The sequence below is a fragment of the Dama dama genome, chromosome 4 (assembly GCF_033118175.1).
Source record: "Dama dama isolate Ldn47 chromosome 4, ASM3311817v1, whole genome shotgun sequence".
In the NCBI taxonomy this organism is placed as follows: domain Eukaryota; kingdom Metazoa; phylum Chordata; class Mammalia; order Artiodactyla; family Cervidae; genus Dama; species Dama dama.
This window is the reverse complement of record NC_083684.1, coordinates 16634954-16916179: the sequence shown is the minus strand read 5'-3', so window position 1 is coordinate 16916179 and position 281226 is coordinate 16634954. Positions and strand designations below refer to the sequence as shown.

Sequence of the window (281226 nt, the reverse complement as noted above, 5' to 3'; positions counted from 1 at the left end):
GCTCGCGGCCCCGGCGGGGCACTCAAGAGTCAAGCATCGCGACCTGCCTCCTGGGTGTCGACCGTCGTCACAGGCGCAGGGACAAGGCGTGGACCGGACAGGCGAGGTCCCGGGCCTGGGGTACCTGAGTGCTGGGCGGGGACATCGCGGGGGCACCTTCGCACCTTCCCCCTCTTCCAGCCTTAGTTCGGCCGGCCTCTTTGCGTTCACCTACATCGAGGTCTTGGCTGGCCCCTGTGTTAAAGTCACCATTCCCCTCTTTCTAATCTTCTCAATCATTCTCTGTTCATTTGACTTACTCTTCTCTCTCCCCCGGGCTTCCCTTGTGGCTCAGCTGGTAAAGAATCCGCCTGCAATGTGGGAGACCTGGGTTCAGTCCCTGGGTTGGGAAGCTCCCCTGGAGAAGGGAAAAGCTACCCACTCCAGTATTCTGCCCTGGGGAATTCCATGGTAGTCTATGGGGTCACAAAGAGTCGGACACGACTAAGTGACTTTCACTTTCACTTTCTCTCTCCCCGACTGGAAACCCGCTGGGGCAGGGTTTGCTGCCAGCTCCAACGCTGGCACGTAGGTAGCCTGTTAGTTAAGTATTTGAGGAATAAATGAGCTTTAACCACCACGTATCTATCATTGTCAAACTTATACTATAGCCTGAATGAACCTTGGAAACATTCTAAGTGAAAGACACGGAAGACCGGGTATTGTATCAGTCCATTTATATGAAGTGTCCAGAACAGGCAAATCCATACAGACAGAAAGGAAATTAGTGGTTACTCAGGGCTGGAATGTTGAGGGAAATAGTGTGGCTGTTAAGGGATGTTTTGGGGCGGGAGTGTGATAAAAATGTTCTGAAATTTGGTCGTATTGATGATTGCACAACTCTGAATAGATGAAAAACCACTGAATTGTACACTTAAAAAGGGTAGATTTGGGATTTCCTCAGCGGTCCAGTGGTTAGGACATGGCACTTTCATTGTCATGGAGCAGGTTCGATTCTTGGTTGGGGAGCTAAGATCCCACAAGCCTTGGAGCACAGACAAAAAACAAAAACAAAACAAAACTAAGGAAGTACTTCAGTATCAAAAGGGACAAGCACAAAAGGGAAAACATTACCCACCTGAGGAGAACAGCTGTCAGTACTTAAGTGTAGATCAGCCTTGTGTTTTTTGCATGCCTGTGTTCTTCACGGATGCATGCACGTGATTCTGAGTGGTGCAGGCCCTTTGGAGAGGTGTCAGTGAACTGCCAGCCATGTCCCCAGAACAGCTGGGCCTGGGATGGGGGGCGGGTGGGAGGGATAGGGAGGGAGGTGTTGGGGATGGGGTGAGGCCTAGGAGAACTGCTCCATGCAGCTGCAGCCTTAGCTCCCCAGGGAGCCTCCAGGTCCCTGAGTCTCTTGGAGGAGGAGGGAAGGAGGAGGAGGCAGGCAGCTCTCTAAACACTCTGTTCTCACCAGAGGTTTGTCCTTGGCCCAGCTTTCCTCCCAAAGGCTGAGTAATCTAGAAAAATTGCAGCCCAGCATAAGTGAGCTGGCCTGGGGGCCACCCTGGATCACGTCTGCAAGTGGAATTCTTGGCTCCATCCCTCCAGTAAATTTCTAACTGTTTAGATTGGAGGGTAAGAAGCAACAGACCAATAAATGGGTGAAGCCACAGAGGTTTCCTGGCCTAGGCCTTGGTCGTCCCTAATCTCAGATTAAAAGAAAGACTTTCTTCCCCTCAGTTGGCATTTCTGCTTCCTGCTTCCTTCTCCTCAGGACTTGCCTCCCCAGCTGTGCCTGGATTTGGGCCCTGGCTTGGTGCCAACTGGACCAGCTGCAACGTTTCCCATCTCCAAATGGGGTAACCTTTGTTCCTTTTGTGGTGATGACAAATTAATACATGATGAATGAATGATATAATGAATGAATGAATCATAAATGAATTAATACATGCTGATCACTTCCATCAGGAGAAGGCAATGGCACCCCACTCCAGTACTCTTGCCTGGAAAATCCCATGGATGGAGGAGCCTGGTGGGCTGCTGTCTATGGGGTCGCAGAGGGTTGGACACGACTGAAGCGACTTAGCAGCAGCAGCAGACCACTCCCACCAGTGCCCCGTGCGTGTTAGTTGCTCAGTTGTGTCTGACTCTTTGAGACCCATGGACTGTAACCGGTCAGGCTCATCTGTCCACAGGATTTTCCAGGCAAGAATACTGGAATGGGTTGCCATTTCCTTCTCCAGGGGGTTTTCCCAACCCAGGGATCAAAGCCAGATCTTCTGCATTGCAGGCAGATTCTTTACCATCTGAGCCACCAGTGAAGCATAAAGCCCCGTGCACAAAGCTCCTAAATTTGAACTTTTGTTGATGATGCCTGTCTACCAGTTAGAAAACTTCCTTAGCTGAAGACTTTGTTTCCTGTTAAAATAGAAATCATTTGAAAATGGACTCTATGAGTCATTGACAACTTAGCATTCATTCATCAGCTTCAGGCGCTTTCTTAAGATCTTGTTGTTTCCTGACCAGAGGGAAAGGAAGCCGCCAGCCCCTAAGAGGGGTAGAGAGAAGGGGGCAGGGCAGGCAGATATGAAGTACATGAAGCTTCCTGCGTGTCACGGCTTCTCCTGGAGCTAATGCTGTCTTGGGACCTGTCAGGTCAGAACTGCTGGTCACTTACTGCTGAGGTTTCTAACGAAGCTGGCCTTGCCCACAGCCTGACTCTGTTTGCCATGGTTCCCGGTTTGCCAGCTGTGAAAATGAAATGCTTGGCATTTCAGGGTTTCACAGCTGGCTGTGGTCCAAGGTCAGCAGGTAACCCTGACTAGCCACGTCTCCTATGGAATCTTCAAGCCTCTTGTGTGAAACCCGGCGCGTGGATAAAAGCCTTCGCAGAACTGTGTGGCCAAGAGAGCCACGCAAGTAATACAATTACTTGTAGATTCATTCACTGCCACAACCCCCTGCCCTTCCCAGTGGAATTATAACTGAAAAGAAATCTGAGTGTTTTCATTTGACTTGGAAAACCTGGACCGGGTGTTTGGTATCAGTCTAGGGTGGTTGAGCTCTCAAGCTCTAGAGCTGTGCTGGGCCATTTCTATTTCAATTAGTTAGAATTACATGAAATTTAAAATTCACTTTCTCAGTTGCCTTACCTCCATGTCGTGTCCTGACTAGTCACCTGTAGCTAGTGCATAGCACAGATTAAAGAACAATGCCGTTCGTGCCCACCCAGGGACGCCAAAAAAAAAAAAAAAAGAACAATGCCACTTCTCAGAACATTCCAGAGATGCTGCCCTAGAGGAGCTCTTATTAACTGCATGACTTTGAGTAAGTTACTTGTCTCTCTGGGCCTCAGTTTCCTCATCTGCAAAATGGGAGTTCATCTACTCAATAGCAAATACTTATTGAGAGCCAGCCATATGCCAGGTACTCTTTTAGGTGCTGCGGATATAGTGCTAAACACAGATAAATAAAATTGTGGGACTTCCCTGGTGGTCCAGTGACCAAGACTCCACGCTCCCAATGCAGGAGGCCTGGGTTCGATCCCTAGTCAGGAAACTAGATCCTACATGCCACAACTAAGTGTTTGTATGCCCCAACTAAAGATCCCATGTGCCACAGCTAAGACCTAGCGAGGCCAAATAAATAAATAAATATGAAAAAATATATAAGTAGGTAAAATTGTGACTCTTTTAGAGCTGCCATAGGGGAGGGACCAGAGTCCCTTATCTCTGAGCGTTATCTTGAGAATTAAATAAAATAGAACAGGCAAAGCATTTAACAGGGCACATTCCAAGTTCTTGAGAAATGTTCATTCTGTTATGACTACTAATCTGCCCAGCCCCTTCCCCCACAGCCCTGCCGTCTGATGGTAAACAGATAGCATGCATACCTCTACATCTGGTAGAGTACGCAAGGCAGATATTGCTAGTTGATCACAGCACTTTCCCACTGAGCCCAGAGGTACTGATGGGATTCTAGGAACAGCACGGAGCAGCACTCTCAGACACATCCTTTTCAATATCTCTTCCAAGCTCCCCCATGAGCTGCAGGTCCCATTAGTTCCTGTCTATAGAGTTCAAGCTCAGACTTCAGGCCCAAGCTTGACCCTTCTTAGGGAAAAGAGTAAGTGCCTGGTTGATACCTCGTCAGCCAAGCAGCTGGTCCTGCTTTGACCTCCTGCCAGAAACTGACTTCTTGCTCTACTGCTTCTTGGAGTGGGGTCTGGCTGTGTTCTCACCAGGGCTCCCAAAGTCTTGAATATTGTTTGTCTCCTTTATTCAAGAAAAGTGGATTGTCCCTAGGTGGACAAACAGTTCTGGCCAGAAAAGTTTGAGTGAAACTGGGCCCAGCATCCGAAGTGGGAGAGAGATACATGAACTTGCAGTTGTAATATAGTGAGATAAGGGGAGGGTGGAGGCTGGCCCCCAGCCATCGGGACCCAGGGGAGGAGGAACACTAGGTCCCCAGGGAAGGGTCTGCTCCATGGGAGGGGGTGTCCTCCTTCTCCATCTTTGAACTGCCTGTCCCTGCTCTTGTTCTCCCCCGCTGCAGGGACTGACCTGGACAGCCCATACTGACTCAGCAAGGCTGTCCTCTCTCTGGATCGACCATCATTTTGGTTCTGGTGGTTGTATTCATTCAATCATTCATTCAGTATGCCACGTGGTTACAACACGTGGTGTGAAGATCCCAGAGTTCAGCCCTTCCTTCTACCACTTGCCAGCTATGTGACCTTGGGCAAATTACTCAGCCTCTCTCTACCTGCTTTCCTCCTCTGAGAAATGAGGTTTACAGTAGAGTCTACCTGCCTCCCCTTCCATGGAGAGGGCTTAGCATGATGACCTGTGTGTGATAATGGCTCATTGTTATTTTCATTCACACATACATCTCCAGATCCCCAGAGATTTTTTTTTTTTTTTTTTTTTACTCTTTTTTTGCTCTGTTGGCATGGTTAATTCCAGGAATGAACATTTTTTTTTTTTTTTTCCAAATGCTAAACTTCCCTGGCACCCCTGAGATAAAGCTTTTCTGTGCATGACTTAAAACTGTGGGGCAGTGACACCTGAGCTGTGTTTGAAAGGTTAAGTGGGAGATTCTAGGCAGATGAGAGTGGTGAAGGGGGTCCCAGGCAGAGGAAACAGCATGTGCAAAGACCCGGAGGAGTGAAGCAGCAGACAGTTGAGGAGGAACTCTGGTTGGCTGGACATGGGGTGCTTGCAGGGGTCCATGGAGGGGAAGCTGGACTCTATGAGAAGAGAAACCCTTTGGCAGTGAGCTGGGTGCCTGGTTAGGGTGGTTGAAGTAGCTTTACTTGTGTATATATGTACGTATTATTTTATTGAAGTATAATTGACTTACAATGTTGTGTTAACTTCTGCTGTACAGTAGTTCAGTTATATGTGTATATACATTCTTTTCCATTATGGTTTATCACAGAATATTGAATACAGTTTTCTGTGTCTACTGTAGGCCCTACCCTCTCCCTCTGACCCCCTTGGTGGACTGGCATGTCCTCCCCCTGCCCCTTCCTTCTGAATCAGTCTCAGAGAATTCTTAACACCATAAAGGAAAAAAGAATTATATCAGTGATGCCAATTGGCAAGCGGGGTGGGCTCTGGTTGTTACCCATCTGCTTGTGCTCAGATTCATTCTTCACTTTCTCTGTGTCCTAGAAGTCTGACCTTGATGGAAGGCATCACCCGGGCTCGCTCCCCTGTGATTTCCTATTGGGTCCAACCAGTGGGAGGCACCAGATGGAGACTGGAGGGCAGGAGGAGAGAAGTGGGGAACTCCCTATAGTCCCTAATTTAGATTCTCTTCAGGGACTTCCCTGCTGGTACAGTGGCTAGCACTCTGCACTCCCAATGCAGGTGGCCCGGATTAGATCCCTGGTTAGGGAACTAGATCCCACATGTGGCAACTAACAGATCCTACACACAGTATGAAGCCACAACTCCTGAGCCCCTATGCTTAAACCATTGAAGCCCGTGTACCCTAGAGTCTGTGCTCCGGAAGAAGAGAAGCCCATGCACTGCAACTAGAGAGTAGCCCCCGCTCACCGCAACTAAAGCCCACGTGCAGCAATGAAGACCTTGTGCAACCAAAAATAAAACTAATTAATAAAAAAAAGGGGGACCCTGCATGCTGCAATGAAGACTGAAGATCCTAAGTGTCCCTACTAATAGCCAGTGCAGCCAAATAAATAACTGTATTCTCATGCTCAGTAGTGTCCGACTCTTTGCAACTGCGTGGACTGTAGCCCGCCAGGCTACTCTGCCCATGGGATTTTTTAGGCAAGAATACTGGAGTGGGTTGCCATTTCCTCCTCCAGGGGATGTTCCCCACCCAGGGACTGAACCTGCAACTCCTGTGTCTCCTGCATCACAGGCAGATTCTTTACAGCTGAGCCACCTGGGAAGCCCTAATAAATAAATAAATACATATATAGATATATACATACACACTTATTTCAAAAAAATAAATTCTCTTCAGAATCCATCTAATGTGCCTTCTGTTTGCTGTCAGCACTCTGACTCCAAACACTGGGAAAATTTGCCTTTCAATCTATTTATCTGTCAGTTTTCCAAAATAGCTTATAGAATAGTCTGCTTTCTCCCTCATACTGTCAACATGGAGAACCTGAAGTTCTGGTTTAAGGGGAAGAGAAATCTGAACCCTCTGCCTTACATGGTAAGGAAGTACATGAGGATGTACAACCAAAAGACCTGGCACTTGTACTTAAATGTGTGTGGCAATGACAGCTGGCGGAGCCTCAGTCTCCCTACCAATAAAATGGGCATAATAGAGTGACCCTGCCAATCAGCCTGTAGCCAGCAACGTGTCTAGTATTGTGAGTTCACAGAAGGAATATTTATTGACTGAAAGAGCACATGATGGATGACCAAGTAATATGAGCTAAGACGCACACAGAAAAGGCACCTCGAGTTTCAAAGCAAGTTTTAATTTTTATAGTTATTTTTTTTAAGACACTCTCTTAACCAGTTTTCATTTAACTGACTCACTAGGTTAATGAACTTGTCCCATTTCTTCTGTGAAACACACGTGCATACCGAACTCTCCGCCTACATACTTCTTCCTCATCTTTGTCCTCTACCCTTAGGCAGAGTCAGTGTGTTTGCTCCCAAGCTTGTGTATGGCAGTTGTGTTTATTATTGTCAATAATTGATTCCACTGAGTGTTACAGAAATCATGGAAACATGAAGGTAAAAAGAAAGAATATTGTCTCTATGAAAGCTGAGATGAAACTTGGGAAAACCTGAAGCCACCGACTAAGGATATTGACATCAAATGAACTGTACAACCAGGGAAGAGAAGGTGGAAGGGATTGTGAACTCCAGGTGAAGGGCTTCATTCTGCACACTAATGGTGTTGAAAGATTCTCTAGGTTCTCTAACCACCATAAAGAAAGGGAAATGGGAAATTGTAGTAGAAGGTCCATGCAAGAAGAAAGATACAGGGCTATAAAAAAGAATGAAATAATGCCATTTGCAACAACATGGATGGACCTAGAGATTATCGTACTAAGTAAGTCAGAGAAAGACAAATACCATATAATACCACTTATCTGCAATCTAAAAAATAATACAAGTGAACTTATTTACAAAACATAAACTCAGGCATAGCAAATTTGTAATTACCAAAGGGGGAAGAGGGAGGAGGGATAAATTAGGGATTTAGGATTAACAGATATGCACTACTATATAAAACAGGTAAACAACAAGGACCTACTATCTGGTACAAGGAACTGTATTCAACATCTTATAATAATCTACAACGGAAAAGAATCTGCAAAAGAGTAGATATAAATATAACTGAAGCACTTTGCTATACATCTGAAACTAACACACATTGTAAATAAACTATACTTCAACTAAAAAAAAAATACACTAGTGTATTTCAGCCAGCCTGTGCTCAAAGAACATATACATATACTTGTTCAGTTCAGCTCAGCCGCTCAGTCGTGTCCAACTCTTTGTGACCCCATGAATCGCAGCACACCAGGCCTCCCTGTCCATCACCAACTCCCGGAGTCTACCCAAACCCATGCCCATCGAGTCGGTAATGCCATCCAGCCATCTCATCCTCTGTCGTCCCCTTCTCCTCCTGCCCCCAATCCCTCCCAGCATCAGGGTCTTTTCCAATGAGTCAACTCTTTGCATGAGGTGGCCAAAGTACTGGAGTTTCAGCTTCAGCATCAATCCTTCCAATGAACACCCAGGACTGATCTCCTTCAGGATGGACTGGTTGGATCTCCCTGCAGTCCAAGGGACTCTCAAGAGTCTTCTCCAACACCACAGTTCAAAAGCATCAATTCTTCTGTGCTCAGCTTTCTTCATAGCCCAACTCTCACATCCATACATGACCACTGGGAAAACCATAGCCCTGACTAGATGGACCTTTGTTGGAAAAGTAATGTCTCTGCTTTTTAATATGCTGTCTAGGTTGGTCATAACTTTCCTTCCAAGGAGTAATACTTGTTAGGTCCTTTCAAATACACCTAGTATGGATGATTTTAAGTTCTCCCTGGGACAACTGACTTCTCAGACGCACTATTAACTGATTGACCAAAATCCTGATTTTATAGGATAAGAAAGCTTCCTTGTCTTTCTAAAGTTCTCTACCTTCTCTCCCTTTTCTTTTCTCTTTTTCTCTACTATTGTTCCTTCCTTTTTCTCTACTAAGTGTCCAAGTATGAAACTGGTCTTTAAATGTATTAAACTTTAATATTAAGTTTAAAATTTATTTTTAATTTATTATATTTATTGACTTTGGTGGGGTATTTGCTGTTAATTAACTTAAACAATATTTCTTTACCTACTGCAGGCTGCTGTTATGGGCTGCTAAAAGCTAAAAATGCTTATTTTAACAAATACTGAAGAAAATTGTGACTTTTTATTTGCATATTGTTCACATTAATTTATTCCTCTCTATAGACCTCCTCTGGATAATAGTTTCCCTTAGCCAGCGTAAAATAAACACTTCAGGAAAAATTTTATTTGACCCTGAAAGTATATTTTAAATGTCCTAGCAGCAATTCTTGTTTAAAGGAATTCATTGATAGTTTTTTGTTTGTTTGTTTGTTTTAGTGGAACCAAGAACCAAAATTTTCACATATTATGTTTGCTTAAAGTCAGACAGATCTATACACATGTTCCTGTCTGTGAGGAACTTACAGCCTGTGAACGACTGAACACACCACACCAAAGGGAAATGAAACAGAAGGTTTTTTACAAAGCAAGTTTAAAAGTTTAACTGATCATACCAGATCCCCTGGGTTACTGAAACTTCTTTGTCATGTCAAAAGTAGAAGCTAGTTCAAAATAGCAATGGTCACTAGACCAAGAATTAACTCTCACAAATCCTTTGCTGTGACGGGGAGCTCACTACCTCCCAGGAAAGCCAAATTCAGTTCCATCAGAAAAGAGTTTTCTTCTTCTCCTTTTTTTTTTTTCCATCAATATATTTTGAAAATTGAAGTGTAGTTGATTTTACAATGTTGTGTTAATTTCTACGAAAGAGAAAGAGCTTCTTTATATTGGCTCCAACTCTGTCTTCCTGTAACTGGGTTAGATCTGCTTCCAGGACGGTCGTATGAGACTAGCTTCAGGACTTCCCTGGTGGTTCAGCGGTCAAGAATCTGCTTGCCAATGCAAGGAATGTGGGTTTGATCCCTGATCAGGGAAGATCCCACATGCCACAGAGCAATTAAGTCCATGTGCCACAATTACTGAGCCTGACCTCTGGAGCCTGCGAACCACAACAAGAGAAGTCACCACAGTGAGAAGCCCATGCACCGCAAGTAGACAGAGTAACCCCACTCGCCGCAACTAGACAAAGCCTGCGCAGCAACAGAGACCCAATGCAGCCGTCTTTCTTTTCTTTTTAAAGAAGACTATTATCTGCTGTAAGAGGGACTTCCTCCCGAGTGAAGGGGCAGGTCCCCTGTCCTCCACAAAACCGCCCTGCAGGATAAACCACGTCTGTGGCTTCTCATCCCTCCCAGTGTCCGCTGCGGTCCTCCTTTAAGCACAATCCCCACATCAGAACACAGTTCTCAAGGCGTGGTCTGACCAGCTCAACTGCATCTTCTTCCCTGGTTTTGGACGTTAGAACGCCTCCTCCTAACTACCCTCCTTGACCCTGAAGGGCTAGGGGGATGGTGGTAGAGTGGGAGAAGGGGGTCCCCCTTGCAGGTTGCTGGGTCTGATAGTGGGAGACTGGTGAGAGAGCGGAGGGCAGGAGGGAAGAAACAGCAGGGGCACTTCTACCCCTCTCTGGAGCAAATCTCCAGTAGCCGTACCTTCTCTGAGCTGCAGCATCCCTTGGGTGATCTCAGCTCTACTCCAGTGTCCCCCCACCTCGTCTCTTTGACCCAGGGCTGGTCACCCATCTCTGGGCTGTGGCTGATATCTGGGGGTGCTTCACCAACCTGCTGGACTTCTCTGCTCTCCCATCCCTGCTGTAGTCAATATCCTGCATTCAATTCTTCCTGCTTATATACTTCTCCACTTGCTGAATGATCTCTATATACACCGTTTCTATTTCCCAGTGGAGTTTTGTGTGCTACTTCTAGTAAGGCAATTTAAAGTTTCATACTGATTGGAGGGGGGGTGACTGGTACTTGAAATACCAGCTGCTTTTTGGGACTTGCCTGGTGGTCCATTGGTTTAGACTCTATGCTCCGGATGTAGGGGGCGTGGGTTTGATACCTGGTCAGGAAACTAAGATTCTCATGCTGCACAGGTGTGACCAAAAAAATATTTTTTAAAAGTAGTTGCTTTTATTGCCTTTGATATGATTTTCCACATGTGGTCCTCACTTCATGGAAGAGGAGACTGAGGCTCAGGAAGGGAATGGCAGAGCCAGCGTTTGGGAGAGAAGTTTTCTGAACCTGCAGCCATTAGACCACACTGCCCCACTCAGAGGCTTGGACCCACCCTGCCCTTACTCACAATCCCAGGTCACGTTGCCCTTCTAGTGTCTTCTTGCTGGATTTCTGGAGTCCAAGCGGAGTTCTCTCCGAGTGACTCACATTTCCTGAGAAAGACCATTTGGGAGGAGGTAGGTATTACGTTCCCTCTGTCAATAGTTCAGCACCTTCACTTCCCAAAAGCTCCAGGGACCCTCTTTTCAGAGATCTGACAATGAGTGAGCTCAGCACGGATTCCATAAATACCATTTTCTATAAATATCCATTCCATGTAAGGCAACTGCTTCAGAATGACAACCACCTTGCTGAGAACAGCATATCTCGGGGTTATGTTTTATTTCCACCTCTAATTACAGCTGAGATGGGATTTCTTCCTTCCTTTCCTTCTTTTAATATAGAGCCCCGAGGAAAATGTGGGAACCAGGACACTGACCTTCAAAATTCTGTAGGTTATTATTATTATTTGCAATGACAGAAACAAAGCTCATGCAAAAATGATGGTCTTAAAAAGTCAGCACAATGTTCCTAGTATGGAGCACACATAGCTGAGCTACTCTGGGTCAGTTTCACTGTGTCCAAGCTCTGCTTCTTTCCCGGGAGGCTCAGACCCGGGAGGTCACACCGCCTGGGTTCTAACTGTCTCTGCAAGATTCTCGCTGTGTGACCTTGGGGAGATGGCGCAGCTCTCCCTGCTTCAGGTCCCTCCTCTATGTTGAGGTGGTTAGTGACACTGTCTTCTTCGGCGTGAGAATTACTTGAGAAGATAGTTGTATAGCACTTAGTGCAGAGAACACATAGGAAGCTATTACTCACCCCGAGTGAGTGCTGAGTCTCTTCAGTCGTGTCTGACTCTTTGCAACCCCATGGATGGTAGCCCACCTGGCTCTTCTGTCCGTGGGATTCTCCAGGCAAGAATGCTGGAGTGGGTTGCTATGCCCTCCTCCAGGGGATCTTCCTGACCCAAGGATCGAACCCTTGTCTCTCATGTCTCCTGCGCTGGCAGGCAGTTTCTTTGCCACTGAGCCACCTGGGAAGCCCCCCAATTACTATCCCTAACACAGCATAATATAGTTACTATATCATGAATAGGATATATAGGGGCTGTATTAATAATATATCAATATGGATTATATAAGTTGCCCATCTGGCTTAACGGTGGGGCTCAAAAGAGGCAGTACCAGTGAATTGCTGGGGAATCCACTTGCACTGGTCTCTGTCCATTGTCCATTTTCTGGGTCATTAACAGACTTAAAAATTTACTTGTCTACTGTCTCATTGCCCCTCACCACTTGCTATCCCCTTTTTCTCCCCTGCCTAATATCACAGGGATGGGTCCTAGCTTGTCCCATAAAAAATATATATATTTTTATTTATTTACTTGGCTGCTTTGGGTCTTAGTTGACACATGTGGGATCTTTAGCTGTGGCATGTAGGATCTAACTCCCCAACCAGGGATCAAATCCAGACCCCTTGCTTTTGGAGTGCAGAGTGTTAGCCACTGGATCACCAGGGAGGTCCCCATCTTTTGTGTATTTTTATTATTTAAAAATTTTAAAAATTAATTTTATTTGTTTATTTTTGGTTGTGCTGGGTCTTTGTTGCCATGTGAGTTTTTCTCTAGTTGTGGTGGGCGGGCTTCTCACTGCGGTGGCTTCTCTTGTTGCGGAGCACAGGCTCTGGGGCATAAGGGCTCAGTAGCCATGGCTCCTGGATTCCAGAGCACAGGCTCAACAGCTGTGGCCCACAGGCTCAGTTTCTCTGTGTCACGTGGGAATCTTCTGGGATCAGGGATTGAACCTGTGCCTCCTATACTGGCAGGCGGATTCTCTACCACTGGGCCACCAGGGAAGTCCCCTTTCAATATTTTAAAATTTGGTTACCTGTCTTTTATTTTTTATTAAAACATGCCTGAATTCTACTAACTCTGGGCTTTCCCATCACGGAGTCATTGCTTTCTCTCCACTGTCCAGGCCTATTTGAACTAAGTTTTCATTTGGGCTTCCCTGGTGGCTCAGATGGTAAAGAATCCCTCTGTAATGCAGAAAACGCATACAGGAGACCTGGGTCCCATACCTGGGTCGGGAAGATCCCCCGGAAAAGGGAATGGCTACCCACTCCAGTATTCCTGCCTGGAGAATCCCATGGACAGAGGAACCTGGTGGGTTAGAGTCTGTGGGGTCACAAAGAATCAGACATGACTGAGTGACTGACACTCCAGTGTTAACAAGCAAAAAAACTACCCATACCAAAGTGGCTTGTCTCCCTCCAAGACGTAATTCCCATGAGGGCATGGAGCACCTTTGTCTAGTTCAAATATGCATGCAGGCAGCTCTTACATGTAACATTGTTACTGCCCAAGTTTAAGAAATAGAGATGAGATTTCACAAAAAGATTCAGATTTTTACTGGAAGCCTTGGCCTCATCATGCTAAGATTCCTGCACAGCAACTGGGACAGATCTGAGATCCCCTTTAAAGGGCAGTTCTGAAGATGAAACTGACACCCAGAGGAGAATGACCTTCAGGAAAAAATGTTCTTAGACTGTGTACTTGGCTCATTCACATTACGTGCCTGCCCCCTACAGGCAAGTGTGTTTGTCATCCCTTTAGACACACAATGGGCCCAGTGCCAGGAATGAATGAATGAATGGATGGATAGTTAAATGAATGAATAAATGAATGAATGTATACCTGCTCTCAATTTTTTTTTTTTTTTTGGTCCCACCATGTGGCAAATGGGATTTTATTTCCCTGACCAGGGATCAAATCCAAGACCCCTGCATTGGAAGTGCAGATCCACTGGATCACCAGGGAAGTCCCTCCCCCAACCCCTGACATAGTAGCCAGCACATTGTTGCTGTTCAGTGGGTAAGTCGTGTCCAGTTCTTTGTGACCCCATTGACTGGACTGCTAAGCTTTCCTGTCCTTCACTATCTCCCAGAGCTTGCTCAGACGCATGTCCATTAAATCAGTGATGTCATCCAACCATCTCATCTTCTGTCACCCTCTTCTCTGGCTGCCCTCTATCTTTCCCAGCATCTGAGTCTTTTCCAATGAGTTGGCTTTCTTCGAATCAACTGACCAAGTATTGGAGCTTCAGCTTCAGCATCAGCCCTTCCAATGAATATTCAAGGTTGATTTCCTTTAGGACTGACTGGTTTGATCTCCTTGCTGTCCAAGGGACTCTCAAGACTCTTCTCCAGCACCAGAGTTCGAAAGCATCAATTCTTCGGCACTCAGCCTTCATTATGGTCCAACTCTCACATTTTTACATGACTACTGGAAATACCATAGCTTTGACTATATGGACCTTTGTGATGGTTTGGCAAAATGATGTCTCTGCTTTTTATTACACTGTCTAGGTTTGTCATAGCACATAATATATGTCAAATATTTTTATTTGATTTTTTCCTAAAGAAACTTGAGTTTGATTAGATTGATTTTTATATTGTGTGGATCTCAGATTTAAACAAATATTCACACATTCATTACTCGTGTGCAGTTTATTGTTCTGCCTTATCTGGGCATGTTGACTTCAGAATGCTCAAAATCAGGTTTTGTTTCAAAACCCACCATACACTTTCAGTCCAGTAGAGGGCGGCAGCAACTACGAATAGGAGAAACACAATTAAAGGTGGAATAATATAGTCAAGGCACCCAGGCAGGGTCCCTGAACTCTGGAATCAAATTCAGGCTAGAAACCACTTTGTTGTTGTTGTTTAACATTCTTAATAGATAGTGCATTCACATGTTCAAAAACTGAACAGAATAGATAAAATGGTATATGGTAAAATCTCTCTCCTTCTCCTCTTCCCTATGTACCTGGCTTCCTTCCTCATCTCCATCTCAGGAACAACTCTTTATTTTTCTCTTGTGTGCCCTTCCACAGGTGTTTATGCACATATGAATGAACACAAATATCTCTGTACACCCTCCCCCAACTTTACCCAAAAGGTATACAAACTTTACCCAAAAGGCACAAGAAGGTGTTTTGAGCACACTGTTCTGTATTTTGCTTTGTTCCATCATGATGTAGACTGTAGATCTATCATTAATGAAGACTGTAGATCTATCAGTAACAGTGCATAGAGAGAAGCCCCCTACTCTCTTTGTTTTTCCAGCTTCAGATTTCTCTATGGTACACCTGTATCATTATCTCTTCATCCAGCCCACCATCAATGGGGGGGCTTCTGCTACTAGCAATAAAGCTCAATGATTCAGTTCAGTTCAGTCTCTCAGTCGTGTCTGACCCCATGGACTGCAGCACTCCAGGCTTCCTTGTCCATCACCGACTCCCTGGAGCTTGCTCAAACTTGTCCATCGAGTCAGTGATTACTTGAATGATGATTACTCAATGGTTACTTGAACGTGTCTATAGCAGCGGCCGTCAGCCCCAGTTGCACATGAAAATGATGAGAGGGGATGTAAAAAATCCCACCCCTTAAGTCACACCTCAGATCAACTACATCAGAATCTCTGAGTGTGGGACCAAGGCTCACAGGGCGCCCTATGTCCTGTTGACATTTCTAGGGGAAACTGTCCAAGAGCACATAGATTTGCAACTTTGCTAGATATTGACAAGTGGCTTCCATGCTTGGTTGTGCCAACTTGCACTCCCACCAGCTTGTATGAGATGGCCTGGGTCTTCATGGCTTCACCAACAAAGCATGCTTGTCAAATTTTGCTTTTTGCTAAACTGTTAGTTTTTTGTTTTTCTTTAAAGTTATCTCAGTTTTGCTTCAATTTGCATTTCTCTTATTAGGGCTTGAGATTGAGCATCTTCTCGTTGTCTAAGAGCCTTCTGATCTGTCTGGTCATATCTTGTGCTCACTTTTATTTTCTCTCCCTTCTTTCTGGCTGTTCCACAGGGCTTGCAAGATCTTAGTTCCCCAAACCCAACCCTCCTCACCTCTCCAGGACTGGAAGCATGGAGTCCTAACCACTGGACTGCCAGGGAATTCCCTCTTTTCTCTTTTCTAAGTTGGTTTCTCTATATGTCAGCGAGATAAATTCTTCCTGATTTGAGTTGCAAATACTTTCTACTGCCTTGTTTTCTTTTCTTTTTTTTTCCCCCTCGAGGAAGACTTTTTACATATCTGAATGTATCTATCTTTTGTTATGGCTTTTGGATTTTGAGTCATGGTTAGTTTGGTTTCCCTTTCCAGTCTTATAAAGGAAGTTTCCCATGTGTTCTTCTGGCACTCTTGTGGTTTCCTTTATTTACAGGCAAATCTTCCATCCTTTTGGAATTTACCTTGATCTGTGGTGTAAGGTATGGATCCATCTTTGGTTCGCTTTCTAATGGCTAATTATCCCATTACCTTCATCAGGGAGTAAGATAGGAGCTGCTTTGAGCTGTATCCAATTTGAATTTCTTTGTTTTTGCCTTTTAATTTATAGCAGTACCAGCTCCTACTTTTCCCATTCACCCTCCCCCATTTGCCTGTTCAATGCTTGATTGATTTTTATTTGTTTACCATTGAGAATTTTATTACTAATTGAACATTGTCCCTGACCTTTGGGGTTTCTTTTTACGATTTATTTTAGTTGATAACCAACAGCTATGACCTTTTGTTGAATGTCTAACATATTTGTTTACAAGTTTCATTAAATCATAAAGCAAACCTTTGATGTCAGTTGTAGTTTAGTCACTATGTTCGACTCTTACGTTGTCGGTACTATTGTTATTCCATTGGAGGAAAGTAATCGGAGAGTTTTTGAGGCTTGTCCAAAAGCCCACAGTTAAAAAGAGGCAACGTTGGATGCAATTCAAGAGCCAAGTCTTGAGGGTCCAGCCTTTTTACTTGCCTCTACCCTATAACTGGTCTTTGTGGAATGACTGCAGGAGGGAATGAATGAGTGAGTCAGTGAGGGAAGTAAGAAGACAGAATGAGTCATCTCCTGCCCTTAGTGGAACCCAAACAGGGAGATAAGATGTGAATGGAAATAACCAGAGCGCAAAGTAAACAGTGATCCCACCGGTGGAAGCAGTCTATCCCCTCCTACTTAACAATCTTACTTCTTTCCAATTTCTCCCTACCTAGAAACCACGGAGCCCAACACTGGGGCAGGGCAGTTTGATGCAGTAAGTCACCCATGTGGAGGTTCCCTGTGGAGCTCTGCAGCCCAGGAGCCCTGGTGGGGAGGAGGGAGGTAGAGGAAGGGGTAGGGAGGAGGGGGGATGCAAAGTGAGAGAGAGGAGAGAGGAGGAGAGCTTGAAGACAAGGAATAGGGAGGAGGTAAACGGAGTTGTTGTTTGGGGGGGATAAGGAGGACTAGGGGAGGCTGGGGTAGGAGGTGGGGGAAGGGAGGGGAGGTGGGAATAGGGAGACAGGAGGAAGAAGGGGTTAGGGAAGTGGGAAGGGCAAGGGGAGGAGGTGAGGCGAGGAGCGGGTAGTGAATGAGGAGGGAGACTCAAGGAGGGAGGAGGGAGAGGGAGTAGAGAGAGGGAAAGGAGAAAAAGGGCTTGGGGAGGAGGAAGTGGGGGAGGAGTTAGAGGAGTGGGAGAACAACAAAAGGGTTGGGGGATGGAGAAGAGAAGAGGAGGGGGGAGGAGAAGAGGGGGAGGGAGAGGAAGAGGTGAGAGGGGGGAGGAGGAGGGGAGGAGGGAGAAAAGGCCCCCCCTCCCCAGCCCCCTTCGCAGGGTTGCGCAACCCACTCGGGCTGGGATTGGCCGCTGGCGAGTAAAGACGCCACGCCCCTGACACGCGCTACGACCAATAGCGATAGGGGGCGGGGCTTAATGCGTCCTGGAAGGCCAATGGGTGGGGGGGGGGCGGGACTGCGTGGCCGGGGTCTAGCTCGCGCTCCTCGCGCACTCGGAGCCACCGCCGCTCTCAGAGCTCCGAGCTCTCCTTCTCTCGCTGCTGTAGCCGCAGCCGCCCGCCCGCCCGCTTGCCAGCCCGCCTTCCACGCGTCCCCGCCCCGCTCCGCTCCGATTCCTGCACCCGGCCCCAAGCGCGCTCATCTATCGCTGCGAGCACTGTATTCCCACTGAGGCCCCGGGGCGATGGCCACCAAGATCGACAAAGAGGCTTGCCGGACGGCGTACAACCTGGTGCGCGACGACAGCTCGGCCGTCATCTGGTGAGGAACTTTCCATTGCTCTCCGAGCCCCGCTGCCCGAGCTCGCAAGGGGCCTGGTGCGCTGAGCCGTCTTCCAGACGGGACGGATTAAGGGTCATCCCCGTGCGGTCTCCCCGCAGCCTTAACCCGGGACAGCGTGGAAAGCCAGAGCTGGCTTTTCGCTAGCCAGAGCATCTTTTAGATTGTTCTGTGGAAGCTCGGCACCGTTCAGCCACTAACGCTGATGTGTATGTGTGTTTTTCTCTTCTCCCAATCCAAAGGGTGACTTTTAAATATGACGGCTCCACCATCGTCCCCGGCGAGCAGGGAGCAGAATATCAGGACTTCATCCAACAGTGCACAGGTAGGGAGACACGCCTTCTGGGGGGACTCCCGGTCTTTTGGAACATGGTCAATGCTAGGGAGGAGCCTGAGGCCACCCTGGGCACCCCCAGCGCTGGAGGAACCAGATTGGAGCGTTCTAAAGCCTCCACAAGCCTTCTCTCCTCTGGGCATCCAGAACGACCAGAGGTGACCGCCAGCCTCCTCCCTCTCACAGTAACCTTTTCAGGCGGGACAGCTCCTTTGCCCCCATGGTCTCTAGCTTTCCACCGTTAACTCAGGGGGTTCCAAACTCCAGGGTCCAGCCCTCCGGGTTTCCCCTTTCATCGGTCAGAGCCAAAATAAAAACAATCCTGGTGCTTATTGAAGGAGAAAGAAATGGTTAGCGGCAGCCCCCTCCTTTCTCCTGCAATCATTGTCCATGTGCTGGTGATATGTTTTTGTTTGTAGAATATAGAGCAGGACATGAAAGCATACATACCATATGATCCCATTTATGTGAAATTTTACAAAAGGCAAAGCTAATCTGTAGTGTGAAAAGTCAGAAGAGTGGTCCCACTTGTGGGTGGCTAGCCCCTGACTGGGGGAGGCACACGGAAGGTGGGGTGGGGTCTCAAGGAGTTGGGAATATTCTGTATTTTGATTTGGGAGGCAGTTACACAGGTGTGTACATATAAGAAATCTTTCAAGCAAAATCTTTAGGATCTGTAAACTTTGTGCCTTTCCCTGGGTTGTCTTAAACCATTAAGTGGAAAAAACACATGCATGTACAACCACAACCTCCAATCCCTGTCCCCCCACCCCCATCCCCCACACCACTGAAGCAAAAGGCCCAGCATTACTGGTAATAGGACCCTTTAAAGCTAAGATTGGAGGATGGGTTCTTTTTCTTGGCTCTGGTCTCTAGCTTGGAAATAGATACTTTCAGACAAAGGCAATGCGGCCTGAAAGTTAGGGTGGGGACCTAGAGTCAGCAAGGTGGGTTTGAATCCCCTTGTGGCCACTTTCTAGTCGTGTGGTTTGGGGCAAGTTACTTAACCTCTCGGGGCCTCGGTTTCCTCGCCTGTAATCTTAGAGGGCTGTCAAGAGGATGGGTGAGTCAGTGCTTGTACAGATGACACGGCCATTTGTGAAACAAATAAGAAATACACCACTGTGCTAAAGATCACGCAACGGCCCCTTTCCTTTATTCAAATGATTATTTTGAATTTATTCTAATTCAAAGAATATCTATAAAGTGTCTGCTGTGGGCTGGGTGGCACTGAGATTTACCACCCAAAAAAAAAAAAAAGTCTCCCAACTAAAACATCTCCCAGAGCTACCTCTAGACCTTCATTCACTGCTTTTGGACAGGATTGTTTAAAATGTTGTTGTTGAGTTCAGTCGTGTCCAACTCTTTTGTGACCCCATGGACTGTAGCCTGCCAGGCTCCTCTGTGCAACTTCCCAGGCAAGAATACTGGAGTGGGTTGCCATTTCCTTCTCTAGGGGATCTTCCCGACCCAGGGATGGAACCCAAGTCTCCTGCATTGGCAGGCAGATTCTGTACCACTGAGCCATCTGAGGAACCCTTTGTTTAAAAGCAGATGTGTAAAGTACTATCACAACTCACATCTGTTGAGGTGAACGGGGCCAGGATTGAAAGCCAGGCCCCTGACTCAGGAACCCTGTCTCTCAGCTACCTCTGTCCTTTCACCACTGTGATGCCTGCTTTCACTGGTCGGGTAAGTGCAGACTCCTGGGGTTTGGTGTATAACTAGGAGGTTCAGCAGTATTTTTTGCCTTGCCGGCTCTGAGATTTTCTCTCAAGCCAGCTTCCTTCCTCTCTGGACAGTAAAGTAGCAGTTTCCTCCTGCTAGCCATCCGTCATCCCCACCCCCTGCCATCAGACTGGGGTCTTCTCCCACCCACCCCCCAGCTTCTGAAGCTATACTTCTGTCTATTGAGTAGAAAGTGACCCCAGGAATAAAGAGCATCCTGTGAGTGGATTCTGAATTGGGGAGGCTGTGGTCAGAGAACACTTCCTCCCTCCCTGGGGCTTTGTGGTTTGCTAGTCCAGCCCTTCCCCCAATGATAGGGATGGCAGTGGGGAGGGCCTGGTGGGAGAACTAAAAATGCTTTCCCTGCTGCTTGTTGAGCTTATGAATGGGCGGTGGGATCTGAAGGCTCCGTCTGCTCTGGCTGGAAGTCCGCCTTCCTTCCCCAGCCATCTGTTGGACAAATGTATAGGCGAGCTATGGTTGCCGTGTCTGCTCCTGTTTGTCTTAGAAAAGCCTGTTCCATCCAGCCACCGTGTCCTCCTAACCCAGTGACCAAGGATTCGGAACGCTGACTAGTAACTTTCTACATGCAAGTCACTGCACTGGGCACACCTTGTCTCCGTTTCTGAGCTTGCTTCCCTTCCGTCGGTGGGGAAACGGAGACCCAGAGAGGTTAAGTGATTTGCCTGCAAGTCACGGCAAGGTCGTGGCAGGCCCGGGCCTTGAACCCGGGCAGGGTGGCTTTGAGGCCTGTGCTCTTGGCCTCTTCTCACTAAGGAAGTAGTTTAGAGGCTCATTTCTGAGTCGTGGAGCATCTTCACTGTACAGCATGTTCTGGTCGGGGCTGGTGGGATTGTTGGCCGTTACGGAAGGCACGTTGGCCTACTCCTGTGACGCGGGGAGGCCTCTCCATGGCCCTCATCTCTGGCCAGGTGTTCTGACAAGCCGGAGGGTTAGTGCTCCTGGTCTGGCATAGCCTTCCTATTTCCAAACCTCTCACAAGGTCACAGGGGACCTGGGAGCCTAAAACCAGTACCTGGTCGCTCCTCCGTCTGCCCTGGGGGAACGAGGTGGGTGGAAGCCCCCCGCCCCCACTGTGGGCTTTCTCTCCTTGACATCCTCACCCTGCCCCCCCATCCTTGCTCTGAAATACTCTCTTTCACCCCTCCTCTGCCCTCTGGCTACTGTCTTCCTTCTGTCCTTCCCCGGGGTTCTTAGGAATGGAATCTGCCCAGTAAGCCTCTCCCTGTCAGCCCTCCTCCGCCCCCCCAGGCTGGCCTGTCCTTGTCCCCAGGCCCTGGTTCCTGAAGGTCATGGACTGGAAAGTCGCTGGGCCGCCCTTGTCCTCTGTTTCTTGCTGCCAGGATCTGGAGCCCTCTGGGCCCCCGCACTGGCTCTTCTGGCACTGGCCTCACCTGGCCCCTTCCTTCTGTACTGACCGCTCCATCACTGCCTCTGCTCTGGCTTCTTACCCCAAACTTCAGTCCATGTGGGATGGTTGCAGATCTGTCTGTGCAGTGAGAGGAGCCCAGTGCAGGTAACTTACCCACTCTCCCATCCCCGAAGAAAAGAAATCAGTCTTAGCTTCTGTGGTTGGAAAGTCCAGGTAAAGTACTAGCTGCAGATAAGGCTGTCGGAACTCACGCCCCTCCCCCAGCCCCGTTTTCCTCCTTGATCACTTGCCTTGGGAGCAGGAGGGCAGGTTCTCCCTGAGTGGTGAGGTGATAACCTCTAACCACCCGGCTTCCAGGCTTTGGGGAGGAGGGAGAGACTGACTGCCACTGATTTCAGCAGAAGTCTCCAGACTGACATACTGTCTTTGGTCTGACTGGGTTCATGTGGGCATGTGAACTAATCCCTGTGATTCTGGCTGACTATACCTGGATCAGTGCCCATGCCTGGACTGGGGGAGGGGCAGCCCCACCAAACCAGGAGACAGTGGGGGAGGGGCAGCCCCACCAAACCAGCAGGTAGAGTTGGGGAGGGTGGGTTCCTAAGGGAAGAGTGAAGGCGAGGGCATGCTGCTTCCAGAAGAGGGGCAGACCCAAAAGAGGTCCATGGCCACCCTTTATTGCAGCAGTCTCTCAGCCCACGGTCTTTCTTGTCTTAAATTCATTCTATCCCCCTCAACTCCCCCAAATGGGAGTGAAAGTGAAGTTGCTCAGTCATGTCTGACTCTTTGCAACCCCATGGACGAGCCTACCAGGCTCCTCTGTCCATGGGACTTTCCAGGCAAGGGTACTGGAGTGGGTTGCCTTTTCCTTCTCCAGGGGATCTTCCCAACCCAGGGATTGAACCTGTGTCTTTTGAATGGGCAGGTAGACTCTTTTACCACTGAGCCACCAGGGAAGCCTGCAGTCTCCTCAAGTTCCTTCTCTGCTCATTAACCACCTATAGCTCCCATCTGCCTACTAAGTACAGGCTATCTCCTTGGCCTTCCAGTCTGTTTGTCCCCACCCACATCTCCTGTGCAATAGCTCCCACACCCTCCTTTGTGCACCTGCAGCCTGACCCTGTGTAACTCTCTCAGCCTGCAGGCCAGCGATTCTCTCTAGGTGGAATTCCTCTCCCCTGTATCTGTCCATCTGAGACTGAGCCAGCAAACCAGCCTAGTGCAATCCCTTCTGCATTTCAACAGCCAGGACCTTTGGAATCAGAGAAATTATAAATTTGCATCCCAACTCTGCCCCCTGCCATGTGACCTCAGGCATTTCTTTACCTGTACCACAGTTTTCTGGTGGTTCTGATGGCGCCCGCCTCTCATGCTGACTGAGAAGGTTCGCTGAAGTTGTATGTCTAAATGGAGAGTCCAGACATGGTGATGCCGTTGGCTGTTGTCACTGTTACTTTTTTTTTAAAACTCTCCTAGCGTCACATTGGTTGTTGTTACTATTACTTTTTATATCATTATTTCTATTCTCCTAGCGTTTAGGCTGACAGTGTGCTTGCTGCTCTGAAGTTTCTTGTGCGTGCCCTAGCTCAGCACACAGTAAGCACTCAACTCTGAGTTCACTTAGTAGAGGTGCTCAACCCCAGACTGGCACGCAGTAGGCGCCATGTGGGCATGCTTGAGACCTTTGGCCCACGTCTGCATGCAGTAGGTGGTCAGTACAGGGTAAGAGGTGGTTAGCACAGTGGTTAAAGGTCTAGGCTGCTTTGGATGGTCTGGGTTCAAATGCTTGCCAATCATGTGACCTGAATTATTCACCTGCTCATCCTTTTGCTATAATGTGATTATTAGGAGGATTAAGGAAGCAAGTTCATGGTGCCAAGGATGCAGTCCGTTCTCCATAAATGGTAGTCACTGTGATTGTCATCTCATTGGTGGAATTTAATTGATATGGAAGTAAAGTATGTGATCAGAGAGATGGGGGAGGGAAGAGATGATGGGGAATGGGTACTGAGCTGTCTGGAGGGTCTCTGGTTGCCCTGACAGAGCCATGGGGAGTGGGGAGGAGCCAGGGCTAAGCTGGCAAAGGAGAAAGGAGTCATTTGACAGACTGACTGGTGGTGTGATCTCTCTGATCTCTGTAGGAAGGGCTTACAGATCATGAGTATGTGTTGGGTCAATGGTTCAGGGTGTCTGTGAAATGTTTTTTTTCTTCACCTTACAAGTAATACAGGTCCGTTGCAGAATATTCAGAAAGCAAGATTAAGCAAAAGGAAGAGAATAAAAACCAGATATAATTTAAATATAGTTTAACACTCAGAAATTTGTTCATTCATTCATTTCCTCCTTCCTTCCTTCAATCAACTCCTCTGTAGGTTACTGTTCTAGGCACTGCGGGTAAATCTAAAAGCAGAGAAAGCCCCTGTTCTCATGGCACTGATGTTTTATTGTCATCATCCAGCCCTTAAAGTGGCTCCTAATCTATCTGTTGTATAAATGTAACATTGTTTAACAGATCTTTTATTGATAAACTGACCCCAAAATACTCTGTTGCAAGCATTTTTATTTTAGAAAGAATCTAGGCATCTGGGAATGAATCCAGTTTTCTGTTGGTACAGATTTTAGAGCCAATCAGTTACGAGCATCGATGGTAGAGCCAGGGTGTCTTGCTTTGACTTGGAGCCTTGCTGCACTGTGTGACCTTGAGCAAGTCTCCCAGATTCTCTGTTTCTTCATCTGTAAGATTCTGTTACTGATTGCACACAGGGAACAGGGTTGCTAAAATTGAGGATAAATTGACATGATACACGTAAAGCTTATAGGCAGTGCCTGCTATACAGTGGGTGCTCAATTAATGTGGTATCAGTAACATAGCACCTTGCAACTGCTTCTCAGGGACTGAGTTTGGCAGCGGGATGGTTAAGGAAAACGGGGGTGTCTTTACTGTTAAAGGCAACAACATTCATTCTAACACTTGTCAAAGAACAGTAAGGCAGGGACTTCCCTGATGGTCCAGTGGTTAAGACTCCCACCTTCCAATCCAGAAGGCATGGGTTAGATCCCTTGTTGGGGAATTAAGATCCCACATGGCGCATAGTGCAGCCAAAAAAAAAAAAAGAACAGTAAGGCAACTTTATTCAGAGGAAGGGTCTGGGGTGAAGGGAGAAGCTGGTTAAACTGACTTAACAGGATTCTTGCTGAAGGCATGCCAGGGATCAGACATCACCGGGAAAGGGTGAGGACAAGGAGCCTGATTAGATATCGAGGGGTGATCAGATATGGCGGACGGGGAATTCTGGCTCAGTTGACTTGGCGGGATCCTTGCTAAAATCAGCGAAGGCTGAGACAAACACAGAAGTCGAGAAGTTGAGACCCAGATGAGAAAGAGCTTGGAAGAGCGTGGTTAGAGTTTGGTCAAAGAGAGACTCTTTACTATTACTGCAAGTGGGACAGGTTGGGACAGAGACAAATTCGCTCACTGTCCACAGCCTCTGCGTGTGCAACGGTGCAGCACACATATGTATGGCGGTCTCTCTATTTTGCTCTTCTGCACACTGGCATTTTTTCCCCCAAGCTACACATATGCATTTTCCCCACCTCTAGCTTTACTCAAATTTAGAAATTTGAGTGAGAAAGGAAGGAGAGAAATTATCTAGTGACTCAAAGGGACTCAAAGGTCAGAAGGAAGCTGTAGATCTGTGACAGGGCTTTGGACCTTGTAAAGTGCTAAACAGTCTGTCTGTCATACAATCAACAAACGGGGATTGATTGATGCATCATTTCTGTTGCTCCAGAAACAATGCTAGGTGGTGATTCTTCAGTGGTACCTGAAGTGCTCTGGAAACATTATCTTCACAGTTTTCTGCAAAATTCAGTCTCCTACTGCCTTCTTGGCTCATGCATGTGTTGTTGGGGGATCCTGAGCCGCGTTTTGTGGCTTCTTTGTGTCATAAGATGCGTGGGCTTTGTAACAGCTCTTCTGGGTGATATTTCCACTTGTGTGGAGTTTGTGGCCACACCTCCATGGAGAAGGGTGCTGGATGTCCCTTTTCCTGCTAAGTAGGGTGTCTCTGCTTCAGCAAAAGTATACAGTTAGTTGAAATGAATTGAGTTTCCCTCTTTGAAAGTCTTTAGACGTTAATGCAAGCTTTTGGAAATTATTGCTGATGAATCATGTAGATGTTACATCCATGTCGTCATCTCCCACCGTTTTTTCATCTTGTTATATCCTGGCATCCCACCGCCCCACATCTGGAGCCTGGCACCCCGTGCCCAGGTCTTTGGTCACCTCCTGGTGGCCAAATGGAGTGGATGTTTCTTTGTACTTGTTTCACTTTCCCTCCTTCTAGCCTTCGGCAGCGACCGCCAGTTACTAAAAACATGGTTTTTCCCTTCCGTCTGCTTTTGCACTGCAAAGCTCACTTACTTCTCCTTTCCTGTTTCTCATCTCCTGCTCTCACTTCTGTCTGCTGGTTCTGCTTCCCTTTCGTGCCCCAGAAGTGTGGGTGTTTCCCGGGCTCCACCCTTGACCCTGTCTTTTCCTTCTCCGGAGCATTTCTTGAGTGCCAGCCCTTTGCCCAGGATTGAGTTGACCCCTTCTGAACTTGGTGAGCTTGCAGTCCAGGTAGTGGTGGGGAGGTGGGGAGAGCTTTTCTCTCCCCTTAACTTTTTGTTGCTTTTGCCCACAAGGTCAAAATGCTTAGAAATGGCCCGGAATGCCCGTTAGGATGGGATGCTCAGCAGCTCGCCCCTCTCATGCACATCCCAATGCATGATTCTGACCCCATGGATGCCAACTGCCCTGCACTAGGTAGGCACTTGGCCTGTATTAGCTCATCTAATTTTTCTTACCCGTGAGGAGTGTGTATGTAATAAGAACAATGACACCAGAGTAGGGGTCATCTCCATTTTACTGATAAGGAATCTGATTGTTTTCTCAGAGTCCAAAGTCTCTTGTTTGGTAGACTCACAGATGACAGAGAACGAACTAGTGGTCACCAGTGGGAAGAGGGGACGGAGGGAGGAGCGGCCAGTGAGGGGTTTGTCCTAAGTCGCTCCAGTCTTGTCCGACTCTTTGCAGCCCCATGACTGTAGCCCGCCAGGCTCCTCTGTCCATGGCATTCTCCAAGCAAGAATACTGGAATGGGTTGCTATTTCCTCCTCCAGGGAATCTTCCCAACCCAGGGGTCGAACCCAGGTCTCCTGCATTGCAGGCAGATTCTTTACCACTGAGCCACTGGGGAAGATAGGGGTAATGGGAGAAAAAGGATTATTATGGGATTTTATGATATCATGTGGGAAACTTTTGAAGATTGTAAAGCACTACAGAACTTAAATAATCTTTCATTCAATAATAAAATAATAAAAAATCACTTGCTTGAGATAGTGCAGTAGGTAGAGAAATTGGACTTTGAATCCAGATCTGTGTCCGAGGCTCCCAGCCTTCCCCCATGCTGCACTGCCCTGCCCTCCCCCTTCCTTGGAACTTGTGCACAGTTTTCCTTCTTTTGGCCAGTCCTCATTGGTCTTGCTTTGCTGGAGGACTTCTATACATCTTTCAAGGCCCAGTGTAAATATCCCCTCCACCCAGATGGCCTCCTTGCCTTTGTGATGTTCATCCCATTCTGTGGTGATTATGTGTGCATCTGTTTCTTCAATTCCACGGTGAGATCCTGGAAAGAAGGACTTTTGTCTCTCTGGTGGTGGTAACCTCAGTGGAGCATCCTCACCCCTCACGGTTACCTGGTCCTAATCTCTTTTTCCCCAGTGGTTATGTCACTCTCTTATGTGGACCCAAGTCATGGGTAGCAAGCCCTTAGCAACTCCGCAAACTATATCTAAAATAGGAGCGTTTCGGTATCTGGTGTTTGACTCTCCTGCTGGATAGAATCTGAGCTCCTCGGGGCAGAAGCCTGGTTGGCCTGGTTCTCTGCTGTGTCATCAGCACCTGGAACAATACCTGATCTCCCCAAGTGTGTGTTGAATAGATGAATGAACACGGTCCCCTGAGATGTTTGAGAGCTGAGCTCACCCCTGGACAGCCCACCGTGCCCTCTGCCAACATAACAGCCCAGTGGCTTGTATGGAGAGTCTTTAGGTGCTGAGGCTCTGAAACCCTTGTCCCCCTCTGGCCTCTGGCCCACATTCCTGCCCTGGAGCCCCTAGGTGTCTTCCTCTCCAGCTGAGTTTGATGCCTTGGCTTTTGGGATTCTGCTCAGTGGCCTCAGCAGGGCCAAGTCCCCAGAGGCTTGTGTGTAAGGCAGGGCTGTTAACCTCAGCATTTTGTGTTTTGTTTCATCAGTTTCATTTGAAATTAACTTGCCTGACATCCTGTTTTAGTTCTGGACTTAATTTCTGGTCATCTGTCTCATTTTTCCTCATGCACTTATTCTTTTTTTTAATCATCTGTGCATTTCTATAACTGTCCTTGCCAATCATAAGTTATCATAATCCTTAAAAATAATGATGAACACTGGGCTTTTATTGTGCCAGGAATTGTGCTGAGGTCATTGTATCAGTTTCCTGTGTCTGCTGTAACCAATGACCACAGGCTCAGTGGTTTAAAACAACATAATTTCTCATCTTAGAGTCTGGAGGGCAGAAGTCCAAAATCAACCTCACTGAACTAGCATAAAGGTGTGGGCAGGACTGTATTCCTTCCAGAGGCTTGAAAGGAGAATCTGTTTCTTTGCCTTTTTCTGCTTCTACAGGTTCTGCATCCCTTGGCTTGTGGCCCCTTCCTCCATCTTCAAGGCCAGCAGTATCTGGATGAGTCCTTCTTATGAAGCCATCTCTTTGATTCTTCTCCCTTCCTCACTTCGATATTGAGTGGGCCCACTTTAGTCATCCAGGACAATCTCCCCATGCTGAGACCCTCAATTTATTTTATTTTTTTTAATTTATTTATTTTTTGAGACCCTCAATTTAATCACACCTGTAAAGTCCCCTTTGCCGTGTCCAGTCACAGAGTCACAGGTTCTGGGAATTAGTGTATGGACATCTTTGGGGGCCACTGTCTTGCCAGCCAGAGTCATTTAATCCCCACTTTATTTCATGACACCATGGCCCCATGTGGTACCAAGGTCCTATTGTCATTCCCATTTCACAGACAGGAAAATTGAGGCTCAGAGCCGAGAAAGCACCGACCCCGGGTTGCGTGGAGGTGGAACCGTGTTCCTTACCCAGTGTCTGCCCTTCTGGCCACCACTCCTGACACCCTGCTGCTTCTCAACATGTGCAGCTGAAATTCTTTTGAAACAAGGAGGGAAGACCACGGGCGAGCTCTTTTCTTTTTTTCCCTGCTCCTTCCTCCCCCAGTTTTGTTGAGAAATAATTGGCATGCACCACTGTATGAGCTTAAAGGGTACAGCATGATGGTTTGGTTTCCATGTATCATGAAATGATGACTTTAATAGGCTTAGTTAACATTCATCCTCTGGTATAGATACAATAAAAAGAACAGAAAAAATATTTTTTTTCTCCTTGTAATAAGAACTCTTAGAAGCTATTCTCTGAACAGTTTTCCACAAGCTCTTTTTCTGAAAGCCAAGGGGCAGACCGGAGGCCTGTGCCTCTGGCTGGAGGCACATTTCTAAGAATACATAGCTCAGAGGTAATTTTTCTGCCTTTGTTCAAGTGGAAAACCTGTGATGGTCTCTGGGGAGCAACACTCCTTAATTCAAACGCCTCCATTTTTCCTAGGAAAGATTTCTGACTCTGCTGCTTTTGACTGAAAGGATGGCCCTTGGAGGTCATCTGATCTGACCCGGAAGTAGTTTTTTTCCCTTTCTTGGGCTATAATTCTACCCTGACTCTAAAATGGAGTGTATTGTTCAGAATTTGAAAATCAAGGAAGCTGCTAGCCAGGGGCTGGCCAGGGGCCCCTCTGGGTCACATGCTGGGGCTTCTGGGGAGGAGGAAAAAGAGTCAGACTTTGTGCAGCCGCTATGAGGCCCCTGCCTGATCAAAGAGGACCTGTGTTCACTCTGGTGAGCTCCTGTAGCCTTGAACTGGAATGCCACTTGCACTGGTTTTTAAACTTTATTTATTTTTGGCTGCGCTGGGTCTTGGTTGCTGCAGCTGCGCACAGGCTTTCTCTAGTTGCGGCGAGGAGGGGCTACTCTCTAGCTGCGGTGCGAGGGCTTCTCATTGTGATGGCTTCTCTTGTTGTGAAGCATGGGCTCTAGGTGCGTGGGCTCAGTAGTTACAGCACGTGGGCTCAGTCGTTGTGGCACATGGGCTTAACTGCTCTGTGGTATGTGGGATCTTCCCGAGCCAGAGATTGAACCCATGCCCACTACATTGGCAGGTGAATTCTTATCCATTCTTATGTGTCTTATCAGGACAACCAGGGAAGCCCATTTTTTAATATATATATATATATATATTGAAATATAGTTGATTTACATCACTTGCTCTGGTCTTGATTTGGCAAAATCTAACTGCCATGTGTTTGATTTGGGGAAAGTAACTTTTCTTCTTTGGCACTTTGTTACACTCATTATCCAACAAATGTACTTTGAGGGCCTACTATATGCCAGGGACTCTGGACACTAGGGAAGTTGAACGATCCAGATCACAGAGCTTACATTCACAGAAAATGCAGGGGCAGCTAATAGACAAGCTAGCAAATGTGATCTTTTCAGAATGAGATGAGTGTTAAGAAAATGAAATGAAGCAGTGGGCCACAGACACATTGTGGGGAGGCCGCTGTTAGCCAGGGGGGTCAGGGGAGGCCTAAAGGGGAGGGGACATGAAGGCAAGACCTGAATGAAAAGGAACCAGGCATGTGGATACCTGGGTGAGGAATGACTCCAGCAAAAGGGGAGGGCCTCAGACCATGCATCCTGTAATGGTCCAGCTTCCAGAGTCTGTAAAGAACTCATACAACTCAACAAGATGGGTAACCCAAGTGGAAAATGGGCAAGAGATTTGAATGGACATTTCTCCAAAGGAGACATACACATGGCCAGTAAACACATGCAAAGATGCTCAGCATTAGTAGTCATTTGGGAAGTGGAAATCAAACCACAATGAGATGTGACTTCACACACACTAGGGGGCTGTGATAACAGGTGTTGTAAGGTGTCGCGAGTCAGAACCTTCGTGCAATGCTGGGGGGAAAGAGAGCTGGTGCAGGCACCGTGGGAAACAGTTTGGCAGGTCCTGAAAGGCTAAGCCTAGCTGTTTCACGCCTTAGTGTCTACCTGAGAGAGATGAAAACACACAAAAACTTGTGCATGAATGTTCACAGCAGCATGATCCACAGTTGCCCCAAAGTGGAAACCACCCAATGTTCATCAGCTGATGAAGGGATACACAAAATGTGGTCCATCCATGAATGGAATATTAATCACCCATATAAAGGAATGGAGTACTGATTCATGAGACAACCTGGGTGAACCTTGAAAACATGTTGCTGAGTGAAACATTATGCTGAAAAGTCAGACGTGAAAGGTCACATGTCGTGTGATTCCATTTATTTCAAGTTTCCAGAACAAGCAAATCCATGGAGATATAAAGCAGATTTAGTGGTTGCCAGTAGTGAGGATGAGGGACAAAGTGTGACTATTCATGGGCACCAGGTCTCCTTATGGGGAGATAAAAATGTTCTAAGGTAGACAATGGTGATGGTTGCACAACCTCGTGGATATACTAAAAACCAGTGAGCTTTACACTTAAAAGGGGTGAATTTTATGGTATGTAAACCTCTCAGTTTTTAAAACGTAAAGAAGAAAAGGGGTAGGAGGAGTGCAGAAATCCAGCAGGGTGATGGCCTCGCGGTGTGCAGGGAATGGGGTCAGGGGTGGGGCTCAGGGCCATGGCCATGACTCTGATTTTGCCTGAACAGCCTGCATTTTATCCCCATGACTTTTGTCCACGACCTTGTGGAATTTAGCCCTTGGCCTTCCTGTGGTTCATTCCCAGGTCCTCTGGTTGTGCCATTTTCCCCTTCATGTCAGACTTGCCTTTCGCCAGGGCGGCTGTGCAGGTCCACGTGCCCCAGATGCGCTCAGCCCCGCCACATGCGCCTGCGTGAACTTGATCTCGCGGTCTCGCGCGCGAACTTGATCTCGTGCGCTCTCGTTTCCCGCCTCCTGCGCTCCGCCATTGTCGTCCACATCCTTGTCGTCACCCTGTGCCATTTTTAGTGCCTCTGGCTCTGTGCCAGGTTCAGTTCTGCGCTTTCCTTTCCACGAGTCTGATGAGGATTGATAAGGAGCCCCAGCACCAGTCCCCATGGGTGGGTTTTCATCTTCCAGCCCAGCGCCTGGCACTGAGCTATTACGTTGCCTGCGACCTTTCCTCAGAAGTGGGTCCTTAAAGCAGGAAAGTCTGTCTTGGATATTCATGTGGGTTAGTAGCTATGTGAATCAATAAAAGAGTGGGATGAGTCAGCTGTAAATGTGTGGGCGAACTCGAGGGCTGCAAGTGTCAACAGCCACAGCGGGGTGAAACCTACTTGTGTGTTTGTCCCCACCACGCAGGGGGCTCTGAGACAGGGACCGAGAAGCTACCCCTCCCACCCCCAGCTTAGAACATTGAGGATCAGAGAGGGGATGCCATGGGTCCCTGGTCACACAGCAGAAAGAGGCAGAGCCAGGGCTTGAAGCTGTGCCTCCTGGCTCTCTGAGCTGCTGAGGGCTGATGTCTGCTTTGCTTTTCTGGGGCCCCGTGCTTGGTGATGTGAGCAGGGAAGGGAGAGAAGAAGGCCCAGTGATGCAGGCATTGCTGATCCTAGCAACACCGTGGTGTTGGGCTGCCCTTCCCCTGCGCTTTTATTTACAGGGCACCTTTGTCCAGATCAATCAATTGCTACCTGTCTGTTCACATCTGATTATTTCTGCCGGTCTCTTCGTTAGAAGGCACACCTTTAAATCTGGGGAGGGGATTGGTTTTATTCTTATAAGACAGAATCTCCCATTGAAGTGACCCAGCTGAGGACTGGGGACCAAAATGGTTCTAAGCTGCTAAGATAGATGGGCAGAGGCTCCTCATTTACTCAAGAAATGTTTATTGAGTGTGGGTCGTGTGTCAGGCACCATCCTGGGTACTGGAGATGTCCTCCTAGGGGACAAAATGCCTGTCCTCCTGGTGTAGGGGTGAGCAGACTGCAGGAGCCCCAAGTGATGTCATTCTGAGACGTTCAACTCTTGTTTTACGCACAGTAATAATAAGCTAATTATATGCCGGTCTAGCCTGTGGCCAGTCAGAAACAGCGGCTGGTAGAGGAAGGTGTTTTGAACTTGCCCACTGAAGCTGGTGCTCTTGTCTTTGGAGTTCTGTTATAATTTAGCCCTTAAGTTGTTAACATAGCCCCCTTCTTCCTCTTTATCCTGTTAGCTAGATGAATTCTAGGTCATCCTTCAAGACCCAGATCAAACATCGCCGCTTCTGTGAAGCCTGCCCTGATCACTGTCCCCCAGGCAGAGTTAATTTCTTTATTTCTTTGATGTTCCCGTCTGCCCTGTGATGCCTGTGGTCATGGTGCTAACTTCACTGTGTTCACATGCTTAGTTTTTCCTTTTTTTTTTTTTTGCCCTGCTAGATTGTATATTATTGAAGGGTTCGGATTGTATCTTCTTCAGCAGTCTTTGAACCACAAATTGTCAACAAGTGTTTGTCAAATGACTAACAGCAATGGAAGAAACAGCAAAATTATGTGAGAATGCAGAACGTGTACCCCAGGGCCTTTAGTGCTCAGACAATCAGACGCTGAATCCTTCAGTGTCTCCAGAGAGTCTCCTTGTCAACGAGGCCATCGCGTACTCATAGCCTCCAGGAACTGGTTGCAACCACTGGTTCTCTAAGTCAGGAGATGCAGTTGGGTGTAGCACACCAACTTCCATTTAAGGAAGTAAAAGTAATCATTTTAAAAAAAACTTCTGGTGCTTTGTCACTGGGGGAAAACCTGTAGCTGTCCTGATCGTTTCAGTCTCCAGATTGGGTCCTTTGCTGCGGGTTCTACTGAAGTAATCATCTTTCTTTTCCTCTGGCTGTCCTGTACTCCATTTTCTCGTGTTCTGTGTCAGACTAGGAAAGTGGGGTCATTCATTTCACAAAAATTCAGTGGGAAAGGAATCATTTGAGAAGTCTCCTGCTTTGAGGAAGGGTGGGACAAAGAATCAATGTGCATAGGCTGTGAGAGCTCATATGCCAGGACTGTGTACACATCCATGGAGCCGTTGTCCTCTGTGTCAGAGAGAGAGGGACCGTTTTCCCCGCTTCCAGGTCCTCGTCTGTGGCCGCCTGGGCTCCCCTGTCAGCAGCCCGCTGGAAATGATGCAGCTGTGGCTTCTGTCCAGCTGTCCCTCTGCCCCAGGCGGCAGGATGTTTGAATTCTTTCCTGTTTCCTTTCATGCCCACTCTGGGGAGCTTGCTCGGTGGAAGCTGACAGCTCAGCTTTTTTGGTGTGTGGGTTGTTTTCTTCCTTACTGAACCTTGTTTTCATAACTTCTTAGGGAGTCTATATAAGGTAAGGGCAGCTTCAGCCTGACTCTGGGGCAATTTCCTGCTGTCTCCTTCCCCCTTTCTTTTGTCTTGCTCTGAACTTCAGTGTTGGGCGGAAATTATGAAATGGTTACTTCTCTCTCTCTTTTTTCTTTCTGTTGACCGGTAGATGTTTTGTTGGGTGCCTGCTATGTGCTTGGCACTGGAGATATGACATGAATTGGACAGGTATGGAAGCAGCTAAAAAGATCAAAGGACGTGCCCCTAAAGATTTGCTTAGGTTCCATAGGGAGTTTACTAGGCTATTTTGGTGGTGAGGCCTTTTTTTTTTTTTTTTTTGGCTTGTTTGTATTTCTAGTTATTCTACACCTCATATGTGTTTTGTGTGTAATGAAAAAAATTGTTCAAAGTATTTGCAAAAGTGTGAGTCACAATGCCTGGCTCATGGCAGTCTCAGTCTCCTTTGGGTTTTGTCCTCTGGCCAGTGCCAGCTGTGGGAAAAGGCAAAGCGGAAGACGGGTCTTTCTGGGGGGAAGATGAGGGCCCTGGATCAATGTGAATCCTGTGTCAGGGTCGCCATGGTGAGAATACTAAGTATGACGGGTCAGACTCTGCCTCTCAGTGATTCCGAACCTCAGGAGATATCCCGTGTGGCTGGGAGGTGTGGAGGAGGGCAGGGAGTCCTCGAGAGCTTGGTGGGGATTATGTGCCACTCAGTTTTTGGGAAGATTTTTAGAGCAGCTCATCCCTGAGGCCTTGATGATTCCAGAGAAATCTGACCCCCCTTTTTTCTTCACTCCCCTTCCCATGCCCTCTGTGGTCATGTCTCTCTTTTTGTGTCATTCTTTGTCCTTCGTATCCCCTTGCAGGATTGAGGAGGGGAATAGAGGAGGGCAGGGGGAGGAAGGGGCTGCAGAGGAGAGACTGCCTAGTGACCACTGCCGGTGTTGCTGAGCACAGTTCTGCCAGGCAGCGTCCCAAGAACTTTATATGTGGTGACTTCATGCTGCATATTAACGCACTTAATATGTGACAGCGAGGACCCTTGAAAAGAACAGGACTTTGAACCAAGTGGGCCCTGTCTGGGGTCTCTAGGTCCTGGGGATCCTTAGGGCTGTGGGATTGGCTGGTGCAGGAGATGTTTCACACTGATAATCCATCCTTGACCTGTGATGAGGCTACATAGACCAATGAAAGGATTGGGTTCTTTTGAGAGGGGACTTTTGTTAACACCCTATAAGGACCATCTCTTCATGAACAAGACTCTCCCTGGGCGGGAAGGGGAGGGTGTTCACAGCCCTGAACTGAGGCCGCCACAGTGAGGGCCCAAAGGCAGTGTGTGGGTGGCACTGACAGTCCTCCGGGACAGTGCTCCCGACCTTGTTTTGTCATTGTTGATGGCTCCCCTGAGATGGGGCTCTGTGTGGTTTTGTGATGCATTTGGGAATCCTTGTTAGTGACGGCTTATGTCAGTAGACATGCAGAGGTCACAGAAAAACTCTTACTAGTGCCATGATTCAGCATCCCTTTTTCTAGAGACCACTCTTCTTTGTCTTGGGATGTGGCATTCGGGGGGAGGGAGAATCTCTGGGGGACAGTCCCGGTGGTCTTTGAAGGTGATATGCTCAAGGAACCATGCCTCGAATTCTATAAGTTACAACATCCAGAAGACAGACAATACAGGAAGCTCCTTTATACGATCACTTCCTTAAAATGAAAGGGTGCGGGTGAGGAGGATGGGGGTGGGGCTGAACTCTGGGCACTTCAGCTTTTCTGCCCGCAAGACCCTTGTCTCACCCTCTTTCCCAGCCAGGGGAGAACAGGTCCTCCAATTTGAAAACCCCATCTTCTCCTCTCCTCACCTCTTCCTCTAGCTCAGTGGTTCTCAGGCTATGGAGGCATAAGAATCCCCACCAGGGTCTCTTTTAAAAAAACTCACTTCTGTTTAAAAGTGGCCCTGTTCCTAGAGTTTCTGAATTCACGATCTAATGAGTTCCTGGGAAATGACGTTGCTGCTGGTCCGAGGAACACACTTTGAGAGCTGCTGCTCTAGATGGAACCAGGGAAAAGAGATGTCTGGTTTCTTGTCACTTTACCTCTCTGAGCCTCAGTTTCTCTATCTGTGAAATGGGATTGTGGGCAGTGCTGAGCAGATGGAGAGGCTGGGATGAGAAAATGTGCAGTCACACATAAGTGCTTAGGATGGCGCCTCCCACATAGCAAGTGTGCAGTGAACAGCTTCTGTTATCTTCAGGACCCTTGTTGGTCTTATCTGTGCCCTCTAATGCTTGGCACTATGTTTGGCACACAGTAGGTCCTCAAGAAATCTTCATGAGACGAGTGGTTCCATGATCATGTGCATAGGAGGGCCCCTACTTTGATACCCAGCAGAGTGACCGTTAAGTTGGTGGATGCAGAAAGCCAGCCAAGAGGCTGGAAAGCAAGGAGGCTATCCCCTAGAGTTTGGCAGTGGAGGCCACTGTGGACCTCATTTCACCAGACAGGTGGGGAGAGAAATTTAGTCACCAGCCCCATCAGCCAAGCCTTTCACGGCTCTTTCTTTTTCATTTAATCCTCACTATACCTGATGAAATATATGTGACCCATTTTGCAGATGAGGAAACAGGCTCAGAGGCATTCAGGAATCTGGTCTCATTATAGAGCTGGGACAGAGTGGGGATGAGTTTCCAGTGGATTCCAAAACTTGGACTCAACCCGGATGCTGTAGACCAGAATGTTGAGACTGAATGGTTCAGGGGGCAAGCAGTATAGACAGCTGTTCTGGGGCCTCTCTCAGAGGGGGCTCAAGGTGTGTCCCCTGGTGTGAATTCGGGGCCCGGGTCCCCCCATTGGGGTTATCCAGAGCTGCACCTCGACTGCTCTACCCCCTCAACCCCAGACTGGGAAGATGGGCCACTGAGTCCCGAGTGCCACCCCAGGGGTGGCAGTAACCTCGGTACCAATCTTCCAGCCAAGTTTGCTATCCTAGTGTGTAGGTGCTCGCACATACATTCACACTCATGCATGAGCATGCACACACACACAGACGGGCGCACACAGACACGCTTCACATACACGTGTGTGATGAGGTCAAGCTCTCCCTTCCAGGTGATACACCCGTGTGCACATCCGTGTTTGATCTGCCTGGTTTGTTCAGAGGAGGGAAGTTAGTGGCTAAATGAGAACTTCCTCCTTCGTTGACTAGTTGGAGGCCAGACAGGCTTAGAACCTCCTTCAAGAGGTGTGGGGGCTGGAGGTCTGTGTGGGCAGCTGTGCGAAGGTCTCCCCGACCAACAGGTTTTTCACGTTGGACTTTCCGCTGACTTTTCAGTGTCATATCACGTCCCGCGCAGTGGACATTTGTAAGCAAAATGTGACCCATGGATTTTCAAAGACATCAGCAATCTTCTCAGCCAGACCATTGTCAGATAAGCGCCAAACAGCCACCGGGGAAAGTGGTCTCTCCTGCTGTGACAATTTAAATGACATTGGCCTGCATTTCTGAAAGTTCTTATGGCCAGCCGTGTCCATGGGGGTGGGGGTGAGGCTGACTTATGGGGCATCTGTCCTGTGACAGGTCCTAGGCGGGTACTTGGGACACACAGTTTGTAACTTTCTCAGTGGCTTTGGCCAGTGACAGAGCAGTTGGGATCCAAGTGTGGTCACGGGATCCCAAACATCCAGACTGACCAATGAGGTAAAGAGAAATAGAGTGGTTGCTGTGGAAACAGGCTGCGAGTTCTTTGCTGGTGTTGTCTTGGCATTAGCAAGTCAGGAGGCATCAGATGTGTGGTCCGCCTACCCCTCAAGTCAACGCTGCAATTTAATTAAACACTTTGGAACTGCTTCTCCTGTTCCTCCAGTAACACTACTCAGAAGAGTGTGCTGGCTTCCCAAACTCAGCCTCCAGTGCCGGGAAATACTGGGGAACGAAAGGGCTCCTGTACCAGCCATGCGTGGCTGTGTGAGTTTCAGTTCCTCAGCCCCACCAGCCTCATTTCCTGTGCTTGCACCTCACCCGCAGCTCCACTCCAGGGAGAAGGTTCTACCAGGTCAGGCCAGACAGCTTTCACAGCATCCCATTTTATCCTTGCGGCTGATATAGAAGAAAGGTATAAAATTACCTGATTTGGAAATATCCCAAAAGTCCATCAGTGGGTGCATGGATGAATAGAACAGAATGTGGTCCATCCATACAATGGAGTATTATTCAGCCATGAAAGGAATGAAGTACCAGAATTCCCTGGTGGTGCAGTGGATAGGAATCTGCCTGCCAATGCAGGGGCCATGAGTTCAATCCCTGGTCTAGGAAGATCCCACATGCTGCGGACTGACATGCCATTGTGCCACAAATACTGAGCCGGAGCTCTAGAACCTGTGAGCTGCAACTACTGAAGCCTGCGAGCCCGAGAATCAGCACACCGCAACTGCTGAATTCCGTGCACCTAGACTCTGCTCCACAACAGGCGAACCCACCGTGATGAGAAACCTGCACACCACAACAAAGAGCAGCCCCTGCTTGCCATAACTGGAGAAAGCCCTTGCAAAGCAATGAAGACCCAGTGGAGCCAATAAATAAATAAAAGCTTCAAGCTATTAATAAAAAAAAAAAAAGAATGAAGTGCCGATCATGCTACCACGTGGATGAACTTTGCCAACATGCTGAGCTGAAAGAAGGCAGACACAAAAGACCGCATAGTGTAGGATCCCTTCCATCTGTAAAATGTCCAGAAAAGGCAAATCCAGGGACAGAAACTAGCTGAGTGGTTGCTTAGGACTGGGGGGATGGGGGAAGGGTGAGGAGTGATGGCTGGTGGGTAGGGGTCTAGGGGAATAGGGGTGGGTGAGGAGTGACAACTGGTGAGTAGGGTTTTTTTTTTGTTTTTTTTTTAGTAGTGGGTTATTTTGGGGGATGATGCAGATGTTCTGTAGACTGTGGTGATGATGGCACCATATTGTGGATGTCCTAAGTGCCACTGACTTGTATGCTTTAAAACAGTTAAAATGGTGGATTTTTTATGGTGTGATGTTTACCTCCTTAAAAAAAATGAGGAGGACCATAAAATCACCCCATTTTTCAGATGAGGCCAACTGAGGCTCAGGTGTTTGGGGGTTAAGTCAGGTTCCTCAAGGAGTTAGAGATGGCACTCATGTGGTCTCCTGTTCCCAGACTTCTCCTTCCTCATTTCCCATAGCCAGTTGGTCACTTGTTCGGTTGCTAAGTCATATCTGACTCTTTGAGACCCCATGGACTGCAGTACGCCAGGCTTCCCTGTCTTTCACCATCTCCCTGAGTTTGCTCAAACTCATGTCCATTGAGTCAGTGATGCCATCCAACCATCTCATCCTCTGTCCCCCCCTTCTCCTCTTGCCCTCAGTTTTTCCCAGCATCAGGGTCTTTTCCAGTGAGTCAGCTCTTCGCATCGGGTGGCAAAGATTGGAGCTTCAGCTTCAGCATCTGTCCTTCTAGTGCATATTCAGAGTTGATTTCCGTTAGGATTGACGGGTTTGATCACCTTGCTGTCCAAGGGACTCTCAAGAGTCTTCTCCAGCACTACAGTTTGAAAGTGTCAATTCTACAGCACTCAGGCTTCTTTACGGTTCAGCTCTCACATCCATACATGTGAGATGTATGTCGGTCACTAAGCCATGTTAATTTGGCCCATGAAGTGACCCTGAGACCCGTCTTTCTTCTCTGTCTTCACCACTTTGTCCCCCACTGACCCCTGTGATCAGGCTCCTGTGGCCGGGTGGGGGCGGTTCCCTCAAGGAGGAGGGCTGGGCAGACACACCCGAGACATACCTTGGCTCCAGGCTGGCTTGTCCTTGGTGCGCTACCTTGGGCACGTCACACGACCTCCTGGCTTCATCTCCCAAATGGTGGTTTGGATGTAGATGATGGTGACCATGATGCATCCCATGGCCCACCTCCCCACATCCTTATGAAGACCCGATGAATACTAACCCATAAACTGAAGAGTGCTGTGTCAGTGTGAATGGTGATTGTGATCTGTTTCCTTTAAGAAATTCCTGGATGTAGAGTTTGAATCTGGAGTCCATGCCCTGTCCAGGGCTGTGTCTTAGCTCCCCCAGGGCAGATGGTTCCCTGGTAGACTGGCTGGCTTGTTGTCTAGGGTGAACTTGGGCTTTCAGGTACTAACCAGCCCGTGTGGATTGTCTCCATCACACTCAGAGGGCTGGTGGTCTTGGGTCTTTGTGTGGGATGCCACATGGAGGCACCTGGAATGATTTTAGGATCAAGACACCTTGGTTTTTGTTTGTTTATTTATTTATTTATTGGCTGCGCTGGGTCTTTTTTGCTGCTTGAGGGCTTTCTCTAGTTTCAGAGAGCGGGGGCTACTCTCTAGTTGCAGTGCTCAGGCTTCTCATTGCGGTGGCTTCTCTTGTTGTAGAGCAGGCTCTAGGCCGTGAGGGCTTCAGTAATTGTGGCACATGGGCTCAGTAGTTGCAGCTCATGGGCTCCAGAGTGCAAGCTCAGTAGTTGTGCTGAAGAGGCTTAGTTGCATCTTGGCATGTGGAATCTTCCCAGAGCAGGATCAAACCTGTGTCCCCTGCATTGACAGGTGGATTCTTAACCACTGGACTACCAGGGAAGCCCAAGATGCCTGGTTTTAAAGTAAAGTCATGAAACCTCAAAGTGTGATCCTTTGACTAACAGCATCAGTATCACCTCAGAACTAGTTAGGAATGCAGACCCTAGGGTCCCATCCTAGACCTGCCGAATTGGAATCTGCATTTAAGTGAGATGTCAGGTGATTCAGATACACACAGTGCTTGGGAAACACAGCTCCATGAGTCATTAGGTCCCTGAGAAATCCTAGAGCCAGCAAGAAAAAGCTGTTTGAGAGCATGAGCTGAGTCAAGGGGCAGGTACAGGATGAATAACCCCAAACCAGCAGCACCGATTCGATGGACTTGAGTTTGAGCAAGCTTCAGGAGTTAGTGATGGACAGGGAAGCCTGGCGTGCAGCAGTCCATGGGTTGCAAAGAGTTTCAGACACAAGTGAGCGACTGAACAGAGTAAGCAGCTACCCGCGTCCCGGCCATCACCAGGGAGGGGCTGAATCAAGACTTCACTGATAACTGCAGTTGACATGTGAACTGTTTAGGGATTAATCTGAGTAAGGATATGTGATGCCCTCAGCAAAAAGTGCTGGATTTTGGTGCAGAACTCAAAGGGGTCCTGATTAAATGGGGACATAAAGTATGTCTAGAAATTTGTGCTCCTCTGGCAGTGGCTGGGGGTGGTTCCGTTCCCCAGGGGACATTGGGTAGTGGCTGGAGACATTGTTGGTTGTCATCCTGGGGTGAGGGGTGTGATACTGGCATGGAGTAGGCGGAGGCCAGGGTTTCGGTTCAGTGTCCTCCAATGCACGAGACGACCCCACCAGGAAGAACCACCCAGCCTCAAATGACTGGAGTGCCGAAGTGGACACAAACATGTGCACATGCACACGCGCGCACACACACACACACACACACACACACACCATATAACAAGCATAACACACCTAGTGGAAAAATGCTCAGAATTCTTTATTGGCCTAATTGGCCACAATCTAAGAATGCCCAGGGGGCCCCAAGCTGAATCCCAGGCCAGAAGGAGGGCCACTGTCTTTGTTCCCTGCCCCCTGACCCCAGCTCAGTTCCTATCTCTCTACTGTGTGTCTTTCCTGTTCCAAATAGGGCCTCAAAGATTTGGGATAAAAACAGTTGACAACCTTTTGCTCCCTAAATCAGATTCAGAATTTGAGATGTGACTGTTTGAGGGGAGGGCAGGGTGGCAGGCGTGGCAGTCAGAGAGGCCTGGGCTCCCGCTGCCTGTGCAGAGCATCCCGGGGCCCTTGTGCGCCTCCGCCTCCCGTCTGTGAAGTGGGCATCTCCACCTGCAGCACTGTTGTTGGGACCAAAGGAGGGAATGGTGGCTCCTTCTGTGTCACTCTGGGCACCCTTGAGGTTCACAGCCCCACCTGGGGGTGTGGATCTGGGTGTTCTAACTGAGCACCTTGCCCTCCTTTTGCTGTTGGTGCAGATGACGTCCGACTGTTTGCTTTTGTGCGCTTCACCACTGGGGATGCGATGAGCAAGAGGTCCAAGTTCGCCCTCATCACATGGATCGGCGAGAATGTCAGCGGGCTGCAGCGCGCTAAGACCGGCACCGACAAGACCCTGGTGAAGGAGGTGGTGCAGGTAACTGTCTTTGTGTTCTCTTAGGGTCTGGGGGGTGGGGGTCACATTCCGCAAAGGGCCACCATCCGGTAGGGACACAAGGGGCTGGCTTGGCTCCTTGGTCCGTGACTTTGAACGTGTCATGCTAAGTCCCTGGACCACTAACGAGGCTGGTGAGAGATACCCTGAATTGCTTTTTGAGCATGGTAGCTGCATTTGTGATCCTGACTAGAAACGTGGTGGCTGGTATCTACCTTTCTGGGTGGGGCAGGCAGCTCATGGAGAAGGGGGCTAGAGGAATGACCAAAATGGCGCCACTTCCTGTGGGTGATGGAGGGCTTCCAGCCATGACCATGAAAAAGTGGTAATGGGAAAGTTCACGAGTGCCCACTGAATGGTGTCTAGCACACAGTAGGAGCGCAGTGACACTTGATGAATGAATAAATGTCAATCACATGGGCACCAGCAGGAGTTTAAAGATGACTTTGAAAAAAAAAAAAAAAAGATGACTTTGATGACCCTAGAATGACAAAGGCTGCATCAGCAATGGCACAGATCCTTAGACTGGGTAGCTGGTGATGGCTGATTTACTCCTGTGTCCCTATTAGACTGAGAGGAAGAGGGGAAAATGGTGTACCCTTGGTTTTGTCCCTGGACTTCTTCTAAACAGCTCTACTTGTAGAGCTTCCCATTTTGAAGTTTTTTTTTTTTTTGCATTTTGAACATAACAAAAATTGACACTATTGGAAACTTCCAAAGCAGTTCATCTGAAGCTAGGGCATGGGGTCATGCTGAGGAAAAAAAAAAAAAATTCTAGGGCTTCCTTGGTGGTTCAGTGGTAAAGAATCTGCCTGCCAGTATAGGAGATATGAATTCGATCCCTGGTCCGGGAAGATCTCACATGTTGTGGAACAACTAAGCCTGTGCACCAAAACTATTGACCCTGGACTCTAGAGCTGGGGAGCCGCAACCACTGAAGCCCGTGCGTGCTGGAGCCCACGCTCCTCAACAAGAGAAGCCACCACAATGAGAAGCCCTCGCACCACAACTAGAGAGTAGCCCCGGCTCCCCACAACTAGAGAAAAGCCCATGCAGCGGTGAAGACCCAGCATTGTCTTCAAAAGCAAATCAGTAAAATTATAAAAAAAAAAAATCCAAATTCCAGAACGATAAACTGGGGAAAGGAGGTGGAGGGGAGAGGGTTTCTACTACCAAAGGGATCTCCATGTTGCAGAAGGATTTCCCAAAACCCATGATAGGGAGTGGATGGCTAACTGGTACAGGGCTTCCTTGCTGCTGCTAAGTCGCTTCAGTCGTGTCCAACTCTGTGCAACCCCCTAGATGGCAGCCCACCAGGCTCCCCCGTCCCTGGGATTCTCCAGGAAAGAACACTGGGGTGGGTTGCCATTTCCTTCTCCAATGCATGAAAGTGAGAAGTGAAAGTGAAGTCGCTCAGTTGTGTCCGCCCCTTAGCAACCCCATGGACTGGAGCCCACCAGGCTCCTCTGTCCATGGGATTTTCCAGGCAAGAATACTAGAGTGGGGTGCCATTGCCTTCTCCAACAGGGCTTCCTTAGAGGTGATGAAAATATTCTAAACTGTTCTAAAATCTGTGGTGTTGGTTGCTCATCTCTGAGAATATACAAAAAGCCATTGCATCCTAAAAAACAAGAAACGCACACGCACACAAATCTGGTGAGTGCAGAGTGGTGTCCTGGATTGGATCCTCGGATAGAGAAACTGGTGAAATTGGAATGAAGTCTGGGGTTTAGTTAGTAGTCCTGTTCCAGTGTTGGCTTCCTGGCTATGACAAACATACCATGGTAACTGAAGATGTTCATAGTTGTCAAAATGGCCGTGGGGTACGTGGGAACTCTTGGTGCTGTCTCTTGCAACTTTCCTCTAAATCCAAAACTATCCCCCAATAAAACTTCTATTAAAAAATAATAACAGGAGAGAACTCCTATCATTCCATTATTACGGCTGATTTTTCCATCTCTCCTACCAGTCCTGTGGGTGAGCTCACTCCCCTCTGCATTGCTACAGTCACAGCCTATGAATCACACCTAATCAGCTTCTTTTTTCCGAACGTAACGTAATTACATAAATTATGTGTCTGCAGAGTCTTTGTGATGAACATTTTTCTGGCTGCTGACCGTCCCGTTTCACAAGTGTACTGTGATGGAATGAAAATCCCCCTGGTGTTGGCCTCTTGAGTTGCTTCCCATTTTTATTGTTATAAATTAATATGTTCTAACCAACATTTTAATACGTGCAGCTCCTTCCCATCCTACACTGAATTGTTTCTTTAGAGAGCCTTTTCAGGAGGGGGAGCATTCCGGAGTTAACAGGGGTGAGAATCGCTTTAAAAAGAAATAGGCTAGGACTTCCCTGGTGGCCCAGTGGTTAAGACTCTTCACTTCCAATGCAGGGGGGCGCAGGTTCAATTCCTGGCCAGAGAAGTAAGTTCCCACATGTGCTGGTGTGGCCAAAAATAAATAAAATGAAATTTTAAAATATTTGAGCCCAAAATTAAAATATATATACATATTTATCTTGCATCTTAAAAAAAAAGGTATAGGCTGTCAAATTACCTCCTAAAGGGCTAGCACTATGCCTGGGATGTGGTAAATGTTCCATAAACGTCACTCACTTCCTAGCCTAATCAGCATTACCAGCGAATACTGCGGCTGGAGCCCTCTCCAGCAGTGGCACCCTTTCTTTGGGCAGCCGCCTACTCAACCCCTCGGGCTGTTTTTCTCCCGGACAATTGGAAGCTTTAATGGTTAACCAGCCTTCAAGGGTCTCCATTGTGGCAATAGAATGGAAAATGCAGAAGAATGCATGTCCATGACCAGAGGTCTCCTGCTGGACTCCACCATCCACACTTAGTCCTCTCAGCCAGCCCGGCGTGGCCGTAAGAAGAGCACACACTGGGAGAGGGTGTTTGCTGGGGCATGTCCAGTGGGGGCGGTCTTTTGAATCTTGGAGAGCCCCTGTTTTTCCATTTTTAAGACTGTGGTAAAATGGAATAACATAAAATGTTAGCCCTTTTAGTGTGCGGTTCAGTGGTGTGACGTACCTTTAGTGTTGGGCGGTCACCGCCATTGTCCAAAAATTCCAGAGCTTTTAAAATCACCCCCGAAGGCAACTCTGTCCCTGGTAGCAGTCTGCAAAGTTCCTGTTACATCTAAAACTCTTCTCAGTTTGGTGAAGTGGGTAGAGGGTGGTTTGGGGAAATGATTCTTTGGTGGAAAGACTTCAGTTGGGCGTGTTGGTTATAATTCATTTGTTTGTAAACTCTAACATATTGCAGCAAAAGGGGAATTGCTTGGCTCTCTGAACTAGGAAGTGCAGGGGTTGCCAGCTTCAGGTGTGGCTGGATCCAGAGTTGAAGCCATAGCTTCTTTTCTTTTCTCTTTTCTCTTTCCTCTGTGTTTGGCCCCAAGTGGCCCCTGTGCAGCAGGAGAAATGGTCCAGGCCTGGTGGCTGTTCTGGGTCTTGATCCCAAGGGAAGAGAGAGTCCTCCTCCCTTAATGTCAATCATTCCCTTAAAATGATCCAATTGGCCCAGCTTAGGTCACATGCACGGGGCCGGGAGGTGTGGGGCCTCATGAGGGGCAGCTCCAAACTGATTCCAGTTGTTAAAAGAAAAGGATGCTGGTATATGAAGAGCATAGCGGATGCTTGCTTGATCTTGAACTGCAGGTGCAATGTGATATTTTGACCATTACCTTTTGCATTTCCCTCCTCTGCATTTAAGAAGGGTTATTACCTGAAGCTGTTACAAGACTTCACATTTATACTACAGTTGTAAATACAGCCATTTATGTTACAAAGGGTTGATTTTACTGGTGTAATGTTATCTTCCAACAGTCATTAAAATCATGCTGATGCTGGCAGGTCAGTTTCCCCCTCTGCTTAGCGGGGACTCGGAGCAGATGTTCTTTAAGGGGTCTCCAGATGGTCATTCTGGATTCCTTGTCTTGGGGACAGGATCACATCCCCAGCTGCCTTTTACCACCATTTTCATGTGAAGAATAAATGGATTGAGTTTTAATTTCAGATTATTCCTAACCTGTTTTTTTGTAATAATAAAAATACCCACATCCTTATGCTTTGTATGAAACATTCAGTTCAGTTCAATTCGGTCGCTCAGTCATGTCCGACTCTTTGAGACCTTTTGAGACTGCAGCATGCCAGGCTTCCCTGTCTGTAGAGAATGTAAATGAATGTTGTTGTTCAGTTGATAAGTCGGGTCCGACTCTTTGCAACCCCGTGAACATAGCCCACCTGGCTCCTCTGTCCATGGAATTCTCCAGGCAAGAATACTGGAGTGGATTGCCATTTCCTTCTCCAGAGAACCTTCCCGACACAGGGATTGAACCTGTATCTCGTGCATTGGCAGATGAATTCTTTACCACTGCACCACCAGGGAAGGCCATCAATGAATGTAGAGCCACTGAAATCAAGAAGCGTGGATCTTTATGCCACCTCCCTGCCCGTGGGCAAGTCTCTCTCCTTTCCTGGGCCTCAATTTCCTCATTTAAAAATAAGTTGGAGTGGGACTTCCCTGGCGGTTGACCTTGCCTTCCAGTGCAGAAGGTATGAGTTCAGTCCTGGGTTGAGGAGCTAAGATCCCATGTGCCTCCTGGCCAAAACACCGAAACAGAAAGCAGAAACAATCTTGTAACAAATTCAATAAAGACTTTAAAAATGGTCCACAGCAAAAAAAATTTTTTCTTAAAAAAAAAAATGAATTGGATGAGTTGAACTGCTGTCATACTCTGTTTGTATATATTCTGAAACGGTTTCATTTGTTTGGGGGGCACTTTGTTTATCACAGCGTATTACTTTTAAAGGAACCTTTTACTTTGTCAGTAGAAGAGACAGCGTGCAGGGCCGCGGTCTGGGGCTGTAGCCTTTGGAGCCAGATGGAGTGAGCTCAGGTTTCAGTCCTGCCAGTCAGCGTGCAGCCCCAGGCAAGTTCCTCTCCTCTGGGCCTCTTGTCTGAAGCAGGGCTGGTATAGCATCTGCCTCCTGGGGTTGTTGTGGGGATTGAATGAGTGACTATCAAGAAACTTAGAACAGTATCTGGTAGCATCCTGGGAGTGTAGTTGAGAATACTCCCAGCTTTCCTGGTTCGACACCACTGTGATACACAGCTTTCTAGTTTCCCTGGGGACTGACAGGTCCACATGCTGAGTCCCTGACCTGGGGCATGAATCTTGTTTTTGAACCATCCTGCCTAACTGTCTTACATACGGCTTGGATCACAGTCACATCCATCAGCAACACAGAAAGGTTCCAGCCTCACTCACCCTTGCTGGTGCTGACCTCAAAACAATCCGAACCTCACCTGGGGCCTGTGCCTAGGTGCATCAGCTGGGAGAGTAACCCTAAGCTTAGCCCTGAGCAATGATAAGACTTGCCTCAAGCCATGGCTAGCAAGCAGCCGGCCGGGGCTGGCTGAGGAGTCAAAAGTCAGGAGGTTTGATGGCGGGTCTCTAGTGTGTGTTCAGAGCCAGGCTGAGATGCTGAGCTGCCTCTGAGGCTGGTGGAGAACAGGACGAGGCCAGCAAGGCTGGGGGCAGCAGCTGGCTGCCAGGCTGGGTGATGATGGCACCCAGACTTGGGCCCGGAATGCGCTGAGTGGACAGGGTGCGTGGCTGCCTCGTCACAGCCGTCGTCTGCTGCACAGAAACGCCTGGCTGGTGCCGGCGACACAACACCCAGCCCATTGTCCTGGCGCCGCTGTGGGGTGAGAGGGACAATGCAGTGGCCCCCGTCAGAGACCAGCCCGCGCCGGGCCAGGCTGTCTCGATTTAGAAACAGACTCGGTCGATGGAGCATTGTGCTGGCCTTGCAGAAGCTCTGTATTCACGTGGTCCTTTTATCTCTTTTTTTATTTTTGAATATCATATGAATGCTCACTGAACCAATTACCCGGAGGTACATCTCGGCTTTCAGCTCTGGGAAGAGAACAGCAGGGAGTGTTTCCTCTACGGGGAAGCGGAGGTGGGAAGGACGGGCCTGTCAGTGACTGCATGGAGCCATCAGTGTAATGTGTATCCTGAAGGCTTCTGAACCCCAGGAGCAGGGGCAGTTTATGTGCTGGACCCGTCCACCCACAGGGCCAGGGCCAGGACCAGATGTCCTAACTCTCTTCCAGGGGGGTCCTGTTTATGTACAAGTGCAGTAGTTATAACAAGAGTTTTACTGTGTCCTTGCCTTATGCCTGGCACTTTGAAGGACTTTCCACATACTGAAATTATTTCTTCTTCACAAGGCCAATTCTGCCATCATCTGCATTTTATAGATGAGGAATCTGGGGACCAGGGGAAGTTGGGGAAGTTGCTCAAGGTCCCCTGTGCTTGCAGACTGGCCAGGGACCCTGACTCTGTCACTTCAGCCCACTACACGTTTCCCAAAGTCCTCTAGCACCAAGAATGTTCTGAGGCCAACATACCTTTTGGAAACTCTACTTTTATAGACTCGCATGACACATTAAAGGCTCTGAGAAGATCTGCAGGAAACAGATGTCTTACATTTATTTTTAAATTTACTGACCTGGTTCTCAATCTTCCTTGATGTTAGAACTTTTTTTTTTTGAAACTGGAAACTGAACATCATTGCCCAGTGTTTCTTTCTTTTTTAAATACTACTGTGTCAAATGGAAGAGATCACGGGCCTAAGGGGGAGTGAGATCCAAGTTGACATTCCAGCTTTATTCACCTTTTGCCCTAGGATCTCAGGCAAGTAACTTTATCTCTAGAAGCTGTTCTCACTTAAAGAGAATGTAGATTCTCACAGAGCTGTTGGAAGGATGAAAGAAAAACAAAGGAAGTGAAAAGGTTTCTCCTTTTAGTGACTGATGAACTCCTATTCATCCTTCACAACCCTGATTTTTTATCCCATTCTCCTAACAGCCTCAATCAGAATTAATTGCTCCTGTGTTTGGACTGTAGCCCAAATTCCTTGAATTATAATTAAGTGGCCCTAGAAAGTAATCTCGAGGGCAGGGACCATGGCTGCTTTATTTGTATTTCTCGTACCTAGAAAAGTACTAAAACATGCTAAAATGTAAAGAAATAGATCTGTTCACGTAGGCTCTGCTGCTGCTAAGTCGCTTCAGTCGTGGCCGACTCTGTGTGACCCCATAGACGGCAGCCCACCAGGCTCTGCCGTCCCTGGGATTCTCCAGGCAAGAACACTGGAGTGGGTTGCCATTTCCTTCTCCAATGCATGAAAGTGAAAAGTGAAAGTGAAGTCGCTCAGTCGTGTCTGACTCTTCGCGACCCCATGGACTGCAGCCTACCAGGCTTCTCCGTCCATGAGATTTTCCAGGCAAGAGTACTGGAGTGGGTTGCCATTGCCTTCTCCTCATGTAGGCTCTAGTCTATGCCTTATTCTAGGACAAAAGCTAGTAAATGTTCAACAATGCTGTTCGGGCTGAACTAAGTTGTGGAAGCTATTTACACTCAGGGAGGGGCTTGTGGGTGGATTGGAATTTCCACAGGCTCCTCTTATGTTTCAGTGGAAAGCAGAGGTGGAGCGGGGAGAACCTGTGTACCTTGGTGTCGGAAGATTTACGGGGCTGCTGCTCCTGCTTGTAGAGCATCAGTGCTGCCCGCCACTCGGTGGACCAGCTTAGATGCCTCATCCCTCTTTAAAAGGGCTGTTTTTATGGGGAGTTTTATGCTTCTTCAAGCCTGTGGCTTGGCCCTTTATTCTTCTTAGAACCAGAAAGGGCTTTTTGTGCTATGTTTCACCTGGGCCTGGACTCATGCAAGGGGGCTTTCCAGTGATTGAATCCTATACTGAAAACACAGGGACTTGCCTGGTGGTTCAGTGGCTAAGACTCCATGTTCCCAATGCAAGGGGCGTGGGTTTGATCTTTGGTTGGGAAACTAGATCCTATATGCCACAACCAAGATCTGGCACAACCAGATAAATAAATAAATAAATAAATGTATCTATCTATCTATATATATAGATATATAAACACACAGACAGACACACACACACTAAGGTCCCAAGCTGCCTATGAATGGTGGTGCCAGGATCCTGTGTGGAGGGGCAAGTGCCATTATGCATCCAATGTACAGATGAGGAAACTGAGGCTTGGAGGGGTGCCGCCTCAAGCCAAGGGTTAGTGTCAAGACAGAAGCCAGATGATGGGGCTCAGAGACCATTTTAGTCGTGGGGAGGGCAGTGGGGAACGTGGTTCTATGCTCCTGCTACCAAGAGGTTAAAAGCTCGTGGGAGAAAGAGGAGGATACCCACACCCTGAGCCCGGCATGTAAATGCAAGTCGCTTTCACAGGCTGAGAGCTCTGCCAGCAGGTTGTGGCTGGGTGCCCGTCACTAAAACCCCAGGTGGGTCCCAGCTCTGGGCCAGCCGGCCTTGGCATGGTGCCTGCCTGTCCCCACCCCCCAGCCCTGCAATGGTCGGCCTCCTGATGTCTACACAGTGATTCCTGACACTCACAGCAGACAGTTTCCACGGACTGGGGATGTCAGATTAGAGCTGTGCAGGTCTTTACTGAGGGAGCCCAAGCACTGAGTCCAGACAGGTCTCCAGGTGTGACCCACACACCCAATGGTGCTTGTTGAGAAGGCTGCCTGTGCCCTCTACCTCTGAATCTTTCAGATCTTCCCTCCCTCAGTCTCCTGCCTTGCAGGGACCATCCCCCACCTCTGTCCTTCTCTTGTCATAGTTTATCCCCGACACCCTGCCTTTTGAGAGTCCCTCCTAGAACAAGCTCCAGGCTCTCTGTTCTTTGCCCTATGGTGGTTTATCCCACCTAATGGAATTAAGGACTTCCCTGGTGGCTCAGACGGTAAAGCGTCTGTCTACAATGTGGGAGACCCGGCTTCGATCCCTGGGTCAGGAAGATCCCCTGGAGAAGGAAATGGCAACCCACTCCAGGTATCTTGCCTGGAAAATCACATGGACAGAGGAATGTGGTAGGCTACAGTCCATGGGGTTGCAAAGAGTCAGACATGACTGAGCGACTTCAGTTTACTTCACAAGTGATGGTCTGTCACACAGCTAAGTCTGCTAATTCCTCTGGAGCCCTGGGTGCATAATATGTGTTATTACAAAACATTGCAGAGGTGCTGGGTATGTCCTTTTATGTAATTTTTCATAGATGTTTTCAGTTTTCGTAATTTTAGTGGCTGAATCCTATTCTGTTCAGTGGATGTGGGATTATGTGTGTGTGTGAGCATGGTTTTCATTCTCCTGATGAAGACCTTGGTGTGGAGTTAAACATGGGTTTGGGTCTCAGCCCCACCCTATGATGTGTGTGACCTTGTGCCAGCTGTTTCACTTCCCTGAGCTTCAGCCTCCTCTGAAAATTGGGGATGATAATATCTAACTCATAGAATTGTAAAAATTAAATAAAATACTGTGTATCCTAAGTGCCTGCCATGTAGGACTTGTTCAATGTAGGTGCTATTTACTTATTTACTCAACTTTTGTTGAAAAGTGGAAGCAGTCTGGTATTTACTGACAGTGAACATCTGTGAGTATACATGTTGTAATTTTTTAAAAATTCCGTTGAACTTTTCCTTTGGGAAAAATTCCCAAAAGTGAGTATTGCTGAGGAGCAAGAAATACTAACCACTTTTTATGGCTAAGCAATATTCCATTGCATATATGTACCACATCTTCTTTATGCATGCATCTGTTAATGGACATTTAGATTGTTCCCATGTCCTGGCTATTGTGTAAATAGTGCTGCAATGAACATTGGGGTACATTTGTCGTTTTGAACTATGGTTTTCTCAAGCAGTTATATTCCAAGTTGAAAAAAGAAAGAAATGCTAGCCACAGCTTCAACCAGGCAGAAATTGAAGTCCTAAACTGGATTAATATCTCTTGTCAGTTGATTGAGAGCAGGGGCTATTTGGAGGTCTGGATTAAGAAGGATTCTGAGGTTAAGTCTGGACTCAGTGGGGAAAGTGCCATGACTGATTTGTGATGTCTGCCCTGGGTACCGGAGGAGAGAGTGGAGTTTGTTCCTGCCTTCTTTTTTTATATATATTTATTTATCTGGCTGTGTCGGCTCTTACTTGCGGCACTTGGGTTCTTGTTGTGTCATGCAGGATCTTTCATTGTAGTGCTTGGGTTTAGTTGCCCCGTGGCCCGTGGGATTTTAGTTCCCCAGCCAGGGATTGAACTCGTGTCCCCTGAACTACAGAGCAGATTCTTAACCACTGGACCACCAGGGAAGTCCCCAGTTCCCACATTCTTACCATCCTTGATCTAGACAGAGCCTTGTCAGAAACCAGGCAAAGTGGAGTCGGGGCTCTTATAAATATCCATGGTCCAGGGAGGCAGGGGTCAGAATCCAGGCAGTTACTCAAATGCTAAAGGGGTGGATGGCCCTGCAGGGTTAGGATTCAAGGCACAGAGACAGCTGCCCATAGCTGGTTTGAACTGAGAGCGAGCCCAGCATGCTGGAGGACATCATGCCTTTCCACCACCCGTCCACATTGGGCAGTTACCTTGAGTCCGCTCGGAATGCCACCACCTGCTCCGCTCTCGTCCTCTGTCCTCTCCTTAGTGAAATAGGCTCGTGCCATTTCTGACCTGTGACAATGATGCAGGTGCCTACATTCCCAAATTCTGTCAATCATTGGACCAAACCATTTCGACCTACTTGTTTTTCCCTTGTCTATGACAACTCATGCCAGTTACAGGAACCTGTTCTTTTTCTAGTAAATATACCCCACTGGAAGGACTTTTAAAACCTTGGTCTCTGAGACTGTAGAATAGTTGTAGGAGGGAAGGTGTAGGGGGCCCAGGAGGGGTTGGCAGGTTTGCTGTGCATTTTCATCTGGCCCATGTTCCTTGGAGGGTGCCTTTTCTCTTAGCAAGATACGGGCTGCTGGGGACCAATTGCTTTTCTTCAGCATGCCAAGGCCTTTGGTTTATAATTAATCTTCACCCACTTGGGGAAAAGATACATTATTGTGGCCAGCATGTGTCCCATCCACCCACTGCTCCATCTCACTGCCCACACACTGCCCCACCTCACACAGGTGGGAGGGGAGGCTCCATCCCCACCATTTTTGCAAGAGTTTGGGATGGGCCTGAAGCCAGCACGCAGCCTTCTTTTCGAAAGTCTTTTGAGTAGGAAAGCCTTCCTACTCAAATCCCAAAGTTGACACTTATGTGCTGGTTTCTCTCACTGCTCCTTGGACTCTGGTGTCCAAGGTAGAGCTTTGTCCCATGGTCTCTGGAGGCTCAGGTGCAAATCCAAGGATGGCTGGTGGGGAAGCCGGCAGACCCACCATCCATACCGCTTCTTTCATGGAGATGAAGACCAGGGCCTGGAGCCATTGACTGCTTCCTGCAGGGCCTTTTAGAACCCTCTTGGTTCTTCTTCTCTGCTCTGAGACTGTCAGAGGGACCTGACAGATTTTGACTTCCCAGGGCCTCAGATAGTGTCTGGCATATAATAGATGTTCGGTAGGCAGGTGTTAATTGGAAGAGTGATTTGCATTAGCTCTCGTTACCTTAGGGTACGATGAAGGTCACCTCTCCTCCCTGGCACCACCTTGTAGCAATGGGCATTGCTGGCATCACAGACTTAACTCACTTTTTCTCCCCAGACCTTCCCAGCACTTGTGTTCTCTATGTAGGGTAGTAACTCATTGTGGTCCTTATGTTCTGGGTAGAAGACCAGACACACTTCTGCCCCCACAGGCCTCCTCTCTGTCTTCCCATGGCTAATTCTGTCCCCAGCTTTTGAGTGAGCAGCTGGATTTGCTGTCTTCTTTCTGCAAGGGCAAGGAGAGCCTGTGTCACTGTCTCGCTTATTCTGAGAAATTCCCCAGACTTTCCTTCATTAAAAAGTAACCAGTGAGGATGGAGAAGTCAGTGTGGGTGAGGGAAAGGGAACTTAGCCACACCCTATACATTTGCTCTGAGCATTTCAGAAAACTTCTTTAGAGCTCACAGTCTTCCCTAACAATCTTGAGAATGAAGAAAATCCATGACTTTGTGAAATATTACCTTATCATTCTTGAGCATGTGCTCTGCACTAGGCGCACTCATCAGATCCTTACAGGATGTAGGTCCTCTAACTGTCCCCTCTTGAGCGAGAAACCTGAGGATCAGGCGGGTAAGTTTCCGGGGAGGGTCAGGCTGCTGGAAATGCACATGGGCGGCCGTCTCAGTGTGTGGCCCAGGCCACTCCCAGTACATTTTAGGACCGAAACCTGGGCTTAAACCCAGGAAGTTGGGGGCCATATAAAACCGAGATGATTTGGGGACTTCTCTGGCAGTCCGGTGGCTAAGATTCCACTCTCCCGATGCAGGGGGGCTGGATTCAATCCCTGGTTGGGGAACTAGATCCCACATACAACTAAGAGCTCGCATGCTGCAGCTAAAAAATCTGCATGCTACCACGAAGGTAAAGATCCCGACTGCTGCAAGTAAGACCCAGCACAGTCAAATAAATAGTATTTTAAAAGTAATAAAAGTGAGATGATTTGAAACCAAGGATGGGGAAATACAATACTCATGCACTTTTTAGACCAGTCTTGCAAGTAGATTCTTGACGGTGTATAGAGCACCACTTGCTAATCCTTGTCCTTCTCTGGAGTTGCCCTCCTTGGAAGCAGACCGATGTTCATCTTCTGTATTTGAAACATGAGCTTAAATGATCCAGAGAAATGTCCTGGGGACAGAATGTGTCCTGAATTTGATCAGTGTGTCTCCAAGTCATCTAGGAGTCCTGGTTAGCTGGATGAGGCGTCTTCCTTTGAGAAGTCCTGCCCTGACAGAAAAGGGAGAGACCCTGTCTGCCGGCCGTCAGCCAGGGACACCGAGTTCCCAGACATGACGAAGATCTTTCTAGAACTCTAGGTGACAGGGCCCCCAGACCAGCACATTTTGCTTTGAAGTCCTTGGCATGTGCCCCTGGCAGCCTGAAGGGTGTGATGGCTGCCGGCGTGGGAGGGGCACGCAGCCCACCAGGTGGCATGTCGGGGTGAGAGGGCCTGTCCCTGGGGCCCCAGTGTGATGCTGCTGTGTTCCCCAGGATGAATCGATCCCCCTCTCTGGGTCTTCCTTATTCTCTATCAAATGAGGGGGTGACTGTCAGGGTCTCAGAGGCTCTTTCAGATCAATACCCCCTCACCCTGACTTTCTTTTGTTAACCAAGGTACACATAGAGGAAAACACATATATCTTAGGTGTACAGCTTGATACATTTATGAATTCTAACATTTGGAAATTTTGTACACACCCGTGAAACCACTGCCCAGATCAAGACATGGATCCAGCACCCACCCACTCCTGCCCCAGAAGGCTCTCCTCCCCTGACCGAGATCAGCTCTAATCTTTTATGATTAATGTGTCTGCTTGACCGAGCACATTATTCTTTTTTGTTTTTATTTTTTTTAACTTTTTATTTGATATTGAAGGATAGCCGATTAACAATGTTGTGATAGTTTCAGGTGCACGGCAAAGGGACTCAGCCGTACACATTTTATTATTTACTCATTCGGCTGCCCTGGGTCTTAGTTGCAGCTCTCAAGATGTTAAGTCACAACATTCGAACGCTTAGCCGTGGCATGTGGGATCTAGTTTCCTGACCAGGGAACGAACCCAGGTCCCCTGACTTGGGAGCGTGTAGTCTTAGCCACTGGACCACCAGGGAAGTCCCTGAGTACGTTGTTCTTTCAGGCTCTTTCCTGTTCTCTCTGGACCTGGACTGCCACTGGCCATGTGTGGCCGCAGAGCATGTAAAGTCTGGCTTGTCACGCTGCTGTGTACTGAGTGCACCGGCTTTCTGAGATTCAGTATGGAAAACAAAATTACTTGTTTCAGTGCGGCTTCTAGCAAATTTACGATTCCCTATGTGTTAGGGTTGCTCTGGGCTGTGCTGGGGGTCTTCTTTCCGGCAAGGACTTGCGCCCTGCAGCTTGCAGCCTCTGTGTGGCCTGCCTCTTCTCCAGGAGGTGTTGCTGGTACCTGGAGGGTGCCAGGGACTGTGGTTGAGAGCCCAGGGTGTGCGCATGGCAAGGAGGTGGCCCTGCTTTCTGTAGATGTATTCTTTGTGGTTTTCAGCATAGGCGAGTCCTTGCAGGACCCTCAGGTTGTGGGCTTTGCTCCTACATTGAGGTCTGGCTGTCCACAGAATTATTTTTGCTCTTTCTGCCTGTTTTTGAAAACTCACATTTAAGCCCACTTCCCAGAGGTGGTGGCACCTCCCTTGCCACCTTGAATGCCCGTTCTGTGAGGACCCTAGAAGGAACAGAGGTGGAGAATTGTACAGTCATTTTGGGTTGGGTTTAGGTTGACTCAGACCTTTGGGGGACTTTTTGCAGAGTTCACACCCTGAGGGGATCTCACCGTTTTGAAGCCTCCGCCCTCCCACAAACTTCACCCCAACATCCTGTGGTGGGGGAGCCCCCCCAGGCCCACCAGGCCCACCTCTATGTGACCGGCCACTTCCTGTCTGCCCTCTGGAGGGAGGGGGCTGATTCCAATAGTAGGGATGGATGAGGCTGCTTGTCTCCATACTTTTGTTTGAAAGAATCAGTTTTGGCAAATGTGTCAAAAAATTTTGGTTTTAAGCATGTCTCAAATTCTCAAATGTATAGGGTTTGAGTTTTATTTTTGCAGTTTGAGACATAGCAGTTTTTTTTAATGTAATTTTTGAGACATAGCTGTTTTTTTTTTTTAATGTAATTTTGTTCATTTACATTTATTGTTATGCTGTGTTTCACTGGGTTCTGCTACCCTGGTTTGCTTCTTTAGCTTTGATTCGATTTCCCATATACTTGTGGTTTTAAGGGGGACTGTGCTCTGTCTGCACTTTCACTGTGGATTTCTTAGACCTTGTCAAACCTCTTCTTGATCTACATTGTCTAATGGCTAACAGACACAAGCGCAAGTGTTCTTGTTTCTCTAGATAGCCATATATAGCTATGACGGGGCAGAGGAACTTTGGACTTCCTTCTATAGGCATCTTGAGCTGTGGGGCTTCCTCCTCCTGCTTTGCTCTTCACCCCGCCCCCTGCCGCTGGGGCTCAGGTTGAGAAACACGTTATTTCTGGGTTCCCCTTTCTGGCTCTGCCGTTCTGCTGTGTCCGCTCCATGCTGATGACTTACACAGGCCCTTAGCAGCACAGTATGTCGGACTGGGAGCAGAAAAGGATGTTTAGTCATCTGGGCTGATTGCACAATCTCTCCAAGCCCAGCCCATGGAACTTATCTTTAAAAAAAAAAAAAAGCTAATATACTGAAGGAGGATAAGTGAGGAAAATGTGTGAGGCTGCACCTGGCACGTATTAGTTGCTTGATAAATATTAACCTCCCCTTTCCTCCTTCCTGTTAGTATTCTTGGTGGCTTGGCATGTTTTGTCTTAATATTGTGAAACTTGACCTTGAGATTGCTTCTGGCTTAGTCATTCTTTTTTGTTTCTTTCTCCCTCTTCTTAAAATTGAGGTGAAATTCAATAACATAAAATTAGCCACCATTAAAAAATATACAATTCAGTGGCATTTAGTACCTTCACGGTGTTGCAGAGACACTGCTGCTGCTGCTAAGTTGCTTCAGTTGTGTCCAACTCTCTGTGACCCCATAGACGGCAGCCACCAGGCTCCCCCGTCCCTGGGATTCTCCAGGCAAGAACACTGGAGTGGGTTGCCATTTCCTTCTCCAATGCATGAAAGTGAAAAGTGAAAGTGAAGTCACTCAGTCGTGTCCGACTCTTAGTGACCCCGTGGACTGCAGCCTCCCAGGCTCCTCTGTCCATGGGATTTTCCAGGCAAGAGTACTGGAATGGGGTGCCATTGCCTTCTGTACAGACACTACCTCTATCCAATTCCAAAATATTTTCATCACTCCTAAAGGAGATGATGATACTTTTAAGAAGGCCAGCTTTAGGACTTCCATCATGGTGCAGGGGATAGGAATCCGTCTGCCAGTGCGGGGAACATGGGTTTGGTCCCTGGTTCAGGAAGATTCTACATGCTGTGAAACAACTCAGTCCATGTGCCCCAACTCCTGAGCCTGTGCTTTGCAACAAGAGAAGCCACCGCAATGAGAAGCCCGTGCACAGCAACAAGGACCCAGTGCAACCAAAAATAAAAATAATTTAAAAATATATAAAATTTAAAAAAAGTAAAAAGAAGAAGGCCAGCTTTAGAGTCAGCTGTGCCTGCTAGCCGTATGACTTTGGGCAGCTCTCATTATCTCTAGCCTTTTGTTTTGTCATCTTCACAATGGAAATAATATTGATTATTAATATATTACAGGATTTTTAAAAAGCAGCTTTATTATGGTATAATTTACACACCACAAAATTAACTCATCTTAAGTCACCCTAAGTTCAATTGTTTTTAGTAAATTTACAGAGTTGTGCAACTATTATTGCAATTCAACTTTAGAGCATTTCCATCATTTTCTCTTCCAATCTCTAGCTCCTAGAAACCAGGAATCTCCTTTTTGTCTCTCTGGATTTGCCTTTTCTGGACCTTTCACATAAATGGAATCATACAACATGTGGTCTTTCATGGCTGGCTTCTCACTGAGCATAATTTTTTTTTTTTTTTTTTGAGCATAATGGTTTTAAGGTTCACCCCTGTTGTAGCCTGAATCAGTACCTCACTCCTTTTTATGACTGAGTAATATTCCATTATACGGATAGACCCTGTTTTGTTTACCCTTTCATGTGTTGGGCATTTGAGTTGTTTCCACTTTTGGGCTGTTATGAATAATGTTGCCATGAATGTTTGTGATTACCAGTCTTTGTGTGGACATATGCTTTCATTTCTGTTGGGTAGCTATCTGGGAGTAGAGTTGCTGAGTCATGCTAAAAGGTTTTAAGAATTAAGTTTGTTAATGTGTGGCACTGCCTGGTCACTTAGGCCCTTTGTATACAGTGGTCATTGTTTACATTATTTCCTCGTGGACTCTTTTTTTTAAAGTGGATGATGTTCTGACCTTCAGACTTGTTATTCACGTTTTGGTAACTTCTCCATATTCTTACCTGTCACCATCCTAACATTTTCCTTATGGCGGTTTTATGATGCATGTATTCAAATACCTGTTGACTCTTCACGGCTTAGATCACCTGCTTCACTCATTCAGGCCACACACATTTAAGAGAGCCTCGTGTGTGCTAGGTCTGTGGGGTTTTATGATGGACACATGTGTACCACAGCAACTACAACCATTTGGCTCATCACTACAGCCCCATCTCATGACACCGTGTTTGTTGAATGAATGCAAACAGTTCCCTTGCCTTCAAGTAACTGAGTGTGGCTGGCGAGCCCTGTACAACCTTCACTGCATCCAGTGTCTGGGCTGAGTGATCTCAGACCTGGGACCAGAGGCCCCACTTCATAGGAGTGTCTGAAGCTACCTTGTACTAGCTGATGACAGCCAGTCATGCATCTCTTCCCAGCTCCACTTACAAGCCCCTGTTGATAGTTTGTAATCAGCCAACGTGGGGAGATTTATGCCAGCCATGGAAATGGGTAGAAGGCTACCATCCACCCCTAACCCCTTTTGTGAGAGAGCCTGGTTTAAACATTGACCAGCAGACCAGCCTGCCTTTCCAACCTCCTCTTCTCTTATTCTCCTAACAAGATGGGTTTTCATATGAGGAAATAGAGGCACGGAGCATTGAAGGAACTTGCTCAAGGCCGCACAGTTGGAAAATGACAGAGTCAGAATCTGAACCCAGACCTGACCCTGGCCTTTCTGCGTACTCTCGGGATCTCTGGCCATGTTTTTTGTTCCCCCTGCAGAACCGTTCTGCCCCCAGATTTTCGTTTTGATCATTTCTTAGTATTTTAGTTGCCAAGACTTCCTGGTGTGTTGCCTGAGCAACACTCACATCCCGTCCCCTCTCTTTTAACGGGAACTCTGTGTTTTATTTTGTTCCTGCAGAATTTCGCCAAAGAGTTTGTGATCAGTGATCGGAAGGAGCTGGAGGAAGATTTCATCAAGAATGAGCTCAAGAAGGCGGGCGGAGCCAATTACGACGCCCAGACGGAGTAACCCCCCGCGCACCCTGCCCCTTGCCAAAGTCATCTGCCTGCTCCCCAGGGGAGGGGACCGCGGCCTCAGCTACCAGCCCACCAGCCCACCAGGGAGAGGAAACGCGATGAGAGGCGACGCCCACCACCCCGTCCAAAATCCAGCTCCCCTCCCCACTTCCCTTGTGCACCTGCCGTGTCCTAGCCCTCAAAGCTCATTGAACATCTTTTTTTTCTCTTTTATTCTTTCTCCCTGCCCTTCTTTCTTATTCTAAAGAAAAATCATTTTGATGCCAAGGTCACGCACATCATCAGATCAGAGGCGCCTCCTATGGTGACCCTTTCCTGATATTTCTCTGACGCACAAGCAGCCTGCCCAGCTTCACCCACCAACCTCGTGTCACTTCTGGCACCTGGGTCATGCTGCTATCTTGGTTTTCCTTGGCGCCTGCCTGCTTCCGCTGAGGCGACGGCTGTGCCGGGAGCTGTGCCCTCAACAGCGGCCTTCACAAGCACACACACATCCCGCTGGCCAGACTCACACCCCTGAGAGTCGCTCCAGAGCTCCCTCCACCCCCCCCATTCCAAGTTGCCTAAGCTCCATGCCCACCCTAGACGGTGCTTGGTGGAGAGAACCCCTCAGGCCTGACTCAGACCAGAAGAGAAGAGAGAAAATTTGCCTTAAAAGTTGCCTGGCTTTGCCGTCGGTCTGAAGTGGCCCATTCCCACCCTCTTGATCGAAATCTCATGATGGCGTGGAGTGGGGGCAAAGGTCTAGGTCCAGATTCAATAGGAGGAGTCTTTCAGGGGTCACGTCCCGGGCTCCCCAAGTGATGAGGACGTTAGGGAGAGAGGCCCGGGGTGCGGGATGGGAACTGAGGTCCAGCCAGTCAGCAAGGACAGCAGGGGACAGAGCGTGTGCAGCGGGAGCCCCGCCCTCGCGGGACCAGAGAGTCTGTGGGTTTAATCCTTGGTGGCACAACAGCGGCCAAAGGATTTCCTTTTTTTCAAAGAAAGATGTGATTGGCTTGGTTGTTCATGAGCATGTTTGGTAGCGTTCTTTTTCTCTTTTCCTTGCTCATTTCGTTGGGGGAAGTCTGTGCTGCGTTGGGGTCGTTAAGAGCATCCGCACTCAAAATGGTTTACAGAAATAAACAGTTTTTTTGTTTTTCAAAAAACAAGTCTGTCTGATTGGTCTTATAAAGCTTCTCTCTTTCCTGGAAAAACGAAGGTGGTTGTCGTATCAGATTTTAATTGGCATTTGGGGCTGGTTGTTTTTCATATTCCATAGCTTGTTTAATTTTAGCAATAACCGTAAGAAATTTGTGCTGTTTGGGACTTCCGTGGCAGTCCACCGGTTAGGACTCTTGAGTTCCCAGTGCAGGGGGCATGGGTTTGAGTTCCGGTTGGGGAACTAAGACTCCACATGCCACACGTGGTGTGACCAAAAAAAAAGAAAGGTGCTGTTTGCATCCCCATTTTATGGAAACCGAGGCTCAGAGAGACTCAGCGGTTCACCCGTGGCTTCCCAGCTGGCAGGTGGGAGAGCTGGGAGCTGAACCTGAGTCTCCGGGTGGCCCTGGTTCAGTGGCTCAGGAACAGCGGGGGAGGCCCAGGATCGGAGAGTGATGAGGCCGCGGGACTGTTGACACGTCTCGTGTGGCCAGACCCCTCCACTCTGCATTCAGGAAAAACCGCGAGAAGGCGCCCCCTCAGCTGGGCTATGACATGCTTTCTGAGGCTGAGCTTCAGAACGAGATTTCCAGCACGCCAGCCCTGCTGGGAGTGCAGAATCAGGCCAGAGGAGTTTCAGATGCACAGTTGGCTTTGGAGGAGCTGTGAGTGGGGCGGGGAGGGTGCGGGGAGACCAGGAAGGAATCCTGCAAGATGTGGGCAAGGCCCGAGGTGGCCCGGGGCCTGTCCTCAGCCAGGCTCCTCTGCTCGTGGCTGGGCAGGTTAGTTAACTTCTCTGAGCCTCAGCTTCCTCATCCGTGAAATCCTTAAGGAGCGCTGAGATTATGAGGATATCTGGCAGGGCTCGGTTGTCATCCCATCGGGCCTGCCACTAGGTCTTGACAGCTCTGGGTGCCCCAGTTTTTCCTAAACCTAGAACAGAGGGAGCCAAAGTAGGTCTCTGGCTTCCTTGCTTTTAGCGCTGGTTGGAGAGCTTGGATAATTACATATGCAGATAAGCCCCCTCAGGAAGAAAATTACAAAGGCACTGGGGCTGGTTAGGGGCATCAAGGAGGGCTTCTCTGAGGAGGGAACACCTGAGACGTGAAGGGGAGGAGGGAAGCCGGCTAAGGGGTGTGGGAAAAGGGGACCAGGGACAAAGGCTCTGGGGGGATGTGTGCCCAGAAGAAGGGCAGAGAGGGTGGAGCTGAGTTTATGTGTCAAGGAGCTGGGGTTTTAGTCGACAGCTGCAGTTCAGGCCTTTGCTGGGATTTCAGAACTTGGCTGATGGGATCTTGATGTCCTCAAGGGCAGAGAGACCTTGCCTTTATGTTTTTGAGAGTGAAAGTGTTGGTCACTCAGGCGTGTCTGACTCTTTGCGACCTCATGGAGTGTAGCCACCAGGCTCCTGTGTCCTTGGGATTCTCCAGATAAGAATGCTGGAGTGGGTTGCCATTCCCTTCTCCAGGGGATCTTCCCAATCCAGGGATCGAAACTGGGTTTCCTGCAGCCCAGGCAGAGTCTTTGCCGTCTGAGCCACCAGAGAAGCCCCCGCCCCGCCGCCCTGCCCCCTATAACCGGCATCCAGCAGGTGTCTGGTAGTGCTGCCTGGAGCTAATTCCATCCAGCTGCTCCCCACGCTGCCCAGGGCGTGGGCGCCCCAGTCTGGCCTCCCTCAGGGTCTGGGGTGAAGCTCTGGGTCCTCGCGCCTCCTTGCTTACAGACTCTTAATTACTTGACACGCTGGACATTCAGCAGCTGTTCCGGGTTACCCCAAACTGAATGGTGGAAACCAACCGCTGTGTTGTTTGGCCCTTGAATTTGTAGAACTGGAATTTAGGAGGGGTTCAGCAGGGCGATTTTCACTAGCAGGGTCTCTCCTTTGGTTGTGGTCGGATCAACTGGCCTGGATGCTCAAGCCGACTGTCTCACACGGCCACTGGCCGGCAGCCAAGGCTGGCCTGTGGCTTAGTGCACCCAGCACGTCCTCCTGCCATAATGTATCAGGCTGTGACCTTTTAAAAAAATGTTTTAAATGTATTTTATTGAAGTATAGTAGATTTACAATGTTGTGGTAATTTCTACTGTAGAGCAAAATGATTGTCACACATATACTTACCTTCTTTTTCATATTCTTTCCCATTATGGTTTAACATAAGACATTGCATTTAGTTCCCTGTGCTATAAGCAGGACCTCATTTTTAATCCATTCTATACGTAATAGTTTGCCTCTGCTCACCCCAGACTCCCGCTCCATCCCTCCCTCCCCTGCCCTTGGCAACCACAAGTCTGTTCTCTGTGTCTGTGAGTCTGTTTCTGTTTGATAGATAAGTTCTTTGGTGTCAGAATCTAGATTCCACGTAATGATATTTGTCTTTCTCCGTCTGGCTCCCTTCACTTAGTACGATAACCTCTAGGCCCATCCGTGTTGCTGCAGATGGCATTATTTCATTCCTTGGTATGGCTGCGTAGCGTTTCATTGTGCATGTGGACCTTAACTTCACTAAGGGCTGTGGGCTTGCATGGCAGCCAGTACTCCGCAGAGCGAGCATCCCAGGGGACCCGGGTGAGGCTGTGTGTCCTTTTCTGACCAAGTCTCCAGCGTTACATGGCAGCATTTCCACTGACCCACCACCCCTCACATTCAAGAGAAGGGGACTTGACCGCACCTCTCAGTTAGAGGAGTGCCAAGACCCGTGCCCCCTTTTCTGAAAAAAACACCTCGTCTGCTGTGACCAGGCACTGTGCTAGGCCCATGCCTCGTGCCCTGGGGACTCGCACGGGGCTGGTGGAGGGCAGAGGAGGTCTATGTGGAAGCCAGCCGATAGCTGCTGTGCCCTCCGGGGTCAGGGGGGTTGGGGGGAGGGAGGTGGTGAGGTGGTGGGAGGTGGGGGTGTTATTGCTCTTTGCTGACTGATCCCTGGGGGGAGGCTTCTGCTTCTCAACTTTGCCAGCCTCCCCAAGGACCTTTCCTCTCCAGGGGGCTATCTGAGGCTGGCAAGGGGGTTGCCCGGCCCCGAGTGCCGCCCCCACCCCCAGGATGGGCTGTCCCTGCTCTCATCCCCCTGCTGCTTCCTGTTCCCCATGTATCAGTGAGTCACAGAAGAGAGGTGCCCACAGAGCCAAAAGAGGTCGGCTGCCAGGACGTGACACACGAGAGACCGGGATGGGAGGGGGCTCTGCCCTCAGGCTGAGTGGGGTCGGAGGTGGCCCGCCAGGCGGGCTGCACCTCAGCTTCCTTCTCATGGCTCGTCTAGCCCATCGGAAAAGTCCACCCTAAACTTAGAAGGGAATTTCACTCACCAGTTACAGCTATACCCTAGTCCTTTGCCAATCCCCGCCCCTCAGCGCCTCACTGCTCTGGGATCCAGAGGAAATTTCCCAGTGGTCGGGGTGGGGGGGGGCGGTGACCAGGAGTCCTGCTTGTCCCTCCACTCAGGACTCTGTCCACTTCCTCCTCAGACCCCCGATCCCTATCCGGCATCCTTCCTCCTTTCTGTCTGAACGCGCCCCCCGCCCGCCCCCCCCCCCCCCACCAGAGAGACTGGCTCCTGCTCTTACCTGCTTCTTCAAGAAGGTCCCCCATATCCTGTGGGGTTGGTTGAGTGGTTGTCCACTGAAGATATTAATACATCTGTGCCCAGAACCTGTGCATGCGTGTGAAGTCGCTCAGTCGTGTCTGACTCTTTGTAACCCCATAGACTGTAGCCCTCCAGGCTCCTCTGTCCCTGGGATTCTCCAGGCAAGAATACTGGAATGGGTTGTCATGCCCTCCTCCAGGGGTATCTTCCCAACCCAGGGATTGAACCCGTGTCTCTTACATCTCTTACAGTGGCAGGCAGGTTCTTTACCACTCGAGTCACCTGGGAAGCCCCCAGAACCTGTATGCAGGACCTTATTTGGAAATAGGCTCATTGAAGGTGTAGCTATGACCAACCTAGACAGCATATTAAAAAGCAGAGACATTACTTTGCCAACAAAGGTCCATCTAGTCAAAGCTATGGTTTTTCCAGTAGTCATGTATGGATGTGAATGTTGGACTCTAAAGAAAGCTGAGCACTGAAGAATTGATGCTTTTGAGCTATGGTGTTGGAGAATACCCTTGAGAGTCTCTTGGACTGCAAGGAGATTAAACCAGTCAATCCTAAAGGAAATCAGTCCTGAATATTTATTGGAAAGACTGATGTTGAAGCTGAAACCTCAATACTTTGGCCACCTGATGTGAAGAAATGGACTCATTTGAAAAGACCCTGATGCTGGGAAAGATTGAAGACAGGAGGAGAAGGGGACGACAGAGGATGAGATTGTTGGATGGCATCACCGACGCAATGGACATGAGTTCGAGTAGGCTCTGGGAGTTGGTGATGGACAGGAAAGCCTGAGCGTGCTGCAGTCCATGGGGTCACAAAGAGTCGGACATGACTGAGCGACTGAACTGAGCTGTAATTAGTTAAGGATCTCCAGGTGAACCATCCTGGATTTAGGGTGGGCCTTGAAGCCAAGGCCAGGTGTCCCTTAGGAGAGAAAGCAGAGGGAGGCTGTGAGAAGATGGAGGCAGAGACTGGAGGGAGACAGTCACAGGCCGAGGATGCCTGGAGCCGCAGGAGCTGAAAGGGGCAGGAAGGACTCCCCCAGAGCTGCTAACATCTGGAGAGAGCCTGGTCCTGCTGACACCTCCATTTCAGACTTCCGGCCTCCAGACGGCGAGAGCCTGGATTTCTGTTGTTTGAAGCCCCAGTCGTGATCGTTTGTTCCAGGAGGCTCCGGAAGCTCTGCTCTCATTTACTCCTCCCCTCCCCCACTCACTGCGACGCTCTCAAGGGCAGGGAGCTGTCCCCGGGGCCGCACACATAGGGGGTGCTCAGTAAATAGTCCGTGAGCGGGGCTCGCCTGGGGCGGGTGCGCCTCTGCCTGCTCTCCGAGCCCCACACAGAACCCGAGCCCGCTCAGAGTAGGGTCAGACTTGGCTCACGCCCAACCAGGCAAAGGGCCCCAAGGCCTTCCTCCCCTCCTCCAGCTCCTACCTCCGGCTCTGCCGAAGGGCAGGTATGTACCTCATCTTCCTGTCTACCGGTCCCTCCCACCTGTCCAGCTTCTCCACCTCTGGGGGCTCAAGCCCTTATCCTGATTGCTTCTCCCTTATCATTGCCTCTGGAAGATTTTAAAGATATCTCTGGGAGGCTGCTGCAGAGGCTGGAGTATGCCCCCAGGCTGGGCCGGCCCGGGGACTCCATGGCTCCCTTGGGATGGGGCAGGAGCGGGCAGGTTGGCCCCAAGGCTGAGAGCTGCAGCAGAGAGTCAGAGCTCTGGTGAGGACTCGGCCTTCCGAGAATTGCAGGTCCCTCAAAATCCACGCTGCGAGCCCAGGGAGGGGGCGGCTCTGCTTGTGTGTGCCCGGGATCTGGAAGGGGAGCCCAGCGTCAGCCAACTCTGGTTTGGGGGAGCTGCCTGGCAGCGGGGGGATGAGGGGGGAACCGAGGGCTAACAGCCTGCTGTGGGTTATGTCTGGTAAAGCCAAGAGAAGTAGCACAGACGTTAATACGCCCTGGGCTCACCCCCGCAGGTCTGTGTCTGACGTCACCGCTGAGGACACGCAGAGCCGTGGACAGCATGCACAGGCAAGACAGACTGGTCCTTCCGATAAGTCTCCAAACATAAAGGTGGGTGCGAAAGGCAACATGCAAAGCAATGAGGGTACAGAGTGCTAACATCAGAGCTAAATTTTCAGGCTAAATAACACAATCTGTTGGTTGTGCATACATACCCATAAGCAAAAACACATCAAATGCCTTGAGAATGAGGGGTAAGCCGGAGGTGGGGTGGGGGTGGGGGCTCAGGGAAAAGAGGGGTCAGAGCGAGGCTCCGGCTGTGTCTGTTTGGTGAGCTGAAGAAAATTACGAAATGGGAGCACCTGTGTCATGGGCAGGTGGGGATTCATCAGGTGGATTTCTCTGACCTCCTGTCTGTTTGGAGTACAGAAGTTTCAAAACATTTTATTTATTTATTTTTTTTTCAAAACATTTTAAAAACAAAGACACAAAAGAATTCATGAAGCAGGGGCAGGGAGGAGGGGCAGAGGGCTCACCTGGACAGGTGGGCTTTGAAGTATGATGAAGGGACAGGACCGTGGAAGCTGAGGGGAGAGCCGTGAGCAGATTCTCAGAGGCCCTGCCCAGAACGGACAGCCAGGCTGCTGCCTAACAGCATCTGTTGGTTCTTTTTTTAATTGAAATATAGTTGATTTACAATGTTGTAAATTTACAATGTAATTTACATGTACAATGTAAATCATTTACAACGATTTACAGTTTACAATGAAATATAGTTGATTTGCAAAGAATTTACAATTCTTTTCTTCTGTACAGCAGAGCGACTTAGTTATACACATACATACATTCTTTTTTGTATTCTTTTCCATTACGGTTTACACAGGTGTTAAATATAGTGCCCTGTGCTCAAACAGAAGGACTTTGCTTATCCGCTCTGTATGTAGTAGTCTACATCTGCTAACCCCAAACTCCCACTCCTTCCGTCCCCCACTCCCCCTCGGCAACCGACTGCTCTCTATGTCTGTGAGTCTGTTTCTGCTTTGTAGATAAGTTCATTTGTGTCATATTTTAGATTCCATGTGAAAGCGATATCATAGGGTGTTCGTCTTCCTTCTTCTGAGGTACTTCACTTAGCCTGATTGTCTCTGGTTGTACCCGTGGTGCTGCAAACGGCATTATTTTGTTCTTTTTTATGGCTGAGTAATATTCCATTGCATACATGTACCACATCTTCTGTATCTCTTTATCTGTTGATGGACACTTAGGTTGCTTCCTTGTCTTGGCTATTGCGAATGGTGCTGCTATGAACATAGGGGTGCGTGTGTCTTTTCAAATGATGGTTTTCTCCAGATGTATGCTCAGGAATGGGATTGCTGGATCATATGATAGTTATTTTTAGTTTTTTGAGGAACGTCTGTACTGTTCTCCACAGTGGCTGGATTAGTTTACATTCCTGCCAACAGTGTGGGAGGGTTCCCTTTTCTCCACACCCTCTCCAGCATTGGTTATTTGTAGGCTATTTGATGATGGCCAGTCTGACTGGTATGAGGGTATATCTTGTAGTTTTTATTTGTGTTTCTCTAATATTAATAATTAGCAATGCTGAGCACCTTTTCATGTGCTCCAACGGCACATATTTTGAGTTTGACAATCAAACACTAACTGAAGCTGGCTGCTGTCGAGAACAAATTGTTGGTTTGAAAGATCATGAGAAAGAATGTCCCCACATGCTCCCAGTGCCCTCCTCCAGGCTGCCTCCCTCTAGACCCAGGACACCCCTGCCCAGGGCCCTGCCTCCTGTCTCCCCACACCCCAGCTCCTAGAAGCCTTCCACTGGGTGCTTGTTCCTTCTGCCCCCAGGGCCGCCCCTGGAGGGAGGGCTGTGGCATATGGGTCTGTCCAGTCCAGTTCCTGCCACAGTGCTGGGCACACAGCAGGAATCCACTGAACGCCAGTAAATGGGTGTCACCCAAATGAGCTGGCAATGCAAAGAGGTGCAGTGCTTCTCAAAGGTGTCCCCAGGCACCCACAGCAAAACCATCTAGCATATTTGCTAGAATGCAGATTCCCAGGCCCCAACACAGTCCCCCCAGGAGTCACTGTCTTTGAGGATCATCCCAGAATGTGCATTTTTAGCAGGTTGACGGAGGGATTCTTAGATCCCCTGATAAGAAGGTCTTTTCAGAAAAGCCTGGTCTTGCTCTTTCCCACTGGTTTTTGGTGGGTGTGGTCCAGGCCCTGTGTGAGTTTGTGAACTTGAGCGTCACCTGGGAGTTGGTGAAGGGCGGACTCCACAGCCCAGTCGTTGGCCTACTGAGTCCTAGTACCCCCAGGGTGGGCTCTGTATTTAAACACGCCATTAGGTCAATGCCGGTACATGTTTGAGTGTGGGAACCCCTGTTTTTGACCACAACCCCACTGTCCACCCTTTTGCTAGGAAAAAAGCTTTGATTCCATTTAAAAACAAATTTTGAAATGAACTTAAATTTTTTCACTGTGTAAGTGTTACTCGCCGTCTTGTCTATGTGTCTGTGTGTGCTCAGTCGCTCAGTCGTGTCCGACTCTTTGCAGCCCCGTGGACTGCAGCCTGCCAGGCTTCTCTGTCCATTAGGATTCTCCAGGCAGGAATACTGGAAGGGGTTGCCATTTCCTCCTTCAGGGGATCATCCTGACCCAGGGATCGAACCTGCGTCTCCTGCATTGGCAGATGAATTCTTTACCACTGAGCCACCTGGAAAGCTCCTGAATACTACTATCATCATCATTTTTTTGTGGCTTATATTGGATAGTTGGACGATCATTAACTTAGCCAAACCCCTAAGGCTGGGTTAGAGAGTTGGAGTTGGCAAGCTGTGACCCACAAGCTAGATTTGGCTCCTTGATGTGATGGGATTACACATATATAGCTGCACAGTTTGCCCTGAATTTACATAAGACTAGTGAGCCCAGAGTTGTGCAGTGTAGGACCTGCACAACAATACTCAGAAGCCCAACTCCAAATCTTGAATTGGTTGCCAATGTTTCAAAATGGAAGGATTTCACATAAAAATCCAACTCTCAACTTTCAACAAATCTGAAGATCCAATAACACTGGGATTACATTCCAGCAGAGAGATGAGGGGCTGGACTGAAATGGCTGCTCTTACAGATGGGGATGTGTGCATGCTCTCCAGGGCTTTACTGCCCCTTACTCTCTGATTAAACCCCTGGCCAGCCTTTTAAACAAATTCCTTTATGTTATCGGTCTGATCTATAAGCATTTGAATTTGCCACCCCTGGATGACACTTTTAAATACTTGTTGAATGAACGAATCACTTTTTAAAGCCACAATAGCCTAGAGATGGAAGATGCTTCTTCTGTTTCATTGAAATAACACAGATGGGGAGTTGCTATAGCAACACTGGGACTGTACTGTAGATTGCTTCAGGGATGATCACAGAGCATCTTCAAGAAGCAGTATCCCTCCTTCCCCCAGACCCCGACCTGGTGGGAGCCACTTCCAGCAAAGCTGTAGTTTCAGTGGCTTTTTAATGGGGGGGAAATAGGTGTGCTTGCAGAATGGAATGTTAGCTCTGAAAGGAGCACAGGTACCATTTAGTCCTGTAGATTCCAGCTCCTCCCCCACGAAGGATTCCTTTTATTATTTACAACCCCATGCATTTCCATATTTGGGAACAGTTGTCTTCCAAACAAACAGCACTTAGGACATATAGATTTGTTTTCCTATTTAAAAAGAAAATCAAAGATGAATCATGGTAGCTGATGTAATATCATGGTTAAATATATGGGTTCTCATCCTGGCTCTGTCATTCACTTGCTGTGTGACCTTGGCCAAATTACAAAACCCCTCTGAATCTCAGTTTCATTACCTTTTAAATAATATCAATAGGGGCTTCCCTGGTGGCTCAGTGATAAAGATCTGCCTGTCAATGCAGAAGACATGGGTTCAATCCCTGAACTGGGATGATCCTGCAGGCTCCAGAGCAACTTAGCCTGTGTGCCACAACTATGAAGCCTGGGCTTGAGAGCACTTGAACCGCAACACGTGAGCCTGTGTACCTCAACTACTGAAGCCCGTGTGCCTAGAGCCTGTGCTCTGCAACAAGAGAAGCCACCGCAGTGAGAAGCCTGTGCACTGCAAGGGGAGAGGAGCCCCCATGCAGCAGTGAAGATTCAGGTCTCCTGCATTGTAGGCAGATTCTTTACCATCTGAGCCACCAGGGAAGCCCGATGAAGACTCAGCATAGCCAAAAAAAAAAAAAAAGATAAAAAACAAAATCTTCACTAACAATAAAAACAGCAGTAACAGTCTCCATCTTACAAGGTTGCTGCAAAATATCTGATACAGGACAATGCATGAAGCATTCTGCACTGTACATAGCTAATAATGGCAGCCACTTGATACAGAATAGCCATTAAGTTTTTTTTTCTCTTTTCTTCTTGCTTCCTTTTTTTTTTTTAATTGGAGGATGATTGCTTTACAATCTTATATTGGTTTCTGCCATACATCAACATGAATCAGCCACAGGTATACATACATCCCCTCCCTCCTGAATCCCCCTCCCACCTCCCACCCCATCCCACCCCTCTAGGTTGTCACAGAGCCCCAGTCTGAGTTCCGTGAGTCATATAGCAAATCCGCACTGGCTATCTACTTTACATGTGGTAATGTATATGTTTCCATACTATTGTCTCAATTCATCCCACCCTCTCCTTCCCCCACTGTGTCCTCAGGTCTGTTCTCCATGTCTGTGTTTCCATAGCTGCCCTGCAAATTGGCTCATCAACACCATCTTTCTAGATTCCATACATATGCATTAATATACAATATTTGCCTTTTTCTTTCCGACTTACTTCACTCTGTATAATAGGTTCTAGGTTCATCTACCTCATTAGGACTGACTCGAATGCATTCTTTTTCATAGCTGAGTAATATTCCGTTGTATATGTGTACCACAATTTCTGTATCCATTCATCTGTCAATGGGCATGTAGGTTACTTCCAAGTTGATCTGTGCAGCCACACTGAGGTTAGAACAGAGAGACCTGATCCTTATTTCTTCGTTTAAGGACCACAGGGGTCATCCAGGCAATGGCTAGAGGCCGTGTCAGGGCTCTCCTCGCTGCCTTGCTGGTGTGGTACTCTGCCCTGTCTCCCAGGCACTCATCAGGATCCTTGCCTTTCTGTGCTGTAGTCTCCCTCTTGGGTAATGACCCTGGGTACTTGGTGTTCATTCTAACTCTTTTTGAAAAGTTAAAAATGAATTTCCCAAACTCTCTAGGAGCTCGGGTTCTGGGTGTGAGTTTCATCCTGCCAGTTCGATGCATTCTCGTGAGATTTGGAAGATGGGAAGATGAGAGCTGTCTCTCTGTGGCCTGTTTTCCCTTGACCAGCAAGGTCGTGGGGATGCTGGCGTCCAGTCTCCAGTTCTGGGGGTGTCTAGCCGCAGGTGCAGGGCAGCAGTGGGGGCTCTCACTCCTGGACTACGGCGCTAAAGGTGTGCTTCTGACTCAACAGTGCCCTCGCAGCTTTGTGTTCCTCAGCCCTCCTGAGTGTGGCAGCTCCTGTTCTGCCGTGTTGAGGGGTCACGGCCGCAGCGGAGCCTGGGGCTGCTCCTCCAGCCCGCCATCGGCTTTGCAAGCACCCAGTGCGTTGTGTCAGAGAAGGCAATGGCACCCCACTCCAGAACTCTTGCCTGGAAAATCCCATGGATGGAGAAGCCTGGTAGGCTGCAGTCCATGGGGTCGCTAAGAGTCGGACACGACTGAGCGGCTTCACTTTCACTTTTCACTTTCCTGCATTGGAGAAGGAAATGGCAACCCACTCCAGTGTTCTTGCCTGGAGAATCCCAGGGATGGGGGAGCCTGGTGGGCTGCTGTCTACGGGGTCGCACAGAGTCGGACATGACTGAAGCGACTTAGCAGCAGCGCGTCGTATGAAACTGTTCTCTGCCAGAAAGGCTTCAAATTGTTTCTACTTTCTGCATGGAGCCTGACTCATGGCACCCCTCTTCCCAGTACTCCAATCCTGCTGACTGCCTGGCCTGTGTGGCCGCCCCCGCCCTTCCATCAGCAGCCTCTAAGCCTGACTCAGAGCTCATGGGCTGCTGCTTACCTCCAGTGTAGACAACCCACTTCAAACTCCGACCTGCCTGCCCTGAGATGTTTGCTCCCGTCCCCCAGCGTTGTACAGGGGTGTGGTTCTGAATTCTCACTACTCTGATTGCTGGGAGCGCTCCTTTAGCAATGAGTAACTTCAAGAGTCACTAAGAAATATTTCAAAACAAGAAATAATGAGAAAATGAGTCTGGCTTGAAAATTACTCCCAACATGGTCATATCATAAAAGCCTGGGGGGCATGGGGAGGCATGGGCCAGTTTTCCTTTCTGTGCCTTAAAATGTAGTGATTCAACTAGTGACTAAATTATGAGCTTTTTCTTATTAATGTGTTAATCTTTCTAAGCTACAAAAATAATAGATACTCACTGCAACTAATTCTAAATAATATACACTGTATGAAATAAAGTTTAGAGACCAAACTATGAATGGTGAGCCCCTCAACCATCTGTATTCTTCTAGAATTCTCTTTGTACATGTACAAACACACACACATGTACAGGTGTACATAGTTGTTTTTGATCAAATGAAATTGTAGTGTAAAATTGCACATCTAAAAGAAATTTTGTATATACACACAGACAGAAAAAAATATATATATATAGTTTTGCCATGTGCTGTTTTCACTTAACAGGGCATCAAGGAAGGTGTTCCCCATGAGTGCATATAAATAGTTCTCATTTTGTTTAAATTCTTTCCCGTTTTTGAGATCCTGAAGCCACAGTGGTTTACTGACATGGTGTCCTACTGATGGACACTGTGACAGGCAGAATTCCCTGATGACCTGCGGTGATTCTACCCTTGAATGGCTCCCTCTCCTTGAGCGTCTGCTGCTACTGCTACTGCGGTTACTCAGTCATGTCTGACTCTGTGACCCCGTGGACTATAGCACCCCAGGCTCCTGTGTCCACGGGATTCTCCAGGCAAGAGTACTGGAGTGGGCCGCCACGCCCTCCTCGTGAGTGTGGGAGGAAACTACAAATACGATGGGGTATCGTTCCTGTGAGTAGAGTGTGTGAGGTTGGTACTGTGGATTTCAGGAAAGGGAGGCTCTTTTTGGTGGGCATGACCTAGTCAGGTGAGCCCCCAGAAGGAGTGGGTTCTTCCTGGTGGGGAGATTCTCCATGGCTGAGGGGTGGGGGGCATGTGGAAGAGCCACTCCTGGACAATGGTCAGCAAGAAAAGGGGGCGTCAGTTATAAACCCCGGGGAAAATGAACTCTGCCACCAACCTAAGAATGCTTGTAAGAGGACCGTGATCTCTAGGTGAGGCTGACAGCTTGATTTTGGCCTTGATACCTTGATCAGAGAACCCAGCCCAATAATGCAGGGTGTGTGCTCATTTGTTTTTATTATTTATTTATTAAATATATATATATATTTAGCTGTGCCTGGTCTTAGTTGCGGTATGCGGGATCTTTAGTTGCAGCATGCGGGATCTAGTTCCCCAACCAGGGATCAAACCTGGCCCCCCTGCGTTGGGAGCAGAGTCTGAGCCATTGGACCACTGGGGAGGTCCCTGCTTGTTCTGAGTTAACAGCTCCATCTTGAACCTCTTCGCACATGTATATTGATGTCACAGGAGTTTCTATAAGATTTTTGGGTACAAGCATTTAGATGATGACATGAACGATCACACTGTTCTCCTGAAGCCCTGTGACCCCACACCCCTCACCATCATTGGCTATTAGGCCTTTTTTTCCATTATGGTAAAATGCACATAACATAAAATCTACCATTTTAACCATTTGAAAGTGAACAATTCAAGTGGCATTATACTCACAACACTGGGCAGCCATCACCACTATGTCATTCCAGAACTTTCTGTCTCTCCAGAGGACGCCTCATACCAGTTTAGCAGTTGTTCCCTATCTCCACCCCCACCCCCTGGCAGCCGCTAAACTGCTTTCTGTTTTATTAGTAATCTTTTTACTTTTTTTCCAATTGGATATGCAAATAGGGGTGCTTATTTCAAAATGATTTGACGACTGGCTGATGCACCGCCTCCTCTTTGAGTTCAGGCTTGTGTGTTTCAGTCGGGGCTCAAAAACACCAAGTGGACACATCCTTGCCCTCCTCTTCCCCCACCCCCCCCACCCCACCCCGGCTTCCCGTCTCCATCCACCTCCATCTCAGCCTCAACAACCTCCCAGCTTGAGACCTGCGTGTCCCTCTCTCTTCCTTGTCTGAGTTCTGTTGACTCCACCTGGGAAAGCCTCCTGCATCTTATCCCACCCCCAGAGGCAGGGGGCTGAGGGCGGGAAAGGAGGCTCGCCAGGGAGGCGGCAGGGAGGGGTGGGCACTGTGGCTGCCAGCTGAGGCCATGCCCTGGTAAAGAGGACACCGTCACCCACGCTGTGTGGTTGCATGTTCCCAGATCTTCTGACTTTTCAAAAGAAGCCCCAGGTCTGGATATTTATGTAAGAAGTCTTGGCATCTCATTCTGAGAGCAAGTTCTCCTTGTTCTGGACAACCTGGGAGAAGCAGAGGCGGTGGGAGCCTGGAGCCGTCTCACCCTGCAGGCGACTCCTCTGCCAAAAAGAGGGTGTGGGGACAGTCGGTCCCAGGTTGCCGAAGGCTTGAGAAGCCCCAGACAGACGCCCCAGGCTCATCTCCCTGCTGCCAGGCCCTTTAAGGATTCTGGAACATTCTCTCCAGCTGCCCCTGCGACTGTGGCTGTTTCCATAGCAGTAGCAAGTATCTGCAGAGCGTCTGCGGGCAGCGGGCTTTCCCGGGGCAGGTACCCCACCCCGTGTGACAGGGGGTGCCTGCCAGATGGGGATGTATGGGTGGGTTTCTGAGCAGATGCTGTGGGAGGGCTCCGGCCTGCCCAGCCTGCTGAATTGTGCTGAGATGGCCTTGGGGGCGGGGCTGTTACTGGGCTGAAAGAAAGCAAACCTCAGCCTCCGGCTTTGGGAGCAGGCTGGGGCCACACCAGCTGTCAGGGAGCGGGGGTGGGGTGGGATGGGGGCAGGGAATGCTGGCTCTAAGAGTCGGCTGGGGCCTTAGAACCTGGCTCCTGCTTGCAAGTTTTTCTAAAAGGCTCTTATTGGGAGCGCCCTGCTGGCCCAGGGGTTAGGATCCAGGACTTTTCCTGCTGGGCCTGGTTCAATTCCTGGTTGGGGAACCGAGATTCCACAAGCCCTGTGTGGAATGGCCAAAAAAAAAATAAGAAGGCTCTTCTTGACATTAGTCATTAGGCCCCAGGGTCTGCTGTCACTTATGATCTCAGGTTTCGTTTCCACATGGGAGGGCGTTGGCTCCGGCTTCCTGCAGAGCCCACTGCCTGAAACCTCTGTGTGATGAGAAATTGGCAGGGTAGATTTGGAGTGGGGAGCAAGAACCCCTCCCTTGAAGGAAGACCCTTTTAATTGAGGGCCTGCTGTGTGACAAGCCTCCCTCCATCTCATCTAGGCAGGATGCAATACTATTAAGCCATTTTACAGATGTGGAAACTGAGGCTCAGAGAGGGAAAGCTACTTGCCTAAGGTCACAGAGCTAGGAAATGGTGTGGCTGGCATTTGAACCCAAGTCTGTTGGCCCATAATCCATCCTTATATCTTTCTCTCCGTTGCTCCCCCTCTCCCTCCTTCCTTCCCTCTCTCTTTCTCCTTTCCTCCCTCCCTCCCTCCCCCCTTCCCCATCACCTCCAGAACCATCCATCCTTTGACCTTTTATATTCCAATTTGGATACTTCTCCGACCTCCAAGCTGCCACCATCCTTTGTGTGGACCATCGCCACAGTCTCCTGACTCACCTTCTTGTCTGGTTTTCAAAATCTAAGTCAGATCACATCCTTCCCCTGCTCAGATCAGATCCTCTATGGGTCCCTCTTCACACAGAGCAAAACCCGAAATGGTCACAATGGCACCAGGGCCAAATATGACCAGGACTCTGATGTCTCGCTGACCTCATCACCTGCCCCCGCACCACCACCTCTGGCCCAGACACACTGGCCTTCTCACTGGGCTTCACGCTCACTTGGCACAGTCAGCCTCAGGCCCTTTGCACAACTCCCACCCCTCCCTGGGCCTGGAGCTCCCTTACCCTGACATCCTTGTGCCGATTCCCTCTTTCACAGCACTCTCTGCCCAGCGTCACCTCGTCAGAGAGGCCCGCACTGATCCCTGTTCTAAAGCAGCCCCTGGACCTGGTTTATTTTTCTTCAGAGCGCTAATCACCACCTGCGCCAGAAGGAATCTATCTCTACCTCCCTGTTCGTCTGTATCCCTATTTGTATCTTCATCTGTATCTACAACTCTTTCTACATCTGTGTCTCTATGCCTATCTACCTGGTATTCTAGCTATGTAGATAAGTAGCTTAGGGGGTTTAAAAGATGCCTACAGTTCTGTGACCTTGTTTCACTTCATTTTGGTGTCCTTGATTGAGGTCAGACCCATGATTCTCAACCACTGGCAGCTTCGCCCTCTAGGACATGGTTGACTGGAGACAGTTTTGATGCTCTCAGCTGGAAGGGTGGGGGGTGCTCCATGGCACCCAGGGGGTCCAGGCCTGGACTGTCTGCTCCTTCCCTTCAACCCTCCCAGCACCTAGGAGGATGCCGGGGCCGCAGTGGGCGCCTGGTGGATGGGGTTCCTGTCTTTGTCCTGAAGTTTCAGCATTGTGCTGGAAGGAATGTGGGAAACCTTTCAGAGCTTGTGTTGATGAGACTTTTGTGACATAAAAGCTGGGGATGGTTGAGATGGTTTGTATGTCAGCTTCTCCAAAGATCAGCCTGATGACTCCACTAGTTATTTGTACTGAAGTCAAAAGAGTCTTTAACAAAGCTGAAAGGAGAGGGTGGGGGATGCCGGGGTAGGGGCTCCAGGTCAGGGGGGAGAGGGCGCAGGTGCTCTCTGTAGCAAATGCCCTCCTCAGGGACCCTCAGCAGAGACGACCCACTCTTGGGGACCCCTGGCAATGACCACCCCCATCCTGACATCCCCAAATGCTCTGGGAGTCCCTGGGAATATACCCTAAGGATCGAACAAGACAGCTGTTTAATTATTCATGATTTACATTTTATTTCAGTTCAAAAAAGGAAAAAGTTATTTCTGGGAGTCAGAATCGCGGGATGCTCGGGTTCCCCTCTTACACACTGCTCCTGAGCCCTGGTTTCGGGGCAATTTCAGCCCTGGGATGACCTGGGCCCCTTGGCCTTCAGGCGTCAGGTGTTGACCCAATGTCCCCGTCCGCCGTGAGCTAGGAGTGGGAGCCCGGCCTCGGGGGTGGGGGCTTGCAGCCAGCAGTGATGGAGCCGGCACTTGAAAGGCTGCGTGACTGACCCCCAAGTCTGCACTTTCTCACATGAAATCAGGTTCCCTTCACCCAGGGGGCTTTGAGAATCAGCACACCCACCAAAGTAAGAGAAGTCAAAATGCCCAAAGTATCAGCTCCACCCGAAGCATCACTGAGAGAAGCTGGGCTTCAGAGAAGAGAGAGGGTCGGGAGCGGCAGTCCTGACTCTGACTCTGGTTGTGCCGGGGACAAGCTGTGTGGCCCCGGGGCGGTCCCTCTGCTTCATGGCTCTCAGTGTCCCCGGGGTTCGGTCAGTCTCCCCAGGCAATTCGCGTGGGGATTTAGGGACACCCAGAGGAACAGTCCGGAGAAGGCAATGGCACCCCACTCCAGTACTCTTGCCTGGAAAATCCCGTGGACGGAGGAGCCTGGTAGGCTGCAGTCCATGGGGTCGCTAAAAGTCGGACACGACTGAGGGACTTCACTTTCACTTTTCACTTTCCTGCATTGGAGAAGGAAATGGCAACCCACTCCAGTGTTCTTGCCTGGAGAATCCCAGAGACAGGGGAGCCTGGTGGGCTGCCATCTACGGGGTCGCACAGAGTCGGACACGACTGAAGAGACTTAGCAGCAGCAGCAGAGGACCAGTCGTTCATGTGAGTCACCATGTCATGATCAGAAGGTATTAACACATGCAGGGCTTCCCTGGTGGCTCAGTGGTAAAGAATCCGCCTGCCAGTGTAGGAAACACAGTTCGAGCCCTCGTCTGGGAAGGTCCCACTTGCTGCATAACAACTAAGCCCTTGGGCCCCGACGACTGAAGCCTGCGTGCTCCAGGGCCCTGGAGCCGCAGGTACTGAGCCTGCGTGCCTAGAGTCTGTGCTCTGCAACGCGAGAAGCCGCTGCAGCAAGAAGCTGGTGCACCACAGCTAGAGAGCAACCCCCGATACAACGCACAACAACAAAGTCCCAGCACAACCAAAAATACATAAAACTTTTAAAACATGTGCAGTGCAGAGAGCTAACATGTCCCCCAGGAGTTCTCACACTTGGGCATGCAAAGAACCCCCTGGAGGGTATGTTAAGGGTCCCCAGGCCCACCCCCAGCATTTCTGGTCCAGTGGGTCTGGGTGGGACCCAAGAATCTTGAAATTCTTGAAGACCCCATGTGGTGCCGATGCTGTTCTCATGGGACCGGAACCAGTGTTGCCTGCACACCTCAGATGTGCTGGGTGGGTCGCGGGTGTTCACTGCGTATGTTACACACAGAGGGCTGTCTGCCTCAGGGAGGCTAACAGTAGAGAAATCCAGAAGTCAACCTCGGGACTCTCCGACCTCAAATTCCTCCCCATCGACTGTGCTATCACAGGGCCTCTCAGTCAGCTGAAAGCTTTGTGAGTCCGTTCAAAGACAAACTGCCAACTCATCTATTCGTGTAACAAATAGTTATTGTGCTCATACTATGTGCCAGGCTTGGTGCTGGGTGCTGGGCTAGCAGAAGCCAACGATACAGAGGCAGAGAGTATCAGAAAATAAAATAGGTAAATACTCTGCATCATTACAGTTACTGCCATGAAGGAAAGAAGCAAGAGGAGGGAGGGGCTACTAAGGGCGGAGCTGTGGATGGGAGAGGTGCTGGAGCCCCTTTCAACAGAGAGAGCCTAAAAATCTCGTTTGAATGATACAGTTTAAGCTGAAATCAGAAGGCTGCAGAGGCGTGGCCCAGGGAAGATCTGGGCGTGTTGGGGAGAATGGTGGTTGATGCAAAGAGCCTCCTAAAATGTTCAGATCTTAATCCTTGGAATCTGCAAGCATTACTTCATGAGGGCCAAAGGGACTCTGCGTGAGATTAAGACCCTTGACGTGGGGCGGCGTGTGACCCTGGACTATCCAGGTGCGCCTAAGTAATCACACACGTTCCTCTCAGAGGAGGCAGGTGTGATGGGAGCACAAGATTGGAGCCATGCAGCCCGGAGGCAGGGAGTGTGAGCGTCTCCGGTGGGGGGTGGGGGTAGGAGTGGCAAGGTGTGGATTCTCCCCTGGGGCCTCCAGGAGGAACCCCTCTGCTGACACTTTGATTTTTGTCCCGTGAGACTCATCTCGGAACTCTGACCCACTGAACTGTAACAGGATTATTTGCAACATTTGAAGCCCCTGCCTCTGTGGTGATTTGTTATTACATCGAGCAGTCAGGGATTAACCTTGCCTGATTTGACTCGTTCTGGGAGTCATCTTTGGAATATCCTGCCCAAAAGTGTTTACCTGGAGCCACCCTGAATGGTCTGTGCTGACAATGTGACTTCTGGGGGGGGGCCTTGGACTCAGCCTCTGGAGAGGTTGCAGGTTGAAATCAATCTTGTGTGTGGTCAGCCAAGTCCACGTGCCTGAACCCCGATAAAAACTCTGATGTCAAAGCTGGGTGAGCTTCTTGGCCTGGCAGTATTTCCGAGCATGTGGTCACATCAGCGCTGGGAGAAGTAAGTGCTGTCCACCCAACTCCCTTGGGAGGGGCAGTGGGTTGCTTGCGCCTGGTCATGCCTGGTCTCTCCCGGACTCTGCCCTTTGCTGAACACTGCAGCAAGTTGTAACCACAAGTAAAACGGCTTTTCTGAATTCTGTGAGTCCTGAATTATGAAACTGAAGGGTGATCTTGGGGACTCCCATGTGCAGTTGGTGTCAGAAGTGAGGTGGTCTTGGGATTCCCAAGCTTTGCTCGTAGCAGTGGGAACCCACTACAAATGCAGGATCTCTTGGTAGGAAAGTCCCGTGATGCTCTGGGAGCTTCACTAAAGCTACCTTCGCTGGGATATAAAGGACAGGGGAGGTCTGCCAGCCACGGAGACACAGGGACAGCGTCTCCATCACCGACCGTGGTGGTGGTTCATCCACACTCTGACGTCTGCTTTGAGTATGGTCCAGCTGTCCCCTTCTGGAGATGCTCCAGATCTGGGCTGTGAAACCTTCACCCCTCTGCCTGGCTCTCTCCCTGACATCCGGAATCTGTTCTGAGATGTTCCGTGGGTTCCTCTTAGATCTCTGCTTCTGCACTGGCCACGGGGAGATGTTTACTCTGAGTAAGTTCAGACAGCTGGTCCATCAGGCACGCTCACTGAAGATGAATCTGGCTCATTCTGGTGTGGATACATTAGCCTCTTGTGTCCCAAGGTAGCATAAGCCTGGGTGCCTGGGAATCAGTCCCCCAGGGTGCTGACAGCCTCATTACAGGACTGCTCGGGGTCCTGTGGGTCAGGGTAGATCAAAACACCCGGAATGCCAAATGGGCACACACCATTGGGTCAGTACCACGTTTGGGTAAGAAATGAATGAGACTGTGTAGATATATTTAAAGTAGAAAATACTTTTCAGGCATTATAGGATGGTTTTCCTAAAGGACTAGAAGATTCTATACCTTTCTTTTAGGCCCAAATTTATCATTTATCTTACTGTATACTTTACAAGAGCAGACTTAATTTCTGTACTCTAAGGCAAGGACTGGCAGACCACAGCCTTGAGTCACATGCAGCCATACCCATTCATTTACTGTTGTCTATGGTTGGTTTTTGAACTTCCCTGGTGGCTCAGCAGTAAAAGAAATCTGCCTGCAATGCAGGAGACCCAGGAGATGTGGGTTTGATCCCTGGGGCAGGAAAATGCCCTGGAGTGGGAAATGACAACCCACTCCAGTGTTCTTGCCTGGAGAATCCCGTGGACAGAGGAGCCTGGTGGACTACAGTCCATGGGGTCACAAGAGTCAGACACCACTGAGTGACTGAACACACAGTCACCTCATGCAGACAGTGCTATGCGTATTCCTGCCTTACCCTGCTCATTCTTATAAGCACCCTTTGGGGTGAGTGGTGATTATCCCCGTTTCACAGATGAGGGTATTGAGGCTCAGAGGGGTAATAAGGGACACAAATGCAACTAGAGTCCAGGTCTGACTCCAAAGCCCTGCTCTTAGGCCATGATGTGCTGCCTCTTGCACTGCAGGAAAGCTTCACAGGGCCTGGGGAGACTGCTTCTCCTGTGTTTGTTCAAAAATGGTTTTTGAGTGTCCCTGCTGCTGGACTCTGAGCTGGAATCTTTGTGGTTGGTTTAGTTTGGGTTCCCAAACCCAGAGAACCCGAGGCAAGAATTCAAGTGTAAGGGGTTTATTTAGGTAGTCTTGGATAGTGATCAGGAGAGTGAGGGTGAGACAGGAAGGGGAAGGAGCCAGTGACAGGAGGGGTTGTGACCACCTTAGGCCGCCCGCAGGATGCACCCAAGTGTCTTCCCACCCAGGCTCAGGCATTGGCTCGGGGTTGCCTTCACTCTGTCTGGTGGGCCAGCTTTAAAGGTGGATAAAGTGGGTCCTAGCCAACGAAAGCTGCCAGCAGAGAAACGCAGGTGTTTGTGGTCAAGGACAGGTGGGGATATCACATGATAAAGGCAAAGGGGAGTCAGCGGCTGGAGTGGCAAAAGAAATGGGGGGCATGTCATTAACATGTGATGGGAAAGAATCTGCCTGCAATGCAGGGGACCTGGGTTTGATACTTGGGCCGGCAAGAGTCCCTGGAGAAGGGAATGGCTACCCATTCCAGTATTCTTGTCTGGAGAATTCCATGGACAGAGGAGTCTGGTGGGCTATAGTCCGTAAAGAATCAGTCGCAAAGAGTCAGACATGACTGAGCGATTAATACTTTCACTTTTTCCCCCCAATATATTAACAAGGTCCCAAACTATGATGCTGGGGCCAGAGGGACCAAAAGTGAACAAATGGTCTGGCTGGGGACCAGGGTGATCAGCTGACCCCGTTTGCCCCAGGACGGTCCCATGTTTGAGGCGATTCACTGCTCCCTCTCCCCAGGCCCTGAGGGACTAGGGGGCTGTGCAGAGTAGGCGCTTCCTCCGAAGTGACAGCCCCACCTAGCTCAGCGAACTTCACTGTGCTGGGACTGTGGAGCAGTTCTGCCAGGTCGTCGAAATAGTCCAAGAAGAGTCAAAAAGCTAGATTTTGTGTGAAATTTCTCAGTTTGAATGGTTTGGAATGCATCCACATTTTAAAAGCTCTAGGTTGTCTAGGGAGTGATGGGGACAGCTTCCTTCATAAGTGGTCTCAGGTCATGGCTTTGTGAGCAAGGGGCATCTTGGGGGAAGGACCCAAGGCAGGGCTCTTTGCCCTCTGGTCCTCCAGGCTGTCTGTGAGGGGGATGAGGGCTGCTGTGGGTGCTCACGACGAGCCCACGGGTGAGGATGGTCCTCCCTGGGTCTACAGAGTCCCCTGGGAACGGAGTTGAGTACCTCTGAGTCCAGTCCCTCATTTCACAAAAGAGGTGCAGAGTCTGAGAACGCCCTCCAGGGACCCATAGCAAACTGCTGACCACAGAAGTTCACCCATCCTGACATCTGTCTGCCCCCACCTTCTTCCGCCTCACCACCCCTTCCAAGATCTCTATTATAGGGTCTCAGATTCTTCCTGAACATAAGCACCTTGAACGAGTAACAAGATCTGCTGGCAAATTGGAGGGGCTACAAGGACCCAGCTGCTCTCGAGGTTTTATTAGAGATACCTGCCCAATTAAAGGAAGCTGCTGGTTGACTTTTCAAAACAAAGAAGCTAATGAAACAAGATCTTCAGAAGGAAGGATAAATCTGCCCTTTCCTAGTTTATTTTTCAAAAATCTTATTTTGAAGAGAAGCCAGATCTCCTCTGATGTTGCTTTAACATATAGTTATTTTAATGACAGAAGTTTGCGGTTCTATGCAGCCTAGACCATTAGTTCTGAACCCTTTCAAATACAAGGCCCCTGCCTCAGGCAAATGTAGAAAGTGTGAGTGCAGGTGTGGGAGCTGTTGGGAGCCATCTGGGCGAGCTTAACAGGAAACGAAGGGAATTTATTGGAAGTGACCAAGGGCAGCAGTGCCTCAGGAGAGAGTCGGAACCAGATGCATCCCTTCTCCATCCTCTCACTGCCAATCTACTTACTCTCCTCTGCCCACGTGGCCTATAGCTGCCCGCAGCGCCTAAAATTATGAATTGCAAATCCGAGACACAATATGGTAAGCATATGCTCAGGGGAAGAACCTGATTGGCCCAGATGGAATCAGGTGACCACTTCTGGCCCAATCATCTACGAGTGATTGAGCAGCTGACTTGCAAGGTGCAAATAGGGCAGCCCGAGTCCATGCTAGAGGGGCTAGGGGCCAGCTTCGCAGGGATCTGCAGTGCCTGGGTGAGTTCCAGGACAGAGCCTCCTATCCATGCCTTCCATCACGTAGTGATACAGAAAATGCTTAAGGACCAAAAGCCACTGCAGACTTAAGATGCTAATGGTAAGGGATCATGTGTTTTTTTATTCCTTAAAAACTTTGTTGACATGAATTTGTGGAAGAGCAAATATACTTTGGAGGCATTTTAAAATTCTGTTCCCTAGTGGATTGCAGACTCCTTGTCAGGACCCCACCCACAGCCTGAAGTTTAGGAATGGAGGCCTTGGGGAGCTTATTGTGGAAGGTTAATGAACCCTTTGCTGATACCCTATCAGCCTTTCTCCCCCAGGGATGCCCCACCTGTTAGGCCCAGGAAAGAGCGCCTCCTGTTCACTTTTTAGAAGGTCCCTCTGAGCCGGAACAATTCCCACCAAGCCGAGGGGTACGGAGAAGACCTGCCTGGGTGTTTTCTCTGCATCCTGAACTAAGTGAGGAACCAGGACGGAAGGAGCCAGAGGCTCAGCATGTGGGGTTATCAGGTAATCACTCACCTCCTCCTTCGCTCTGGTAACTCATTCCATTCATGTGTTCATTCCTGAGAGTATTGACTGATACAGAAAACAGGCTGTCATGAGGCTGAGAGTCCACCCTGGTGTGGGGGTGTGAGAGCCCAGGAGCCCAGGGCTGGAACCTGCCAGAGAGGAGAGGGCATTTGAATTAGCCTTAAAATTAGGTGCATTCATTCATCCAGTCACCAAATACTTACCGAGGGTCAGCCTTGTGCAGACAGTATCCTAGGTGCTGGGGGCACACCAGGGAGATAAACAGCAAGGTTCCAGCTCTTATTACAGGCCAGGGGATTGGTTCCAGCTGGTAGGGATGAGGGTGAAGCCAGTTGCCAGCCTTTGTCCCATAATACTTGTAAGTCTAGGGCTTCCCAGGTGGCTCAGTCGGTAAAGAGACTGCCTGCAATGCAGGAGACCTGGGTCAGGAAGATCCCCTGGAGAAGGAAATGGCAACCCACTCCAGTAATCTTGCCTGGGAAATCCCATGGACAGAGGCCAGGCTATAGTCCACAGGGTCACAGGAGTCAGACACGACTTAGTGACTAAACCACCTCTTGTAAGCCAGCAAAGGGCTCACGTGCCCGAGGCACAGAAAACCAACCCTGGCATCGAGAGTCTGCCGCAGAGTAGGGTTTATTTACTGCAGGACGCCCAGTGAGGGACTGGAGATGAGCCTCAGATACAATGAGACTTGGCATTTGAATTGGAGGTGTTTTAAGGTCAAAGAACAAAGAAGCTGGGGTTAATTATCATCTTGTGATGTTTCATCACAACAAACTGTGGAAAATTCTTAAAGAGATGGCAATACCAGACCACCTGACCTGCCTCTTGAGAAATCTGTATGCAGGTCAAGAAGCAACATGGAACAACAGACTGGTTCTAAACTGGGAAAGGAGTACGTCAAGGCTGTATATTGTCACTCTGCTTGTTTAACTTATATGCAGGGTACATCATGAGAAACACTGGGCTGGATGAAGCACGAGCTGGAATCAAGATTGCCGGGAGAAATATCAGTAACCTCAGATATGCAGATGATACCACCCTGATGGCAGAAAGTGAAGAACTAAAGAGTCTCTTGAGGAAAGTGAAAGAGGAGAGTGAAAAAGTTGGCTTAAAACTCAACATTCAGAAAACTAAGATCATGGCATCTGGCCCCATAACTTCATGACAAATAGATGGGAGATAGTGGAAATAGTGCTCCAAAATCACTACAGATGGTGACTGCAGCCATGAAATTAAAAGATGCTTACTCCTTGGAAGAAAAGCTATGACCAACCTAGACAGCCTATTAAAAAGCAGAGACATTACTTTGCCAACAAAGTCCGTCTAGTCAAAGCTATGGTTTTTTCAGTAGTCATGTATGGATGTGAGATTTGGACTATAAGAAAGAGCTGAGCGCCAAAGAATTAATGCTTTTGAACTGTGGTGTTGGAGAAGACTCTTGAGAGTCCCTTGAACAGCAAGGAGATCCAACCAGTCCATCCTAAAGGAAATCAGTCCTGAATGTTCATTGGAAGGACTGATATTGAACTTGAAACTCCAATTATTGGCCACCTGATGCGAAGAGCTGACTCGTTGGAAAAGACCCTGATGTTGGGAAAGACTGAACGCGGGAGGAGAAGGGGATGACAGAGAATGAGATGCTTGGATGGCATCACCGACTTAATGGACTTGAGTTTGAGTAAACTCCGGGAGTTGGTGATGGACAGGGAAGCCTGGTGTGCTTCCAGTCCATGGGGTCGCAAAGAGTCAGACACGACTGAGGGGCTGAACTGAACTGTGACATTTCTGCGACATTTTCTTAATCATAGCTTTGGGAGTCAGGATATCTCTGGTTTATGATTCTCTGGTCAGGTGGTCCCTGGCTGGGGGGGTGGGGTGGGGAGTGGGAGTCCTGTGAGTTGATTTTGCCCTGGATAAACAACCCGAGTTTGTACATTTATGATGATACCTATGTAGTGTTTTTAGTACTTATCGACAACAGCAATCTTAGTCATCTGATTCTAGTTGATTAGTGTTCAGTTAGCACAGAATTAAGGTCAAAGGGGACAAGAAAGGGAGTAATGTTTTGGATAGAGAGATTGACCATGAATTGGTACGGGAATTTGGTTTTAGGGGGATTTGGTTTCATACTCAGCTGGTGGGAATTCCCAGGCCAGACCCCTCCTCCCTAGCTGGCATTTATTAAGCACATACTGCCTGCCAGGCACTGTGCTTAGTGGTTGACCTGACTTTCTCATCTGTCTTCACGCCAGTCTTCAGAGGGCACTCGTTGTTAGACCCAGTTTGCAGACAAGGGAACAGAGGCTTAGTGAAGCTAAGCCACTTGAACTCTCTTCCCACCCATGTGCCGGGAGATCTGTCCACGAATCTGTTATAATTCTCTGTCCATCCAGTGCCCTCTCTGGAGGATGAGGACCTCCCCTAACACAGGAAGTGCTCAGTGGAGTTCATGGAGGGGACCTGTGTCTTCCCTGCCCCTGGACCCCAGGTGTCTGGCCCCTACCATAGAACATTTGCTCTCTGCACCTTCCTCCAGGGTGAGGATCAAGGACTGAGAGCAGCAGAGCAGTGTCCCTCCAGGAGACGACAAGGATGGAGGCTTTCATACTGGAATTTCAGGCATCCGGTTGGAGGGAAGATTTTGGTTTTATTTTTTTTGCCACGCTGAGCAGCACACGGGATCTTAGGTCCCTAATCAGGGATTGAACCTGAGCCCCTTACAGTGGAAACATGGATTCTTTTTATGTTTTTAATTTATTTTTGGCTGTGCTGGGTATCTTCGTGGCTGCTTGGGGTTATCTCTAGTTCCCATGAGTGGCGGCTACTCTAGTTGCAGAACTTGGGCATCTCATTGCAGTGGCTTCTCTTTTTGCAGAGCACAGTAGTTGCAGTGAGTGAGCTCAGTAGTTGCAACCCTGGGCTCTAGAGCACAGGCTTAGTAGTTGTGGCCACGGGCTTCGTTGCTCCACGGCATGTGGAATCTTCCTAAATCAGGGATTGAACCCTTGTCGCTTGCATTGGCAGGCAGATTCTGTACCACTGAGCCACCAGGAAAATCCTGGGGAGAAGATTTTAAGCCCCATTTTCCTTCTCCTGGAAGTTGCCCCATGGAATTGCTGACAATATATGGATACAGGTTGGTGAAGGATCTGACCCCAGGATTTTCCATTTCTGTGTCACAGTGATTTTTCTGGCCCATGGGACACCTGCCTGCATCAACGCCCACGGGTCCCCCGGATCCTGGGGTGGGTTCCTAATGCTCCTGCTCCCAGCAGAGTCGCCTCTCAGCTTGGACCTCACAAAATGCTCAGTATCCTTTTCCCAATTTTTTAAAAATTGCGAGAAAAATCAAGAGTTGCCACGCTTGAAGCACAGTCTTCTTCCAGGCAGTCAGTGAAGTGAGAATCCAGAGGGTTCGGGCCGCTGGCCTCTGTCCTGCACTCATAGTCCTATTACAGTGGTAATCTCAAATGTGGCTTGGCTTCCTTCCAGCTCAGATGTAGTTAACCTGTTCTGCATGGGATGGTGTCCTGAGGGCCTGGAAACCGGGGTCCCAGCTGCCAGTCTCCGTCCGCATCGGTGTGTGACCTCAGTAGGCCGCTTCCTCTCCAAGTCTCAGCTTCCTCATCTCAGAAGTGAGAGGTTCGCAGGGTCCAACCAAGGGCTGGCTGAGGCAGTTAGGGGGGTCATGCCCAGGTTGACTGTGTGGGAACGAGGGCTCGGCTTTCTAGGGCTGTTCATTTGTCCAGAGAAACCAGAGCTTTCTATTTTGTCTCGTGTTAAGATTTGCCGTATTTGCTCTTGTCATTTTAAAGTTTTTCATATTAGCGTACAACATTCATGCCCCGCAAAAGGTGTTCAAGTGTCCAGCTAGATGGACCTTTGAGAACTGAACACACAGTTGAGCACCCACATCAGAAGCAGGGCACACCTGCCCTGAAATCCCAACTTCCTCCCAACCCCCCACCATCACTGCCCATCCCCCACCCCCAGAGGGGGCCACTGTCCCAACGTCTAACCCTGGACATCAGCTCTGCTGGTTTGCATAGTATCAACACTTTACATCCAGGGTATACTTCCTATTTTGTTTTTAAAATGGGGACCAGTTTTAAAGTCTTTATTGAACTTGTTACAATATTGTTTGTTTCATGTGTTGGTGTTTTTGGCTGCCAGGCATGTGGGATTTTAGCTCCCCAACCAGAGACTGAACCTGTACCCCTGGCATTGGAAACACCTAGTCTTAACCACTGGACTGCCAGGGAAGTCCCCGACGTGTACTTCTGTGTCTGGCTTCTTTACCCCACATTATGTCTGAAATCCAGACAAGTTTGGGGCTCAGCTGAAAACCATTCACTTGCAACTTCTGTACCATATTTCACGGTATGAACGTACCACAATCGATTGAGTCATTGTGCTGCAATGGGCATTTGAGTGTGTGAGGCTAATAATGAGAGAGCTGCTATGAATACTTTAGTTTGGGCCTTTTGAGGTACAGACGAACACATTTCTATCAAATTACAGGGGTGGAATTGCTATGTTATAGGGAGGCAGACATTCAGAGAAAGCTGAATTTGGTGTGAAATCTCCCTACTTTATAGTGACAGAAAGCAATGAATATTTGTTTAAACAAGGATTCAGCCAAGTAAAACATTCTTTAGGCAGATTAGGCCAGCTGGCAGTCAGTTTGTAAACTATGGCTGGGTTGAACTTGACAGTCTGAATTAGCCCTCATGGTCTGAGATTAGCTTCGTTGGTGTTTTTGTCTTGCTTCTTAAATTTTTATAACACCTCTCATTATAAAAGGAAATTCAGGAAAAGTAGAAAAATATATCCCTGAGAAGTCACCCCCTAAAGCAAATATGGTAGCATCTTTGTGTACCGTGTTCTAGGGCTTTCTCCCTCCTCTGGATATATGTTTGTTTGTGCAGAATTGCTCTGCATAAATTATACATTCTGCCTTTTGAACTCATTCATAAGCATTTGCATGTTATTACACTGTGTTCCTTGGGCTTCCCAGGTGGCTTCAGTGGGTAAAGAATGCTCCTGCAATGCAGGAGACATGGAAGACGTGAGTTCGATCCCTGGGTTGGGAAGATCCCCTGGAGGAGGGCATGGCAACCCACTCCAATGTTCTTGCCTGGAGAAGCCCAAGGACAGAGGAGCCTGGCAGGCTATAGTCCCTGGGGTTGCAAAGAGTCGGACACGACTGAGGCAACTTAGCACACACGCACATAGTCTTCCTGTCCAACTGTGGTTGGTTTTAGATTCATTTAACTTTCTGAGTGCAGAGAAAATATTCCTGTCTGTTTTTAGGTTTATCGTTACATCTGTGAATACAAGGGCTGCTGCTAAGAGAGCTTTTCCTCTTTTAATAATAAGCCTTTATTCCAGGCGTATAGGAAAGTGGTTTTAAGAGCATGAAGTCTGTGTCCACTCTACTCAGGTCCAGAACCCTAGTTATGCTGATTTCCCACCGTGTAGCCGCTCCAGGTCTCACTTTGCTTGGTCTGGAAAATGGGGACAATATACAGTGTCTGCCTCACGGTTTGTTGTGAGGATTGAATGAGGCAACACATGTCATGTGCTTAGAACAGGGTTTGGTGTTTCGTAAACATACAGCAAGGTCTAGCTGTTTATTTTTAGCTATTAGAGCTATTTTTTAGGTGTATTTTCCTGCATATAAAACCAATATCTGTTCATTACAGAGACTTTAGAATACTCAGAGAGAAACCCTCTGTGAACATGAAATGTCGGGGCTTCCCTGGCGGTCCAGTGGCTGACTGTGCTCCCAGTACAGGGGGCTCGGGTTCCACCCCTGGTCAGAGAACTAGATCCCGCATGGTGCAACTAAAACTTTGCATGCTACAACTAAGTCGCTGTGTTACACAGGGAGCCCAGCCTGGTGCTCTGTGATGACCTACCGAAGTGGGACGGAGGGCTGTGGGGGGAGGTTCAAGAGAGGGGACATATATGTGTTATGACTGATACAGCAGAAACCAACACAGCATTGTAAAGCAATTAAAAAAAACCCAACTAAAACACTAAAAAAAAAAAGATCCTGCGTGCCACAACTAAAGGTCCAACACACTGCACTCTAAGACCTGGCACAGCCAAATAAATGTGTATGAAAGTCTCTCAGTCGTGTCTGACTCTTTGCAACCCCATGGACTATATAGTCCATGGAATTCTCCAGGCCAGAATACTGGAGTGGATAGCCTTTCCCTTCTCCAGGGCATCTTCCCAACCCAGGGATCGAACCCACCAGGTCTCCTACATTGCAAGTGGATTCTTTACCAGCTGAACTATCAGGGAATAATTATTAAAAAAAAAAAAAAAAAAAAAAAACCAACCCAAAGCCATTTGTGAGTATATTTTGCCAGTCCACTCTCAGTGCTTATCTAACATGCATGTGTGTTTACTCAACATCGTAACAGAGGGAATGTTTGGTAACCTGTTTCGCAGTGACCTGGGTTTTTCTCTGTCACTGGGAGCTGTTCTTTGTGGGCCTCTCAGGTTTCTGCATGTTTTCAGGCAGAAGCATGGACCCTCTGTTCAAGGATGTTTGTATAGTGGTAGTTAGACGTGGTGCTTCCCCCTCAACAAGAGGACAAGATTGGTTTCTGCTCAGTGTAATACAGAATCACCTTCCAAGATGAGGTCAGCAGGCTGCCTGCCCCCCAGAAGAGACCCAGGTGCCCTAAGCTCAGGGTTCCTCAGCAGGGGATGATGGGCAGTGTGTGCGGCACCCTCTGGGGCCCCCCTCACGTCACCCCGGGGGACCTGGGCCAGGAGGCCCGCTGCGGTGAGAGATGAAGTCCGTTGTCTCCGATCCGAGAGTCTCAGGTCTCCTCTAGGTACACCTGTGGACTTGCATGTTAGATACAGTCTCTGCTCATCCCAGGCCTGGCCAGCTCGTCCATGGTCTTCTCCAGTGTGATCTCCGGTGGCTCTGCAGTTGTCCCTCATTTTCTTTTTCTGTCCCTCTCTGGTCCAATCTCTCATCATTGGAAACGTAGGTTATTTTAAAATTTTCACCCGTTTTAGTCTTTTAAAACATTTTATTGAAGTATCATTGATTTACAAGGTGGTGTTAATTTCTGCTGTACGGCAGAATGATTCAGTATGTACATATTCTTTTTCATATTCTTTTCCATCATGATTTATCACATGATATAGAATACAGTTCCCTGTGCTTTACAGTAGGACCTTGTTGTTTAAATTTTTTCACTATTTTAAACAATGCTGCAGTGAACCGTCTTGGAGCTGAGCTTGGCGCTCATGTAACTATTTCCTATATGATAAATAGAAATGACAGGATGCTGGTATTGGCGTGTCAATACACCCATTGTGGGTTGAGGCCCAGCTGATTCTGAGCCCCTGGAATTTTCTATGTCATAGATCTTGGGCTCTTTTTTTTAAAAAAAATTTTTTTATTTTTAAAAAATGTTATTTATTTTACTTTTTGGCCCTGCCTTGAGGCATCCTAGTTTCTTGACCAGGGATCAAACCCTCGCTCTCTGCAGTGGAAGGATGGAGTCTTAACCACTGGAGTGCTTGGGAAGTTCCCAGATCCTGAGCTCTTGGAGGACAAGGACATCCTCATCCTTGTCCCCTAATACTGAACACATAGCAGGTTCTCATCCAGTGTTAGTTGGAGTCAAACAAGGTCCACAGATGCCACCAGGAGAATGCCTCGGCACCATATTGAATGGCCGGTTGAAGACACTGGTTGTCTTTCATCACCATTGTCCTCAAGAGATAGTCTCAATGTCACGAAATCATGTAAGGAGATAGAGGGCAAAGGAAACCTAGGATCTGGGGGGCTGCACTGGGGGAGGGGCCTGCGTCTTCTCCTTAACCCCCTAAATCATCCCCACAGTTACGTCTGAGATCCAGCCCTGTTGTTGTCATACTTGTCATTCTTCCTTCTGTGTGACTTTCATCACCTGGGAAGACCACCTTTGTTTAAGAATTTTACAGTTGGTGGGCGTTTGGTTTTCATATTTCCATACAGGGCTCTTGTGAGCAGTGCCGCAAAGAACATTCTAGCGCAAGTTGTCACTCATGTAGGCGTCCCTGTTGGGTATATACAGAGGAGAGAAATTTCTGGCTGTGGTATATGTCTATGTGCAGCTTTAGTTGTTGTTCAGTCACTCAGTTGTGACCGGCTCTTTGTGACCCCATGGTCTGAAGCGCACCCAGCTTCCCTGTCCTTCACTATCTCCTGGAGCTTGCTCAAACTCATGTCCATTGAGTCAATGATGCCATCCAACCATCTCATCTTCTGTCACCCTCTTCTCCTCCTGCCCTCAATCTGGCCCAGCATCAGGGTCTTTTTCAAGAGTGGGCTCTTCACATCAGGTGGACAAAGTATTATAACTTCAGCCTCAGCGTCAGTCCTTCCAATGAACATTTTGGGTAGATTTTCTTTAGGATTGACTGGTTTGATCTCTTTGCTATCCAAGGGACTCTCAAGAGTCTTCTCCAGCACCACAACTTTAGTAGCTCCTACCGAATGGTTAAAAAGTGTTTATTCCATAAATGGCTTCTTGAATCCAAGAATCAGGGTGATGGATAAACTGAAGTCATCTCTGCAGTCAGGCCTCCCAGGCAGATGGCCCTGCACTTGGGTGGGCCTGGGCTTGGGGTTTAGTACTTGCAGGAGGCTTCTCAAAATTCTTTATAATTTTATCTTTATGTGAGTGTGTTGTATGTGATGTGTGATGGGACAACCGTGCATGTGCTGGGGGCTCGATGGGTCTGCCTGCCACTACCTCTTTGCTTCCCAGAATGAGTTTGAGTCACTGGCTCACTGCTCCCCCCTCCCCCACCACCAACCCCCCAGTTACCTTCGCTGCTCTCCACCCACCTGTCCTGTGACCATCCTCTGTCTGGGGGAACCTGTCATTACACAGCAAATGAAGAACACTGTGACTGATTGAGACAGAGAGAAGAAGAAGGGAAGGATGAAGAAGAGAAAAAGGTTTTTTCTGCCTTTTGAACAAGGGCTCAACATTTTCACAGATTCTGCAGTGGCCCTGGCTGGAGTTTCTCCCCTGCTCCCCGGGGCCAGGCTCTCTGCCAAGCACTTCACACATGTGATCACACTGAGCCTCTCACCACCCCTGTGAAATCAGCATTATTGTCGTCACCCCCTTTTGCAGACAAGGAGCCGAAGACAGGGAGCAAGGAAGTAGCCTCCTGAGTGGAAGCTGGGAAGCAGGCATTGGGCAGTTTTGAAGCCTATAGCTTCTGTTCCCAAAACCTGTGCCTGTTACCCACTTAGGGCACCCGGCCTCCTGCAGGTCTGGACTCCCACAGGTCTGGGCCAGCTTGTCCAGGAGAAGTGGAAGAGCTTTGCAGAAAAGGGAACCCTGCATCTGTAGGTGTCAGCCAGGGCAGCATCAACAGAAGGCCCGGCTGGTGTTTAGGCTGGGGCTTAGTCCCTGGGGGCTGGCAGGGGGCAACACCGGGGTGGGGGGGGCAGCTTGCTGGGCCAGGAGGGCTCCGCTTCAGGGTGCAGAGCTTCATGAAATGATCATGAGGTCGCAATTCATAATGCATGAGGAGTCAGGTTGGGGGGGCCTCGCCGGACACAGGGCCTTTGTTCCTGGAGGGGACCGCGGGAGCACTTCGCTTGTAATCATCTCAGAGAGGAAGGAAGCCAACAAGATTTATCTCCCAGAGTCTAATCAACTTCCTCCGGGGCGGCTGCTATCTGTCCCACACAGAACTCAGAATGTCCCCCCAGAGAATGCTTTCGATGAGTTACTAAGGATCAGACTTTGAAGGGCCCAAGATATATAGCTTGCTCACAGCGTCTTAGAAAATACATGTTCTATTGTGTGTGTATGAGTGTAGCTTCTTTCCCAGACCAGCCATTTCCCAGATCTCTGTGTCCTTTACACTCCTGGCCTGTTTGTGAAGTTTTGTTTATTTATTTCAGTTTGGTTTGTTTTTAAATTGAAGGAGAAAGGAGATGACAAGAGGGGATAGGATTTGCCCCGATCAATAACTCTGCTGGAGATGGACTTAAGATCAGAGGTCAGTCAATCAATCACCAAATGGGCTTTGAGGCGCTCTGGCCTAGAGGCGAGGTTCATGGGAGAGTGAGCATGATCTTAAGCCATGATCCCCAGGCCGAGGCAGCCTGGGGGCCGTGGACCGCCTGTCCCAGGAAGTTTCAAGGCACATTTGTTTCTTGCCAACTGCTGACTCTGCTGCTTTCTGGAGGCCGTGTGGATGGGACCCTGCCCCACCCACCGCGCAGGCCAGAACTGGTTGCCCGAGGGCTGGACACCAGACCCAGGCTGGGCCGGTCAGCCTCTCTGGCCCGTGAGATATCATCAGGGCTGATGCTGGAACAGAGGAGGCGGGATCTTGGGTGGGGCCAGCAGTCCTGTGTGTCTTGTTCACAGACTAAGCAGGGGTGCCGACGGGTAGCAAGTGGGGCCAGTGGGGCCAGGGGTGGAGATAAAGAGGAAGAGACCTCCTTCTGGTTTTCCAGGCCCTGTTTCCAGTGCCGTGAGACCCGACTACGTGCATGTCTCTGGTCTTCCAGTGAACTTCCCTTTGATGATCCAGGGTTCTAGAATGGCCTTATGCAGGATCAGCCACACAACACAGGGTCTTAGCGTAAAAGGAAACCATAGAGCCCCTTGTTCAGATGTTACTAAGAATTTCAAGGGGACAGCAGCAGAGCAGGAAACCAAGTGTGAGGGGGTGCTTCTAAGCCGGGCCTGTGACTGTGCAGGTTGTGGGCCCGTGGGAGCCGGCCCTGGGTTCGTGTTACCTGCCACCCAAAGAACGTCGAGCAAGTCAGACAGGACCCGGCGGGAAAGGTGGCCTTCCCACCTGAACAAAAGGTGTTAGAAAATCCTTCCCAGAGCTGCACTGAAGAAGGCAGCCGTAGGCTGGGAAGCCAGAATGGACAGAAAAAAGCCCAGGAACAAAAGGAAGACGTTCCCAGGGCCAGTGTCTAGCAGGGAGCCCTGGGCTGGGCTGGGAGTTGGGAACAGACTCCTTTAAATTCCCTACTGCTGGGTGAGTGCAGACGGAGCCCAAGGTCCAGGGGAGGAAGGCCCCGAGGGCAGAGCAGTACAGCCCAAGGACCTCACGCGGGGGCTGCCAGAGCGCATGGCAGTGAAGAGGGGAGCCTGGACCAGATCAGAGCAAGGAGGGAGAATGTCCCCTCCGCCCAGTGCAGACAGCCGGGCCGCAAAGCCCCATGGGAACCTCTCAGTGATGCGGCCGCACACCTGTCCTTTGGTGCCTGCTGCTGTGTTTAGTAACCGAGGGGCTAACTGAATCCTCTTCTCGTTCTCCGTCGTGAGTTCAAGTATTCCCATCCCATTACACCCCTAAAGGCCCATCTCCAGCTGCCATCACATTTAGGGGTGAAGGCTTCACCATATGAAATTTGAGGGGACACGAACATTCAGGCAATAACATCTGGCTGTGAGTCTTACCCTTCTGACCTGGTTCTGTGTCCTAACTGTGCTGCCATTAACCCATCTTCACTGTGGAAATTGCTCAGTTCTTCTAGGGAGTCTCTGGATGTGGGCATGGCCCAGGGACCCCCGCCAGCATGGGTATGTGTGATTTCTTGTTTTAAGTTTCTGGAAGGTAGTTATATTACTCTTGCGTGGAACAAGCACATAGGCTTTAAGATTTTGTCAGATGAATGCACAGCCATGGTATTATTTCAGGAACAAGATCACGTTCTAAAAGCAGCATCCGCATGGATGTTTCCAGCAGCTGCTCAGCTGGCTGGTTTCCTTCCTACCCTTGGCCCTTGGCTCCGACCTCCCTCCAATGAGGAGATGGTCGGAACCCACGCCCGCCTCTCCTCCTGCCATGGCAGCCAGGAAATGACGGGGGTGTCCTGGAGTGGGGCCTCACCCCCTGGAAGGGAACCAAATGTGCTTTGCAGCCAGAAGCCAGAACTCCCAAATAGAAGAGAAGGGTTGTGAGCAGCCCAGGAGGATGCTTCCAGAGACGGTACCAGGGTCCTCAGTGGCTCTGGGGGAGTTCCTCTCAGGAATGCAGAGGCGGGACTGGCCATTCTTTTCTGGAAACATCACTGCTCGAATCACATTCACTGTCCTGTTTGCGCCCCTGAGTGAGAGGATCAGAGCAGAGTGACTTCAGTAGGCAGAAAGCCATTGTGTCAACAATGCAAACCCAGCAGCCCAGATAGCTCATACATTTGCAAGTCGGTGAATTGTTGTGTTTCTCTGTCCCACCAGTTCTGGCCTGCCTGCTAGGACAGCTCGTTTGTCCAGAGTTTCCCAGCTGGTCCCCAGGGGGTTGTGCTCACTCAGGAGATGCCCCCTGTCCTGGCCCAGGGAAGCCAAGGATGGCAGAGGGAGGGAGTGGGAATGGGCCTGGGGATCCTCTTCGAAAGGCAGCAGACAAACCCACGGTCCCAAATGGGCAGGTGGAGTGACATAGCAGGAGAGCACAGTGGTTATCACAAGGGCTGGGGCATCAGACGACTTGGGCCCTGCCCCACCCCAGCTTTCCACAGTCACAGTGACTGGGGCATCACAGAGCCTCTCTGAGTGTCTGTTTCGTCATCTGTAACATGGTGACTGTGGTTTCTACTTCACCCTGAGAGGCACTGAGGCTGAAATGAAATTGTGTCTATAAAGTGCAGGCGTTGGGCAACCGTTGTTAACTGCTGGCTTCCCAGGGTCTTCACGATCATATGCTGGGCAAGGGTGGAGGGGAGGAGGAACTAGTCTTTATCAAAGTCAATAATGTACCAGGAACTTTACATTTTATTCACGCCAAACAAGAATCCTGTGAAGTGGGAAAAAAACAAACAAACAAAAACTTCCCTGGGTGGTCCAATGGTCAGGACCCTGTGTTTCCACTGCAGGGGGCACACGTTCGATCCCTCATTGGGGAACCAGGATCCCATTTGCCGCGTGGAGGGGCCAAAAATAAAATTAAAAGAAAGAAGAGAGACAGGGCAGGGCTTTTCAAAATTTAATGTGCATACAAATTCCCTGGAGGATCTTGTTAAAATGTGGACTCTGGAGTCTGGGGCTGGGGTGGGGCCTGGGGTTCCGCATTCCTAACAGACTCTCAGGCCACGCTGGTGTTGCTGGGCCGTGACCACACTGTCCCGCAGAGTGGCCTGATCCGCCCTCTCTCCTATTGTCCATCTCCTAAGCCCTCACCCTCCCTGATCAGGTCCCATCCTTTTGTAACCTTTTCTCCTCTCCCTGCCCTGTTGTACTATACTCAGAGCCCTTGTGATCAAGGGAATATGTCCATTTTACAGATGGGGAGACTGAGGCCAGCTGAAGAGCTGGTGCAGGTCTCACAGTGAGGGAATCTGCAGAGCTCAGCTCCTCAGCCCTCTCTGGGGGATGGTGGGTGCATCACAGAATCTGTCCGATGGGTACTGGTCAAGGGGATTTTTGCTCTTAAATTCAGTGAATTTTGATCCTGTTCATGAGCCAAACCTGCTCTCTATTTCCTTTCTTTCCTCTGTGGCATAGGGCAGCAGTTAAGCTCACCAACTCTGAACCAGGTGCCTGAGTGTAAATCCCAGATCTGACCTCTTCCTGTAATTTCCAGAAAGTCTGTTAGCCTTTCTGTGCCTCTGTTTCCCCAGATGTAGTACTTGGCTAATGCCCAAACCTACCTCCTGGAATTGTGGAGATGATCAAATAAATCCACCATGGAAGGGCCCAGAACAGCACCTGGGCAGGTCGTGAGCACGATTCCTGGGTTTGGTGTTGTTATGTTTGAAAATAACAACAAACCTATGTTTGCACAAAGAACAGAGCTCTGTTGAAAGACTCTTTTGGTTGGTCCCTTGGTGGCCGGACCGGCAGTCTGCTCTGCTTGGAACCAGAGGTCTAGCTCTAGCCCTGGCCCTGCCCTCTCAGCTGTGTGATGTTGGGCAAGTTCCTAGACCTTTCTGAGCACTGTTTCTCCCATCTGCGAAAGCAGGGCTCATCCTCCCCGCAAGATTCCCCTGAGCAGTCAGAGAAATCCTGGGTCTTCAGCAAGGGGCTGAACCTGAGGGTCTCTTCCTCAGAACCAAGGATCTAAGATTCGCGCCGTATGACTTCCGAGGCGGAATCATGTTCCTCTGAGCCTGGAGCGAGCACCGTTGAAAGGCCCCCGGGTTGTTGGTGGCTCAGCCTCAAAAGCTGCAGGCACTGTCTCTCCACTTCCCACACTGTGGGCTGCGGAGGGGCGGGTTTGTCACGTCCATGGTGGGGTTGATGGCATTAGAAGTGAGCGCGTCAGGGCAGCTCTCAGTCCTGACCCAGGAGGCAGCTCACCGGCGGTTCTCCCAGACCTCAGCTTCCACTGAGAATGTGCTGGGGCTCAGGCCTTTTGCCCCTGCTCTGGTGTCACGTGGCTGTCCGGAGCTGGGGGTTCCAGAAGGTCCGGGCAGCCTCTTGGACTGGCAGGGCTGGCGAGGGTGGACTGTGCTTTCCGAGGGCGACTGACATGGAATCTTTTGACTTCTTAGCTTGGCTGGTGCGGCTGAACAAAAGAGGGAGACAGAGCCCTGGGCCGTGTAACTGCGGGGAGGCGAGGAGGGGGCTTGGGAGTGAGCAGGAGAGGGGAAACCTCCCCCGGCCTGGGGTTGAGATGCTTCTCTGCACACAGGCTGCAAGGGCTGGGGGCAGCCTGCCCCCCTGCCCCTGTCGTCACTGCCGAGGTCAGGCTGGGGAGGGGGGCTGTGGGGGTCAGGGCTAATCACTGAGGGGGCACGCCTAAGAGGGGGCTCCTGAAAGTGTGGTCTGGGGACCACTGGCTGGTCAGGGGGGACCTTCCTTGGGTTCTTCTGGGCTGGTGCTCAGCTGTTCCCTGCACTTTCATCTTTACATGAAGTAAGGGGTGTGTGTGTGTGTTCAGTCGTGTCTGACTCTTTGCAACCCCATGGACTGTAGCCCACCAGGCTCCTCTGTCCATGGGATTTCCCAGGCAAGAACTCTGGAGTGGGTCGCCGTTTCTTTCTCCAGGGGATCTTCCTGACCCAGGGATGGAACCCACGTCTCTTGCATCTCCTACATTGGCAGGCGGGTTCTTTACCACTGCACCACCTGGGAAGCCCAAGTAAGGGATGCTTAGCCATAACTCAAAAAATCAAGTTGTTGAGTCCTTGTAATAAGTTGGTGTCCATGGGGAAGATCTTAACAAAAAGTATGCACCTCTGTCTAATCTCCCCAGTGGGACTAATGACAGGGCTGCTTACTGGCCCCTCCCAAAGCTTTACAGCTCTGAGCAGGGAAACGGGTTATGTTTCTTTTTTGTTTCTGTATAACTTCGTTTGTTAAGTACACGCATAGCATACATATTTACCACTAAAAGTACAATGATATGAAAAAGCCATGTAATCACCACCCAGACCAAGAAACAGAAGATATAATGTACCCCAAACCTCGTTTGCATTAAACTTTATATAGATGGAATAATGCAATATGTTTCTTGTAAGTTGCCTTTTTCATTTGATGTTCTAAAGTGTCGGTGGGTTTGATCATTTCATTTTCACTGCTGTGTGATATTCCACTGGAGGAAAATATCACAGTTTATTTCTATTGCATTCTTTTATAAAGTTCTGCTGTGACACAGCCTTACTCATTTATTCATGTCCGCTTCTGTGCCCTTATGGCAGAGTTGAGTAACTGTGACAGGCCACACAGCCTGAGAGCCTGAAATGTTTGCTTTTGTACAAATGGGTTGTGTTTCTATCAGAAACGGAACTGTGGAAGGATGCCCGGAAGAGGAGACAGGGTCTTTAAAAGGAGGGGAGAAAGCCTGGAAGAGAGGGGAGAGCACGGAGTCCTGGGGAGGGAGGGATGGTGTCGCTGCTGCTTGGGGTGGGGCTTCGGAAAAGAGACGAGCACAGAGGACCCTTGTCGTGTGGTGGCCACACGCGCCTCAAATCCCATTCCTGGCTGTGGGGACCCACCCTCTGCTGAGTCTTGAGCCCAATGCCAAGTTGAACTCTGTGTCAATTCAGATGCCTGGTTGGACTTAGACATTGCCAGAGACTGATCGGGTGGGACACGTGTGATAGATTGGCGGGGAGGGAGCAGGATGGGAGAGCCCCAGTGTGGGTCTGATCCCCGGGGAAAGGAGAGGGAGAAGGGAGAGGCTCGGCCTGCAGGGCAGTGAAGGTGGGGTGACAGGAGTCCCACGTGGGGCGGCGGTGGCTCGGTCCTCCGGCTCTGCCCCTGGCTGGGAGCAGGGAGGCCGCCAGGTCCTCTCTTGGAGGGCGTCCCCTGCATCGGCAGGTGGGTTCTTTACCGCTGAGCCAGGGTGGGTGAGCACCTGCCAAAGGAGTTCTTTGAAAACAAAATCTTGAAAAATCTTACCAGGTGCCTGCTTGGAATTCCCTTCCCCGGCAGCTCGCTGGCCCTTCTGCCTGAGAACGAGGCTCGTTTGGCTCTGGAGGTGCCTGGGGCAGCGGGGCAGTGGTCCCTAGGGCAGGATGGGGCACCTCGTGGAGCCTCTCCTTACGGAACGATGCCCTTGGGGGTGCTGGGTGAGTGCACCTGTGCAGTCCTGGGTCCCTGCTTCCCTCGAAAGGTGCTGTTGAAAACCAGCCCGGGGGGGAAGTTACTGCAGGTCTGGAGTAACTGAGAAACGCAAGTCTTCTACAAAGCAATGCGTGTCGGGTTTTTTGCCTTTGAAAAATATCTTGTCTTTCTAAGATTTCAGAGTTAAAGTGATTTTGCTTTATGGAACAGAGGTGATTATAAATGGTAATTTTTTTTTTTTTTAATGTCCTCATCAGTAAAGAAGAAGCAGATAGCCTCGTATCAGCCCCTCGGTGTTTTTAATTGGTCCCTGAAATCCACAAATCGGGAGACCTCAGGGTTTGGCCGTTGGTATAAAGGTACACGCACAAGGGTGTTAAGTGCAGCGTCACATGTAGAAGCAAAAGACAGGGAGCATCCGTGGGGCACTGGCTTCATCAGCTACATGTCCTCAGACAGCGGCATGTAATGGAACAGAAGCTGGTAGGGCTCCATGATGAAGTGGAGGATGGAGAGGTACAGAAGTGTAGTTGGCCGCTGGAGTGTGTGTTTAAGGGGAATGGATAGTGGCGAAGATGGATTCATAACAAGAGTTCCGAGAAAATCCACAGCAAGCTTCTGGCCATGGTGGCCCCTGAGGAGCAGGACTGGGCACCATGGTGAGATTTCCTTCCTCTCTCGGACTGTTTGGACTTGTTACTGCGTTTGCATGCTAAGGTTTCAACCAACAAGTTAATTAACAAAGAAACTGGGAGCCAGAGTTGGAGGAGGATGTTGATCAGGAAGGAAGTAGCTGGTTTGTGGCCAGTGATGGATTTTTCTTCTTTATGCTGATGGTTCTGAAATTCCTACCGGCCGGTACGGTCGGAGGCTGTTAAATGCTCACAGAGCTTGGGGCTTTCACCTTGCTGAGGCTTTGTTCTCAAAACTTGAGGTGTGTGGGAATCACGAGGTGGGGGCTCCTTTCACACACAGCTGGCCGGGCCCCACCCCAGAGTCTCCGAGACAGGTCTGCCTGGGGCATGAGGGTCTGAATTTCTCCCAGGCTCCCAGTGATGTGCACTGCTGGTCCGGGACTCTGTGCTGAGGACCCCTGCTTTGAGTGCGCCGGCCCTGGAGTTGGGTGTTCCTTTCCCCAGATAACTTGCTGCTGTAGCACTTGCCCACAAGCAGTAGGCGGCCGATGGGGGATGCGCCGGCCACTGTGGGGGTTAACTGGGGAGGCAGAGCAGTGATCCCAGACTGGCTGAAGCTGGGAACCCCTGGGAGTGTAACAGACACCCACACTTGAGCCCCCACCGCAGACTGGCTTTGTCAGACGCTTTCCATGTGGGCTCAGCTAGGGGCAGCTTTGAATACCGAGTGTCCTAGGGCTGGTGCAGCGGAGTATCTCAAGCCGCATGGCATGAACAAGAGAAGTGTGTCCTCTCTCAGCTCTGGGAACCAGAAGTGTGAACTTCTGACTGTGGGGAGATCTGCTCATCAGGTCTTTCTCCTTGGCTTGTAGTCACCTGTCTACTGTCTTTCTTTCTCCTTTTTTCAATTTTTATTTTATATTGAAGTATAGTTGATGTCCAATGTTGTTAGTTTCACATGTACAGCAAAGGGAATCTAGTTATACATAAACAAAATATCTATTCTTTTTCAGATTCTATTTCCCATTATAGGTTATTGCAGAGTATCGAGTAAAGTTCCCTGTGCTATGTAGTAGGTCCTTGTTTTTGTTTGTTTTTACGAACAGGAGAAAATCAAACTTTTAATAACATGTATACATAGGGTAGACCCATAAAAATTGAGCAACTCCCCCCAAATAGCCCAAACCCTCACCTTTTAAATAATATCTTCAGCTAAAGACAAAAGAGGGTGTTCAGGGTAGGGGTTTGGGACTTCAAAGCCGAGGAAGGCAATTCACCTGGAGATGGAACAGCAAGTGTTTGGTAAACATTTACTGGGCCATGCAGAGACTGTAGGACACAGAGTGGACCCTTATCTGAGAGTTTCCCTCCCATTCCTAGCCCGTCTTCATTGCAGGTGTCGGTGATGGAGGCTCTCTTACAGGAATCTGTTGTTCAGTTGCTAAGTTGTGTCCGATTGTTTTGCGACCCCATGGACTGTAGCCCACCAGGCTCCTCTGTCCAGGCAAGCCTACTGGAGTGGGTTGCCATTTCCTTCTCCAGGGGATCTTCCTGACCCAAGGACTAAACCTGTGTCTCCTGCATTGGCAGGTAGATGCTTTACCACTGAGCCACCGGGGAAGCCCAGGCAGTTAGAGGAAAGTCAAAATTTCTTCCTCCATCTTTTGTGGTTTGATTTTTTTTTTTTTTTTTAAGCTCAAAACAATCCATGTGTCAAAGGCATTTTGGTGTGGCAAATTTTGTTCCTCTAAAGTCCCACCTTTGAAACTTTTAAGTTTCACAGTCCAGGAGCTGACTTGGTGGATTATTGCATCTCATGAAAGAGTCTTAGTGCTGACAGTAGGTCAGTCCTGTTAAATTGATTGCCAGAGGGAGTACCATATTGTTTTGATTACTGTATCTTTGTAATATAACTTGAAATCAGAAAGTATAATGGTGATCTAACTTTCTCAAGGTTGCTTTTGGCTATTTGGGCTCATCATGGTATGTGCATGCTCAGTCGTGTCCGACTCTTTGCGACCCCATGGACCCCATAGACCCCAAGCTTCTCTGTCCATGGAATTTTCCAGGCAAGAATACTGGAGTGGGTTGCAAATTGTATTTATTATTATTATTTTTGGCCACATTGCATGGCTTGTGGGATCTTAGTTCCTTGACCAAGGATTGGACCCAGACCACTGCAGTGAAAGCACCAAGGCCTTACCTATAGTAGGTCCTTCTTGATCATCTGTTTTATGTATACTGCTGTGTATATGTTCATCACAACCTCCTAGTTTATTTGCCTCCCTCACCTTTCTCCTTTGGTAAGTATAAGTTTGTTTTCTATGTCTGTGAGTCAATTTCTGCTCGGTTTTTTTAAAATATAATTTTATTTATTGATTTAATTTTGGCTCTGCGGGAGTTAATTGCTGCATGGGCTTTTCTCTAGTTGTGGTGCATGGGTTTATCGTTGTTGTAGCTTCTCTTGTAGTGGAGCATGGGCTCTGGGTGCACAAGCTTCAGTAGTTGTGGCTCCCAGGTTCAATAGTTGTGGCACATGGGCTTAGCTGCTCTGGGCCATGTGGGATCTTCCCAGATCAGGGATCAAACCTGTGTCTCCTGCAATAACAGGCAAATTCTTTACCACTGAGCCATCAGGGAAGCCCCCAATTTCTGTTTTTTAAGTAAGTTCATTTGTATTATTTTTTAGATTCCACAAATAAGTGATATCACATGGTGTTTGTCTTTCTCTTTCTGACTTCCTTCACTTAATAAGATAATCTCTAGGTCCATCCATGTTGCTGCAAATGGCATTATTTCATTTTTTTTTATACTCTGTCTCTTCACATCCTCTTCCCTTTATGCACATCTGTCTCTAATTTTTAAAATACGGGCACCAGTCATGTTGGATTAGGAGCCACCCTCTGCCACTCTGACCTCATCTGAACGAATTATGTCTGCAGTGACCCTACTTCCAAATAAGGTCATAGTCTGAAGTCATGGGGTTAGGACCTGGATGGGTCTTGAGGTAGACAGTTCTACAACAGACTAGATAAAACGCTTGCTTCTCCAACTAGCAGGCACACGAATTCTTGGGGACCTTATGAAGATGCAGATTCTGATTGAGCAGGTCTGGGGCAAGGCCCAGGACTCAGCATTTCTAATCAGAGTCCACGGAGTGAAGACCAGCTTATATTAAGGAAATATTGTTGATGGCATTGTGGTTAGGTAAGAAAGTATCATTTTTCACAGAGATGCAGACAGATAGATTTAAAGCTAAAATGTTAGGATGACTATAATTTTCTTTCAAATACTCCCAAGAACAATAGGAAATAGGGCAAAATGTTGATGATTGTTTAATCTAGATGGCAGGTGTTAAGAAAGTTGGTTAATCTGCTTTTCCTCATGTTAGAAATTTTTCTCTTTTTTGCATGTGTGAATGTTTTTTTGTTGTTATTTTGTTTTTTAAATTGAGGTAGAGTTGATTTATAATGCTATTAATTTCTGCTGTTCAGCAAAGTGATTCAGCTTTACATATACATATATTCTTTTTAAAATGTTCTTTAACATTGTGGTTTATCTTGTTGTTCAGTTGCTAAGTCACGTCCAACTCTTTGCAACCCCATGGACTGCAGCAGCACACTAGGCTTTTTGTCCTTCACCAACTCCTGGAGTTTGCTCAGACTCATGTCCATTGTGTCGATGATGCCATCCAACCACCTCATCCTCTGTCACCCCCTTCTCTTGCTCTCAGTCTTTCCCAGCATCAAGGTCTTTTCCAAAGAGTTAGCTCTTCACATTGGGTGGCTAAAGTATTGGAGCTTCAGCTTCATCATCAGTCGTTCCAATGAATATTCAGGATTGATTTCCTTTAGGATTGACTGGTTTGAACTCCTTGCTGTCCAAGGGACTCTCAAGAGTCTTCTCCAGCACGGCAGTTTAAAAGGTTTATCGTAGGATACTGAATATAATTGCCTGTGCTCCGCAGTAGGACCTTGTTGTTTATCCATCCTATAGACACTGGTTTGCATCTGCTAACCCCAGCCCCTCACTCAGTCCTTCCCCCAACTCCCTTTTGCCTTGGCAACCACAGTCCGTTCCCCATGTCCTTGAGTCTGAGGTGGGTGGAAGGACAGGTGGACGCATGGGGGATGGGAGGTGCCTGGGAGTCAGGCGCTGGAGTCCAGGGCTGGCTACTGAGTTCTCTGCTTGGGAACCGCAGCTGTGTGTTCATATACACGTCAGCATCCTCCATACGTCAGCACTTTGTTTCTCCCCCACTGCCACTTCCTTCGGCTTGCCTCCCACTGAGTTCTGAGAGGTGGGAGTTCAGAAGGGCCTGGGATGCTGGGATCCCCTGCTGGATTTACGTGCCCTGGGGACAATTCCTGTCTAAACTAGAGTCTTTGCTTCTGTGTCCCCAGCGCTTAGGATAACACCTGGCACACAGCAGTCACTCCATAAATGCACTGATTGAACGGACAGTTGTACATTTACTCTGAAAGCCTGGCCTGCTCCAGAGGAGCCAGGCTCAGGGAGGTCAGGTGACCTGTTCTAAAGGCCGAGCTGGGTCTGAGCTTCTAAGCCAGAGCTGTTCATAGGAAGGGGGCAAGCCCCATACATGATTCTAATATAGTGGCGCATTTTCAAAGTGAAAAGAAACGGGCAATATTCATCTTAATGATCTCTTTAAAAAAAGTTATTTCTCACATTTGACCATACTGGGTCTTAGCTGTGTTATGTAGGATCTAGTTCCCTGAGCAGGGATTGAACCCATTCCCCCTGCACTGGGAGTGCAGAGTCTCAGCCACTGGACCACTGGGCAAGTCCCTTAATGATCTGTTTTTTGTAACCCAACACAGTTGATAATATTTCAACTGGTCATCTCTACTCTATAATCAAGGAAAGATAGCACAAGGGGAACCTTTCTGGTATGGGAAGAGTCCTGTATCTTGATCGTGGTGGTGGTTACATGAATCTACGCAAGTGATGAAAGGCATTATACACACATATGTCAGTTTCCTGGTTTTGATTCTGTGCAGTAATTACAGTAACTATGTAAGATGTCCCCATATGAAGCAGAGCAAAGGGTACCAGGACCTCTGGGTACTATCTTTGCAGCTTCCCATGAATCTATACTGATTTCAAAATGAAGCTGAAAAATTTGGAGATATTTTAAAATGAAAATTTCCTTAACTTAAAAAATCTAAAAATATACACCCAAGACTCTGAACTCCAGCGTGGGTTCCACACTCACAGCCCATCTTGGTTGGGACCAGTTGAAAGGCTTGGTAGCCACGCGTGGCCTGAGGCTGCCTTCAACAGTGATCTTTCCCAGAGGGGTGTTCCTGGGGGCCTCTTCTGTCTCTCCCGCTTGACGGTTGTCTGGTAGAAAAGTTACTTCTCTTAACCTTAGGTAAGTCGCTGCCCTCCTCTGAGCCTCAGTTGTCCTTCTCTGTAAAGTGGGACTAATGGTGGTACTTAGGCTGCTCATCTGTGTGAGCATTCAGAGCTGCGTGTCAGGCTCCCGGTTCGGGCCTGGCCCATCGTTCACAGGGAGCTGACATGTGCTCGAAGTTTCATCGTCGAGAGCCCAAGCTGCAGCTTCATGTGCTTGCCCTAATGTTCTAGCACCCTCCTGCCTGGCCACCTGCTTCTCCTGGTGACGAATGCCCGAGCGTCTCTTCTGGTTTTAACTGCCAGGCAGGAGGAAGGCCTGTGTTTCCACGCATCTTTGGCATTTAACTCCTGCTTGATAGCAGATACCCTGAGACACCCTGTAGTGAGCTGGCTGCGGGCTTGTAGGCCAGACGTGCAGAAACCTCTGCTTCTGCGAAACTGAGGACTTCCTCTTTGAAACCTGGGCTGAACCCGCAGCCGCCGGAGCCTGCTTTTCACCTTATAAGGCAACCCCTGGAGGCACAGGTGAGCCGGGCTGCAGGGGCCTCGCCCGGCCCAGCCCCCACGGCACTCCCAGCGGAGCCTGTGCTTCGGGGGATGTGACACCTTTTATGGTTTTCGAGAAGAAAAAGACTGAGCACCACAAAAGCAGAATCCCAGAGTGTTATCGTGGTGAGAAGGGCTGGGTTGACCTCTCAGACATTTACTGCAAAACCAGGATGTAACTAACCCCGCAGAGAGCCTGGCTCACAAAATACCATGAAGGTGGCCACTGTGTGTGCCCGCGGGAGGCAGGAGGCGGCCACAGGAATCAGCTGCAGAACTTAAGCCTTGGGGGACGGGGGTGGGGTGGCAGTCATGGGATGGGGCTAAACCCCTGAGCCCCAGGGCTCATCCTCAGGGTCTTCCCTGCAGGCCAGCTTAGGTTTTCCCACACAGCCCTTGAACCCTGTTGAGTCTTCAAGGGATACCACCCTCTCAGCTTCCACTTCACCGTGGCATCTGGGGCTGGGGGCAGGAAGGTCTCTGGTAGGTGGACTCTGACCCAAGGCCTGAAGGTGAGGGGATGGAGGAAGTGGGACCCTCGTCCTGGCAGTGGAAGGGCCCACGTGAGCTGGGGACTCTGTGTGCTCCAGGCCTGAGGGCGGAGAGGTGGCGTGGCCCTGCTGGGGGGCCCACAGAGTCTGCCTTGGTTGGTGGGAAGCTGCTGGAGTGTTTTTGAAGTGCTTTAAGAGAGGTGTGATCTGGCTTAACTGGTGGAACCTCACTGAGCTACAAGGAGGCTGGCCTGGATGGAGTGGGGTAGGGGGCAACCAGCCCCCATCCTGCGCGCCTCCTGTGGGGCCGGGTGTCGGGGCGCATGCTTGATGCCAGGCTCTCCGGACCCCACACGCCTGGTGCTGCTCCCCGGGCAGGGTCGTACAGTCTGCTGTCTCACCGTTCTCCCTGGCTGCCCCCTCCTGGATTTTTCCTTCCTGTGACCCCTTCAAGGACACTGATGGTGTTTAACTTGGATCATTGGTGGGGCCGGAAGAAGCAAGAACCCCAGGTAACTGTCTTAGGGTCCAGCCTTTGTCAACCTTGGGCTGTATGTCTCCACTTTGTTCTCACACCATGTGACAGGCAGCCCCGGCCCCCTACTTTTTACCCCACCCCCAGTCTCCTAACCAGGAGAGACAGGAAATGGTTTAAAAAAGTAAAACCTTTGAGAGTTCCCTGGTGGCCTACTGGTTAGGATTCTGGGCTTTCATTGCTGGGGCCTGGGTTCAATCGCTGGTTGGGGAACTGAGATGTTGCAAGCCACTCAGCGCAACCCTCCCCCCACCCTGCAAAAAAAAAGGAAACCTTAAAACACACACACACACACACACATGATCCAAGGAGCTTATTATGGAAAAGGGGAGCAAGTGTACAGAGTATAGACTGGACAGGGCTGACCTTGGCTGGGTGATCAAGGTCAACCCCAGCAGTGAGGATTCTCGGGGACGGCATGGACCCTTGACATGCTGTGTTGCGAAGGGCACTGTACCTCTGGGGTCTTCATCCCCCGAAGTCCAACCCCAGTCTAACCACGAGAAAAAGCTCCGACGAATCCCGTTAGGCACCTTACCAAACACCTCCCCCGGTTATCATTAACCAGGAAAGTCTGAGAAACTGTTACAGCCCAGAGATACCTAGAGATGTGATGATTAAGGAGAATGTAACGAGGGATCGGTATTGGTTCATCAGTGGTGATGGATGTTCTTCACTAATGTATGATGTTAGTCACAGGGGAAACTCAGTCTGGGACTGAGACATACACAGGAACTCTCAGTATCCTCTTCTCAACAAGCTTGTAAATCTAAAAACTGTCCAGCAATATTCATTGTGAAAACTGACCAGAGCACATAGTTTTGTGGTGATTATGAGCGCCACCTTGTGGGCACCTGGCTACATTAGCTGTGCCGCGTCTGGGCTTGGGAAATGGAAAAGTCCTGCTTCTAGCCCCTCAGCGGTTCCATATTCTGTGGGAAGAGCAAGCACAGGATTCCTTCCTTGTGGCAGCCAGCATCTGTTTGCACCTTGACCTTGGGCTGGAGACCAAGCTGATCCATCCTGTTATCACTGGTCCAAGCTAGCAGGAGCCATCACAAAGCCAGCTTTATTTCCTGCTGTCCCTCTTACCTTCTCAGTGTGATGGAGGCAGAGAGCCACCTTTCTGTCCTTAGATGAAAAGCCCAGATTTCCCTGGGTTTTTTTCCTCTCCATCCTTAGGAAATTAAGTCCCAGGGTCACTTTAGATGGAAAGTGGTCCCAGGTCATTCATTAAAACTGTGCCATATCTAGCTAACAGGTGTGGAGCTGGATTTAACATGAAATCTCTCTGCTCCCTTGGAGTGCATGCCCTGGATCTTAGGGGGAGGGTGGTTTTCTTCTTCTCTGCTCCATTCTTCTGCAGCTGCTCTTTCTGGCTAGGGTTGCCTGGTAAAACCAGGATGTCCAGTTAAATTTGTCTTTCAGATGAAGAACGAATCCTTTCTTTTTATTTAAGTATGTTCCAGGCAATATTTGCTTCCCTGATGGCTCAGATGGTAAAGAAATCTGCCTGCAATGTGAGAGACCCAGCTTCGATCCCTGGGTTGGGAAGATCCCCTGGAGAAGGGAGTGGCAACCCACTCCGATATTCTTGCCTGGAGAATTTCATGGACAGAGGAGCTTGGTGGGCTATAGTCTGTGGGATCACAAAGAGTTGGACATGACTGAGTGACTAACCCTTTCACTTTCAGGCAATATTTGGGATTATTCATAGTAATAAATGTTCATTGTCTGAAATTCAAACTCTACAGGGTGTTTTGTATCTTTATTTGCTACATCTGGTGACTCTGCTCTGCCCTCTGCAGGCTTGTGGGGGAGGGAGGAGAGGTGGTGACAGACAGAAAGTTTTTATTTGACCGATGAGAGTTTATTGGTTTCCCATTGCTGCTGGAGCAAAAGACCACACATTTACTGGCTTAAGATGTTCATTTATTCTGTCATAGTTCAGGAAGTCAGAAGTCTGAAACCAAGGTGTCTGCAGGGCTGTGTTCTCTCTGAAGGTTCTGGAGGAGAATTCCTTCCCTGCCTTTTCCAGATTCTAGAAATCCTTCATCTTCAAACTAGTAGGCTTAGCCTCTTCCAGTCCCTCCCTCCTACCAGTCCTCTCCCCCTCCCTACCTCTTCTATCATCACATCTCCTTGTCTGATTCTGACCCGCACACTCTCTCAGGAGGACCTGTGATGACATCAGGCCCACCTGCATAATCCAGGATGATCTCCCATCTCAAGATCCTTAACTTAATCAGGTCTGCAAAGTCCCCTTTGCCATGTCAACTCACATACCTGCAGGTCCTGGGAATTAAGACATGAATGTCACTGGGGGCTGCTGATCGACCTCCTTGGGGGGCAGGCTGGCTTCAGGCCACCTGGGTCTGGCCTGTGATTTGAGCTGACTTTGATCCCTTCTGTGTTTCCTTGGGGGGCCTCCTGGGCCACTGCAGCTCCCCTGCCTGGGCAGTGTCTGTCCCCACACTGGCAGCTCCGTCTGCCCTGGGCTGGCTGAGCCCCTGTAGCCTGTCACTGCGGGGCCCCGGGGAGAGTCACCATGATTCTAGGTGGCTGCGCCCAGGGTGTGTCCTGAGTCCTGTCCCAGATCCCGTACCTCTGACTGCTGGGTGGCAGGATGGTCACCGCCAGGAGCAGACCCCGCTCCACCGCCCCCACACCTTGGCTGTGGCATGTGCGATGTGGCCACTGGCTGGAGCCCTTGGAGGGACACTGTGGCCCCCACCCCCAGCCCTGAGGTCAGAGGCCAGCTCTCCGCCCGCCTCCTGGGGACGGACTCAGCCCTCCAACACGTCTCTCCTCTGATACCCCCTCAGCTCCGTGACCTTGACCCTCTGACACCTTCCTCCTTGGAGGCGTTCACCCTCCCTTACATGGAGATGTGAGCTCATGGAGAGATGATAGAAGGTGTCCAGGCAGTTGAAAGAGCTGTGCCCAGTGGGGCTGGCAGAGATGGGGACTGTGCAGAAGGTCCAGAGAACCACAGACGAGCCCAGGGCTCAAGGGTCCTGTGCTTGTAGGCCAGCTTGCAAAGTGGAGAAGCTGCCTTTGCTGGGTCCGTGATGGACTGAGGGTGCCCCAGACCAGGGTCACAGAGGGGCCCTCTGGTTAAAGGGGCCTCTTCTGTCCACACAGTTTATCACTGCTTTTTTTTTTTAATAATTAATTTGGCTGCACTGGGTCTTAGTTGTGGCATTACAGCATGCAGGATATATATATGTCTATATATATATATATATATATATATATATATATATTAAGTTGTGACATGTGACATCTTTAGTTATGGCTTGTAAACTCTTTAGTTGTGGCATGTGAGGTCTAGTTCCCTGACCAGGGATCGATCCCAGGCCTCCTGCATTGGGAGCAAGGAGTCTTAGCCACTGGATCACTAGGGAAGTCCCAGCATATCACTGTTGATGTCGGTCACTGCCTGCGGTGGCCTGGTCAATCTTGTTGTCCATACAGTTCATTCCCATCCTGTCCTCTTTGGAAGAAGGCTACTGCGTGCAGCCCAGGCCTAAGGAGGGGGAGCCATGGTCTACCTCCTCTCCTTGGGAGCAGCTCCGCAAATTACTGAGGTTCTTTGAGAGGGATATTTGTCTTCTCTTGCACATTTATTTTGTCCATCACGTGTATATGAACATGTTTTATGAGCTTTGCCTTCCAGAAGCAACAGCTATATGAATAGAGAAAGCCTCAGGCTACATTTGACAGAGATTCACACAAATTTCATTTCATGGTACAGTCCAGAAATGGAAAAACCATTTATACTTTAGTTGCTTTGGGATTTATTCTAAAAGCTTTTTAGATTGTTCTGCAGTTGAGACTTTTTAACACAAAAAGTCCAAATGGTCGTGTAGAATGATGGCGCTGAAGTAGCCTATGGCCTGTTTCCTAGTCTTCCCCATCACTGTGTTTCTGATGCTTATTTCAAATCTGTTCTTTCAACCTGGGAATACATACCACAGAAGGAGCTGGAAACCCAAACTGTGCTGTAAGTGAGCTTGGAAAGTTCTGGGTATTGCCAAACTTACTATTGAGATGTTGGAGCAAGACCTGTAACTGGGCATTCTCCAAATAAACAGTTTTCTTGTTTAAAAAAATTCCTTTTTACTGACGTATAGGTGATTACAAATATCGTGTTAGTTTTAAGTATACAGCCCAGTGATTCAGTTATTTGTATGTTTGTGTGTGTGTGTGTGCTCAGTTGTGTCCAACTCTTTGCCACCTCATGAACTGCAGCCCACCAGGCTCCTTCTGTCTATGGAATTCTCCAGGCAAGAATACTGGAGGGGGTTGCCATGCCCTCCTCCAGGGGATCTTCCCAACTCAGGATTCAAACCCGCATCTCTTGCTTTGGCATGTGAACTCTTTACCAGTAGCGCCACTTGGGAAGCTATATATATATGGCTGGGAAGCCATGTATATATACATATACACACGCACATACACATATATGTATATATGGGCTTCCCTGGTGGCTCAGACAGTAAAGAATCTGCCTGCAATGCAGGGGATCTGGGTTTGATCCCTGGGTCAGGAAGATCCCCTGGAAAAAGGAATGGCTACCCATGTCAGTACTCTTGGGGCTTCCCTGGTGGCTCAGATGGTAAAAGAATCTGCCTGCAATGTAGGAGACCCGGGTTTGATCCCTGGGTCAGAAAGATGCCCAGGAGAAGGGAATGGCTAACCACTCCAGTATTTTTGCCTAGAGAAGTCCATGGACTGGCAGGCTACAGTCCACTGTGTTGCAAAGAGTCAGACACGACTGAGTGACGAACACTTTCATTTTTTCAGTTTCATAATCTTTTATCATATTCCTTTTTAAAAAAAGATATTTATTTATTTGACTGTGCTGGGTCTTAGTCAGGGTACGTGGGATCTTTAGTTGTGGCCTGGGACCTCTTAGTTACAGCATGTGGGATCTAGTTCCCTGACCAGGGATTGAATCCAGGTCCCCTGCCTTGGGAGCGTGGGGTCTTAGTCACTAGACCATCAGGGAAGTCCCCAGATTCTTTTTCATGATAGGTTATTATAAGATATTGAATATAGTTCCCTATATTATATAGTAGGTCTTTGTTGTTTATCTGTTTTATTTATAGTTGTGTGTGTCTGTTAATCCCATGTTCTCCCATTTCCCTGCCGGTAACTGTAAAATTTGTTTTCTGTTTATGGTTTGTATTTATGAGTCTGTTTTTTAAATGTTTGTATTATTTTTTAGATTCTACATGTAAGTGATAGCATATAGTATTTGTCTTTGGCTTACTTCACTTAGTATGATCACCTCCAGGTCCATCTATGTTGCTGCAAATGACATTATTTCACTCTTTTTTATGGCTGAGTAATATTCCATTGTACGTATGTACACATCTTTTTTTAAACATTCTTGTATTATTTCTTAAAATTTTATTTGAATCAGCCATAGGTGTACATATATCCCCTCCCTTTAAACCTCCCTCCCATCTCCCTCCCCATCATCTAGTATCATAATGATACTATACATTAGCCATTCATCTGTTGATGATCATTTAGGTTGCTTCCATGTCCTGGCTGTTGTCAACAGTGCTTCAGTGAACATTGGGGTACGTGTATATTTTTTAATTATGGCCTTCTCTGGATACATGCCCAGGAGTGGGATTGCTGGGTCATATGGTAACTCTATTTTCAGTTTTTAAAGGAACCTCTGAACTGGTTTCCATAGTGGCTGCACGATTTACATTCCCACCAACAGCGTAGGCGGGTTCTCTTTTTGCCACACCCTTTGCAGCATTCATTGTAGACTTTTTGATGATGGCCATTCTGACTTGGGCTTCCCTTGTGGCTCAGCTGGTAAAGAATCCACCTGCAATGTGGGAGACCTGAGTTCGATTCCTGGGTTAGGAAGATCCCCTGGAAAAGGGAAAGGCTACCCACTCCTGGAGAATTACATGGATGGACTGTATAGTCCATGGGGACACAAAGAGTCAGACTGGACTGAGCAACTTTCCCTTTTACTTTCATTCTGACCAGTGTGAAGTGGTAACTTGTAACATTGATGCCTTTCTCTAGTAATTAGCGATGTTGAGTATCAACTGCCTTCTGTCTGTCTTTGGAGAAGTGTCGGTGTAGGTCGTCTGCCCAGTTTTTGATTGGGTTTTTCTTTTTTCTTTTTAATTTTTATTTTGCATTGGATTATAGTTGATTAACAATGTTGGTTAGTTTCAAGTATATAGCAAGGTGATTCAGTTTTATATATACATGTATCTATTCTTTTTCAAATTCTGTTTTGTTTTGTTTTTTTATTGAGTTGTGTGAACTGTACGTATATTTTGGAAATTAAAACCTTGTTGGTGGCGTCATTTGCAAATATTTTCTCCCAGACTGTAGGTTGTCTTTTCATTCTGTTTATGGTTTCCACTGCTGTGCAAAAGTTTATGAGTTTAAGTAGGTCCCATTTGTTTATCTTTGCTTTTATTTCTTTTGCTTTAGGACTAAACTAAGAAAATATTGGTACGATTTATATCAGAGAATGTTTTGCCTGTGCTCTCTTGTAGGAGTTTCAGGGTGTCATGTTTTATATTTCAGTCTTTAAGCCAGTATGAATTTATTTTTGTGTATGGTGTGAAGGAGTGTGCTAACTGTCCTGATTTCCATGCATCTGTTTAGCTTTCCCAGCACTGCTTGCTGAAGAAACTGTCTTTCCCACTGTATATTCTTGCCTCTTTTGTCAAAGATTAATTGACCGTAGGTGTGTGGGTTTATTTCTGGGTTCTTTATTCTGTTAATTGATCCAAGTGCCTGTTTGTGTGCCAATACCACGTTGTATTATTTAGTTATTTAGGCCACCCTGGGTCTTCACTGTGCTGTGTGGGCACTTCGTTGCAGCATGCAGGCTTTCTCTAGTTGCGGAGTGTGTGGTCTCTGTAATTGAGGTGTGTGGGTTTAGTTGCTCTGCAGCATGTGGGATCTTAGTTCCCTGACCAGGGATTGAACCTGCACCCCCAGCATTGCAAGGTGGATTCCCTGGGCCACCAGGGACGTCCTGGTGCCGTGTCGTTTTGATTTCTATAGCTTTGTAGTGTTGTCTACAGTCCGGGAGGGTTATACCTCCTGCTGGGTTCTTTCTCCTCAGGATTGCTTTGGCATTTCTGGTTCTTTTGTGGTTCATGTCAATTTTAGGATTATTCTAATTCTGTGAAAAAATGTCATGGGTAATTTGATGGAGATCACGTTAAATCTGTAGACTACTTTGGGTAGTATGCCATTTTAACAATATTGATTCTTTCAATTCAAGAACATGACATATCTCTCCATTTCTTTGAATCATCTTCAACTTCCTTTATCAATGTTTTACACTTCTCAGCATATAGGTCTCTCAACTCACTGGTTAGATTTTTTTTCCTAGGTATTTTATTATTTTTTGGTGTAATTTAAAACAGGATTGGTAAACCCAGGTTTTCGTTTTATTTGTTAATTTTTGGCTGCGCTGGTGCTGGGTCTCTGTTGCTGTGTAGGCTCTTCTCTAGTCACCTGTGAGTGGGGGCTACTCTCTAGCTGTGGTGTAGGCTTCTCATTGTGGTGGCTTCTCTTGTTGTTGAGTATGGGTTCTAGGGCATGTGGGCTTCAGTAGTGGCAGCATGTGGGCTAAGTAGTTGCCACTTCTGGGTCTAGAGCACAGGTTCAGTAGTTGTGACATAGGGGCTTAGCTGCTCTGCAGCATGCGGGATCTTCCCAGACTAAAGACTGAACCCGTGTCTCCTGCACTGGCGGGCAGATTCTTTACCATTGAGCCACCAGTTTTTGAAAGGAAATGGAACAAACCCAGGTTTTAAAGGAAATGTAGCAAAAGTGCACAATTTGGGGACTTCCCTGGTGGTCCTGTAGTTAAGATTCTGTACTCCCAATAGAGGGGGCAGAAGTTTAATCTTTGGTTGTTGAATTAAGATCCCACATGCTGCATGTTATGGCCGAAAAAAAAAGTACAATTTGAAACTTATATAAATATCAATTAAAAAATACATAGATTAAAAAATATACATATTAAAACATGACAGTAACTGCAGTTTGGCCACTGTCTGCTTTTATATAGCCAGTGAGCTAAGAATGATTTTCTTATTTTAAACAGTTGGACACAAAATCAGAAGAATAATATTTTCTGATGTGTGAAAATTATGTGAAATTCACATTTCAGTGTCCTTAAAGAAAGTCAGAGAGGAGCACAGCTATGTCCAACTGTTTTTCTATTGCCTGTGGCTATTTTGGTGTCAACAGCAGCTTTGAGTAGCTGTGATAGAGATGGTATGGCTTGAAAAATCAACAATATTTACTATCTGGCCCTTTACAGAAAAAGCCTGCCAACTTCTGGTTTAGTGCATAGCCGAATAAAAGGCTTTTTCAGGGAAACAAATGATATCACTTGATGATGCTTAGAATTGCTGGCACTTGGTGATGAAAATCAGACTGATTTTTAGTTGGTTTTACTGTTGTGATCTCTACAACTGGGGTGCCCCCAGTGGCCCCCACCCCCAATGCCTGCCTCTGGGACCACCATGGCCCCCTGCCCTCAGTGGGCTACAGGAAATTACCTTTTGGCATAGAATGCAGCCACGTTGGATATTCCTGAAGTCATGAGTTCTGTACTCATAAGTTCAGTGGATCTAATCCTCTCACTCCACTGGCTGCAGGTGGCAGAAACCTGAGTGAGAAGAGATGGAGAGCTGGGGTTACTGCCTCATGTTCCCTTCCGCAGGAGGCTGGGGGCTTCTGGGCTTCAGGACACTTTGCTCTTATGGGACAGCCTCTGTGCTCAGACTCATCTCTCCATGAGGGACCAGGCATCACCAGCTAACAGCAACCAGGCAGCCCCCAGGCAGCAGGCAGGAAGGGGCTCTGGCCAGGAAGCGTCTAAGGAGCAGGAAGATGGGGATGAGGATGGACAGATAGAGCTTGGAAGACAGTAGACCCTTGATGCAGAAGAGGAAAATGTCCAGATGGCCTTCAGTTCTTTTTTTTTAAATTGAAGTACAGTTGATTTATATGCAATGTGTTAGTTTCAGGCATATAGCAAAGTGATTCATATTATATATATATGTGTGTGTGTGTGTGTGTGTATGTATATATTGTTTTTCAGATTCTTTTCCCTTATAGGTTATCACAACATATTGAGTATAGTTCTCTGTGATATACAGGAGGTTCCTGTTGGCTATCTGTTTTATATATAGTAGTATGTATCTGTTCATTCCAAACTCCTAATTTATCCCTTTCCCCTTTCCCCTTTGATAACTGTTCATTTATTTTCTGTGTCTGTGGGTCTATTTATGTTTTGTAAATAAGTTCATTTGTATCATTTTTTTTTAAGATTCCACATATAAGTAATAGCATATTTGCCTTTGACTTACTTAGTCTGATAATCTCTATGTCTGTTCTTGTGCTACAGATGGCATTATCTCATTCTTTTTTATGGCTGAGTAATATCCCGTTTGTGTACATGTACCACATCTTCTTTATCCCTTCCTCTGCCGATGGACACTTAGGTTGTTTCTGTGTCTTAGTAGTAGTGTTAGCTTCTCAGTCATGTCCAGCTCTTTGCGACCCCATGGACTATAGCCTGCCAGGCTCCTCTGTTCCTGGGATTTTCCAGGCAAGAATACTGGAGTGGGTTGCCATTCCCTTCTCCAGAGGATCTTCCCAACCCAGGGATTGAACCCTGGTCTCCTGCATTGCAGGAGAACTCTTTACCATTTGAGCTACAGGGAAGACCCATGTCTTCTATGTCTTGGCTACTGTAAACAGTGCTTCTGTGAACATAGGGATGCATGTGTCTTTTCAAATGATATTTTTCTCCAGATATATGCCCAGAAGTGGCATTGCTGGATTGTATGGCAACTCTATAGTTTTTTAAGGAGCCTCCATACTGTTCTCTAGCTCTGAGCTCTTTGTAAGCCTGAAAGTCTCTGTGTACCTTATAATAGCCCATCTGTTTTCCCACCATAGCCTCTCCTTGTCCTGGTCTTTCCCCCCCTTATCTTCCCAAGCCTCTCCTCCACAACCACACTACCCCCTCACGACTATCCCCTCCCCTCAATTTAATCCTCCTCCTCCCCACTCATTCAGCAGGTGGAACTGAGTGATAACGGACCCTCGGTTGAGGGTGTGGACTGTGATGCTCACTGTCGTGTCACCACGCCTGGCCTGCAGTAGGTGGTCAGTACTATTGGGCACCTTTGACCAGCAGGGCTCAGCCCCACAGGTCCCTGAGCACCAAGGTCAGCCCTGCAGTCAGACAGATCAGGCCTGCGCACAGTGCATTGGGAATCCCGGACAGCTGAAACTGACAAAGGCAAAGAGAGTTTTCATAGGATATTGTAGACAGGTGGAATTTGGATGAAACTTTAAAAAAGCAGTGTTTCAACAGGCTCAGGGCCAAACAGGGCCAGGTGGGAAGGGGCCAGCATCCCATCTGGGCTGTAATGTGGACCCAGCTCCTGTTCCCATGGGAACCACGGAGTTAGGAGGGCTGTGGACCATCATGGTCAGAAACCACTTATCTGGATCTGCACTTTGGTTGAAAATCCAGGCTGCTCCTGTGTCAAAGTTAAAATTCTCCCGGGGTGGAAAGTTTCATTCTGAATGGTAGAATTGCAAACAGCAAAGTGTCTGCTCATCTATAATTTTAGAGTTCAAAGTTTCTTTTTGAGTAAAACAGTCACAGCACAAGAAAAGGGTTGTTAGGATGCTTTACAGTGGCAGCTGCGTTTCCTTGAGAAGTGCGATTCCCTGTGAACTTGAGGACAGCGAAATCCAGCAGCTGGTTTTCTCTGTGTCTGTTACCCTGCCTGATCCTGTGATGTCATCTCTGTCTTGGAGGCAGGATAAGGACTTCTGTGCTGACTGTTCTATTGGCTCTGGCTGGAGGAGGGAAGGATGCTGTTATTGGGCTCTGGCCCAGACCAGGGGGCTCTGGGGATGCAGAGGGAAGTGGGTGGATGCAGGCCAAACCTTGGAGGCAAAACAGATTCAGGAAGTAATAGAACATGGGGAGAGAAACAGCAGGAGGGGCCTGGGGTGGTTTCAGGTCTCTGAGTTGGGCCTGGAAGGTGGTGGCCAGCCCTCAGGAGGGAGGAGTTTGGGTTTGGCTGGGCTGAGTTTGAGGTACAGCCTTGTGGATGTATGGGGTCAGGGTGCAGGCTAGACTATCAGTTGGACATGCAGGTTTGGGGGTCTGCAGCACAGACAGGTGGGAAGTGAAGTCACCAGGAAGGCAGTCAGTGGAAGGAAGTGACCTCACAGAGGATGTGTGAAGTATAAATTATCGGGTGGGGGTGGGGGAGGAGAAAAGCCAGGGCTGGTGACCTAGATCCCCAGGAAGGAGAGTTTTTATAAGGCAGGAATGCTGACTGTGAACTCCTGCACGTAAGGACTGGAAGTGCCCTGTTCAGGTCAGTTCAGTCGCTCAGTTGTGTCTGACTCTTTGTGACTCCATGAACCACAGCATGCCAGGCCTCCCTGTCTATCTCCAACTCCCGGAGTTTACCCAAACTCATGTCCTTTCAGTCGGTGATGCCATCCAACCATCTCATTCTCTGTTGTCCCCTTCTCCTCCTGCCTTCAATCTTCCCCAACATCAGGGTCTTTTCAAATGAGTCAGCTCTTCACATCAGGTGGCCAAAATATTGGAGCTTCAGCTTCAACATCAGTCCTTCCAATGAACACCCAGGACTGATTTCCTTTAGGATGGACTGATTGGATCTCCTTGCAGTCCAAGGGACTCTCAAGAGTCTTCTCCAACACCACAGTTCAAAAGCATCAATTCTTCGGCGCTCAGCTTTGTTTATAGTCCAACTCTCATATCCATACATGACTACTGGAAAAACCTTGACTAGACGGACCTTTGTTGACAAAATAATGTCTCTGCTTTTTAATGTGCTGTCTAGGTTGGTCATAACTTCCCTTCCAAGGAGTAAGCATCTTTTAATTTCATGGTTGCAATCACCATTTGCAGTGCCCTGTAGATTTAGTGAAAGGGCCCGGGAGACCGGGTTTCCGTGGTTTGGGGAATGAATGGAAGGTTAATAAATCTGGACAGTAGTCCTTAGACATTATGGAGTGAAGCTGGGGTGGAGGGCATGGGGGGTGGGCTGGGGTGGCAGAAGCTGGAGAAGACCTGAGGGTCAAGGAGAGTTAATTTATCAGGACTGGACAGACTTAAGCACATGAGAACGCTCCTGGAAAGGACTGGTAGAGAACGCAGGCCGAAGTGAGGGTTCCCAGGAAGGGGTAGGGTCTGGGCTGTGGGGGAGCAGTGGTGGGGGGGACAGGGAAGCGGGAACCCAGGCTCGGGGATGGGAGGCTACACCCAGGTTAGTTGAGGGGAGCAGAGGGGTGCCAGAGTGAGTGGAAGGTCCCATTGCTGGGTGACCTACCTCTCACTGGGTCTCCCTGGGGCCCGCTCCCCTCTCAGCTCCGCCCTCATCCCAGCCGCACCCCCGCTGCTCCCACAGCCGCAGGTTTCTTCGCTCCAACCCGGAAAACCCCGCCCTCCCCACGTGCTCCTCCCTGGCTCCTCCCCTCAGCCCTCAGCCACTCTCTTCCCGAGTCCCGCCTCCATCTCCCTTCCCAGCTCCTCCCCGCGCGGCTCTTCAGGAGTCCCACCTCCTTTCTTCCTGCATCTGGCCCCGCCCACAGCTCCGCCCTCTCCTTGCCTGTGCATGTCCATTGGCTGGATTTTTATCACACCCCGCCTCCTAGACTTTCACTCCTGCGACTGGGACAGAGAGCTGTCTGTCAGCGCCGTCGCTGTTGGGCCACTCCAGAGGTAAATCTGTGGACTGCAACCGGAAAGGCAGATCCGGTGGGCTCTGGGGAGGAGGGCTAGGACCTCAGTGAGCGGAGCGGTGGACTTGAGGCTGGGAGTAAGGGAAGGTCACCGGCCTGGGGCCGCAGAGGGAGCAGCCTGATCAGCGAAGCGATGGGGATGATAACCTTCGTCCCGGAGGCAGTTAGTGCCGCGGTGGACCTGGGCCCTGACCTTCCTGGCATCCGGTGCTTCTGCCTTGGGATGGAGTGGGGAGTGATAGGGGGACAGCTGCGAGGGAGGGTCTCCCCGCTAGGTCAGTTGGAGCACAGAATTACTCCTCTCCTACTTTTCACGTCGTTGAGGTCAGAGGGTTCTAGGCCGGTGCTTGCCGGAAGGTCCCCAGGGTGGAGGCCAGCTGTCAGGAGGGAGAGCGAGAAAGAGCTGTGTAGATGCGGGAAGAACCTGCGGAGCATCTTCAGGAAGAGGCGAGGCAGGGGGTTGTGCTGGAGTGTGTACTGGGTTGGACACAACCTGCTCGCTTTGTCCCAGGAGGGTGGAGCTGACGGCTAAATTCAGGGCAGAGGAGAGAGGAGGAGAAAGTGCCCCCCTGCAGATCAGTCACCGGGGCTCCCTGGAGGGAGGGAGGCCAGCATGGGGGCAGGAGCGGGACAGGTCACCTTCTGGCCAGCAAGGACTCTGTGCAGCCAGTGGCTGGCCCAGGCTCAAGCTGACCCCTCCCAGAGGGCTGCTGGCTCTGGGATGTAAACAAAGCTTGATGCAGATGAGGTGGTTGGAGTCTTCCCAGAAAGGGCGTACTGAGGGACAGGGGGACCGTGCTTCCTTGGAGGAGGTGGGGAGTCCAGGGTGTCTCCTGAGGATGGGAACCTTCAGAAAGGCTCTGAAAAGAGTTGTCTGAGCCATCCTTGGATGCCAGCCAGTTTACTGTGGCCCATTCTGCAGGAAAAACAGCTCCTGGCTCCCTCCCCAGCCCTGAGGGGTTTGTTTTTTCCAAGCTGGGCTGTTCCCCTTGTTGCAAGGCAGATGTATAGATCTGAGTTCAAGGTCTCAGATCTTGTTGCTTTGAGCTCATGTGTCTCCTCTGGCCTCCAGAAAGCTGAGTTAAATGCCCTATGTTACCTCATTTAATCCCTCCCCCCAACTCGTTACAGGACTGGAGGCACTTTCCTTGTTTCACGAGGGCTGGAAATGGCTTAGTAACTTGCCCACAGTCACACCAGCCAATGTCAGAACTTGAACTCAGATCTATGCATCTTTGCGTCCCCTGTCCAGAGAGGCAAACGCTGTGGAGATCAGCGCACTCCAGTGCCGACCGTCCTGCTCTGCCCCTCAGCTCCACCAGTTTCTCATCCCCAGCCCTCCTCACATTTGGGGCGGGGTCCTCTTTGTTGTGGGGGCTGTCCTGTGCATTGTAGGGTATTTCATAGGACCGCTGGTTTCTAACCAATAGGTGGCAGCAGTGGCTAGAACCACAACCTCCCTGGCTGTGCCAAGCAGACATCATTGCCGGCTGTCCCCTGGCAGACAAAACCACCCCCAGTTGAGAACCACTGGGCTTGGCAACCTTAAAGAAACATTTAGGTGTGTCCCCTTGACAGAGAACATGATATACTAAACCTGCAGGAGACCCAGGCCAGCTCTGGGTGGTTTTATGCACGGCTTGCCAGGAAAAAATTCTGTTGCACGTATCAAGGTGCACCCAGGAGCGTCCTGTGAGAAAACCATTTCAGGGACTGAAAGTTCAGAAATGTGCCTTTGGGGAGAAGTAAGGGCATGTCTAAGGCCTTCAGTTCCTCCCCAAAGTTAATTGAAAAGGTTTCAGGCCTGATTCAGGTGATGGCGTCCAGGCAGGATGAACTCGGGAACGTTGTACCACTGCCATCACTTCATCCTGCCTTTTGGGGGGCCTTTTTAGCAGGAGGTGGGGCATCCTTAGAGCTGTCTTTTCTTTTTAAATTGCATTCACTTATTCAATCATTCAGCCAGTTTTTCTGATTTTTTTTTTTTTTTTTTTTTTAGCTGTGCTGGGTCTTCATCGCTGGGTGGGCTTATCTGTAGTTTTGGTGAGCAGGGGCTGTTCTCTAGTTCTGGTGCTCGGGTTTCTCATATCAGTGGCTTCTCTTGTTGTGGAGCACGGGCTCTAGAGCATGCCGGCTTCAGTAGTTGCAGCACGTATGCTCAGTAGTTGGGGCCCCCTGGCTCTAGAGCTTGGGCTCAGTGGTTGAGGTGCACAGGCTTAGTTGCTCCGCAGCACGTGGGGTCTTCCAAGATCAGGGATCGAACTCATGTCTCCTGCATTGGCAGGCCGACTCCTCACCACCGAGCCACGAGAGAAGCCTCCTAGAGCTGTCCTGAGATGCGTCTTCTCACCGGTGCCCTGTGGACCCCCAGACTGGTGGGTGGGGCCAGGGGGCGTGGCCTCAGAGGCTGTCTGGCTGGAGGCTGCCACACCCCATTCTCCCTCCTCCTGGAAGGAAATCCAGTGTTGCCGGCTGCCCCGCTTCTGGGCCTTTCCTGGCATCTCCCCCAGGCGCCGCCCTGAGCTCCCCCCATGCCATGGGCTGCACGTCTCCTTGCATTTCTCCCCTCTGGTCTTCCCTGCAGGCGCCTAGCCCGGCCTCGGTCCTTTCCTGTGGGTGTTCAGGCCCCCTGGAGGCCAGGCTGCTGTCTCCCGACAGCAGTGGAGGAGCCTGTTTCTGGTGGGCCAGAGGAGGGGACTGGGTGGGCTGAAAGTGAGGGGTTGGGTAGAGGCAGAGGAGGGCCGGCCTTGCTCTGTAGCCGCCTCAGGCGCCCTCCCCACACCAGACCTCGCCTGGACCATCTTGGATTCACCCTGCGCCTTTGTGCACTGTGCTGGCTTCCTGGCTGAGCCGCCTCTGGGTGCTGGAAAACCCAGCCGGATTGTGTCCTTTGGGACACGTTCTCGCTGTCTCCTGTGTTCTGCTCACCCCCTCCCCGCCAATCTCCACACTGTTTGCTGGACGGGACACTCCTGCAGGCCCTGTCTGAGGCTTCTGTCTGCCCGCCCCCTGACGGGGCCTGGCCCAGGAGACGCCGTCATCTGTGGAAGGACTTAGATGCCTGTGCCAGTGTCAGGAAAGCCAATGTCCTGGAGGCGGCGGGCCCGTGACCTGGTGGGACAGCCCCTGGCTGCACTGGGTCCTCAGCCGTGGAACACTTGGGGACGTCTGAGGAGAGGCGTTTACAGGCCGGCAGCCTTTCAGCCCCAGACATCCCCCTTAAAGAGGCTGGTAGCCCCTGGGAGAGCGATTCCTCAGTCCTGAGAAGGAAGGCCGCTCTCCCAGAATGTGGGGAATCTGAGGTGCAGCATTTAGAGGCATCACCGTGAAAGGGGCTGGAGGTGGTGTTGGCTGGATCCTCTGCCTGTTTCCTGGGGACCCAGGTGCTGTGGGCCGTGGGGTGCAGAGGTGGGCAGGGACCGGTCATGAGTGGTAAACTGAGGGCATTGATCCACGGGGCTGCTGAGTGCCTGGGGCCTAGGAGTGTGGCCCGTGGGGGCCAAATGTGGGGGGGCCTGGTTTTCTCAGGACTGGGGCCAGGCTGGCCTCCTGGGGTTTGCACCCAGGATCTCATGAGGTGGTGGGGAACGGGCTGTCCACCTGAGGGGTGGGCGAGGAACAGCAGGCCTTGGACCAGTGTGTCCGCATATCCACATGCACCAGGCTGGCTCGGGTGCCGGCCACCAGGTGGCCATGGGGCAGAGTCTCCTTTATGATTTTCAGATTCTACGGGTGTGTGAGTCAGGCATGAAACTGGGGGAGGGTGGGAGGTGGAGGTGGGGTCCAAGCAGAGTGAGCAAGGAGGGGTCTGTGTCCCTCAGGGCAATAGTCAGTTCTCTGAAAGTCAGGAGCGCTGGGTAGTCTTGGAACCCGAGGCTGAGTAGCTGGTGAGGTGTGCAGAGGTTGACAGGAGGGCCCTCCGAGCCAGATGGGGGGCCCAAGGGAACTGCTCACGGGGACTGGCATCTGACATTCCAAGTGGACCACATGCATCTGCCAGGTTGGCCTTGGGAGCCTACCGGGGTAGGCACGGCTATCAGCCGGCCTGGAGGGTCCAGCTCTGACATGAGCTGTGTTAACATCTCAAAAACCCCCCAGGTGTTCAGAAGGCAGTCATCTCTTCCAGCGTTTAGGTGAGTCATGGGCCTTCTAGTGTCACAAACTTTAAAGTTTTCTAGAGGATGTGAAAAGTCGTGATGACCTTTGGTATGAAGACCCTGAGAACAAACTGGAATTCCTAGGGTGTATTTTTATACACTTGCATTTTCAAGATTTCAGCAGGATAACAAGATAGGGATGCAGGGAAGGTTGAGCGATAAGTTTTCAGTGATTTGATAAATTAGCAGAGATCTTGAGAGAAATCTTGAATTTCCCTGCTTGGGGAGGGTATGAATCTGAAAATATTTTTGACTAAAGCTGTTGCAATTTACCAGTAATGTAAGCAAAGTGGGGGTAGCAACAAGCAGAAGCAAAACCACAGGCAGATCAGGTCACCGTGCGGGGTCCCAAAATAACCCACAGCTCCCTTCCCAGTCAGAACAGTGCAGATGGCTCATCTCCTCAGCACGTCCTACTGATCAGATGGTTTCTTGGGCTCTTAGAAGAGTTGACAAAGAGGACAGGTCTGCCTTGGCAAGGCCGCTTGGGCTGTGCCCCCCGAAGGGGATCAGGCACCAGCAGGTGCCGCCCCCTGTATTTCAGAGACAAGGAAGCCTCTCGCAGACTGGAATCCAAGCCAGGGGCTGGAAGCTTTCCTTCTCGGCTCTTAAGCTGCTGAGAAAGCTGAGAAGTGGAAGCATTTAGATCAAAATGCCTGGGCTGCATAAGCCCCCGTTTGGAGCAGCCTTTGTGAGTGTGCTGGAGCCCCTCCTAGGAGCCCTGTGCTGGAGGCGTCCTCTTCAGGGCAGATGCCCCCCCTGCGACACAACGGTGGGATTAAAAAGACGGAAAAATAACAAGAATGTTGGAGAGCATGTGGAGAAATGGGAACCCTCATGCTTTGCTGCTGGGAATATAAAACGGAAAACAGTTTGGTAATTCCTCAAAAAATAAACATTAGATTATACGATCCCACAATTCCATTCCTAGGTATATCCATCCCCCTCCCAATTTGAAAATAGGGACTCGAACAAGTACATGTACACATATGTTCACAGCACCCTCAAGACAGAAAATAGCTCAAATGTCCATCAACAGCTGAATGGATAAGCCAAACACAGTATCTTCACACACTGGAATATTACTCACCCAAGAAGAATGGAGTCCTAATCATGCTACAATATGGATGAACGCTTAAAATGTTATACTGAGTGGAGAAAGCCAAACCCCAAAGACCACGTGTTGGATGATTTCATTTACACGAGGTGTCCAGAACAGGCAAATCCACAGGGACAGTGTGTTAGTGGTTGCCAGGGCCTGGGGAGCCCAGAATGGGGTGTGACCACTAGTGGGTGTGGAATTTCTTTTCGGGTCGTGGAAATGTTCTGGGTCTAGATGGAGGGTCTCACCACATTGTGCATGTACCAAATGGCACTGAATCGCTCACTTTGAAATGGGTCATTTTGTGGTGTTATGTGAATCTCACTTCAGTAAGAAGAAAGGCCCCACATGTACCCCGCTTCCTCTTGAGGTCTGTGATCCATGCTCCACCTGGATTGTGGACAGCCTGCCCCCTCCACGTGACCTGTGGGGAGTCTGTGGGCTGTTGCTTTGGGCCGGCGGGGGGGGGGGGGGCTGCCCCTCTCCCCAGCAGTTTGACCATGGTGGGGCCCAGATGAAGTCTAAAGACAGGAGTTAGGAAGTTGTGGCACTCTGCCTCCTACGTGGTTGTTTCATCTTGGATGTGCTTTTCTGTCTGAATCCGTGGATCGGATGGTGCTGGACCCCTTTCTGTGATGAGGTCTGGGACCCGAATGCAGCCCCTGGGCCAGCTGCTTTTGGGTGCCAGCCTCTCTCAGTATCCCTCCCAGAGATGAGGCCTGGGCTGGGTTCTCACAGCTTTGGCCAGCATGTGCCAAGATCCCATCCATCTGAGGTTGGGCTGTGATTATTCCCACTTTACAAATGAGAAACCTGGGGCGCAGAGAGTTTTGGTCACTTGCCTGAGGCTGCCCAGCCGCCAGGAGAAGCCAGGATCGCAACGGAAGAGCGTGTCCCATGGCACTTATGCTCTGTAGGTGATATGTGCAAGGTGTTGATTTTATTTAAATACGTGTAATCATCCACCCTTACAGGTTATGTTTTCAACTCAGGTTTTTTTAAAAAAAATGAATATTTAGATTAAAATCCTGATTTTTCTACCTGTTAGTTACATTAGCTTAGAAAGTATTTTGGAACAAAGAAATCCAGACAGTTGATTGGCAGTTATGAGGAGTCTTTGAGAAGTCAGAGGAATCTGATTGAGTTTTCGCATTTTATTTGTGTCAACTAATTTGTCCCCTGGAGAAGGAAGTGGCATCCCACTCCAGTATTCTTGCCTGGAGAATCCCCATGGACAGAGGAGCCTGGTGAGCTACAGTCCATGGGGTCACAAAGAGTCAGACATGACTGAGCAACTAAAATAATAATAATAATAATAATAATAATAATTTCTACCACATTGAAACACTACATAGGTCTGCATTTTTGCTGCATTTTGCAAGTAGATCAGTGTTGCTTACCTTGACCGTATAATTACTGACATTTATTTTCTATGATTGACATATTTTGGGGCTTCCTTGGTGGCCCAGTGGTTAAGATGCCACACTTTCAATGCAGAGGGCATGGGTTCAATCCCTGGTGAGGGAACTAAGATCCCACATGGCATGCGGCAATAAAATAAGATAAAACAGCAAAATAGTTAAAATATATATGTGGTTTAGTCGCTAAGTCATGTCTGACTGTTGCAACCCCATGGACTGTAGCCCACCAGGCTCCTTCTGTCTGTAGGATTCACCAGGCAAGGATACTGGAGTGGGTTGCCATTTCCTTTTCCAGGGGACCTTTCTGATTCAGGGATTGCACCCGGGTCTCCTGCACTGCAGGCGGACTCTTTGACTGAGCCACTTATACATATTTGATTTCTCTCTCTAACTGGGTGTGAATTTCTCTCCTGCAGAGTCCCGCCAGCCACAGGGACAGATGGGGAACAGCAAGAGTCACCCAGAACAGGAGTTCTCCTCGCGGTTTCTCCCCGGGGAGCAGGCTGAGGTCAACAGGCTGTTCGATGCTCTGTCGTCGGAGAATCTTGGCTCCAGTACCTCGCACAGATCCTTCTCTCTGCAGGCACTGAAGGCAAGGGTAACAGTCGGGAGTTCATGTTTAGTTGGGAGCAGGGGTCAGGCTGCTGCTGACCCTCGGTTCCTGTATGGCAGGTGTGGGAACACGGAGAGATGTGTTTTCTGTGAAGGAACAGATAGTACCTACTTTCAGCCTTGTGGGTTCTGTGGCCAGTGTGGCAGCTGCTCCGCTCTGCCTTCACACTGTTCGGGGACTTTTCCCACCTGAGGTTGACCAGAGGGGCTGATTGATTCCCATCTCTTGTACTGCCATACCCTGATTTCTCCCCGCAAGGGGTGATGGGCTGCCCAGCCTGTCCTTGTGGGTCTGATAACTGCCAAGTTTCAAGTCCACCTTGGCCTTCAGGATTTGTAAGTGTTTGATGTCCTAGGAATTTTGTTGTTTCCCCAACAAAATAATGAAGTTTCAGGGTCAGGGTGCTCCTGACAAGGAGTAAGGACTGCCCTTTTCCCCATCTTTTGGCTCCGTTCCTTGTGGCTCTTAACCGCGTGCATTCAGGTGCTCAGAGTGCAGACATCACAGACATCTTTGGCCCCTCTGGTGACTTTACAATCTTGTGTTAGTTTCAGATGAACAACAAAGTGAGTCAGTTATACAAATACATGCACCCACTCCTTTTTAGATCCTTTTCCCATAGAAGTCATTACAGAGGATTGAGTAGAGCTCCCTGTGCTATGCAGTGGCTCCTTGTTAGTTACCTGTTTTATATACGTGTATGTGTTAGTCACTCAGTCGTGTCCGACTCATTGCGACCCCATGGACTGTAGCCCACCAGGCTCCTCTGTCCATGGAATTCTCCAGGCATGAATACTGGAGTGGGTAGCCATTCCCTTCTCCAGGGGATCTTCCAACCCAGAGATTGAACACAGGTCTCCTGCATTGCAGATGGATTCTTTACTGTCTGAGCTGCCAGGGAAGGCTGATTTTATATATAGTAGGGGGTATATGTCAATCCCAATCTCCCAGTTTATCCCTCTTCCACTTTCCAATGCATATTGAGCACAAAGAAGTTGGACAGATAGTTAATATATCTGGAAATCCCTGATACAGAGGAGACCAGTGTAGCACTACACAGACCGTGTGTTCCACAAGGAGATAAATTCAGATATGCACATGACAGCTGCTTGAACTAGAATGGAGAGGACATTAGCAGAGTGAAAAGCAGCCGATGGCCAGAGGCAGGAAGGACATGGCCGGTCTGGGGAGACTGGGAAGTCTGGAGGGCAGTATGGGAACCGATGACAGAAGAGTTTGATGGCCAAGATGAGCCAGGGGCCGGGACACGTCAGGTGTGTGGGTCCTGGGGTGGTGTGATGCCCTTAGTGGGCAGAGATGGTGCGCTGGGGGCCTGGTAAGGTTCTTTGCTGGTAGCAGCGGTTGGTCTTGGTCCCTTACCTGTTTTCCCATCATCCTACCGCATCTGACTTGCACCCTGTCTGGGCTTTTCACCCGCTTGTCCCCTTAGGGCCATGTGGGGGACGCTCTTCCCCCAGAGATGGTCACCAGACTGTTCGAGGGCATGCAGAGGGTGGACGGCAGCAGGAAGGCAAAGGGGCCCAGCGAGCACATCTCCCAGAAGCAGTTCACAGTGTCCATGTCCCACCTGTTGAAAGGAACTGCCGAGGAGAAGAGTCTCGTGATCCTGAACATGATTTCTGCCTCAGGAGGTCCTGTGAAAGCAAGAGATGTCTACAAGGTGAGAGGCCAGCAGGTGCTTCACAGCCACCCCAGGCAGTGTTGATGTGCCTTGCTGGGGGGCTCAGGATGACGCAGCAGCTGATGGAGGCCTTGTGCAGAAGTCCCCCCTGGGGGGACCCTAGACCACATAACCGGTTGAGGTCAGAACTCCTGGACAAAGAGGCATCAGCCAACTAGACCAGCCGAGGGCATCGTTGGAAAACTGAATAACTACCCAAATCATGTGGTTCTTCCCACCCTGGGGTCCACCACGTTGGCCTTAGTGAGACAAGACGCCCTTCTCCATGTTGATCTGATGTGGGTCAGAGGTACAACGGCGGTGTGATTAATGGTGAAATTGTGATCTTCCAAGTTTACAGAGGACCTGGTTGGCTCTGTGGTGCATGTGCTAAACTACAGACAGGAGCTGCGAGGCTGGAGTCAGAAGCCACCCCCAGGCTCCCCGTCCAGGGTGCAGGTGCTGGCCGCCCAGCTGTGCTCCGAGATGAAGCTTCAAGGCAAGTGCCCTGCCCTAGTCCCTACACCTTGGTGTCGGAGAGTGGTTCCACGCCATCTTGTATTAAAGTTTGAAATCAGCAAAGTGTGTGTCTTTCAAATTTGGAGGGCCGTTGAGATTATCTCTTCCTTGGCACACAGTTGTTCGCAATATTTCCTCATAATCTTTATTTCCGCCAGGTCCGTAGTGACGTCCCCACCTTCATTTCTGATGCTAGTCATTTGAGCCTTCTCTTTTTTTCTGGGTCAGTCTAGCTACAGGTTTGTTCACTTCTTGTTATTTTCAAAGAGCCAGCTTTTGATTTTGTGGACTTTCTCTGTTGTCTAACCTCTATTTCATTTATCTTCAAGTCTTTTATTTCCTTTCTTCTGCTTCCTTTAGATTCCTTTAGATTTAGTTTGGTTTCCACCCCCCCGCCCTTTTTTTAAAAATGGAAGTACTGTGGATTGTGTTGTGTTGATTTCTACTGTACAGCACAGTGACTCATTTAGACTTAAATATATTCTTTTCCATTATAATTTGTAACAGGATATTGAATATAGTTCCTTGCACTCTACAGTGGGACACTATTGCTTATCCCATTCCATATATAATAGTCTGCATCTGCTAACCCCAACCTCAGGCTTCCAGATGGCTCAGTAATAAAGAACCCACCTGCTAATGCAGGAGACACGAGATGTGGTCGGGAAGATCCCCTGGAATTGAAAATGGCAACCCGCTCCAGTACTCTTGCCTGGGAAATCCCATGGACAGAGGAGCCTGGTGGGTTATAGTCCATGGAGTTGCAAAGAGTCGAACATGATAGAGTGTGCATGCATGCACGCACAACCCCAACCTCCCAATCTGTCCTTCCTCCATACTCCTCCCCATCGGCAACCACACATCTGTTGCTGTGTGTGTGTCTATATTTGTTTCACAGATGTGTTGGTTTGTGTCGTATTTCAGATTGCACGTATAAGTAATATCATACTTTCTCTTTCTGACTTCCTTCACTTAGTATGATCATCTCTGGGTCCATCCATGTTACTGCAAATGGCATTACTTTGTTCTTTTTTATGGCTGAGTAATATTCTATCGTATATATGTACCATATCTTATTTATCCATTCCTCTGTCAGTGGACATTTAGGTTGGTTCCATTTCTTGGCTGTTGTGCTGCTATGAACCTTGGGGTTCATGGATCTTTTTGAATTATAGTTTTGTCTGGGTGTATGCCCAGGTGTGAGATTACTGGATCATGTGGTAGCTCTGTTTTTAGTTTTCTGAGGAACCTCCATATTGTTCTCTGTAGTGGCTGTAAACCAGTTTACATTCTCACCAGCAGGGTAGGCGGGTTCCCTTTCCTCCACACCCTCTCCGGCATTTATGTTTTGTAGGTTTTCTTGATGACGGCCGGCAGATGTATTCTTTTTTTAACTACTTAATTTTGGCTGCACTGGGTCTCTGTTGCAGTGCGCATGCTTTCTCTGACTGTGAGTGGGGCTGCTCTCTAGTTGTGGCGCGTGGGCGTCTCACTGTGTTGGTTTCTCCTTGCAGAGTGTGGGCTGTAGGCTCGCGGGCTTCAGTAGTTGTGGCCCGCGAGCTCAGTAGTTGTGTCATGCGGGCCCTAGAGCACTGGGCTCGGTGCTGTGGTGTGCGGGCTTAGTTGCTCTGGGTCATGTAGGATCTTCCCAGACCAGGAATCATACCCATGTCTCCTGCATTGGCAGGCGGATGCTTAACCACCCAACCACTAGGGAAGTCTTGTAGATGTACTCTTGATGTATTTGTGGGAAGAGGTGAGTTCCATGTCCTGTTATCTGGCAGCTTGATTCTGATGTCTACTTTGGTTTTCTTTGTCTAGTTTCTCAAGGTAGAAGGTTAGGCTGTTGATTTGAGGTCTCTCTTCTTTTTCATATAGGCATTTATAGCTATACATTTCCCTCTGAGCACTGCTTTAGCTGAATCGCATTTGGTATGTTGTGTTTCTGTTTTCATTCAGCTCAGTGTTTTCTGACTCCCCTCATGATTTCTTCTTTGGCCTATTGGTTGTGCAGAGGTATACTCTTTAATTTCTATGTATTTGTGAATTTCCCAAATTGCCTTCTGAGTTGTAATTTTATTACGCTGTGATTGAAGAACATACATTACATGACTTCAGTTCTTCTCAGTTTATCCAGGCATGCTTTATGGCCTAACATATGGTCTGCTCTGAGGAATATTCCGGACCTGCTTGAGAAGAATGTGTTCTGCTATTGTTGGCAGAGAAACAGTATTTATTTCAATCTACTTGGAATTTAAAAATACCTTGAGGTGAATCTTGTAGACTTGTCAACGTATAAAACAAAGTTGACTTATTTTATAAAAACGTTACTGATTTATTATAAAGCTGGATTTCTAAACACAGGTCGTTGGAACTTGGAAAGAATAATAACATAATATACTGTTAATATATAAGACCATAATATATGTGTGAAGTCCCAATAGTTTGTCTTCTGGTGCCATTGCCGCGTCACCTCTGTTCCTGGTAGGTAAGAGACAGAAATCAGAACCATAGGTGTTGGTTGGAAACAATGAAGCATAATTTGTAGTTAATGAAACCTGTTCTCCCCAGATAAATTGAGGGTTGCCCAGGAAATTACCAACCACTACCCTGATGTAGGGCTTCCCAGGTAGCTCAGTCAGTAAAGAACCCATCTGCCAATGAAGGTGACCAGGGTTCGATCCCTGGGTCGGGAAGATCCCCTGGAGAAGGAAATGACCACCCACTCCAGTACTCTTGCCTGGAAAATTCCATGGACTGAGGAGCCTGGTGGGCTACAGTCCATGGGGTTGCAAAGAGTTGGGCACGACTGAGTGACACAGTCAAAGTTGGTGTAGCCAGCCCTCTCAGGAAGGGATGCTGGGGAGTTTCAGGGCCCCAGGTGGGGGGTATAAGTGTCTTCTGGGCCTCTGAAATACAGCTGGGACTGCAGAGAAAAGATAAGAGCATTGATGTTGAGTTGTTTAGATGAGCACATCCAACAGGGGTAGGATGTGGACTGCAAAGCAACCACATGTGAAATTTTAAATATTCTAGTAACCACATGAAAATAGCAAAAAGAAACAAGTGAGATTAATTTTAAGAAAATTTCCAAAATATACTTTAACCTCGGCGATGTTAAAAAAAAAAAAAGTTATTTTACACTCTTTTTCACACCAAGTCTTTGAAACGGGGTGTGCATTTTACACTCACCACGCATCTCGATGCAGATGAACTGCACGTGTGGCTGCCCTGTTGGACAGAGCAGGTTCAGGAAAGCAGACAGAGATGATGTCATTGCCCCCCCCCCCCACCCCCCAGCGCTGTTTTCTCCTCCCCTAGGTGGCGGGAAGCTTCTGGGGCCTCAGTGGCTGGACTGTGACTGTGACGAGGCTGTGCTGGAGGACTGGGTGTTCCGGGCCCACCAAGTGGCCACGTTTCTGAGCCTGATCATCCACCAGGGCTTCCTCCTCCTGTGCTCGACCCTCGAGCTGGCCGCCCTGGTCCCCAAGCGCCAGGTGGACCCGCAGCGGGAGTTTGCCAGCCTCCTGGACATCCTGTCTGTCATCTACATCAACTCACACCTGCCCCAGGAGCGGCGGCTCCGCTGGCGCCTGCTCTTCGCCACTGAGCTCCACGGGAACAGCTTTGCCCAGCTCTGCGGGCGCATCACACACAGGGGGCCCTGCCTGGTGCTGCTTGAGGACTGTGACGGCCACGTGTTTGGGGGCTTTGCCTCCTGCTCCTGGGAAGTCAAGCCTCAGTTTCAAGGTGAGACTTGGCCGCCCAAGCCCCACATGGTAGCGCAGCGCCCCTGGCAAGTTCCGGTCCCTCAGCCGCCACATGGAGACCTCTGAGCCTGCCAGAGCATGTGCGCTGTTTGTTCCATCTCCTCCCCCAAGCATTTTTTTCTAGACGTGTTTGGGAGGATGGGGAAGCATGGTGTTTATGGAGGTTTAACTTCACGGATTTCTGTACAGACTCTGGCTGCCGGGTCAGGTAAGCCGGACAGGTGTCTTCACCCCTGGATTTCAGGTGAGGAGACAGCGGCTCAGCATCATTAAATGGTTGCAGTGATGTCCAGCAGGGCTGTGTTAGAGCATCAGTGCCCAGGGTTATTTTTTTTTTTACTGGGGAGCCAGCCATACCAGCACCCTCTGCCAACAGCCACCCATGCCCCAAACATGGAGGAGGACTGCAGGAGCCCAGCTCTGGCTCCTCTGTCTGCACACGGTTTAGGACAGAGAGCTGCTTGCCCACCTTGTCACAGCATCACGGGGAGGGGGCCCTGGGGACGATGAGCTGGGTCTCTGTGTGATTGGAGGCTCTGCTCAAGGACGTGGAAGAACAGCCCCGAGTCATTATTATCTAGCTGAAACGTGTACTTCTTCCAGCTCCTCTTGTATTAACCCAAAGGTCAGCTCCGCTGCATCTCCAGCTTACATTTACGAGAGCAGCATTCATTCCTCTGCTTGAAGAACCGTGGGAAAATTGCAGTTACCAGCTTTTCAGAGGGGAGCTCTTTCTGTCGTGAAGTGTGAGGCCAGGATTCTAGCACGGGGCAGCCCAGCCTCACAGATGCCTTTCATGTCCTGGGCGTTTCTCATCTATTGGTCCCCCAAACAGTCACCTCGAGTATTTGTGCCTTGGAGAGACGTGACACCCACAGGGTCACTTCATTTCCGCTTCTGCCGGCCGAGGGGCAGCCAAAGGCCCACAGCACTGGGTGGAGTCTGGCTGTGTCCTGGACGGGGTGCTTTACCCTCTCTGAGCCTGGGGTTCCCAGAATCATGGGGATGGTAGCCTGTAAACCGTGGGGTGATGGGGGGTGGTGTGGTGGCGAGAGTCGGGCAAGGAACCCCCCCACCCCCCACCCCCCCCCGCCGTGGGACTGACGCCTTTGCAGGTCATGTGACTCCTCGGCGCTTGCCCTGCGCCCTAGAGTGGAGGGTCGTCCTCCCCAGGTGGCCCGTCCCTCTGGGCACGGATCCCAGGATGGACTAGCATGAGGTCCATGCTCTGTGGCCCGGACACCTCACTCAGCACCCAGGAGCCAGGAAACACTGGCCGACAGGCAGCCTTGGGACCGGCAGGTGAAGTGACGGTCCCAGGGCTGGGTGGGACCAGGACGTTACTGGAGGCGAGACCCGTCCTTCTGGGGCACGTGGACTCAAGCCTGAGTCTTTAGCCTGGAGGGCAGCCCTGTGTCTCCCAGTCCCTGTGGCCTCCCCAGGCTCACTTCCCTTCCTCCCCGACTCCAGCGCCCACAAACCTGGCTGTACGGCCGAGGGGTCCCGCTGCTCCCTCATGCCCTCCTCGTCCCCTCGGGGGTCCCTCCTCCGCGGAGGGGCCCTCACCCGGCCATCTCCATCTTCCCGGCTTCAGAGGAGCCAAGTCCCTGCGGAGGCCCCCGGGTCCATCTGGAGGGGAGGCCTGGGCATCGCAGGTCCTGACTCTGCCCGCCCAGGCCCGCCTGCCGCCCAGGGCCGTCCTCCGCAAGGCCTCCTGGGGCTCAGAGCCCACTTCATGTCACCCTCCATACTCGGGCCGCCCGCCTGCTTCCTGGGGCTTCCTCCCCCAGTGCCTGAGCTGGGTCCAGTGTCAGGTGCCCTCACACTGTCCCCGCGGAGGGGCGGCGAAGATCCCACAGCTCTGGGGCATGGCCCTGGTTCCCACCTGGCTGGGAGGTCCCCGGGCGGGGTGTGTGTGCCCTCCGTCACCACCCCGCAGTGAGTGCATGAGGGTGGGGAAGGAGTCTGAGGTGGAGGGCTCCTCATTTCTGGAGCTCTGATTGCACCTCCGCTGAGTGGAGCGTGCCCACGCCTGTGCCCAGATGAAGGTGCAGGGTCACCTCTCCCAGGGTGCGCCCCCCACTTCCCAGCCAGCTGCATCTGCAGGCGTCCTCCGTCCCCTGGGTGACGTGCCTGAGGCCCTGCGGGCACCCAGCCGGGGCCTGCAGGGACCGCCTGCCCTTTGCTCCCACGCGGAGACGAGGCTGCCCTTTCTGACTCTGGGTGGCAGGGTGGCGTCCCCAGCAGGCAGACGCCACGTTCCTTTCTGGCGGTCACCCTCGCCTCCCAGCCACAGCTCATCCTACGGGCCCCGGGCAGCTGTGGGTCTGGGATCTGCCCACTGGTCTGAGGGCTCCGCTCCCACATGTGGGAGCCCCCCCGCCCCTGCCCCGCACGCCGAGGACCCCAAGAAGCTCCTCCAGCTCAGCCTCTGAGTGGGCCTGTTTGCATTTCCTGCTCCTCCGCATGCCCAGCTGCGGTGGGTGATCCGTCTTCTTTGCGCTCTGCTCACTTTCAGGGGACGACAGGTGCTTCCTGTTCTCCATCTCCCCCAGCATGGCTGTGTACACTTGCACGGGCTACAACGACCACTACATGTACCTGAATCAAGGGCGGAAGACCATCCCCAACGGTCTGGTAAGGACCAGGGTTGGAGGTGGCTGGGCACGGGCCCCGTGGTACTGTCCATCCCTTGGTGACAGCCCCGGCCCCAACGTGCCCTGAGGCACTCGCCCCCTCGTCGGGTAGCGTGTGGTGTCCGGTCCATCCTGCCCGGATCTCGGGGTGGTGATGCCAGGAGTGACAGCCACGACCAAACTTCTCCCTCGGAAAAAACGGGGCCTCTGTTGGGGCATTTTTGGGCTTTGTGTGTGAATGATGGGTTCCACCAGGCTCCTGGTCATCAGGTGGTCGGTCTGTGGCCTTTGTGACTGGAGACACTGCCCTGGCACTCGTGCCGGGGGCAGGGCTGGGCTCCCTGGACCCGTCAGGCTGGACTCAGCCACAGGAAGAAGCGGGCAGGGGTGAAGGCCACAGGTAACGGTGGGGGACGTGGGGACAGGACTGGGCGAGGAGCTGGGATGGGCACCCGCACAGATGCTTGGCTTGGCTGTGAGAGGTGTCTCCTAGCAGCACCAGCCTAGTTCTCTTCCCTGCTGCTTAACGAAAAGCATCTCAGGAAACTCCCAGTCCCGAGTCTGCAGCACCGAGGGGCGGGGAAGGTGGGTCAACCTCATCAGTGTGGAGCAGGCCCCGAGCTCCTCCCCGGTTCTCTCTGGGGCTCCCCTGGGCCTCCTGATGGCCTGAGATGCCTTCTGAAAGGGCAGTTTGGTGTCGACAGGGGCGAGGGTCTCGGCCTCAGCGGGTCAGTAGTCGGCCGGCGGGGAGAGGTGGCCCTGAGCTGGGCTGGTGTCCGCGCTGGTCTCTTGCTCAGTGTTAACTCCGGGCCCCGGGGTGGAGGCGGCACCCGGAGAAGGGAACCAGAGAGGTTGAACAGGAGTTCTGTTCCCGCCAGCCACTCTCCTAGAGCCGGAAAGCTTCCTCCTTTGCCCCCTGCCGTCACCGCCCCGAGTGAGTGACACGTCTGCTCCAGCACAGGGGCCTGAGGTCTGGGGGCCCGGACACAGGTTTCCCAGCCTCGAGCGCTGGGAGGACCTCTCCCCTCGTTTTACAGACTGCAGTCTCTGGGTCTGATCGTCTGGATTCTTCTGTCCTCTGTTGTCACTTGTGTTTCCTTTTAAGATATTTTATTTGTTTGGCTGCGCTGGGTCTTTACTTGTGGCAGGTGAACTGAGCTATGGCATGTGGGATTTAGCCCCCTGACCAGGGATGGGGCCCGCCCCCCACCCCGCACTGGGAGTGTGGCATCTTAGCCTCTGGACCACCAGGGAAGTCCTGACTTGTGTTTCCTGCCAGTGCAGCCCTGTGAGAAAGAGCCACTGGGTGGGACTCAGAACACCTGGATGAGTGTTCTAGGCACCTGCAGTGGGATCCTTCAGTTGTACCAATCTATATTATTTCACAGTTTAAAAAAAAAATGAAGAAAGTTGCATTCACTTCCCGCATTCCCTTGTGGCCTGAGGGCTGGGGTGGGCTTTGGGGTGTGATGTGCCTCCCTCCGCAGGGCATGGGAGGACAGCACGGTTACTTTGGGCTGTGGATCGATGTCGATTTCGGGAAAGGACACAGCAAGGCCAAGCCCTCGTGCACCACGTACGGCAGCCCTCAGCTGTCGGCCCAGGAGGACTTCCAGTTCCAGAAGTTGGAGGTGTGGGCGGTGGGAGACGCCCCGAAGGCAGAGCCGGTGAGCGTGGGGGTGCTTCTCCCCTCTCAGCTTGATCCGTTGCACATGTTTCACACCTCCACCTGGAGATGGTTTTCCCCAGACTTGTTTCCAGCAGCCGTCGCTGGCCAGAGGAATGCCCGTGGGTGCACAGCCGGGCAGGGAGTCCTGTCTGGGATCTGTGGGGGGTGTCCTAAAAGAACCACCCCAGGGAGGTGGGGTCCCAGATGGATGGGGGCTCCTTTGCAAGCTGAGGAGGGTCTGGGGTCCCTTCCGGATCCAGGGTTCAACGATGAGTTGTTGGCCTCCTTGCACCGCATCACCCCCCAGCGATGGCCTCCCAGGGTGGTGGTGGGGAACACAGTGGGGGCGGGGCTAGAGCCCCCGTCCCCCACATTTCCCTTGTGGCATCAGTAGGGCCCCAAGTCCGCTCTGAGAAACGTGCCAGCGGTGGGACGCCACTGGCTGGTTTTGGTCACTGAACACACCCCTCCTTCCTTCTTCCCAAGGCCAGGAACAGGAGCATTCTGGACGTCGACCCCGAGGCCCGGGCCCTGCTGAAAGTCAGTGGGCGGGGCTGCCACAGTGAAGGGTTCCGGGAGGTCCCCGATGAGCAGTGAGGATGGGCTGGTGTGCCGGCGCGGGCCACCCTGGAGCCGGAGTGCAGCCTGCCCACCCTCCCACATCCCGCGGAGGCCTGACTTTGGTCCAGAGCGTGCAGTTCATGTCCTGGCGGTGCCCAGTCCGCACAGAGTACAGTTCCTCTGTTGCCATATGTCCATCGCTGGGGGTGTCTCCCCCTGGAATCCCGAGCATACAGCTAGCAACCTGATCCTTAGACTTGGCTCGTTCCCTAGGGATGAAATCCAAAGAGGACGCTGAGATGTTGAGACTGGCCAGAACTGACATCTTTGGGGACTGGAGTTCTTGTAGTGGTGGGGGGGGGGGGCGTGTTTCCACTCACTGGGGGTCACTGGGCCTCTGCTCAGGACCCCCAGTTAAGAGCCTTGAGGCGCCGTTTCTTCTGGTCAAGGGAATCCCCGTGCTTTGGGGAGTAGCTTCCTCTGATATGGAATTTCTGTATTTCTAAAAAAAAAAGTGTTAGCAGTGTACTAACAGCATGTAGCTGGAGATTTTGAAGGTGACAGTGACCTGGGTCTTCAGTGAGGTTGGATGTCAGCCTTTGTCAGCTGTTCTAAGTGGGTCTGTGCTCTAGAGCACATGGGAAACCAGGAGGTGAGCAGAGCAGCAGAGTGGCGGTCCTGTTTCTGATGTAGACGTGGGGACACTCAGGGCTGAGAGTCCTGCTGATACAGGCCTGTCGCAGGAGCTGGGGGCGAGTGCCTTGACAGGACCGGCCTGGGCTCCTGGCCTCCCAGCATCACCTCTTGCTGCCCCCCAGGGGATGGTGTTTATCTTGACCTTGTGGACTTGCCGTCAACAGTGACCCTGCCATGCTAGCGGAGATGTGGGTGGGCTGGGCCCTGTCCAGTCTAGCCCTGTCCCTTGGGGGTGGCCCAGAGAACCTCCTGACATGCTGAGCATCGAGCTCAGGGGTGTTGCAGGCCCGGCCCTAAGACTGCTGCCCCTGTCCTCCCTGCTCCACGCTGTCCTGCTACAGATCTGACAATAAATGCTGCCTTATTCTCGAGTCGGCCCCGATTTTAAGCCATAGTGACCGAGCTGTGTGCACTTGCGGGCTCTGCGTTTTCTACAGGAGGCTCATGAGACCTGCTGCTGAGCCCCAAGCAGAAGGCCTTGCACATGGGCCTTCACAAGGAAATGCACACTCGCAACGGTGACACTCACACTCCGTCCTAACTGACTTTCCTTATAAAAGGGCCAGTTTTAACAGCCTCTCAGGTGCTTCTGTGGCTGCCTAACTGATGGGAGGCAGACACCGGACGTTGTGATCCTCAGATATCCATACCATGATCTGAAGGATTAGGCCTCGAGTCTTCAGTCTGTTACAGACTTTTTATAAAAATGCAGTGTAATAATACCTCGCTAATAAAAGGTCCCTTCAATACCATTTACTGTCTGTGGCTGTCAGAGAGGCTGGAGGTGTTTCTGCGGCCTGTTTTCTGCTTCGTTTCTCTTCTCACAAGAGTGCAGGTCATGCCCAGGGGCCTGATGGTTTCCCAGGACAGCTCAGCTACAGGATGGAAGCAGGTGCCCGGCCCAGGTGCTTGGTAACCCGGGGGATGTGTGCCCTCGTGAAGGGCACATGGGCGTGGGGCAGCCGTGGGACCCCCATGAGCTGAGGGCCTGAGCACATTGACCGGTGACCGGAGGAACCACGCTTCTCCTGGGCCTGGGAAACCTGCAGTGCTAGTTTTAACACATGAGGAATTTGCTCTTTGATAAAAAGGGGGATAAAAGTTCGGGTCGTAAGGGAGGCAGTCTCCCTCCCTTATCAGGACACGCATCAGGGTCCGTGAAGGTGCTGGAAGGAAGGGCTGAAAAGTGCTGTGTGTTAACTTTTTAACACACGGCTTTTAAACAGCATAACTTTTAAAACAACTTTTCAAAGCATGGCTGCTGTTAACTTTTTTCCCACCATAGTTATTTTTTGGAAATTTTTTTCTTTCTGTTGAAGGAAGTTTACTTTAAATTCTCGACTGCTTTACAATTTTCAAAAGTCTCTCACACGTGATTTTGTAACCCCATAATTTTCCCCCACCCCCCTCTATCACCCCTCTCCACTGGTAACCCCTAGTTTTTTCTCTGTATTTGTGAGTCTGCTGCTTTTTTGTTTGATTCAGTAGTTTATTTCTTAGATTTCATGTATAAGTGATACCAGACCGTGTTTATCTTTCTCTGACTTCACTCAGCACAATGCCCTGTAAGTCCATCCATGTTGCTGCAAATGGCAGAACTTTATGGGTTTTTTTTTTATGGCTGAGTAGTATTCCATTACGCGCGCGCGCACACACACACACACACATATATCACATCACATCTTCTTTATCCATTCATCTGTTGATGGACCCACTATATTTTTTAATTAAAAGATTAGCTTATGCATACATGGAAAAAAAGGTCAAAATACAAAAGGGTGTAACTTGAAAGCTAAGTCCAACTCCTGTGCCCCTCCAGCCTTTTCTTCCCTAGAGGTGAAGTGTTACACACCCTGGTCTGTCCCTCACCTTTTTTTTGGGTAGAAATGGCTCTGTATTTACCCCTTTGTTCTCCCCAACTGTGTGACGTCCCGTGAGATGGATGCCCCATTCTTTCTGGCGTTCAACTATCCCCGGCTGGGGAACGGTCTGTCTGTAACTATTCGACGCTGGAGTGAACATCGTTTATGCTCATCTGTCTCTGGTTCCGTCTGGAGGCTGCACCTTTAGAAGCCAAGTTACTGGATCAAAAGGTACATGCTTTTTTATTTAGATATTAAGAAACCAACACACCTCTTTCAAGCTCAGTTTATACTTTTGAGACCCGGAGTGCCCATTGGCCATGTTGTCACCAACAACTGTATTAAAATTTAGTTTTTGTGTACCTGCTACTCAAAAACCATTTTTTTCTGCTGTGCTTTCTAGTCCTTCTCCTAAATCTTTGCTCCATTCAAAATGTATTTCCTTTTTTAAAATTTTTTATTCTCTTTAACATTTTTTAAATTTTATATTGAACTATAGTTGATTTAGAGTGTTACATTAGTTTTAGACATACAGCGAAGTGATTCAGTTTTATGATAGAAAGACATAAGAGCTATTTCTGTTACTACCTTGTTTTTTTTTCCCCTTCAAATGCTTGATTCTGTCTGATCTTTGGTAGCACTTTGACTACTTCTAAAATGTTTGATAGGGGACTTTCCTGGACGTCCAGTGGTTAAGACTCCGTGGTTCCCCTGCAGGAACATAGGTTTGATCCCTGGTCGGGGAAGTAAGATCCCACATGCCAGGAGGCGCAGCCAGAATACTACATCTTGATGGTATTTTCAGGATGGCACTAAATACTGATGCACGTAGGCAGAACTGACACTGGCTGACGCTGCTTCTTCCTCGAAGAACAGGAACATCCAAGTTTGCTACATAAATTTGTTGTCATTGCTGGCTCTGTGAGTGGGCTCTCTCCCACCTCCACAAACCAATGACTGCATTCTGGGAGGCTCTCAACATAGTTTTGTACCCAGTTAGCTTGCTGAGTTCTTTTATCCAGTGGTTCTCAACCTTGAGCCCACATCAGAATCACCTAGAGTACCCCCTGCCTTTTTTTTTTTTTAACAGAATAGTCCAAATTTTATTTTTTTTAAAAAGACATGTTTATGTAGATAGTAAAATGTCTGGAAGGTGTATAAATGTATACCCAGATCTTAATGTGTTATTTCTTCATGATGGGATGAAGTGACAGCTTTCTTCTCTATATGTGTGCTTAGTCGCTCAGTTGTGTCCAACTCTTTTGTGACCAATTGGACTGTAGCCTGCGAGGCTCCTTTGTCCGTGGAGTTCTCCCGGGCAAGAATACTGGAATGGGTTGCCATTTCCTTCTCCAGGGGATCTTCCCAACCCAGGGATGGAACCGGAGTTTCCTGTGTCTCCTGCACTGCAGGCGGATTCTCCACCCGCCGAGCCATCGGGGGTTTATCTTCTCTATAATAATCGACATCTCCAGAAACCATATTGCCTTTCCTCCTGCCCCCACACCCCAATCCTGATGCCTGGAGAACAGGTCGGGTATATACAGTTCTTTGTTTCTTTGTACCACTTGATATAATTCTAGGCATACAATTAGACACAATAAATTTTATCATTATCATTTTATCAGTTTCTAAGTCACTAAGAGTTAAGGTACTGTAATGAAGTGACTTGGCCAGGATCACACAACTAATTAAGGGTTGTGTGTGTGTGTGTATGTTGTGTGTTAGTCGCTCAGTTGTGTCCGACTCTGCGATTCCATGGACTCCTCTGTCCATAGGGTTAATCAGAATGAAATCTAGGGTTCATACTCCTAGTCTTCTTTCTTTTGAAAAAACTTTCATTTATATTTGAATACTTTTCTAATAAAAAGGGAGAAGGCAATGGCACCCCACTCCAGTACTCTTGCCTGGAAAATCCCATGGACAGAAGAGCCTGGTAGACTGCAGTCCATGGGGTCGCTAAGAGTCGGACACAACTGAGCCACTTCACTTTCACTTTTCACTTTCATGCATTGGAGAAGGAAATGGCAACCCACTCCAGTGTTCTTGCCTGGAGAATCCCAGGGACGGGGGAGCCTGGTGAGCTGCCGTTTATGGGGTCGCACAGAGTCGGACACGACTGAAGTGACTTTGCAGCAGCAGCAGCAGCAGCTAATAAAAAGAGGGAATATAATCCACCCCCAGAATTTAGTTTAGTAGTTTTGGGTAGGGATCTGAGAGTTGACATCTAGATAACACCTAGATAACGTCTAGATAATAACACACTAATAAATTCCCAAGTGATGCTGCCATGGCTGGTGTAGGGAACCTTGCATCGAGAACTACTGCTGGTCACTGTTTCTGATTATCCATGAATTCTCTGCAGGCCTGCAGCTATTAGGATCTTTTTTTTTTTTTGTCTGAAAAAAATATTTTGCCTTAATTTTCAAAGGGTTGTTTTTGCTTTTTTTTTTTTTTTTAAGATATTTTGACTTTTCCCCCCAGCACTGTAAAGCATCTTTCTATTATGTTTTGGCTGTGTGACTTCTCTTTTTTCCCTCCAGCTTTACTGAGATATAATTGACAGACAAGGTTGTCCAGTTTAAAGTGTACACTGTGTTGATTGCACCTAGTGTGATGGGAAACCTGGAAGTAAGGATAATTTCCCCACTTTTTTGATTTCTAGACCTTTCTGTCTCTTGTTGTCAGAAAATCCTTTCTGAATTTTATTAATAATGATGCCTCCTTCTCATTCTTGACTTGAAATGACCTCAGGTGACCTCAGCCTGCAGCAGCTTGAAGCAGGGTTTTGGTACCCAGCCAGCGATGGAGGTCAGGTTGTGGCAGTGAGAGAGTGGAATCCTAGCCCCCAGACTGGTGGTCAGGGACAGGGTAGTGCCAGCTCCTGCCCAAGCTTCCGGCCTGTCCTGCAGACGTCAGTCTCGCCAGCCCCGACAATGAGGTGAGCTTAACACAAGTGTCCTTCTCTCTTTCGCTGCTCTCCTTCTATGGTTTGATTTCTCTGGAAAGCCCTGAGGGAGGGGGAGGCTATAGCTGTGGCCGCATTGCGTGGCAGGTGGAGTTCTGTTTCTGGTTTCCCGTGGTCGGTTCTGCCTGGCTGCAGACCTCTCTGCCATCTTTCAGCTGCAAGGGTGGACGTGTGTTGAGAGCAGTCTTTGGGACTTGCCTGGCAGTCCAGTGGTTGGGACTTTGCTCTTCCACTGCAGTGGGCATGGGTTTCATCCCTTTCAGGGAACTAAGATCTGGCATGCCGCACAGTGTGGCAAAAAAAAAAACAAAAAAACACCCACCAACAAAACCAGTCTTAGGGCTCAGGCTGTGGGGAGTCCTGGTTCTGGGAGGGGAGAGGCCACACCCTGCTCAGCTTCAGAAGCCCAGGCCCTCTTTGCTGAGGCCGCTTAGGCCATGACTGGCTCTCACCACGTGCTCTGGGGTCACGAACATGAGGCTGTGTGTTCCCCACTTGGCCACTTATAGGCAAGCACAGATTAAAGCCAACAGAATGATCTTTGGGCCCCCTGGCATCACCCTTAGAGATACCCAAAGCCCCCATTTTGTGGATGAGATGGGCAGAGTGACCAGAAGTCCAGATCCTGCCCCCTGCTCCTCCGTCCCCACCCCCCACCCCGTGTTCCCCTCCTACCAGGGGCTGCGCGGCACCCAGCTATGGCACAAATACGCAGCCAGACGTGGTTAATAAAAATCACTGTGATTTAATAAATAGTGCTGTGTTTCTTGGCAGGTTCCTCACGGTTCATCCCAGGGCCCGGCAGGACGGAACAGTGGATGCCCACGGGGACCGAGGACTCAGGGCTGGGCCTGTGCTCCCCACTGGCTCCCCAGGAACAGCTAGGTGAGCGGACCCGATGCTGTCGTGTCCTTAGACACCTCTCGGACGGGACGGGGCAGGCAGAGGGCCACAGTCACATAAAAATAGAGATTTAGGGACCTTTCCACGGGTCAGGGTCCACTATACATCTTCCTGGGGGGTCTGGGCTTTCTGGGCTTTGCAGCAGAACTTTTCACATAGTTTGAAGAACTCTGACAAAATGAACACGGATGAGGCCAATCCGGTTAAAAGCAATAAATCTGCCAACAGACAAAAAAGAGAAAAAGGTCAGAGAGTGCATGGCATACCCTCTGGTCCCTGGCCCCTCGATGCCCAGCACTGGCACAGTGCCCAGCGTGGCCATAGAGCTCTGTCCTCCGCCCCTGTCATTTGGGGCAGTTGCAGACAGAGGTGAGGGGCCCGGACCCAGGAGCTGAGGGCCAGACTGTCCACGCCTCCTGAGCGGGCAGAGATCTCCCCAGCCCGGGATGCAGAACACTGCAGAGCCAGCTACACCAGGACCTACTGGTCTGTGCAGGCGGCTCAGAGCCAGACTTCTCTGGTGGCTCAGCGGTAAAGAATCTGCCTGCAATGCAGGAGATGTGGGTTTGCTTCCTGGGCCGGGAAGATCCCCTGGAGAAGGAAATGGCAACCCACTGCCATATTCCTGCCTGGAAAAATCCCACAGACAGAGGAGCCTGGTGGGCTACAGTCCACGGGGTTGCAAAGAGTCGGACACAACTGAGCAACTAAACAACAGAGCCGGGGAGCAGGCCGGCCAACTTCGGCTGTAAAGAGAGCCTTCCTGGGGCAGACACCCCGACCGTGGCTCCCAGTCCAGCCCCACCCTGACTCATCTGGGTGGCCTGGCCCCTAAACTCCCCCCTCAGCCTCTGCTTGGCTTCCTGTTGTCGAGGATCTGTGACAGCCGTGGTGCCTGGCACGGACCTTGCACTTCTTTAGACGGGGTGAGCTGATGGAATTCCCAGTGGATGGAAACAGCTGTAAAAACATTGTTGTTTTTTTTTTCTTTCTTTTGTCTGCACTCCCAGAGACCCTGCTTTTTAGATTTCGGGGAAGAAAAAGCTGAGAGTCTCTAGGTGTTTAGCGTCCTTGTCTCCACCACCTCAGACACAACCGATGGTTTTGTGGTCCTCGGATCTTGGGAAGGGCCAGCAGTCTCACCAGCAACCTTGCCCACTGGGATCTGATGTCCCCAGTGGAAAACTGGGCTGGTGGTCACCCCGGAGCCCTCCCCGCACAGGCTCTGCTCACTGCCGCTCTCCAGGCCACTTCCTCCCTCTCTGTTCCCTCCCGTCAGTGTTTCAGGCACAGGAGGCCCAGCTACCCCGCACAGCTTTCACAGAAAGATGGTGGGGCTGCCGGAAGCCTGGGGAGGACGCTGGGGAGCATGCCTGGGGTTCCGTCCAGGGCGGGTGTGCTTGGGACCCGGAGGGCCGCAGTGGTCTCTACGTGTGGCCTTCTCAGCAGGAACTGCTGGCTGGCCCAGTCTGGTCTCCAGGTAAGCAGGGTCCCTGTCACACAGGCCCCGTTACAGCCCCTGGCGGGCTTACACACTCCTAGGGCTTACACACTCCTAGGCCCGGGCAGCATGTCAGAGGCTGAGCCAGCGTAGACCGTGGTCCATCCAGCTGCCCCGGGGCCTCACCGCACCCACCTGGGGCCTCTTGTCCCAGGATGGAAGGGGGGTGGCCAGGGTGTTGCGATCCCTCTGCCCTCCCCTGACTCCCAGCAGGGGCTCCAGCCCCTGAGTCTCGCACCTTCTCCACACCCACACTGCGTCCCCCGCTCCCGCCCGGTGCTCATGTTCAGGCACAAGCCCAGTCCCCTGGGGACAGGATGGCCCCTCGAGGGGACTTCACGCCCCGGGCAGGCAGTGAGGACAGCCCCCGGTGAGCCCTCCCACTCACCGAGCGCCCCCAGGCTCTCCGTCTGGAAGACCCTCTGCAGGGGCGGCGTGTAGATGACGGCCAGCTGGCCCAGGATGGAGCCAAGCACGGAGTAAAGGAACGTGCGGTTCCGGAGGAAGCCGATCTCGAAGATCAGCTTGGTCTGCAGGGGAGAAGAGCAGTCAGCGCATAGGAGCCGCTGGAGCACTCGGGCCGGGAGGCCGCCATCCCGTCCTGCCGGGGGCTCACCTGGGAGCGGCAGGTCAAGGCGTTGAAGAGGTCGAAGAGCACGAAGCAGGTGAAGGCCATGGTCGTGGTGCGTGGGGTGCTTGCCCTGTCCTCAGGCATCTGGAACATGAGTGTGCAGGGTGAGGAGGTGCAGGGGAGACTGGGGACCCCGCTCTCGGGACTGTGTTAGAACCTGTGCCTGGCTGAGTGCCTGGACTGGACAAAGGTGGGGCCTCTCCACTTTCCGGAGGTCAGGATGCAGGATGGAGCCAAGCCGCGCCTCTTGGGGTGGGATGAGGGCATGCTCGAGAAAAGCTGAGAAATGGGGGTGATCCAGCACCCCGGCCAGCCCCTCTCCTGCACACAGGCAATCGGGTGCTCACACGCCGGCCTGATTCTCTCCCTAGGTCACTGGCTCTCTCAGCACAGGGGTGCCTGAACCTGCGGGGCCACAGAAAGGTGACCCATGGAAAGACCCCCTGCCTACAGAGGAGAAAAGAGTCTCTTCAGACTGGACTGCTACAGGTAAAAGAGTGAAATCAGAACATTCTCTAACACCACACACAGAGATAAACTCAAAATGGATTAAAGATCTAAATGTAAGACTTGATACTGTAAATCTCAGAGGAGAACAGGAAAAACACTGGCGTAAACCACAGCAACACTTTCTCTGATCCTCCTCCTCAAGTAATGAAAGTAACAACGAAAATAAACACGTGGGACCTCGTTAAACTTACTTCAGACTGCGAAATGTAACATGGCAGGGGTTTTTGTGTGCTTGACACCGTGTCCGGGAAGGAAGGGCCTGAACCTGGAAGCTTTGGAGCCTGCTGGTCCAGGCCTCACAGGGCTGGCTGACCCTCAAAGGCCCAGTGGACCTTGGTCCAAAAGGTAAGTTTGTTGCTTTGTAAAGCCATTTTAGTGTCCTTGACCAAGAGGACGATGCAAGAGGCATCGTTGCCTGGATGAATAGAGGGTGTGCTTTCAAGCCCTGAGACCCTGAGTCTAAGAGCTTAGATTTTTTCCCCATGTATTTTTAATTGGAGGATAACTGTGAACAGTGTCATGTTGATTTCTGCTGCACACGCCGTGAATCGGCTGGAAGTATGCACGTGCTGCCTCCCCCCTGAGCTAGCATCCTGCCCGTCTCGGTCATCACAGAGCTCCGGGCTGAGCTCCCCACGCGGTGCCGCAGCACCCCACTAGATGTCTCTCTCACACCGGGGAAAGTGGGTGTTTCGGTGCTACTTCCCGGAGCTAGATCCTCACGGAACATTCCTCTGAGGACTTTTCCGGTTGTCCTTGATATTTCTAAGTCAATGAGGAGTATCCAGTTTTCAAGTCTTAACAGCTACTTCTGGGGACTTGGCCCTCATCTCTGGGATTTGAATGGGAGGGAGTCATGGCCCACCTTCCTCTCTTAGAAGCTTACAGTGATCATGTTTCTCTGCTCCCCTTGGGGATTCCTCTCTTTCTTGCCTCACAGTTTGCCGCTTACAGTGGAGGCTCAGCAGGCAGGATGACAGTGCTGCAGTTCTTTCTGGACCTCTGGCAAAAGGGAGTCGGCAGGGAAGACCACCACTCCCCCAAGGCTGGGTGTTCTTGGTACGTGCTGTCCACAGCCCTTCACTGTTCTCAGAACCCTTTGCCAGTGCACTAATCTCTTTGGAGATAGACATGTTAAGTTTCTTTTGCACAATACTTAGTACAGTGTCTGAATTAATTATTAACATTTAAAATATGTTCTTTCTTAACTCCCCCATTTGCTTTGCTCACAGCCTATTCTGTTCCTTCGTTTGGCAGAATTCTGCAACCTCACCCACTACTGAGATTGCTCGGTCCCTGATGTATTGGTATTGATTTGTTTCTAGTGGCAGCTTGTCCTAAAATGTGGGTAACAAGCAGCTGTTTCATAATAAAGTTGTTGCGTAGTACATGCTCTGTGTGGAATGCAGAGAAAGATCCAGATTCCGCGTAACAGTGCCAAAAAATATAAGTAGCCATTGTTCAATTCACAGTAGTGCTATTTCTCTTTCGTGGCCTTTTAGACTTTTGTTGCCCTAAAATTTCATTTTGTTGGGAGCCCGCATTTTCTACCTGGTATTTCTTGACAGGATTTTTTTTTTTCTACTTTAGTTTCTAAATAAGATTCTGTATTTCAAAAAAGAAAACACTTTTGCACAGCAAAGGAAGTCATAAGCAAATGAAAAGACAACCCTCAGAACGGGAGAAAATAAAGCAACCAATAAGGGATCAATCTCCAAAATATACAAACAACCCAATAAAAAAATGGACATAAGAACAAAATAGACATTTTTCCAAAGATGATGTACAGATAGATGGCCAAGAGGCACATGAAAATATGCTCAACATTGCTAATTATTAGACAAATGTAAATCAAAACTGCAATCAGATACCAGCTCCCACCAGTCAGAATGCCCATCATCAAGAAGTCTATAAACGCTGGAGAAGGTATGGAGGAGGGCAACCCTCTTACACTGTTGATGGGAATGTAAATTAGCGCAGCCACTATGGAGAACAGTATGGAAGTTCCTTAAAAAACTAAAAATAGAATTACCTTAAGATCCAGCAGTCCCATTCCTGGGCATATATCTGGAGAAAATCACAATTTGAAAAGATACACGCACCCTGATGTTCATAGCAGCACTAGTCACAATGGCCAAGCCATGGAAGCAGCTTAAGTCTCCATCGGCAGAGGAATGGAGAAAGATGTGGGGGGTGTGTGTATATTATATATAATGGAATATTACTCAGCCATAAAGAATGAAACAATGCCATTTGCAGCAACATGGATGGACCTGGAGATTATCACACTAAGTCAGACAGAGAAAGACAAATATGATATTGCTGGATGTGGAATCTAAAAAAAAATGATTCAAATGAACTTCTTTACAGAACAGAAACAGCCTCACCGACTTCAAAAACAAACTTCATAGTTAACAAAGGGGAAACGTGGAGGGGAGGGATAAACTGGGACTCCGGGATGAATTTATATAAAAGGACTTACTGTATATAGCACAGGGAACTCTACTCAATATCCTGTAATAAACTGTAGTAATAATCTGAAAAAGGATGAATGTATGTATCACTGGATCACTTTGCTGTACACCTCAAACTAACACAATATGGTAAATCAGCTATCCTCCAAGATAAAATAAAAGTTCTTAAAAGAGGTAAGGTCTCCCAAACAGCCACCTCCTGGGACTAAAACAGGACTATCTCTCAGAGCTGAGGTTGTTTCCCGGGGGTAACAGCAAGCAGGAGAGGCACTGGGTCCCATCCTTTCTCTGGCGGTGCAACCCCGCGGCCCATCCGCCTCCGCCCACCGCCTGCTGCCCCTCCCCCACACCCCACGGACCCTGAGCCCCGGGGGCGGACCGCACTGCCCGGCTGGCCGAGCCCACGAGGACGCCCTCACCTCCTTCCAGAAGATGAAGAGGGTCCCGCTGATGATGGCGGTGGCCGAGAGGAGGATCCGCAGGACAAGGGCTCGGCTCAGGATCTGGTCCCTGACGTTCCGCGGTGGCTGCCGGAGTGTGTCCTTGTCCACTGGCTCCACACCCAGGCTGCTCGGGACAAAACCGGACGCTTTGAGATAAGCCACTGAAAAGACGTGTAGAGGTCGAATGCACAAGGTCACGCTGAAGTGATGCGCCAGGGTCCACGTGGAAGGCCTGGACAGGCGTGGGCAGCGTCTCCAGGTCATCTGGCCCCCTCCCTCATCGCCTGGCTCCCCTCGGCTCCTTCCCGGGTATTCCCTACGGCCTGGACCCCACGGACAGCCCTGCAGGTCCTCCACCTGCAGGGCCACAGAAAAGCCTGCCCTCGGCCGACCTAATGATCCTGAACAGTGCCTGGCCACCCATCACCTGGGGGACCCTTCCACCCCAGCTTGGGCCTGGCCTCGTCCCAGGTCTCCCTCGGCCTGGAGAAATGCGGTCTGCCTTCAGCCAGCTCTGAAATGGGATCAGCCAGCAGGGTGGTGTGGGGACACCGAGGAGGTAGCACACTGGGGGAGACCCCTCTTAGGCAGGTACAGCTGCGGTCCATCTGTGCGCACACCCCGTTCCCAGGAAGAGCATGGAGAAGAGGTCAGCCTCCGGCTGGCTGTGGGGGGAGTGAAGCTGTCACTGGCAATGATTAGATCAGTAATAGTAACACTTCAGCGGCCCCACCTCCCCTGTGCTCAGACACAGGCACGCCCCTCGCGTGTTCACATGGTCCTCCCCGCCCCCAGAGCCCATCCTGCCTCCTGTGTCCCTCTGCTGGCCTCACATCCCCTCCTCACTCATCCAGCCACTAATTCCCTAAGCGCCTGCTGTGTGCCAAGCACCACTGCAGAGCCGAGGACACTGCAGGGGACAAAGCCTTCCCCCACAAAGCTGCATCCTAGAGTGGAGATGGATTATGATCAGATAAACAATGAAACAGTTTCCCCTCTAGGCAAAAATAAAGCAGGGTAAGGTGGCTGGGAGGGAGGAGGCTGCTGCTAGAGTAATCAGGGAGGACTTCTTGGAGGCAGTGACCAGAATGCAGGTAGCCCAGGGAGAGCCTTTGAGGCAGAGAGTTTGCCATCGCCCGGCCAGCCCACTGGATGCCTCCTCCCATGCTCGTCATGTCCCCCTGCATGTCCCCGCCAGCCCGCTGCCTCACCTCTGCGCCGGCGGCCCATCCATGATGATGTTGATCCACAGGATCTGCATGGCGTTGAGGGGGTTGGGCAGGTTGCACACGGTGGACAGCGTGATCAGGCTCAAGGCCGAGATGCTCCTGCAGGGCACACACACGGCCGGTCACCAGCTGCTCCCAGACCCGGCCGGTAGGGGGTGCCGGCCTGGACTTACGTGCTCAGCTGAAAGCGGACAAAGTTCTTGATGTTATGAAAAATCCCCTTGCCTTCCTCCACTGCGTTCCTGCAAGAGAGGTGAAAGCGTTTACTGAGAAAGACAGCAGGGTGGGAAGAGTCAGCCAGCTCTGTCAGTTGCTAAAGGAAGTGATGGTGTCACAAGTGGTAACATTTCTCCTTGCTGGCATTCTCGGGAATAGTAGAGGAGGGGGATGTCCTAACAGGTGTCACCAGCCCCTGGGGACAGGTCCCCAAGCCACAATCACCCTTCTGCCTGAAGACTGCACATAGATTATTCTCTTGTCTGAGCCCCAGGACCCCAGCCCTCACCCAAGACTCCAAAGTGTTCACCAAGGAGAAGGGGCCCCTGACCCTGCTTTCCGTGGTGGGTGGGCCTGGGGACACCGTGTACATCCACCACAGCAGAGCAGGGGGCCTCCGCCCCAGGCATTTCTGTGACTAAGGAGCCACCTGAAGGGCGGCTTACATGACGGCCGAGAAGTCGTCGTCCACCAGGATCATGCTGGCGGCCTCCTTGCTGACGTCTGTCCCCGTCTGCCCCATGGCGATGCCAATGTCTGCTGACTTCAGGGCGACCGCGTCGTTCACCCCATCCCCAGTCATGGCCACGATCGCCCCCGTCTCCTGCAGAGCCTTCGGAAAGAGGAGCCCCAGGGGGCCTGCAGCCTGAGCACCTGCCTTCCAGACACTTTTTCCCTGTTGCTCCTAGTCTCCCACCGCACCACAGCCGGGGCACCAGGCGAGCTGTGACCCTCTCAGCCTCAGCTTTTCCATCTGCAAAGTGGGATCACAGCTCCTCCTTTTCAGGGCTGTAGTGAGCCCTAAACTAAGACCACAGAAGGGACAGTGCCAACAACAAAAACTGTCTGGCCACCTGCTTCTACAAGGATGAAGTCACTGGCCACTGCAGCCGCTGACCTTCCACACCTCCCGAAAGCAGCTCAGGGTGGAGATGGGGAATGAGGGAGAAACCCACAGAACAGGCTAGCTATTTTCAGGAGCGGATGTTAAGAGCCTCGATTCTTACATCCTTTCATATCCAGAAAAGCGCTAAAAAGTCATCAACAGAGCCATCTGCTCCTCGTGACTAGCAGCAAGCCCCCGCTAAAACGTGTGCTTGTCAGCACGTCACCAGAGTCGCATCTCTGGTATCACAGAGTCCCTCCATCTGTCCTCCCCGCTTTGGGGTGGTTCCTCAGCGCTACCCGAGATGCTGTCTCTGGGCTATCGTCCTCATTCTGCCTCAAGTAAAACTTAACTCGACACTCAGAGGGTGCTTTTTTGTTTTCTTTCAGTTGACAACCATCAACAAAGAATAATCAGCTTGTCCCCATGAATCCATGTCATGCTCAATAGGTATATTTTCTTTGAAGAATGACTGGCACAGAGATTCACTCTGTAGAACTAAAAACACCCCAAGTAACACAGAAGAGAAAAACACAAGCATTAAAGAGCAACTTTTCAAAGCATCCGTGTGCAGGAAAAGCACGCATCTGCAGGAGTCTCACTCTAGCCCTCTTGTTTATGATGCACCGTCGCACCAGCTCTCTCCTGGGCACTGCTGCGCGCCAGGCAGCTGCCAAAGGCTTCACGGGCCTGGCTTCGTTTCGCCCTCTCCTCTCCTGCCTGTGAATTAGCTGGTATAGCTCACATTCTCCCCAGTTTACAGATGAGGAAACCAAGGCCTGGAGTTAATATACCAACACAGGAATACACCAAGCAGCAGCAACTAACCAAGGCTGGCCTCTGCGTTCCTCCCTTTGCACCACCCCATTCCCACTCCCTGCCTTTGGTGGACGAGGCACGGAGCCCCCCCAGTTCTCTCCCCAGGGCCGGGGCAGCTGCCCTGGGGTCCCCGCTGGGCCACCCATGAGCAGAGCTGCCACTCCCGCGAGCTGTGCCCCGAGGGACCAGAAGAGGCACATGACTGACCTTGATGATTTTGAGTTTGTGCTTTGGGCTGGTCCTGTAGAAGACAGACACCTGGAGCCGTAGACGGGGCGGGGCGGGGGGGGGGGGGGGGACAGAGTGTCAGCACTGAGGACGTGGCAGCCCCGTGCCCCGCACCCCGCCGGCGAGCCCCGGGGGGACCCCACCTTCCCGACGCGCTCGGCCAGCTCGCTCTGCTCGGCGCTTTCCACCTCTTCCCCGGACATGGCGCTCAGCTTCCCGTTGCACAGACTGATGTTCCTTCCTGGAGTGGGGAGGGGACAGTCCCTTCTGAGGGTCTGAGACTGTGGTCCCTGCCCTCGGCCCTCACTGCACCTGCCTGACGCCGGGCCCTGCCTCGGCCACTGGGAGAAACAAGGACAAAACCACCGCTGCTCCATCTGGAGAGCACCTACTGTGGTGTGTGTGCTCAGTCGTGTCCGACCCTGCGGCCCCGTGGACTGCAGCCCGCCAGGCTCTGTCCATGGGATTTTCCAGGCAGGAATACCGGAGTGGGTTGCCATTCCCTTCTCCAGGGGATCTTCCCAACCCAGGGATCGATCCTGCGTCTCTTGCATCCCTGTACTGCAGGCTGATTCTTTACCCCTGGTGCCACCTGGGGAGCCCGCCCGCTATGGCATGTGACCTTAATTCCATCCTCAGAACAAACTGGCAACAAAGGCCTTATGATCCCCACTTTAGAGATGAGGAAACTGAGAGGGAGGTAGTCTTCCCAAGGTCACAGGGCAGGGACGTGCTAAGACTGGACCTGCCGTGGTTCTTTCTGCCTGATTCCAGAGTCTGGGATCTTCCCCCAGTGTGAGGCTGCCTCAAGACAAGAGGGGGAAGAGAACCAAGGTGCGACACCCCACGCAGCAGTAACAGACACACAGGAGGAGGAGGGGGCTGGTCCTCTGCCGAGGCAGAGCCTGAGGGTCAGAGTGGCTCACGGGTTTGCTAAGGGCACAGGGCAGACTGGGTGTGTGCTGGCAGCGATGCGGCCCGTGCAGATGCGTCATCGTGGGCGGACGGACAGCCCGAGCACACACAAGCTTCTCAGGACGCACGGGGTCTTTCCCTCTTTGGGAGAACCTGCCAACGTTTGAGGGACAAACACCCACTCAGGCGGTGGGATGCGGGTCCTTGAACCTCAGAAATCTCTCCTTAGCACGTGGAAGGTGGGCATGAACTCTGCTGACCAGGACCCTCAGGCGTAAGCAGTGGCAGTGACCCGTACCGGAGAAGGCAATGGCACCCCACTCCAATACTCTTGCCTCGAAAATCCCATGGATGGAGGAGCCTCGTGGGCTGCAGTCCATGGGGTCGCGGAGAGTCGGACACGACTGAGCGACTTCACTTTCACTTTTCACTTTCATGCATTGGAGAAGGAAATGGCAACCCACTCCAGTGTTCTTGCCTGGAGAATCCCAGGGACGGCGGAGCCTGGTGGGCTGCCGTCTATGGGGCCGCACAGAGTCGGACACGACTGAAGTGACTTAGCAGCAGCAGCAGCAGTAGTACGGGTCACCCGTACCCTCCCCCTCTCCCCCCGGGTACCTATTGCCAAGGCCGTCTCCAGAGCATCTCCCGTTATCATTTTCACGGACAAGCCCGACTCCGAGAGAACCTGGACCGCTTCCTTCACGCCAGCCCTGGGAGGGTCGATGATTCCGATGAGACCCAGAAACGTCAGCTTCCCCAGCTCGGGCCCGGAGGCCAGGGCTAGCACTGTGGACACAACAGGAAGGTTCAGGAGATTTTGATCCCCAGTCGGCCCCGGCCCCACCCCATCTGCGAGGGGCTGGGGCGCTAAGTTCCTGGGCCACAGCAGGAAGGGAAGATATTCCCAGTGGTCCTCAGGCCCATGCAGGGCAGCGGCTCTTGACGGCTCAGCCACGATGGAGAGCAGGGCCAGCGACAACGTGCCCCATGAGAAAGGGGACCCTGTCCACCGGCAGTGTTGTCCCAGCCCCAGCCCAAGGGGGGCGGCCAGAACATCTGTGGGCTGACACACGGGACGTTTCCGAGAGCCTGCTGTCTCTCATTGCTCTGCCCTTCTCAGTCACTGCCGGCAGACTTGTGGTGGCAGCTACCAAGGTCGCGAAAAGTGTGCAGGAGGAAGACAGGCGAGAAGACTGTGGTTCAGCAGCACCGAAGCCAGGCCCGGCTCAGGAGCGATGCTCTGAGGAGGGTGCGGTGAGAACTGACCTTACTGAGTCACCTTACTGATACTGGAGGGGGGCTGTGGCCAAGAAGTTTCAACTGTAATCCCCTCGGTCATCAAACTGTGGGGGAGATGCTGATGGGCGTGTACCAGTGATGCTGGGGGCATGTGCGGGGGATGCAGCGGGGGTGTGCTGGAGATGCAGGTGGGCGTGTACCAGTGATGCTGGGGGTGTGTGCCAGTGATGCTGGGGGCATGTGCAGGGGATGTAGGGGGCGTGTGCTGGAGATGCAGGGGGCATGTGCCAGATGCAGGGGGCATGTGATTCGGGTGCCATGCCTTCCTTCCTACCTGCCCTGCTAAGCTCTGTCCCAGCGATCTGCCATATCCTCACCTTCAACACTTGTCAGCGAGCTACTAGCAATTTATAATTCCTGCCCCCTGCAAGGAAAAGCTAAGGCAGTTGAAACCAATATAGCAAGCCAATGCTGCTCAGTTTCCCCTGAGGGAGTACACATGTTCCAGAGTGTTTTAGACACTTTCTCTGATAACAGGCAGGCTGGCACATGACAGCAGGAAGTGAAAGGTTTAATGTTCAGCCCATCAGGGAAGGCGTTGGCTCTGGTGCAGCAAGCTGGAAATGGCCAAGAAATGAAATGTCTGTTCACTTACAAGAACCTTGGCTTTTCCTGACAGCAAGCCATGAGCAAGATGACCAATCAGGAAAATCAACGTTTCTGGGGCGGCCCATTCATGTGTCTTAGAAAACAGGACCTCTCCTTGCACACATGAGGTACATCTGGGTTAACGGGTGTCATCTGGCGGCTAGGATGTGGGGGGCAGCCTACGTTTCATCTGCCCAGGAGGGCTCACCCTGGCTCTGCCCCCATCAGCACCCCACCTGATGCCCCTCTGATCATTACTGTGTTGACCAGGGGCCCTGCATTACTACACTCAAGAAGTCAGTGTCATGTGCAGACTCAGCGTGGGGCTGGGAACACAGCCACTGACCTCGCAGGCCCAGGGATCCCATCTTCTTCTCCTCCTGCTGGCAGAAGGCTCGCTGCTGGGGCGTCAGCGGCAGGGGGATGCCCCCGTGGTTGTACGTGGTGCAGTAACGAATCACCTCCTCAAAAGCCCCCTTCATGAAGTACATATCTTCCCGCTCCTTGGAAAATACAGAGGGAAAAACATCAGCGGTCACTGCCTGCTTCAGCTCCTGGTGACCATCACCTCATCCACTCAGAGGTGTTCACAGTGGGGTCATTGATCTGTTTCAGTTAACGATGATGGTCTGGGATAAATGACCCCACTGGAAAGAGAAGTTACAGGAAATCCACGTGATAGAACCACATGCAGCCCAGAGAGGACTGACCTGTGACCCGGACTTCCGCCCCCTGCATCAGGGCTCCTGGTCAGTGTTGCTCAGAGCATCCACATGTTTCATGAACTGGTCATATCCCAGCTTTTACATGTGTGACTGACTCCTAGGTGTCCAATTCAGAGAGACTTCCGAGCGAGGGAGGCACCATGAACTTGGCTCATGAGGATGAACCCAAACGAGCAGCTGACCTTTTCTGCTGTATCTCTTAAGCTCCGTCTCCCTAGGCTGTAAGCTCCAGGCGGCAGGTGCCTGGTCAGTATGGCCCCCAGCCCTAGCACAGCGCCCACTAGCTCATGGTAGACAGTGAAGGAACTTGTATGCACTGACACGGAAAGCTGTCCAAGACATCATTTAAGGGAAAAGAACAAATCACACACACTATACACAGCATGCCCTTCTTTAGAAACTACCACCCCACGTGTTGCTACCTGCACCTGTAGACTCTGGAAGACTCTATCTCTGACTGCTGCTGAGGGGCATAGTGGGAATGGGGGTGGGCAGACAGAGAAAAGGGGCAGGATTATCAGAAGGTTCCACATTTTAAGTCACATTTCTGTCATTTTTTTTTCAGTGAAAATATATTATCATTGCCTTTGGGGGACAATAAGATTTGAAGGTATTACAACATTGAAAAAAGCCCAGAACATCTCTTAAGCACCAGGAATCTGTATTATACCCGTCCACTCATGGCAAAGACTTGGGAAAAGCTGGCCGAGCTGTCCGCCACTGTGAATGAGATGGAAAATCTCAGCATAGACGTGACAGGTTCCAGCAAGAGCAGAAAGTTTGGAGAAAAAGGTGGAAGGCAATAAAAATCTTTTTAAAGAGAAAGAAAAGTTTTTTCTTTCAGTAGAAGATCTGAAAAGTCACAGAAAATTTTTTTTAAAAAGAAGAGGGGGAAGATAGGGTGGGCTATCCCACCCAGGGATAGCTGGTAAGAGGTTGGTACATATTCCCCTTGGTGGCTTAGAATATACATGTGCACATACGTGTGAGGTCATCTATCTATGGTGGACACTAGGGGGTGCGTCCCGGATCCCCTTAAGGACCAAGGATCATTCCCCCATTGCAACAGTTACATGAGCTCTTATGTGTAAAGAACCCAGCACGACAGGAATGTGACTAAAGGACCCCAAGTTAGCAACGGGGTCAGTGTCATCCGTAGGAACCTGTAGTCACTGTGGCAGTAATTACTCAGTCACTGTCCTGCAGGCCACTGAGTCTCATATGAGAACCTGCATCAGAATCCCCAGCAAACACAGACGACTGGATTCCACCCCTGGAATATCTCATTCAGTGAGTCTGGGGTACAGCCTGAGGATCTGCATTTCGAACAAATTCCAAGGAGATGCTGCTGCTGGCCCAGGACCCCACGTTGAGGACCAGAGATTCAGATGACAATCTGAAAAGCGGCCCCAAGATAATCAGAGCTTTCATCACCACCAACTGTATTTTCATGTCTTCGGATGTCATAGAAGCAGCTGGGAACTTGAAACTCATCTCTTGACCTCTGCATTTTGCTTTGCTGGGGTGGCAGGAGGGGCTGGAAGGGGGCAGAGAGGCAACCTCACCTCATTCTTGGAGCTGCATTGAACTGCCATCCACTTCTGCTCCGAACTGAATGGGATCTCTTTCTTTCGTACGTATGAATCTTTAATATCTCCTAAGTCCATCTGGGGTAATAAATGGGATGTTTTTGGTGAGTCATCCTAAACCAATCTCTATGCAAAGCTCGGTCCATTTAAATTATTCATTATTCAAATCACCTCGGGCAGATGAGAAATCCAAGCATTTAGCTCTCAGAGAAAGGCCATTTGCTGAAAGGTCATTTGCTTTCAAACGTCCCACCAGGGAAAAAAAAATCTCTCTTTCGTCCCAGGGGCAGAGCTAGATGGTCTGCTCATAGCTGGAACCTGTGGGGTTTCTGCCAGGAGGAATGTTTCAGACTTGAAGAGGTGGCAGAAGGAGCCTCTGGGAGTGGGTGCCAGTGGTCACCCCGGGGGTCCCTGCCAGGCCTGACATTCAATCGATCTTCAATGCCTTTCAGGCCAGTTCCTGGACAGATCTGAGCCTCCACATCCCAGATGTAAACCAACCGTAATGCATCCCACTGCCCACTCAAGGGGTGAAAATGGGTCCTTAGGGGGTGAGAAAACCTAGTCCTTTTATGTATAAAGCACAGAAGAAAACACATACAGTAATAGGAACAGACATATAGTACACCTGTGATATTAAATACCTCTACACCTGCCTGTGTTAGCCATTCAATCGTGTCCGACTCTTTGCAACCCCATGGACCGCAGCCCGCCAGGCTCCTCTGTCCATGGGGTTCTCCGGCCAAGAGTACTGGAGTGGGCTGCCCTGCCCTCCTCCAGGGGCTCTTCCTGACCCTGGGATGGAACCCGGGTCTCCCACACTGCAGGCAGACTCTTTACTGTCTGAGCCACCGGGGAAGGGTGGCGGGAACCTCCCCGGTTGCTCAGTGGTTAGGACTTCACCTTTCAAAGAAGGGGGTGTGGGTTCCACCTCTGATGGAGGAGCCAAGAACTCACATACCTCGAAGCCAAAAAACCAAAACATAAAACAGAAGCAATATTGTAACAAATTCAATGAAGACTTCAAAAATGGTCCATGTTAAAAAAAAAAAAAATCTCATGGAGGGAGTGATTAGGGAAAAAACACCTAAAAAGGCTCCTAAGAGGGTGTTTATTTAACTTATATGCAGAGCATATCATGAGAAATGCTGGGCTGGATGAAACATAAGCTGGGATCAAGATTTCTGGGAGAAATATCAATAACCTCAGATATGCAGATGATACCACCCTTACGGCAGAAAGGGAAGAAGAGCTAAAGAGCCTCTTGATGAAAGTGAAAGAAGAAAGTGAAAGAGTTGGCTTAAAGCTCAACATTCAAAAAATTACGATCATGGCATATGGTCCTATCACTTCATGGCAAATAGATGGGGAAACAATGGAAACAGTGAGAGACTTTAGTTTTGGGGGCTCCAAAATCACTGCAGATGATGACTGCAGCCATGAAATTAAAAGACGCTCCTTGGAAGAAAAGTTATGATCAACCTAGACAGCATGTTAAAAAGCAGACACATTACTTTGCTGACAAAGGTCCATCTAGTCAAAGCTATGGTTTTTCCAGTAGTCATGTATGGATGTGAGAGTTGGACCATAAAGAAAGTTAAGCGCCGAAGATTTGATGCTTTTGAACTGTGGTGTTGGAGAAGACTCTTGAGAGTCTCTTGGACTGCAAGGAGATCCAACCAGTCCATCCTAAAGGAAATCAGTCCTGAATATTCATTGGAAGGGCTGATGCTGCAGCTGAAACTCCAATACTTTGGCCACCTGATGCAAAGAACTGACATTTGAAAAGACCCTGATGCTGGGAAAGATTGAAAGCAGGAGAAGAAGGACAAAAGAGGATGAGATGCTTGGATGGCATCACCAACTCAATGGATATGAGTTTCAATAAACTCCGGGAGTTGGTGATGGACAGGGAGGCCTGGCATGCTGCAGTCCATGAGGTCGCAAAGGGTCGGACACGACTGAGTGACTGAACTGAACTGAAGAGGGTGTCATAGGTTACGTGTGTCCCTAAAGACCCATTGAAGGTCTAACTCCTCGGCCTGTGATGGGTTCTGATGTGGAAATAAGGTCTTTGCAGATGTGACAATGTTAAGATGAGGTCATTGTGGGAGCCGATTCCAGTATGATTGGTGTCCTTTAAGGAAGAGGACACGGCCATGTGAGAACCTGCCTCACTCAGATAGGACCTTGAATCCCGCTACTAATCCAGCTCCCAGTGAAAGGACTGCCCACGCGGACAGCACAGACCTCCTACCTTCATTGCCAGGGCCACCAAGGCGCCCTCCGTTGGCTGCCCCATCACGGCATTTTTTCTGATGATGGCGTTGTTGGCGACGCAGCCGGCCTGCAAGGCGGGGAGGGGTTTCTGAAGGTCGTTTGTTAGTATTTGGAGCTGCACCCGTCGGGGTCCCGGGTGCACTCAGGCGTGTGGAAAGGTCCAGCCCTGAAGGCTTGACCCGTTTTCAGGGCTGGGCTGGGCTGGAAGGGAGGGACGAATTTACTCTTCAAAATGTGCCAGAGTCTCCACTCTGCAAAAGTCATACAGTAAACACTGGGTTGACCAGAATGTTTGTTCAGGTTTTTCCATTACATTTGAACATACTTTTCGGCCAACCCAATAATTTACTGACTCAGCTGAATGCTGGCTGTCACAAAGCCATCCTGAGGACTGAGAGTGGGAAGGCAGGCAGACTGGGGGTCACGCATGTGGGGGGATGCGAGTCCCCGCTGATGGGGCACGGGCCTTCTGATCGGGGCGACGAAGGGTCCTGGGATCAGACTGTGGTGACCACCTCGCAGATACACTGCAACCCACTGCACTGTACTCTCTGCAGCAGTGAATTCTGTGGCAGGTGATCTATAGCTCAATTTAAAATAACAATGGAAAAAGTAGTAGAAACAGCTAAGGAAAGAACATGGGGGGGAATACAGGGGGTGTGAGGGGCAGGAGCTAGCAGGGGCTCCCAGTTCTTCCCTGACCTCCCACCTCTCCATCTCTATCTGGGCCATTTCAATAACCTGACCCCTGGGGAGTGGCCCAGTTGTCCCCAAGAACCAGTTGGTCTAACTGCTGTCTCTTTCTGCAGACTGAATCCTCATCAGTTCTGTTTAAGATGTGTGTTTATTTCCACGGTGGCAATGTTGACACTTACCTCCACTAATTTCCCCACCGAGACGTTGGAAAACTGCTTAATGACTTCCTTGGAGGGTAAAAGGCAGACAGTCCCATTGCCGTTGTAGCCAACTCCGCTGACCTGCAGGGCAAAGCCGCAGAAAGGGGTGTCCCTGGGAGGCAAAGAGACGCTCCCCTGGCTGACCCGTATCTCTTTCCTGGGGCGGAGGGTCCACCCTTGAGGACATGGTCCCACCACGAGCAAGGCTTCAAGCATGACTGTGTCCCCTGCAGAACTAAGTATTCATCAGATACCCAGTGCACTTCAGTATCGCAACAGGGCGTCTTGCAGTCAGTAAAAACTATGGCTGTGAAAACCAAGTAGTAGCAATATAAGACTGCTTATGTTCTAGAATAGGGGTGGACAAGCTTGTTTTTATAGAGCCAGACAGCAAATGTTTTAGCCTTTGCAGCCCATGCAATCTGAGTTGCAATTACTCAGTGATTGGCATGCGAAAGGAACCACGGACAACGTGCAAACCACTAGGGTGTAGCATCATGCCAGCCAGAGGGTAGCTGCCTTCCATCAGTCATGTTCTTGCTGTTTGTATTAATGGCAAGGAAACTGTCCAATAACCCACATTTATGTCTTCCTCATTGTTTTCTGGAAGACTTTGTGTGCTTTCTCTGAGAAGATAAAGGTCTGCCAGGGCACTCCTTGGTCTCGAACCTAATGAATTCATATGAACTCACCTCGGCGTGGAGCCCATCGGACGTTACGAGTTGGGTGACAGTCATTTCGTTGGCAGTCAGAGTCCCCGTCTTATCGGAACAGATGACGTTGCAGCAACCTGGCCCAGGAAGATGTCAGAGTTGATGGGAGAGAGAAGTCGTCACCATCAACTTTCAGCCTTATGAAACACCCAGGTTAAATTACCATTGCACCAAGAAGCCCGTTTAGTCCAATTTATAAGAATTCAACCAGCGGGAGCTCCTTACCTAAGGTCTCCACGATCGGCAGCTTCTTCACAATGACTCGCTTCCGGGCCATGCGCAGCACTCCCAGGACCAGCGTAACTGTGACGACGATGGGCAGACCCTCAGGGATGGCGGCCACAGCCAGGCTGGATTAAAAAGGCCAGACGGGTCACCTTTAACACACACTTAATGTGATGTGAATCCCAACTGGCGTTGACCACGTGTTTACCCGGTGAAGCTCACCTGTGGTTTCTCCACCTCTCTGTCCTAGTCTCTGCTCCCAATCCCATGATCCACCTGCCTCCTTCTTCAGTGTCCACTGCTCTGAGCTTTCCCCCTGCAAAACCCTATTCTTCTATCATCCATCCACACTTTAGTGTGAATTAGTCTGTCCAACATTTTGCCTGTTTAAGTACTTTCACATTTAAATTGTTGCTACTATAAAAGTCTTGGACCCTTGAAAGAAATTTCCAGAATCACACAATAAGTGGACTTTTTGGGTTCAGGAAGTCCCTGGGTTAATGGTTTATAGACAGTTTCTGTGAGAAAACCAGACAAGGAAATGAAAATTGGGGGAGATGATGTAACACAGTGATGCCTTTGCCTAGCTTAGAAGGTTGTTTTGGTGTCTGCTCACTTCCTTAGGACCCCCTCCTCACTCTTTCTATACCACGTGGCCCTGCCCTCCACAGCTGATTGGATTAGAGGAGAGCATGTGACTCAAGTTGAACCAATGAGCTCCTCCTTGGGAATCTTCACTGGAACAGCACAGAACCCCCTTCCTATGGGCAGTGTTGTCCTGCCAGTGACCTCAGACCGATGGGGGAGGCTGCAGGGGAGGCAGACTGCAGAGCTGTGCGGTGAGCGTCACCACACCACACCCCAGTGGGGCTCACTCTTTGCACAGCAGAGGCCTGCAGGTAGTCAGTAAATATTTGCTGAACACACAGGCATAAGTGAATACATGGCAAGTGCAAGAGCCCAGACACACCCTTGCCTCTCACATACTGAGCGCTCTACACAGGTGTTTCATAACCAGAAAACCTGGCTGATGATGTCCATCCAACCAAAGCCACACATGGCTACAATATTTCATCAAATCTGAGGTGCTGTTGATTAGAAAGGGCACCATTATCTTGTGCATCACTAAAGAAAGGAAAAATACTGCCCATTAACCAACGACACGGTGCTGTCTTATCACCTCACTTGTGAGAAGCAGTCTGACTACAGAGAAGGTAAAAAGTGAACAAGGGTGTGCCTCTTAGAAGCGAAGAAATATGGTATATGAACGGTGACCTTTTACCCGGAGACAAAGACGCATTCAGGGGTAAGTTATATAAACCAAGGTGACGGTTTGGTCAAGAGACTGTGCCTGGTTTCTATGGTGACAGCAAGAAGGCTTCCTTGGCTTTATGGCATGGGCTGACAAGACCAGCTAAGCAAACATTTGCGAAGGGTTATTGCGGGCCCTTCCCTCTTACATGGCATGGGAAGGACATTGTGTGTGTCTGGGTACTTTCGTCATAATAAAAAAATTAATTGGCAAACTAATAAAGATTAGGTTAGATCAGGAAAAGCAAGTGGACCTTGGCTCATACTGAAGGTCCCTTGCCGCAGAGGGAAGTTTTTAAAAGGATGATTCTCAGGTTATTTATTTTGGAGACTCTCTTGCACGCTGGCTATCTTGCCATTTCTACCTTATGATTGAGAGATCCTGAGTGATTTCACTTCTGCTAAAAACTGAAGAGTCTTGGGACTACCCTCGCCCCCTCCTCCATACCTCTGCCCTGCCAGTCCTCATCCCATGGGTCCAGTGGCTGAGACTCGGGGCTCCCAATGCAGGGGCCCCAGGTTTGGTCCCTGATCGGAGAACTAAATCTCACAAGCTGCAGCTAAGAGTTCACATGCTGCAGCTAGGAGAGCCGGCACAGCCTAATAAAGAAATAAGTACTCAAAACAAAACAAAACTGAAGAGGCCTCATTTTTCCCAAGTCACAAGTGAAACAAAAAGAGCTGGTTTTCTTTAGAGTTTACCGGAGATAGAGTGTGATGAATGGAGTGAAAGGAGCTGTTAAGACCAGAAATCAGAAATAACCTTGGGGAGGGACTTCCCTAGTGGTCCAGTGGCTAAGACTCCACACTCCCCATGCTAGAGTCCTGGGTTCGATCCCTGGTCAGGGAACTAAGACTTGGTACAGCTAAATAAATAAATAAATATTAAAAAACAAATCACCCTGGGGAGGTGGGGTTGGGGTGGACACAGGAGCCTATTCTCTTACAGACCTGGAACTATTTAACAGTCTTTTTGGTTCATGGAAGTTTCCAAGGTTGATGACATGAGTCGGGACGCATCCTCACATGGAGGAGGTTCTCATTCATCATGGTCTGAAGGCTCTGCTTATTCTGGGAGCCCCTCATGGCTGAGGCTCACCCTCTGCCCCCACCCCAGCCTCTGAAAGACCTAGTCACCTAAGCCCCTTTTCCAGCACCTAGCCTCCTCCCCGGCCCCACTTCTTGCTGGAGTCCCAGCTAGGGTGGTTGTAGCCATAGCCTCACTTCTCAGACTGATGCTTCCTGAACCAACAGCATCCGTATTCCCAGGCAATAGCATGTTAGGAATTCAGGGTCTCCCATCCTCCCCACCCCCTAGCCTGAGTCACAGTCCCTGCAATCTGTTTGGGACAAGCTCTCCCAGGGACCCTCACGTGGTGAGGTTAGTTACGCTCAAGTCCAAGGCCCCCAGCTCTACAGCGTCCTCCTCTTTTGGGAAGCCCTGCCCTCGCCTCCAACTCCCACCATCCACAGCGAGGCCAGCAGCCCACTCCCCTGCTCCCTCCTCCCACACCTCGGAACACGCTGGGGTTCACGCCTCCCACCACCTCCCCGCTCCAAAGAAGAGCAGAGATGGCCTGGTGAAGGGTTCTGAGGATGTGATCAGGCTCTGGAGGAAATGGCGCCCATGAAGTTCCATGTGATCAGCCCCCAAGTGACCCCCCACCCCGACCCCATCTGGTCTCATCCCCCAGCCAGCTCCACCTCCTTCTGGGTTCCACGGATGAGCCAGGCTTGCTCCCTCCTCACTTCTGCCCTGCCGTTCCCCTGTCTGAACGCCCGCCCTTCCCACCTCCAGCAGGTCCGCATCGCTCCAGCTTCAACTCCTCAGAGAAACCTTCTTCAGCCGCCTTTTCTGGGGACACCCCTTCTGATCTCCCCATTTAATCCCTCTCTCAGCTGTCTTCTTCGCAGTACTGATCAGAAGTTGTGACTATTTTGCTAACATTCATTTAAATTGTTCACGTTTACTTTCCCTGCCAGCCTGCAGACGCCAAGGTCCAGCTCCAGCAGCACCGGACAAGGCAAGTACACAGTAAACAGTTGTTCAACAAACTTGCACAGGGCAAGTCAACAAGCCAGCTGCCAGGACCACAGAAAGCAGGGGGCAGGAGGAGAGTCCCTGTCCTGCCCGGGTGGTGGCCGGGGCCACTGACCGGGACCCTGGCTTTGGAGCAGAATGCACGGGGTTGGCAGTCTGTCTCCTCCACTCCCGGAATCCTGTAACTGGGCAAGTGTGCTGGCCTAAGCTTCAGCTTCTCCATCTGTGAAATGGAGACCTGCCCCGTGGAGTGGTCCATGATGGACAAGGCCATGTGTTCCTCCAGAGCCCCACCCCTCCTTGACCCTGGCTGTGCCCCCTTCACTTTCCTGAAGGTTCTAGAACCGACTCACAGAGTGGACTCAACATTCAGACACCGACACCAGGAAAAACGGCCACCGAAAGCTCTGGGTTCTGTTTGCCTTTATACCATTCAGGGCACACGTAGCTCAGGAGACAGTCAGGCCACCCTAGTCAACTTGAGATCGTGACTTTGTCTGTCCAAAAGAACACCTTGGGGGACTTCCCTGCTGGTCCAGTGGCTAAGACTCCATGCTCCCAGTGCAAGGGAACTGGGTTCTATCCCTGGTCAGGGACCTAGATCCCACGTGGTACAACTAAAGATCCCACATGCTGCAACTCAGCCCCAGCGCAGCCAAATAAATTAAAAATAAGTACTTAAAGAAAAAAAACCCTAAAAAAAAAACCCTCAAAAAATAAGAAAATCATCATTGAATACTTCTGTAATAGGACACACACCTGCCCACAGGTGGACTTTGCCTGCCTGCCTCTCAATGCACACAGTGCTCCATGATTTAAAAAGAGGCATTTGGAATGTTAAAAGACCCATACCTGAATCTCTTCCTGCTGCTAACTGCCAGGTAATGGTGTCCATTCATTTATACACAGATGGATGTGACCAAGTACCAGAGACGTGTGCATTCTGCCCCCAGTGCAAGGTTCTCTTGCCTACACTGGCCGGCACCCCACGGCCTCCACACCTCACACTGGACGCCCCGTCCACTGGGAGGGGCGTCACTGTCATTTACTATAATGGCAGTTCCAACTCAGCTGTTTGCAAACAGTTTCCTTTTTTTGTATAAATTAGAAAGGCTCCAAGGATCCTTGTAATAACAACTTTCTTAATTACCTGCTGTTTTCTTTAAGATGTAATTCACATATCATAAAACTCGCCCTTCTAAAGTATACAATCCAATGGTTTTTAGTATATTCAGAGTTGTATAACCATCACCATAATCACTTTTAGAACCTCTTAATCACCCTCTAAAGAACCCCCATAACTGTTGTGGTCCCTTTTTATTTCCTGACCTCATCTCCTGGCAGGCACTTTTTCTGTCTGTATGGATTTACCTATTTGGGGCATTTCATAAAAACAAAGGGCTTCCCTGATAGTTCAGTTGGTAAAGAATCCACTTGCAATGCAGGAGACCCCAGTTTGATTCCTGGGTCAGGAAGATCCCCTGGAGAAGGGATAGGCTACCCACTCCGGTATTCTTGGGCTTCCCTTGTGGTTCAGCTGGTAAAGAATCCACCTGCAGTGTGGGAGACCTGGGTTGGATCCCCTGGAGAAGGGAAAGGCTACCCACTCCCCACTCCAGTGTTTGACTTTCACTTCACTTCATAAAAACAGAGTCATAGCATGTGGCCATTTGTGTCTGGTATCCTGCTCTTAGGGCTTCTGCCAATGAGGAGATGCCTGCCAATGAGGAGATGGGGGTTCAATCCTTGGGTCGGAAAGATCCCTTGGAGGAGGAAATGGCAACCGACTCCAGTATTCTAGCATGAAAAAATTCCTCGGACAGAAGAGCCTGGCGGGCTACAGTCCATGGGGTCACAAAGAGTCAGACATGACAGCAAGCGCCATACATTCGCCCTCCTCTTAGCCTCATGTTTCTATGGCAACCACCCTGTATCAAATGCAGTGCTTCACTCTGTTTTGTGGCTGAATAATAATCCACTGCGTGTTGCTTATCTGTCCATTAATTGATGAGCATCTAAGTTTGTTTCCATCATGGGTTTGATGTACTAAGTATAAATTTTTGCTCACCAACATTAAATATTTGATAAATATTAAAATAATTTCCCACATATCACCTTTGGAAGTGGTCAAACAGGAGATGGCAAGAATGAACATCAACATTTTAAGAATCAGTGACCGAATGGACAAGAATGGGCAAATTAATTCAGATAACCATTATATCTACTACTGTGGGCAAGAATCCCTTAGTAGACATGGAGTAGCCCTCATCGTCAACCACAGAGTCCAAAATGAAGTACATGGGTGGCAATCTCAAAAATGACAGAAAGACCTTGGTTCAATTCCAAGGCAAACCATTCAGTATCACAGTAATCCAAGTCTATGCCCCAAAAACTAATGCTAAAGAAGTGGAAGTTGCATGGTTCTGTGAAGACCTACAAGATCTTCTAGAACTAACACCAAAAAAACAAAAAAAAGATGTCCTTTTCCTCACAGGGGACTGGAATGCATAAGCAGAAACTCAAGAGATACCTGGAGTAACAAGCAAGTTTGGCCTTGGAGTACAAAATGAAGCAGAGCAAAGGCTAACAGTTTTGCCAAGAAAATTCACTGATCATAGCAAACACCCTCTTCCAACAACACGAAAGACGACTCTACACATGGACATCACCAGATGGTCAGTACTGGAATCAGATTGATTATATTCTTTGCTGAAGATGGAGAAGCTCTATACAATCAGCAAAAACAGGACCAGGAGCTGACTGTGCCTCAGATCATGAACTCCTCATTGCTAAATTCACTCAATTTGAAGAAAGCAGGGAAAACCACTAGGCCATTCAGGTTTGACCTAAATCAGAACCCTTATGATTATACAGTGGAAGAGAACTTCATAACTGTTGGGGTCAAATAGATTCAAGGGATTAGACCTGGTAGACATAATACCTGAAGAACTATGGACAGAGGGTTGCAACATTGTATAGGAGGTGGATCAAAACCATTCCCAAGAATAAGAAATGCAAGAAGGCAAAATGGTTGTCTGAGAAGGCCCTACAAATAGTTGAGAAAAGAAGAGAAGTGAAAGGCAAAGGAGAAAAGGAAAGATATATCCATCTGAATGCAGAGTTCCAAAGAATAGCAAAGAAAGATAAGAAAGCCTTCTTAAGTGAACAATGCAAAGAAATAGAGGAAAACAACAGAATGGCAAAGACTAGAGATCTCTTCAAGGAAATTAGAGATACCAAAGGAACATTTCATGCAAAGATAGGCACAATAAAGGACAGAAATGGTATAGACCTAACAGAAGCAGAAGATATTAAGACAAGGTGGCAAGAAGAAGAACTGTACAAAAAAGGTCTTAATGACTCAGATAACCATGATGGTGTGATCACTCACCTAGAGCCAGACATCCTGGAGTGTGAAGTCAAGTGGGCCTTAGGAAGCATCACTCTGAACAAAGTTAGTGGAGGTGATGGAATTTCAGCTGAGCTATTTCAAACTCTAAAAGATGATGATGTTAAACTGATGTACTCAATATGCCAGCAAATTTGGAAAACTCAGCAGTGGCCACGGGACTGGAAAAGGTATATATATTGGATTTCATTCCAAACCCAAAGGGCAATGCCAAAGAATGTTCAGACTACTGCACAATTGCACTCATTTCACATGCTAGCAAGGTAATTCCCAAAATCCTTCAAGCTAGGCTTTAGAAGTACATGAACCAAGAACTTCCAGATGTATAAGCTGGATTTAGAAAAGGCAGAGGAACCAGAGGTCAAATTGCCAATATCTGCTGGATCATTGAAAAAGCAAAGGAATTCCAGGAAAACATCTACTTCTGCTTCATTGACTATGCTAAAGCCTTTGATTGTGTGGATCACAACAAACAGTGGAAAATTCTTAAGGAGATGGGAATACCAGATCTGCCTTACCTGCCTCCTGAGAAACCTGTATGCAGATCAAGAAGCAACAGGTACAATCAGATATGGAACGAGTTGGTACAAAATTGGAAAAGGAGTATGTCAAGACCATATATTGTCACTCTGCTTATTTAACCTATGTGCAGAGTACATCTTGCAAAATGCCAAGCTGGATGAAACACAAGCTGGAATCAAGACTGCCAGGAGAAATATCAATAACCTCAGATATGCAAATGACACCACCCTAATGGCAGAAAGCCAAGAGGAACTAAAGAGCCTCTTAATGAAGGTGAAAGAGGAGAGTGAAAAAGTTGGCTTAAATCAACATTCAAAAAATGAAGATCAGGCCATCTGGTCCCATTACTTCATGGCAAATAGATGGGTGAAAATATGGAAACAGTGACAAGTTTTACTTTCTTGGGCTCCAAAATCACTGAAGACAGTGACTGCAGCCACGAAATTAAAAGACACTTGCTCCTTGGAAGAAAAGCTATGATAAGCCTAGATAGCATATTAAGAAGTAGAGACATCACTTTGCCGACAAAGATCTGTATAATCAAAGCTATGTTTTTTTTTCCAGTAGTCATGTATGGATGTGACAGGTGGACCATAAGGAAGCTTGAGTGCTGAAGACTTGATACTTTTGAACTGTGGTGTTGGAGAAGACTCTTGAGAGTACCTTGGAGATCAAGGAGATCAAACCAGTCAATCCTAAAGGAAATCAACCCTGAATATTCATTGGAAGGACTGATGCTGAAGCTCTAATACTTAGGCTACCTGATGCAAAGAGCTGACTCACTGGAAAAGACCCTGATGCTGGGAGAGACAGGGCAGGAGGAGAAGGGGAGACAGAGGATGAGATGGTTGGATGGCATCACCGACTCTGTGGACATGAGTTTGAACAAACTATGGGAAATAGTGAAGGACAGGGGAGCCTGGTGTGCTGCTGTCCATGGGGTTGCAAAGAGTTAGACACAACTGAGAGACTGAACAACAACATATCACCTGAACCATCTTATAGACAACACAAGGGGGGGTTCCACCCTGTGGAAACCAAGAAGGGCCTGAAGTGGCTCCTTCACATCCCAGATCACCAGTTGCCCCTCTGCTGGGACAAGCCTGTGTCCCCAAGCAACCATGGAAAAGCTGTGGCAACTTCACGGAACCCACCTCCCCCTGCCTGCCTCTGCTCCTCCAGTGGAACCTGGGGTGGGATGGTCGCTTATGAGCATCGCCAGGTCGGGGAAGGCAGGTTCCCCGGGTTTAAAGTGCAGACCCCAATTCCGCTCCCTGCCGTCAGCCGTGTGGCCTGGGCTACATGTCTTCTGTCCTCTCCTGCAGCCGCAAGGGGCACCAGGGCATCCTCACCGCACCCCTAGGAGGGTTGATGTCACCCCCATTTACAGAAGAGGACACAGAGAACCAGAAAGTGAAGATGCTTGCCTGGGGTGACCCAGCTAGCAAGTGGCAAAGTGTTGGTCGCTCAGCCGTGTCCAACTCTTTGTGACCCCATGGACTGTAGCCCACCAGGCTCCTCTGTCCATGGGATTTCCCAGGCAAGAATACTGGAATGGGTAGCCATTCACTTCTTCAGGGGATCTTCCCAACTAGGGATCAAACCTGGGTCTACTGCTTTGTAGGCAGATTCTTTACTGTCCGAGCCACCAAGGAAGCCAGCAAGTGGCAAAGGCAGAAACTAAACTGGGCAGGCTTGCTCTCAGTTCAGTTCAGTTCAGTTGCTCTCAGTTCAGCAAAGGCAGAAACTAAACTGGGCAGGCTTGCTCTCAGTTCAGTTCAGTTCAGTTGCTCTCAGTTCAGTTCAGTTCAGTTGCTCAGTCGTGTCTGACTCTTTGTGACCCCATGGACTGCAGCACGCCAGGCTTCCCTGTCCACCAACTCCTGGAGTTTACTCAAACTCACGTCCATTGAGTTGGTGATGCCATCCAACCATCTCATCCTCTGTCATCCCCTCCTCCTCCCGCCTTCAGTCCTTCCACTCATTTGAAAAGATCCTGATGCTGGAAAGGATTGAAGGCTGGCTCTGGAGTCCGCATTTAGCCAGGAAGACATAAACTCATGGCTCAGGGGGACAAGGACGAGGAGCTGTCATTCCTTTTTCTGATGTTCATTGGACACTCCCACCCACCAGACAATGCATTGCAGGGAGACTGAGGCCTGGAGGAGAGGGGCTGCATCTGCCCCACACCGTTCTTGCCCTCCTAACTCCCCACCTTCTCTTGTTGCACAGATGAGGGGCGATGGCCCAGCACCCTTACCTGACCCCGATGGTGAACATGCTGAGCAGGTGTTTCCCTTGCAGCCAGCCAGTGAACATGATCAGGCCTGGGAGGAGATGGAAACACACACATAAGTACATATACACACACACGTATGTTTATATACACACACACACATGTATGTATATATACAGGCTTAAGGAGAAGAGGACGGCAGAGGATGGGATGGTTAGACAGCATCACCGACTCAATGGACATGAAATTTGAGCAAACTCTGGGAGATAATGGACAGGGAAGCCTGGTGTGCTGCAGCCCATGGGGTCGCAAAGAGTCAGATGTGACTTAGCGACTGAACAACAGCAACAAAATGTTTACACACGCACGCACACACCCATCCACACACACAAACAAGTACGTTCTTCAACATCCGAAGGCATTCCAATCTTTCTTAGTGTTTACGGGAATACAGACACAGGACAATTACGAATAACTTCAAACACTTTTCACCTCTCCCATTTTTAAGGAAGAAACTCTCCTGCTTACAAAAGAGGATGGTTTTCCTTTTTCAGGAAAGGATCAAGTCAGTTCAAGTAAAAGAAAGAAACAGTCACCCAGTTTATCTGGGGTTGTTTGCAACATTTCTGTGCTATTTCAGAAGTTTCCCACAGGCTGTATGTTCCTAGGACTTGCCCCGAGGTGTCTGATGTGACCAACGACAGCCGCTCCCCTGATGGACTCATGAGCTGCTCTCTCTTAACTGACTTTATTCTGCATTTTTGTGATTAAAGACATCCCTTATCCCATTTTTCTCTTTCATCAATTGTTGACCCAGTATTTAAACACCAGATGCTGTGTTAGACACGGGGTATGTGGACAGTCAGAGATGGAGCCTCCAGGTAAAGAAGTGGATGACTCATGCTGGGGCCTATGAAAGCCCTGAGACGTTCTGGCAATGGGGAAAAGTTCAGGGTCCGCCAGGCATGGCCTCAGTTTGCTCATCTGTAAAGTGGGGGAAATGACCACATCTTCCTCAAGGGCTTGTTTTAGGATTTAAGATGTAACAATGCACTTGGAGATCTCAGCATGGCTCCTGGCCCACAGTAACACCAAGTCATGAACTGCTGTGGCCACAGTTACAAGACAGGCGAGGGGGAAGTAGGAGGTGAGAGGAGTTGCCTGTGACACGTCTTGGGGGACTTGCGGAAGAGCATCAGCTGTGTTTTGCAGGGAAAGCAGAGCCAGGGTGAGCTTTCTGCTGGGCAGTAGTGGTGTGTGTGTGTCTGCATGTGTGTGGGTACGTGTGTGTTGGGGGTAGAGAGGTCATAAGATCTGATTTATTGGGGTTTCATTTTTTATTTTTTTTTTGCACACTTTGATTAGCAACAGAACTCAGTAGTCGAAATCTTAGCAGGAACCCAAATGAACCTAGAAAGATTCGGGGGGAAGTTTTATTAAAAATAGGGGCAGAGCCCAACCCACAGGACCTGCCCCCATCCTGGGCCCTGCCACAGTAGGAGGGTGGGGGCCTTACAAAAGCCAAATGTGCTTATTTCTTCCCAAATTCAGGTTCGGTAATTTTCCACCGGTGTCTAGAAATAGGCTACTGTGAGTACTGAGACCACAGAGGTGACAAACACCACTTTCCCCTGGAGCCGGCTGTTAAGCCTTTACCAGCACACCACTCTTTCCCAGCATCCCTAGGCCTTTCTAAGGGTTCACAACTCCCACTCTGCCAGAGCAATTCTTGAAATATTTATTAAAAAGAAAAAACATCTGAGCGGTTATCACAGGCCTGGCCATGGACATGCCAATTTAAGTTTTAAGTTAACGTGAGGAATAATGGCTTATACAAGGCAGTAACCCTGCAGGGCCTCTGACTTGGAACATTTTTTGAAACAGATTTAATCTTGTGGAAAGGCCTGCTAAGAGCATCTATTTGACAATCTGTCTTGAAGCACACCTTCTTGGTATTTTCTCTGGGGGCTATTATTACAGCCCATTCTCCTTCTGGCAACCCCAGGGTCTAGAGCAGGTGGCAGACAGCTTTTCCTCTAACAGGTTGGGTAGAAAACAGTACTCACTTTATGAGCCATATGGTCTGTTGAAACTCAACTTGGCCATTGCAGTGTGCAAGTGGCTATAGATACTATATGAATGCGTTTGGCTGTGTGCCAATAAAACAATTATTTGTGAACATTGAAATTTGATTTTCATATAATGTTAATGTCAGAAGATGTTCTTCTTCTTCTGATTTTTTTTCAGTCATTTAAAATGTAAAAAAAAGCCTTGGCTTGTGAGCCACACAAAAACACGTGGTGAAACCAATCTGGCCTGGGAGTCAGAGTTTCCACCCCCTGCTTTAGAGAGCAAAAAGGCCCTCTGGGCAGCCAGGGGGCATGTAGGCATCCATCCACCCTGTCCCAGACGTCTGATCAGTGTAACCCCGAGGAGGGCAGGTGAATGGTGACATAGAGCCACTCTCCCTCCGTGACAGACATCACTAATCTATCACAGTCCTCCTCCACCATGCCTGAGCACAGCCTCCAAATCCTCTCACAAGCACAGAGCCCCTCTGGCTATGATAAGACTTGGCAGGCTAAGATAAAACCCACTTCCCATGAAACTGCTCCAGGGCAAACTAGGGCAGAAAGGAGGGAAGAGGACATAGAGCTACTCAAAAACAGGAAACCTACTGACTGAACAAACTCTGAGTACAACATCCAAAACTGACACTTGGAAAGGAGACTAGAAACTAGAGAGTGGGAAGGGGTGGCCAGGGAGCAAAGGGCGGCAGGTCTATCTCTAGCACAACAGAACTGAGAGATCCAACTTCAGAGCGTGTCCTCTTAACACTTTGCTAAATGGCAACCCACTCCAGTACTCTTGCTTGGAAAATCCCATGGACGGAGGAGCCTGGTAGGCTATGGTCCATGGGGTCGTAGAGAGTCGGACACAACTGAGTGACCTCACTTTCACAAGTTGTAAAGGAATGGGAGAGACCTTCCATGCCTTTGGATATATGTTTTGCTTGGTCTGAAATTCCCAATCTTCTCTTTTTTTTATTTGGCAAACTCCTACCCATCCTACAAGACCCAACTTAATGTCACCTCCTCTTTGGAGCCTTCTCAACTCTCCCATGTAAAATTAACAGCTACCTTCACATTTCATATTTGTTCAGGTATCTCTCTCCTATTTCTCTGGAGTCCTCCAAAGGGCAGAAGCTGTGTCTGACTCATCTTAGTGGCCCCAGAACCTATCCCAGGATCAACCGTGTCATAAGATATTCATTAAATGAACCAATGCATCTGGATGACCAGAAGCACAACAAAAACTGCTGCTAGGAGGGCCAGCTGCCTCTTCTCCTAAGAACTTTCTCCACTCTGCAGTTTTAGCCAGACTCACTAGAACTTCCTCTCATCACTGCTTGTGCTATGGGCAGTGGTTGGCTGGTTTGTTCCTTTATTCACTAAACCAACATTTATTGAGAATCTATAATGGCCCAGGCACTGGTTGACCCTGAAAGCTGAGAACAAAGGATACAGACTCAAAGCCAGAACTGAAGACAGCAGGAAGGGGCAGGTGCAGGGACCAGGGTATAATTCAGGAATAAGACCTGAATTTGGGGCTGCAGCACCATGGGGATACTGTTTGGTATGCTGCCAAAGGTCAGGAGGAACAAGCCTAGGCACAGCATAGAAACGTGGCTGGGTGCACCACCAGACTACATTTCCCAGTCCCCTTTGCAGTTAGGTAGGCCATGTGACTTCATTCTGGCCAATCAAGAATGGGCAAAAGTGATGACTTCACTTCCTGGTCCCTGCCTTAAAAAATGCTCCCCCCTCACCCCCACTCCCCACAAGTCTCTATGTTCTTTCTTTCCCCATCTGCTGGTTTAACAGAATTATGGCCCACCCCTCCCAGGAACTGGAGGAAAGCAGAGCAACAATAAAGCAGGAGCCTGGGACCACATGTCAGGGTTTGGAGGTGAGCTACCCGGGAAAGCCATTTCACCAGGAATGTGCCCACAGACTGTAGTGTGAGCAAGAAATAAGTTATGATCATGTTAAGTCATTAAAATGTAGGAGCTGCTTGTTACAGCTGCTAGCTTGTTCAGACTGATACAGAGACCTCTCGCTGCTGACCAAGAACCTCTGATCCCAAACCCCAGTCCTCACCCAGGTGAGTAGTAAGGTATTTGACAGCTATGGGTGCTGCCTTCCACACACCCCCACCCCCTCTTCCACCCTCACCAGGACCCCATGCAGAACCTCCTTCACCCACCAATTATGCCAAATGAGAAGAGTGTCAGTTGCTTCCCCAGCTTGTCCATGCTTTTCTGTAGAGGAGTTTTGGGCGTCTGAAAGGATGAGAACAATGGGTTTGTTAGATGAGATCCGGGAGTGTCCCTCCTGCTTCAGTTCTCTCTCTCTCTCTCTTTTTCATTTTTGGCTGCACTGTGTAGCTTGTGGGATCTTAGTTCCCTGACCAGGGATGGAACTCGTGCCCTCTGCAGTGGAAGCACAGAATTCCAACCACTGGATTGCCAGGGAAGACCCTGCTTGGATTGCTTTTTTATATCTTAAGCTGAGTGGTGATTACACAGGGCACATATATAGAAATCCACGGACTGCTACATTTCAGATCTGTGTATATCACCGTAAGTCATATCTTGACAAAAATCCTAATGAGTATTTCAAAGTAAAAAGTTTTTAAAAGTGTACTCACATTAACCATATCATCCTTGTTCCTAAGGAGTAGGCGGGGCAGGTGTCACCAGCTGATAATCATCTCAAACCCCACCTTACAAGAAACCCAGGGCTTCCCTGCTGGTCCAGTGGTTGAGAATCCGCCTGCCAATATGGGGGACACGGGTTCGATCCCTGATCCGGGAGGATCCCACATGCAGTGAGGCAACAGGGCCCATGTGCCACAACTACTGAACCCCCGGGGCCCCAGAGCCCGTGCTCCACGAGAGCAGCCACCGCCGTGAGAAGCCTGAGCACCACAACAGGAGAGTAGCCACTGCTCGCCACAACTAGAGAAAGCCTACACGCAGCAATGAACACCCAGTGCAGCCATAAATAAACAAATAATCTAAAAAGAATAAAGAACCCAACGCCCCCAGCCCCTCACCTCTTCAGCCTGCATCATCTTAAACACTTCTCCGAACTGGGACTTTTCTCCTGTTCCGATCACGACGCCCTGCATCCAGGAGAGAAAGGTGTGAGGTCTGAGCTGAAGGTCCACAGGTGAGGGATGCCAAGGCCCCGGGCTCACCTGGCCCTTCCCGCACTGCACCAGGGTCCCCATGAAGACGATGTTGCTCAGGGTCGCGAGGTCGCCCTCACCCGTCAGCGGGGTGTCTGTCTTACTGCTTGGCTCAGCTTCTCCCGTGAAACTGGACTCGTCCACCAGGAGGTCTGTGACCTGTGGGGAGCAACGAGAGGTGTGGTACCAGCCCCCTAACCTGTGAGCTGGTTTTCAAAGCCCAGGATAGTGTCTAACACCTTAATGTCACTGGTCAACAGACAGCAAATAAGAAATCAGGAAACAAGGATCAGAACGCGGCCTCGGGTGCCTCGAGGAATCAGAAAAGCTTTGAATGTGGGACCCCTTTCAGAAAACATAGCAATCTCAAATCCTGTTTTAACACCCTTTTAAATTTTAATAAAAAATTTAAAAAAAAAACTTAGGCAATGGTTAAATTAGAGTATCCCTTTCGGAGCATCCTATTTTTCCCCTAACTCCCACATCCCGCCCACACTGGAGTTCCCACACAATCCGTGTGATTTGGGTAGCAGTGAGCCGGGTTACTTGATGACAGCCTAAGGTCATGTCAACACCCGAAACACACATGCAGTCACAGATACACACGCTTCCTGACGTTTCCAGGGTGACATTTCCAGAACACCTACTATGCACCAGGTCCAGCACAGAGCACTTCACAAGGCTTCTTGCTTAATCCTCACACCCGCCATGAAAGACACTATTATTTTATCCACTTTATAATGTTGTTTAAAATATTTAATTAATTAGGCTGCACCCGTCTTAGTTGCCACACGGGGGGTTTTCGATCTTCTTTGCGGTGGGCAGGACCTGTTGGTCACAGCACGTGAACTCTTAGTTGCAGCATGTGGCATCTAGTTCCCTGACCAGCGATCGAACCCTGCATTGGGAGCACAGAGTCTTAGCCACTGGGCCACCAGGGAAGTCCCTTATCCAGTTTACATTTGGGGAAACAGGCATGGGCTGATTAAGAAATCTGCTCAAGTTTACACAGCTCATTAGCGGCAGAGCAGAGGTTTGAACCAACATAGTGGCTCCAGAGACCACATTCTTAGCCATTCAAGGTCTTGCGGAAGTGACCACAGGCCCAGTAGGTATCACTCAGGAGGTAGGTCTTCCATGGCCAGAACCATGCCGGGGACCGCCAAGGAGGGCAAGGTGTCTAGGGTGTGCTCTGCCCCTAAGGGACTTCTCACTGAAGCAAAAAAAAAAAAAAAAAAAGAGCAACTAAAAGAAGTTACCTTCCTTCAAACTCCCAAAAGAACAGTTAGATCGGCCTTTCTCAAACAGAAGTCTGTGAGTTTCTATACTCTCAAGTTTTATAATTCAATAACAATCTATAAAAATGTGCACACTTCCAGGGGACCCCAGTCCCCGAGGATGACAGGAGCCACCACCTGCCAAGTAATATCCATCTAACCTTCTAAGTTCCTAACAGAACCCCATGGCATTGGGTGTGATGATGGCCCCCATCCCACCCCCTTAGCCCTGTTTCCCAGCTTCCCTGGCAGCTCACGGTGTCTCCACCCTCTGGACAATGGGATGAATGGTCTTTGTGCAGATCTTTGAAGGGGGCTGAGCTGACAGGTCCTCTTTGTCCCCTTCACCTTTCTCTCTCTCTGCTTGGGTCACTGTTTTCATGGCTGGCGCTCCAAGAGCCATTTTACAGGCACTAACAGGATGCCACAGCCCAAGGGGGCAGAGAGGAGGGCTGGGAGAAACCCAGGGTCTTTCTTCTGTGGTGAAGCCACCCTGTCGGCTCCCCCTTCAAGCTCTCATCACGTGAAATAAGAATAAACCCCTGCCTGTTCAAGCCCATGTATCTGTCTCAACCTACCACCACAAACACAACTACTGACTAATCTTCATGTTTTATCTCCAGGACATCGGAGCAAAGTCATATGAGATCACAGGCAGCTCCTAACCCACAATGAAAGAAGAAACGCAGAAAGTGAGTCATCCAGAACGACCAGATGTTGATCGCACAGGTCCCAGGCAGCAGAAACTACCACACCTCTGTGGTTCAAAATTGGGAAAGGAGTATGTCAAGGCTATATATTGTCACCCTACCTGGCATGCTGCAGTCCATGGGACTGCAAAGAGTCAGACACGACTTAGCAACTGAACAACAGTAACTATGGCAAACAGAGATTCCGTTTCTAGTAAATGTGGTCTAATTGGACATGATAATAATTAGAATAAGTTGTAACTCACTTAACTTGAAGCACATAGATTTTGTACCTAACTTTATGTTTGTTCCATTGAAGTTACATTGTAATAAAAATGGTAAATCAGCAGTGAAAGAGAATCCTGCCATTGCCTGAGTTTGAGAGACGTAGTTAGAACAACCTGATGCCCTAATCGGATCTATTCTGTCTCAAAAGGTTCAGGAAACAGGAGTGTGGAGTGGTGGTGGTGGGGGGGGTGGGATGAGCTGCAGAGTTTCTTGGAGGGTCTAGGACATGAAACAAGCCTTGAGGGATCAGCAGACACTGGTAAGAGAATCAGGCAGGTCTTTCAGGAGGGAAAAGAAAGCAAGTTGGAGAATTGCTGGTGAGTGGACTTGGTAATAATGAGTTTGATCAAAACAATGGAAGAGATGGGGGGAGGTAAATAAAGACCTCTCTTCCCCCAGCACCCCAGCCACAGACTAAAAGGACAGAAGCCCTGCATGCCGAGCAGTGGAACCGGGTCATCCTCTCTGGGCACAGGTTCTCGGGAGTGGACAGAGGTGGGCACTGTCCCAGGTGCTGAAACCAGCACGGGGGTTTGCTGGAGGGGGAAGAGTTGGCCCTGCTCTCACAGGGCCTCAACTCCATCAACACGAGAGGGCGTGAGCAAAGAGACAGAAGGTTTGGTCTACATGGGGACCCATGTGGGGACCAGCATGACGAGCAGAGGATGTGTGGGAGGTGTGGTTGGAACCTAGTTGTGTTTGGCATTGGTTAAGAGATTGGGATATAACCTTGGGATATAGCCATGAAAAGTCTGGAGCAGAGAAGGATAAACATGAGGAAAATGTGCAAAGTTATGTTAGACATTAGAAGACAGGCCAGTTCCATCAGGAGGGGAAGCCTACAGTCCAAGAAATACAGGCCATGTGAAGCACAGTAAGGCTCTCAGTGAGGGAGCACGCATGGATGGGAGTGCCAGACAAAGAACACAGAGCAACTGGCAGCAAGTGGAACGAAGGAGACAGTTAATTTCTCTGGGGTGTTTTGTTTTGTTTTTTTAACCTTTGGCCATACCCGGAAGCATGTGGGATCTTAGTTCTCTGTCCAGGGATTGAACCTGCACTCCCTGCATTGGAAGGCAGAGTCTTAACCACTGGATCGCCGGGGAAGTCACTCTTCTGTTTTTAATTCTAGTCTTCACACTTGTACCAGACTATGTGAAGGCTGACGGCAGGTCCAAAAGCCCCCTGGGCCTCCATTCTGCTTTCCTAGTGGACCCACGAGGGTTAGAGACTTCTTATGTTAACAAAAATCACATTCACATAGTTGTGATTTGGGGAGCTTTAGTTTTTCCAGATATAAAATGGATTTTCCCACTTGTCTTGGGGGACCCTCCCTCACAGGACATTAATTGCTGGTCTGTGGAAAGAGGGTTCCATGGTGGAAAACAGTTTGAGAAACATGGGAGTAAACCCAGTGAACTGGTTCTCTTTACTGCAGGACTTCTCGGGGTCTTTACTATGCAAATGGATGCTGACACTCTCCAAGTGGGGGCTGCAGTGTATGGGCCACCCTGCGGGGCAAGTGTTGGGAGACACTGGGCTACGAGGTCACTACATCTCCTCTTGTTCCAACAATAACCCCTTCAGACACACTGAGGCTCACATGATTTGCTTATTTTGATTTTTGCTGTTTAAAGGAAGACCAATTAGAATATAACCTGCTCACCCAGTTTTTCAATTGACCGAGTCAACAGGACTTTAAAGTGGATGCCAATTATATGCCCAAAGAATTTTAAGTCAGGTTCTTTTTTCAAGAACTTTGAAAATCAAATTCTTGAAACAAATGGACAGTGATGTACTAAGTGGGATGATGTTAAATTAGAGTGCAAGAGAAACTAAGAGAAGAATTACTATTGTTGATGGTATGCTAATGCTAACACACATTTGCTGAGTGTATTTTTCTCATGAAACATTCATGACTATGCCGTGGAAAAGATGCTGCTCTGATCCCCACTCTACAGATGAGAAAACTGAGGCTCTGAGAGCTTCAGAAGCTTGCCCGAGGCCCCACAGCCTAGGTCATGTCAGAGATGGATTCTGCTGCATTTTCTTAGCTCAGGCATCCATTCTCTCATAGGGTCTGGGACGGGGCGATGGGGCAGGCCAGACTGTGAACAGTCAGAGGGCAGAGTTTAGTCTTGATCCACATGGTGTGGGGTCACTGCAGCTTCCTCCTATGGCAGGATGAGCCCCATGAACAGAGCCTCAGAGGAGGACCTCTGAGGGCCTGTTGGACTGATAAGATGGGGGCATTTTCCAGCTGGAGTGACGGCTGTGGTTGCCCAAACATGAGGATCTTTCACAGAAAGAACCCCTATTAACTAGTTCAGTTCAGTCGCTCAGTCATGCCCGACTCTTTGCAACCCCATGGGCAGCAGCATGCCAGGCTTCCCTGCCCATCACCAATTCCCCAAGGTTACTCAAACTCATGTCCATTGAGTTGGTGATGTCATCCAACCATCTCATCCTCTGTCGTCCCCTTCTCCTCCCCAGCATCAATCCCTCCCAGCATCAGGGTCTTTTCCAGTGAGTCAGCTCTTCACATCAGGTGGCCAAAGTATTGGAGTTTCAGCTTCACCATCAGTCCTTCCAATGAACACCCAGGCCTGATCTCCTTTAGGATGGACTGGTTGGATCTCCTTGCATTCCAAGGGACTCTCAAGAGTCTTCTCCAACACCACAGTTCAAAAGCATCAATTCTTCGGCGTTCAGCTTTCTTTATAGTCCAACTCTCATATCCATACATGACAACTGGAAAAACCATAGCTTTGACTAGACAGACCTTTGTTGGCAAAGTATGTCTCTGCTTTTTAATATGCTGTCTAGCGTGGTCATAAGTTTCCTTCCAAGAAGTAAGTGTCTTTTAATTTCATGGCTGCAGTCACCATCTACAGTGATTTTGGAGCCCCCCAAAATGAAGTCTCTCACTGTTTCCCCATCTATTTGCCATAAAGTGATGGGATCAGATGCCATGATCTTAGTTTTCTGAATGATGAGTTTTAAGCCAACTTTTTCACTCTCTTCTTTCACTTTCATCAAGAGGCTCTTCAGTTCTTCTTTGCTTCCTGCCATAAGGGTGGTGTCATCTGCACCCTATTAATTGGTGACACATTAAAATGTGAGAAAACAGACCTCAGCCAGCTGATCAAGGTCAGCATCAGCAGGGATGGGTCATGGTGATTGATGGTCGGGTAACTAAGATACCATAAGCTCTTGGCATGGTCAAAAAAAGAAAAAGACTTTAAGAAATAGAGTCTATTTTTTTTTCTTAAAAAGAGGAAAGAAGAGAGAGATGAGACAGAGATGCCTCCCTTGAAGACAGCTGGCCAGAGAAACAGGAACAATGGGGATTAGGGGATTGGGAAGGGGTAAGGATGCAGGCAGGGAGGTGGGTTTGGGTTTGGATATGCTGGAATGGAGGTGGGCTATCTGTCCATCTGTGTCCTGCCAAGGGCCAGGCCTTCTTCTGGGCCCTGGGAATCCAGTAGTGACCAAGACAGACAAACTCCCTGCCTTTGTGGAGGGACCTTTGCCAACAAAGGTCTATTTAGTCAAGGCTATGGTTTTTCCAGTAGTCATGTATGGATGTGAGATTTGGACTATAAAGAAAGCTGAGCGCCGAAGAATTGATGCTTTTGAACTGTGGTGTTGGAGAAGACTCTTGAGAGTCCCTTGGACTGCAAGGAGATCCAACCAGTCCATCCTGAAGGAAATCAGTCCTGAATGTTCATTGGAAGGACTGAAGTTGAAGTTGAAACTCCAATATTTTGGCCACTTGATGTGAAGAGCTGACTTATTTGAAAAGACCCTGATGCTAGGAATGATTGAAGGCAGGAGGAGAAGGGAACGACAGAGGATGAGATGGTTGGAGGGCATCACCAACTCAATGGACATGAGTTTGGGTGAATTCCGGGAGTTGGTGATGGACAGGGAGGCCTGGCGTGCCGCAGTCCATGAGGTCGCAAAGAGTCGGACACAACTGAGTGACTAAACTGAAGCAATAGACAGGAGCAATAGACAGGAAAGCAAACTGACACTGGAATGAACAGCAGGAATCCAGGGTGGGGAGAGGGAGGGGAGGTGACGCCTCAGGAGAGGGATCAGGGCGGCCAGTGTGGAGGGGACGGTTGGGGGCCGAGACCTCAGGAATGAGGACAGCTAAGTCCTGCTGGTGGGAAGTAGGTTCCGGATGGCAGGGACGGCTCTCCTGTGTGAAGATGCGTTGCAGGCAGCTGATAGCAGCAATGCATGTGGCTTCCTAGACAGGGCTGAGCACACAGCTTGGGTCTCCTCTGCCTGGAACAGCTGGTTAACGTCCATTCCAGAATGGCTCAAAAGGCACTGCTTCCAGGAAGCCCTCTGTGACTGCAGTGGGCCAGTCAAGTCTGTCCTGATTGGGAAGTCCAGAATCCCCTGGGCTTTGCCCACAAGGTCCCCTGTGGGAGATGTGGTCTGTCACTCCAGGCCGTAAAAACAAGAGGTCTCATCTGTTCTCACTGCCTCCTCAGCACGCAGCACAGGTCCTGGCACATAGTAGTTCTCAGGAAATATTTTTCGAAGGACGGATTAATGGGGATTTGGGAGGGGTGCCCTCAGGCAGGGAGGGAAGGAGGAGAGGCTTAGAGGAGGGCTTTGAGGGCGGTGGGTTGAATAGTAGCCCCCTACCATCCAATCCCTGAAGACACCCAAGTCCTAATCCTTGGAATTTGCGAAAGTGTTGTCTTAGCATCAAAAGAAACTTTGCAGGTGTGATTAAACGGATGGGTTTACCCCCGGGAGATTAGCTTGGATGATCATGGGGGGCCCTATATGTCATTACAGGGACTTCCCAGCTGGTCCAGGGGTCAGGCCTCCACACTCCCAATGCAGCGGCCTGAGGGTCGAGCCCTGGTTAGGGAACTAGATCCCACATGGCACAGCTAAAAGATTCCTCATGCCGCAACTAAGACCCGGGGCATCCAAATAAATTAATTAAAAAAAGAAAAAAGAGATCATGTGATTTTAAAAAGGGTCCTTACGAGAGGGGAATCAGAGCAGTGTCTGAGAGAAGGAAATACAAAGACAGAAGCAGTAGTTGGAGCGATTCGGGGGCACGAGGAAAGAAATGTGGGTGACCCTGGAAGCTGAAAAATGCAAGGGAACCAATTTTCCCCTGAAGCTTGGCAATGGTAAACACAGTCATGCCAACGCCTTGATTTCCACCCAGTGAAACTGAGTTTGAGTCTGACCTCCAGCCTGTAAGATAACACACTCTTGTTGTTTACGCCCCAAGTGTGTAACAATTTGCTCAGCAGCTCTAGAACTGGACATACTGAGGAAACCTGGGGGGAAAGTCAGAGAGCCAGGAAGGAAGTCCGGAGAGCCGGCTGTCGGGAAAGAGGTGATGGAGTGGGGAAGCCGGTCTGGCATTTATGACTTGGCTTGGACTTTATGATCACCAGCACAGCCTGTGCGCACTGTACATGGTACACCTGCTTTCACCATCAAAGAAGGACGCGTTACCCAGAAGCAAAGAGCGCTCACTTTGAAGATAGGGGTGAATGCCTCTAAGCCAGGACTCCTTCCGAGATAAGGCTCTCTTCCCAGATGCCAGGGTCTCACTGCATACGTGCTAATCTGGCCTTTTGGCGACCTTGAAGGAATGTACCCCTGCCATGTTTGATGGAATTTCTTTTTCTTTGTTGTGACAGGATACAAAACAGCACTGAAAACCATGCTTTTCTGGAGCAGTCTGTCTGGGCTATGGCGAGCCTGTCTCCTGGGCTACAGTCCTCAGTTTGGCTCACATGCTCTGTTCTTATTAGCGATTGTTTGCATCGACACAGGGCCTGGAGTCCGTGGTGAAGGACCTGGGCTCTGGAGCCAGGTGGCCCGGATCAAGTCCCCTCTGCCCCACTGACTGTGTGAGCTCAGCCCTCCAGGCTTCTGTGTCCTCACTGTAAAAGAAGGACTGTCCCACTGTCCTCTTAAGGTCACTGGGAGATGAAGCAAGGTGGCTTTTACACAGGAGCTAGCGCCGATCTGATTGTTACATACGGTTGACCCTTGGACAGTGCAGGCGGTTGCTTCAATGCCTCGGAGCAATGAAGCCCCACTGAGCCTGTGCTCTCGAGCCCAGGAGCTGCAACTCCTGAGCCCACGTGAGGCAGCTCCTGAAGTCCGGATGCTCTAGAGCTCAAGAGAGCTTCCACATCAAGAGAAGCTGCTGCAATGAGAAGCCCTTGCACCGCAACGGGAGAGCAGTCCTGCTCGCCACAACTAGAGAAAGCCCACCGCAGCAAGGAAGACCCAGCACACCCAAATAAATAAAATCATTTTTTAAACAAATTCTACTATGAGTAAACAAAGCTATTGACTGCAAAAGGACCAGAGAGGAAATCTGCAGAGTGTTGGTGGCCGGTAGCCTTGAAAAAGTCCTCATGCTGGCAATGACCAGGTACCATCTAATCTGATAGAAGCAGGGCAGGAAGAAAACCAGTTGAAGTAGGAGAGGAGTTATTTGGGGTTTCAAAAATTCTTTCAAGGAACTGTTGTCAAGCCTGGTAATGATAAACAGTTTAATCAACGGCTGATATTCGGGACTCTGTCCCCACCTTGGGGGGCTGCACAAGCAGGCTGATGGTCTTAGCTCAGTTCAGCATCATGAGAGACCCTTGAGTTGGGAATGAACATTAACCCCTCTGACAGATGAGGAAACTGAGGCACAGAGAGGTTAAGCTACTTGCTCAAGGTCACACAGCTTCTGAAGGATAGGACTTGGCTAAAGCCCAGCCCCAGGGCACTAACCACTTCACCACTCTGCCTCCTTGTAGCGTCCACAGTATACGTGCGTCCTGCTTATCAGCTGCCCATTGTGTGGACACCCTGCCCCTGTACCTGGGGACTCCTCCACATTGCAGGGCAGAGCCCATCCCTAGGGAGGCGTGGACAGTGTCAGACTGGTTTCCCCAGCTTTCCCTGCATGTGGGGCTTGGCCACTGGACAGCGGCTCCTCTACTGGGAACCATGTGCCCTGAACTTGGAGGCCAGATGCTCGTGTGGGGAGAAGGAGACGGAGAGGAATTCACCCTGGTGTGGGGTACACTCGCTGTTCACCCTCATCCTGCCCTGCCTGGGGATCTGAAAACAGGGGCAGCGGGGCTGGAAAGCCCGGGTGCCCTCTGGCCCCCGCCTCACCTCCAAAGACAGGCTCAGAGTGCCGTGAGCGCAGGTCCCGGAGGTCGGCTCCAGTCTCTTTTGTCTCCCTCCACTCCCCACCTCTCTCCAGGCCACCCTTCCAACAGCCTGCTATTGACCCAGAGAACACGTCTTCCTTAAATAAATAAATCAGGCCGATAACCTGGGCTTAATCCTTTATCACTAAAAGCTTTGAACAATCCTTAAACCTTCTTGGCAGGGATCATAAAATAGGTTACTCCCATCAACGGATCTCTCTGAACCTGATTTCACCTCTTTTTTTCTTCCTTTTCTTGAGGATTCAGGATTATCTTCGAGAGCCTCAGAGAACGTTCTGTGAGGTCGTGACACCCTGAGATCCGCAAAGGTTGGGAACGGAGCCCCACACCCGATGTCCCAAACTGCGCCCTTAACAGAAGCTTGTGCTACATTTTACGGCTGGACTGGTTGTGCTCATCCTTGAGATTAAGCAGCCTAACAGTGCTTCTGTCTGCCATCAGTGTGGTTGTTTCTAGAAGCAACTTCTCCCTCATTCCTCAGCCCCACCATGGTTCAGTTCACTACTGTAGTAGGCTACAAGCTAGAAAATCACATAACCAACACGTGTTAGGCTTATACTTACATGAGAATACATAATTAATGAAATGCCATTGGAGGAGCTTTGTGCTTAAAATTGGCTTGCTTGCTAACTTTCTGCTTCTGTGCACATATGCCTATGTCTGTGTACACGTGTGTGCAAGAAAGAGAGAATGCCTGCCTCCGAGAATCCAAGTGTCTGCACGGCCGCTGGACCCGGGTCTGGACCCCTCACCTCTGTGAGACGGATGTCGGCAGGGATGCGGTCTCCGATGGAGAGAGACACGATGTCTCCGGGTACCAGGTCTCGAGCTAGCAGGTGCTGGAGCTTTCCTTCTCTTATGCTGCATTTTAAACGGGGAGAAAACAAAAGCATCCTGGTTGACATCTCAATTTCAGGCACTTTGATAAGCTTGAGCAAAGGTTACAGAAATACATTTTCTCTTTCCGATGTGGACAAATGCTTGTGCCTGAATGGTTTTATTATTTTTTAAATTCACATGTCCTAAAAGGCTCTTGGGAAAGAGCTTGGCTCCTGGGAGAACTTGGGCTTCATTTGAAAAGTGGGGTGAATACTGTTCACCCTGCTTGGAAACAAGGTGGGACCACATGGCCTCCAGAAGCTTCTGCAGGTCTAGAGAAACAGCTCCTCGACAAAGCCGGCAGCTGGCGGTGCTTCTGTCCTCAGAGAACACAGCGCTCTGGTGTGCAGAGCTCAGCTCCGACCTCAGGGACAGCAGAACCTTGTTAAAGCCAGGAGGAGCATCTTAAGTGCCCAAGAAGCCAGGGAGCACCACCCCCACCCCCCAGGCCTGGGACTGCTCTTCACGGCTGTTTGCTGTTAGACATAGACATGCTTCTGTGTACAGGCTCCCACTGAACCCACAACGTGCTGCTCCTTACCCAACATGGCAGGACCCCCCAGCTGGACCCATGCTCCTCCCTGGGCCTCCTTCATGTAGCAGCCAGAGAGTTCTTAAAGCACAAAATCAGATCACAACTTCCTCCAGCTCCACCAATCAAGGTCCACAAAGACCTTGAGACTAGAAATATCTGGGTGTACTCAAGGGGGTGAATGACAGGAGGTAGGATGTCTGGGTCTAACTCCCAGGCTCTTGGAGAGGGTTTGGAGCTGGAGGAAGTTGTGATCTGATTTTGTGCTTTAAGAACTCTCTGGCTGCTACATGAAGGAGGCCCAGGGAGGAGCATGGGTGAACAGCCTTTCTCCCCACAGCAGAGTGCTCCAGGGGGTGGGTCCTGACAGGCTGAGACGGTCAGGGTGATCCCATCCCCTGCCCATGACCGACATAGACACAGGCATGATCTACAACACTGGCCTAAGAGACAGGAGTGGTATTTGGCAGGGGCTCAAGAGAAAGGTTTTCTCATTCTTTACGCACACACATGACCTCTTCTGTTGGGCTTTTTTCATCTTTATCATGTCTGGTTGTGACATCTGGAGCTATGGCAGCCACCTTGGGGTCATGAGGGAATCCAGTATAAGAACAAAGCCAGCAAGCTGAGGATGGCATAGTAAAGAGATAAAAGGACCAGGTCCTTGATGCCATCTGGAATTAACTAACCCCACTGGCCCCTCACTTCAGATCCCTTGCCATAAGACAACACAGTTTCCTTGTGGTTTGTGCAGCTGAATTTTCTGGGTTTTATAGCCAAGAGCACCTATCAGATATACATCTGCTCTTCTCTCAACTCTTCCCACAGCTGGCCCCTGCCATTTATCAGACCTCAACTTAAAGGTCAGCTCCACCTTAAATGTCAGAGCAGGGGAACCTGCCAGCCAGCTATCAGGGTTGTTCCCACACCTCCACCAGTCACTGCCATCTCTACGAGGTTCTTTTTAATTTTTGTGTGGCTTTGGCTTTCAGTCTTTTTGGCTTTAATGCACCTGCCTCATTCCAAAATCATTTCATTCCTTCACTTCATTATCTGCCTCCCCTGTTAGGAGTGTGACAGGTCCAAAGGCCAGGGCTTTCCCATCTCTTCACCTGGGACAACATCACCCTGCACACAGTGGGTGCTTTGTAAATATTTAATGAATGCACAAAGGATGGAGGTAACACAGGAAGGGTCTGCAGGGCAGATGCTTCTCCCGTTCTGTGACATGGGTCTCAGGGGCTCGGGGAGGGAGGCTGTGTCCCTTCACTGCTCTTTCAACTCTCCCAGGCTGTCTGCCTCTCTTGCTCTTGAAAATAAAATTGTCTTTCAGAAGCAACTCCCAGGGACATCAATAATGCATACTATTTGCCTGAAAGGCCAAGACTTGATATTTAAACTTAAGATCAGCTCATCAAACCCCATAAATCATGGATGCTTCTGTCTGCTTATAGGATTACGTCACACATCACACGTCTGGATTTCTGACACCTTGTTCATCCCATCATTAAGCCCAGACATTTTTCCTGCCCCCCAAAGAACCTTCTAGAATTGACTCATGCCTCTCAGGCTTTCACAGCATGCTCTTTTGGTCTCTACTTCGTTGCTCATTATTCTCTGCCTTGTATCTCTCTCTCTCTCTCACACACACACACACTCTTCACTTGCTGATTCCTTGAGAGGAGGGACTTCTCACTAGACATTTCTATCCTCCAGCTCTATGCTCAATTACGCCATCTGTATCCAAATATATGTTAAGGTTCTTTCTCCCAGCTTATCCTTTGGATAAAAGAGAGTTACTGTCTGTTGAAATCCTTCCAAAGTACCTTGGATCACGAGATACCTGCGGTGACTTTCTTATGAGTGGCAGTGTGTATTTGGGAAAGACAGATGACTTAAGACAACCTTAGCTGATGCCAGGAGGGGTGAGGGAGAAGACCTGGGCCTTTTCCAGAGTGGTTTCATGTTTACAAGGAGAATAACTGGTTGGAGATTGTGGGTACACTAAAAAATTCAATAGAAATGCACACACACACACACACACACACACACACACACACCAGCAGGCCGGCAACATTCTCACTTCAGCCTCTGCCGTTTCCTTGACCAAGGGCAGTGGCCCCTGCAAACCCTCTAAGCTGAGCTATCTGTGACGGCAGCCACTAGCCTGTGAGGCTGCTTGAGTTCAACTTGACAGCCACATGTGACTAGTGATGCTGTCCTGGGCAGTGCATGTGATAGAATCTTCCAGGGAGTCCCCTCGCACAGCACTGGGCTAAGCAGACAGGCCCAGGAGGTAAGGGGAGACATTCTTGTCTTTCCTTTTTAAACGTCTTTGGGGAGGGTGATGTGATAACAAAAGGCAAAGCAGGAATGTTCGGGTGGGAAAGAGGCTGGTGGGTAGCTGAGCAAATGGCCAGGGTTCATCACCGACCTGTCCACCCGCTTCAGTCAGAGTTCTGAGGCTTAGCTTATCATTAAAGCCCTGCCCCTCAGCTTCTTCTCAGCCTCAGGAAACCTGTCAAATGCCTTCTAGGAAAAATGCACACAACTCTGCACACTTCATCACAGGTTTCGTGGGCCACCCTCTTCCCAAAGCCCTGCCATCCATGGCCCCCAGGCTGGGCACCCTGATTAGACACCAGTGACAGTGTGGAGGCCCAGAGAGGCTGAACGACACATCTAAGGACACACAGCAATCTGCTGGCGGGGCAGCGATCAGGTTTGCTAACCCCTAGTAAGACATGCCTGGTGGGCTGCTGTCTATGGGGTCGCACAGAGTCGGACACGGCTGGAGCAACTTAGCAGCAGCAGCAGTAAGACATGGTTCTCCCGAATCACACGGCAGAGGATATAAAGGTGGCCAACGTTTTGCCAAACTCGCCAGCCCACTGACTCCTCTGATGAACCACAAAGTCCTGGGGTGGGCTGGAGGTCTCCGACTTACCAGTTGCATTCAGGAGGAACCAGCTTTGTCAGCTCTTCCAGAGATTTCTCTGACCTGTACTCCTGGCCGGAAGCACACGCAACACTGTGTTTAAGCGGGGTGAGGGGCTGGGGGGGCCCCCACAAAGCTCCCATCAGCCCAGGTGACCCCGCCCGGGAACTCAGGGCACATATACACACCTGGATGAAGGCAACGGTGACCACGATCAGCACAGCCTAGGGGGCAGACGGGAGGGCATGTTAACACCCATTGCCAATGAGCAGGTAAGTGATCCAGGGGAGGACACTGTCTTCCAAAATGTATTTCCTTTTTCCTTGCAAAATATAGCACTGTGTGCAGAGATTTAGAAAACAGAGGAGCGAAAAAAGCAGCCCCAATTCTGCCTCCAGAGGTTCACATTTGGGGGTTATCTTTCTAGATTTTTTGGTATAGATACACTTGTAACACAGGATGATACAGTATAGATCCGATCATTTATATCTCACCAGCATTTAATAACTGGCCACCTGACGCGAAAAGCCGACTCATTGGAAAAGGCCCTGATGCTGGGAAAGATTGAGGGCAGGAGAAGGGGCTGACAGAGGATGAGATGGTTAGACAGCATCCCTGACTCAATGGGCATGTATTTGAGCAAATTCCAGGAGACAGTGAAGGACAGAGGAGCCTGGCATGCTGCCATCCACAGATCACAAAGAGTCAGACACAAATCAGTGACTGAACAAACAAATACAAAGCTTCTAATAAACATGATTTCACATCAGAAGATGTGGATCTAGCCTCAGGCTTTCGAACAGAAGCTCTGAATTCCACTGCACGGAAGGAATCTGTTTTCGTATTTCAAAAGACAGCATTTGACAGATAGAAGGAAGCAGGAATGAAAGTCATTAAACAAAAGGTCACATATAAGAGCCACGTGTAAAAGGTCACACGGCGCAGGATTCTGTTTATAAGAACTACCCAGGATAGGTAAATCCGGATACACAGAAAGCAGATGGTAGTTTCCAGGGGCTGGTGGCGGTGGAGGGGAATGACTGTTTAATGAGTACGGGGGTTCCTTTCAGGGCAATGAAAACATTTTGGAACCAGATACAGCTATGGTCTTTCCAGTAGTCATGTACAGATGTGAGAGTTGGGGAGCATAAAGAAGGCTGAGCACTGACGAACTGATGCTTTCGAATTGTGGTGCTGACTTCACCCAAGAAATCGAATTCCTCACTTTATTTAACTTGAATTCAAACAGCCTCACAGGCTAGCAGTTGCCCCTTCTCCTTCTGCCCTCAGTCTTTCCCAGAATCAGGGTCTTTTCCAATGAGTCAGCTCTTCGTGAGGTAGAGGAACATGGACACTTCTTATCCTTTCTTTATGCTGTGTTTTCTACTTTTTTTCTTCTTTTTACAGCCTCGTTTTTTCTCCTTGCATAACAATGATAAGCAGAGACTCAGCAGGACCTTGGCAGCCAGGTCTGGGATGGGGGGGCACTGTTCCCCAACTCCCATGACTCCCATGGGGTGCACTCACCACGGCGATGCTGATGGCGTCCTCGTACTTCTTTGTGAGGACGCTCACCAAGGCAGAGGCCAGGAGCAGCAGGATCAGGGGGTTCTTGAACTGAAAAATGAAAAGCAGTGTGGTGGGATCTTGTCTAGGTTCATGGACACCAGAGACCAGGCCTGCTCTAGTGGAGCGGCGTCAGCTCTGCGCCCAGAACCTGGCTTTCAGGCCGGCCCTACAGTGATCTGAGGGCCATGAGGGGAGGACTGTCACCACCTGATGGTTCTCCTCCACCTGAAGACCCACCAGCGCGGTCCACCCAACACCGGCTTCCTAGGGTCATCTCGACAGTGTCCCTGTCACCAAGACACCAGCCCTGGCCCTGCCTTCCGTTCTTGGTCTCATCTTGCCACGTCTCCTTGCCGCTCCAGGTCAGAACCTGCCCCTCTGGTGGGACGCTGGCCCTGGGCCAGCATCCTGTGTGCTCCATTCACAACAGGCCCATCTCAGAAACTTTGATGCAGCTTTCAAGATTTTGTGGGAAGCTCTCCAGTAGGCCTCTGGGGGTTGACTCCTACTAAAGTGTCTCAGACTGGAGCGCCGGGGCCCCCAGGCAAGCCGGCTTTCTGGAAGTGTGATGACCCCCGTATCCCAGCCCAGCCCTGGCAAAGATTGATGGGAAACTTCCCCAAGAGCAGCAGGCTTGTGTCTGCACAAGGGACCCCTCCAGCCACAGGCTCAGGGTTAGCTCCGAGGTCCTCAGTCCTGGCTGGGGCCACTCTGAACAGCTGGGACCAGGCACTGGCCTCATCTTGAACTCTAATCCCAAGCCCAGAATCTCGCCCCCTCCCCTGGGGCTGGACCCGAGCAGCCCTCCAGACCAGCAGGGACACCACCAGCCTCCTCTGCCCCTCCTGGAGACCATGCCAAACACCCGCCTTGCTCCAACTGACACAGTGAGTCACCATGAGACACGGCTCACAGGTGTCAGGCCCAATGCGGAGACCCCACCATGGGCCAATAGTGCCGCCCTGGCTATAAATAATGAGACACTTCTGGCTCTGATGGGGCCCCTTTTAAGCCCACACGTAAAGGGGGACAGGCAGAAGGCAGTCTGCTGAAACCTTACTATGTGCGGAAGGGATGGTCACCAGAGATTTATTACAACAAGCAGTAAGAGCCCAAATAACCAGCATTTCCTGAGCTCCTCTTCCAAGCCACGCCCTGTGCTCAGCACTTTACTGCATCATTTTATAGGCTCCTCCCAACCCCATGACACTTGTGGCTCAGCTGGTAAAGAATCTGCCTGCAATGCGGGAAACCTGGGTTCGATCCCTGGGTTGGGAAGATCCCCTGGAGAAGGGAAAGGCTACCCACTCTGGTGTTCTGGCCTGGAGAATTCCACGGACTGTATAGACCATGGGGTCGCAAAGAGTCGGAACCGACTGAGTGACTTTCACAACCCCATGACACAGGAACTGTTAAGTAGTCCTGCTTGATGGTAAATGACCAACCCAAGTTTCTGAAAGAAACTGAATTGCCGTGGATTCATTTAGATCAGGCAACTCCAAAACCTGTGCTCTTAAGAGTTACGCTCGAACCAAGGCTAGCGGGCAGACACTGGGGCTGGGGGCAACCTTTATTAAGCATGTAATACAGGCTCGGCTTCCTCTTATGTAAAATTCAGAACAGGAGGGACTTACTAGCCCCATTTCCTAAATGGGGACAATTGAGGCTCAAGACAGATCAGTCGCAGACTCAAAGTCACAAGGCTGGAAAGTAGGATCAAACCCGGTGGCCTGACTCTAATCTACCTCTGCTTTGTGACTCCGGGGCAGGGATTTGGGGCCATGCTAAGGTAGAATTCCTAGTGGTAAGTCTTCTGAGATGGAGAAGCAGGATCGCCTTGTGAAGTGGTGAGCTCCCTGTCACTAGAGGAGACAGACAGGAGAACCACAGCATCCGGCATGGAGCAAGTGCTCAATGAACACAAAGAATTAATAAGTGAGGGCGCATGGACTTCCTGTGTTCGTTGAGGGCGAGGAAACACGGGCATCGGGAGCTGCCTTCCAATCCCACAGGGATACCCTGAGATGGATCCTTGAACCGATGAGGTTAGGATGAATAAGCATGTTTCCTGCTTTTAGAAACTGAAGAGATTTCATTCGTGGAAAGGTCCTGGCTGGAGTCTGGCTGACAGCCCTGGGTGTGAGTCTTGGCAGGGCAGAGGCCAGGTGAGCAGGGCCTAGTGGAAGAGGCAGCCAGGGCAGAAGTGACCAAGGTCCTACTCCAGAAGGGAGAAGGTCCCCCATGGCCCATGTGTCAGCCTCCTTCCCTGAACTTCAACTTCCAGGAGCCTCTGCTGCCTCTTCCCAACACTGGCATTCCAGGAAATTTCTGGGTTGGCCAGAGTCACCTGCATACCTAGAAGCCTCTTCTGGTGCCAAAATGCGTCAATGAATGACATCTGTAGGGCTCTGAGGACTAACCAATGAGCAGGGTGGGGACGGGAGGAGACAGGAGAGTGAGGATGCTACAAGGAGGGCTGCGATTGGTCCCTGAACCGACCAATCAAGGAAGCCTTAAACAGGAGCCATGGGAAGGCAGCAGAAGCCTGGGGTATCCCTGAGCTTGACTGAGAGGCAGGTGTCAGGGATGGGAGAGGGTGCAAAAGCCAGGGAGGGGAAACTGAGGCAACTGTGGCTTCAGGTATCTGGGAAATTCTGCCTGTTAGCTGGAGCTTTCTGAGCTGGTCCTGGGTGGGAGGTGGGGTGTTGATTTCTACACTGGAACTTGCAGCAGGATCTATTTCTATTTTTTTCCCCTTCTTTCCCGTGGTTTCCAGGCATTTGACTGATACAATGTGTATTCAGCACCAGTGGCAAAGGCTAAGAGGGCCAGTGGCTCTGGAGCCAGCTGCCTGGCCTCACTTCCCAGCAGCAACACTTAACACTGCGGGACTCTGGACCCTGGCTGCCAGGTAAACTACAGGACACTCAGTTAAATGTGAACTTCAGATAAACAAGGAGCTTTTTAAATTAAGTACAAGTAGGTCCCATGCAACATTTGGAACATACACTAAAAAAACTGTCCTTTGCTTATCTATCTGAATTTCAAATTCAAATTTACATCTGTAAATTTCTTGGCTGAATCTGGCAGCCCTACACAACCTGGGAATGTTTCAGCTTCTCTGTATTTCACTGTCCTCAGTTGGTAAAGAGTCTGCCTGCAATCCAGGAGACCCGGGTTTGGTCCCTGGGTTGGGAAGATGCCCTGGAGAAGGAAATGGCAGCCTGCTTCCAGTATTCTTCCCTGGAGAATCCCATGGACAGAGGAGCCTGGTTGGCTACAGTCCATGGGGTTGCAAGAGTCAGATACAACTTAGTGACTAAACCACCACATCTCAAAGTAGTGATCTGGAGGAAGAGTAAGTTGAGGTTTACTTATTTACTTAGCGTGGTGCCTGGCACCTGGTTACCTCTATGAATGGAATGACTATTATTCGTGACTGTGGCAGCCAAGGTAGTGAGTGAGCCTAGCTCTCAGCTAGGAGTGGCCTGAAAGGGGCAAGCCTCCTTTGACTTTGTAGTATAGCTGTCCCATGTGCTGAGATTCATCCACGGACACCCTCAGCCCACAGTTACACAATGAACGGCGGCTCCCTTCCTCACCCCCAGGGCTACACTGGTTAATGCACAGAATGACGGCCATGGTCCCACCTGATCGAGATATTTCTTCCACACAGGTTCCGTGTTATCAGCAACAAACTCATTCCAGCCATGGACCAGCCTGCGCTGCGTCACCGAGAACTCTGACAGCCCATTCTGTAAATCTACCTGGAGGGAGAAGGACGGGCAGGTAAAGATCAAGGAGCCCAAGTCACAGGATTCCCACTCTGGAAGCCAGCTGCTTCCATGACAATCAAGGAAAATGAGCTGTCCACAGAGGAGAGGGGACCAGCTCAGAGACCCCAAGCAAATGGGCAGAGACAGAAGGAGACCTACAATCTCATTCTTCTTCAATGAGCCCACACTTCTGCCCTACAGATACTACAGAGAAGACAGCATTGGCTCTACATTTCAGGGTCTGCAATTATAGCATGGACACCTGGAGATGCAGGAACACTTACATTTTCATCTTTAGGAAGATGAGTCTGGGAAGGTAAAATGGTGCAGCTGCCGTGTGGAAGTACCTCCAAAAATTAAAAATAGAACCACCTTATGATCTGGCAATTCCACTACTGGGTGTATGTGTCAAGAGAATTGGAAACCAATCTCAGTGAGATATCTGTCTATCCATGTTTGTAGCAGCATTATTTACAACAGCCAAAGGTGGACGCGACCCAAGTGTCCAACAATGGATGAATGGATAAGCAAAATGTGGTACACACACACACAGACATACAAACACACACACAGGAATATTATTTGCAATTAACATGGAAGTTTCAGCTTTGCAAGAGGGAAAGAGTTGTGGAAATGGGTTGTACAACAACGTGAATGTACTTAACACTTTGGAACTGTACACTTAAAAAGTAGTTAGATGGTCATTTTTAGGTTGTGTATTTTGCCTCGAAACAAACAAACAAAAAAGGCCTGCCCTTAGAAACAAAAAAAGCTCCATGATTCCATCATGCATACCTTGTGCCAGATACAATTTCAAGCTGTTTATACAAACTGACATTAAATATAGATGATTTAAGAGTCAATAACTATGTAAGGAAATTTTGTTGCCCTGGTGGCAACCAAAGCTTCACTGTCTTTAAAAAGTTGATAAGAAAGCTCTACCAGGAACTGCCCTGGTGGTCCAGTGGTTAAGAATCCGCCTACCAATGCAGAGGATACTAGTTTGATCCTTGGTTGGGAAGCTAAGATACCACCTGCCTCAGGGCAACTAAGCCTGTGTGCTGCAATGAAGACCCGATGCAGCCAAAAATAAATAAATAGAGCAAAAACAAAACAAAAAAGTTCTACCAGATGGTTGAGGTGATGGAAAGGCTGGGCTTGTTTCTAGATTCTTTTGAATAGAGCAAAAAAACCATGCTTTTTCCTAGGTAGGGGAAAATGTCTCCGCAAGGAAAACACATTTCCTTCCCCTCTCCAAATGCTAACAAATGGGACTTGAATTTAGATGGGCTTTTGAGTATTCTCAAGGAAAGGCTGGCCTGAAACACTGACCTCCAACTTCTTTGAAATTGTGGCATGTGACCTTCTATTAGTGGATTTTTACTGGCTTTCCCAAAGTGTGGTGGGTTATGAGTCAACACACACCCACACATACCATGTTTGCTTGGCTAAGTAAAGATAACTGAAACCATAAAGCAAGCCAACTCCTTCAGCCTCACAGGGGAGCCTCGTGGACTGGAAGTGGTCTTTGGTGTGGCTTTTGTCTTGTCCTGGCCAGGAATCCAAATTCACCAGAAGAAACGTGAGAAGCTGGTTTCGGTCACCGGCAACACCATGAATTATAAAACACTAAGGGTGGGAATGGCGGGTGGTGAAGAGTTTGAGCTTGAATGTCAAAACACCCAGATTCAAAGCTGACTGGGCTGCTGCGGAAACTTGGGGGTCCCCTGAGGCACTCTCCGTCTCTCATCAAGAGGGAGGGCACATATTTATACTTAGAGCTGATTCGGGGTGTTGTGTGGCAGAAACCGACACAGCATTGTAAACTATCTTCTAACCAAAACTAAAGATAGAGAGAGAAAGAGACATGCAGAGAAAGCTGGGAGGATCCCGGCCACCAGGAAGGGCTTCCAGGGTTCACGGCCATCCACGTGGGTGCCCTTCCTGGTGGGGACTCAGAAGGTTCAACAGCAGGAGTATTTTCTAACAGTGATGATAAGAATGTATCATAGCTCAGGATTGTGAAGCCATTTTCAGGACCTCCAGCTGCTTTCCTCTTAATCTGAAAACCCCACCGCCCCAGGCCTCAGAGACAAACTCAGTTCTTACGTAAAATGCTTTGGCTAGGTCCTCTCTGTGGCATTTGCTTGCTTCCTTGGGTGCCAGAGCCACCACCGTCTTCTCTTTCTCGATGGCTTTCAACTCATTTTGTCCATCAATCTGTGAGAAAAAAAAAAAGGATTGCTCTTAGGTACACTGGTCTTATATGGATATGTCTTTTTAATGTATAACACACGGAGAAAGCGTGCAGATCTGAAGTGTATAGCTCGAATTTTTACACACTGACCCATATAACCAGCCTCCAAATCGAGAAATACATATTAACATAAACAGCCCCCAGATTTATTTTGCTGGGGTTGGAATTCTGTGTAAATGGTAACATGCAATATATATGCTTTTGTGTTTGGTTTCTTTGATTCAAGGTTATTAGTGAGATTCAGGCATGATGGTGTGTGTGGTGATGGTTTGCTAATTTTCATGGCTGCATAGTATTCCACCAAATGAGTATAGCACAATTTATTTTTCTGTTTTACTGCTGATGGATTGTTTCCAACTGTTGGCTGTTACCGATGCATCTGTTTTCAAAGAAATTTATTTTACTGAACAGAAAATCACAAAGCTGACAGAGCAGGCAACAATTTACAGATTTAGAACCCTGGACCTTGAACTTCTGGGATTCTCAGTTAAGAATGTACCAAACCACAGAGAGTGGTTCCTGATGGTGACTGGTGGTATTACAGCCTGTTTTGGGAGACATTTGCAATAACCTAAGGAAAGGGGGAAACCCAGTTGAGGTCTGGGTGCCCAGCAGGTCTGGGAATAAGTCACATGAAACACCTAAAGGGCATGGGAGGACATGGTAACCTCAGAAATAGGGGAATGGTGAGTATTTTTACAAAATTATTCCTAGTATTCTTATACCCAGGACAAGATAATCATCTTTTCCTTTTCCACCAGGTAGTTGGCACAGGGAAGGAGGAAGGGGAGAGGCTCTGCCTAACAGCCATTTCCTTCAGCTGGAATAGAGACGGCAGGTTCCACTTTTACTTCGTTCCAAACTCCTCCCTGCCCCTCATCTCCCAAAGGCCCCATTTGCTCAGAAATGGGCTGCTAACCACACCTACTTCCTGGGGTTGCTTTTCACTGTACCAACGACCAGGAAGCAACCAAGGATTATTACACAGATCACTCGGCCGACTCTCTCCTTAAGTCGACCCCACTATCTTCACTGTGCGAGATCCACCTCCTGGAGAAACGTACATCACAGCCTGAGACAGGATGTTTTTTTGTTTTTTTTTTCTGCTCTCAAGACCTGGTTCAAATCGAGGGCTTAATTCTTGCTCACACCACAGATGGAGGCAGTCCTGGGGTTACAGGACCTTCCTGCCTGGCTGTTCCCTAGCTTACCATTCTGTCTGGCCACGACCACACCCAATTCACTTTTTAGGCAGCAGCTCAAGCAACCCTGAATGTATAAATCCAGCCCTCTCCTCCATCTTCTCCTCTCTGTCTCTGTTTGTCTGTCTGTCTGTCTCTCTCTCACAAACACACACACATCTCCCATGTTTGAAACATTTGGATAGATTCCAGTTGCTCTCAGGACAGAACCCTACTGTCTCCAAAATGGCTGCAGCAGACCCCACCTCACACCCACCTTCCCTGTGTTCCTGGTCTGGGCGGGGCAGCAGCATACTTAGCTAAAAATGCCCTGCCCACTGGAGGAGTCCTGTGTTCCCCAGGAGTGTGCTGCTCCAGTGCCCCTGCCGAAGATGGCACATTTTCCCAGCTGCCAAACCAAACATAAAATTGGGGGTTCTTGGCCAAGGGCAGTTTCCCCCCTGGGGGACTTTGCTAGTGCCTGAGATGTGTTCAGTCCTCATAGCTGAAGCAGGGGTGGTACTGTTCATCTAGTGGGTAGAGGCCAGGCATGTGGTCAAGTACCTTCCAAGGAATGACCTGGAACAGAAAGGTCTATATTGCTGAGGGCAAGAAGTCTCACTTCAGAGGTCAAAGACCGTCTTGTCCTGCCATCTTCCCAGACCAGATAGCCACCTGCTCTACCCTCTCAGCACCCTGGACGTCCCCTTGATGGCGCCTACACCACGGTCACTTGTGTAATGACCAGAAAGTGACTATCACTTAAATGCCTCTCTCTGCTCACAGCACAGCCCCTCCAGAAGGCGGGGCCCGTGCCTGGTACCCAGGGGCTGCTCCGCGGGCACTCATCAGCTGGAGCCCAGGACATCAGTGCAAGCGCACAAGCACTTAGCTCCACAGGATGGATGACTAGACACACGCTCTCGGCCACAAGCCTCAGTTTACCCTTATCATCAGTGCTGCCCAGGAGATGGTCCAGCTCCACTTGCCAGCATGTCACCTCGGGCAAGTGACAACCTCCCTGACTGATCACAATTTCCTCCTCTGCAAAATGGGGGTGATGCTGGCTAGCTACCCTCATCCTGCCTTTTTTGGGAATCAAACAAATGTGTGCCTGGACAGGGTGTGACATGGTCCAGACCTCCCATGAACCCCTAGGAAATGCAGGTCCATACCTGCCCCAGGGACCAGGCCTCTGGCACATGGTTGGAATAACAATGATGGTGATGTCACTTGGGTTGTTTAGCCACGTTTAGGAGCGACAGAAGGGGCATGGAGCTTGGAACTGCACGCACAGACCTGGGTTCAAATCCTCCTCTGTCATTGACCAGCCCTTTAACCAGGGACAATAATCTGTCTCAGGTTGTTTTGAAGATTTAAAAACAGCCAACGCTGGGGACTTCCCTGGTGGCCCAGTGGTTAAACATCCACTTGCCAACGCAGCGGACAGGAGTTCGATCTCTACTCTGGGAAGACCCCACATGCTGTGGGGCAACTGAGCTCATGTGTCCCAACTACTGAGCCTGCGCTCCACGCCAAGAGAAGCCACCGCGATGAGAAACTCGCACACCGCCACGAAGAGGAGTCCCCATCGCCGCAAGCAGAGAAAGCCCAAGAGCAACAACGAAGACCCAGCGCAGCCAAAACAAACAGAAAGCAAAATAAAAACAAAACCCAGCTCTGTAGTTGTGCTCTGCGTGGGGCAGGTGAATTCAGTAAATATTCCATAGAAGATCAGTAGCCTAAAGACCCAGAGGGATTTAGGAGGTGTGGTGACCCCAACACTTCACAGCCTCTCTCTCTGACTTTGTCTTGCCGGGGAGATGTTTCCTGACATTCTCAATGGGGTTTCTACAAGTGGCTCTAGAAGATACATAAATGCTTGAATCTGTGTGGTTTTACTTTTCAATCTTTAGTTATTCATATTTTTGAATCTGAAGGTACAGATAGGAAACCTGTGAATTCTATCTTTTTTTAATCTTTGATTTCCTTTTGATGCTAGGCTTAAATAATTTCTCTATATATTTCAATTTTTTTTAAAAAAAAGGGTCAATCAACAGATCAGTGGGTAAGCACAATGTAATCAAGCCCAAACAATGGAATATCATTCAACCTTAAAAAGGGAGGAATTCCGACACCTGCCACAACAGGAATGAAGCTTGAGGATGTTATGCTCAGTGAAATGCACCAGTTACAAAAGGACAAATACTGTAACGACACCACTCATGTACGGTACCTAGAATAGACAAACTCATAGAGACAGGAAGTAGAATGGCGCTTACCAGAAACCTGGTAATTGTTGGTTTGTTTTTGCTGTGCCGCTTGGCTTGCGGGATATCTTTGTTTCCCAATCAGGGACTGAACCCAGGCCACGTCAGTGAAAGCTGAGTCCTAACCACTGGGCCGCCAGGGAACTCCCAGGAGTTAGTGGCTACTGGGGACACACTCAGTTGCAGAAGTTGAAAAAGTTCTGGAAATGGTGGTTGTGATGACTGGACAACCACGTGAATGTACTCAATGCCACTGAACTGTGTGCTTAAAAACAGTTAAGATGGTAAATGTTTTCTACATCTTACCACATACACACAAAATTCAGAACAAGAAAAAAACAAAACAAAACAGGATCAAAGGAATCCAGTCCCTCTGCCTTTGCGGGTCAAGATGAGCAAGAATTCCCGCCCTTTCTTGGGAACTCTGTCCCTGGGAGCCAGCCAGACGGCTAAAACAGGCTTGTGTGGACAAGGGGAGGGGCTGGGAGTGCAGCCTGGAGGAGGCGGGGCCAGCGGGAGACTCCTAAGCCCCAGCTGTGTTCCGTGACCGCGGCCGTGGGGACAGGGTCTGAGCCCAAAGTGGGAAGGTGTCTGGCCTCCAACTGTGCTCTGTAATTGAAAGCCACGGACACACTTCTGGGTTTGTGAACAAGAGAACTGAAAAAAAGAGATGCGAATGAGTACAAGCTCTTGGCCGTTCACAGCAGCACCATTCGGAACAGCTCAGAGTGCACCAGCAGATGATGGAGTAACAAGATGTGCTCTTGCACATAATGGAATATCATTCAGCCTCAGAGAGGAAGGAAGTGCTGGGACCTCCCGGGTGGTCCAGTGGCTAAGACTGCGCTCCCAATGTGGGGCGCCTGGGTTTGATCCCTGGTCAGGGAACTAGATCCCACATGCCGCAAACAACTAAAAATCCCACATGCTGCAACTAACGAGCCCACATGTCGCAACTAAGACCTGGCACAGCCAAATACATAAATAAAAATACAAGATTTTTAAAAAGGAATGAAGTGCTGATGCATGCTACACTGTAAGTGGAATTGTGTCTTCAAAAAAAGGTATCGATATGGAAGCAACCTAAGTGCCTATTAATAGATGTATGGGTAAGGAAGATGTGGTGTCTACATATGTACGTACACACACACACACACACACACACACACACACACACACAATATTCCTACTACTCAACCATAAAAAAAGAATGAAATCTCACCATTTGCAACAACATGGATGGACATAGAGGGCATTATGCTCAGTGAAGTCAGACAGACAAACACTGTATGATGTCACTTATATGCAGGCTCTAAAAAGCAAAACAGATGAACAGACATAACAAAACAGAAAGAGTCACAGACACGGAGAAAAAACACGGGGTTGTGAGAGGGGAGCGGGTTGGGGGAGGAGAGCAACAGATGAAGAAGATGAAGACGTGCAAACTTCCATTTGCAAAAGAAATGTGTCACGGGTATAAACACACAGTGTGAGGAATATATGGACTAATTAAGTGATGTTTTGTATGGTGACAGATACAAGTCTATGGTAACTAGACTTATCCTGGTGACCATTCTGACATGTTCATCATATTGAAATGATGTATACCAGGAACTAACATATTGTTGTAGGTCAATTAAACTTCAAAAACAAACAAAATCTGATCTCATAGAAAAAGAGATCAGATTTACGGTTACCAGAGGTGGGGACGGCGAGTTGGAGGAAGGCGGTCAAAAGACAGAAATTTCTGGTTATAAGATAAATTAGTACCAGGCGTGTGATGTACAAAATGATAAATATAATGAACCCTGCTGTACGTCATACACAAAAGTTGTTAAGAGGATGAGTCCTAAGAGTCCTCATCACAAGGAAAAAATATGAGATGTTGGATGTTCGCTGAACTCACTGTGATAATCATTTCACGATGTAAGTCAAATCATGATGATGTACACCTTAAACTTACACAATGCTGTACGTCCACTTATATCTTGATAAAAATGGAAGAAAAAAGAAGTTATCTTGAAGTCCTAACCCCCTGAAGCTCAAATGTGACTGAATTTAGAAACAGGGTCTTTACAGAGGTAACCAAGTGACACTGAGGTCATCAGGGTGAGAGCCAGTTGAATACGACTGATGACCTCGTAAGCAGAGGCCTGGACACGGGGACAGGCCCGCACCGAGCGGTCCCACAGGACACTACTTGGCCAGCAGCACCGGAAGCTAAGAGAAAGGCACGGACAGGCTGCCCACCACGGCCCTTAGAGCCAGGCCCTGCCCACACCACGGTCTTGGACGTCTGGCCCCAGAACTGTGGGAGAGTAAATTTCTGTTGTTTGAAACCATCATGATCTGGGGTGCTCTGCTCATTAACCCTACGAAACAACATTCTCCAACACGGACGGACCTCGAAAACCTCGTGCGGATGAAGACAGACACAAAAGGCCACGTTATCACTTGATTCGGTTTTTATGAAATGTCCAGAATAGGTGATTTCCAGAAAGACAGCTTCCCTGGTGGCTCAGTGGCAAAGAATCTGCCTGCCAATGCAGGAGACCTGAGTTCGATACCTGACCCGGGGAGATCCCACATGCCGCGGAGCAACTAAGCCCGTGTGCCACGACCACAGAGCCTGTGCTCTGGAGCCCGGGAGCTGCAGCTTCTGAGCCCACATGTTGCAAGTACTGAAGCCCCAGAGCCTATGCTCCACAGCAAGAGAAGCCGCTGCAATGAGAAATCTGCACGTCGCAGCTAGAGAATAGCCCCCATTCATCACAACGGGCAAAGCGCCCACGCAGCAACAAAGACCGACCACAGCCCAAAATAAATATTTTTTAAAAGCCAAAAATGGACCTGTTCTAGTCATTTCTTTTGCAGATTCATTTACTGCAGAATGGTTTCTGTTCAAAGTCAGCCACCGCAACAGTGCCTGTAACAACTAAGTACTGGCAACAACCCACATGCCGCTAATAAAGGATGGTGCCATGGAGGAGAACAAGGAGTCCCTGGCTGCCCTGGATGCACTCAATACTGACGATGACAACGAGGAGAGGGAAGAGGAGGCTTGGAAAGTTCGGGCGCTAAAGAGGATCAAGAGGGACAGTGAAGATGGAGAAGCACTTGAGAAGGCAAAAATGGAACGCATGTGAAGCCTGACTGAGGAAGAGAGGTGAGCTGAGTTTTGGGCAAATGTCGAAGTCATCACCAACAAAGCTGTGAAGGGCAAATACAAGTTCTTACAAAGCATTATCACTGGGGTGCCTTCTTCACGCATGAGGATGAAGACGTATACAAGAGAGATTTTGGCACACTTCCTAGGTGGTGCTAGTGGTAAAGAATCCGCCTGCAATGCAGGAGACACAAGAGACACCGGTTCGATCCTGCGGTCGGGAAGGATCCTGGAGTAGGAAACTGCAACCCACTCCAGTCTTCTTGCCTGGAGAATTCCATGGACAAAGGAGCCTGGCGGGGCCACAAATTCACACACGACCGAGGGACTGAGCAACAGACACTGCCCCGCAGTGGTGGTACCCAAGTGGTCCCAAGTGGTGGGAGCTTTAGCAATAGACTGAGAAGGAAAAAAAAAGGGCAAGGCATATCGTGAGCAATAGGTTATCCTGGCTATAACCGAGAAGAGGATGGGTTTGCTAGCATAATCAGGGCACAGAGACCGGGGGCTGGTTGCCTTCATGGCTTGAAACTGGGTGGTGGGAAACGGACAGTGAGAGACTCCTACTGGACCCCCTTTGGCATCCCGTCGGATCCTGAACCCTGAGTGAGATTTGCTGATTCCAAGGAGGAGAAACCAGTCTTGACTAAGCCTGGGGCAGAGCCGGAGCAGGAGGGGAGGGCCTTCCTAGGCCGGGATGCTCAGGATCAATGACTGGGCCAATGTCAACTTGGGAAGGGAGGGCAGAGGCTGCGATGGGAGAGACCCACGAGGAGGGCAGCAGGGCTGGGCACACAGAGCAATGGGAGGCAAGAGGGATGTGAATGAACTCAAAGGGCCGGCCCACTGCTTTTTAAACTGGGTGGGGGGAGCATCACCAGGCCCATGTCTCACTGATCTGGGCCCTGATTCCAGGTTCCCCAGCTACCAGCCAAGCAACCCTCAACAAGCCCTTTGACTTCTCTGAGCCTCCGCGTTCTCTTCTGAAAGTGGGAATAACGATACCACACACGGAGCATTGCTGAGGCAGAGGTTCTCAAGGTCCAGCCTCAGGTCAAGACGGGTTTCAGAGAGGTGTTTTCCAGCTCCTGAAATCACACCTAGTTAGTGTTGGTGTTCTCTGTGTGTGAATGATGGCAGTGTGAACCCAGACAGCAAAGAACCGCCAATACGACATGAGGTGCTCAGAGTACGGGTCTTGTGGGGGAAGCAGGTGGTACAGCGTGGTCAACGCGAGAGAGGACAGCTGGGTTAGGAGGAGGCCGCTGCGACTGGGGGCCAGCAGGTGGGTGGCAAGCTGAGGAGCCTGGTTACGCACAGGGAGATTAGGTAATAAGCAAATATATACCAAACATAATGTGAGCTGGCACTCTTGATGTTGGGGAAGGGAGTTACAAATATACACAGAACTGGCACCAGCCCTGGATTGAAAGCTATGGTCAAATATATAAAATATACATGTATACACACACACACAAGTATAAAATTGAATATGGCTCTAACAGTGTACACGTACACACACCTGCCCTGAGAGGGCCCAGAAGCCATAACACCCCAGGAGCGTGGTCACACAGCACACCAGATCTTGATTTCTAAATACCCTTCTTCTGGGACTTCCCTGGTGGTCCTGGGGCTAAGACTCATCACTCCCAATGCAGGGTGCCCGTGTTTGATCCCTGGTCAGGGAACTAGATCCCACATGCCACAGCTAAGAGTTCGCATGCCACAGCTAAAGAGCCCATGTGCCACAACCAAGACCTGGTGCAGCAAAAGAAATGTTAAAAAATAAATACATATCCTTCCAGCGAAAAGAGCCAAGACTCCTAGAAGAAATGACTGGCTCTAGGGCTGGATCAGGGAAGGTACACAATGAGCTTGGAATTTCTTGTTATGCCAGAGAGTAAGCACATGCTCAGAGAATGACGGAAAGATGTCCAGAGGACAGAAAAGTCGCCATGAGGAAAGGCTTCTAATGGCCAAATCTGGGCATAAGGATAAAAAAAAAAAATGAGGGTAACAAATTTTAACCCACCTAACAGAACAGGAATTTGTGAGTGCATGAATGAATGTATGAATGATGTGTGAATGAATACACAAACAACCAGATAAAGAGGAGAAAGGGGCAGCTCTTTTTTCCTTTTAAACTTTTGTTTCTGTATTGGGGTATAGCTGATTAACAAACAATGTTGTGATAGTTTCAGGTGAAGAGCGAAGGGACTCAGCCATACATACACATGTGTCCATTCTCCCCACAAATTCCCCTCCCATCCAGGCTGCCACATAACGCTGAGCAGAGTTCCATGTGCTATTCAGCAGGTCCTTGTTAGTTATCCATTTAAAAAAAAAAATTTATTTATTTGGCTGCATTGGGCCTTAGTTGTGGCATGTGGGAGCTAGTTCCCAGACCAGGGATGGAACATGGGCCTCCTACATTAGGAGCATGGAGTCTTAGCCACTGGACCACCAGGGAAGTCCCTACCCATTTTAAATATAGCAGTGTGTACACATCCATCCCAAATTCCATAACTATCCCTTTCCCCTGTCCTTGTGCCCCGGTAGCCATAGGTTTGTTCCCTAGGTCTGTGAGAGAGGGCAGCTCTTTCTGATACCAAGCACCAGGTAATAAATGAGGCAGGAATGATAAAATTGGAAAATTGCTGTTCAGCAAACATTCTAAAAGTAATGGGTTCACCAATCAAAAAATGGGCAGAAGACCTAAACAGACATTTTTCCAAAGAAGACATACAGATGGCTAATAAACACATGAAAAGATGCTCAACGTCACTCATTATTAGAGAAATGCAAATCAAAACTACAATGGACATCACTTCACACTGGTCAGAATGGCCATCATCAAAAATCTATGAACAATAAATGCTGGAGACGGTGTAGAGAAAAGGGAAAACTCTTGCACTGTTGGTGGGAATGTAAATTGATACAGCCACTATGGAAGACAGTATGGAGATTCCTTAAAAAATTGGGAATAAAAATACCATATAACCCAGCAATCCTACTACTAGGCATATACCCTGAGGAAACCAAAAGTGAAAAAGACACATGTACCTCTATGTTCATTGCAGCAATATTTACAACAGCTAGGACACGGAAGTAACTTAGATGTCCATCGACAGATGAATGGATAAAGAAGCTGTGGTACGTATATACAATGGAATATTACTCAGCCATAAAAGGGAATGCATTTTAAGTCATTTCTGATGAGGTGGATGAACCTAGAGCCTATTATTTAGAGTGAAGTAAGTCAGAAAAATAAACATCATATATTAATGCATATACACGGAATCTAGAAAGATGGCACTGATGAACCTATTTGCAGGATGGCAGTGGAGATGTGACAGGAGGGGGAGGAGCAGGTGGAACAAATAGAGATGCAGAGAGCAGCATGGAAACATACACCCTATCATATGTAAAATAGCCAGTGGGAATTTGCTGTATCACTTGGGGAACTCAAACTGGGGCTCTATGACAATCTAGAGGGGTGGGATGGAGTGGGAGGTGGGAGAGAGGTTCAAGAAGCAGGGGACGTATGTATACCTATGGCTGATTCATGCTGATGTATGGCAGAAACCCACATAATAGTGTAAAGCAATTATCCCTTGATTAAAAATAAATATTTTTTAAAAAGTAACAGGCTCAGGCAAGAATCACCAACAGATGCCAAAAATGAGAAACAGGCTATTGACATAGCCTCAACACAATGTGTCATAAAATACTGGGTTGGCCAAAAGTTCATCTGGGTTTTCCAGACACTCTTCCTGAAAAATCCAAAGGTACCGTTTGTCCAGCCCCAATTGATTACAACTGGGAAAACAGTAACTTCACAGAAGAGAAACCTGGCCAGTGGGAGTGGAGAATTCATGCACAGAATTTAGGCTGACCTGGGTCCGAACTCCTTGGGGAGTTGTGTGGGCCTGGGCAAGTTACTTCACTTTCCAAGGCTCAGATTCCTATAGGGATTTCTGTAAGGATTCAAAATAACATGCTGCATCTATAGGTGTTCAGCAGAACATTGTTCTGAAAATGAAAGGAGGGAAGCTACCTAAGAGCCCATCAGTTGGGGATGTGGGTTAAATAAAAATGCCTCCACAGCCGTGAGGAAAGAACGTGCTTCTATTTACAAGAGCCAAGACGTGGAGACAATCTAGATGTCCATCAGCAGAGGAATGGATAAAGAGGATGTGGTGCATATAAACACACTGGAATACTACTCAGCTGTAAAAAAGAAGAAATGCCATTTGCAGCAACATGGATGAGCCTAGAGATTACCATACTAAGTGAAGTAAGTTAGAGAAAGACCAACACCATATGATATCACTTACATGTGGAAACTAAAATATAGCACAAACGAACTTATCTACAAAATACAAATAGACTCATAGACATAGACAGCAGGCTTATGGTTGCCAAGGGGGAAGAGGCTGGGGGAGGGATGGACTGGGAGTTTGGGATTAGCAGAGGCAATCTATTATACTGACATATAAAATGGATTAGGAACAAGGTCCTACTGCAGAGCATAAGAAACTATTCAATATTCTGTAATAAACCATAATGGAATGAAAAAGAATATATATACGTATAACTGAGTTGCTTTACTGTACAGAAGAAATTCACACAACACTGTAAATCAACTGCACTTCAATAAAATTGAAGAAAAAGAAAAGAGGACTTCCCTGGTGGTTCAGTGGCTGAGAATCTGCCTGCTAATGTAGGGGACACAGGTTCGATCCCTGGTCCAGGAAGATTCCACATACCATGGAGCAATTAAGCCCATGAGCTGCAACTACTGAGCCCATGTGCTCTAGAGCCTGTGCTCTGCAACAAGAGAAGACACTGCAAGAAGTCTGTGCACCACAACAAAGAGTAGCCCCCACTTGCCGCAACTAGAGAAAGCCTGTGCGCAGCAACGAAGATCCAGCGCAGTCAAAAATTAAAAAAAAAAAAAATGAAATAAGAAAAGAACATGTTTGATCAGGATGCACTGTGGGGAAGTGTGAAGGGCGGCGGAGTTTCCCATTGTGTGTGCAGTAAGACCTTATGTATGTATAAAAAAATAAATAAAAAGACACTTATGTTGTATATAAATAATAATTACTGTGTGATCAGAAGCTGCCTGAATACTTCACACACAGTGAATCATTCCACTCCACAACAGAGCTCCGAGGCAGGTACACTTGACCCCACTGGACGGAAGAAAACTCAGAGGCAAGGGAGAATTAAGAAATTGGCTTAGAGTCTTCCGTTGGCAGGTGCCAAAGCTGGACTTTGCCTCCAGGTGGCTGGTGCTGTGGACGCCAGTGTTCCTAATCACAGCCTCTCTAGAACTGCAAAGAAAGGAGGCCGGGACCGCCCAAATCAATGGCGATCTGATTACTGCAAACTGATTAGTTGCAAAGGGCAACTAATCCCTCCACCTCCCCATCAAGGAGTAAAGAAAAGAAGTGAGGGAGTGAAGGAGGAATTTCAGACTCTGCAAACTTACTCTGGTTTATGAGGAAAATAAAAAAATCAAACCATAAAACTAAGACAAGTTTGAAAAGGGAAAAGGACAAAGAAGTGGGGTGGGGGGGAGGATAAAGAAAAAATAATGTAGTGTTCCTGGTTCATAAAAGACAGTAGAACACTAACATTAGCCTAATTCAATGGTCAGTGAAGGCAAAACTCAGTCAAATTTCAACATGCTGGCACTTGGGGAAGGGAGGAATGGGCAGCCCAGTGGGGGGATTTCTGACACTGGAGATGCCGTGCCGCTGAATGAGACTAGCAACCTACAGAATCCCCCAGGTCAGAGGAGGGAGGCCATCCTCCAGGGCGTGCGTGAAATGTGGCCTATGTAAAAAAATTAAAATGAGAATGGGTAGCTTGCCTTCAAATCTCAGTTCTCCAAGTCCCTGCCACCTCCTCCAGGAAGTCTCCCCGGATTGCACCCCGATGGCAGCAGCAGCAGCAGCCCCACAGGCTACAGGCACACACAGGCTGTGTCTAACTCCATTCTTACACATGCTGCTTTCCTTCATGGGGCTTATCTCAGCTTGTAATTATATATTCACTAGTATAATTTCTGTCTTACCCACCAGACTATAAGCTCCCCTGGGAAGGACAAGTGTTTAACTCACTAAAAGGATCTGGCCTCAGGAGGATGGATGTCACAGGGATGGAGAAAGAGTGGTTCTCACTCTCAGGGAACATCAGAACCACCAGAGAACTGGTTGCGACTCAGACCTCAGATTCCTGGGCCCCAGACCGCGTTTGGGGAAGAGCTATTCTAAAGCAGCCACAGAAGTATGTGAAGGGCAGAAGAAGGCTGTGCGGAGCCTGAAAAGGAGAAAAACAAATGGCAAGAACATCTGGCATCTCCGACTACGGACCTCACACAAGGATGCCCCAGGAGGCTGGCCATGCTGCCTGCAATGCCCTGCTGGCACTGACCTGAAATTCTTAAACCATTTTTCAAGAAGGGGCCCCACATTTTCATTTTGCAATTTATGTAGCCAGTCTGGCTCCTGAGCATCTCGCTGCATACTCCACCCGAGCTCAGAGAGCAACGGGACGGGGATGATTCCTAATAAAAACCGTTGCCGCTGTTTGAGCTAGGCACTGTGCCGAGTCTTCCTTACATTCCCTCGTTTATTCTTGTCTTACAACTATATTCACCCAGGGAAAGCACACTTGCATTAGCACCTACATGAGGAACCCCGAAACCTCTAAGGGCACATACCTGCTTTTAGAGACAGATATTCGGATGTGCAGAGACAGAGAACATGCCCAAACTCACACAGCCAGGGCGATGGAACCCAGGGTGGGTTCCGGCTCTGGGCTCCTGGCCCCAACCCCTGCCTAAACCAAGATCTCCTGGTTAGGTGCGGTCTTTCAGGCCAACACTCTTTCCCCTGACCCACAAGTTCCACCAGACTCAGTCTCACTGGAGAGGCACAGACAGAAGGATTCGGAGATGTACCTGGGGTGATCCTGGGTGTTAGCTGTAAACCTACCGGACCCAGTTAGCACAGTAGCCTGGGTTCAGTGGTTTGAACTATAAAGAATAATTATGGGTAGGGCCTGACTTTATTCCGGAGGTTTCAAGTTGCTCTCACCCTGGGAACTCCAGAATCATGAATTTGAAGCACATCTTCCTTGGTAAGTACTTGAGTTTCAAGTCGCATCAGACACGTGCTCTGCTGGGCTCCACTCCCCACCCACGAGAAGTCACAGGGAAGACGGCTCAGCCAGAAGGACACAGTCCTCTCCAGGGGTTTGGGGCAGACAGGTAGGGCTGACAAACACGGCTTTAAGAGTGTCCGTACTCTGAGGGTGAACTTATGGTTGCCAGGGGAGATGTATGGGGGAAGGGACAGTGAGGGAGTTTGGGATGGACATGTACACACTGCTATATTCAAAATGGGCAACCAACAAGGACCTACCACACAGCACACGGAACTCTGCTCAATGCTGTGGCAGCCCGGGAGAGAGGGGCGTTGTGGGCAGAGTGGATGCATGTGTATGTACGGCTGAGTTCCTTTGCTGTCCGCCTGTAACATCGCAACACTGTTAACCAGCTATGCCTCAACACAAAATAAAAAGCTTAATTTTAAAAAAAAGAGTGATTGAGACCTCCACAAAGGTTACCTATCTGCCCCTCCCCGTGGCCCACAGAAGCCCATCCCCCCCACAACAAATACCCTCCCAGATATTTTCTACAAGGAACTCATATTACGGGCAGAATTGTCTTCCGCCCAAACCCACATGCTGATGTCCTAACCCCAGCACCTCAGGCTGTGACTGTCTGGAGACAGGGCTTTCCAAGAGGTGATTAAATTAAAATGAGGCTATTAGAATGGGTCTGAATCCAACACGACTGGTGTCCTTGTAGGAAGTAAAGATTAGGACACGGAGGCATGACCATGTGAGGGCATGGTGGAAGATGGCCGGCTGCAAGCCTGCTAGCCACCCCACCCTTAGGAGCTTGAGGAATCCAGGGTCCTTTACCCTTAACAATAAGGCTCAAGACACTAGGTCTGGGGCAGGGTTTCCAACAGCATCATCAGACATGTTCTCAAAAGCCTGCAAGTTTTCGAAGATCTTACAGACTTTGAATATGTTTTAATAACTAGCCTAATATGATACAGCATAAAGACCTTCTGGGTGGCTGGTTTATAACAAAGAGCTATCATATGACCCTAGTGTCACACCCGCATCCAGGACAATAATCACACGGCACGCTGAAGGGATGCAGGCTTCTCAGAAGCCCAGAGAGAACTTGGCGGGAGCATGGAGCCATTGCATGGCATGCGGTGATGTCGGCGTATCAACTTCAGGAAGTCTGACCCGCAAAGGGGGTAACCAGGCTGCCAGGGAGGCCGTCTGCAAGCCCAGTCTCTGCCCGTGGCTACCTGCCACGGGCGATGAGCAGTGAGCACGCTCGTCAACACACGGTGAAGAAACACCGCTTCCATAAGGCCTGGCACTCATCTTACCTTCAAGTGACCCAGCCAGTTCTACGATGATTACGTGACGGGCAGGTTGTCCTGATCTAGCAGACACAGTCTCAGTCTGCGTAAATGCCATTTTATACACATATGGGTAATTAAACATTTCCAGCATAAGCTTTATCAAAATCAAAATTCAAAAGAGTCTGAGGATTGGACCTCAAGGCCTTCCCTGGTGGTTAAGAATCCACCGTGCAGCTCCAGGGACACCGCTCTGACCCCGGTCCAGGAAGATGCCACATGCCGCAGACAACTAAGCACGTGTGCTACAGCTTCCGGGTCCAAGCGCCTAGAGCCTATGCTCCACGATGGGAGGAGCCCCGCGACAGGAAGCCTGCACGCCGCAACTAGAGAGGAGCCCCCGCTTGCCGCAACTAGAGAAAAGCCTGTATGGAGCAACCAAGACCCAACACAGCCAGAAAAAAAAAAAAAAAAAAGACCGGACTCAAGACTAATAAAAACACTAACAAAAACACACAGCTGTGGAGCAGACTTCGTACCAGGCGTGGTTCTGTTTAGCGAGTGATCTCATTTAAGAGATGATTTCTTTCTACCAGTGTGGCAGGTAGCCTCTAGGTACCTCCATCACCCGGTCTCCCTTTATTCACACCCTGGTGTCATCCCCTTCCTTTTGAGAACCAGCTCGACCTAGACTCCTTCCAGGCAACAGAACATGCTAGAAGTGAGCAGACGCCCGAGTAATCAGGGCCAGAGGCCCACCAGCAGCCCCAGGCAGGAATCCCTCCCCTTTATTCCCTGAGAGCTTTCAGACGAGACCACAGCCCTGGGGAGAGATGGACAGCAACCTCACGAGAGACCTGGAGCCGAAAAAACCCAGGAAAACCACCCCTAGACCTGTGACTCAAAGAAACTGGGAGAGAAAGTAATTTTCAGCTGCCATGCTTGGGAGTAATGTGTTATGCAGCAATCGACAAAACGAATACAACCACTCCACATCACTGGTTACAACGCCACCAGTCAGGTCAAAACACAGTTGCTACATGCGTACTTCATAATCTTATTATAAATGTAGTTTTCATAATAAGCATGTGACTATGTTTATTGCCAATTTTAGTTTTATACTTATTTAAGTCACATTTTGGTATGAAGGGCTTCCCAGGGCTCAGAAGTAAAGAATCTGCCTGCTAGTGCAGGAGACATGGGTTCAATCTCTGGGTTGGTAAGATCCCCTGGAGGAGGAAAATGGCAACCCACTCTAGTATTCTTGCCTGGGAAATCTGATGGACAGAGCAGCCTGGTGGGCTACAGTCCATGGGGGTCGCAAATAGTCGGGCATGACTAATGTAAGATAACACTGGGGGGAGCTTCCCTGGTGGTCCAGTGGCTAAGACTCCATGCTCCCCAAGCGAGGGGCCTGGGTTTGATCCCTGGTCAGGGGACTAGATCCCACATACCACAACTAAAGATCCCATATGCCATAACCGAGACCAGTCAGATAAATAATAAATACTTAAAAGACAACCCTGGGTGCTTCCAATACATTTCTTTAAGATGACATATATTGCTAAATTTTGAGAAACACCAAAGAGCTCTGTGGGTGCCTCTGTGCGTGTGTGTGTGCGTGTGCGTGTAAGCCTCAGAACTCCTCTTCCTGCAACCCAAGTGTGATCTCTTAAAAACTCAAATGTGACTGTGTCTGTTCTGTTCACTGCATGCCTCATGTTTGGCACATCTGCGAATAAATGAATGACTGTCCTGCCCCAGTGTAAAACCTTTCCACGATTCCCTGTTGCTCTATGGAGGAAGCCCAAATTCTTCACAAGGCCGAGAGCCTCTGTGGGGTCCACTTCTGCAGCCTCATCCTCTCCCACTAAGCCTTGCACCTCACTCCCTTCTGCCTAGAACTCTCCATCAACTCTGCCCTTTCCACATCTCCTGGTCTTTGCCGTGCCCATGAATCTCTTAAACATCCCTTCTCATTAAACAGTCAGCTGTGATCTGTAGTTTGGGACCCATCTCAGGACAGGGTACCACGAGGGCAGGGAGTGTATGCATCCTTTCCTCCACTCCATCCCTGGCGTGCAGCACCAGCCTGACACAGGGCAGGTGCTTGGTGAATCTGGGCTGAATGAATGACCAAGACACAGGTCGGCTGGGACCTAGTCTTCACCCCGCAGAGCCCCAGGGAGATGAATCAGTTCACCAACCAGCAAGGCAGTGCGGGACGGAGTGCCAGCCTCAGTTGAGAGGTGGGAGCCCTGAGGGCCAAAGATAACTTTCTGAGTTGGCACCGAGTCATCCAGGAAGCAGGAATTTCTGGTCCAACATTTTCCTTAGCCAAGGTTCTGATGGGCAGAGAAAGCTTCTTCCCAGTAATGAAAGCAGGTCTCCCAAATGTTTTCCTTTTCCTGATGCTGGAAATGCAGCAAGAATAAACCATCTCCAGAGCCATAAGGACTGTGCTGACTCAGCCTTGGATGCTCCTGACCCTGGGTCCTCCTCCCTTGACCCCGGTCTCAACCACCTGTCCCCTGCCCAGTCACTCCAGTTTTTTTTATTCTCCTTCTTACTGGAAACTGGTGGATTTCTCTGTTGATGGTCAGTCTCCGCCATGAACTTTGTTTTGGACACAGCTGTATCCTTACCACCTGGCCAATCTGAGAGCTTCCAGAGCCTCATCTATCACGTGCATGCAATTAACACAACTCAGAGGTGAAGAGACACAACAGGGTCTCAATAATAATTAGTATTATAACTGGGGTGACTTGGGAAAGTGGAGGAGAGGTTCAGAGCCTGCCCAGGACACCACCTACAACAAGTGCTCATGAAGGAGAGTTAGCACTATTGCGGAAATGATCACAGTAAGCAAACTTTGCTTCTTTTTCAAAGTGATGGACATAAGTGTGAGAGCAAAGACTGTGAGCTGAGCTGGCAGGAAACAGGTGACCTGGCCAGCTGGCCACCTCCCTCATCACACTCCTCATTTACTTTTTTTATAATTTCCTGGGTTTGATGAGCTGCCTTTAGAGACAGGATACCTGGTTTCTCAGCCAGCCTTCGCAGCTGGCTGCCTGGGTTTCCTGTCTCACCGCCCCTCCGCTGCCAAGTCGTCATACATGCTTCGGGGTGCTGTTGAGAACATGTCAGGGAGGTGAGTGCCCCTCCACCCCCGAACACCTACAGACAGGTTGAAGACCCGTCCCACTTTTAAGGGCCCCTCTGCAAAGCTCTGGGGGCATGAAGCCCATCTTGGTTCAGAGATCAAATTCTCCCTAGCGTCTCTATTCAGGATACATCATCCCCATACCTGGCACACGTAAGTGTTAGTGTTAGTCGCTCAGTTTTGTCTGACTCTTTGCGACCTCATGGACTGTAGCCCACCAGGCTCCTCTGCCCATGGAATTCTCCAGGCAAGAATACTGGAGTGGGTAGCCATTCCCTTCTCCAGGGGATCTTACTGACCCAGGGGTCTAACGCAGGTCTCCTGCATTGCAGGCATATTCTTTATCACTGGAGCCACCAGAGACGCCCCAGGTACTTGGCAAACGGAGACATCCCATAGAATCTGGCTGTAACCAATGACATCGGGAGTGCTTGAAAAATAAATACCCAGCTAGACGCAAAAGTCAAAGATGAAAAAGAAAAATAGAAAAAGTAACATAGAACAGGCAACCAGGCTGGCAAATTAACTTCAAATTCCTTCAACAGAATGAGTTACACAGCATAGAGGGAGAGAAATGGATTTCAGTGAAATGACTGGACTTTGTATCCAATCCATGGTTTACATACACCTCACATACAAAACCAGAGATTATTTGAGAACTGCCAGCTACACAGCCCTGTGGTCTCCCATCCTAGCCCCAGAATTCCCATGCTAGTGTCCATCTGCAAAACACTATTTCAAGAAAATACACACAACTATTTAAGACCCATACAACCAAAACGTTTTGACCATTGTCAAGATTTTCCAACAGCTCTCATTCATTAAAAAGTCAATTTAACTTTGAGGTTTCCCTTCAGCCGTCAAAAGGCCATGAGCACCTGCAGAGGACCGCTTCAGGAATTTTATTTTTGAACGACTGACTTACACTTTAAAAAGTGAAGAGACCCAGAGATGCTTCTGCAGAAATACCACATTCTCTACTCTTGGTATCATGCGGTGAGTTCCGCTTACAAGCTGAGGAGAAAGTTGGTGACCCCTTGACCCCGCTGCCTCTCTGGGTCCTCCACGTGGATGGGCTTTTGGGGACAGGAGTGTCAGCCTGTACACTGGAAAAACTCTCCTGGCCCTAGAATCCTGTTGGTTTATCCTAGAGGGTCCTCTGGAGGCTGCAAAGCTAGCACACAAATCTGAGCGGTTTTTGCGAAAGTGGCCTTGGAGATGCGGGAAGCAGAACTGAAAGGCGTGGCCACTCTTACTCTGATTTCCACCATTACTGCTACTATTTATGCTCAAACATTTGCACAACACTTTTTGTCATCAATGCCCCCCACCCCACACCCTCCCGCCCCATTCAAGTAACTTAAAAAATTCCGATAGCAGTCTAGATTGGGGGACCTGGGAATTTAAATTCTCTGGAGTCGGATAAACCTAGGTTAGGTCCCCTGCTCGGTCATTGCTAGCCGTGTGCCCCTTATCGGACATATTTACTCTGTTTCGGCCTCAGTCTCGCATCTGCAAAATGGGCTGGCATGGGAGAGTTAAAAAGCTTAAAAGGCGAACGCTGGGCCCAGAGCAGAAATGCGAGCTGGCGTTGTTAAGAAGACGCCTTCTTTCTAGAACCAGGAGGAGGCGGGCGAGCTGGGGGAGCGCAGCCCGCGGTGCGCGGACGGGGTCGTGGGATGGGACGGGGTGGGGGTCAGGTGGCACGCCCCGCGTCCGGGCGCCCGGACTCACCAAGGTTTCCAACTCGCCCTTCGCCAGCAGCTCGTACTTGGGGCTCGAGCCCCAGAAGGCGAGCTTCTGCAGCAACTTGGAGAAGCGTCCTTCGAACATAGTGAGCGGGTGCAGGCCCCTCGCCCAGCTTCCCGTCCCGCCGGCGGTCGCCTGTGCTTGCGTCCCTCGGTCCCTGGCGTGGCCGGGGCTGGCTGCGCGCGCCCAAGCCTCCCGGGCCAGGCCCAGGTTACCAGGTAGCCGCCTACCTGCCTGCCGCAGGTGAGGCCCCGCCCCCGGGGCGGAGCTGCGCACAGGGAGGCCGTCGGCGCACCTGGCCCCGCCCCTCCCGGACTTTCCCGCCCTTGAGGGGCCGCGGCGGCCCGGAAGGCCCGGGGGCTGCAGAGGCACCTCAAAGCTTGGGCTGTTTCCCAAACTTGCCCAATCGTGAGATGCAGCTGGAGCCGGGGGGTTGGGGTGGAGATGGGCGATAAACCAGACCCCTCCCTACCCTGAGTCACTGAGCGGGCCGGGAAGCTGAACTTTACCGAGCACCCAGGTGACTCTCCTGGGGAGCCACGTGAGGTCAGCTAAGATGCTGGGAGCACGTTTAATGTGAGCTGAGGCTCCAATAGCTGCTGGGAGGCTCGGCAGCGGCCACGTGGCCTCTGTGAACGCGATTGCCAGTTTGTTATTGCAGGAGAAGACAGCTTAAGACCTCCCCTCCAGGAAGGGCCCTGGGAGGGAACCCCATGAGCTGGACAGCTTGAGGAGCTGCTGCCTTTGGGCTACACCTGATGCTGCATGGTCTATGAACTCTTTATTCTCATTTGCAGAGCGGGCGCCTGTGTTTGCTAATCGTGGGACCTGGAGCAGGTTTCTTAAACGTTCACAGTATCAGTTTACTCATCTGTAAAACGGCCACCATGATGGCACCTCCTTCATAGTGAAATTGAGAGGAAATCTGGACCGTCTTACATGGGAAGAGCTCAGGGCAGGGCTTGGCATAATGTATTGGGTATGGGGATGGCATATTCACTCTCATCACTGGGCTCACATGGCTCCCAAAGCTTGTGGGTGAATGTGCAGTGTAGACGGTTTTCAGCCTCCAAGAGGATATACTGAGATGTGTAAGGGCTTCGGCTTCATACAGCACGGGAATCCAGAACAAGACCCACTGCTTAGTAGGGAGGAGGCTGGGCTGCTATTCTGTGCCTCAGTTTTCTTATCTGTCAAGTGGGGTTACCTAAGGACTGTAGGGCAGGGCACATGTATTTGTCCATTAAATTGTGCTGCCTCTTCGGAGCAAATGTTTGCCACTTACCCCAGCTGCTCCCCAAGGGGTGGCCACGTCAGCCCCACTCAACCCAGTGGGTTCTAGAAGCCGTTCTTGTTTCTCCCGCCTCTTCCCCTCTTTGCAGAAACGACGCTGCCCGCTTCCATCAATTTCAGCAAAGGCCCAGAAGTGACGGGAAAAGCAAGACTCTGGTGTGAGTCAGATTTTAATCCCAGGCCTGTTCCTAGCCGATGGGTGACCTTGGGCAATTCTTATCACCTTTTTGCACCTCAGTTTACTCACCCACAAAATGGGGGTGACACCACCTATCTGAGTCAGGGTCTGGTGCCTCCAACTGAGTGCTTTGGGGAAAGTTTGATAAACAGATTATTTGTGAGCAGGGGGTGATGTGTTGTGCAAATACCTTTGCCTTGAAAGCTCCACCTCAGCTCCAGCTCAGATTGTCAAGAATTTGTGGGTCAGGCGTGAAAATGTCCAGGGCATTCAGGAAGCAGATTCTGGGCAGTGGATATTGTGCAACATTCAGACCTGTTGGGATTAAAAAAAAGAAAAAGATGGAATGGATTACAGAGAAAGTAGTTTAAGAGACCAGCTTTGTGCCTGGAATGGCTGAATGGACACTGTTAGGCTTAAGCTTGCTTAACTTTTCTTTTTGTTGCCTTGTGATCAGAAAATGTATCCATACACAGGTCTGTGAACCTTTCTTAATTTACTGAGACTTTGTGCCTGATGTGTATGCAATTTTTATAAATATTTCAATCTCACTAGAAAAGTTGATATATTCCTTGGAAGGGTCTTGGTAAGCTGTACTTTTCTTTGTAAATTTGTTCTGCATTTATTCACTCTGACTTTCTGGCTCCATTGCTCATGTCTTTATTTTTGACCACTTGACCTGACAAAGGAGGATAAGAGAGTTTCAAATTTCCCAGTTGAATTGCTTTCCTGTCCATTTTTCCCTTTTGCCTACAGCCTATTGGATTCTAGAGTCCACTCTCAAGGAATTAATTCAGACAAGACAGGGAATTCCCTGGCGGTCCATTGGTTAGGACTTGGCACTTTCACTGCCAAGGGCCTGGGTTTGATTCCTGGTTGGGAACTAAGATCCCACAGGCTGAGTGGCATGGCCAATAATAATAATAATAGTAAAACAATCTGTGATAGGAGAAGCAGAGCTGAAAATTAAAGGAAAAAGAATTCAGACAAGACAGTTGCTGCGAGACTTTCTGAGGTTGGCAGCTCTGAGAGTGATGGATCCTGATACTCTGGCCAGCCCAGAGAGACAAGGGTACCACTCAGCCCAAAGCATCTGGCCTTTCTTGAAATATCAGCTCTAGGCACCTTGAACAGTGAGGTCACACTCTTCAAGTCCCATTCACTCTCGGTATGAAAGTGGTGTCATTTCATGATCCACAAATTACCTCCCAACAACACACCCTGTTGGGATACCTCAATGCAATCCCAAGGCACCTGAAATATATTTGGTAATAAACCTCACTGGGAAATTCTAAGGTTGGAATTTGAAGGCATCCTATTAACAAGAGGTACAGAATACAAGGGCTACATGAGGACTGGAGTGAGTTGCCATTTCCTTCTCCAGGGGATCTTCCCAACCCAGGGATTGAACCTGGGTCTCCTGCGTTGCAGGCAGACACTTTACCATCTGGCCACCAGGGAAGCCCATATATGTGTGTGTGTGTGTGTGTATGTTTACATATATTAGTTTTAGAACTTCATTTGAAGTTGATGCTCTTTGCATAGACCCTCAGTTCTGTTTGTTTTTTTAATGGCTGAGCATACAAGCAGTAATATAATCATGTCACGGATGAAGAAATTAGAATTTAGAGAAGGAAAGCCACTTTCATTGATTAAGCAAATATTTTTAAGCACCTGCCACATGGCCATGGAGACCAACCACTGATACATGTGACCTCTGTCCCTTCTGTCTTTCATCTTATCTCCCAGTGGGTGTGACAGGCTACAAACAAACCAGACTGTCATGCAGTTGCAGGCAGTGGATGTAGTGGGTTGAGTAAAGGGCCCCCTAAAAGTATTCATCCATGTCCCAATCCCCAGAAGCTGGGAGATGTAACCTGATTTAGGAAAATGATCTTTGAAGATATAATTAAGATAAGGATCTCAAGATGAGATCATGCCGGGTTAACTGGCTGAGCCCTAAATCCAAGGACTGGTGTGTCCTTATAAAAGACAGAAGAGGAGAGACACAATATGGAGGAGAGACCTCATGAAAATGGAGGCAGAGATGGGAGGGATGCGGCCATAAGCCAAGGACCACCTGGAGCCACAAGAGGTAAGGCTGGGTGCCCACCCTCCGCCAGAGCCTTCAGAGGGAGCATGGTCCTGCCAACACCTTGATTTCAGACACCTGGTTTCCAGACTGTGGGAGAATTTCTGTTGGTTTGTGGTCATTGGTTGTGGCTGCCCCAGGAAACTAGCAGAGCGAGCAAGGCAATAAAGACAAGGAAACGGAGTGAGGACTGGAGAGTGAGTGGGGCCCCTGTCACTTGAGCAGTCAGGAGAGGTGACGTTCAAGCAGAGACCTGAACGAGGTGAGAAGTGACGCCTGTGGATATCTGGAGGGGTGGGGGGACAGCATTCCAAGCAGAGAGAAGAGACGGGATCGAGTGAGACCTGCTTCTGTGAAATGACTCTCCCATTTGCACCCAAACTCTGGCCACCCTCCCCACCCCACGCCCACGCCCACGCCCACGCCGAGCCATATTACCAGGCATCCTTCACGCTGTGTTCTGTCCCCTCCCACTGTCCTTGTTTGCTGAGTGATGGGGAAACGCTGGCTGAGAACTTCCCACAGCTGTGGGCATTTCTGGGTTTCCAAGGGGCTTAACTGCGCCGGGGAGACCAGCCCTGTGGAACCTGATGCCAGGTGCCAGGTGAATATGCCTTGGGTCTTGCTAAACACAGAGAGGTAAACACCGCATACGGATGTCACCCCTCCCTCCTCCTACACCCCTGGTAGGTATCGCCGGCCCATCTCGGGGTGACATTTGCCCACTGGCTGGGACAGGCCTGGGAACCCTTCTACTTATTACACTTTATTTTTTTTTTCAATTATTTTTATTAGTTGGAGGCTAATTACTTCACAACATTGCAGTGGGAACTTATTACACTTTAAATAGCTACCAACAAGTTGTTTAGGCCTGGCACCTGAATAAACTTGTTTACTGAAAGATCTTCAGAAGAGGAAGGAATGACCTTGGGTGGGGGCAGATATAGAACCTTCTAGAAGGCGGTGGTGTGGCTGAAGACCCCCACTTAAATCAATCATTTACATGAGGATTTACTTTTTTTTAAACTTTGTATTTTGTATTGGGGTACAGCCGACTAACAGTGCTGTGATAGCTTCAGGTGGGCAGTGAAGGGGCTCAGCCGTGCATATACATGTATCCATTCACATGAGGATTTACTCTTGGTGTTCTGTATTCTGTGGGTTTTGACCAATGTAGAATGTCATAGAGCCATCATTACAGAATCAACCAAAGGATCTCACTGCCCAAAAATCCCCTGTTCATTCCTCCCTCACCCCAACCCCTTGGCAACCACTGATCTTTTTACTGTCTCTATAGTTTTGCTCTTCCAGAATATCATAGAGTCAGAAATTTGAAAATATACAGTTTCTTTTGGCTTTTGGACGCAGTCAGTTCAGTTCAGTCGCTCAGTCGTGTCCGACTCTGCGATCCCATGGACTGCAGCATGCCAGGCCTCCCTGTCCATCACCAGCTCCTGGAGTTTCCTCAAACTCATGTCCATTGAGTGTAATAGAGAGTTCAAAATTCTCAGTGACTCCCTTTGAAAGTTCAGAGAGCCCCAGGGCACCCCGCTTAGGTGGTGCTGAAGGGGTGTGGTTAGTTCTCAGCCAAGTGGCTGTTAGAATGGCCCCTCTGTCAACCGGAGCCTCCTCCCCTACCGCCCCTCAGTCTCCTGGCTGTTTGTCAAACAAGCTGAGCTCAGTCCAGCTTCCCCTGTCTTTGAACTTCAAAGGTGCCTCTGGCAGCTGCGTTCTCCCCCAGCAACTCACAGGACCCAAAACGCCCTCCCTTTCAGGCCTAGACTTCAGTGTCTACTTTGTAATAACTCATGGAGCGGAACTCCCATTTTGTGTACTTTTCTGCAGGTAAATTTTGCTGCAATAAAAGATTCTGTTAAATAGAGAGCAGACTTGTGTTTGCCAAGGAGGAGGAAGTGGGAGAGGGATGGACTGGGAGTTTGAGGTTGGTAGATGAAAACTATTGGGCTTCCCTAGCGCTCAGACAGAAAGGAATCCGCCTGCAGTGCAGGAGACCTGGGTACAATCCCTGGGCTGGGAAGATCCCCTGGAGAAGGGAATGGCTACCCACTCCAGTATTCTTGCCAGGAGAACTCCATGGACAGAGGAGCTTGGCGGGCTACAGTCCATGGGGTCACAAAGAGTCGGACACAACTGAATGACTTTGAGAGACAGACAGAAGCAAACTATCAAACAGGATGGGTAAACAAGGCCCTAATGTATAGCACAGGGAACTATATACAATATGCTAATAGGAAATAATACAAAAACAGAGGCTGTGGACCTGAGTCACTTTTCTGCAGAGATTGGCACAACATTGTAAATCAACTATACGTCAGTTAAAACATTCTGTTAACATTTAAAAAAAGGAAGCAGATGAAAGTTGAATAAGAAACAAGACATTTACACCATCTTAAGTGTGTTTCCACAAGACAGTTATGAATTACAAAGGGAAACAGTCACTCTAGATTGGAGAAATCTGGCCGACTCCACATTGACGAAGGGATCAGGGTCGCCAGGACCACCACTGGGATGAATGACACTGTGCACCTCAGACACGATGCACCGAGGGAGCATGGCTTCACTTTGGGGGACCCCTGGCAAAGTGCTGAACCCAAGTCCCATCATGAGGAAGCGGTTTCCCATTGGAGGGCATCCCAGGGAGTAACTGGCTCCTCTCTTCAGAAATGTCTGGAAAGGCCATGGAAAGTTCCAGAGGGACTAAAGACTCATAACAATCAAATGCAAATATAATCCTGGACCAGATCTCAGAGTTGGGGAAATGTCTTTATCATTGGCTATAAAAGATATTAGGGTTTCCCTGGCAGCTCATCGGTAAATAATCCACCTACCAATGCTGGAGATGTGGGTGTGATTCCTGGGTCTGGAAGATCCCCGGGAGAAGGAAATGGCCACCCGCTCCAGCATTCTTGCCTAGAGAATTCCATGGACAGAGGAGCCTGGTGGGCTACAGACCATGGGGGTCACAAAGAGTCAGACATGACTGAGTGACTAAAATGACAAACACCACACAGGACATTAGTGCCGACAGCTGGTGAATCTGGGGACGCTCTGGAGACAATAGTATCGCAGAGACGTGAACTTCTGACGCTGACCACTGTTCTCTAGTTAGGGAAGAGAATGTCGCCTTTGGAAGGGCACCCTGACGTTCTTAGCGGTAAAGGAGGGAGGGGGGAGCAAGAAAGTGGGGAGGGGAGCTAGCCCACAGACTTGGATAATCTAGGAAGAATATACGCAAATTTGAAAAGGTCCCGTAGTGTATGGCTCCACCTATAGAACATTCTCGACAAGATGAAATCAGAGAGATGGAGAGCGGATTAGTGACTGGCAGGGGTTAGGGGTTAGGGTGTGACGACAAAGCAGCAAGAAGGAGACCAATGTGGCGATGGAGCACATCTGGAGCTGGTACCTTCACCAATCTGTACCCGAGATCCAGCACCGCGGAGACCACGTCCCAACACGGTGGCGTGTCAATTTCCCGGCTTTGTGGTTATGCAAGACGTGACACTAGGAGAATCTGAGTGAAGGGGACCCAGGGCCTTTATAATTCTTAGAGCTTCCTATTGAGCTGCAATTATCTCAAAATAAACAGTTTAAAAAGTAAGAGAAATAGCATCCCACTTCTGTCACCCTGTTCCCCCCCCTCCACCCCGCCTTGCTTTGGGTCATCTGTAGCAGCCAGCCGGGACACAGAGAGACTTACGAGAACCAGCCTGGGCAGCCACGGGGGACCCGGTTTAACCAGTAGGCAAGCTGGTTCACTCATTCCACAAACATCTGAGAGGCTGCTCGGGCTGGGTGACGGCTCTGCTCCTGCGGCGCCAGGCTCTGCCCTCACTTCATCCTCAGGACACCTGCCTGGTTTGCCGTCAGCATCCCTCTCCCAGAAGCGGGGCTGTCATGAATGATGGGGTCCTCCACCCATATGCCCTGGGACCCCCTTTCCTGTTTGTGAGCTCCCCCCTCTGACCTCCAGCACCTGCCCACGCAAGATCATGGCGCCTGGAAATGTGCTTCCCCAGGTTCCCCTTGACCAGCATGGGCAGAAAGCCCACTCCTTCCCCGGGGGAGGGACAACCCTAGAGCCTCCCCGCCCCGGGGCCGGGCTGAGCCTGGGACCTGGCCTGAAACCTTGCCTCCGCAATTCCCCTGCCTGCTTCTGCTGGAAAGACATCCTTAACAGAGCAAGCCTCATCTCAGGCTCTGCTTCTGGGGAACCCGACCTGGGACCCAACCGGAGGCACAGAGTGGTTGAGTGACTTGGCCGCAGCCACACAGCCAAGAGCGTGAGCCGGAAGTTCTACCCCGAGTCTGATGCTGGGACCTGCACGTCTGACTGTCAGGCTGCCAGCCTCTGAAAAGGGGCTCATTCTCCCTTCAGGAGCCTGCTCAGACTGTCTCCCTCTGCCAGGCTCTGAGCTGACAGAGGGCTAATGGGATCCTTAAGTCCCTCGTCAGACACTCTCAGCCGACTTAGGAAGGCAGACCCAACCTCACCCATGTGATCAGTCACCAGGTCAACAGTCCAGCATGGAGGACCCACTGTGTGCCTGAACCGGGCTGTGTGCTCGGAGGGAGATGAGCTAGATGTGGTCCTGCCCTCCATGAGCCCCAGGTCCCAAGGAGAGGCCCACACGGCGTGTGTCACAATGTCATGCAGGACCCAGTGAGGACATGAGGGGGCATGCGTCAGTCTACCCGGTGACTCAGGGGAGACTCCCAGGAAGGTGAAGTGGAGCCGGGGCTGGGGAAACAGAGGAGCGGGGCGGGGGAGGAGGGTGGAGACGGACAGTCTGGACAGGGCAGCTGCACAGTGCCCACGGCTCCTGGTTCAGGCTGAAAGGAGGACGCGTCATCACAGGCAGCGTGCCACTAGCAGCATGGGGGTCATGCCCACGGAGGTGGCCCCATCACACCCTCTGTGGGACGCCCTTGGTGTGGGGTGCAGGTTTCACTACATTGGGACCTTGGGCCACGTTTGTCACCCTGTCTCATCGCTAAGAGGGAAACTGTACATACCTCATGGGTGGTCCTGGAGGTCAGAATTACCCGGCGCTGAGTGATCCCAGCTGGGATCCACGGGGCGGCCAGGTGGGCTCAGGCAGGTTGAGCAGAGGTCGGTGGGGGGGGGGGGGTTACCAATCACATCACTGTAGATTCACAGAGGCTCAGGCTCAGGCTCAAGGCAGAGAACAGGCGCCCTCTCTGAACCCCTACAAAGCAGGGACTGGATGGACTAGCAGCAGTGCTGTCCACGGGTGCTGTTATCATTGTAGGGCCCACGCTAAGACCTGCCGGAGGGGGTCCTACATTTCCTATATTTGTTTTAACTTAGAAAAAATCCTGTCGACTCTTCAGAGTCTGGTGAGCGTCATGGGATATGATAACTTAGAGAAAAAAAAAGGTTTTTCTTTCTTGATGAACTGTCCACTTCTTTCTCAGCATGGAACTTTTGGTCTTAGCTGTCAGGAACCTCGGTGCTCTGGTTAGCACTCAGTTAATGCTAAGCTTCACCCAGCCATATCAGTTACCAACCTCCTGGCTACAAGCAGCAGAAACTGACGCTGGGTATTTTAAGCAAAAGGGGGAATTTGGTGGAAGGATATCAGATCTGCCAAGACCAGGCAAGGGGATGGAGAGAGACCATCCTTCTCAACACCCCCAGTGAGAGTGAGGTGCTGCCCCCAGCCCACCCACTTATCCAACCAGCAGAGAGTTGCTGAGTGGGAGGAGCCGGGGGCGGGGCAGTGGTGATGGGAGACATTGATGGGCCAAGACCACAAGTGTTCTCTATATGCGGGTATTTTAGGGTAACTACCTCCTCCCACTTTGCTGGAGTTTTTCTCAGTGTCTTGCTTTGGGTTCTCCCAAACCCAGAGATTTGAACGCAGGTGGTTTATCTGAGAGGTGACTCCCAGGAAACACTGGCAGAGGGAGATGAGGTAGGACTGGGAAGGAACCGACAGAGGGGGGCATCTGGTCTACCCTGACGGGGGCTGAGTGAGCCCTCATGGGGGAGTCAGCTGTTCGCTGGAAGCAACTTTCTACAGAGGTCAAGGATTGGGGACAGTGCCACGTCTGCTACACCAGGCTTGAGGTGTACACAGGCAAACATTTTCACCCCTCCCCATATTCCATGTATTGATAAGTCTGCTCTGTCTCGCTCTGTTGCATAATACAAGTTATGAGCTCCACAAACCTTTCTTTCCCCTTTGTGCCAATTGCTGTGCTGCTGGTGGAAAGAACATCAGCAAGATCAGGAGGAGGAAATGCTTTTGTCCTTGGCAGCTTCAGAGAATGAGATTCTATTCCACCCCAGGAAACCATCCTTGCAGTTGTTAGGATTTTTACCTGGTTGAATGGAAATCAAAGTCTTAGAGAACCACATAAGACAGTGGCACCGCTTAATGAATGATTTGCCAGATGCATCCCTTGGAACCACCAGCGGGACGAGGAGTAGAACTTGCCACCCTCCCCGGGTTCTGCCTTGTGTCTGCTCCAGTGACAACCCCGCTCCCCACAGAGGGACCGATTCTCCCGACTCGGTATTCACCTCCAGTGAGATGCACTGGCTCTCATATGTTCATCATCACTTCCCATGTCCTGTATATTTCTTTAACCAACACATTTCCCATTGCATATCTGTTTCCTGGGGCTGCTGTAATAGATAGTCACAAACTTCAGTGGCTTGGTTCTCTTACAGGTCAAATGTCTGAAACAGCCCCACTGGACTAAAATCAACTAAAATCTGCAGGGTGGCATTCCTTCTGGAGGCACTAGGGGAGAATACGTTCCTTTATCTTTTCCAGCTTCTAGAAGCCATGGCATTCCTTGGCTCATGACCCCTTCCTCCATCTTCACAAACTGCAATGCTGGCTGGATCTATCTCATGCTGCTTCACCCTGTTGTCAGCCCCCTGCCTCCTATAAGGACATCGTCGTAACACTGGACTGACCTGGCCCATCCAGGATCATCTCCCATCCCCAGGTCTTTAACCCGGTCACACCTGCAGAGGTCCTTTTGCCAGGTCAGGTCACATATTTACAGGCTCTGAGGACTAGCATGTGAATACCTGTAGTATTGGTTTTCCAGTGGTCATAAAGAAGGCTGAGTGCCTAAGAACTGATGCTTTCGAACTGTGGTGCTGGAGAAGACTCTGAACAGTCCCTTGGACAGCAAGATCAAACCAGTCTATCCTATAGGAAACCAACTCTGAATATCCATTGGAAGGACTGATGCTGAAGCTGAAGCTCCAATACTTTGGCCACCTGATGTGAAGAGCCGACTCATTGGAAAAGACCCTGATGCTGTGAAAGATTGAGGGCAGGAGGAGAAGGGGATGACAGAGGACAAGATGGTTGGATGGCATCACTGACTCAATGGACATGAGTTTGAGCAAACTCCAGGAGATAGCAAAGGAGAGGGAAGCCTGGCATGCTGCAGTCCGTGGGGGTAGTAAAGAGTCAGATACAATTAGGTGACTGAACAACAACTTTTGAGGGGCCGCTATTCAGTCCACTGTTTCACCCATCTTTTTCCCTCCACCCCTTACATTATATCTGTTGAGACACTCAGGCCGTCTGACCTGTAGCGTCCCTACAGGCTGGACTTTGCTGGCTGTGTACTCCAGGCCCAGAGCTGCTGCATGGCCTCTGTCCTGGAAATTTCCTGCAAACTGGCAGTGGGACCCAGGGGCTGGATTGGGCTCAGGCCCCATCCCCTTGGTCTTGTGGGCTTGCATCAGGACCACAGACCCCATCGTGGCCGGTGGTCTCTTTGTGATGTCAGTATCATTGGTGTTCAGTGCCCAGATCCACTCACTCACCACTGCATTGCAACACTGATGTTCCAGCCCTGTCTCCTGCAGTTTGCTGTGTTAGTTGGAATACTTTCCTCAAGAGATGTCTTCTGTTACATATAGTATGTCACCAGTGGAACAGGGAGGCAGAATGACTGCCCGACTCCTTCTCTTTACCACTTTTCTGACTAACAACCCAGTTCATATCATCCTCTGAAGGACATCCACTAGTTTTTTAAAAACATGTCCTATCTCTCTATTAGATTTTTTCATTTTAAACAAAGGGTTTGAGAGCCCGTGTCCTATTTAAATTAACTATTTTAAAAATGAATATTTATGTTTATTTGGCTGCACCTGGCCTTAGTTGCAGCAGGTGGGATCTTCAGTCTTTGCTGTGGCATGCAGGATCTCTAGTTGCGTGTGTGGGATCTAGTTCCCTGACCAGGGATTGAGCCCAGGCCCTCTCCATTGGGAGCACAGTCAGCCTCAGGGCCACCAGTGTGCGTGCATGTTAAGTCACTTCAGTCCTGTCCGACTGTCTGTGACTCCGTGGGCTGTAGCCTTCCAGGCTCCTCCGTCCACGGGGATTCTCCAGGCAAGAATACTGGAGTGGGTTGCTGTGCACTTCTCTAGGGGATCTTCCCGAAACAGGGATCGAACCCACCTCTCTTATGTCTCCTGCACTGGCCAGCAGGTTCTTTACTGCTAGGGCCTCCTGGAAGGCCCTGGGCCACCAGGAAAGCTCCTAAATTAACACTTCTTAACTGAAGTTTCAGAGCCTGGGGGGACAGCCACACCTGGTCAGTAAGCCCCGACCTCCTGCTCCCTCTACAGCTGCCCCCACCCCCGGGCTTCAGGAACCCCCAAGCTCCTTGACTGTTCCTGCCTACTGTCTCCCCGCAGTCCCCGGGGGAGAGGAACCTTCATGAGGCTCCCAAAGGCATCTCTGCTCTTGCAGCTCAGAGGCCCCCTCCCGTCTTCCCCCTGGGACTCCAGGGAGCCTGTTGCTTTGAGCAACTGTGAGCTCCTCCTTACCATCTCTGGCCACGTCAGTGCCTGTAGCCTCCCTGCCTCAGGGGAACTCCCTTCTCTTTCTAGAAGCCCCCCATCTCCCTTCCACTCCCTCCTAGGACGCTCTGCCTCTGCCCCTGCCCCTGCCCCAGCTTTGCTCAGGGGAAGCAGGCTCCTGATGACCTGTTTTGGGTGGCCTCCCAAGCATCCTATGAGTGATGGTGTGTAGGTCTGGCCACCTCTGTCGGCCCTGACGCATCTGTTGGATAAGAACAGCTAGTCCTTCCAGAACACCTGCACCAGGTACCATCCTAGGCACTTAACTAGTCTCACCTCACAGCTAGACTAGGAGGCTGGCGCTGTCATCACACATTTTCTAGAAGATGAGACTTTGGCTCAGGGCCACCTTGGGAGTGGGAGGAGGAGCCAGGACCCACCCACTGACCTCTGGGCTCCTGAGTCGGCTGGAAAACAACGCCGCTAAGACCAATCCCTCAGCATCATTTGGGGAAGGAGCCGGAACCTGCATAAGGAGTCAACAATGTCAGAGGGGACTCACTGCCTTGGGAGCAGTAGTTCTGGAGCTCTGGCCAGCATCAGAGTCACAGGAGGGTGTGATAAAGCACAGACCACCGGGCCGACCCCAGAGTCCCTCACTCTAAGTAGGGCTGGGGAGGACTGAGAACCTGCATTTCTAACGAGTTCTCCTCCAGGGATGCTGATGCTGCCGGTCCCCGTTTGGAAATGGCCTGCCTGCTGTGGAAGAATAGGGGCCAGGCTCCCTCCCGGGGCACATGGTGTGGTGGTTCCAACACAAACTCTCCCATCCAGGCGGTCCTGTGATAACGTGTGTGTGTGTGCGTTCTCAGTCGCCCAGCTGTGTCTGACCCTTTGTGACCCCGTGGACTGTAGCCCACCAGGCTCCTCTGTCCATGGGATTTCTCAGGCAAGCATACTAGAGTGGGTTGCCATTTCCTTCTCCAGGGGATCTTCCCAACCCAGAGATCAGACTCACTTCTCCTGCATTGGCAGGCAGATTCTTTATCACCTAGCCATCTGGGAAGCCCCAATGATAACTTTATGATCATGTTAAAAAAAACAAACAGACACAACCCTTCATCTGTTAGAGATGCATTCTGAAGCATTCACAGGTATTGTATATGTCTGGCATTCACTTTGAAACACTCCAGACTCTACCTCTGCAAAAGGTTGAAGGTCTAGATGAAGCAAGGGTAGCTGGCTGATGAGTCCGGAGAGGTTCATTCTACCAGTTTCTACACCTTGTTTATATGTGAAAGTGTTATTCATTCAAGTGTTATCAACCTTGTTGATTTCAGGTAGGGGAAAAGCTCTGGCTCCCCACTTACAACTGACCTTGAGCTAGAAACTTGCAGTATCTGAGCCTCAATTCTTTTTGCTGTCAGTGCAGCTGATGGCATCTTTCCAACTGGGTTGTCGAGGACACCATGGATAAGAGCTGTTAGTACTCACTTTGGCACATGACCCATGAGACTTTAATTCCCCAGACACACTCTCACACATCCTCCAGCCCGACTTGGCCAAGCCAGCACCTAATGGGCAGGGGACTCACCCATCTCAAGACACCTGTTCAACAAGTTCCTGGGATGAGTGTGGAACTTTCTAGAAGCCTGCCCATCTGCGAGCAGGCAGTGTGGGTGTGGAATGTGGGGTGGGGAGGCTGTGGGTGTGTTCTCGGGATGTGAGGCTTCTGGGCAGTCACGGGCAGGTTGGCCGCTTGGACGCCTCGCTATTGCCTCCACAATACAGCTTGGACTTGCCAGGGGTGAGGGGGGCAGGGGGGTTCTTTATGGAGCCACCAGGTCGGAGGCAGGAGATCCCTGGTTTCTAGTTCAGAGGTGGTTCCGGTGGATTCCATGGGGCCTTCAGCTTGCCAAACCGTCTGCGGTCAAGCAGTGCTGTGGCTGGTGTCCTGTGTTGTTTTGGTTTTGATTACAAAAAACCAAAACCCTGTTTGTGCTAGCCCAGGGCAAAGTTGGGGCAGCCAGTGACTGGGAAACCTGGAGCTGTTTCCTTGAACCTCAATGCAGGGAGGGCGGCCAAGTCTCATATCGGTTGGCACCAACTGAAAACCTGTCAAGAACGTGTTGGCTTCGCTCTCTTTTTCCGTCTCCTCTTCCTGCTCCTCCTCTTTCTCCGAGTCTCCCTCCCGTCCCTCTTCCTCGTGGACAGGACAGGAAGTGGCCTCCACAAAGCACCAAGTCCTACCCCTCTGTCTGCACCACCAGGGCTGGCTGAAGTTTGCCCAGCATTTTCTGTGTGCCAGGTCTTGGGCAAAAGACTTCACCACCTGGATTTCATGTAATCCCACAGCAGCCATAGAAGGAGGTACTGCTTTCATCCTTCCAACTTCCAGAGATGAAACTGAAGCACTGAGAAGCTCAAGAAGTTACCTGAGACCATGTTGTACATTCAAGAGCATCTTCTTGGAGGGAGGAATCTGATTGGCTCAGCTTGAGTCAGGTGACCTGTTTCTCCACCAATCAGCTGTGGTGAAGGAGGCAGGTCTCAGAGCATCAAGGTGGCAACCTCCAGGCCCAGCATTAGAGAACTATTCTCAGATGGGGCGGTGAGCCTGGCACCTGATCCCACTCTGTTCCTTTCCTCCTTCCTGAGTAGCCTCCCATGGACACAAATACCTGCAGCATTTGTCTTCCCACTGGTGAAGTCGGATGGGGCTGGAGTTCAAAGCCTGCCTCCACCATTTTCCTGATGGTCTACTCTTGGGCAAATGACTTCACCTCCCTCAGCCTCAGTGTTGTCCTCTGTAAATAGGGATCATAAGACTGGCTTCTCAGAGACATGTGTGTGCTCAGTCACTTCAGGTGTGTCCAACTCTTTGCGACCCCAAAGGACTATATAGCTCGCCAGGTACCTCTGTCCATGGGGATTTTCAGTCAAGAATACTGGAGTGGGTTGCCATTTCCTCCTCAAGGGCATCTTCCTGACCCAGGAGTTGAACCTGTGTCTCCTGTGTGTCCTGCATTGACAGGCGGATTCTTTTACACTGAGCTACCTGGGAAGCCCTTCTCAGAGACATGGGGAGAAGCATATGAGGCCATAACCCAGGTAAACCCTCCAATGGCTTCCCATTGTTTTCACGGTCAAGTTGAAACTGAATGTGTAAACTGGCTGGCACCTTCTTAACATCCTACCCTGTATCTTCCCAGTACCAGAGTACCCCTAATCCAGCTGTACCTCTGTCTGAATGCCTTCCCTCTTTTTCCCAATCGATGTTAGCAGACCTGTCCCCAAGTGGGCTAAACTGTGTCCCCCTAAAAGTTGTGTCCTCATTCTGACTCCATGACCTGTGTATGTGGCCTTATTAGGAAACAGAGTCTTTGCTCACGTACTTCAGTTAAGGATCTTGAGATGAGATGACCCTGGGTTTAGCACAGGTCCTAAATTCAACCATGTGTCCTTACAAACCAAAGGAGAGTGAAATTTAGGACACACAGACACAGTGGGAAGGCCATGGGATGACGGAGGCAGAGAATGCAGTGATCCATCTAGAAGCTGAGGAATAGCACGGGCTACCGGCCAGCCCTGGAAGCTGGAGAGGGACACGGAACCGCCTCTAGAAGGGACCAAGCCTGCTGACACCTTGACATGGACCTCTGGTCTCCAGAGCTGGGAGAGGCTAGATCTCTGTTGTTTACAGGAATCTGTATGGTAGTTACAGAAGACTCCTACTCAGGAACTCGGCTCAGAATCACCTCCTCTGGGAAGCCCTCCCTGGCTTCTTATCCTGCACAAATGCTGAGCCTACAGAAGCTTTATCCTAGCCTTTCCACTGTGCCTGTGATCATCCACACACCTGTGTCTCCTCCTCCAACCTTTGCAAGGGAATCCACACTCCACAGAGCACCAAGCTGTTAACAACAGGTGACACCCTGATGGTGGAATTTCAGGCAACAGACTCTAGGCGCCCAGAGGGAGAAATCTGTCTGAAGCTGGGTGCCACCACCGTCTCACCCAAGGACCTGCTCAGCTATTCCCAGGTGGAGGCATGCAGAGGCCTTGCCTGGGGTGATGAGATAAAGTCTGTCCTGCACTATGTCCCCAAGAATCCCACCCCGACTCCACTCCTCCCCCTCCCCCCCCCCCCCCCCCCCGCCTTCCCTTTCCGTTACCTGGCTGATCTCTGTGAGATGTTCTAGAGAAAAGGTCTGGGGTTGGCAAGATCCTGGCAGCTCTGATGGAAACTGGCCCCAGGGAGGACTGTGACCAACTCAGCCAGCCCGACAAACAGAAGCACTATTTCATTGTTTTTTCCTACAGAAAAGCCGACCCCGAGGGTGAGGCTCATAGTCCCTGTCCTCAGCCACATGCCCCTGGAGTCCAGCAGCTTTTCAGGTGCCTTGGAGGAGGCCAGGCTGACTTGCCCACAGTTTGCTGGCTTCTGGGGGCCCCGCAGCTCTCTCAGAGGCTGGGCACCCCTCACCCCGGGGCCTCCGCAGCTGTGGGGGGGGTCCCCAGACCTTCTGTGTATGGCAAGAGAGAAAACCCCAGACTGGGGGCTCGGGGGAGTGGGGCTGGCCTCTCGTACTTCCTGGAGGCTGGGAACATGGCCAGTTCCAGCGGGGTGACCCTGGGTGAAGAGCTCTACCCCCTCAGCTTCCTCTGTGGAGCCAGAGAAAACCCCCAGGCTCTGTGGAGGGTGCCAGCTTCCGGGTGGCGGGACTGCGCTGTGGTTACGCAAGGTGTGACCACATGGGAGGCGGCCTCTCTGGATTCGTCTTTGCATGTCCTGTGAATTTACTATTATTTCAAATTAAAAATTAAAAAAAATTATTTTAAAAGAGAAAAACAGGTAGGGGACCTTAGTATGAAATACAATGACTTCAACAGTTAATGTCAAAAAGAAAAACCAGCTGTGTTCTTTGTTTTCTACACTCTTTCTCAGAAAGTCCTATAATGTGTACTTCCTGGGAGACCAAAGATAACTATGTAATATCTGCTCCTCTGAATGGCTGCAGATATGAGAATGTCATAATCAAGTCAACTATTTCATCCAAAACTCAACAGCTAGATGTGTTCATAAACCACACAAATTAAAGACTTTCTCCCTGATTTAAAAGGAGAGAGAGAGACAAAGTTTGTACCTTCCAGAGGAGTCAGAACTGGAATTGGTTTACTGGCTCTGTGATCCTTGCTAAATGATTACTTCTCATGCCTTAGTTTCTGTCATCTGTAAAATGGGTGTCCAGAGTCTCTTCCTCAAGGGTTGGGAAAGCACAGACAAGTGGTTAGTTTCTGGAGGGCTTCCAGAGGGCCCTGGCATGTGGCCAGTGCCCAGAAGGTGCTGACCACATTACAGTCGCCCTGAGAGCAAGGACATAATACAGGCCAAGTGCCAACAGGGGCAGTTCCCGTGAGGATGGACCGGCCCCTGTGGCTGCCTGGCTGTGTGTGACCCTGGGCATGTCATGAGACACTGGGGGACCTTTGCTGCCCTCCCTGTGGAACGAGATGTAGAATCTAGGAGACTGTCTGCCCAGCCCCATGTGAGGTTTTCCTGGGATGTCCCCCACCCTCGCCTCGACTGCCATTGCTGATTGGGGAGCTGCCGGTTCTTCCTTCCCGCTTCCCACAGCCTCAGCTGATGGGCCCGGAAGTGGGGTGCCTTCCCCTGGGTGTCAACTGGGAGGTGTCCCATACGCAGGGAGCTCGGGCAGAATGGAGCTCTAGGGCGGCCGGGGGCCAGTATCTCATCCTGATGAGACAGTGGCTCTGCCCAAAGCACTCAGACATCCGTGGGGGGGACTCCATCTCTGGCTGCCACTGTCCCTGAAGCCCAGGTGCGGTCCTGTCCTCCCAAGCTGTGACTGCTCACTTCTGCCTTAGAGACAGTAACAACAATAACAACAGCAGCAGCGACCGCTTGTAGAACCCGTGCTATGAGCCAGGCACTGTTCTGACACCCACACACATTTCAACACCTTTACTCCTCATCATAGCCTGGAATATCATCACCCCCTTTCGCAGATGGGGATACTGAGGCAGTGACTAACTTGTGCAAGATCACACGCTAGCGAGTGGTGGGGCTGGGACTTGAGCCCCATTCACTCAGCACCAAAGAGGCCACCCCCTCCTCCCGTCCCTCCCGGCAGCCCTCTTTGTCCCAGCTGCTCAGAGCCAGGGTTCTGTCACTGCCAGCAGCACCTTGGACCTCTAGTCCCTGAGGTTCCTTCAACTCTGCTCCAGTGCTGGGCGTCATCCCTCCCTCTCTTAGCCCCAAGGATTGGGGACAGGCCTTTCCAGGTTTCCCAGTAGTTTTCACAATTCTTATCTCTTTCATCCCATGAAAGGTATGGCAGGCATCATCCTGCTCCATCATGGTAAAAACTGAGGTTCAGAGAGGCTAAGCTCTGTGTCCAGGGACACATAGCTCCGACCAGCAGGGCCACCACTGGAACCCAGCTCCTAGGCCGGAGCTGTCTTGTGCCCTGGATGTCAGGACCTCTGTTCACACTTTGGCTCAGGTGAGCAGCCCCGTCACCTGTCCAAATCAATCAGGTCCACAGAAGGGCGATGCCAGCTCCCAAAGGGGGCCGTGCTCTGGGTTCAAAGCCAAGAAATATAGCTGGGCTCCGGGTATGTCCCCTACAGACTGCAATCACCCACACATCTGTGCGTCTCCCTCCAGACTGAGGAGCCAGGGCATGGATGCAAGGGAAAGCTGGGAAGGGCAGGGGGCTCGCAAGCCCATTCCTGGGGCCGTGTGACGGAAGGGCAGAACCTTGGAGTCAGGAGGTAGGGGCTGTTTCTGGGCTGTTCCCCTCCATATCTCAGACTGAAACCAAGACAGGCAGCACATATAGTAATCCAAGCATAACTGTATGTGTAATTAAAAGAAAAAAAGTACCACCAACTAAGCTGCTATGACGCTTTCACCTCTCTGTTGCAAACTTGGTAGAAGCTTCTTTCAGATTTACGTGGACATAGATTTTGATCATGTCTCAGTCTTACGCATACATAAAAGAAGACATACATGAAATAAATGGGACAAGATTTTTCCTAGAAGGTCATCTCGCTAGGCTCCAACCCTTTTCAACCACTTTTCCACTCGGCGTTGCCAGTATCTGAGTTCTCCTGCCAACGTGGCTTCTCAATCCCCGAGGTTCTGATGACGCAGAAATTCCCGGAAGATGGTTCCTCGGTTTTTCCTGAAAGTTTCCACTGAGCTGCTGACACCCAGCCCGCACGTTTCACTGTGCTTACGTACAGGCTCTGACGCCTGGTGGTCACGACTAGGACACTTCCCAGCTTCAGGGGACGTGGAAAGGTGGCGGGGGAGGGTGCATCTTGGATTTGCCAAGAAAAGGTGGTTCACGCTTGGTAAATATTTCTTGATAGAAGGAATGTATGAACGAGTGAATGAATACCTGATGAATGAATGGGAAGTTAATTACCCAGAACCTAAGGGCAATGTACCAGTGAAACTTACTGATGGATGAAGTGAGACAAACTGGAGTCTCAGTATTTGGGCTTCACCAGAGGGGCTCAACTGGAGGCCGTTGTGCCTATATGGGAGTCTAGGGCCAAGGTAATAATACCAAAGAATGATCACCATAGCTGCTGACCACTCTCTGTACACCCTCTCTCATAATCCTCCCCGGCAACTCTGAAAGGCAGCCATCTCATTGCACCCATTTCACAGAGGGAGAAATGGAGGCTCCAAGAGAGGGGACCTTGCCCAGGATCAGGTTGACCAGCCTCCACTCTCCCCACCCCATCTCGTGGGCAGCCCTCTAGGGGAGATGAGCTTAGCCCTGTCCCCAGGCCCCTCTGCTGGTCTGCACACCGGCAGTGTCCCCTTTTGGGCCTCCACGGCTGGAGGGAACATGCATGGATGGAACTGTTGGGTCTCTGGAGCCTGAGCTGTGAGCAGGACAGCCCAGTTTGGAATCCTGACTCTGGCACCACAGGCTGTGTGATTTTAGGTGGATCCTTTCAGATTTCTGACACTCAAGTCTCTGCTGGTTGTAACTGCTGGTGCCCACTACTTATGGCCAGGGAAGAAGGGGACAGTCCCTTAGGCTGCTGGTCCTCAGCCCTGATGGTCTGGCTGCTCATCCCCACCCCCTCCCCAAGGGAGCTTCAGGCAACCACAGGCTCAGGGCCTGTCCAGACCAGCGAGATGGACCCTCCAGCACAGACAGGTAAGGTGCTGGGGATTTCGTGGGTGACCCACACTGTGACCCCTGAAACCACATGTTATAAACCCCACAACTTGGCTCGTGCCTGCAATGGATGGACATAAACTGCAGTCTCCAAGAAGCAGAGCAGATCTGTCTCTGGCTGGGTTTGCCATTCTTGGATGAAGGCATCTTCCTTTTCCATCAACGGGAAGGTCCAAACCGCCCCCAGCCAATGTGACAAAGGCACACTTCACACAACTTTGACATGAATCGCTTGACTGCTTTTCCCTCATGTTCCACACACAGAAACAAAGAAAGCATCAAAATAATTCTTGAGCAATACAAACGCACCGATGCTCAGAAATGACAAAAAACAACAACAAAAGGCCCATCAGTCATCAATCTCCACTTTAAACTGGACTTTGGGTGTTTTCCAAGAGCATATGGCTTTTAGTGGGAGAAAGAGTGTGGACCTAGGTGAGGGAAGGTCAGTGGAGGAGGGACAGGGGTGAGGAGAGATGCTTGTTTTTAAAATGTAGGGGGCTTCCCTGGTGGTCCAATGGCTAAGACTCCACGCTCCCAAGGCAGGGGGCCCGGGTTCCCTTGCTGGTCAGGGAACTGGATCCCACAAGCTGCAACTAAGAGTTCGCAAGCCACAACTAAAGATTCCACATGCCATGACGAAGTTGCAAGATCCTGCAGGCTGCAACGGAAACCCGGCGTCACCAAGTGAATAAATAAATATTAAAAATAAAGTAATAGTGCTGCAGTGAACCTTGGAGTGCATGCGTCTTTTAGAACTGTGGTTTTCTCAGGGTTATGTGCATGGTAGTGGGATTGCTGGGTCATATGGTAGTTTTATCCCTAGTTTTTTTTTAGTTGACGTACAGCAGAGACCACCACAACACTTTTAAAGCAATTATCCTCCAACTGAAAATATTAATAAATAAAATAAAATACGGATACTCAGGAGTCTCCACACAAGCCCCTCTTGGAATTCAAAAGGTCAAGTCCTGCCAAATGACTGACCACTGACCCACCAGTCACCATGGGGCTGTCTTACAGAGGCGGGGGCAGGTATTACTGGGTGAATTGAATCACTTCCCCCCAAAGCCTCTGGATATGTGTCCGTTTCTGTGCAGTCACGGCTGAGATCTGGATTCTCTAACAGATGCCCCCCAGGGCTCTGCCTGCATTCTCTGGGGGTCCCTTTCCAGGCTGCCCCTGGAATTGACGACCCATCCTCCAAGAAGCGGCCCTTACCCCACCACTGAGCGGAGCTCAGTTCCCTTGTCCTCCAACGGGGCCAACTCCACAGAGGGACTCAAACCCATTGAATCATTTGCAAAACGAACATGCGGCCCCTTGCCCACCTTTGTTAAACCAAGTGTAAGACCATTCTGAGCACGTGATGGGTGCGGCCCCTGGAGCTGGCCCTGAGGGGAAGCAGGCTGACTCTAGGACCACCATGGGGGGGGGGGCGGGTCTCACCAAAGTTACCCTCTGCAGGACCACCTTACATCACCTGGTACGACCGTGCTAGCTCTCCCCAGGAACCTTCCTGCTAAAATCACTTCCTAATTAATAAGTCCAATCCTCCTCCCAGGGTCTGCCTCAGAGGATCCACGCCAACAGGGTATGCACGTGGCCCCGATAGTCCAGGGGTCCAGAAGCAGAGCTAAGCAGACAGCACATTCCCATCACACCCACCACCTCCAACCCTCAGATTCCACAGCTCCAGCACATCCAATTTAAGGTCATCAGGTGCTTAAAACTATGAATCACGCGTGAGCATGTGAGTTCATTTCCATTTTATGATGAGCAGACTTATCTTGAGAACATTTGGGATGGGTACATGTCTCCCAGAGTCAAACCTGAAAGAAACCTGTGCCAACCAAGACACTGACCTTCACACAGCTCCCCAAGGCAGTGACTTCTTCCCATGGCAGATCTGGGGGGTGGCAAGGTCAGGGGACTACTACGAGGGCCTCATTTCCAGGACAATAAAGCAGGAACCTGAAGCTAGTGAGTGGCTCCCATGAAGTCACCCCGCCAGGTCGGGCCACGCCGGGTCTAAGAGCCAGGGGCCCTGTCTCCAAACACTGCTGGGGTCATGCTCTCTCAGGCTGGGCATGACCTCGGGGGTCAAATCATTTTTTACCCAATGATTTCTGAGGCTCAGCAGAAAGTGGAGGAATGTTCTTGCAGACAGGCTGAAAGGGAAAGAAAGAAGGAATGAACATGAACCCAAGAACAGGTGACAAGTATGTGTCATCCACTTCTGCCTCACCCACCAGAAGCACCAGAAAGATGCCAGCTTCTGCCAAGACTCAATTCTTGACTCACCGCTAAGCCTCTCTGGGTTCCACCTTCCTATCTGACTCCATGTGGATCTTTCTTACAACCTTGGTTGTGCTAGAATCTTGCTGCCAGTTTCCAGTGTGTTTTCAGTGAGTCGCTCCACGTGCAGGTGTATTTTTGATGCATTCGTGGGGGCAAGTGGGCTCCCAGTCCTCCTACTCTGCCATCTTGATCTCCCCTCCCATCTCATTTAAGTTCCTAATGCATCCCTCCTCATCACTCCCATTTTACAGATATGGAAACTGAGGCTTGGAGAGGGGAAGACATTAGCCTAAGATCACCTGGTGGTGGAGCAGGAGTTTAAACCCCGTTCTGGCCGGCTGGTCCCTAAGAGGCATCCTACATCGTCTCTCACTGTCCTGCTCTTTCCCACTGGTCCCAGCACTTCCCCATGTGAGGTTCACAGACTCAAGTGGGTTGGAGCCACTCCAAGGACTGCTCCTGTCATCAGCAGGTAATAGACACATTGGCATCAATCCCCACGGGCTCTAGCTTTTCCTGTAGGACTCACACCTGAAGATTCTGGAACCTGAAACCTGATGTTTGCCTTTCAAGGACATTCAGGGTAAATCACCTGCTTTCAGGGGGCTCTGTTTACCACGCACAGGCTTGAGCTTTCAGAGCGCTGGGCAGGTGTTCAGGTTTTATTGGATCTTTGCATCCGCCTGTATCTCACTTTGGAGAACGCCTGAGAGCGCAGCCGTGCCTTCTTACCCGGTCACCTCTGGTGCTGGCCGCAGCCACCTTCACTCTGTTCCCACCCCGGTGGCCTCCATGGAGCTCCTCAGTAAGATCTTTCCTGCCCTGGGACTTCTGCCCGTCTGGCTCCTTCTGCCTGGGTGCCCGTGTCAGATGCTGGCTCCAATGTTACCTGCTCACCTCCCTGACCTTCACCTGAAGCAGTCCCCTCCTACCCAGCCTCATGTCACCTGTCTGTCCAACGCCCTTCATGACACCATTGCAGGCCGTGCCTGTCCTGCTGGTTGACGGGCTTAGGCTCCCGTGCGGATGTCAGCCCTGAGAACGGGAGCCCTGATTTATTCATGGCGTCCCCCCGGCACGCGTCTGCACACTGGAGACTTCCACCAGTGACGGTGGCGCCACGTGCCTGACAGCTGGCCGTGGACAGTCCGCGCAGCAGAGGGAGGGGGCAGCCGACCAAGGTCACGTGGCAGCAGAGGGCGTGTCTGCTGTCCGCCGCGGAAAGCAAAGTCAGTCACAGGCGAGGCTGGTCCTCGGGTTCAGAGTCACGGGCTCTGGAAACTTCTACTGCTGATTACACCCAAGGTGCTCACGTGTTCACTTTGAAGTTACAGGGGCAATTTCACAGTCTTCCCACAGGTCAGCCCTTTTCCTGCCCTCTTATCGGTCAACTTCGTGACGAAAGCGACCTCAGACGCCTGGTTGCCCAAAGCCCCCGCTGTCACTGACCGATCACGCCTCCCGCTTACCCGCCACTGTTGCTTTATTGAAAGTGTCTCTGCTGTCCTTGTCCGTGTTCTGCCACATACTTGGAGGCGCCCTCTGTGGAAGGAATCGGGCGGTCAGGGCAGGTGTGTGGATTCCTGCTCAGGTGCTCACAGCTCAGCAGCCAAACTCACTCTAAATGCCTCAGCCTGGCTCTGACCCCTCTCCTCCCCCAAATGAGGTCCCCCAGTCCCCACCTGCAGCCATTCTCCCTCCTCCCCAGGCCTCCCCGACCTGTGTAACCTGCCCTCAACTCCTGACATTTCCCTGCCTGCCCCTGCCCCGACCCTGTGCTCATGACGTGCTCAGCTGCTGTGATGGCCGAGTTGCTTCAGCCTCACGATTGTCACATCCGCTGATGCTCTGCCCGCTGTTTCTTATTCTTCACACTGGGCTTCAGTGTCCCCTCCTCAGGAAGCCTTCCCTGACATCCCCGTCTATTTTCATGGTGTCCTGAATGTGACCTCAGTGGTCCTGATCACCGTCGTCACCAAATAACCACTTGGACTTTATTCATTTTGTGATTTCCTGCTTGATATTAGCTGCCTGACACCACGGACTGGATCTGCCATATTCACAAATGTAGCCTCAACTTCCAGCACAGAATAAAGAGTTTGTTCAGTTGCTCGGTTGTGTCTGACTCTTTGCAACCCCATGGACTGCAGCCCGCCAGGCTTCCCTGTCCATCACCAACTCCCGGAGCTTGCTCAGACTCATGTCCATTGAGTTGGTGATGCCATCCAACCATTTTATCCTTTGCTGTACCCTTCCCTTCATAAATACATACTGTCAATTCTTTAAAAAATATAGTAGATGAATGGAAGAACACATGGATGGATGATTGAATCAATTATTGGGTGGATGGGCAGAACACTGGATGGACAGAAGGATGGACGGATGGATGAGTGGAAGACAGGATGGATGGATGGGTAGATGGATGGAAGATTGGATGGATAGAAGACTGGATGGATAGAAGATGGGATGGATGGATGGAAAGATGGAAGGAAGATTGGATGGTTGGATGGAAGACTGGATGGTTGGATGGATGAAAGACTGGATGGATGGACAGAAGACTGGATGGATAGAAGACTGGATGGATAGAAGACGGCATGGATGGATGGAAAGATGGAAGGAGGACTGAATGGTTGAATGGAAGACTGGATGGTTGGATGGGTGGAAGACTGGATGGGTGGATGATTGCATGAATGGATGGATCCATGGATAACGGGATGGATGACTGGCTGGAAAGATGGTGTCAACCATATTTTTCAATTTCCTGAATGAAAGTAGGAGGAGCTTTTGTACATCAAGTCCTACATTCTGATGTTTAGCATGAAGCTGTGTTTGCTGTAAGTCCTCTTGCCCACCATCAGACAACAGGGTGTCTCCTTTATTCCCCAATCCTAGTGCCCACTTTGTCCCCATAAGCCATCCCTAAGCCGCTGCCCCAGTCCCAGCCTGCAGCCTGGAGGGGCTCCCACCCCACGGGGAGGACTGCTCAGGTTGGAGGAGAGATTTTGCACAACAGAAGCCTCTTAGCCTCCCAGCATCTGACCCCCAAAGGGCCACCTGATGGCATAAGAACCACCAGGTGGAATACAGTCATTTTCCGTCATAGCAGCTTCAGACTGGAGCTCTCAGGACAGCCCATAAGGCTTCTTTCTCTTCTTCACTCCAGAAACACCCACCACCATTTTCAGTACCCTCTGCAAGGAAAATATGGGCCTTCTCCTACCTGGATATTCTTTGTAAAATTTCTGTCGTAAGAATCGACCATCTGGAAAAGAAATGAGAGGATTAAGCTCCTTTCAGGGAGTTTATGAGGTCAAAACTATTTTCATAACAGTGCTAAGAAATGATTTGTGTTTTTCACTCTCATTCTCTCACAAGTGTATGGTGGAATTTTTCAGAAGCTATGTTACGTGTGACACTGAAGCCCATCAAATGCAGATGCAGACATGAAGATCCAGTCCTCTGAATACACATATTACAACTGCAAATATGTAAAACCATGCCACTCTGCCCACTTTGTGTGCATGTTGGAAAATGGAGCCATTTTTAAGAAAAATACTATTTCTGTTCACCCCATAGTGAGTTCATCATTGTCACTTTAAAAAAAATTATTTTAATTGGAGGACAATTGCAATATTGTGGTGGTTTTTGCCATATATCGACATGTGTTGTATGTGTTGTGTCTGTGAAAGTCACTCAGTCGTGTCAGACTTTTTGTGACCCCCTGGACGATACAGTCCACGGAATTCTCCAGGCCAGAATATTGGAATGGATAGTTGTTCCCTTCTCTAGGGGAATCTTCCCAACCGACGAATCGAACCGGGGTCTCCTGCATTACAGGCGGATTCTTTACCAGCTGAGCTTTCAGGGAAGCCCTATATCAACATGAATCAGCTAAATATTTGGAATGTCTCAGCTTTACTTTTGAATATGGTAAATGTCCATAGCCAGAACCCACACAAGGCTCTGTTGGGTTCTCAGTATTTTTTAAAATTACGTTGTTGGTTTTGATTTGGCCGTGCCACACAGCATGTAGGCTCTTAGTTCCTTGACCAGGGATCAAACCCACACTCCCTAAAGTGGCAGTGCAGAGTCTTAACCACTGGACCACCAGGGATGTTCCTCAGTATTTTTTCTAATATAAAGTTTAAGAACCACTCTCTTAAGAGATGAACTGGAAGCAAATTCCAAAATATTGTTCAGCAAATGTCATTACACAATACATTCACAAGGAAAGCAAATAGCAGTTTTTGAGTCTGTTCAAAAGAGACTTGAAAGTCATTACTGCAAACAAAACAACTCAGTTATGAAACTTCACTGCTCACTAACCTACTCGGAGCCTCAGTTTTCTCACCAGAAATGGGCATAAAATCAATACCTCTTAAGTTATCATGAGGATTAACAGAAATGCTTTTATTGGAAACATAAGACTTGCAGCAAAGATTATCAGGAACCACTCAAAACAGCCACTTTTGTGTGTAAAAAGTGGTCAACTCTTGATAATTTCATTTGTCTCAAATTACTAAGAATCCCCACCACCCAATACCCACTGCTGATTGTCAACCACTGCACCCCCTTCCGCAGTCCCTACCCTATCATGGCAGTGAAACACTCTCTGGTGGGAGTTGGGGAAATGTAACATGGGAGAGTGGAGAAATCTTGCCAGCTCACACTTAATTCCCATAGGTCAGCTCACCCCTCCCCTTCCACCCATGAGCCTTTTCTGATGGCTACCAGGGCAATCACATTTGTGCACTTGGAACTAATATTCCAATCATATCTCAATAAAAATCGTTCTGTTCTGTGGACATCCTAACCATCATCAGGGTGTTCATGGCCAGCACTGACATTTACTGTTCAAGGCGACAGAACCAGTGGCCGATCCACACCCTCTGGCAGACAGTTTATCAATAATCTCAGTGACTACTATTTACCACAATTTTCCAAGCAAATGACAACTTTTTTCCAGGCCCAAGGCTCTCTGAAACATTCCTGCTCCTCCCTTCTCCCTGGGAATGGATTCTAGTTCCTGATGCCAAGGGAAGGACACTGTGATCCGTGCAGAAATGGACCCCCTCCTCGCACCAGGTGTGTTTACCAAAAGTGTCACTTTAACAAGCGAAATCAATTGATTTGAGCCCCTGCTCAGGACTGCATGACCACGTTATCTTTTGGCAGCATCAGTGAAGTCATCTTGTCAGAGGGGAGCGTGGAGACCCATCAGCCTCTGAGTGGCATGGAAGCCACTTAGAAGATGTACTGGGGAGGGGGTATAAATTAGGAGCTTAGGATTAACATGTACATACTTCTATATATAAAATAGATAACCAGTGAGAACCTACTGCATGGTACAAGGAACCCTGCTAAATACTTTGCATTGGGTTGGCCAAAATATTAGTCCAGGCTTTTCCTTAAGATGTTACAGAAGAACCCAAATGAATATTTTGGACAAGCCAATAACAATCTATAAGGAAGAACAACCTGAAAAAGTGTGTGTGTGTGTATAAAAAATATACATGTATATATCTGAATCACTGTGCTTGTACACCTGAAACTAACACAACATTGTAAATCAACCAGACTTCAGTAATAAAATAATAATTTTATTTATTGTAATAAATAAGTAAAATATGCACTGAGGACCCCAGCTCTGCTCTCCGAGAAATCAGATCTACGGCCTGTGTCCATGTTCATCTTCCTCTCGAGAAAGACCCAACGTCAGGGTCCAGACTGAACTCGGAATGTCTCTCAGCCCCCTGCGGCAGCCAGCGCTCATCTTAGGTGTGGGCATGAGAGGTGTAATTTATTCTCAGACAGTGCCCCCAAACACCTATGCAGATTTATCCAGAGGGAAGGTGTGGGCTGAGGGGAGAGGCAGAGAAGTACGATGAAAGAAACAGTAATGACTACTGAATGATGGTGGAGGGTGCAAGGGACTGTCCTTGCCACTGTTCAGTAAGTCAGAAATTACTCCAAATATATGCCTTTTTAAAAAAAAGAAAAAAAAACTTAAAACCAGAGGCGTATTCCTAGGTTATCCTGGGATGGGAGTGCCCCTCTCCTCCCAGAGACCGTTGCTCTAAGGGACATTGTTGGAATTTAAGATATTTCCAAAGTCCTGTACAATTATCAACAATTACTGCTAAGTGACGGCCCTCTGGGGATGAGGTGAGGGGAAATTTCACTTACATTTCCATCCAGAAGGCTCCGATCATTCCTCTGGGCAGGGAACAGGTGAACAGGCTCAGCCCCCTTCCTGAAGACAGGTGACCCCAGCGCATATTTGTTGAGGACCTACTCTGTCAGGCGCTGACCTGAGGGCTTTAGAAGTATTCTCCAATCCAAGCCTCATCACCACCCCAAGAAGCACTTACTATGGGGACCCCCAATCGCTCAATTTTACAGATGAAGAAACTGAGGCTAAGAGAAGTTAGATTAGCTGCCAAGGGTCATCTAGGAAGAAAGCCACAGGGTTTGAGACCCATTTCAGTGGCCTGCAGTCTTTTTTTTGTTTGTTTGTTTTTGACCAGGGTTTTTTTGTTTTTTTTTTTTTTAGCCTTTCAATACTCTTTTTTTTTTTTTTTGTGGGTTTTGTCATACTGCAGTCTTTTTTTTTTGGTGCTTTTCTTTTCAAATTTCAGAAAATATTTTATTTTTTTAATGCTTTTTTATTGTAGTAAAAGCCACATGCTATAAAACATACTATTTAACCATATTTATTGGAGAAGGAAATGGCAACCCACTCCAGTACTCTTGCCTGGAAAAATCCCATTTACGGAGGGTCCTGGTAGGCTGCAGTCCATGGGGTCGCCGGACACGACTGAGCGACTTCACTTTCACGTTCCTTTAACCATATTTAACTGCAGGCTCAGTGGCACTAAGTGCATTCACACTGTTGTGCAGCCCTCAGCATCACTGTCTCCCCACTTTTTCTCCCTCTTAAACTCTGTCCCCGCTAGATACTAACTCCTCACCCCACTCCCATGCCACCCCCACCCCTGGCCCCTGGCATCCACCAGTGTACTTTCTGACTCTATGAACTCAGTGATTCTAGGTACCGCATGTAAGTGGTATTTGTCTGCATCTACAGTATACTGGAGGGTCTTCCCATGTGGTGCAGTGGTGAAGAACTCACCTGCCAATGGAGGAGACGCAGGTTCGATCCCTGGGTCGGGAAGATCCCCAGCAGAAGGAAATGGCAACCCACTCCAGTATTCTTGCCTGGAAAATCTCATGGACAGAGGAGCCTGGCAGGCTACAGTCCATGTGGTCGCAAAGAGTCAGACATGACTGAGCGACTGAGCGCATGTTACTGTGTATTGGAATATGTTTTTAAGGTTCATTTAATATATGTCGTGTGGCCTACAGTCTTAACCACACTCGACGCTGCTTGTGGTCACACTTCTCCCTTTGCAGGCTTGCACTGAGGCTTAGGGGAGCACCCACGGGGGCCTCCATCAACCTCAGGAACCATCTGTGCAGTCACCTGAATGTCCCTTTGCTGATCTCCATCCTCCAAGTGGGTCTTCTCTGAATTGGTCTGATTTCTCGAGAACTGGTCTGAACTTGTTTGACTGACCCTGGTCTTGGAGATCATGTAACTGAATGAGTGTGATCAGGCAATAAGAAAGGCCCGGTAATTCCAGGCCTTTCTGGTTATAAAAATGACATTTCAGCTCAGAGGACTCCTGACTTGCCTCCCTGGCCCTCACCCCCACCAGCTCTCTTCTGGAACAGGCTGGCCTGTCCTTGGGGCTGTGCATCTGGAGGACGGTGGGGGCCCTGGTCCACCTGCGGTGCAATGCGGTGTCTACAGACAGCAGTGGGGAAAACAGAATGGATTCAGATCTGTGCTTGAGAAACTACAGACATGGTTTACATGGATTAACTCACTGGCTCTTCAAAGAGTCTGTGAAGTAGCTTAACTATTTTTTTTCTGGCTGTGCCTTGCAACATGTGGGAATTTAGTTCCCAGACCAGGGATCTCAAACCTGCACCCCTGCATTGGAAGCATGGAGTCCTAACCACTGGACCACCAGGGAAGTCCCAGCTTAACTATTATTAACCCAGCTTACAGATAAGGAAAGTGAGACCTGAAGAGGCTGGGCTACATGCCACACGCAGCAGCGAGCGGCTAAGTGGCCGCTCTGGCTGGAGAACCCATTAATAAGCCTAACAGCAAGTGGGATGAAGGCGAAATCTCAGATTCCCGGTTGGTTGTGAACCTGTTACACGAAACTTTTTTTTTTTTTTTCAAATTGAGCTCAGAATTCCAAGAACCAAGATACCTGCAACAGTCCCGTGCCTCATAATTTTATTATTTACAATGATGATAATGCTAAATGTATAAGAGATTTAACATTTATGTCTTTCCAGAGACACCTCAGAGAAAGAAAATTCTCAAATCAGAGGAAAAACGCTTTGACAGAAAATGCATGTGGTGGGTTCTCTGGGCCAACAGGGTCACTGTGACTATCCTGATCTTGACTGAGGTGCTGTCCTCAGCTATTAGGGCTGAGGGATGCTGAAGTGGGGGTGTGGGCCTGGAGAATGTGTTCTCAAAGCTCCAATGAGCTCAACTTTGACAAGGTTGCCTGATTCTTCCCTTGCACATAGTCCTGGAAAATTCCACGCTTAACTTCTCAACCTTACACCTTACATGAGACAGGAGAGGCTTCAGGTCCCCCCAGCAGTCCCCCTCTGCTCGGTCTTCCGTGCCCCTCACCCCAGAGAAAAGCATGCAAACTAAAGCCATGCTACTCAGGCCCTTCACTGAACTATTTATTGACTTGTCTCCAAAGACAAATATTAATTAAGTCATACTGAAGGGTCCTAGCAGGGGGAAGTTAAGGGTTCTTGGACAACTCAAATATTGTGCAATTTATAATGGATAGATAGATATTAATAGAAGTAAATTATCCAGTGTTTACTGAGCACTTCTTATCTCTTGTCTCGGCTCTGGCTTCACACATGTGATTTCCATCACCCCATAACCCAACATGAAGTGATATCATTTTACAGATACGGCAACTGAGGCTCAGAGATTTGAAACAACTGATCCCAAGGTGAGCCAGGCAGGAAGTGGCGAGCTGGGCTGTGCCCTCGTCCTGTGCAGATGAGGAAGGAGAAAGTGGCCTGGAGCAGGGTCATGGCCGGGGGTGGGGGAGGGTGGGGACAGGCTCAGAGGCCGGGGTTTCCTCTGGGATGGTCTCCCACGGGGGAGTTCCGGGGAGGGCTAGGTGGGACTTGGTGTCTGCACTCACCTGCTGGCTTGCGCTGCTTGACACACTGCCCCCGGTTGGGGATGCCCGCGGCCAGGTCACCCGGGCTCAGGATGTGGCACTCGTAGCCTGAGGGGCAGAGGAGCGGCTCGGCCCCGTCCTCCGTGGTGCTGCAGGCCTCTGCTGCGGGGCGGGGGACACACGGGGGGCTCAGGGGCGGCCCCCAGCGGCGCAGAGGGGCTGCCTCTCGTCTGCAACCCAGATGGCAGGCTGTGCCTGGGGTCTCTGCATGCACGTGCGCACACACACACACAGACACACACGCACAACGAGGGCAGCTCAAAGTCAAATGACCCCAAACATGCCCTCACACACATTATGACACACACAATGTATGTTCGCCTACACACCTTGAAACACACGTGTTCATGTTTACAGTCACACATATACATATGCTTACACACCAAAATCCCAATACACATATACAGTTGCACTACCCCACAAGTCCTAACACACATGCACACATACATATAGCTGTATCCGTACGCATACGCACACAAACACATCCTGCACACACACACTCACATCTATAGTCACACACACCTTCATGAACACAGCTGCACAGATACTCAGACACACAGCCACTGGGCTCCATGAACAGCCACACACCCTCATGGACACGGCAGTGCACGCGTGTGTGTGCACACGTGTGTGTGCAGAGCCGCAGAGCACAGCTGCACACAGCAAGGTGCTCACTCACACCCACGGCCCTGCAGTGGTCCAGACCCCCGGCCTGCCTGTCGTCCCTTTCAGAAACCGTCCTCCACCACCCCTGCCCCCAAGGAGGCCTCATGGGCAGGGAACAATGAACCCACATGGTGATTTTAAGGATCTGAAAACCCCACCCGCCTCCCTCTGAGTTCTCCACCCAGGGAGGAGGGCCCCAGTCCCAGGGACTGCCGAACCCGATGGTGTTCTGGAGACTCTGAGAGCCGAACCCGATGGTGTTCTGGAGACTCTGAGAGCCTGGCCAAGCCCCGGTCATACTCTTCCATGGGGGTGGGGACGGTTCAAGAGGGCTGGGTATCTGAGGACAAGCAGCCTCCTGGAGCAGAGGCTGCCCCGGTTTTCAGTTTTCTGGGGGCAGCCTGAGAAGGGGGACCCTGGCTGTGCCGTTGGGTTGGGCGTCACCCCGCAGGTACCTTGCAACACCTCCTCAGGGCCATCCAGGAGCCAGCCGTTGCCCCCAAGCCATCGAGGTTTCGGCTGTACTAGCCAGTCTAAAACTGACAAGATAACGCATGGTTACGTCAATGCCCTCTTCAGGCAGCCAAGAAGTGCCCCAGCCTCTGGGAATGGGGGAGCTCACATCTCATGAAGAAACACTGACCCTCCCGAAGGAGAAACAAAACAACGTGGTTCTCCTGAAAAAATTCACCTCTTCCTTTAGTAACAGATTTTTGAGTTTCAACTAGGCACTGGATAGCCAAGCTGGAGACTACATTTCCCAGCAGCTCCTGTGGCTAGGTACGGCCAGGCAACCTGAGTTCTGGCCAATGGGATGTGAGCAGAGGTGATAATGCAGCTTTCTGTCTTACCCTTGCATTGATGCCTGTCTGTCCCCTTCCCTCTCTTTCCTGCAGCCTGCAGACTGGGGGCCACTTAGACCACGTGGAGCAACAAGACAGAGGGAACCTCGGTCCCTGGGTGACTGTGGAGCAGGGCCACCTGCCTGCTATGGACCATCTGTCAACTCGGGCCTTTTATCCAAGGGAGAAGGAAATATTTAATAGGCTGGGCCCCTTGGTTTATGGAGTTACAGCCTTACGGCCTGTTCTCTAACCAATACATTTTTTAACAGGAAGAGTGACCAGGTAGTAGACTGGAAGGTCTTCAAACCTCCAAACAGGGATTGAAAGCCCAAATGTCTCTGGGGACAGAGAAGTAGAATAAGGGAGAAAGGCAGGCTGGGTAGGACCACGGCCAACTGGAGACTGTTCTGCCTCAACGGCTCAGCAGTTGGTCAGCTCTGGCCAGCCATTCCCAGTGTTCTCAGAGCCTCTGGGTGGTGTGTTGCCTTAAATATTATTTATTTATTTGGCTTCATCGAGTCTTGGTTGCAGTACATGGGGCTTCCCTGCAGCACGCAGGCTCCAGAATGCACAGGCTCGGCAGCTGTAACGCGTGGGCTTAGCTGCCTCATGGGGATCTTAGTTCCCCGAGCAGGGATCAAAGCAACGTTTCCTGCATTGGAAGCTGGATTCTTAACCACTGAACCACCAGGGAAGTCCTTGGGCGGCTTTTCCTTTTTCTTAAACTTTTAAGTCTGTATTTTTTTTTTTAAAAAAAGATAAACTTGATTTTAAATGTTGGCAATTAATTTTTTTAAAAACGTGCTTTGGAGATCAAATAAAACTGGTTTGGGATCACATTTGCTTTTGGCCTCTGCTTTGGTCTGACCCCAAAACACGACAAAATAAAGAGACTGATGTGCTGTCTGGTGCCTTTGAGAGCACGTAGCTGGAAACTGGTAAAAATGCTGGTTAGCTTTTTCTTTAAAAGAGTACAATGTGGTTATAAGATGGTTGCTCTTGGTGTAGAAACGGAAACAACAGACCAGACCAGCTGTTTGCAACTTCCAGATGAGAGGGGTGACATGGTCCCAGATCTGTTTCCAGTCTTCTGTTTCTTCCCTCCTTTTCCCCATCACCTCAGGCTTAACGTTAGAAAATATATTTTCAATGCTATTTTCCACTAAACAGGAAATGTATTAACCCATCCTACATGGGGAAACACACACACTGAGCTATGTGTGTGCTGTGTGCTCAGTCTTGTCTGATTCTTTGCGACACCATGGGCTGTAGCCTGCCAGGCTCCTGTGTCCCTGGGATTCTCCAGGCAAAAATACTGAAGTGGGTTGCCATTTTCCTGCTCCAGGGGATCTTCCCAACCCCAGGGATCAAACCCACATCTCCAGCCTTGCAGGTGAATTCTTTACAAGTGAGTTGCCAGAGGAGCCCACACTTTGACATACTTTTTGGAATACTGAAATTTGGTCAAGGCCTCCCATAAAAGTGCCGACCCTTAAGGCTTGGAAGCCCAGGGTCTTGCCTCTCTGCTCTCCAACTAGAACTTTCTGGGATCACCTACTAGATAAACTCCCTCCACCCAAGACGTTATCTCAGGGTCTAGTTTGGAGAGAAAGGGAACTTACAAGCAGACTGCAAGGAAGTATGTAAGCTGCTTAGGCACGTTAGACAAGCGGTTCTCAATGTGGAGCGACTTTGCCCCCAGATGAAACATCTAGTAAAGTCCAGAGATTGTTTTTGGTTCTCCCAGTGTGTGTGGGAGGGCTACTACTTCCATCTAGTGGGGAGAGGCCAGGGTGCCACTCAACAGCCCATGAACACAACACCCAGGTCAGCCCCTGACTCCCTACCCCAAACCCAAAGGTCAAGAGTGCCAAGGGTGAGACAACGTGTGCTAAACATTACTGTTATAATTCTTATTATGACCAATACTTTGCCAACTCTTCCTGCTGGCCAGTGAGAGCCAGGCTTTCACTGATTCGTCCACCCTTCACTGAGTAACTTTTATGTGGTGGGGATATAGCAGTGAATGAAACAAATCAAACTTCCTGCCTCATAGGGCTGACCTTCAAGTAGGGGGAACAGTCAGGAGACAAATGAAGCACAATATTTTAGACTGAGCTGTAAAGAAAGCTTAAGCCACAGGGCAGTAAGGAACCAGAGGAAAGCCTCAAGGCCAGAGGAAAGATGATCACAGAGAGGGAAACTCCCCTGAGGAGCTTCCCTGGTGGTTCAGATGATAAAGAAGCCTGCAATGCGGGAGATGGGGGTCAATCCCTGGGGCAGGAAGATCCCTTGGAGAATGGCTGTCAACCCTCTCCAATATTCTTGTCTGAAGATTTCTGTGGACAGAGGAGCCTGGCAGGCTACAGTCCATGATGCTGGGAAAGACTTAAGGCCAAAGGAGAAAAGGGTGGCAGAGGATGAGATGGTGAGACAGCATCACTTACTCAATGGACACAAACCTGAACAAACTCCGGGAGATGGTGAAGGATAGTGAAACCTGGCGTGCTGCAGCCCATTGGGTCACAAGAGTCGGACACAACTTAGCGAGTTGAACAACAACTCCCCTGAGAAAGTGACCACCTCTGGACTGAGATCTGAGAGGGTGAAGAAGTGAGCTATGTGGGTATCTGGGGGAAAGACTGGATTCCACAAATGGGCCCAGGGGCCCCACATTCCTACACTCAGAGCCTAAGGCAGTGGACACTTCTCCACAGTCAAAAGCCTAAACTGAAGCTCCAGTTCTGCCTGCTGGGTGACTTTGGGCAAGGTACTCAGCTTCTCTGAGTTCCAGTATCTTTAGCTATAAAACAGGGCTGATAATGGTCTCTCCACTCCAAGGGAGTATGTGAACATTAAATGAGATGGTGCAAGGAAAGGCTATTTGGAATGTCATGGACAGTTACTCAGTTTGTGCACTGCTCAAAAACACCTGTTCTAGGCAGCAAGTAAGGCTAGAATTCCTATACCCTGCCTCAGCCCAAAGGAGGGGACATCTTTTAGACTTGTCCAACCAGACAGGCGTACTTTTATGTGCTTCCTCCACCAGGAGGGGTGCCATTTTGCCCTTCTTATAAAAGGCCCTGTAGGAGCCAGACTGGCCAAGAGGCAGTGCTTAAAGGCAGCACCGATTGTAATTATGAGCATTATTAAGGGTGCTGAGTCCCTTGTCATCACTGTGACCTCACCCTGAATAAAACTGAGTGTGTTCATTTTTACCTTGGCTTTGGTGGGGTGGGGGGGGGCACTCACTAATGAAGGCCCACGGGAACCAGAGCCTCTGGCTAACAGTGCAATCCTACCAGACTTCTGTGCTCCAAAGGCTCAGCCCCAAGCAGAACGGAGAGAAAGCCCCTGCCTACCCTCATCCTACCCACTCAGGGCATGTTTTCCCTACTCAGCGGAGACCCCCCCCTTCCCTCCCCATCCCCCCAGGCTCCCTTCCTACCCCTCCCTTCCCCAAGCTCTCCAGAAGGGATCCGAAACGCCTTCCCTCCAAAGGTGATGCCCCGAGAACTGTTTCTCCCAAGGAGATTCCCATTAGGATTCAATGAACAGGTATTGATTCCCTGCTCCTAGCCCCACGTGGGGCTGAGCAAGCACTTCGGGGCCTGGCACTCTCCGGAAGCCGAGGGTTCTCATTCCTGCTTTACAGGTGGGGGCTTAAGGCGGTCCCCAGCTGGCCAGCAGATCTGAACTCAGGAGTCTGCGTCCTCACCTGGATCGCTGAGGTGTCAGTCTTCATCTCAAATACCCCCAGGGCCAGGCCTCATGAGTGAACTGGGAGGTCCTGGTGGGGTCTCTGGAAAACTAGAGGGGTCCCCCTGCCATGCAGGAGCACCCGAGGCTGCAGCAGATGGTGGCCCAGGGACTGTGGGCCAGTATTTTTAAGAAAAGCTGGAAATCTGGATTTTTTTTAATGAGGAATCTCCCCCAGCTTCATAGGAGGAAACATTTTCCCTGGAATGGGCGTCCTCTGGACTGCAGTTCTCCGCCGGCAGAGTCAGCCCCGCATACAGCAGGCGCTTACTGCATGCAGCTGGATGCTTGCTCCAGAAGCGCTATGTTCCCATTTCCTAGGTGGCCCAGGTTTAAGCCCAGCTGTTCTGCAGTCAGGCAGTCCCAGGCAGGACAGTTCCCCAGTGGTGCTGGCCCCGCAACCCCGCCCCGGCCCCTGCCCCATCTCCCCCCCACCCCACCCCAGCCTGGGTGAACCTACCTGGCGGGGGCGGCACGGCCTCCAGGCAGGCGTAGGCGCAGCCGTTGTAGCAGCAGCGCCGGTGTCGTGGGCACTCGGAGTCGGCCTGGCAGCGTGCAGCCTGGCAGGCACCAGGGGGCAGCGAGCGTGGGGGCGGCGGGCAGCGGTCTGCGCGGGGCTGATGGGAGCCGCCTACCTCTTCGGCCTGCGGGGAGAAGGCGAGTCAGTGGGATGTGCTGGGTGCTGTGCGCCGTGGGTGAGTCGCTGGGCTTCTCTGAGCTGCTGCGTCCTGGCGTGCTCACAGCAGAAGCACCCTCGGAGGGTTGCTCTGACCGGGGAAAGATGCTGTTTCTCTTTGTAAGAGCCCCAGACTGTGAGGCTCATGACAAACAATGGCCTCACTGATGGTGAGCCCAGCAGTAGCCAAAAGATGAATAAATCTGGAGAAGAATTGTATGTTAAGCAAGCATCTATCCTGATGTATTTATTTATGTATGGAGATGGTGGCTCAGACGGTAAAGAGTCTGCCTGCGGTGCGGGAGACCAGCATTCGATCCTTGGGTCGGGAAGACCCCCTGGGGAAGGAAATGGCAACCCACTCCAGTATCCTTGCCTGGAAAATCCCATGGATGGAGGAGCCTGGCAGGCTACAGTCCATGGGGTCACAAAGAGCCGTACACGACTGAGCAACTTCACTTTTCACTACATATAAAAGGGTGTATGTGTACATATACATACACACATAGATATGTACACATGTATATTTCTATATATACATATATACTCCTTATCATCCATATGTTTAAATAGAACTTTGAGAGTTTACAAATCACACACAAAATGAATAAATTCACACAACAGACAACTTGGATAAATCTCACAAACATAATACTGAGCAAAAAAAAAAAAAAAGAAAACCCCAATGTCACAATAGCACACACAGTGGCCCCATTGTGCTTCTTGATCTGAGTGCTGGCTCCATAGTGCGTTTTCATGGAGCCAACCTGACTCAGGATTTTCCCACTTTTCGGCACTATGTTTTCAGAAAAAGTGAATAGTATGATATACTATTTAACATATAAGAAGTATGAATGCATGGCCAATAAAACATGCATTTTAGAGGTGGGACTGGGAGGCCTGAAGTCATACCAGGTGAGTCACTCTGGATCCCCGTGACACCAGACGCCATCTGTGCTGGGAGCACTGTTCGGCTTCTGGACTTGAGGGTGGGGTGTTTGGAGGGCAGGTCTTACACATGCCTACACACATGTGCACACACGCATGCACACACACAGTTAGAGACAGAGTAAGTCACTGTGAAAAACACCCTGGGTTGCCCCGCCACCTGCTATTATCTGAACTATTCTTCCCACCTAAAACACTGTAACTACTGATCCTCCAATCCCCCAACATATATATAATTCTGCCCATTGTATGTCCAAGCAAATAATGGACTGCTGCAGACTGCAATAGCATGCAGCCACTAAAACCTGCTTATGAGAGACCCACCCAAGAGATGGTGGTTTGTAAAGAAAGCTAAAGTGTAGAAGAGTTTGTATGCTCTGCACCTATGTTTTAAAATGTATGTATGCACACACATGTAATATGCACATACTTATACAGGCCTAGAACATCTTTGGAAGGATATACAAGAATATACAAGCAACTGTTGTCAAAGACTGCCTCTGAAGAGAAGAACTGGTTCTGAAGTTGAGGGAGATTTTTCCTATTGTCAACACTTTTTTCTCCTTATTGCATGCCCTTTTCCATAGGTTATATATATATATATTGCCATGAACCCACTGATTTTTTTCAATTAAAGACAATTAAAAAGTTTACAAAGTAGAAGTACTTAAAAGGAAAAACTTTGTTAGTAAAATAAATGAATAAAAGGCAAGCTACACAATGGCACATGCCCTCAAAGGTCAAGGCTGTCTGAACGTCCGTCCCCTGCAGCTACTGTGTGTTAGTCATTCAGTCGTGTCTGGCTTTTTGCAACCCCATGGGTTACAGCCCACCAGGCTTCTCTGTCCATGGGATTCTCCGGGCAAGAATACTGGAGTGTGTAGCCATTTCCTTCTCCAGGGGATCTTCCTGATCCAGGTATCGAACCGGGATTTCCTGCATTGCACCAGGAAACCATTTGTCTGCCGCATTTGTCAGCCACTAGGGTGGCTGCAAACCCCATGCACTGCTTCCAGTGCCCTGTAGGGGGCGTCGGATCACCAAGAATAGGTTCTGAATAGATGCATCTACCAACGGGTTGGGGGGTGGGGGGCGGGCGTCACAAGGACCAGTGGTTCTCAAACTACTTCCCAGGGACCCCGAAAGGCTAAGACTGAGGGCCAGGACGGGAAGGTAACAGTGACCAAGTGTGGTGGGGGGGACAGCCTGGGGAGGGTGGGGCGTTTGCCCCCTTCACCCAGAATTAAAAAAAAAAAAAATAGTAGTTGATTTCCAATATTATGTTAGCTTCAGGTATATGGCAAAGTGATTCAGTTATTTATGGCTGATTCAAATGATATATTATTAAAAGATACAGAATGTAATTCCCTGTGCTATACAGCACACCCTTGCTTATCTGTTTTACATGGAGTACTTTGTATCCAGAGAATTCATCTTTTCTCCCTTATCTAAACCACTTTATCTGTGAAACCCCCCCCCCCCAAAAAAAAAAAGGATACAAAGCCAACATCTGGCAGAAACAAAGCCCAAACAAACAAAAGGGGCAACCTTGTAACTTTCGGATCTTCCAGCTCTGGCTCAGCCTTTCTGCCAACCCCTGCTGGCCACCCCACCCCACCCCTCAATTCCTGTATCCTCAGGAATAATTTCCAAGTTGCATGCAGGACACATCATCCCACGCCGTCAACTCCTAGTTCATTTTCTTCAGAATGAACAACCCTGGACCCATGTTGGGGCCCTGCTGCTGGAATCCTAATCGGAGGTGACAGCTGCCCTGGCCTCCCTGGGAGGGCGAGCGGGGATGCTGAGTGTGGCCGGGAAGGGACTGCCGGCTTTTCCGCCCAGCCTGTTTTCACATCGAGCCTCATTTATGAAATTTAACAGAACCCAGAGATCAGAGAGGACACGCTTTCCCCCACCTTCGATGCCTCCCAGGTAGGTGATTTCCTAAGGGCAGCCCCCAACAAGGTGGGGGTGGGGTAAGGGGGGCACATGGAGAGATCCAGTTTAGATGCGCCTGGGCTCTCTGAGGAAAACTCCGATGTCGCGTCTCAGAATTAGGAGAGAACAAAAGAGATAAGCGCCTTAGAAGTCAAATCACCCAAGTGATTTCTGGTGAGGCCTGAACAACAGATGGCCCTGGGTGATAAAGAACCGATTTCACCGAGGCACCACAGATTAAAGGATTAAATGTTTTGAAAAATATTTCATGTCAAGCAAGGTGATGCTCACAGAGGGTCCTAAACAAAGGATTAGGAAGAGAAAGAACAGACTTTAATCAACGAAATAAATAGATTAACTTCTCAGCCCCCAGGGGGTTAAAGGTTAAAGGCCAGAGTCTGCAGGTCAGAGTCAGACCCCAGCTGGTCCCACGGCCCTGCCCCTTCACTTCTCTGGCCTCCCTCCTATCCTCCCACCGCTGCCCTCTCACTCATTCCTGGCTAGGGCCCTGGCCCCTCTGAGATCCCACCTCTGGGCCTTTGCACAAGATGCCTACCCGGCTCTGGCCCTGACACGGTCCAGGTCACAGCTCACACATGCCCTTAGCTGGCGATGCCCGTTCCCCGCTGCCTGCCTTACGTAGCTCCAAACCACCCGTCACCCTTGGGAGGACCCATTGATCCACTGTTGCATCTTTTCTCCCCTACAACATGCTCTCCGCGGGAACTCCGTCGTCTTCCCACCTGTGTCCCCAGCACCTCTGACCGTGCATGGCGGAGAGCAGGTGCGCCGTTCATCTTGTGGTTGACGGGAACTGTGATCATGAGGATGGAGGAGGTGTGACAGAGATGGGTAACACCGAGTGGCAGCTCACCGCGTGCCAAGCCCCCTCCTGCGCATCCAACCTGCACATCAACCCTGCGTGGGTGGTGTCCCTTCACGTTTGTTTAATTTTGCACCTTTTCCCTGGCATCCGCGTAGTCTCTGGTCACGTGAGTCCAGTGGGGCAGGTCCCAGGTGCTCGGAGAATTAAAGGTGTGCCCAAGGCCACAGGCAGAGAAGGGTTGTGAGCCCAAGTATTACATGCCTCCCTTCTGAAAATCAGAATAAAGCATCCAAAATATAAACCTGGGTTCAGCGGCCTCAGTGTCTGAAGGCTTGCCAAGACCCCAAACCCCTCCTTGCCTTGGAGCCTCCTCTTCCTTTGGGGCAAGAACTTCAGAGCCGTGTCCCACATTCAAGTGTACCAAGGCAGACGGCGCCATGGCCGTGGCCTCACAAACAGTCAGCGATTTGAGCTCAGGCATGGGAGCCAGACCGAGTCTGGCTTGGACCCCTGCAGCTGTGTCATCCATCATACAGGAAAATGACCTCTCTGAGCCTGTCTCCTCACCTACAAAATGGGCCCAGAAGTAAGTGCCTGCTGCAGGGGTTTGCAGAGGGAGTGGGGAGAGCAGTAATGCTGATCCCTTGGTTTTATTATTCCTTTGTGTCGGTCTTCCCTGCTACCTTCCTCCCTCCTCCCTGCCCTCGATTCACACACACACACACACACACACACACACACACACACACACACACACACACGAAGCTCTAGGCACAATGCTGAGGCAGATGCAAAAGAAACCTCTGAGCTGGTCCCTGCCTCCAAGGAGTTCAAGATCTGCTAGTAGCTGGGATCTGAAGACGCTTAAGCAAGAAACCCTCCTGCAGCAATGCCGTCATTTCTAAGGAGGATGGGGGCAGGGGCAGAGTTCCTCCAAGGAAGTAGCCAGCCCAGCACTGCTCTCTGAGGGTCCCCCGAGGTGGCGTCCATCGCCCCCTTGTAGTTACCTGTGTCCCCACTGTGGAGGTGAGAAAACTGAGGCACATACACCATAGCAAGAGCGCCGGGCTCTGAACTTAGGCCAGTCTGCTTTCCTAATCACGTCAGAGCAGGTGGCAGTTATTAAGCTCCCACTGTGACCCAGTGCTGTGCTAGGTCAACAGGTACTGAGCTTCACTGAATTCTCAGCACAGTCCTCTAAGGTCACGGTTGTGACTCACCCACTTTACTGATGAGGAAACTGAGACCCAGAAACACTGAAGGCGCTCGCCCCAGGTCATGCAGCTGGCCAGCAGCAGAGGCAAGATTCAAACCTGGGTCTGACTCTGGCAAATTCCTGTCCCAGGAGTCTGGGTCTGGGGAGCTGCTTCCCAACCTCTGTGAGATTCCTCCTGCTCTGTCGGTTCGGAGTCCCCCTCTCTCACATGGTCCTTCCTCCTGCCCGCCTGTGGACCAGCCCCAGCTTTGGATACAGGTATGTAACTTCCTCCCCCAGGCACACATTTTGGAAAGAACTCACCCTGGCCCCTGCTCTCTGCAGCCCTAGCCAGCCTTCCCCTCCACTGCCACTCAGCTGAGAATAACAGCATGTCAAATCTCAGCTTGCTCCAGACTGATGACATCCTCCACGAATACCCCTGACAACCCATGTCCTCCACCTTTTCTTTCCGTCCCTACTAGGGGATGGCACAGTGAGCCTGCTCCAGAGTTCCTACGGCACAGCTCGGAAGGGAACATCCCAGCACTGCATGCCTTGTGTGGGTAAAGACAGTTCCCTTAAGGTTTTGATTTGGTAGCTATTCTTTTCTTCATTCCTTGGGGGGATATTTTTGGAAGCCTCTGTATATTTGCAAAGCCACTCTTCTGCCGATTCCTTCAGGAAGCGGGTAGGGAAAAATCAATTCTGGACTGCTTCAGAGGGAAGCCCAATTCCACGAGTCCACTGAAGCGCATGCCTGGATGTCCAACCAAAGGAGGGTGGATAAATATATTATGGTGAATCTGCTGGAACACCACAGAAGTCTTTGAAAAGAGAACATGGATCCATCATATTAACGTATTCACCGTAAGTGCGTGCTCAGTCACTCGGTTGTGTCTGACTCTTTGTAACCCCATGGGCTGTAGCCCACCAGGCTCTTCTGTCCATGGGATTTCCCAGGCAAGAAAAGTGGAGTGGACTGCCATTTCTTTCCCAGGGGATCTTCCTGACCCAGGGATGAGAGCAGCATCTCCTGTGTCTCCTGCATTGCAGGTGGATTCTTTACTGCTGAGCCACTGGGGAAACCATTTACCTTACATCATTTGATGAAAAATGCAAGGTACAAAACAACATGAATGATAAGCCAGACACAAATTTCACATACAAATATGATATTTGTATGAAACGTCCAAAACAGGGCAATTTTTGTAGACAGGAAGCAGACTGGTGGTTGCCAGGCAGCAGGGACGCAGAGGGGAGTGGGGAGCAGCTGCTTAAAGGGTTTGGGGTTTCCATTTGGGGTGATGGAAATACTTTGGAAGTAGAAAAAAGTGGTGTTTGTGCAACATTGCAAATGCACTAAATGCCACCAAATGGTTCAGTCTTATTTATGTGAGTGAACATACTATGTGACTTTATAGTATGTGAACTTCATCTCAATAAAAAAAATTTAAACAACATGAGCAAAATACCATTAAAAAAAACAATGTGTGCTGAGTATAAGCACTTCATGAAAAAGTCTAGGTACACACACATATACCAAGATGTCAACAGAGCTTGTGTTCTGGAGAATTTAGACCATTTTTACTTATTCGTGACTTTTTGTATTGTCTGAATGTCTTGCACAGTCAACTTCATTGTTTTTATAATTGGGGGAAAAACACTGAAACCATCTCCATTTAAGGAGAAAGAATCCAGTCCCCAGAGCTGCCCCAGTTTACCACATCCCTCCCTCCACACGCCCCCCCGCCCCCACCCCACACACTCTGATCCTCAGTGAGAGCGTTACCCTTCTTTGGAATGTTCCAGAGACTTAATGGCCTGACCAAGAAAAACGCATCCCAGGATGGACTGGTTTGCTGGGTGCAGGAAGAAAGCCAATTTTCCTCCAAGCTTTACCCGCTCTTCCTCTGGAATTCGGACGTCAAAGATCTAAAAATATGTCTCTCCCTGGAACGGCGGGATGAGAGTTCAGTGTGCGCTGATTGCCACTTCCTGACACCGGGCTCCGGGAGCAGAGTCTGGTGAGAGGCTCACGGGACTTCCTCTGGGAGGGGCTCGGAAACCCGGATCTCACCCCAGGACAAGCCATCTCAGGGCACGTCCAGGGCAGGGCCACAACTCGGCCAACTCCTCTAGCTGGCGCGTTCATTGAGCCCTGCCGGGTAGCTGAGAGCCTTCTAGAACTTCCCACCCCTTCTCTTCTGCTCTAGAAATGTAATTTTTAATGTAATCCATTCATTTCATGGTAAATTCATAGTTCTCAGGCCTATTATGTGCCAGGCACTGGCTGCATGCCAGGAGAGCTAACCTGAACGCTGGCCCTGCCTTCACATGGCTCAGCTGCAGCCTGAGCGATGGACACCAACCAAACATACACAGAGGAAGCAAACAAGTTGCTTTTCTTTTGATTATCTGTGCAAGTAAGTAATAAGAAATGAAACAAAGCCAAAATAAAAAAAAAAATCATGCAGATAATAGATGATATGGGAGCTAAATGCTATGAAGGAGAAGTTGGGAAATTAAGAAAACCTGTAAGGGCGACCCAAACAGGGCGCTCCGGGCCCAGGGAAGGGTCCTCTGAGGAGGAACCATGGAACCAAGACAAACCTGGCCAAGAGGCCTTCACAGAGTCCCTGAGTGGTGCCTCAGGTATGTGAGGGCTTTTGTTTGTTTTTTGGCCCCGTTGCACAGCCTCCAAGATCTTAGTTCCTCAACCAGTGAAAGTGCCAAGTCCTAACCACTGGACTGCCAGGGAACCCCTCAGGTTCCCATTCTTTTTTTAAATTATCATGGCAAGATGACCACAACATAAAATTTGCCACCTTCACCATTTTTAAATGCACAATTCTGGAGCACTGACTAAATTCACAATACTGTACAACCACTTACCTCTATATTTCTAAAACGTTTACATCATTCCCAAACAGAAATTCTTTTTTTAATGGAAGTATAGTTGACTTATACTTAACTATATTTATAAGTATAGTTAACTTATAACTATGTTAGTTTCTGAAAAAATTCTGTTCTCAGTAAGCAGTCCTTCCTAATCCCCACCCCAGCCCCTGGCTACCTCTAACCTACTTTCTGTCCCTATGAATTTTCTGGATATTTCGTAAATATCAATAGGTCACAGGCGATGTGGCATTTTCTGACTGGCATCTTTTTTTGATCTGGACTGTTTTTAAAGTCTTCATTGAAATTGTTACAATATTTTTTCTGTTTTATCTTTTGGTTTTTTGGCCATGAGGCATGTGAGATCTTAGCTCCCCGACCAGGGATCGAACCCATACCCCCTTGTGTTGGAAGGCGAAGTCCTAACCACTGGACCCCCAGGGCAGTCCCCTGACTGGCATCTTTCACTAAGCATGAGGTTTCCAGGGTTCATCCATGCTGGAGCACATCCTGGTACGCCATTCTTTTTTATGGCTGAATAATGTTTCACTGGGCGAATGGACCCCATTTTGTTGATCCCTTCTGAGCTTGTGGACATCTGGGCTGTTTCCGCTTTGGTTACTGTGACTAGAGCCGTATGTCCATTTCCAGCTGCCCCGGATGGGAGCTTAGGAGACTAAACAGACCTACAGCCACAGTGACACATAGAGATCATCAGGCCACCAGGCTGCCATGGCGGCTACAGTGAGCCCCATCTGGGGGATCTATCTGCTCAGAGGATCCTGAGATAGAACGCAGGGTGAACGCCTGGCCTGACACGTAGGAAGGAGTGTTCTTATGACTTTCATCAAATGCAAGGAAAGCAAAGCTCAAAACACCAGCTCCACAGAACAGACCCTGAGCTCCCCAGAAAGGCTCTTGGGCTATTGATAAACATTCCACTTCCTGGCCTATTCCGCCTTATCTAGCCTCGTAAATATCTGGCTCTGTCTTTGTTTTATTTTTATTAATGCATAGAGAGCGGTATTCCCCTGCCAGGCCCTGAGCTGGAGGCTCTTGTGGTCTTTCCTCTGGACATCTCCCAGGCTGCAGGCACGGAAACGGAGGCTCACAGATGACAAGCCGCCTTCTCCTTACGAGCCTCCAGAAAGGGCCTCCCCATCTTCCTCTCTGGCACTGTGTCTAGAGCAGGAAAATGCATACAGCGTCCAGGAAATTCCCCGGACCCCCTCTGCCCACTTTGCCAAGGGGCAGGGCTTCAGGAAGGGGAGGAGCCAGGATGCAGGATGCTGGCAGCCACACTGGTCCAGGTTTAACACCCAGCTCTCCACATGCAGTCTGTGCCAGTTTCCATGGTGTAAATACTCCCACCGGGGCTGATTTCAAGCCACCAGTGTGAGACTGCTGAGTAAGGAGTGGAGAAGAGATGTGTAAAAGCTCCTGATGGATGGTATTTCTACCTCGTAGGTGCTACAGACATGAATACTCTTGAGAGCAGGGAGCATGGTTAAGATGTAGGAAGATAATTAGGAAGTAATATGCTTCTGATAAGGAGGACTTCCTTTCTTTTTCATGTAAATTACATAAGTTTATATGACTTAATTTTTAGTAAGGGCTCTGTTTAACTCTGGAGTGGGTACGACCGGGCTTCACATAAACCTGGAGGCCCACCTCCCCTTGCCCTGACCTGTCCCAGAAGCCACAGCTGAAGAGCTGACTCAGCTTAGGTGGGACAGTGGGGGCCATGTGGGAAGTCTGGCCCCTGAATATGCAGGGGCTGCGTCCTACACTCCTAAATTCCCCGCTGGACATTTGCATGGAAATTAGAATCAGAACTGAAAGGGTTCTGGAAATCATCTGATTCTCTGCCTTCCATTTCCCAAGTGGAAATGAGGCCCAGAGAGGGGCAGCGAGCAGCCCAAGGTTGCTCAGCTCATTAGAGATGTCACTGAGATAAATTCCTGGGCCTGGCACCCTGCTGTCTGCCTAACCCATTGAGTCACCAGTCAACAGCCTATGTTTCCCCAGGGGCTCTCTGCAAGGTACATTCTTGGCACAAGTCTCTCCTGTGTCCTAGAGCTGGGGAGGGAAGCAGATATCTGTTGATAACAGGGGAGAGTTTCAACCAAGTGAGTACACACTCAAAGCACCTATGTTCTGACAAACAGTGGCTAAGTAATTTGGTTCCCGAAGCCTACCCAGGCATGTGTTTTTAGAGACTTCCCCCACCCCAGTGCACACTGCCCCCAATCTTCCCAGCCTCCTCATTCCTCCTAGTGAGATGTCATGACATTGGCTCCTGTGATGCTCTGGGTCAGGTGGAAATGAGACCAGGTGATGTATCAGAAATTTCTCTGCGGGTCCTAGAACCATAGAACTAGATACTTTGTGGCCTAAATTGGCCTACTGGGCCAGTGAAGAGCACAGGAGAGCCCAATCTGACAAGAGTTGACTCTCCTCCCTCCAAACACTTACCATCATTTCATGTACTACTACGCTTTTCTACACCCACATGGCCTCCTGCCTGACCTGTAAAAGTGTAAGCTCTGGAGGCTGAGATTAGCCTCAGTACAGCTTCATACATCGTACCATGCCTGGCATCATTAAACATTCCCTTTACCTTCTTCTCCACCTGGAAAACTCCTATTCATCCTTCAAAGCCCTGGGTTGAATATCCCCAACACTGGAAAACCTTCCCTGACTCTCCTGGCACAGAGCTGTACATATTCTTCTGGGCTTCCTTTGCATTTGCCCATGATTCACCCACAAGAATGTATGGGATGCCTTCTTCACGGCAGGCACCTGGCAGGGCACGAGGAACATTGCGCTGAGGGAGACAGACTCAGGCCCTACTCTGAAGAGCCTACACCCCCTCTAGGGAGCCAAACAGCACCCAATTTCATAATTATTTGAGCAAAAGTCATCAAGTCACATGGACCACTCAGTATGTGCTGTCTTTGATGGGTATGGAGTCATTCAGTCTTCACCCTTAGGCTGAGAGTGTCATGCCTCTGTGCTCCCTTTTGGGGCGGGAAACCTAAAATGACATACTCCCCCCAGCAGACACACGACATCAGAGATCCTGTGGGTGTGGTCTCAGACCACCACAGTAAAGCCAATCCCGTGAATGTTTTGGTTTCCCAGCACACCCACAAGTTATATTTACATTATGCCACAGCATATTAAGCGTGTAACAGCATTATATCTAAAAAATACGCAATGTACACACCTTAATCACAAAAATACCCTATTGCTGAGAAATGCTAACTGTCCTCTGAGCCTTCAGTGAGTCGCAATCTTTTCACAATAGTCACATCAAAGATCACTGATCACAGATCAATATAACAAACAAAATAAAAATACAGTGGGAAATAGCGGGAGAATTACCAACGTGGGATACAAAGACACAGAGCCACAAATGCTGTCAGAACAATGATGCCGGTATACCCACAGACCTCCACAGGAAAATCTGATGTGCTTGGATACATTTTCCTTTCGCTTCTCATTCATTCTCTGCAACCCCAGGCCTGTGGGGGTAACACGAGTTCCCCAAGGCTTGCAGATACAAGTTGGCATCCTCACAGCCTAGAGCAACCTGGGTAAACAGTGGCCATCTAACTGCCTATTTGTTTAAACAAACTGAAAGGAATGCACAGGTACTTTCTCAGATGAGAACACTGGTGCTCAGAGATGTCAAACAACTTACCTGAAGTCACACAGACTGTGAGCAGGAGGAGAGATCCAAACTCAGGGCTGCAAGGCCCATGCTTCTCACCTCTGGTCATGGTGTGCCATCCCTCTATGGCTGTCACATGGTACCCAGCTGCTTACCCCATTCAGTGAGGCCACCCTTAAGGGCAGGAGCTGCCTGCTGTCTCTGTGTTGTTCCCACAGGACCACACACGGAGCCTGGCCCAGAGCAGTTTCCACCAAGTGTTTACTGAGTGAGTCAGGAAGCACACGGAAACATAATTGCATCCTATCCACATTTGGTTATTGATTGCTGAGAAACAACACTCAGTTTTAAGTCCTTGGATTCCTAAATTAGGTGCTGTTTATCAGGAGAAGAAAGTAACTTTGGGTAGGGAAAGCCCATTGCTGTCCCTCCCCCCACCCATGTGTTTTTAGGGGCCCCTGGCTTCTCTATTTCCAGGCACAGAGCCTTTTGAGGGCTGTGAGGTCCGTCTGCCTACCCACCCGACTTTGGCACAATTCAGATAAAGACGCCTGCCCCGGCCTGCCTGCGTGTGGGGGGCAAGAACTGCCCATCTCCCGCCGGCCCCCAGCCCCCCCTCACCTGGGCACTTAAACGGGACCTCTCCGCCAGCCTCGAGGGCAATGCCCGCTTCCAGAGGTTCTTGGTGGAAGTGGCTTCAAGGAGCAGCAGAAGTAGGAAGCACAGAGTCCAGCTGACCTTTCTCCGGCCGCTGCCCATCCTGCAGCTGGTTTGAGGTGTTTCTTCCCCGGATGGTCAGAGGAGAGGGGTGCTCCGGCTGGTGGGTCCTAGAAGGGGGAGCAGAAGTGTGCTCGGGCTGCTGGAGAGTTTCTCAGCTCCACTCGGCCGGGTCCTTGGGATCATGTGTCCGCGCCCAGCCCAGGCCCCCACCCCCATCCCCTGGTGGGGGCCGCCCGCCGGGTTATTTTTAGCTTGCCCTATTCCATCTGGCCCCAGAGACTCCCCGCCAGACGTCTGCAGCCGAGGCGGCTCAGAAGGCAGCGGCAGCAGACGGGGGCATCACACTGCTTGGAGACGTGGCTGGGAGTGGCCCTGTCACACGGGGATAATGAGCACTTCCTTGCAAGCTGGGCAGTCCCCTCCCCAGGAGAGCTGCTGGCTTTGGGGGCTGGCTGGGGCTGGGCACCCAGGGGATGGTTTGGGGGCTTCCGGCTGCTACTCTGTCCAAACTCGAAGCTGGCCTGACAAACTCTTCTGCCCACAAAACTTCTTCACAAGACTTGTTGCTGAACGGGGCCAGCGGAGCACATGGCTGAGTGAAGAGTGCCCTTGAACCCTGGAAACCTCCTCTCCAATATGGGCATGTAGACTGCTACTCACATGTCATGGGTCTCTTGGGAGAGTTCATTTTTTTTTTAATTTATTTTTATTAGTTGGAGGCTAACTGCTTTATAATATTGTAGTGGTTTTTTGTCATACATTGTGCAAGAAAAGCACTTCAGGGACATCCTAACAGTGTTATAAATGTCAGCTTGTGTGTGTTTTATACACAACTCCATATTTCATAAACTTTGTACTCTTATCGCCTGTTCTCAGCAACCCCAAGACAGGCATCGCTGTGACGTCCATTTTACAGATGGAGTAATAGAGGTATGATACTTACCTGAAGTCAGGCAATGGTGGCACAGCTGGGGCTCCACAGCTGCCCTGTCTGATCACCGTGATGCCACCAGGGGCAGCTCTGGGCTTGGATGCCCCCGGGCCGGGTGCCAGCTCAGGCTCGGTCTGTGGGGTGCTGACTGCTCCTCACTTCTCTCATCTGAGCCACGGAGTTTGTGGTCACTCGTCACAGTGATAGTGGGAAGTTCCTACACCCTGGAGTGGGATGTAGGCTCTCAAGGTCCAGTCCCCGCATCTCTCTTACTGCATGCACCCTGGTGCCCTGCACAGTGCCAGGCTGCATCAGCACCCGGGAGGCACTGGCCTGATGCACAGAATAACTCATCACCATGACGACTCCACAAGGGCATCTACGGACGAAGAGATGGTCATGAAAGTCAGGCATGTTTCCCGAAGCCCCCCTTCATGGCTGACCTCTCAGGCACCCCCTCAGGACATCTCCCAGGGCCTGGCACACAGCAGGTGCTCAATAAATGTTCTTCAAGTGAGCTATCAATTCCTCAGCTGGACTCGGACCACGGGGACCCAGGACGCCAAGCAATGTCCCAACAGTTAATGTCCTGCGATTGTTAACTTGTGAAAATGCTCTTCCCCACGCCTTTACCACAAGAGCGACTATTCTGGGAACACGGCCGCCCTGCGGGTTTCATGTGGAAGGAGAAAGGGCTCTGAGACAAGAAATAAACATGGTACAAATCCCCCCGGGAACGCAGCACTTTCCTTTGATCAGGGTGAGGCAGGGTCCCGGCCTGACAGCCTGCCTGGATGCTCCCAGCTGGGGCCGAGGGGGCCCCTCAGGATGTCAGGGCGGGCGGCTCCTCCCCTATTCCTGCCAAGCCTCAGAACTTTATGTTCCAAGTGGCAGAGGTCCTCCTGGCTGATCTGAGCTCTGGAGACCTGGACTTGATCCTGAGCTTAGCGGGCTGCCCTCCTGGGACTCATCAAGCCGGAGTGTGACTTCCTGCAGAACTATGGGCGAGGTTTCCTCTGGGAAAGCCTTGGAGCTGGTGAGACATTTCATCTCCTCTGCTGCCAGGGGCCAGCTGGCGAGGCCTGCCAGCCGGGGTCTGACCGCTTTCCTCCCTCCAGAAAGACAGGAAAATAGCTCCCTTAAAAATACAGAGGGCGCAAGTGCATAGTAGGGCCTCTCTCTAAGGAGCAGAGAACATGGCCCATGGTTACAGGGTCTAGGAGGAAATCCTGCCCTTCCAACCCCCATAAGCTTCCCCACCAGATCACCAAGGCAATGATTCCTTCCCCTAAAAGGCAGAACATTTCGTCCATAGTGAACCAATCAGGCAAATAAGTACTTTAGGAAAAGGGACAGGGAGTATTAAATTCATACTTATACTAGAGTGTGAGTGACTTCCAGCAGAAAGAAACATAGAGGCATAAAAAGGAAGAACAGAGAACATTCATTCAATTCGTTCCAACATTTGAATACCTACTATGTGCCAGACTGGTGAGAGTAAAACCAGGCCTAGCCCCTGCTTTTACAGGGCTTAACAAATGGAGGAGTCAGATATTAATCAGTGTTTTTAATAAACACTTTGATGGCACTTTTTGGTGCCAGGTAGTTTCAAGTGCATAAAAAAAATACTAATTCATTTAACCTATCACAACTCTATTAAATAGCTATTATCATCCCATTCTACAGATAAGGAGACTGAGTCTCAGACATACAGTGGAGTGCTTTAAAAATATTCACTCATTTAATCTATCAAAATTATGTTATGTCAATACTCTTACTATCCCCATTTTACAGACAGGAAAACTGAGGGTCAGAGAAATGAACAAACTGCCAAACTGTTCAGTTCAATCGCTCAGTTGTGTCTGACTCTTTTTAACCCCATATACTACAGCACACCAGGCCTCCCTGTCCATCACCAAGTCCCAGAGTTTATTCAAACTCATGTCCATCAAGTCGGTAATGCCATCCAACCATCTCATCCTCTGTCATCTCCTTCTCCTCCTGCCTTCAATCTTTCCCAGCATCAGGGTCTTTTCCAATGAGTCAGTTCTTCACATCAGGTGGCCAAAGTATTGGAGTTTCAGCTTCAGCATCAGTCCTTCCAATGACTATTCAGGACTGACCTCCTTTAGGATGGACTGGTTGAATCTCCTTGCAGTCCAAGGGACTCTCAAGAGTCTTCTCCAACACCACAGTTCAAAAGCATCAATTCTTCGGCACTCAGCTTTCTTTATAGTCCAACTCTCACATCCATACATGACTACTTGAAAAACCACAGCCTTGATTAGACAGACCTTTGTTGACAAAGTAATGTCTCTGCTTTTTAATATGCTGTCTAGGTTGGTCATAGCTTTTCTTCCAAGGAGCAAGCATCTTTTAATTTCATGGCTGTAGTCACCATCTGTAGTGATTTTGGAGCCCCCAAAAGTAAAGTCTCTCACTGTTTCCACTGTTTCCCCATCTATTTGCCATGAAGTGATGGGACCGGATGCCATGGTTTTAGTTTTCTGAATGCTGAGTTTTAAGTCAACTTTTTCACTCTCCTCTTTTTCACGTGCCAAACTGTGGACAGTTGGTAACTGGCAGACCTGGGACTGCAACTCAGACATTTGCTTTCAAAGTCTGGGCCCAAAACCACTGCACAGTGTGTCCACAGGAGCTAAGCTGCAATGTGGGCAGATGGGCTGAGGGGGGAGGCGCTGTGACCTAGTCACAGAAGCCAGCAGAGGTCTCCCAGGAAGTGGCCACACGCCTGAGAAGTGAAGGATGAGGCTGGACAGAGGACGGGCTGGAGATGCCAACCGATGGGCTTAGAACACACAGCTGCCCAGGAAGAGGGCGGGGGCAGGAGGAGAGCCTGGGTTGGCCCTTACCCAGTGGTGAGGTGGTGCTGCCATCCGAACAGAATCACATTGTTCCATGCGCCCTTGGTGCTTTTGCCTTCCTGGGCCTTTCCTCTACTAAAAAGAAAATAATAGTAACAATAATCCTTTATGACTGCACTGATAAAAAGACAAATATAATCCAAGCTGGAATATATTCTTTTTATTTTCTTTGGGTTTTTTTTGGCTGAACTGTGTGGCATGCGGGACCTTAGTTTCCTGACCAACAGTTGAAACTGTGACCCCTGTGCTCCACTGGGAGCACAGAGTCTTAACAACTGGACTGAGAAGGAAGTCCCTACTTCCTTTGATTTTAAAAGAATTTAACACACCTTTCTGGGCCCATAAAAGTCTAGGAGGCCCTGGGCTGTGTGCCTGAAGATGACCCTGGGCCAAATACTGCTGTGTGACGTTGGGCAAGGCTTTGCATCCTCCGAGCCAGAATTAAACAGAGACGATAGGTGAGTCTGTGTAGGAGGTGCCAGGTCTCAGCAGTGTCCTCTGCCAGAGGAGGGAGGGCCGCGGGGAAAGCCTGCTCAGCTGGCCTGAAGCAGAGCCCGCCCTGCTCCGCTCCAGCCGGTGAACGACAGCAGATGTCCCCTGGCCGCCCGGCCTGGGAGACCCCGGCCCTGACCTCACTGCACCCCGCCGTCCTGTCCCTGACCTCCGCTCAGCGTCCCTGTCCTTCCTCGACTCTGCTCTCCAGCCGGGAAACTCCCCACTTCTCTGCACTGCTCCCCTCCTCCCGCACCCCAGAGTGACTGGTCTGGAACCAGGCTCCCCGGGAACTGACCCTCTGCTCTGGCCACTGGGACCTCCCTCACTTTCTCTTGCCATTCAGGATGGCTGCAGGGCGAGGTCCCCTTCAAGCGGCAGGAAGGCATGAAGCCGTGGGACACAAATGGACAGGTTAGGTGGGGAGGCTGGCTGCCTCGCGGCCCCTTCCTCCCACAGCTGAGACTGGGACCAGTTCCACCAGCAGGCTCGGCCCCTCGCTAGCTGCCGGGCCAGGTTGCTGCTGGCTTCTCGTGGTTTTGCCCACAGGACCTGGACTCACCCTCAAAGCAGCGTTTCTCTCTCTGCCGCTTGTTTGTCTTTCTCCCCCAAAGCACCTCTGATTATGAAACCCCTCCCCATCACCCCTCCTGAGCTGAAGGCCTTGCCATGGTCTTGTGGGGACATGGATAAAACACACTCCCCTGGGCCTTGCCAGTCTGGACTGGCCTTTCTGGCTGCATCACCCATGGGAGGGACTGTCAATCACATCCACACCCGGGTCTAGCCCAGATCAAGGGAATCAGAACCCGGTGGTTTCCAAAGTTCCCCAGCTGACTCTAATGAAGAGCCAGGGTCAGGAGCCCTGACAAAGTTGGCCCCTCCCCGACCAGTCCCCACCCTGACCTTCAGGACCGTTGTCCCCACACATTCCCTCCTACTTCTCCCTGCTGCCGCATGCCAGCCTTTCCCTACACACACACACCATGTGCCCAGGCCACACGGCCTTTGCATACACTATTCCCACTTCCCAGCACTCTTCCTGATTTACTTTGCTGAGTAAATTTTTTTTATTTTTTGCTGTGCTATGTGGCTTGGACAAAGGTCTGTAGAGTCAAAGCTACGGTTTTCCCAGTAGTCATGTATAGGTGTGAGAGTTGGACCATAAAGAAAGCTGAGTGCCAAAGAATTGATGCTTTCAAACTGCTGTGCTGGAGAAGACTCTTGAGAGTCCCTTGGACAGCAAGGAGATCAAACCAGTCCATCCTAAAGGAGACCAGTTCTGAATATTCATTGGAAGGACTGATGATGAAGCTCCAATACTTTGGCCACCTGATGAGAAGAGCCGATTCACTGGAAAAGACCCTGATGCTGGGAAAGACTGAGGGCAAGAGGAGAAGCAGGTGACAGAGGATGAGATGGTTGGATGGCATCACCTACTCAATGGACATGAGTTTGAGTAAACTCCGGGAGTTGGTGCAGGACAGGAAAGCCTGGCGTGCTGCAGTCCATGAGGTCGCAAAGTCAGACACAACTGAGCGACTGAACAACAACAATGTGGCTTGTGGGATCTTAGTTCCCTGACCAGGGATCAAACTCAGGCCTCGGCAATAAACACTCGGAGTCCTAACCAGTGGACCGCCAGCCACGTCCCTGCTGAGTAACCTCGGTAAGCCTCAGCTCTCACCAACGGTCCCTTCCTGCTGGAAACGCTCCAGACCAGTTCAATTCCCCTAGAGCAGGCTTTCATGTCCGCATGTACCTGTGCTTGCCAGGACCCACACAACCCGATGGTGGAAGGCACGATTCTTTCTCACCATGCCTGACTCTCCGGATAGACAGCACCCTCAGAGCCAGGAGGGTGTCTGTCTATACAGTTTTTGGCTTATTCTTTCTTACGTACTGTGCAGCTGGCACATAGCAGGGGCTCAGTGAACACCCACTGACCAGTTAAATGGATGCTCCCACACCCCTCTTCCAGGGCTGCGGCCCAGATGGCTTTGCTGGACCATCCTAATGTCAGCCGTGAGGCTTCCCAGGTGCTGCCAGTGGTAAAGAACCTTCCTCCCAATGCAGGGGACACAGGAGATATGGGCTCAACCCCTGGGTCAGGAAGATCCCCTGGAGCAGGAACCAGCCCTGCTGGTTCTAGTACTGGCAACCCACTCGAGTACTCTTGCCTGGAAAGTTCCAGGGACAGAGGAGACTGGAGGGTTCCAGTCTATGGGGGGTTGCACAGCATCGGACACAACTAAGCAAGTGAGCACAATGCCAGCCAGTGACCCAAGTTGCCACCTATCTAGCACCAAGTCCCCTGACCTGGCTGGATAAACTTGAGCCCCTATAGGGGGAACTAAGATCCCAGAAACCACACAGCATGGCCAAAAAGAAGAAAAAAAGGCAGAAACAGATTCTATTTATCTGTGCCTGTATCCTACACCAGGCCAAGGGGGTAGCTAAATTCAACAGTTCAGCAATGACCCCAAGAACTCAGCTCAGCTGCCAAGACAAGCAAGTAGCTGCTTCTTTTGGTTGATCAGTCGACTCAGTCAACCTCATGGGGGTCAAGGTCAGACAATCCACGATGCCACTGATGAGGGCTCCACAAAACCTAAGCCGGGTGAAATCATCCAAGATGCTGTTTAAATGCCAAGGATGTCATTTTTTTTTTTTTTTTTAATGAAGGGAAAAAAACAACAACTCTTGACTCCAGAAAAGCTAGACGTCAAAACACTCCCTTTTGCTGATATAAGGCCTAGGAGGTAAGCTGGAGATTTCACAATCCTTTCCCCAAAGAAAGGCTTAACTTTCCTGGGAACCAAATGTTTCCCACATTTGTACACACCAGCCTTATCTTGCGCTTTCCTGGGGCCATCAGGATCTCTGTATCCTGTGACATAGAGTACTGGATAAAGTGGGGGAGATCCCCTCTGTCACGAAGGGGACAGTCCAGTGGGAAGACACAGACCAAGAAAGCAGGTAAATTGTGCCACGTGCTGAAATGACCCAAAAGTCTGAGGCAGTGACTGTGGGATATCTTCTGGGATGGGGAATCCCTTTCAGATTGGGTGGGGAGGAGCAGCGTCCAGGGGATGATGTCTAAACCAGAGATGGGGAGGAGTAGAGTCCGGGGTTGACTAAACCAGAGGTGGGGAGAAGCAACAAGGTGGGAAGAATCTTCCAGGAAGGGGCCACCTGCCTCTGGCCCCATCCTGCTGGGAGGTAAAATTGTGAAGGTCTGGAGGGGTGAGAAGCAGGCTCTTCCTGTATCCTGAAATGAGGGGAGGAACTGGAGAAAAAGATGGTAGGAGCAGGATTTTCAAGATCAGTCACTTAGTGATGAAGGTGGATGATTCCCCTACAGCTCTGACCACCTGGATGATTGGCTGGAGCCAATCATGTTGTACCACCCAACCCCTACTGGTGATTGGCTCAGGAATGGGTCTGTCATCTGATCTGGGCCAATGAGGTGTGAAGAGAAGTCAGGGGCGGTGCTTCTGGGAAAGGGGTCCTCATACCCAGAGACCTGTGGAAAAGTGGTAATCCATCTATGCATCTAGACTTTACTCAGTCAGGTTGCAATGCCAGGATCGGTAGCAGCCACTCTGCCCCAACAACGGTAGCCAATCAGAGAGTGAGGCCAACAGTGAAATAGTTGCATGGGAATAAAAAAACAACCCTGAATTCTTGGGGATGTTTTTGAGCTGTTGAATTTAGTCAGTCTTGGAGTTGTCCTACCTCTGGGCTTCTTATTACAGGGGACAAGCTAATCTTCCTCAGGGTTAAGCCAGGAGAGTTGGAGCTATTTGTTAGTGACTGCTGCATACATTCTGATGGATAAAAACCAAGTTTCTGTCTAATCTGGCTGATGAGCATCTGTGAAAGCAGAAGCTACAGGGGAAAGAGAGTAGGGACTCACATTTCTTGAGTAGGCACATACCTACTACGTGCCATGCTCTGTGAGAGGCACTTTATGTAGGCCTGTCCTTAATCCTCAGACCAGCGCTCTGAGGCAGCTACCACAACGTTATCCCACTCAGCAGAAGGGGAAACTGAGGCTGTGAAGTGAAGACACTTGCCCGATTCCAACTGGCAGGAGCAGGATGTGAACCCAGGTCTGCCTGGGTACTCGGCCAGCCTACTTCCTGGAGGCGTGATGGTGCTGCCCTGGCAGGGGAGAAGCCTCAGCGTGGGCTGAGCAAGGGTTTTCTGCAGACATCCAGCATCTCCCAAGAGCTGAGGACACTGATCTGCCTGACAGCCAGCAGCTCCCAAGAGCCAGGAGCCCCCCTGAGAGATAGAGGGAAACTGGTGGGGTTCCATTTGGCCACAGGGATACCACTGTCAAAACCCACATGATGACTCCATGCAAACCCCTCCTTCCTTCCTCTGCGTCTCCATTCTGGCGGGGGGGGGGGGTCAGTGATTCGGGCCACTTGGTGGGGAGTAGTCAACGTGGACACAGCAGGGCACCCTGCCCTTCCCCACAGGGACCTTGGAAAATGCTCTAGCTTGACAGCAGGGTAAAGAAAAAAGAGATGGAAAGAATCCTTGACCCTTATTAAGCAGTGCCTGGTGCACATGAATCTGTCGCTTGGCAGAAACATGCCGTCCTACCATGAATCACTGTGCGATGGGAATAGTCATTTAGAAAGTGATTTCTGCCTGGCTGGGCATGTGGGGTCCCAGCTCTGGCCAGCAGGCAGGAAAGGTGACAGCCTTGCTCGGGGCCCCTGTCCTGTTCTTCTTCTGCATCCATTCCTCAAAAGTCAACCCCCAGCCACCTTTCTGGCTCTTATTCAACTATTTTTCTTATTGCAGAGGCATGGATTTTTGTATCACAGGAAGACGGAAACAATGATGCACATTTAAAGCAGGTGAATTAATGCCGGGACCTGGTCACACAAACTACGGGAGGGCTGAAAAGCCGAACAAGGGTGCTCGCTTCGGCAGCACATATACTAAAATTGGAACGATACAGAGAAGATTAGCATGGCCCCTGCGCAAGGATGACACGCAAATTCGTGAAGCGTTCCATATTTTTAAAAGAAAAAAAAAAAAAAAGAAGGAAGAAAAAGAAAAAGCCGAACAAGGGACAGTGAAGTGACCTGGAGACAAATCACCTCCCACCCGGGGGAGGTGATATGGAGATGGGATGTGGTCACAGGAGGATGATGCCTGGTGATGCCGGAACCACAGAGGAGACACAGCCACTGCTCAGGGCCCTGCTCCTAGTGTAGAGATGGGGAGAAACCCCTCTCCCCTGCTTCTGCCTCCTGCCCTCCCGCCTTCCATCAGGGCCTCCCACTGGCGGAGCCCAGTGACACGACAGCTGGGGGTGGGCTGCCCACTGGAATTAGTCCCCTTGTAGAGTCCCCCACAGGAGAGGAGGATGGCTCTAGGGGAAACAGGCCCATCAAGTACAGGTAGACAGGCAGTCACTACAAAACAGCCCCCATTCCTTACACACACACACACACACACACAATCCCTGCCTCTCCTCTTTTGCTTCCTCTAACTGGATCAAAAGCTGACAGAACCCAAACCACAGTGGCAGAAATTTTCCATTCATTTGTTAAACGTATTTACTGAGCATCTACTGTGTACCAGGTATTCCTGTAGGCCTGGGGAGCCTGCATTCTCATAGGAAGAGAGGGAGTGTTGCTCCCCCTATCAGAACAAGAAACCAATGAATGAACAAGATGATCTCAGGGTGG

The 281226-nt window shown here is 49.8% G+C and overlaps 4 protein-coding genes and 1 non-coding gene across 13 annotated transcripts; 3 read left to right on the top strand and 2 right to left on the bottom strand.

Moving 5' to 3' along the window:
- The first annotated feature begins 17740 nt into the window (after positions 1-17740).
- Positions 17741-61323, top strand: COTL1 (coactosin like F-actin binding protein 1). Its single transcript, XM_061138308.1, has 4 exons — positions 17741-18020; positions 18281-18363; positions 41994-42151; positions 60054-61323. The coding sequence occupies exons 1-4, from the start codon at positions 17944-17946 to the stop codon at positions 60162-60164; spliced, it is 429 nt and encodes a 142-aa protein (XP_060994291.1). The 5' UTR covers positions 17741-17943; the 3' UTR covers positions 60165-61323.
- A 43983-nt stretch (positions 61324-105306) lies between these two features.
- MEAK7 (MTOR associated protein, eak-7 homolog) lies at positions 105307-151650 on the top strand. Of its 4 annotated transcripts, XR_009692340.1 has the most exons (10): positions 105307-105336; positions 129002-129183; positions 130649-130879; positions 131234-131378; positions 134720-135148; positions 137687-137805; positions 145347-145533; positions 146335-146445; positions 147743-148629; positions 148967-151650. XR_009692340.1 is itself a non-coding variant. In XM_061138306.1 (8 exons), exons 1-8 carry the CDS (start codon positions 105321-105323, stop codon positions 140068-140070), a joined length of 1407 nt encoding a protein of 468 aa, XP_060994289.1. In that variant the 5' UTR covers positions 105316-105320; the 3' UTR covers positions 140071-141482. The 4 variants fall into 4 exon arrangements, 3 of the variants coding, with proteins under 3 accessions (XP_060994289.1, XP_060994288.1, XP_060994290.1); XM_061138306.1 differs by lacking the exons at positions 145347-145533; positions 146335-146445; positions 147743-148629; positions 148967-151650 and adding exons at positions 139292-139471; positions 139960-141482 and having other exon boundaries at positions 105316-105336; positions 129002-129177; XM_061138305.1 differs by lacking the exons at positions 145347-145533; positions 146335-146445; positions 147743-148629; positions 148967-151650 and adding exons at positions 139292-139471; positions 139960-141482 and having other exon boundaries at positions 105316-105336.
- Positions 146297-221148, bottom strand: ATP2C2 (ATPase secretory pathway Ca2+ transporting 2). 2 transcript variants are annotated; one of them, XM_061138302.1, is made up of 27 exons: positions 220822-221148; positions 200698-200808; positions 198463-198579; positions 194771-194860; positions 193432-193467; positions 193253-193314; positions 189647-189755; positions 179415-179564; positions 179271-179339; positions 178419-178494; positions 174177-174243; positions 164634-164758; positions 164388-164485; positions 163675-163776; positions 162777-162866; positions 160496-160597; positions 158552-158708; positions 156934-157104; positions 155544-155641; positions 155380-155430; positions 153914-154080; positions 153425-153493; positions 153234-153350; positions 151999-152146; positions 148581-148679; positions 148353-148494; positions 146297-146681 (listed from the first exon to the last, which is right to left on the bottom strand). In XM_061138302.1, exons 1-27 carry the CDS (start codon positions 220918-220920, stop codon positions 146563-146565), a joined length of 2841 nt encoding a protein of 946 aa, XP_060994285.1. In that variant the 5' UTR covers positions 220921-221148; the 3' UTR covers positions 146297-146562. The 2 variants fall into 2 exon arrangements, with proteins under 2 accessions (XP_060994285.1, XP_060994286.1); XM_061138303.1 differs by lacking the exons at positions 146297-146681; positions 148353-148494; positions 148581-148679; positions 151999-152146 and adding an exon at positions 152165-152687.
- A 22057-nt stretch (positions 221149-243205) lies between these two features.
- On the bottom strand, positions 243206-271595 carry WFDC1 (WAP four-disulfide core domain 1). Of its 5 annotated transcripts, XM_061138297.1 has the most exons (9): positions 271458-271595; positions 271103-271308; positions 258782-258965; positions 254173-254256; positions 253013-253153; positions 250885-251004; positions 246973-247014; positions 245222-245294; positions 243206-243622 (listed from the first exon to the last, which is right to left on the bottom strand). In XM_061138297.1, the coding sequence occupies exons 2-8, from the start codon at positions 271238-271240 to the stop codon at positions 245236-245238; spliced, it is 768 nt and encodes a 255-aa protein (XP_060994280.1). In that variant the 5' UTR covers positions 271241-271308; positions 271458-271595; the 3' UTR covers positions 243206-243622; positions 245222-245235. The 5 variants fall into 5 exon arrangements, with proteins under 5 accessions (XP_060994280.1, XP_060994279.1, XP_060994283.1 ...); XM_061138296.1 differs by lacking the exon at positions 271458-271595 and having other exon boundaries at positions 271103-271451; XM_061138300.1 differs by lacking the exons at positions 250885-251004; positions 271458-271595 and having other exon boundaries at positions 271103-271451.
- An 8851-nt stretch (positions 271596-280446) lies between these two features.
- On the top strand, positions 280447-280553 carry LOC133055377 (U6 spliceosomal RNA). The gene has a single exon (XR_009692653.1). It is a non-coding gene; the product is annotated as a U6 spliceosomal RNA (small nuclear RNA).
- The last annotated feature ends 673 nt before the right edge of the window (positions 280554-281226 follow it).

What these genes read in the sequence shown, in the direction of transcription:
- COTL1 (XM_061138308.1), top strand. Translation starts at nt 17,944, where the DNA reads ATGGCCACCAAGATCGACAAAGAGGCTTGCCGGACGGCGTACAACCTG. An exon ending in CTTCATCCAACAGTGCACAG is followed by an intron (nt 18,364 to 41,993) that starts GTAGGGAGACAC and finishes CTGTTGGTGCAG; the next exon opens with ATGACGTCCGACTGTTTGCT. An exon ending in TGGTGAAGGAGGTGGTGCAG is followed by an intron (nt 42,152 to 60,053) that starts GTAACTGTCTTT and finishes TTGTTCCTGCAG; the next exon opens with AATTTCGCCAAAGAGTTTGT.
- MEAK7 (XM_061138305.1), top strand. An exon ending in AAGCAAGAGATGTCTACAAG is followed by an intron (nt 130,880 to 131,233) that starts GTGAGAGGCCAG and finishes TGATCTTCCAAG; the next exon opens with TTTACAGAGGACCTGGTTGG. An exon ending in CTCCGAGATGAAGCTTCAAG is followed by an intron (nt 131,379 to 134,719) that starts GCAAGTGCCCTG and finishes CTCCTCCCCTAG; the next exon opens with GTGGCGGGAAGCTTCTGGGG.
- ATP2C2 (XM_061138302.1), bottom strand. Translation starts at nt 220,920, where the DNA reads ATGTTCGAAGGACGCTTCTCCAAGTTGCTGCAGAAGCTCGCCTTCTGG. An exon ending in AGGGCGAGTTGGAAACCTTG is followed by an intron (nt 200,809 to 220,821) that starts GTGAGTCCGGGC and finishes TTTTTCTCACAG; the next exon opens with ATTGATGGACAAAATGAGTT. An exon ending in CCGACATCCGTCTCACAGAG is followed by an intron (nt 179,565 to 189,646) that starts GTGAGGGGTCCA and finishes TGCTCCCCACAG; the next exon opens with GTCACAGACCTCCTGGTGGA.
- WFDC1 (XM_061138297.1), bottom strand. Translation starts at nt 271,240, where the DNA reads ATGGGCAGCGGCCGGAGAAAGGTCAGCTGGACTCTGTGCTTCCTACTT. An exon ending in GGTCCCGTTTAAGTGCCCAG is followed by an intron (nt 258,966 to 271,102) that starts GTGAGGGGGGGC and finishes TTCTCCCCGCAG; the next exon opens with GCCGAAGAGGTAGGCGGCTC. An exon ending in GGCCGTGCCGCCCCCGCCAG is followed by an intron (nt 254,257 to 258,781) that starts GTAGGTTCACCC and finishes TTATCTTGTCAG; the next exon opens with TTTTAGACTGGCTAGTACAG.